This window comes from Eurosta solidaginis, chromosome 1, assembly GCF_040869045.1.
Source record: "Eurosta solidaginis isolate ZX-2024a chromosome 1, ASM4086904v1, whole genome shotgun sequence".
NCBI lineage: Eukaryota > Metazoa > Arthropoda > Insecta > Diptera > Tephritidae > Eurosta > Eurosta solidaginis.
The window spans coordinates 369695827-369906832 of NC_090319.1; the positions used below are offsets into that span (position 1 = coordinate 369695827).

At 35.4% G+C, this 211006-nt stretch overlaps 1 protein-coding gene across 12 annotated transcripts; it reads left to right on the forward strand.

The window, feature by feature from the left end:
• Window positions 1-87275: 87275 nt before the first annotated feature.
• Window positions 87276-210043, forward strand: kibra (WW and C2 domain containing protein kibra). Of its 12 annotated transcripts, none has more exons than XM_067762981.1 (10): window positions 87276-87611; window positions 121691-123481; window positions 198179-198480; window positions 199618-201331; window positions 202021-202201; window positions 202270-202693; window positions 202770-203114; window positions 203184-203304; window positions 203387-203596; window positions 206175-210043. In XM_067762981.1, exons 2-10 carry the CDS (start codon window positions 123273-123275, stop codon window positions 206620-206622), a joined length of 3954 nt encoding a protein of 1317 aa, XP_067619082.1. In that variant the 5' UTR covers window positions 87276-87611; window positions 121691-123272; the 3' UTR covers window positions 206623-210043. The 12 variants fall into 12 exon arrangements, with proteins under 12 accessions (XP_067619082.1, XP_067619074.1, XP_067619072.1 ...); XM_067762973.1 differs by lacking the exon at window positions 87276-87611 and adding an exon at window positions 113211-114154; XM_067762971.1 differs by lacking the exon at window positions 87276-87611 and adding an exon at window positions 113211-114085.
• The last annotated feature ends 963 nt before the right edge of the window (window positions 210044-211006 follow it).

Here is a 211006-nt window from a genome sequence, read left to right on the forward strand (position 1 = left end):
TTAATTCGTCTAGAATACTTTTAGTGCCATAAGTCGAACAAAAATTTACCGATCCTTGTGAAATTCGGTAGGGGCATAGATTCTATGACGGTAACTGTTTTCTGTGAAAATGGGCGAAATCGGTTGAAGCCACGCCCAGTTTTTATACACAGTCGACCGCCTGTCCTTCCGCTTGACCGTTAACAAGATAACTTTGACAAAAACCGATATATCTTTACTAAACTTAGTTCACGTAATTATCTCAATTTATCTTGGTATAAAAAATGGCCGAAATCGGACTACGACCACGCCCACTTTTTCGGTATCGTAAATTACGAAAAATTAAAAAATGCCATAATTATATATCAAATATGAAAAAAGGGATGAAACATGATAATTGGATTGCTTTATTGACGCAAAATATAACTTTAGAAAAAACTTTGTAAAATGGGTGTGACACTTATCATATTAAGTAGAAGAAAATGAAAAAGTTCTGCAGGGCGAAATCAAAGCCCTTAGAACCTTGGCAGGAATACTGTTCATTGTATTACATATATAAATAAATTAGCGGTACCCAACAGATTATGTTCTGGGTCACCCTGGTCCAGATTTTGGTCGATATCTCGAAAAGGCGTCCACCTAGAGAAACTATAAAAAAAATATTCTTTAATACCTTCCATTGAAACCCATGCCATACAAACACATACAAGGGTTACCCACGTTCATTTTGCTAAATGGTGATTTTCCCTTATTTTGTCTCCAAAGCTCTCAGCTGAGTATGTAATGTTCGGTTACACCCGAACTTAGCCTTCCTTACTTGCATTTAAGAAAAACCATAACAAAAAAAATATTTTTTTGAAAAAATGCTTAAAGTTAGTTGAATTTCGGATTTTCTGCCTCAAAGCTCAAAAATATAGTATTAATAATTTTTTCTTTACACGAGAGGAATGCATTACACTGCTCACAATATAAAGTGGTTATTAGCTTTTTGTTTTACTTAAAATGCATTGATACCCTTTTACCAAAAAATCACATTTATGCGGTCAAAATAACTATCACAGTACAACTCACGTGCTTGTGCATTTACATACTTTAATCCCTTCATATGTAGATATGCGTGTTTATACCATGAAATCGATCCCACCAACAAAAGTTGCAGCACAATTGATATCACAAATTAAAAATGTGCCACCTTCTGTAATGCGACGGCTTGAATATCATTGCACGCAACTCCAACAACTGTCACTGCACACACACACGCACACACATCAAACACAGTAACTTACACTTGCAGCACCCAAATTCATAACGCGCAGCATCTGAGCATGAAGTGTATTCAAGTGTGCAAAGCTTAGGGAAAGTGGAAATAACAGCGAATGCCACAACTCATCTATAGTGTAGGGTTTATATTTATGTATGTGTGTATATCTGATATGCCAACTTGTGTATGTGCTTAGGTAAGTATGCGTGTGTCTGAATGCCTGTTGAACTATATCAGTGAATGTTTGTAAGTGTTGGGATATTGATTTTGGAATCAAAAGTTGATGGTCCATTAACTTTCGATTTCCGCCGTGAGTATCATTATAATATTTGCATAAACTGAAACATACATGCATACATACAATGCACTGAGCGGTATTTTCTGTACTCACGAGCATTTTAGTATTTGTGCATATATTGATGAATTCTTATATCTTGATTCATATTTATGTTAAATATTTGAATGTTGGGCTGAAATATTAAAATATTTCTGTTGTGTAATGTGTGTAATGTAAAAGGGCTGGGCATTTTCGCACTATCAATAAAATGCACTAACTACACGACAAAATCTTGATTCTTATGTCATTTTCAGCTTATGCTGCGGTCAAGCTATGGAACGGAAACTGTAAAAGAAACTGGAACAGAAACTGGAACAGAAACTGTGAAAGAAACGGGAACAAAAACGGAAACAGAAAGTGGAACAGAGACTGTAAAAGAAACGGCAACTGAAACTGTAAAGGGAACTGGAACAGAAAGTGGAACAGAAACTGGAACAAAAACGGGAACAGAAAGTGGGACAGAAACTGTAAAATAAAGGGGGGCAAAAAGTGGAAAAGAAACTGTAAAAGAAACGGTAACAGAAACGGAAACGGAAACTGTAAAAGAAACGGGAACAGAAAGTGGAACAGAAACTCGAACACGAATGGACACAGAAACGGGAACAGAAATTGGAACAGACACGGGAACAGAAAACGGAACAGTAATTGGAACAGACACGGGAACAGAAAACGGAGCAGAAACTGGAACACGAATGGGCACAGAAACTCGAACATAAACGGGAGTCTGCTTGTAAATGAAACCGGACTAAAAACTCCAACAGGAACAAGAACACTAATGGACACATAAACTGGAATAAAAAACAATTAGCAATTGGAACGGAAACTGGAACAGAAAGTGAATGAGTTTAGCTCTAATAAATCAAATAAGAGTTGTATACAGTTTTATCACTTTTCATTGTGAAAGATTGGGTTAGTTTAAGGGAGTGAGTATGGGAATTTTCAAAACTTTTCCACCGGGTGGCGCCACATTCGTCCAACCCGATTACTTCGAGGTGGTCCTTAACGAACCCCTTATTTTCTAAGTAGGAACACCTCTGCCAGACTGTCGAAAATCCATGCGCCCAGAAATCTTTGTCGTTATGTTTGCATTTCTGTTTATGGCAGAGAAAATAATAAATCGTTTTCTCTTCCTCTTCATCCTGACAGCTTACAGCTTCTGCAGAGGCAGCTTGTATGTATGCGCCACTGTCGAAACATTGGTGCAATAGTTGACATGCGATGACACCCGTAACATGGCCTAGGCACCAGTAGTCCACAGCGAGTCCAGTGCCCTAATCCCGTATCCATCGATTTTCCTGACGAGATACCGGGAGGCAGTCATACGGAGCTGCCCACCTTACTTATGTCCATTTCGGAACCTTATCAAAGAGAGTATATTATAGACGCCAGCGAGGCACGACACTCCCGCATGATATCCTACTTTTTCACGTGGGATCTTATCGACAAGGATTGTTATATTGGTGACTCTTGCCGTACTATCCCAAAGCAGTCTATCTGCTTACTCTATGGCGTTGATCTCTTCTAAAAAGACAACGCATGAGTCAGGTACAGTTGACTTACCTGCAGATGCTTCAATTATATTCCAGTTCCAGCTTCCTTTTGCATTTACGAGCTACATATGTAGATTGAAATGCCGCTACCACTTTCTCTGCCCTCCTCCCATCCTCCCTTGAAGGAAATCTTATCTTCTGCACCTGGAAGTCAAAAACCGCCGTGATATGGTCGGTTTCTGTGTTTTAGTCAGCTTTGGTTCTATTTGATCGATAAATTTTCACATCATCTAATATCATCGCGTGCTCGTATTCGATTGATTTTCACATGTTGGATTCTCTAGTCATATATCCCTTTTCGGGGCCGATCTCTGCGCAAGCACTTGTTAAGGCATTAAATGAAAAGTAACGTAAGCATTTTACAAACTGGGCCGTAAGTTTCGTTGGCGACCCTACTCCTGAGCATGTATCGATTAATGCAACTATAGAATATTGTGTTTCATGACATGCCCCGCAGACGAGCTCCATTTGAACGTTGTTGAAAGCACCTTCAATGCCTGGAAAAGCTGCCAAGTTGCATTATTGGTAGGCCAATGCGTGTTGAGCATCGTGCTGACAAACATCCATCTTGCAGAAATATGCGATGTCTCTTATGTGCAGGTCGCTAAATCTCTCCAGTCGTTTACGGGAGGAGAGGCTTATTTTTCTGTATTCCTTGATCTACCGGCATCACCTCATCTGGTTCCACCGATAGAAAATTTCGAAAGATTTTATAGCCCACAGCCCATGTTTGTGACGTGGGTTTCCTAAGTACAGAGCGGTTTCTTTTTAAAGTTATGCTATTCGCGAAAATTTCGATAATTTGATTTACAAGGAGTACCCTAATGTATATAGGAACTTAATACAGTTAAGCAATGCCAGCAGTGAAATTTTGAAGCAAAAAAACACAAAGCAGCATTTACACATATTTAATGGTGCAACAGAGGCGTGTGATTATTCTATGCATTATATTGCTCAATCAAAATTGATTTTATTAACAACACAAGCACAAGCTGACCGACTTCCGGATAAAACATATTTAATATTGATTACATTGAATATATGAAGCGTAAATGCCAACGATTTCGATGTTATAAAAGAATCTTTTTTTAAAAAACATTGACCGCCAGACCACTTCCGCTCCATAACATGGCAAACAAAGTGTTGTTTTGTTGGTTTAGCCCTGATAGTAAAGTATACGAAAAATCAGCTTACATACATCACTGGCACGCACTGCCATAAATAGTTAAGTTTATAGACGGATCGGTTAATGAGAAGATCATTGCGAGTCGCTATGCCAAAAATAGCTGCTGGACGGTAGCATTCTAAAAATTGCAAAAAAAAAAAATATCAGCCAAACGCCCTCCAGAGCTTGCCCTATTTGTAGAAGTTCAGCTTATAGCAACGTTTTTCTAAAACCATACAATTTGAGACTATTAAAAAAACAGGGGGGAGAGGGGGGGGGGGCACAAAGCACTCCTGAAGTTCGATGGATTCACAAAGAGGTGTGTGGCTAGAAAAAACTACCCAGAGGCTGAAGTTATACCACAACAGAAAGCTTATTTACCGGGAACAAGTGACTTTGGGATTTTCGAGAATTTTCCATAGCAATTCGATAGCCAATCAATAACTTTTAGGTAACAATCGGCAAAATGATATTGTCAGAATACCGTATTTTGCAATGAATTAACGAAACCGTGTTTAATTATAATACATTTAATAATAGTGATTAATTATTTAACAGAGTTAATGAATGATGTGAGGATATTAGTTTAATGGAAAATATATATGTATTTATTAAGTTTTGTAGCTTGTTTGTTTAATCTCTCGGAACCGACTAACTATTTGACTGTTCTCCTCAAGTTCAAAGCAGGGTTGTATGTATGGCGTTGTTGAAGATTGTATTAGGGTTGTTATTATTTGCCTTTGAGATGCCACACGTTTACAATATTGAACTGAAAATTTTGTGGTGGCATATAGATAACTTTTCAATTAATTAACAACAGCTTTTCAAATATAAATTGATAACTCTATCGATGATGAGCTGTACGAGACGTCAACATAGTCCAGCAAATTGAAATGCAGTGACTACACTGGCTAGGCCATGTTATGCGAATGAAATATGGCGCTCCGGCGAAGAAAGTATTTTTTTCGGAACACGCCTATGTAAGCAGAGGAGGAGGGCGGCCCACATTTAGCTGGCAAGACCAGGGCGAAAACGATTTAAACTCCCTTGGTGTGACCAATTGGCAGAGCGCAGAATCTATTAATACTGCTTTCTGAGAGCAAATCGATAATTTTACGATAACAAATCGAAAATTTGTCGAAAACAAATGCGTAGCTTTATATTTAAGAGCTCGATACCGCGCCGTTAAAGAATTGACAATACTCCTTAGAAAATCGATGACTTTTCGAAAACAACTAGATACATCTTGATATCAAATCGATATATTTTCTTAAGGTAATAAATTACTTCTTGAAAATAAATCGATAACTTTTCGATAAAAATAAAGCTATGAATTATGTTATCAATAGCAACAGGTTTATAGTTCCTAGATAACAAAGCGATAAACTCGTCTATATCTCGCCTATAACACACATATAGCAAACCGTTCGATAAACTGTAAATAACATGACCATAAACTTTCGAAAACCAGATAACTCATCGATAACAAACCGTAACACTTCGACAAATTGAAAACACATCGCCTGGTTTCGATTCGGTATTTGAGTTTGACTTCTAATCTTTCCTTTTCTCCTCTTTCCCTTCCTCTCCCCTCCTTTCCTTTTTTGCTTTCGTTTCTGTTCATTTAACTAACATTCCTTTTCTATATATTAGGTGCCATTTTCAAGGACTACGCATGCGCTTTCTTTTACTTATGCTTACAACGTGCGGCAAAGTCGTTCACAAAAGAAAACTTTCGATGTATTTGAGATCAGATAATTTAACTTATTTTTTTAAGTGAATTATTTCTTCAAATGTCACACCTCTTCATAGCAACAACAAAAATAGAATTTCTATGCACTACATATTCAGATAACAGCAATGTTACATATGCACGTGCAGAACTTTTCTTATTTTTTGGCGCAAAATTAAGCAACCTTGACAGGAGAGCAAAAAAAGCAGCAAAAAAGTGAAAGCATTCCATTCTATAAAATTTCGCTAAAAATATTTAGTTTTACAACCAGCTGTTGTGTTACATTTGCACACAAACGTGCTGATTGTAACAAGTTATTTACAGTTAACGCATTACATATACATACACACCAAAGTGCTCGCACAAAGCTAGCAGGTGGCATGAACTTTTGCTGGGATTGAGCAGCAACAAAGAATGCACATTGAGCAACTTTGAAAAATGCGGAAGACAAATGGAAACATTTAAGTAGCAGAATTGTTGCATAAAAGTAAAAGTGTGGGAGGCACGCACAAACAAACAGACAAACACATACATACATTTTTAAAATCCCAGTTTAACTTAAGAATTATTTATTTTTTGTTTTCTTTGTAATATCAAATAATGTTGCTGTTGTTGTTAGAACACAAATGTGCAAGCAAGTGCACTGAAAATGATGGCAGTGAAAAGGCACGTAGTTTGCCAATATGAGAAAGGAAGTGCAAAAGTGTTTAAAGTGTAAAAATATTCAGTGCTTTAAGCTTTTATGAGCTTTAGTTAAAGAACGGAAGTCAACTAGAATTAAGTTGAATTATTAATTTCAAATTTGAAAGCACACCCACAACCGGCGACAGTTGTGAATGAAAGCTTCCGGCCGATCTCAATACAGTATATGTATGAATAAGTTTCGACATTGGGGTTATGGGACTAGCGCCAACGCGCAAGCGAGAGAAACACCCTTCAAAATCACTTCTTAAGCGTTAATGCGTAAGGCCCCGATTTCCAAAATAAATAAGAATACACTGCACTTTTAATCTTGGCACTTTGTGTGCATCTAACTAAGCTTTTATTTATTTCACTTTCACTGTGATTTAAAATACAAAATATAGCGATGCGATCGCGGCAAATGACAATGAAAATGGACTATCATGATGTTAGGCAAAAAAGATAAATAAGAGCGGGATTAAGCAAACATTTCAAAGGACAGTTACATTACTCTCTTATACATTTTTAAGATATTAACAAAATAGGGTTGCCGGTCGCACGCAATAAATACATAATTATAAAACATGACTCCTGGTTGATTGAAGTGGGTTCACTTGGGACTCATGTCCTCAACACTGGAAGTACAGACAAAAAGGCCGCTCTTCCCTAATGAAAATTATGATAATTAAGTGTGTTAGATTATATTGAGGACCTTATATAGACTGAACGAGTCCATAGTGTTACCAGAAGTTTTCTCAAGGACCAAACTAAATAACCCTATCAAAGCGAGAACCAATGTATTAAAGTGACACCCTTCTCTTGACAAATACTTAAAGCTCCCTTGGACCTTTGCTGCCTGCTGCTTCTAGATCTGTTAGCCGTGGCACTCCTTAAAGCTAGACGGCTAGCATACAACTTGCTAGAAAGTTTCTTTGTCCGAACTGCACTTCCTACATCTGCTATCACTGACGAGACCTTTTTAAGAAGAATGTGATATCAGAAGGCGGTATGCAGTCAGATTACTCGTCATGGGTAAATTGTCCCCACTTAGTAATTATGAGCCTAACTTTATTAGTCTAAGTTTGTAGAACCCGTACGTGACATTTTGCAGCCCCCGCGTTTGTTTCCACACCTTTCCTGCTTAATCGATCATATGCAGTCCTCGCCTTCTGTTAATCCCGCTTAATGTGATTCGGAACTCTACAGCAGAAAGCTTCGAGGTATGCACCCCATTTTAGCTTGCTATACTCTTTTCCATTTCCACCCATACCCATAAATATGTACGTTTCTCGCTATCTCAATTTTTTCAAGTGATTGCTTTCACTTTAACCATTTTTTTAAATTAATAAAATTACGTTCCTCATTTGAGTCATTATATTCAATTCATATAAACTGCCGAAAAAGAGAAACCATGCACATAACTCAAAAGTTACGCATTTCGACTCTCCTCCTCCACTTTAATTCTGCAGCTAACACTTCACAAAGTTTATTCATGATGTTTAACGTTTTCGTTTAATCCCCCTAGCATACAAAATTCTCACTCCAAGTTTTTCTAATTAGCTTGCAGGGTGTTAAGGAGTGGTTAACCCCCCCCCCCCCCCCACCCGCCTACTCTTCCTTCCCACTCAATTTTAAATTGTATTTTTTAGCTAAGAAACCACCCTCTAAAATAAAGTTCATCTGTACGTGCACACTTTCCATATTCTAATTGGATTGACTAAATATCTTATGCGAATCACTACCACCAGCTCTTTTGATAAGCTGCAGGCATAACAAAGAGCTTAATACCTCCCGCTGTGTAACGAATTACCTTTTCCATACTGAAAAATCGTCCTATAAAACAAACTTGTAGCCAACTGACGTGCATTCTACTTAAAGCATGAGGTTCATTTCAGACGGAAAGTAAAAATCATAAGTAGTGAAATACTCGCCATGTTTATATTCCTTGAGAGAAAACCAGCAATAGTACAGCATGCTTAGCACCAGAGACTATTATTTGACAAAGCTAAATTTCCAAAAATCTAGCCGTTATTTGTTTCGTTATATATTTTATATTATAGATTGGCCTTATACGTATTCAGCAACGTACCGAAAAATAGCAAACCGCCTTACAACATATTAATCTTTACCTCTCAACTTCTTATGCCGCTATTGCCTTCCTCTTGCATTGTAGCTTTTGAGTTACTTTATTTTCTAGTAGTAAGACTTTACTTTGCGCTCGCTGTTCCAGATTTTGAGGTTTGGGTCCGGTCATTCCGGCTAGCTTGCCTCCTCTTTCGGGGATTGCGCTCCTGCTTCTGCCTCTCAGGCTCAGTCGATCACTGCCGCTTGTCTCTATGGGCTTCTTCCTCTTCAATGCGCTAGTAAAAATAGGGATTGTTCACAGCAAAGTCTTTGATTTGAGATTTCTGCGACATTTTTCCACTGTTTCACGAGCTCATGCCAAATGCTCGCTGTCGCCGTTGCATCCAAGCGCTGCATAATTTTTAATGCTGACCGGTATTGTGAAAGTGTTCTTTTAAACTCGCTGTCTTGTTCCCGACCTAGCGTCAGTTTTTTTGTCCGGGTTGGCAGACCTGTACTATATCGAGCGTACTGAGTGTACACAACTATCGCTATCCGCGTCCAAATTATCGTTGATGGCGGATATATCTTCCTCGAATTACAACACGATCACCTTTTTTTCTCATCTTTATTTATTGCTGAAGTTTTTGAGTTCAACTTTATCGTACGATCTTTTGCTCCTTTTTTCACATCTTTCTTTATTGCTGAAGTTTTTGAGTTTAACTTTATCGTACAATCTTTTGCTCGACAAGGCGGGCTCAGTGGTCTAAAGATAAAGTTGAGGAAAGAAAAATGTCCGCAAATTAAATACCCCTGCTATGTTAAAGCCATCATTACTTCCCGAGGCGGCCCAATATTAGAAAGGCTCCGTTCAGGTACAGCCAGAAAGCCATCAAATCGTGCAGTAGGCATGGCCGCATTAAGGCATGGATAAAAGTGGTCACAATTCATATGAAATGAAATGGCGTATACTCAGGCCCGTAAACAACTCCGGCACATATTCGGAGGTTGGTTGAGCCCTCACACCAACGACAAAATACCTGCTTCGCATTGAGTTTTGATAGTTTATTTTTTTGTTTTTTTTTTTTTTTTTTGAAGGGTTTCTTAGATTTTTCTTCATACAAAGTGTAAACAATTTTTTATATGATAATAAATGTGAAACACTTTTCTTAAAAAAAGAAAACACCAATGACTTGCATTTGCTGGACTAAAATTGATTGGGCTACTATACTGCGTACCACAAAAAAAAAAAAAAATGCGAGAAACCCAAACAAAAAATTCGAAATTTTCGTTGAACTTTTTTGAACTTTCCAAATTTTTAGAACAAGTTTTCGAGATTGTTTTCATAGTTTCAGTTACGAATCTCTAAGTAGTTATTTCCTAAAATATGGAAAATAAAAAAAAAGAATTTAATTGAATCTAATTGAAGTTCAAATAAAATTTCCACTGCTATTTTTCTGTTCACTTCTGTTCATTAGACCGGGTCGAAATAAAAAATGTTCTCATGTTGGGAGGGTCATTGCAAATACTGCCGAAATTTTGTTGTAACGTGGCTACTTGACATCAGATTTAGAAATCATATGCGCCAAATTTTTGGTCCTGAGGATATCTGCAATTCCCCCTAATGTCGTTTTGAGTTCTGAAGTTGGAAGGAAAATCTTAGCTTTCAATTAAGGGGCGGACTTTTAAAAAATGTTTCCTTAGTATGGGAGCTAACCCAGTCCATAGGTACATATAAGTCTAGTAATATAATGATCTTCATGATTCTTGACTTTCAGAATGCGCATTTCATTGTTGAATATGTTTAACTCTTAGCCATTTTTAATGACTTTTTCAAGCGAAACACAGATTTTGAGTTTGTTGCATACAATTCGTACACCTCTGCGTATACGTAACCACAGAAACGTTAAAATATGCGAAAACACTGAAACGAAACATGCAACTGGCAGCAATACTTCTACATACATACATACATACCTCCACGAATACACATAAGCATACAAAACTGCACATCACCGTCCATATTGAATTGCTGAAAACTACAAAACTGCAAATTAGCAGCAAAGCTTAACTTTGCATCAGAAAGAACTGAACGGTGCTGTTGTTAAATATGAAAGTAGTGGAAGGATAATCTACCGCCATACCACAATTGATGCATCTTGGTAAGTGCATGAAGTCAGGATGTTTGAGGAGGGATCATGACAGATTAGATATGTATTTCATGGTATTCCCTAGCGTGGCAGCAAAGAAGCGACTCTTATTGTTCCCCATAACTCTTCAAAATAAATAATGCAACAAAAACGTTGTCTAAAAAGGGGAGAACGCTCAGCACCATCAACTAAATACCATTAATCTGACCAAAAGTCGTTTATTTATTTAGCAAACTGTGAGCGCAATCTTGGTCAGCCATGCGGTAGCAAAAATAATTACGCAGACCACAAATTATTATAAAATGAGGGGAAAAAGTTTTAAGAGCGCTAACTTACTTTCGTAAGAAACTTTCAAGTGCATAAAACTAGAACTGCAACTTCTCAGAAACTGAAAAAATCCTGTCGTTATTTACCCGATTTGCAAATTGGATGTAGAAATCAGTTTACCTCGTTATGAAATATGAGAAAAAAGCTAGAGAAAAAATGTAAAAAACTTACAAATGATTTAAGCTTTTTCTGATAGCTCATTGCTATACGTGATTGATATAACATTTGTACTAACGTACTCAACAAATCCATTTCTTAAGGACCTCATTGTTAGAATATGTATCAAATTCTGGACTATTAAATAAATAATAATAGATGGCGTGGCAACGCTCATCTTTTTTCAAAGTTTTATATAGCCAGTTGAGTCCTTTGAATGCCGAATGCACACGAACAAACACACGCATCCATTTTAGTGTTTTTAGATACCTTTTCAAGCGCCATACATAATCTGGCCCTTAATTGTAAAAGGCATCAAGACTAACTCTAATTTGTCTTTGAGTAAAGAACGGAATAAAAGAATAGAGTGCAAACCCCCAAAGAGATCTTAGTTTCACTTTTCATCCTCAGCTGCGATGAAATATTTCCTCTCACCCTGCGAATAATATTTCAGCTTTCGTTGAGCTCTTAAGCAGCTATGATTAAGCTTTTTAAAAAGCCCATGCTTTCAGATTATACAGATATGTAGAAAAAGTCACAGAGAGGTATGTGTTTCAGCTACAATTTTTAAATTTTTCTTCAATAAGGCTATAAAATTCAGAACACTATGAAAGAACTTGGTCTGTGTGAGTTGTCTCTTTTTTTTAGCCATGCAGCTCTCTTCGCACTTGTGCTATTTTCCTGACTATTACTCAAACCTATCTAGAAGGAAGCTCATCAGATTGTTTCCCCCTACGTATTGATCCAAAACTTCAGAAAAGTTTATAATTAAGTCAGATTAATTCAACGTAGGAACGGAGCAAGCTGCTGTGGCTTCCTCGTTCCCGCAAAAATAATAGGACCTAATAATTAAGTCCCTGATGTAACAGGGACGGCTTGATTTGAATTAATTCTAGAGATTTTAATAGACTGAAAGTCGCAGCCACCTTGGTGTGGTGGTGGCCTGCTCCGCCCATGCATCGAAGACCTTGAGCTCAATTTTTGGGCAAAGCGAGATCAAAAATTTAGAAACAAGTTTTTTCAATTAGAAAACAGTTTAAGGAGCACAGCGCGAAATGGAAATGGAAGCTCGTCCAAAAAATATCTGTAATTATAAAACCTTTGTAAGGGCCGTTTTCTCTAGATAACTTTAGCAAACATTTGAACCTATACAAGACTCAGAAAACTACGCTCATTATGAGGTTGTTTAAGAGACAGCGCCGACATACCCATATCACATTAGAGGGAAGTTCTCAATCTCTCAACAAGCCAGATATGATATCCTCAGTAAGGTAGACTTTCAGAAAAGATTAAGAGTGGAATTGGAAGATAATATTACATGGAATGCAGCCAGACCAGAAAACATCCAACGCCTACAAAACATCGTATGGTCCACAGATGGATCGAAAACACCAGAGGAGATAAGATCTAAAGTACTTGGACCCGCAGAAAAAATATCAGGGCCTGGGAGAGTATATACGAGCATATTTCAAACGGAAGTTTATGCTATAAGTCAATGTGTTGAACTGAACCAACGTGGATACTCCAAGGAAACAATCACCTAGTTTTGGAATACATGGAAAAGCTAAACCAACTACGAACCCACAACGAGGTACTGTTGGCCTGAATCCCAGGCTACAGAGGAGTGGAGGGTAATGAGCATGCGGACAGCACGGCGAGAGAGGCAGCGACTGCACGACCCATTGTTCCTAAGCGGCCTCTGCCAGTTGGACCACAGGAAATAAGAGTGCATTTATTTCAGGAAGAGTGGGACAAGTGAGAAGAGCACTGGCGCAGTGCGGGTTTAAGACAATCTAATTTACAGTTAGAAGATATTATACAAATCGCTAGAAGGCAATCATAGGCCTCTCGAAAAACAACCTAAGTAATATAACAGCTAAGAATTGCAGACTCTAAAATCATATGACAAATTGGGCATACTATCAAGTGACACCTTCCGATTTGTGATCGTTCAGGAAAATGGCGCAACATATATTCTTGGAAAGCGACACAATCTCAAGATGTTGGGCCACAGCATTCCCATTTTCAAACCCTTAAGCTTCATCAAAAAATTCGGCTGGATGAGGTGCTGCGAAGAAGATGAGTTAAGAGTATATCGACGACAATTTGTGAGAAAGAAAGTGAAAGTGAGAACTATTATTTATAGTCTCTGATATAAATAGTAAACAAGCAGTTATTAAAATTATACACAAATAAATAAGTAGTACCTGGTCGACCGTGCTTTGCTCGACAATCTTCGAGTATGCCGCATAACATACTTTGTTCTACATGTCATCATAAATCAAACTCTACCTTTTTTATATGTAAATATATTATATATTTTTACTTACCAATATTTGACTTCCTAAAAATAGATTTCAAAAACATATCAAACACTAACCGCAAAATGAACTGGGATGAAAAATTTTAAATGGGTAGTTCCAGCTTATAGTATAAGAGATTGTTGTGACAATTAGTGAAATCAAGAACTAAGTTATTTAGGTCGAGTATCTTCATGCGCCGAATTATTAATTTCAAACATTTTTTTTGAAAGTCTCACAATTTTATTTCATTCCAAAAACTTGTAGATTTCATAAATGACAACTATCTGTTTAATTAAATGTCAACTTGCTTCCCTAAGCGCCATCTGTTGGTAAGTAGTTAAATGGTTAGTAGTTAATTGGTAAGTAGTCAAATAGAACATATCCCTCTAGTGTTCAACGGTAGCAAATTACCATGGTGAGATATATTTTTATGCTATGGTGAGAAATCTTTCTAATAGTAATCTGTGAGAAATTGCAATTATTCATTTCATATTTGCCAAAAATATGCATTTAAATATATTTCGCTAGAATTTGCCACAGTGCCTTGATATTGCATTTCAATTTTATTAGCGTGTGTGAAATTAAGAAAGTTAAGTCGAATCAGGTGTAAGATTTTTTACGAAGATTTTTAACTTTAATGTTCTCCGTTAAAGCTTTAATAGTATATGAGTATGTAGAGTACTATTTCGTCTAACTACCCCAACCCTAAATGGCAACCCTACTCAAAAATGTCCCTATTGTAATGCGGTGTGAAATACCTTTCGTTTGATACCCATATCAGCATATCTCATTCAATTTTTTTTAATTTCGAATAGGTGGCAACCCTAAATGGCAACCCTACTCAAAAATGTCCCTATTGTAATGCGGTGTGAAATACCTTTCGTTTGATACCCATATCGACATATCTCATTAAATTTTTTTTTAATTTCGAATAGGTGGCAACGTTGTCATTCTGAGTGGCAGAACATAGGTAGAAAGTTTTAGAAGGTGATACATTATCTCTGTGCCAAATTTCATTTAAATCGGTTGAGCCGTTCCCGAGATCTTTCGGCTATACAAACATACAAATATACAAATATACAAGAATTGCTCGTTTTAAGTTACAAGATATAGCATAAGTTGCTCACACACAATTTTCGACACACTGTCATAAATACTGATTAGTTACCGCTTATTTCCTCCCACATTTGGATATACACGGCTTATGGATATGAAAGAAAAATACGCAAAAAAATTTTCATTAGACTACTCATGCACACCATCAAAGGACTTCAAGAAGAAAATTTCAGTAGTCAAAAAATGTATCACAAAGCTACGTGACTATCGAAATTTGTTTGTCCGCGTTAAAGCAGAGCAAATAAAAGTGTCTGGCGCAGCAGGCAAAGGTTCAGCGTTTTATTAGCAAATGAAAGTTTTAAGAGCAGCGGGTCGCACTTTCTACATACATACATATATGTATTTACATATGGCTGCGTGTATTTATTTTGCTGTTATCTGCTTTTACTTGATCGCTCTATGATTATTACATGCCGTGCATTTGTAAGACCTCCTCCAAATGCGTAATCATAATAATATCTTACAAAATATATATCTATATCAAATCGAGTTTCCTTACGCGAGTTTGTGATTTAAAATGGGGAAAACAGGCGTAGTATGTGCCATATGAAACTCTTGAATTAATACTTATTTATGTACTTGGAATATCGTGTTCATTGTGAGGTACCGTCTTAACATTACCACGTTTCAACAATCCAAATGAATATGAAAATAAAAACGTGCATATGTGTGATAGGGTGCTCCGTTACTGAGAAGAAAAACCCGAAGCCGCAACCATAACCAGATGGCGTATTAATAGTTTGCAATCGATGAGCTTTTGGTTTGATATCGACGGGTTATTCGGCGTATTGTCATTTTTTATAGGTGAGATATCGACGAATTATCGAAGTTTTATTAATTTTCTGTCAACAACGATGGTTATTGATAAGTTATAAAAAAGTTACCGAGTTTTTATCAAAAAGTTATAGAAAATTTATTGAAATGTTATCGATTTGTTTTCAAAAAGCTATCGATTTCTTATCGTTCTGCTGCCGATTTGTTAATTTGTTTTCAAAAACTTATCATATTTTTTGTTTGCGTGTTGTTAATTTGTTTTCAAAAACTTATCACATTTTTTATCAAAAACATGTCGATTTTTATCAAAAATATGTCGACTTTAATCAGTTTTTTTTAAGGTATCGCTTTACTATCCAAAAGTTATAGTTTTGATATGGAAAAGCTATCGATTTCTTATCGGAGTGCTACCAATTTTTACGGCCTGTTATCGGCGCTCCATCAGCTTTTTATGAGTCGAGCCTGGAAGTAATTCGTTATTGACAAAAGGAACAAAAAATGTTGGAACTAGAGCTTGCGATTTCTCGAACTTACTCGAGAATAGATTTCTCGCGAGTCTCGCTTTCTCGCGAGATTCTCGAATCTCCAATTACTCGTAAGGCTACCGAGCTTCTCGAAATTCAATTTAATCGATTCGTTTGCTTTTTTATATAGAGCTTACGATTTCTTCTGGAGCACAAGCGAAAATTTCCACAAAACCACAAATAAAAAACACCGAAATGTATAGAATACTGCCAATGCAGCGACTGAATTGAAAGTCGGGAAGCTCGCTAGATTTACGAGTACTTCTGACACGAGAATCTGGCGAGAAGTCGAGTTCTCTATTTCTCGAGGTTTGAAAATCTCGCTTGTGTTCGAGAAGAAATCGTAAGCTCTAGTTGGTACCGGCGTTATAGATCAGATGCCGATGAAACTCTTCTGAACAACCCCGAAATCATTTGTGTCTGGTAAAGCCAACTCTGTTTTGATTTAACTTAAATGCGTGGGTAAGTTCTAGTTGGACACATTAGTTTTCTAGATGTACACCCGTATTTTTAGGCATCGAACTTCAGGAGCAATTGGTACCCGTTTGGACTGGTTTAAGACATTTTGCAGAAGATAAAATCTTGCTTTTATTTTGTTGATTTTCCGACAAGTTGGTTAACTGATGTGTATTGGAATGATTTTCCGGCATCCCATGTCAAATTTAGATTGGAGCTAAATCGGCTTGGCGTTGTGCTATCTGCAGTATCAGCACGAAAACTGGCACAGAAGATGGAACTACTCCCAAGCCAGGTTGTATCTAAACCAAATTTTACAACGCATAACAGAAATGTGTTGCAAGGCCACCCTAATATGCATATGTTCATTTACGATTTGAATCAGGCATGAATAAATACCACAGTTACCTTCTTTCGATCCATAATTTGCATTCACTTTTAGCCTCCATTTTAATGACAGACTTCTTACTCGTCTTGTTCAGTTTCTTCACACCCTGAGCTAAGCTTCGCTGCAGGAGTTACTCAGTAATAACTTTGAAATTCGAAAAAGCTTATTTATAAACATGAAAATCCGTGTGTACTGAAGCATAAGTTTTCGTTTATTACTACATTTTAATGCGTTAACACATACTTATGTGCCAAAAGGTAGAAAAGTAGCAAAGCAAAACGTTGGTTCGCCCTGCAGGCTGTATTAAATATGCGGTCGTTAAACCTAAACGTTACTGGAGTACGTGACTTGAGCCGAATTGCAGCAATTTATCTAGAACATTACGGTAATTGCCAAAAATCATAATATCAAAACAAAAACCTGCCACAAACGCAAATATTCTTTCAATGGGCAAGATAGATTTGCCCACGCTTGAAGTGGAGAGTGGACTTTGCGCACAAATTATATTCTTTTCACCGCTTTATATATACATATATACACTAGCGGCCCGGTACGTGCTTCGCTACGTATAAAGTGAAATATTAAATCAAACTCATTTATTACAAAAATAGGTATTTTATTATTTGCTAGCTATTTTAAAACTTAATCCAAATCATTTGGATAAACAATATTTTTTGTTTTTCCATTTTGAGCATGAATAAACAAACGGCTGGGGGTACCAATTCAGGAACAGGCAACATAAAGTTGGCCATGTGAAAAACATGATTCCTCCAAATTCACACTACACACGTTAAGTGTTTGCTCTTAGGCTTTGTTGATGGATATCGCAAATGATAAACGCACAAGATATTGTAATCGTTTGAATTTAAATGGCATATCAGTTGGAATTATAGGGATACGCGGTATTAAACAAACTTCTCCTTTTGATTTACCAGTTAAGATCGTAGCTTCAATCAAATTTGGCAATAAATTTTTCACTGCCAATCTGGTGTCATTACACAGTTTTGGTGGATTAATATTTCGCAATAATATCAGCAAAGAACCCAGTTTCCGATTCAAACAATGCGGTGGCATACCAGCCGGTTTTAATGAATTTAAAAATTCAATTGGGTAATTCATTGCCTCATCTTGATTCATAGCACTGTCAAATGATTTATATGTAGTGACTACACCTGGGAGTTTTGCTTGAATTTGAAAATTAATGGCATTGATATGAATGTTCTTCGGTGCTAAAATGGCGCGTTCTCTCAGCCAATCATGATTTCTGTAATTCTGAAGAATATTTGGAAAAACACATTATTATTGAGTTGTTATCTATCGATTTCGTAATTGTACAAAAATTGTTCGGTACAGTGATCAATCCGTTGGTTCTGTCGATTTGTATTTTGCCATCACCAATTTCTAATAATTGTTTCGAAAACTCATAGGCAGCTGGATCATTTTGTAGGTGAATACGCATATTAATGTTCAGCAAATGGAAAAGTTGGCATGCTTCACGGTATGTTTGACACAAATGACCGTTGACTGTTCTCAATTCTTGAAATGATTTTGGGCCATTCACGTTAACTAATAACAATCTCAAATAAAAACACTCAACATTGTTTGGATGTACTGTATATATTCTCCCAATTGCATCTATTTGGAAAATGCCAGGATGCCATGAACTGCCTGTTCCTTGTTTACGTCTTTGAAATCTTTTCGAAGACACATTCCATGGGTAATCTGAGGTATGAAGTACCTCAATATAACAATATATATATATAACAAATATATATATATAATATAACAAACTTATCGTAAATTTATCAGTTTCGTATAATTTGAAAAAAGCTTTTAACGTAGTTGCTGGTGGTTGTGCTGCTCTTTCCAATACATTTGCTACATTAAAATAAACACGTTGGCCATTATCAAGATGTACAGCCAAGTGAACAACCGCAGGATGTCCTTCGTGCGTTGAAACGACATAATCCTCCAGATAGCTTCATTGCTACTAATATAGCGCCTCATTTGCTACTGAGTAATTTCATCATTTGTATTATCACTAGCAACACCGAAAATTGCCATATTGCTCCCTTTATTTACACACTTGCAAATATGTTTAATGGATTTGACAGAATTACAATATTCCACATTTATAAGAGCATTGAATATTTTCGATAATAATGGACAATACGGAACCACCCAACGATTATAAACTTCAACTTCCTGGTTATGCATTCTAATGGTTGCCGTTTTGCCAATACCATTAGGTGATCTACGTCGATACAACGGATATCCGGCATTGCCCGTTATTGTGTCTGAAGTAAATTGCCTTGGGTATCATTTCGAACACTTTTTATCAATCATGCATGGTGAATTCACATTTAGTTCACCGCACAGTCCATGTATCATGTTTTTCACAACAACTTGGAATAACTCAGGATCAGAAGTGTGATCAGGAATTTCAGCTGATATAAGGTTATCGATTTGATCCGGAGTTATTTTATATACCAGCCAAATTGGTATATGTGCGTGCGGCAATTCCCTTTTCTGCTATTCGATAAAGTACATATGGCAACGCACCTCTCCAAATACATATAATTTCAAAATTAAATACATAAGTGCTTTAGATTTTTGCCGAAAAACAGGCGCAGTAATGTCATAACGATCGGTTGTCGACTGTCCTGCAAATAAATTGTTTTTGATGTCATCCCACTGAGGATTACATGTAAATGTAACGAACAGATCCGGTCGACCGTATTTTCGTATATAACACATTGCGTCTTGTGCATAATACGTGGGTTACCAATATACGAAGATGGCAATATAGTTAAACGCCCGATGTCATTAATATTAGCATCATTCGCTATCGCATCTTGCAAATGAATGTATTGTTCAGATCGTAATTTTGCTTGATTGAAACGAATAAAATTAAGACGTTCTGTTTCTATTTTGGCATACATATCAACGGAGTACTGATGATATAGTTTACCACATCTCAAGATATAATTTTGTTCTTGTGGAGGAACCATCAATCGATACGAATAAAAATTCATGACACTAACTTTTTTCTGTATATGTAGACCTGAAAATAAGTGCAAAATGTGACTTAAGAAATTTATACAAATGATAAAATGTCAATACACTGAAAATATTATTTACCTGTTCGTGGATCAATCATTGATATATTGATATGGTAGCCACCGTCACCTTTCTAATGCAATACTGGGTGTTGTAATGCGTCGTAACTACGATGAAGTTCCAAAAACGTTGCAATTGCTCATTTCTGCGATGAAGTATAATATCACGGGATTGAAACTGATCACCAAGAATTACAATTGCAACCTCATCAATTGTCGGTGCATTGAATCGCCTTTCACACCTTTTGTGTTCTATCAGCTAATCAGATTATGGAGGGAACACTTCTCTGCTCTCCTAAATGGAGGCAGCAATTCACCGCGCAGAGATGAAGAACCCGATCCCGCAATCGATGATGATGGAATATATGTCCCCCCGCCCGATTATGACGAAGTTAGAATAGCAATAACCAGATTGAAAAACAACAAGGCCGTGGGCGCTGATGGATTGCCTGCGGAGCTATTCAAGTTCGGCGGCGAGGAGTTGGTAAGGCGCATGCAGCAGCTTCTTAGCAAAATATGGGCGGACGAAAGCATGCCCGACGGTTGGAATCTAAGTGTTTTTTGCCCAGTCCACAAGAAGGGGGATACTGCAAAATGCACCAACTATCGTGGAATCAGCCTTCTTAATATCGCATATAAGTTCCTTTCAAGTGTATTGTGCGAAAGATTGAAGCCCACCGTGAACCGGCTGATTGGACCTTATCAGTGCGGCTTCAGACCTGGTAAATCTACCATCGACCAGATTTTCACAATGCGCCAAATCTTGGAAAAAAACCGTGAAAAGAGAATCGACACACATCACCTCTTCGTCGACTTTAAAGCCGCCTTCGACAGCACGAAAAGGAGCTGCCTATATGCCGCTATGTCTGAATTTGGTTTCCCCGCAAAACTTATACGGCTGTGCAAAATGACGTTGAGCAACACCATCAGCTCAGTCAGAATTGGGAAGGACCTCTCCGAGCCGTTCGAAACTAAACGAGGTTTCAGACAGGGTGACCCCCTATCGTTCGATTTCTTTAATTTGATGCTGGAGAAAATTATACTAGCTGCAGAACTTAACCGCACTGGAACAATATACTATAAAAGCGTGCAATTACTGGCATATGCTGATGACATTGATATCATCGGTCTAAACACCCGCGCTGTTAGTTCTGCTTACTCCAAGCTGGAAAAAGAAGCGGTAAAGATGGGTTTGATGGTGAATGAGGACAAAACGAAGTACCTGCTGTCATCGAGCAAAGAGTCAGCGCATATGCGCCTTGGCAACCACGCTACTGTTGGCAGCCATAATTTCGAAATAGTAAAAGACTTCGTTTATTTGGGAACCAGCATCAACACTAGCAACAACATCAGCACTGAAATCCAGCGAAGAATCAATCTTGCCAATAAATGCTACTTTGGACTAGGTAGGCAATTGAAAAGTAAAGTCCTCTCTCGGCGAACGAAAATCATACTCTACAAGTCACTTATCGTACCCGTCCTGCTATATGGGGCAGAAGCATGGACCATGACAACAGCAGATGAAGCGGCTTTGGGAGTGTTCGAGAGAAAAGTTCTTCGAAAGATTTATGGACCTCTACGCGTTGGCGATGGCGAGTACCGAAGAAGATTTAATGATGAGCTGTACGAGCTATATGCAGACATCAACATAGTCCAGCGAATTGAAACGCAGCGGCTGCGCTGGCTAGGCCATGTTATGCGAATGAAAGATGATGCTCCGGCCAACAAAGTGTTTCTATCGGAACCCGCCTATGGAAGCAGAGGTAGAGGGCGGCCCCCACTCCGTTGGAAGGACCAGGTGGAAAACGATTTAAACTCCCTTGGTGTGACCAATTGGCGCCGGTTGGCGGAGCGAAGGAGCGACTGGCGCGCCTTGTTGGACGGCCATAACCGTTTAGACGGTTAAGCGCCAATTAAGTAAGTAAGTAAGTTCTATCAGCCCTTATTACGATTTTGTGATTATCAGATGGCATACGATAGAGAGCAATTTTGAACAATTGATCTAATGCGTTATGCTGATGGAAAAACCTTTGTAGCTCACAAATAGTTTCTCGTCTTGTATTCAAAGCAATTGCACAACGTTGATCCAATTCACGATTTTCATCACCAATAAAATAAATTTGCAAAAATTTATAATCAGCGTCGGGGTATGGCAATAACGAACCAGCTTGATGATAAATTTGGCCCTGATTCTGCAACATGTATGCAATTTTAGGTATATATTGCATAATAATTTTTAAAACTATAGAATACTTTTATGATTCAGATTGATTGGGACAATCCTGTTTAAGTATTTACCTTAAATGTCGCACAGTGGCGCCTTTTGAGTTTTTTCTTTTCAAAAATCATAGCCTTTGAACCAATGAAGATATTTTAAAAATTTAAAATGCAAATGAAAGCTAATTACTTCAAGTTTTATTGTGAGCTCAGAATGTCACTGATACAGGGTGCTTCAAAAAAATTGGTCAAATTCGAAAATTTTTGAAAAATGCAAAAACAAAATGTTTTTAGTAAAAAATAAAAAAAAATTAGATTTGTCTTATAATGACGTATTTAAGCATTAAATAAGATAAACTAATGATTTTGATAAGACAGCGTGGCACTGCCCACTTATGATAAAAAGTTTTATTTAAGTAGTCACGTAATCAATAACTACCAAAATCGATAGACGTATTGTTTCTTTTAAATGACAATACTCTTATAAAACTCAAATGTCCGTTTTGGTGCCACAATAACAAGGTCCTTCAAAATTCATCGTAAAATTTTACATGTTTTTTTTTTTTTTAATTTACAAGCCAAATATGTATTTTATTAATAACTAAAAGTTATTGAAAGTGGTTTAATGAAATATTATTTGAGCTAAAGATTAAACAGCCAACGAATTTTGGAAAAGGGGAGTGGCACTGCCCACATATGCTAAAAAGTTTGATCTTAGTAACCGCTCAATTACCAAACTCGATAGACGTATTGATTTCTATAAAAATTTAATACCCGTTTGAAGGCGAAATGCCTATGATTTAAAATAAATTTGATAAAGTTCAGAGAAATGCAATAACGAAAAGTATATATTTATAAATTACTAAATTAATTAATTCTTTTATTTGAAATAAAAAATTAACTTGTACATAGATATTTTATTTTTCAATAAAGTAACAAAATTGATTAGTAAATCTCTTTTTCATTGTTGTGATAAGAAGTGAGAAACTTATTCTCTCTTAACATATTCATCGTCACTAGAACATATATCTAACAAAGCAAGCATTTCTGAGCTATACGCATCTGTAAGATCTTTTCGTGTTCTTACATACCTCATAGATGATATGACTGGATCAGAAGAGATAGCTAACATGTTGAAAATGTCTTCGTTTTGTCTAACTCGTGATACTTTGCAGGTGTTCATACATCTATATCTTTTGTAGTCCTTGTTCTTAGATTCTTGAGCTTCTTCAGACAATTCTCCTAATGGTAAGCACTGGTACTCTATTAAATCTTTTCCATGTGCTAAAATTTTATGTACCGTTGGTGTAAGTTTCTACTCAGGATACTTTTGATGCAGCAACTTGTAGTTTTAGATGCATATTCTCCAAATTTGGGTTCCTTAACTTATTCATGGCAGTTTAAAATATTTAAAAGTACTCCCAATCTTTTCACAATATCTCTATCAACTCCTGTTATGTGAGCAGTCACTTCATCGTTTTCAAAAAATCTTCTTGAGGAGTTACCATCATTTGTATTTCCGTATCCATACATTGGACAGTAAACTCTAAGGCCAATCTCTTTATAGAATGCATCCTGAATTATTTTTTTCTCCTGTTTTGTAAGAAGACATGTTGTATTGTCGTCGAAAACTTCTCCTTGTTGTGGTAGTGTATAAGCCAGCGTCAAAACAAATTCCATACATCTTATCCTAGCATGCATAGTCATAATTTAGTTCGTCAGTTATTGAATCATCAAGATTTTCAAAGTCCTTTTGGCTCTTACAAATTGGATATTTCATTGCAGATGTATTTGTTATTAAGTTCAAATTTTTTCCATCGACCATTGTTAGAAGAAAATCATGCTTTATTTTAATTACATTACCCTTTTCAATTTCAATTATTGTTGGCTCTAATTTGAAAATTTGATTTTTCATATCACTCACTATAGCTTTTATGAGTTCCGAAGACTCCTTCTCGTATTTAAATAATATCGCGCGGCACAATATAGTTGATGACGGACGTGGATTTTTCCAATATTCTGAAGCTTCATCTTTTAGTCGTAATGGAACAATAGAAGCCATAAACATATTACTATCTGTAATTGTTTCATCGTCTACATTTATTCTTTTATTATTTACGCTTTGTACTGATGATCCATCACAGCCCAACTTAGTTATCAATGCTAGCTCCTTTGGCAGTGATTTCAACTTTCCTTCAGTAAAACTTTGAAGGAGTGGTGTAGACGTATGATCCATTAAGTTTTGTAGCTCAATTTCAGCTGATATTTCGGTCATTTTGGGAATTAGAGGAACTGCTTCTTTCTTGGCTTGAGTAATTTTTTTGTATCCAGATAAAATATCGGCATTACGTTGCAATAATGACTTACGCAATATAATATATTTTTTCTTCCTTAAGCCGAGATCTATAAACAGCGCAAAAGCTTCTTCGGGAGTGTATTTCCTAGGTAGCGCATTTGGTGGTGTGGGAATGCTGGTTTTGATCCTCATCATTCGCAATGGACTTGCTACCGCAACTGCTTTTGTTATATGAGACTTCACGTTTTCTTCGTCTTTTTTTTATTTAATAGCCAGCGCTTCGTAAAGATGAGTCATGGCCATAGCTTTTGTGGTATCAGACAGCTTCCTTTTCCTTGTGTAGGTAGAACACTCTTCTATGAGTTTTGTTGGTCTCCCTCTAGTTGGATTGGTTGACGTGCTAGGCGTTTCTTCATCCAAAAAAGTTTTGTCAGCTAGCCACTTTTCATGCTTACTTAGAAATTTTGAATTGTTACGATAGACGTCTTTCCATTTTCTTTCTATCATAATGTATTGTAAACAAATTTTTTCTTCCAGGCCTTCCTTTTCTTTAATGCTTGTTTCACTCGCTAATTCTCTCATAATAGCCTCAACGAAGTCCCGTCTTGACTTTTTAGATTTAAACACCGCAAATAGTTTCGAGCTTTCTAGATACATATTAGAATTGGCTTCGAGTGTATCTGACTAAATATTAAACTGTGAACTATATTTAAAAATACTATTCACTTTATTTAAGAGAACAGAATACTTAGTTCTTTAATCTCCAAAAGACGAATGATAATGTGCATTGTATGATGGATAGCTTTATATACCTACTCAAATTATTAAAATGAATTTCAGGTATACAATTCGTAACTAAAAAATTGTATGTTGTTAACAAGTTCCAATAACAAAAACGACCTTACGGCCGTACTGAATTATATATGCCTGCTCAGGCGCGTATTTTGCCCAAGGTTGTTTAACTTTATTTGATGTAAAAAGCGAAGTTGCAGCTGGACGCAGGTGGACTTTTTGAATTTAGGTAACTGAATATTTCACAAATACATACGGTTAATTTGACGGAGCACATATTTTAACATTTTTTTTCCATCAAAGTTTTAAAAAGGGCCTAAAAATAGGCATTTCGAAAAACAGGTATATCCGCCAACTTTTACAAAAAAAAAACAATTTTTTTTTTGTTTCAATCCTAAATTAAATTATATTTAATTTTTATACAAGAAAACTACAACCGGCCGCCTTATTTACTCACAAAATCATTTTAAATACAACGAAAAAGAAGAAAAATTTCAAATGTTTCCCAATGTTGAAAATTGGTCAACTTTGAGCGGCTCTACCTGGTAAACTATTTCTATGAAAAAACAGTTGTATATTCTTGATCCCTAGAAAATTCTCTATTAGAAACATGTATTAGATTTAGCGAACGCTTTAATGATTTTTTTGATTTTTGCCATGCTTTAACGGCAGAGGCGCCACTGTGCGTCGGCATAAAATTATCTCTAATAATGTGAGTGCACCAAAAAAGTCATTTGAAATGCCGAATTGTATTGTTGAATATGACTCAAAAAGTGCTTCAAATTCTCAGAAGTTCCAAAATTGAATAAAGGCAATGGTTCGGGTGGAGTTTCCAATGCTGGCAATCTCACTTTGCCATTAGCACAACACATGCCGGGGGTTTCACCTGGAAATTTAGCCACATCACAATTTGGACATATTACGTCCATTATTGCAATATATTCGTACATACTGTAATCAATCTGACCGTTGTAATTGAAAGCAGCACGCATAATTTCAGGTACAACAGATCTATTTCGTGCATTAGGTTCACGCTGCGATGCATTAGCTTGTGCTCGTTCATCAGGAGTCTGTGATCGCCTCTGTAATGCCGCAGCATTTGCAATTAGCGTTCGGCGACCTATATTTCCTCGTGTGGGTCGTGGCATTTTTTTTCAATTAAAAAAGAATAAATTGAATTCAAAAATATGTCTACATTGATAGCGCTACACCATATGTTTTTCAAATAAGGAAACACACATGACTTCGTGTAATTCACTTCAACAGTTCAAAACTTACCGTTTTTGGTCGGAAATTCGCTTTGCGCTATATTTCTTCTTTTCACAAATTCACACAAACTTCAATAATTATTAAACAAAAACACTATTTGCATTTTCATGTAATAATTTGCACCACGGTAATTTCGGACACTACTGAACGTATTGGGCTGCTTCGTTTATTCTGCTAACGAATGGTGTTGAGGGCAAAGAAAACGCTCCTGCGATGTTTACACTCCAATGTAATTTATTCTCCTAATTTGAATTTTCTTAATGCTAAGAGCCAAAGCTCTATATACCTATCTATACAAAATATTTATGTATTTCTCTGTGCAAAAAAAAATGTACCGTAATATTGTTCGATGTCTTTTCAAAGCCTACTTTGTTTGTCAATCTGCCTGCTACATACATACATGTTGATATAAATATAACGCAAGTAAGTTTGTTGGTGGGAATAGTAAGTAAGCTAGTTAAGACGAAAGTACATAAATTTTGAGAGTCGTAGCTAAGTACGTAGCAAATCGTTTAGTAAATGATTAAACTATTATTGATGTATGTATGTTAATATGAAAACGTATAATCCGCTGGCTAAGTGGGATGAATCTGACCAAACAAATGGGTTTTTTCTGTGTTTTTCAAAATATTTTCACCATACATTGAGCGCTTTTCAGCGCCTTCAGGTAAAAAGATTATATTGTTATGTGATTGAATATACCATTTTAACTGGTTGTAGTACATAAGCATGCAATCTCTTAACCTGAAGGCGAGTTCCCAATTGGTCTATATCTCGAGTCCTTAGTTAGCCAGCGAAAAGAAAAGCCCTCTTTTCATTAGCATTTATCAACAATTTACAATGGATACTCATGTGGTTCAAACACATCCTAGGGTTATCCGGGTCCACGTTTTGGTCTATATCTCGAGACCCTAGTCACGGAGGGGCATGAAAAATAATCCATACTATAGCAACCATCAACAGCTCCCATTTGCTACCCATATTGTACAAACACATCCCATGGTTACCCGGGTCCACGTTTTGGCCTATATCTCGAGACCCTGGTATCCGATTCTTAAAATTTCAAAACACTAACCATCTGCTGAGTAGTCAGAAGCAAAAAGCCTAAAAATTTGGTTTGGATAGGTGAGCCCGTTCTTGAGTTATAAAATCACAACGAAAAATGGCATTCATTTTTATATATAGATATTCTTTTTCATAGTATTTTAAAATATTTTGCACGGTATTTCAACTCAGAACCTCTGGGGTGATATGCGGATCACGCTACCATGGCGGCAACAATCTCACATGGTACATCACTAAGAAGTGTCCTAGGTTCCCGGACAAAAAGGAATAGAAGTTGACAATAAGGCTTCGTGTCTATCCATCACTATGGAATTCATTTAATCGCACCCGTTCTTTTATAATGCTGAATCTTGAACGTGAATATCTTATTAAATGCCTCTGGAGTACTCCCTCTGTGGTTAGTGTGAAAGCGAAAGACTCTGTAAATTTCGTTTCGTAGGCCATCACTTATTAAGACTCAAAAGTTTTATTTATTTTATTTATTTATTTACACGAGTAACAACTAATAAGATCACTTATTTCCGCTTTCCAAGGGTAGGGCACTCGGTTTCGGCAAAGTATGTCTGTACACAAAATCTTGTACGCAGAGTACGACTCCCCTAGTGCATGCTAACATTCTACTCTCCATATTTAATTCTGTTGGTTTAATTAAGCTCGTTGATGTGGTTTCAGCTGACAATCTACCGGTTTTTCTATCAGTAGCCGACCTGCCTTTACCGGTTACTCTAACGCCAATCAACAACTCGTGGCTCGATCCACACTTGTCGAGCTTCCATCATACACCATTTAGCATCAACCATTCAACAGTTCATCTGTAATCAGCTTCGCCGTTCTCCATAACCTGGAACCTTTTTTTTTTATTTTGTATTATTTCTTCTCCAAAGAAACAAAACTAGCCCATCGGTTGTTCTACACACCAGACAAATAATTTTATCGCTAATCGATTCTCCGTTCTTCAGTTCTTTGCGGAATCTCCTTAAAGCAAGCTGTATGTGTATCTCACCCAACTAAAAAAAAAAAAAAATAAATGTAAGGCGCGATAACCTCCGAAGAGATCTAAGGATCTAAGGCGGAGCTTCTCTTCCAATTTGCGTCGTGCTCCTCTTGTTTTTCCCTACAAATTGGCCGGACGGGACCTACATGTTTTATGCCGACTCCGAACGGCATCTGCAAGGCAGATGAGTTTTCACTGAGAGCTTTTCATGGCAGAAATACACCCGGAGCGCTTGCCAAACACTGCCGAGGGGCGACCCCGCTTAGAAAAATTTTCTTCTAATTGAAAAACCTTATTTCTAAAATTTTGATGTTGCTTTGCCCGGGAGTTGAACCTGAGGCATACGGTGTGATAGGCGGAGCACGCTACCATCACACCACGGTGGCCGCCACCGCCACTCACCCAAATAATAACAAGAAATTGACATACGTTGACTGACTAAGAAAGAACCATCTCTACTCGACTTGAAATAGGCTGAGTGCTACCGCAGCTTTCATCGGTAAGTATGAATACTGTAGAAAATTTTTTCATGAGCCTACTGAGCCTAAAGCATAGTTCAATAATTTGAACCACAAGCTTTTCGAAAGATTAATGATGCTTTAGCCAAGACTGAAGAGCATCTTATTGGAACTCACCTACAGAGGCAGAGAAAGAGGGATTGCTTCACTCTGTTGGAACAACAAAACTGATTGATTGAAGTTTGAGGCGTAGATTTACAGGGCAATTCAAATTTTCCTAATCCAACGAAAACTCAAAAAAGAAGAAAATAATTATTAATAATAATACTCATGATATTTCTTTGAATTCTTTGTTATAATGTTAACAACTTTTCCTGTCATTATCCTCGTTGCTTTTACAACTTTTATTCATCTTAAATTTATGAAGTTAATTTGGTAATTACAATTAAATTCCTAATTCACACTTATCTATTCATAATTAACTAGTTATGAAAGTAAAAATATGTACAGCAACTACAGTCCGAAATATGTACAGCAGCGAGCACGAAAATAGCAATAGTAATTTCGTCAATGAACTCTTGATTTTTAATTGGCGATTATTAGGAACAACGAAGGCGAGAAGTAAGTAAGCAGAAAAGGCGTGGGTTCAAGCGCGGGGCTGTAAAGTGTCGAAAATTATGGGTAGATCTTACAACCTTAGACTAACCAAAGTTTCTTCTATCATTAAAGAGAGAGGACTGTAGACTCATGACGGGTATTCCGACTGGACACTGCCTTCTGGCGTCACATGCCTTTAAATTAGGCTTGGTAAGTGATAGCAGATGTAGGAAGTGCGGGCTGGGGGAGGAAACGATCGAGCACGTTCTGTGCTCTTGCCCTGCGCTTGCCAGGCTAAGACTCCATCTACTAGGAGTGATACAGCTGTCAGATCTAGAAGCAGCAAGTGGCTTAAATCCTAGGAAGCTTCTAGTATTTGCCAATAGGACTGAGTTATTTTATAACAGAGGCTCTCGTTGTTGATAGAGTTTTTCAGTTTGGTCGTTAAAACAAACTTATGGTAACACTACGGACTCATTCAGGTGAGGTCCTCATGGAACGGCCAGTTCAACCTGACCTATCCTAGGAACAACTGTCACCAATTTTTTAGCTGAAACTAAGCAAATCAAAAAATCCGAATTTTCTGAATTTTTTTGGTTATACAGTCTTATTGCCCAATCAAATTTAGTTCAACAAAGTACAATTTTTATGCTTTCCAAAATTCTTATTGATTTTTAATAATTTTTTATGAAGGGTGTTTTAAACAGGGTTCTTAAGAAGGGTTTGATAGACGAAAATCTGAAACACCCTTCGCAAAAAAAAATTTCCAAATAAAACACATTTTTGAAACACATACAACTAAAAATTTCGAAATTTTCTTATAATTTTTTCGAATTTTTTGAGAATATTTTTGAGATTTATTTGCATAATCTATATTGTGACGAATATTAGCAACACTATAGGGTACTATCATCTCTAAGGCGATACTGAGCAGTGGCTTGTATGCACATAACCAAATTAATCATTATGTCTACACATATATCCATACAAGCAGCGATGAGTGACGCAAAAACACATGCAAATACCTGAGATACTCCCAAATGTATGCATTCATTTATGCAAGTATCACTCACATATACACGCGCATGGGGTATGAGAGAAGCTATAAAATCGTGCATCTGTAGTTATAGCTGAGAAATTTATAGCTGATAACTAACTAGTAAATTCTGGAAATAGAAGCGCCTAGAAATATGTCGGCGAGGAAACCGGACAGTATAAAAGCGGCAACAGTTGATTTAAGCACGCTATCTGTCGAGGAATAAAAGTGTTATTTTGAAAGTAGTCTAAAAAGACCATTTTGCACTATCGAATATTGGAGTTATTTATTCAACAGTTTAGTGATTCGAACGTTAGCAGAAGGTTGCAAATAAGCGTAATTGCAATATATTCGTTACAATATATATAAAATTCAGATTATGTATGTATGTATGTAGGTATAGATCGAGTTGCGTCCTAAACGGATCGACCGATCACAACCAAATTTGCACAACCCACTAGAAACCTTCCAAGGATGGTCATAGGCTAAAGATAATATCGATATATAAATGGAGCATGGCACCTCCCATGCAAAATGTATATTTGGTACTACATAACTCTGAATGTATTCAATGTAGGTCAATCCCTAACACCACTAAAAAAATAAGGGGTGAGTAAGAAGGGGCGTGGCAGCTCCCATACAAATGGAATAATGAAAATTAGTATGGAGCTATATGACGTTAAGTCCTAACAGTACCACTAATATATGGAATTGAAAAAAGGCAAGACAAATGGGACTTTCAAAACTATGGCTTCTTTAAATACTTAGGTTATTTCAAAACGTAAAATTTTATTGCAGAGTTGGGTTTGTCTGTTATTCCTTTAATATTCTTTTATGCTACCTTCAAGCTTGGTATTCTTGGAAACGCATGGAGGAACCGGAAGAAACATTTCTGTTTAATTTGATATTAATTGATATAATTTTAAGGTGTAATGATCATTCCATAAATGGTGTTTTCCTGTTACTTGCCGGAACTGCCGCAGTTGAAGTGAATGCGTGCTTTTTCGTCTATAGACGGCTTTACGTACAAATATTTATTCTTGTTAGAAATATGAGAGGGCATTTTGGCGGAAACACTTCAGCAGCAGCTTTTGCTAAACAACTTCTTGAAATTAATTATGGCAAAATTCCTATTTCTTTACTAACAGATTTGATTTCTTTTCCTGAAAGTTTTTGAGAAATTATGATATCACCTGAAGGTTTAATAACTAATTGTTTCTTCCAAATATTGAATCTGTCTTTACAAACTATAAGTTGCTTTGAGAAAAGGCATTTAATATCAATAGAACCAATGAAACTTACCAATCTATTAACACAGTCGTGGAAGAATCCCAAGCTGTGCATATCCGACTGAGTTTATTAGCTCTTTTTAGCAATCAGAAATTTCGTCTCATCGATTGATCCTTAAAAAAGGGCCCATATATAATAATATTTATGCTTCGTTATTTCGATTCTTCACGCTTATGTAGTGGGACAAGGCTTTTTATCACAAAACTTTTACGGATGTCATTGAAGCAATTCATTTTATCGGAAAATTTCGAAAACAATAAAGTTTAAAACCAAAGATTCCAATGATACCGATAGATTTGTCGTTTCAATTTTAAATGCGTCAAATTTCCTATCCCTATCAATGAAACTCAACGGCAACCATTAGATGCGAATCAAAGGATTTATGAGCGCAATACAAACCTTTATAGCTTCAGAGCTTCTGCAACTCAAATCTCAACCTCACCTACGCGTGGGGAATCCTTTACAAATATGAATATATCATACAACAACAGTCTTTAGCTGTAGCAGAAGTCAATCTAACCAACTCATGTTTTACCCATGGCCAGTTACGCGTAGCTTACATATTTTTATAGAAACGTGGGCTAAAACCCACGGGCATAAGCTAATTTCATTTATAAAATTCGTGTACGTTTTTTTCTTTGATTATCCGAAATGAAAAAGAGAAGAATTTAATTGACGAAATGTGATAACAATTATCACTGCTATTTTTATATGCGCTGCTGTACATATTTCGTTCACTTTTAGCTTATAATTATTTTCCACTAATTAAGGGAAATATGCATTATAATTAATGCTTAGGTTGCTATTACTAACAGTCTAATTTCTATACAAATATTCTGCTTTGTTAGTTCTTTTTGTTCGCTGATTAATTTTTATGATAACGCCAAATTTGCCCTTTGATAAATTTGAGTAAATCCATTTTTTTGATTAGGTCTCTTTTATCTATGTACTTTTAAATTTTAAGGCTTAGTGTATCAATTTTCATATTTAAGGCTTACGATGGGCATACTAATTGAACATTGCCTTCTGGTGTAACATGCTTTTAAGTTACACCTCGTCGGTAACAGCTGACGTGAGAAGTGCGAGCTATAGGAAAAAACGGCTGAGCAATTTATATGTTCGTATCGTGCACGCGCCAGACCAAGGTTACAGCTATAAGGTATATTTCAAGGCAGCAATTGAGCTAGGTCCTAAAAAAAATCTAGTTTTTGCTAAGAGGACGTAGTTGTTCTATAACATAAGTCGTGGTACCTTATTGGAGCTCTGCTGTTTGGTCGTCAAACAAATTCTGTTGCCACTATGGACAAGTTCAATGTTTATGAAGTCGATACTTCATTCAATCTCATACTCTTAGCACAAATTTCTACGAAACAGTCTCCTCTGCTGATTTCCTTTAAATTTCCACATGTACTGTGCTATGCTGTGCTATGTGTTTGTAACTCAAGCATCTTATTGTATATCTTACTATTCCAATTATTCACCAATATTGTAGTTTGTTATTAAATCACATATTCGAAATCCAATTCAGTAAACACATTCCTTTTTCAATGAAACACAATCACTTTGAGGTAATTATGCAGCCATAGGCAACTATTTATTCATACATTGTAATATTTACGTGAGTATGCCTTAACCATCCTGTTCATGAATAATTTTTCTTCTTAGTTCGCATTGCTGGGTGCCGCAAGGCAGTTCATACGTGAGAACTACTAGTGGTAACTGGGTATCCCAGCCATGAGAACTAGTAATAAAAAACTAATTTTAGTAATAAAAAACTAATTTATTAAAAAAATCATTTTTATGAAATTATATTTGAAAAAGTTGTCTCTCCTTTTTGTAGAAAACTTAATCCCATACGATGTCATAAAATTTTAAATCGTTTCTATTTGCAGATTGTTTAAAAATGGCCTTTGAATATGCAAAAGTTACCCGGGTACCCATCTATGCACAGGACGGTTAATGTGAACTAGAGTACCCCCATTGATTTGCGAAAAACAACAAATTTTTGTAACAGAATTTAAAAAAAATATTTTCTTAACACCCAGAGCACCAAAGGACTTGTTCTTACAACAAAGTAGACATGGTTCCATTTTTCATAAAATGGACTGCGTGAGGATCATTTGCGCTGAACACACTTATAGCCGAACACGTCTGAGTTATATCTGATTTGCGCTTGGGTAAGATTACGTCGAACTGTCTGGTTCGTGAGGACCTAACATACGCTGAATGAGTCCGTAGTGTTACCAGAAGTTTGTGCAACGACTTAACGGAAAAAACTTATCAGAAAATAGGACCTATGTTGTACAATAACTTCATATCATTTGCAAATACTAGAAGCTTTCTAGTGTCGATGCTTCTAACTTTCTATCCTTGCGTGCGTAGAGCAAGATCACAAAACAAAATCGATCTTTTCTTCACCAGCCCACACTCTCGACATCTGTTATCACTGACAAGGCCTAATTTTATAATATTTGATGCCATAAGACTGCGTCCAGTCAGAATACCCATCATGAGCCTACATTCATTTATTTTCAATGATACGAATTTGTTAGTGTTAAGTTGTTGGACCCCCTCGTGATTTGAAGTAAAAAACTTTAAGAAGTAGTTAACTACATTGGAAGCCTTCTTATTCAGTAATAGGCTTAAAGCTGAAAGATTAAGTATAAAATATCTAAATACCGATTGCAGTGAATCGAGGCACAATAACAACAATAAAAATTAGCCGGATCTAAGTGCGTGGTCAGTTTCCACCTAACCAGCGGTCGGCACGTATGCTTCTTTATTAGCACAATCCACCCTAACGCCATCTATGTTATACATGCATCCCAAATAAATCTAAATATAGTTGTTTCTACTTAAAAGCAGCTAATCGCTTCCATTTCAACCTCAAATCTTCCGGCTTTTGTACCATCTGTGCACTAATCGCTGCAGTGCTACCTTACAACAGCCACTGACTGCATTTCTATTACGAGTTCATTTATTGAAGCTAGTAGACTTGGCAAATCCCTATTAATTGCACACACAATCACATTTGAAATGATATCAGCTAATTTCACCCGGTACCTTGATACACTCATACACATGCAAGCTGTATTATTTACTAATTAGGTGGCTGGTATGCTTTTGCATTGTGGTTTCATTTCACATCCGTTTACTGTTCTAATCAAAACCATGGTCCTTAGATTCCCAACAGCGCTCAGTAAATTAAATGACTTAGGACCAATACATAGATACATATATATTTAGAAATTTAAATGTAATTTCGTTACTCCTGCCACACACATACATTTCATGCAATCAACCTTAACCGAAATATCCACAAAGCAATCACTTTTAGCCCATATCAACTTGTATGTGTGTATGTATATACTTACTTATGTAGCTACATCTCATTCTGTTAATTTGCGGTAATTGTCCTTAATTATCGCAATTGTAAAAAGACATATATAAACAACTAAATATATAAATATATACGTATACACACTCGTTTTTTGTTGTATTTGTAATAATAATTTCCATTGCTCTGGCTTTTGTCACAGAAAAATATTATTTTCTTTCTTTCCCTTGCACTTGTGTGTGTTATATTTCTTGTCAGTATGTATATTGTAAACGTTAGTCTGCAGGCTGCGCATTGATACTTACCCTTCGTTATATGTTCTTAATATTAATTAGTGATCAACAGCGATTACGTCCAGTATGTTATTATGGCATTTACTTTCAATTGCATGCACTTTAGTCACTTTATATTCATGTCTAATTACATGGCATTCTTCCATATACCGCCTATACTGCGGAGGCACGGCCGTGGTGGTGCAACAAGCTGGTGGAAAAGGAACGGCGCAAAGACCATAGGCGCGGATGTCAATTGTATGCAATGGTTTGCGACGAGGCGACTCAAATAATAGAAACAAGCCTTTATATTCCCTTAGGTCCTGCAAGGCAATTCGCAGATAGCCAATAGGGGTAGTAAATCTACATATGTTGGACTAAAATCCAGCTGTTATTGATATTACATTGAGCACTGAACGTGATATATCAATGCATCATCGGAGCATCCTTGAAAGGCCGTTTCAGTTTCAGCATCGACCTTAAGAGGATAGAGAAGTGAGCAGCCTTTAGAAACCTTTGGTGAATGGACTGGACCTGGATTCTATATCCTATCTAAAACGCTTATGACAGCATACAACAAAGATTGACCTATAAGAAAATTTAGGGCGAAAACAAAGTCGCCATATAGGGAAAAAAATTTTGAATATCTCGATCTTTGCGCCACCTAGCGGCGATTTTTTCAGAGGCCGTTTTATATTCATGTATGTATTATGTGTTCCAAATATGAGCCAAATCAGACCACAAATGCGAATTTTGTGAATATCTCGATCCTTCCGCCACCTGGCGGCGATTTTTTTCATAGGTCGCTTTCTATTCTTGTATGTATTATGTGTTCCAAATATGAGCCAAATCGGAACACAAATACGATTTCTGTGAATATCTCCATCCTTGCGCCACCTAGCGGCGATATTCTTTTCATAGGTCGCTTTCTATTCTTGTATGTATTCTGTATTCCAGATATGAGCCAAATCGGACCACAAATACGATTTTTGTGAATATCTCGATCCTTGCGCCATCTAGCGTTGATTTTTTTCTTATTATTGCATTGTCATCGGGTTCTGAACTATATTCCAATTTCCAAGCTTGTAGCTTATTGGGAAGTTACTTAAATTTCAATTACAAAATTCGTTCACAACGGCCGTGCATGCGGCCGTGCGGCCTGCCTGTCAAGTCAAGCTAAATAAAACCGTTTAAAAATACACGCTATCTCAAGATAAATACCAATATGCTTATAAACCAATTTATATTGTGTCTATATTAGCATCACTATGGTGTTAGTAAATAATTTATTTAATAATTTGGGAAAAATTTAAACAACGTGACATCAGGACGGACAAGGCGACAGCTGTTTCGATTATACCTTGTAAATCTCTTCAAAGCCTTTTCTCCCGGGAGTGGGAGTCGAACTCGCACCCCTACGATAGTTGAAATGGTTGTAAACGCATTCAGCTACGTCATGCCTGTTGTGAAGTCTTTCCCAATTGCCTTATTTTGCATATTTTAATCTTTTACACATTGCATACTTCGTATGCAATTATGTGTTAAAGCTATGCTTGGTACGGCGGTTTTCAAAGAAACTTTGGTTTTGTTGCTGTTTTCGTTCTATTTATAGAACTACAACGAATTAACCAATTTTGTCTGTTTGTATGATTTTTTAATAATTGGGGATTGCCCATATTGCTTTTTTTAAATGTATGAAAACATTTATTTGAAGCAATTTTTAAATTTTATAATTTATTTAATAATTTGGGAAAAATCACAACAACAAATACAGTAAGCAGCCAAACTTATGTACATGCGCACTCATAACCAGCAGCTCTAAGTGAAGAGATACATATCTCACACACACACACATGTAGTTATCAGCCGAAGTTGTTACTCACACATATACATGCATATAGCCCAATTACCAAGCAGGAGATACAACAGTTCTAAAAGGTAGAACGTTTAGACCTTAGGAGAAATATGCGGACGAGGCAACAAAGAATATAAAAGCAGCGCAAGCTGAGGAGTGACTAATCAGTTTGATTAAAACACAGTTTTGTGAAGTACGTGCTATTGAAGTATAATTGTTCTACTCCCAAAGTGGATTAATAAAGACCATTTTGCAATCTGAATATTGGACAGTTCAGCGATTCGAACGTTGGCAGAAGGAGCATAATTATCAGATATCTGCAGAATTCGTTACAATATTTTACTTTAATTAAGAGGGTGGGTGGTTCATAAGTCAATACTTGGAGGGCTTATTCAGTTATCTGCAAACACAGAGTTTTTATCTTGACCAGGCATTCAATCTAGTTTAGCAAGAATAGCGGTGAAATATTCATATATATTTGACCCCTAATGGGTATTGTCTATGCGGTTGGTTGGTGAAGCTATCTGTTCAGTGCTTATGTATGTATGTGTGCATGTTGCAGACGCGCAGCTAGGAAGTACTTAAAACTCTAGCATAACTTATCAATGGTTGGACGGTTGGCTGGTTGGTACGCCAGTTTGTTCGGTTGTTGGTACGTGAGTTTTTTGGTTCCTGGGTTTTGTCTGTGAGTGCCTTGGAGCACTTAGACAATGCTTCAGTAAACCCAATCAGAAAGTTGCGCGTTTGCAAATTAAATCGGTTATCTATTTATGTTCCCGTGCTTGCTAGCCACACGCTAGCAAAGTAAGCTACTGCGTTTATTGAATTCGCTTTCATGTGTGTATGTGCGCTTGTGTGGCAAAAATAGCTTTCGCACTATTGTTAAATGCGTGCAAAGAACAAATGCATAAAAAATATAAAATAGAAAATGACAGCGAACGGAGCTTAAGTTAAAGAACTGACGCTCAATGCAAACTAAATAAATATCTACAAAGAGACATTCAGTGTTAAGCTCAAGTTTATTTCTTTTAGTTATAGGACCAGTGAGCAATGGGGGTGCCAAGAACTCAAGAATCGCATCAGCTGAACTGTTTACTTAAAATATCTTGATACTTCAATGAGTATGCGGACCGAGTCTTCTAAGCAGTTCGAAAAAAGTTTACTGCAACAAAAGCAACGAAGATGACTTCTATGTTTAGAAAGCTTTGCTCGCGATATGATGGGAATACAGAATGTCAGGGCAAGATAAGTGTTGGCGTAATCGTAGTTTTTGAAAGTGGTATACTGTATGGGGGAGTCAAGAATATTAGCGTAATTGTAGCCACTAGCAGCCTAATGGGGGAACAATATACGAGTGTCTTGTAAAGTTGATATGGGGGAAATTAGACAGCAAACCAATGGAACGGAAATGAAAGGAAGAAAAAAAGAAAAGGAATGAAGGGGAAAGATTATAACTCAAAAACGAAGCCGGAAAGTCGAAATCGAAAGGTATGTTATCGAAGTGTTAACAGTTTGCTATCGACGAGTTGTCGGTTTTTAATCGACCGATTATCGGCATATTATCTATTTCCAATAGAACAGTTATCGGTATGTTGATGGTCTGCCATCGAGGAGCTATAGACGAGTTATCGATCTGTTGACAAAGCGTTGAAAATTTCATGTTAATATCACAAATTATCGATCAGTTATAGATTTTTTATCGACGAGCTACCAAAGAAGTACCAGTTTGCTATCGAAATGCTGTCGATTTTCCACCAAGAACTTGTCAATAGGCTATTTGATTAGTCCTAATTTTTTTTCGGCGAGTTATCACTTCGGTATCGGTAAGTTTTCATTTTATGAAAAATTTATCGATATTTATCGATCTACTTTCTAAAAATTATGATCTTTTTATCGAAAATTTATCGACTTCTTATCTAAAATTTGTCGATTTCATACCCAAAAGTTATCGGTTATTTATCGCAATGTTACCTATTCGTTTGGTGGTCGCTGTTACGAGGTGTTAGCGTGATCCGCCAATCAAACTAAAATTTTGAAGAAAAGTTTTTCAATTAGAAAACAAAATTCTAAAAAGGGTTTCCCCTTGGCAATAAATTGGCGAACGCTCCGAGTGCATTTTTATTTTTACTTCTTTGTTATTGGCAAGTTTTCGTGTTGTTTTTGATGACTCACCGATTTGCAATGAAACACCTTTATGACTAGCCTCCAAGATTACCCAGCAGGTAAGGGGCATAAAAAATACTAGGAGCAGATATGCCTTAAACACCCAAATGGTGCAAAGGGTTGTGTAGCGCAATTTATAGCATATTCAACAAAATTTTCAACCTCACCTACCCGTCGCTAATCCAGTTTCCATAGCAGGCGAGGCTTTGGGTACCCCAACCTCCTTATGGAACTAAAAGTGGTGAGCGGGGTGTCCTAGAGTGTTCAATGCGGTAAAAATAACTAGTTTTCTCGATGGTTGCGCTTGTACCTCAATAGTACTTGTACCCAGAATGTAACTGATCTATATCCGACAAAGGACCATTAACATCGATAACACTCCCCAAAATCTTCCTACCACTACTTCGAAGTCTCTAGGCCATCTCGCTTTCCATCCCATACATCTATCCTCATATTATCGATAGCAAATTATCATAACGCGTCATCGCCTTCTTATTGATATTTTATCGGAGTGTCATTGACGGGTTACAGACGTATCAACTCTTCCATAACAAACCGATAACGGTTTGATAGAATACGAGTATGGTGTGGCCAAAATAGCCAAATAAAAAGAATGATGAGAATTTTTGGCTTATAACAAGCATTTCGATAAATAATCAAGAATTTCGCGATGACATATCTATAACATTTTGGCAACGCATCGATTTCTTTTTGATAAAAAAATCGATAATATGTCGCTAAAAAATCGATATCTTCATAACAATACGCTGACAACAATTCCAATCCGAGAACCCTTCAATAACAAAGCGGTAACTTCTTGGTAACATATAGAAAACCTTTCGATAAATAGTTGATGACTACTCTATAATTAATCGATAACACTTCGAAAACAAACTATAGTTTAGTTATAACTCATTTATAACCTTTGTTATCGATAGAAAAATAGGACACCAAATCGATAAGTCGTCTACACCGTCCCAAGGGAACCGATTCCTGACACAGCATAACCGTCCATCACTTGCGTGGAGCGGTTTGCAGTTGCACAATATTGAGCCGCTTTGTTAGTATGCAAAGTACATACACCCACACAAACATACATTTATAGTGTTTAGAGTGCATTTAAAAGCGAATTACGATGCATAAAATGGTAAAAGCGTTGCAAATGCGAGGTATTATTGCCGCCAATGTTGACGAGGCTAAGTGTAATGTCTTTGTTGGCGCTCTGACACTGGTAAGCTGTCTGCCTTTTGCACCATTGGCTAGCTTATGTCTATGTTAGTGTTGCCATATTGTTTTCTTTTGTGCTAGGTCAAGTTTTTCATATACAGATATACAATTAAACTTGCTTTAATGCGGAAGTAGAGGAAAATTTCTCATTACAACAATATGTTTTTGTTGTTAAGGCACCGTTTCAGTAAGACGTTTTTTCCTTAAGCTTTCAATTCTCCTATCTGAGCCTTTGTGCCTTTTTACATTGTTAGCTGCATAGCCATTTGCCTTAGTATATTTGTGAATGTATGGCATCACCCACTGGAGGCGGATGTGGTTATACTGAATGGCGAGGTAACTTCGTTGAATGAGTGCATAATGATCGCTGTATTTCCGCTACAAAAAAAACGCTTAAGTGTCATTGGTTACGTAAAGGTTATACAAATGCAAAAATGCAATGCATTTGCTTGAAGTTTTACAAAGTGTATTCCAAGAAAATATTCAGTTTTAAATACCGCTTATAATATTTGCATAAATTTGAAATGAAGAAAGTTTTCCATTTCACTATTCTTTAGTTTTCTTTTACAATTCCTTCTTTTTTTTTTGTTTCTACAATGGGAGAAAAAATATTTTCTTGATTGAATCTTTAGTCTGGTCTTTTCTCCGCATCGGTCTTTACATATTTTGAATACCAATTCAAAGCGCAACTCACGTCAAAGTTGCATTTGGACTTCTAAGAAAACTGAATACATGACTGTCGGAGTGTGAGAAATTTCATACTGCTGCATACTGTAATATCAAGAATATACGAAACTGATTTTCATTCGCAAATTATTCAATTTACATATTTTCCAAAGTCAAAGATGCTTTACATTTAACCAACAAAACCAAATTACCGCACCGGATTCATAAAAACTATGGACCGGATGCAATGAGGATTTTAGTTCTCAGGCGCTTGACTTCAACTTGCCTCTGTCCACTTTTGTCAGCCTGCAAAAGGGAAATGGCTTTAGCTTGTTAAACCAGGTATCGAAGAAGATTCATATCGTCCGATATCTCCGCCTTCGCCAGCAGCCAAGAGACTTGAAGCCTACCTGCTCCCTTGCTTCACAGACAATCTGCAACTTGCCAACGCGTTTGCGCTGAACGCCATTAACACACAAATATGTCGGGGGGCTCAGAATATACCCGTGACAGGCAACTAAAATACCAAATTGATTGATTGTTAAGCGCAAAGGTTGGGAGGGCAGTACGGCTCAAAAGGTTTCATGTGATCATACTAAATCGTTTCCGAGATGGTCGGGCTAGTACCTTAATAGTGCTTGTTACCGGAATGTACCAGATCTATATCTGGCAAAGTACCATCAATATCTATAACTGTCCCCAAAACATTCAGGGAGTATCCTCGTAGCTACAACAACAACACATAAATTGTGCACTGAAACGAGAACCCCACCACAGAAGAGTTCGAGCTAGAGATATCAATAACTTTTGATACAGGCATCCACAGCATGTTACCAAAAAACTTGGAAGGGTCTACCATTCTAAAAAAGTGTACCACATTTTTTTTTTTTTTTTTTTGGTTGGCAGGCATCTGTGCAGTTTAGGAACATAACATCAAAACCAAATAGAATAAAACAAAGGCTACCTCAGGGTGGTGTAATATCCGCACTTTTGTTTAGTTTGTATATATCAAAGCCCCCTTCCCCACACGTAGGAGTTACCATTGTTTCCTACGTCGATGACTGCACGATACTGACAACAGGTCCTGATCCATCCATTGATGAACTGTCCCTTCAAATTAACAAATATAATCCTAGTTTATACAACTCTACGCCTCTCGTTACTTGACACTACCACCGATCCGGTCTTTGGTGGTCTTTTTACTACATGGACAAAGTAAATGTCGATAGTATTGGACATCCATGTCGACGGCATCAGGTATTTTACTCCAACCTCGTCCGTGCCACATGATTCCCAATACCCAGTGGTCGATCAGTCTAAATATATACCTTCAATTTATATGTGCGTGGGATTGAGACCTTTGATGTGTCCCAGTGGGGAATGTGCCACATTTGCTACTGCGTAATAAAGTGGCGATAAATGCAATGCAGAGGAACGCTTTGTCGATTGAACTACTGACCAATCGACTTTATGTTATCGTCGCTAACCCAAGAGCCAGAAAATACTTCCAGTCTTATTTTTACCAAGTAAAACCAACCAAGTCTTCAGATTGAGTCACACTCACTCAATCCGGGCTAGCCGTAGCAGAAATATTGCACAAACTCCCGCAACAAAACCACGTCCGCGGTAACTGACTTTTCGAACTCTTGAATTAGCTCCGCATCTTTCGTTAGATGGAAAAGTAGAAAAAACATGAAATTTCAGAGTTAGTTTTAGAGAAGATGGGCATAGGTCCAACGGGCCTCGCACAAATGATAACCGATCTAGGTTTTTTAATAATTTTAATAGTTGCTTGTTGCACCCGTTGCTTGGGATATAAACGGTCTCTGGTGCGGCAGTAGCATGGTCTATTTGCCACATCAAACATCGTTTAGAAACGGTTTTTTTTTTCAGTTAGAAAAGTTTTTCCGAGACAGTTGGCTCATTGAGCGTGGTTTGGCAAACACCTACGAGTTTTTTCTGCCATAAAAAGCAACCCAGTGAAAATTTATCTGCCTTTGCTTCTGCCGTTCGGCGTCGGCATAAAACAGGATTTGTAAAAAAAAATAAAAAAGAACACGACGGCCTAAATCTTCTCGGAGGTGAATTGCGCCAAGTATTTGTTTCCAATGACCTTTGTCGGAGCTATAAATATAAGGAATAGAGTTTTGAAAATATATTTTGCAGATACGAGGCTCTTTCGAGTACACTCATGAAATATCTGAGCAAGCATTTTAGCGGCTATTTAGCAAAGATTAGCTCTGCTGAAATTAAAGGCATCCTGCGTAACATTAGGCCGACAAATTAGTTAAACTTATCTCAAATAAAATACCGATTTAGATAATTCAACGGTATCACATCTGGCGAATTTGCCTACGTGTGTCCCTCGGCTTTAATATAGGGCAGCTAATATAATCTACCTAATCTATAGGTTCAACCCAGGCAGGAGGTCTGCCGAAGTACTAGGGTTCACTAAGGCTCACCTATCAATGGTCATTGGTGTTTTGACGGGGCACTGTCCCATGGGTATCCATACGGTATGACTGAATATACTGGAAACTCCATCCTGCTGCAGCTGTATGAGGATGATGAGGTGGAATCATCAAATCTTTTTATACTTGGTTGCCCAAGGTGAAAGTACTTCGGTTGCGACTAACTTGGATCTCCCGAGGATTTATCCAAGGTTGAGATCGGTATCATTCGTAACTTTATTGTTGCTACCCAACGATTCTCTAAGTAGCAATGTCTACCTCACCGTTATTTTCATTTTTATTTTATTTCATTTTATTTTATTTTATTTTATTTTATGCTATTTTTATTTTATTTTAATTTACTTTATTTTATTTTATTTTATTTTATTGTATGTGGTATCACAACGAACCTTCATGTTGTCCAATTGAGCTTCCCCTGTTAGGGTAGCTACCACCAAACCTAACCTAACCTAGGTTCAAACCAATTAACGCTGGGCTGGGAATCCTGCTTTTTTTTCAATAACTATGCCCTTCTTCTAACATGTGAAGGAGAATCATCCAAAATACAGCAGTGGCTATCCTGCAGCGCATCGCACTAATTCTGAACTGGCGGAGAACTATGACATTAAGAGACGATACTAGGATCAATTCTCTTCCCTAGCAGTACTTTTAACGGATATTTTTAGCATTATGACAACATACCAAATGACAATGCCTCCTATCCTTGAAGACGGTCCGAATGCGATCATAATTGGCTCAGTCGCAAGTGGTTCTGAAATGGTCAATGCCTCAAGTGCTGTTGGTAAAAGTGTTACTACAAATTGCCCCGCTCTGCATCTGCAGAGCACCAGTTTGAAGGCAATATTTGAAACTGTCGCTTTGGCAGACTCTCTCGCACTTTTTCTAAAGGGTAGCCAAGCAGAATGCATTGGCGGAATATTTTTATTGCGCAGCGCAAGCATAGAAGCATTAATGTTTACTTAGCCAGCAAGAACGCTCTTTGAATCATGATACTCAAACTTCATTCTTTATCCATATCAATCATTATCATATGGGTATCAATACATATGGATAAATTCATTTTAAACGCGTCGGGTAAGTAAGGACCTACAGGTTTTTTTCTTTTCGACGGTTTTCAAGCTTAATTCGGAAATAAATAAAATATTTAAAACTTTAAGCGATTTGGTCAAATTAATAAATTTCCTGCCCAACAATTTAAAATTTTATTGAAGCCTAGAAACATCATGCTAACCCTGCAGTGAATAACCATAGTAGTCAGCAAACATTCTAGTTTATTGACTACAATTTTGTGGCATTATTCATACTACTCAGCTTTAGAATTGTTCATTGACTATAACTTGTTGGTGTTATACATACTAGTTAGTATTTTAATAATTAATTCGACTAGAATTTCATCTGTCGGACTCGCGTAAGCACGCGGGAGCTTTCTGTAGCTAATTTTCAATGCATACCTCATTTGGCAATGCTAGATATCGGCCAATTCAACCGGCACCTAAACACAAGCATGACAAGTCGCACATCACCGTTACCTCAACAGAGGTTAAAGAAGCCAATGCAAGGGCCAAACTTTCCATATCTATAATACCAGACGGAATACCTATGACGATGCCAAAACACTTCATCCATGAGGACATCAGCATCCTAGCTAATTTTTTCTACTTGTTGTTAAAAGCCTTTGCCATTCCAGAATAACAGATAAAGACAAGGATAAACCCACTACCAAAGAATGGAAACGCAGCCAGTATCTACTGATATTATCCCTTTAGTCAGTAACGAAAACGTTTAAAGCCGTTATGATTCCCTTAATTAAAGGAAATTCTTCGGTTATCCAGCCATCAGCATGACTTCCGTAAAGTGCATATCACTACCACCATTCTGAACTCCATTAACACTCATCATATTACGGTGCTAGTGCAGTTTGGCCTGTGTTGATACAGTCAACCACGACTGGTTCGTTCCTTCTCCGTTAGATAGATATACAGTTTATTGAGGATTGCACTGCGACCATTGGTCAGCATCTCATCCCAGCCGACTTCCGTGATAAACGTTAGCAGTTCTCTTGGCTTGAGCATAGCGTCTTGAGATTGCGTCACATTCCAGGGGGAGATGGTCCGCCGTCTCCCCTGATCGATCATAAAATTTATTCCAAAGTATAATGTATTGAAGTTATAAATTTTGAAATTATATCTGTATATGAGTAGTATGCCAAATGGTATGTCAATCTTGAATACACTAACTAGTACGTCAATTGGTATGATACTGATAAATATAATAATTAGTATGCCAATTGATATAGTGCTAGGGAAAAGACTGACTGGTATGTTAATTGGTATGACCCTGATGCGTATGCTGACTAGTATGGCATCTGGTACGTTGTTGTTGATGCAGAGACTGGCAATTGTTATTTCATAGGACATCGCTGTGTTTAAAATACCAGTTGGAAGAACTAGCCGGACCCGTGCGCATCTTGCCCAGCAAAATACAAAGGTCTCATATCAATAGAAATCAGCTGTTATATCAATCAATCATCCATCAATAAAAATTTACATGCGCTTGCGCTGCCATCTGGCGAATGTTAGCAACTGTCGGTAATGCAGTGTTAATTCTAATCAAATATTCACAATAGTGACATAGTACAAATAGATTTCTTTGTGTGCTCACAATCGTTTATTATTAACAAATTATTTTAATAAAATATAGGTAAACCAAAGCACTACGACCAATAATACAAAAAGCTCGCTAATAGCACGATTCTTCATCTTTACAAAAAAAACTTTATTTATAGATTTTGATTCCAAACATGAGCGAAAAAGGGACCTGCACATAAAAACAACAATTAGAAATAATTTGTAAGATTACAGAACTCATACTTTTTGGGATTTTAAACAAACTAGTATTTTTCTAGTATACAACTAGTTGGTTTGATTGCAGGGAAGCATCAAACTAATACACATTTATGAATAGCATGTCAAACTAATATTTCTCCAGAGATTAAATCCTCGTTTCAAAATTCATCCCTCTTTCATGCCACAATTGGTCAACAAGGATTTACGAAAAAGGTCACAAATACTAAGCATATTATGTAACTGACAAAGCCACACTTAAAACTTTTGCTATGGAAATTTTGCCTTTTTTCTTCTCTCACTAAAATTATATTCGTTTTAAGATTCCACACATTCCTTCAGAGTGTTTGCTTCTCTATTTATGCAATTTAATTCTCCCACAATCATACTCACACACACACACACACACAGTAGCTACATTGACTTACACAAAAATTGTTTTACTCTGCAATTTAGTTTCCCACTGAGCTGCTGAATGGCATAAATAACTTTATATGGATCAAAAGTGTTTTGTAAATATGTACAGAAATATCTACATACATACATACATCTATGGGCGTTTGCATTTACTTTGTTTTTAGTTGCATAACCCCTATAAAGCAAACTATACTTCTCCGTACATACGTACATACTTCTTTTACTCCTACCAACTCTTGATCGAGCACACATTAAATATTTCAGGGATGCACCTTAACGTTAAGCTAATCGCTTATCAAAAAATTTCCACCGTTTCCGTTGAAACACTTCGTAATATTATCGATAAAGAAATTATCAAGATAAATTGTATCTCGTTATTAACCGAAACGAAAAGCTTTCGTTAACGTTAAAAACGTTAACAAAAACGTGATACTTTATGTTTGAATTGTGCTGGCAATGCTATAGCCATGGTGAAGCCGTAAGGTGGTAACAGCGAGCGGACATACACACACAAACTCCGTGTAATTTGTTTGTGTAATTCGTTGGTGGTAATGTCAAAAATACTCTGAGAAATGTTCGTACTGTCAAAATTCATGAGAAAAGTTGCAATCATATTGGCCAATGCTTTCACCTTTAATGACTCCGCCATCAATCAGCTTTGCCAGCATAGTTTGAAATTAATAATCAACATAAACGATTTGATTTCGTTTTGATATGGCCGAAAACGAAACAAAATCACTTCGTTAATTTGACGTTCTTAACGTTAATAAACGAAACGAAATGATTTTGTTTCGTTTATTAACGTTAATTATCGTAACGAAATGATATCGGTTCGTTGGTTAAGCATGCCTGAAATATTTCATACAAATATGAATGAATTTTTGTGTTTCTCAGCTCGACAACTGGATTAAACTATAATCACAGCAGGAAATTTGTAGATGATTTCTATTTAACTCACTCCGCTTCCTCTCAAACAGCTGTGGTCAATTTTCCATGCACTTATTGTAATGCTGAATATACAAAATTAGAACTTAGCTAACGCACAAGCATATAAGTATATGTAGATATAATATAGGTTAGGTTGAAATCGCGGCCAATAAAGACCTCACACAGACTGAATGAGACTCGACCTCCTGAGCACAGGACACGAACACAGAACGTGCCAAACTTTTTCTTCCAGCTGCTCGCACTTCCGACATCTTCTTTGACTGGTAAGGTCTAACTTGTAAGCATGTGATGCCAAAAGGCAGTGCTCGGTTAGTATGCCCATCGAGAGCCTTATGTTTTATCTCTTTGGAGATATGTATGGGCAGCTTTATGAGTCTACTGCCGTAGTATTCTCACATGGTCTTAGAAATGTTATAGTTCAGCGCTTTTGTCCACGCTTCTCCTGCTTAATGGATTATATGCAACTCCTGTATCATTCTGAAAAACGCATTGGACACTTTCCGTCGATTCATCGATTGCTGCAACCTCCTTTTCCAACTCATCCATCCTTTTATGACTGCCAAACCTCCAGTGCTTCTTTGCATTCCAGGACGCTCTCTGATGAAATACTGCATTCGACTAGTTCTTTCATCGTCGCTTGACTATCAATAATATATTGACGTGACTGCAGCTTTAGCGCACTTCCTCCAAAACTTCTGCTGCTCTCTTCACTAGGATATTCTTATTTATGGGTCGGCAAAGTATACAGCAGATCCGACTCCTTCCATCTATTTAGAACCATCTGTATAGACGTGTATAAGCACTGTACCATGTAGTCCGTTCCCTTGTATACTTAATGGCACTATACTTCTATTTCCATACAGCCTGCACTCAATCTGTGCCCTCCTGTTGTGCTAAATACTATATTGATTTTTTCCGCCTTGAGGGATAACCCGACTCCAGATGCCAAAGCAACTGATCCATTCCGGGTGTTGCAGGACTTTCTCTGTATTCATGACCACCCTATGCAATGCAATATCGACTAACTGGCTTTTGGTGTAAGCATGTTGTGTTGAAGGGAATAATTCCACATTCATATTTCATTCATATACACATCTTTTAAAGTCTCTAGGGCTTTGAGCACCAATAGGGTGCAGATGCCTGGTTCTTCCTGCTTTCGGTATTAAAACTACTCGAGCTAATTTCCTAGATTTCGGGACGCGGTTTAGTTTTATGCTACCTTTAATGATTGCTCAATGCCAATCTAAAATCGTGCAACCTGCCGTCTGCAACATAGCAGATAATATCCCATTTCCATCCGACGATTTCAACTTTTACAAAAGTTTTTATCTCAAATTCAATTGCTACATTTGTCACCAATCCTGGTACTGCACGCTCCGTATTTGGAATGTAATTCTTAGTGATGGAATGTGTGTGTTAAGTAGCTCCTCAGGCTTTCTTTACTACTGTGTGATCATTGCACGTCGTCCTTTTTCATCAGTACCATGATTCTGTCTCTCTTAGATAGGGCTTTCTTTAGTCCTGCCGTTTCGTTGCGGCGTTCTATTTGCGCACATTAATTATACTCAGCTGAGCAGAGACCACATAGTATATTAACTCTGTGCGCATAACGGTAATCCGTAACGGCATAAACTAATAGAGATAGATATAGACTTCTATATATCAAAATGATCTGGGTGAAAATGAAATTCATTTAGCCATGTCCGTCCGTCCGTCTGTCCATCCGTCTGTAAACGCGATAACTTGAGTAAATTTTGAGGTATCTTGATGAAATTTGGTATGTAGGTTCCTGGGCGCTCATCTCAGATCGCTATTTAAAATGAACGAAATCGGACTACAACCACGCCCACTTTTTCGATATCGAAAATTTCGAAAAACCGAAAAAGTGCGATAATTATTACCAAAGACGGATAAAGCGATGAATTTGGTAGGTGCGTTAACCTTATGACGCAAAATAGAAAATTAGAAAAATGTTGGATAATGGGCGTGGCACCGCCCACTTTTAAAAGAAGGTAATTTAAAAGTTATGCAAGCTGTAATTTGGCAGTCGTTGAAGATATCATGATGAAATTTGGTTGGCACGTTACTCCTATTACTATATGTGTGCTAAATAAAAATTAGCGAAATCGGATGACGAACATGCCCACTTTTAAAAAAAATTTTTTTTTAAAGTCAAATTTTAACAAAAAATTTAATATCTTTACAGTGTAAAACTAAATTATGTCAACATTCGACTCCAGTAATGATATGGTGCAAAAAAAATACAACGATAAAAGAAAATTTCAAAATGGGCGTAACTCCGCCCTTTTTCATTTAATTCGTCTCGAATAGTTTTAATGCCATAAGTCGAACAAAAATGTACCAATCCTTGTGAAATTTGGTAGGACATAGATTCTATGACGATAACTGTTTTCTGTGAAAATGGGCGAAATTAGTTTTCCCTTATTTTGTCTCCAAAGCTCTCAGCTGGGTATATAATGTTCGGTTATACCCGAACTTAGCTTTCCTTATTTGTTTTTTCATTAAAACCTCTTCGACCTGCTGATTTCATGTTTATAGATCCTCAAAAAAACTGTATATTCGTTCCAGAACTCCTCGTCTTCCGTAACATTTTCCAGCTTAAAGACGTCCTTTACCTTTCCTCCAAGAAGATTCAACTTTTTAGTCCATTATGGTGGTTTTCTTTTCACTTGAAATTTCTCAGAATAAAAGCTCTGTTCTAAGCAGTTGTCACCGCTTTTTATAGAAGGTGTTAACCTTTTTAGGTTGCCCCAATCTTCTTCCTACATATTTCTGGAACTTATTCTAGTCCATTTATTTTAGCAGTAACTCTCAACGGCGGTAGGTGACTTAAACTATTTTCTGAAAATGCATTAATAACTATCTACTTGTAGGGACTTGAAAAAGCCACTTAAGCTCACTTTCATAACATAATATTTGAGTACTTAATGCATTTGTCTTTTTGTATGTCACTTCAATTTCTTTTGCTTAAAAGTTTCAGGTAATTTAAAAAACTTTAATATTCTTCTAATCTATTATGTAAGCAGACAGTTTTTAACTTTTTTTCATATTACATTCCACGCATCGTGGTGTGAAACTTTTGAATAGAAACATTTTAAGCCAACTACTATACTTATGCTAAATCATCCCTGCAGGAAAACACTGAGAATTTGCAATGCAGCCGTTTAGTTCAAGCAAATATACACAAGGATAGCAAAATTACTTAGACACGCATAGCAAATGTGAAGAAAAGCGCTTCGGTTGCATTAAGTTCTATAATTTCGCCCTAGCATCGATAGCTGTAAACGCACTCTCTTCGTCTATTTCTCTCTACTAAAATTTACTAACCACGTTTAGAGCGGCACCACCTCAGAGATTGTTGCTTTACACCGCTTTGTGAATTGTTGTTATTGTTGTTGTTGTTATTGCTGTTGTTGTTGTTGTTGTAGCGATAAGGTTACTCCCCGAAAGCTTTGGGGAGTGTTATCGATGTGATGGTCCTTTGCCGGATACAGATCCGGTACGCTTCGGTAACACAGCTGCATTAAGTTGCTAGCCCGACCATCTCGGGAACGATTTATATGGCCACATTAAACCTTCAGGCCATCCCTCCCTCCCCACCTCCAAGTTCTATGAGGAGCTACACAAACCCCTTGAATCTGGTATTTTAATCGCCTCTTAAGACAGGCATACCTACCACGGGTATATTCTAACCCCCTGACCCGCTGCTTCTAATGAAATCTAAAGTGTGGCTTAAATGGATTGCCCTTTATCGCTCAACGAAACCTTGAAACGACTTTCAGAAGTTCAAGTAAACAGGTAAGTTTTATTCCCACTAGGCATGTACATACATACATATGGGGCTTACGTAAACTTTAAACAGCTAAGTTTTAGCTTGACATTTCGTTGCGCTTACGAAAGTGCGCATTAAAAGGCATTAGCCATTTGAGAATTAAACTTTTAAAAACTTTTGTGAAATATTTACAGTGTGCTGTTTTAGAAAAAACCCAAACAAATGTTGTGATGTTACATGAGCTTTTAAAAATTTAGTAGCTTTCACCGAAACATGAAAATAAAAGGTAAAACTGATGAGTTGGTTGCAATCAACCCATGGAAAATTATTCAATTGCGTCTTGGACATGTAAGCATAAGAGCATAATATAGCAAACGCGTCTGCATAAGAGAGAAAAAGAGTAAGTAAGTAAACGTAAAAGAAGGGCAGAATGAGCGTACAAAGATATTAGCATTAAGACGTATCAATCTGTAAGCGTAAGCGTAATGGAGTATAAGTATAAGGGCATACGCATTAAAGCATATGACTGTGAAACCGTATCAAGGTGGTACCGTGCAAGCGTCTTGCTATTAAGGCTTTCTGGTGTGAAAGCGCAACAGCGTATAAGCTTAGGCATAGTAACGTATAAGTTTAAGACCCAACGCATTAAAGCATATGCCCGTGCAAAAGTATCAACGTGGTAGTAAAAAATTAATGAAATAAAATAAATGTAAGGCGCGATAACCTCCGAAGAGATCTAAGGCCGAGCTTCTATCCAAATTTGCGACGTGCTCCTTTTGATTTTCCCTACAAATTGGCCGGATGGGACCTGCATGTTTTATGCCGACTCCGAACGGCATCTGCAAGGCAGATGAATTTTCACTGAAATCTTTTCATGGCAGAAATACACCCAGAGCGCTTGCCAAATACTGCCAAGGGGCGACCCCACTTAGAAAAATTGTCTTCTAATTGAAAAACCTTATTTCTAAAATTTTCATGTTGCTTTGCCCGGGGCGTGAACTCAGGGCATACGGTGTGTTAGGCGGAGCACGCTCCATCACACCACGGTGGCAGCCAACGTGGTAGTGTACAAGCTTATTAGCATTAAAGCTTACTAGAGTAAAAGCATGTCAGCGTATAGCCGTTCCACAGCGTGAAATCGTGTGACCACAAAGCCTTGTAGTTTAAAAAGGTAAAATTTTTTTCGGATATAACTCTAAATATAGCATCCTAAGATTTTAAATGTAGAAGCATATCCGCGTGTTAACATAGAATCGCATTAGCGTAAAACATACCTATTCTATCAACGTTAAATGATATCGAACTAAAAAGGTACTATTGTTCTAGCAAAATCACATACTAAAGTGATAGCAGATAAGCGTAAAAAGCGTATTAGCTTTTGTTAGCATACAAGCGTTTGTGTGAATTTCGTATGAACGTAAAACATCGCAGCTATATTCAGCATCGCAGTTATATCTCCGTCACATACTAAGCAGTTTTTTATATAAATGAAAACTCAAGCTTATGCATTATGAGTAGATTGGACGTATTTTTATGGAGAACGGTAGATTGAACGACACTGGCGGCATCTGATATGGAAAAGTAGCCAACTCCCAAATTTTGTTGCAAGCAAATCATAAGAAGAAGAATTTGACATTTCATTTGGCTAAGGGTGTTGGCACACTTTGCAAGTGAAATTATTCTTCCCACTGGTTGGTAACTTTTCTAACATTTTTAGCAATTAAAAACTGCAATCGAATACGATACAAAATATGTTAGCTGTTGTATTTGGTCTCTTTCGTTGAAATGTGACTAAGTTTTATCTTCCAATAAATGTAAAAACACTAAGTTTCGTACGTAAATGTTTCATGAACGGGATAGCGTAAGAAACCGGGTTAACATGGGTTTGGGGTTTGGGCAAATGAACCACAGTACACTAAAAGAAAAAATGCTAGTAAAATCAACAAATCGGTTCTGTTGTTCTTGACTTAACGGAGATTCGGTGAAGTTGATCGAATTATGGTTAATTCGACGGAGTCCTTTGTCAAGCTAACAAACTAGTTTAGTCATTTCAACAGAAGAGAAATTGTCGCTCTTAAGTTAACAAAATTTTGTAAAATTGACAGATTCCTAATCAATGTAACTGATTTTTCCGTTAACACAACTGATCTTACAGGTAATCTCAACGGCGATCATAGATTAGATTGATACGAATCTTTTGGTTACGCTCTCATATTTTCGCTCTCACGAGGGATTTATCTTCTAGTTGTTGCTGGCAACAATCACAGATAAATCCCTCGCGCCAGCTGAAGCGGGTGCCAGAACAAAAAATATGCCAGTCAAAACGAAAAACGGGCCAAAAATTTCGGTAAACTTTAGTTTGACCTACAACTGTAGAATAGCGTTCAAAAATTATGGGAATTTATTTATTTTAGTCTAGATATTATTAGTTCGAAGGCGGAGGGTAAATATAATTTCCCATTTAAAAGTTATCGCTAAAAACAGGTTTTGTAAATATGAACTCCCGATGCAACCAGTCCATTTTGATCACAGAACCTGGGACGCCAAACATGTAGGATAAGCCCTATCCATTAAATAATGTTAACTGTTATATCATAGGTCCGATTTACTGAAATTTCGAAAGAATATATGGTTTTCACTGCGAGTTAAATGCGTTACAATATTTGACTAAGTAATTTAATTGAAATATAAATTTTACTTAGATTTGTTTATATTTAACTCTAACTAGTCGTATTATTGTAAAATAAGTTTAAAGAAATAAATATTTTACAACTATCATTTTATTAGATGATTGAAACTATAATCGCAGAAATTTATGTCAAAAATCCCCATTTGCAGATCTATTCATTTTTGTTTGGAGTGGCATCATTGATAAATGTTATAAAAAATGTGCATTTTGACAGCGCTCTCTCGAAACAAAGAGTTGCAAATCCATTCATCTATGACGGCGATCAACTGTCAATACAGGAGCAAATTTCAAAGAGAATTTTACGCTCACTGCGCTCTCTACTTTCTACTTATGACGATGGTGCCACTTGTTAAAAAAAAACCCAAAATAAGAAAACCAGCAAATCGAAAAAACACACAAAATGGGAAAACAATAAAAAACTATTTTTGCAGTTATCAATACAAAACGGAAAAACCCTTTCTTGAATTTACTGTGCAACAAATTATGAGATACCGGGACACCTATTTATCGGGTACAATTTTGCAATTCTCGTCCAAGCGAAATGCAAAATTGCGCCCTCTTGTTGCAAAGTTTTGCTTTGTTTGAGTTGTTTTGGAATCACTTCAACTTAAAGTGTTACGAAAATTAAACTTGCCGAATTACATATAAAGTTACTCCAGTGGTGAACTACCTTCCTGCGATTTGATTCTTTACGTTTCTATAACTTACAAGTTCTCTTTTTAAAATGTTACGTCAAACATTTATACTACAAGTTTTGTTCCAAACAATCAAGTGTGGCAACTACATGCGAGAGAAAAAATTGAGAATGAGCTGAGCTGCAACTGAAAGAATTGATAATCAGTTTTGTGACTACTATTGTCATTTCTATATTCATATTGTTGTATATGTAGCAAGCATGCATATTTATTTATTCACATATTTACGTATTTATATGGCGGCCACCGTGGTGTGATGGTAGCGTGCTCCGCCTACCACACCGAAGACCCTTGGTTAACACCAATGGAAAAGAAACATCAAAATTTTAGAAACCAGCTTTTACAATTAGAAGAAAAATTTTCTAAGCGGAGTCGCCCCTCGGCAGTGTTCGCTGTTAAGACTCAAATTATTGTCTCGACAATAATTATCAAAAGAGATAATATGCGTTCTTTACCAAGCTTTCATCGCCGTGTTTGAACAGCTCGACGGGCAGTACGATGCTTCTCAGTACTTTACTGAAAGTATTGTAACGAATTTAGGGAAATGCCTTGCAGATGCCGTTCGGAGTCGGCATAAAAAAGTAGGTCGCGTCCCGCCAATTTGTAAGAAAAATTAAAAAGGAGCACGACGCAAATTGGAAGAGAAGTTCGGCCTAAAATCTCTTCGGAGGTTATCGTACCTTACATTTATTTATTTATATGGCAAAATAGGTACTTTTATACAAAGCTGTCGCAACAACTTTTTTGTTAATTTGATTAGTAAAACGGTCAATTACGAATCAACGATTTGTGCGCAGTTGATTCAACATCTTTGACAACGGCTTTGGGAGTGTTCGAGAGAAAAGTTCTTCGAAAGATTTATGGACCTCTACGCGTTAGCGATGGCGGGTACCGAAGAAGATTTAATGATGAGCTGTACGAGCTATACGCAGACATCAACACAGTCCAGCGAATTAAAACGCAGCGGCTGCGCTGGCTAGGCCATGTTATGCGAATGAAAGATGATGCTCCGGCCAAGAAAGTATTTCTATCGGAACCCGCCTATGGAAGCAGAGGTAGAGGGCGGGCCCCACTCCGTTGGAAGGACCAGGTGGAAAACGATTTAAACTCCCTTAGTATGACCAATTGGCGCCGGTTGGCGGAGCGAAGGAGCGACTGGCGCGCCTTGTTGGACGGCCATAACCGTTTAGGCGATTTAGCGCCAATTAAGTAAGTAAGTGATTCAATCAACATCTTGTTGCGATGGATAAAAATTGACAGGAATTTCGGTTGAATTGACGCGTATATCGGTTGATTTTACCAGTCTTTTTCTTTCAGTGTATGACAGCAATAATTTTGCATGCTTTTAATTTGGGGAGTTTTATCTTTAAAACTGTTCTTACGATAATTTTTCCATAGGTTGGGGTAACGCAAAAGGGTCGGGCTATTTGGAGCTAATATTATCAAATGAATCACATTGAGAAAACTATCGTTATGAATTTTGTGTCGTTCTTGGGGGGTTTTCAACGTTATAATTTTTTTTTACAATACTTTTTTTCCAAGGATGGGCTTACGGGAAAAAGGGCGGATTAGGCCGGACTAACCACTGGACAAACGAGCTGCGTAATTTTTATTGAAAAAGGTGGGCCACAAAAACCTGTTGGGCTACCCTTGGGCAAACGAACCACATAGCTTTTGTTAAAAAAACCTCATTTCGGGGTGTCGGCTTCACACAGTTGGAAAATTTGTTTTTCTATAATTTTTTTCTAAGGATGGGCTAATGAAAAAAGATTGGATTATCCTGGGCCTACTTTCGGTAAACGAACCGCAGTGTTAAAGGCACACTTTGGATTTTTTTAAACAGATGGTTATAAGGTATGGATAAAGAAAAAATGCTTGGCTATCCTGGGACAAACTAACCACACCGGTTTTATTACATTCATACAGCTCGCAATTTCGTTTGCGATAACTTTTTTTAAAGGGTGGGCTAGCGAAAGAAACGAGTTGGATTTATATTATGAATACAATCATATAAATTTTTTTTATTTTTTGAGGTGTTTGAGGTGGTTAAGTTTAAAACATTCTTTATTTTCGTTTCCCAGGGTAGTAAGAAAGTGAGCTGGTTTAACTGGACCAACCTTAGACAAACCACATATGTTTCATTAATAATTTCGCATTTCGAGGTACCAACTTCACACAGCCGCTAAATGTGACAATCATCTTTGCTATTCATTATGCAACAACTTGGTGATCTATTCCAATTTTTTTTTTTTCGAATTTCACTGTAAATTTTGAATTCATATATGCATACCAACTGCATGTAACCCTCTAATCTCCTCTTGCCTACACAATCTCAGTCAGTTTAATCGCAAAACCTACATTACATCCAATACTTCAGTTTATCGCACTCCATTCATTTTACCAAAGCGCAAATGCCTTCAACAAACCTTAAATGAATTCTGAATGTTGTTCACCAAAAACAACATAAACTTAACACCACCCTCTCAACCTTCTACCACACCCTGCATACTCGTACTGGAGTACTCTCTCGCTTGACAAAGTCCTCTTAATATGTCCGACTTCAATTGCGATGTCAACTGACACTTATGTATGTATGTGTACCTAATAACAAACATGATTGCCAAAATATGTAAGAAAAAGTGCTTAATTTTATTTGGTAAAGCCACATATGTTAGCTTTGGGGTTCAGACAAAGCAACCCTTTTTCATGCCGTCAAAAACTGGTTGGAAGTCGACTGACTTATGGGGGTCCTCTCCGAGACTTATCGTATGGGTCGATAGTAGTTTTATCAGGTCTTAAGCAGCGCTGATAGGTTCCAATCAGCTAATCCTACGAACAATTTTTCAGGTTGGGATGGAAAATGCTTAATGCATAATAATCGCATCGGAAGCAAGCAGCAAGCTGTGGGTCCGTGGACTAACGACCACCTCCCGTGAAACTGTCACCTTCCCGGGGACAGTCTTCGCATTACTTCAGCGTCTAGGTTCAGTTCTTTACTCTGAATGCGGTTTCTACAAAGTTGCTGGTCTGTTGCCACTCTTCTGAGCCACTCAGCATTTTTGCTGTATCATTATCGACAGTGATTTTGCCTGCCCCACTGCAAGTATTGAAGAAACTGTTTACAGCATGCCCTCGCCTGCATCGCCGTAAATCAGGATTTTGGCCCTTTTTTATTCTAAAAAGCTATTTTTGATGTACTCTTGTCCAGCGAGCATTTGGGTAGCATAGTAATTTACCTCACCAAAACATTTTAGTAGTCCATGCTTCAAAATCTGTGATTAGTTTCGCGGTCCCTCTACTTCGTTGCAGATTTTCCTATCGTTCTTGCAGCAACCTAAACGTTACTTCGTTGCTCTCTTAGTGAACGGACTTTCTTGCTTTCCACAACCTTATTCTTTCCAGGGCTAGTTGCTCGGTGAGGGATGTCCCGGTAATCACTTGTACGGCTGGTTCAGATACAGTGTGTTATGCGGAAGGTACTCTCAGAGCTGCTGATCGGTGTTGAAAGCTTACAGTGGTTTTTCTTCTGAAGTGTGCTCTCTGGCAGTTCGAAGATGTACAGTAATGTGTTGAGGGTCACGCCCGTAACGAAGTTCCTTTTGCTTTCTGTTGGTCCTCCTATGTTTCCTAATATGTTAGTCGGGAGTATAACCTGCCAACTGGGATCCGTGCGTGTCTAGCCACCCTTTTTTGTGCATCAAGGCTTCGCCAGTGTTTCGCGCTGTAATGACTGCGTCAATGTCGTCTGCATAGCCGATTAAGATTGAATCGTTGAAACTTCCATCAGTAAATGGACTTTTTGCGCTACTCATTCGCTATACAGCTCCTGATGAGGCGAAATTTCTTAGCAGGTATGTGTCAGTAACAGCAATTAGCGCTTCAATACTTAGTTTCGACAGGTTCGATCTGTGGGTGGATTTAATTGTTTGCAACCTAGGAGCTTCTAGAAAAAGGATGAATTGTTTATAGTTGCCAGTAAAGTCTTCGCACACTTTCCACTCTTTTATGGCTCCAAAGATGTTTTCAGATGCCAACGTGACATCTTGTGATGCTGTCTTCCAGTTCAGTGCGAAGTTCGTATGCTAGCATTGAGGCTCCATCATGAAAGTACAATAGCTGCATTTCAGGTAGGCTGATTGCGCTGTTACGACTCAAATTATTGTCTCGAAAATAATTATCAAAAGAGATAATATATGTTCTTTACCAAGCTTTCATCGCCGTGTTTGAACAGCTCGACGGGCACTACGATGCTTCTCAGTACTTTACTGAAAGTATTGTAACGAATTTAGGGAAATTCTGCATTTTCCTAACCTTCTGCTAACGTTCGAATCGCTAAACTGTTGAATAAATAACTCCAATGCAAAATGGTCTTTATCAGATTACTTTCATGGTACTTCACAATAACACTTATACTTCACAACCAATAGCGTGCTTAAATCAAACTGATTACTGACTACTCAGCTTTCGCTGCTTTCATACTCTTTGTTGTCTCGTCCACCCATTTCTCCTAAGGTCTAGTAACTTCTCGAAATTCATGCTTGGTTACCAGCCATATATGTACATGTATATTTTTAGTTTATAGTCTCTCGCATAGCTACCTATGTGTGAGTTTTCTCTTCGTTGCCACATATGTATTTGGTAAATGTTGATTAATGTGTTTATGTAGATTGCTTTAATGTTTTTGTTGCTGTGCATTTATTTAGTAACAGCTTAGAGATGGTAAAATCCGTCACCGTATGTATGCTAATGGCAACCTTGTCTACATTTCTCACAGTTCTCAGCTAACAAATGTCAGCCAAATAAAAGAGCAATAGCGACAGGATTATACTTATAACCGCAGTGGTGACGTCACAACGCACAAGTACATTAGCTGTAATGATATCTAAAGTGAGCACACAACCAAAGCTCTGATGCGCTGCAGAGACATTCAAGTGGTCAGGCCAGTTTCGCTTAAAAGGACACACTAAATATTTGAAGTGGTGGCAGTAGTTATAATCGTTTTTTTGTATTGGTAGTGGTAATGATGGTAATAATGGTGCAACAACGATGCAGTAAAATTGTAGGCAATGTCAACCATGGCTAAGAGAAGATGGAGAAAAACAAAACAAACAAGAATGCTGAGCTTAGGAAGTATATGAATGATGTGTTTGTCTGTGTTGTTGTTTTGTATTGGGGATTTGTGAGTTGGATAGAAAGGAAATTAAAATGCAATTTTTGTTAGTAGGTATGCTTATTATTAATATGGTATTTTTTTTCTAATTAATTCCTTATTCGTGCAAATGATTTTAAGATGAAAACGCAATAATGTTTGTAAATATTGACGGGATATTACAAAATAAGAAAAACAACGTCAAAAAGGTCACAGTCATTACCTTCTCGATATCAAGAAATCTGGAGGTAACCAGAGTGGATGGAATGCGTTTGAAATCTATAGTCCAACAATCTGCCTCTAGAGTAAAAAACAAGTAAGGAAGGCTAATTTCGGGTGTCACCGAATATTACATACTCAGCTGCCAAATTACAGCTTGCAAAACTTTAAAATTACCTCCTTTTAAAAGTAGCCAGTGCCACGCCCATTATCCAAAATTTTACTAATTCTCTATTTTGCGTCATAAGGTCAACCCACCTACGAAGTTTCATCGCTTATCCGTCTTTGGTAATGCATTATCGCACTTTTTCGGATTTTCGAAATTTGCGATATCGAAAAAGTGGGCGTGGTTATAGTCCGATTTCGTTCATTTTAAAAAGCGATCTGATATGAGTGCCCAGGAACTTACATACCAAATTTGATTAAGATACCGCAAAACTTACTCAAGTTATCGTGTTCACGGATAGACGGATGGACGGACTTGGCTAAATGAATATCTTTTTTCGCCCAGATCATTTTGATATATGGAAGTCTATATATATCTCGATTAGTTTATGCCGTTACGCAGTACCGTTATTCGAACAAAATTAATATACTGTTTGAGCTCTTCTCAGCTGAGTATAAAAAAAAAACACAAAAATGTAGGACGAAGAAGGCAAAATAACAATATTGGCGACTTGGACCACTACCCTGTATGTGCAAGATTTCCACACATTGTGGGAAAGAAAATACACGCAGAGATCCAGACATAGATTTTCGTCGAGATGCTGCTCACGAAACATTCAGCGGATGATTGTAACATTGACTCTCACACCTGATTATTGGAATCAATCCTCATTCCGACGATGTATCTGAACAGTGGAGCTCATATCTCCCCCAATACGTTTCGCCACTGCGGTCTCCATAACTTTCAACGATTTCGGGAAAAGAAATTATACGAACAAAAAATTCCGCAGAAAACAGATTGATACCTTCGCTGAACATTCCAGCAGGAATAAAAATAAATATTATTGAATACCTTAAGCTTGAAACACAATGCCCTGGCCGCGAAATAAACGCGATGAACATCGCCTAGCCAAAAATAGAATCCCCATAATTACATGAAGGTGAACACAATGAACGCCAAGAGCGAAATTTACGCGATGTCATTTTGCGTATTTTAGTAGTCAAGTGCTAAAGCAGAGAATTAAAAAAGTTTTAATTGTTTTCCTCTTTATTTCTAAATAATGGCCACTCTGAATAAACAGCGTCAATTTCGCCCGGCATTGTGTTTCAAGTAGACGAAATGTCTTGGCGTAATTCGAAAAATGTCATCGTACGACGCGGCGTATATCGTCGTCGCTCGGCATTGTGTTTCAAGCATTAATCATATAAAATCTTTTTGACAGCAAACTCTCCTGTCTTGCGCTTGAAGTCCTTGATATTACGTGACGAAATTATAGTGTGACGAAAGCGCTAGTAACTTGAAGAATCATTGCTCATAACCAAATAGCTTCGGATAAGACCGACTTTGGAGGGATCTTGTGCGAATGAAGTGACTCGATTATTCCATCCGTTGTTCCTCCATGCAGATGCAGCAAGAGTTTTACTGCAGTATTTTCTTCTTATTATTCCACTACTTCTTCTAGTATTATCGATGCTGACATTTTTTTACCAGATAATGAACTGCCACTTACCTGCCGGTAGAAATTAAATGATCTAACTAAAGAAGAACTAGATAGCATCCCATCCCTCTCGATCTTAGTCGTTGTAACTTCCGCTTAGAAAATTCTATAATAGTTGGGCATCTTGAACTTGCGGTTTAGTCGATCGCTCTCATAACAAAAGTCTGCCCTGCCTGTTATAAGAAGAAGTGAAGGAGTTCACGATCGATAACACGAAGACTGATCAAAAACTGGGCCACGGACGCCATGCTCATAATGTTTAGGGTTGTATACTCGGATTAGGTATCGTTCTAAAAGCACTGCTGATATCAACGAGAGCACTCCGTTATACTGAAACAAAAATTTTAGTACATTCGCTGCGACCAGTGCGTCCCGCCAAACTAGCACCCCACATAATAAAATCGACTTGCCCACCGTCATATATAGAGCCAGGTTACAACACTTGGTTAGAGTCTCCAGGTCCTGCACATTGAGCATCCAGGACGGTTTTTAAAATAATTTCCATAACAAATTTAACCCTATCAGAAAATACCAGATGTGCTCCTTCATTGCTTGCATTTTACCAGAGCTGACTGCCAGTCCACTTGAATCGCCCACCTAACCACTGTATCAAGATAGTCCTGTCGCAGATCCCGCTGTTCATCTGCGTAAATAACCATTTTGGTGCCACTGGCATAATCATCCGGAGCTCGCTAACTATCGTTAGTCAGACTCAAAAGAAATCGTGCATCATGTGACGTGCTACTTCATATTGACTATTTCCCAATGCCCAACCAACTCCGCTGTGGCAGTTCTATAGCACAAAAGTTTGTTATGAATTTTACCAGAGCTACTCAACACTTAGACCAGCCCAACCCCTTTCGTAAGCTACAGGCAGAACATCATCAAACGTCCCGCGTTTGTTAAAAGAGCACCGCACAAATTCTATCTTACAATCTGATGCAGAGCCGTGTCTTTTGAGCTTCCCTTTCAATGGACACTTATCTCCGCGGAATCCTGTCCCATATGTGAAATCAATCAGGCACCCCAGTGTTTTTAGGTAACATAGACATAGACTTATTGGTGTCGCCAAAAATTTGAACCAACAGTAATCTCACATACTGAATCATAGCAAAATTGTGCTATATAATACCGGCCGCTGTCCTATATTTAGCTAAAGTTATTTTGTACTTGTGTGCGAAGACTGCGTTATGTAAAATCATCGGTAAATAGTTACGAAATCATTTCCAAAACAATTTTTTATTTATCCAGAATCGCTCTCAAAAAATTCTAAAATTATTGCAAAAAGGCTCCTCAACTATTCTGAAACTGGTTCCGCAATTTTATATCTCATGTCGCAATGATCGGTTGTCAATCTAGATATGGCCTTAAAGTCTAGAAATTTTCCTGAAACAGTTCTGGAAACATTCAAAAACCTTTCAAATGTATTCAAAGATAGTCCTAAATTAATACGGAAATAGTCCCCAAACCATTGCTATAGCAATCTTCCAATGACCCAGAAGAAACAAACTAAAAAACAAAAAACAAACAAACAAAATGTCCGGAAGTATTCTTGGAATGATCTTTAAACAAGCACGAAGTAGTTGCCCACCAGTGATAAAAAAATTAGAGTCAGAATAATTCTGAAAACAATATCGAAATAAACACGTATAAAATCCTCAAATGGTGCACTCTAAATTCTTAAACTATACCGAAGAAAATCTAGTTCCAAAACGATTTTGATCAACGAAGTAGTAGCTACATCATCTCGAAATAGTCACGACACTATCTCCATATAATTCCGAACACAATACCGAAACGGTTGGAGAACATCTCTTTCCCAAACGACCTCGATCCACGAAATAATACCGACAACATCCCGACCTCGGCACAATATACGAAATAATCCCGAACATAATCCCGAAATGATACCGAAAATTGTGCCAAAATTATACCGAGACAGTCTCCCTCTCTACCGAGATAACCAGTAGACCCGTCCAGTCTGTTGCATTCATGTGTGCTAAATTTCATCCAAATTCGTAAAGCTGTTCAGGTGTCATTGAGCTGCGAAAACAAACGTCTGGACATCAACACATCCAAACTTTCACATTCGTAATGTAAATAGGACAAGTTTGTGATACCAAATAAAATAGCGTAGACAACAGGTACCTAATTGCAGTTAATATTGACCTCGTCGTTGAAAAAGTAGTCTGGATGTCCGAGGAAACTAAAACCAGTTTAAGTGAGTAGTGTCAAATCGGCTACCGCCACTCATAAGCAAATATCCAATAACTAATAATAATAGCAACTTTAAAGTACTGAGTTGCCAAAGCTTCCAAAAATCGGCAAATATTAGACGCAGCTTTGATGCTACTCGACTTAGGCTTCGCATTAAAATCATCCAAAGGATGCCAAAGACAAACAAAGCTTTCAATAACGCCAGTCGCTGCGTTAAATTAAATACCCACATAATGAAAGATTATAGGTGTAATTAGTATTGTTTAAGCTTAAATTCCCACTGCTTTATACTGTCATGCACTCACACACACACATACATAGATATTATGTTTTACTTAACACACACACTGCAGCAATTCCTGCGTGATTGCCACTTGAAAATAATCGACAAATTTGCAAAATACAAATTTCCATACTTAAACATAAACTCATATCTTTTGTAGGTATGTAGTAATGTGTTGGTCTCTGGTTCTCATGTTGTTGTAGCAAATACTGCACTTAAAATTTATTATTTTCAGCCTCTTCAAAATTACTTCCATAACAAAAACGCCACTTAAATGTTGACTACTTAACATCAAAGTGGCGCGCGCTAAGTTAAAAAGTGTGACGGATATGAGAATGAGACGATTTGGTGCAAATGTGCGCGATACAATGGCTAAGCTTGTTTTTAGTCAGCGATCTAAGCAGTTATGGACTTTTTGGAAGCTGTAAATCTTTAAAGCAACGCGACGACATTTTTTGAAATCTGTTACATTTTAAAAGCTTCGACGTTTGAAGAAGCAGTTATTTTTTGGAGCCGGTTACCTCTTTGGAACTGGTTAATATTTTGAAACTAGTTGCTTTTTTGGGTGCTTTCTAGTAAGCAATCGGTTTCCTTATTAGAATCTTTTAAAGTCGTGGGTACTCTTTAAGCACCGGTTCCATTTTTTGGAATTGGTTAGGAACAGATACATTTTTTTAATTGGTCACCTTCTTGGAACCGGTTGCTTTCCCCTATTACTTTTTTGGAATCGATTATATTTTGGGATCTTTTTTATAAATTTTACTTTTTATAACCGGTTAACTCATATGTAAATGCATATTTTTTGGAACCGGTAACTTTTTGAAACTTTTACTTGTTGTTGTTTTTTTACTCATTTCAAAGCGATACGTTTTTTAGAAAATGGTAACTTTTTAGAAAACTTTTTTTTTTTTGCTCGATTACTGGTTTGGAACCGACTGCGTTTTTTAAACCGGTTACTTTTTTGGAACCGAATCCCAAATTTTTTAAATTTATTTCCGATAACTTTTAACTATATGGTAAATTTTTTGGTAACTTCAAATCTTTCCGAATAGGCTTGAAAACTTCGAATTTTTTAATTGACTTCCTTTTGTGGAAGCGGTAACACTCTTTTGACCGGGTTATTTTTTGAACCGGTAACTTTTTCGAAAACCTTAAATTTTTTGAAAACGGTGACGGCAGCTGGATGAATTTTCACTGAAAAGCTTTTCAAGACAGAAATGCACTCGAAGTGTTCGCCAAACCACTAGCGAGGATGAACACGCTCAGAGGAACTTTGTTCTATTTCAAGAGACTTTTTTCATTAATTTTTGACGTTGCTTTGCAAGAAACTTGCTTCCAAATCCTTCCTTGTTTTAGGCAGAGCACGTTGTGGAGGTCGTTCAGCTTAAAGTCAAAACATATACATATTTTAGATTACCCCTCCGACGAGTTTCGACACTTGAATATGTCTACTGCTGGGAGGAACTAATATATAGTCTCCCAGAAGAAGTCACAACACGAAACGCGTCGAAGAAAAAAGGAAACACTTCTTTACATAGGTCTAAAGGTTTGAAAGTTATTTCAACAAACCTTTTATACTTGAAAAAAAATATATATTATTGAGCTCGTTTGAATTGTGATTAGCAGAAGAACTTCAACAACTTTTTCCTATGAAAATGTTTAAACTTTGATTTTTTATTGTATCATGCATTTCTATTATAATTATTTTCGCTCCCTGCTTTTAACGCAGTTTAATGCTCTGGCACTTCGTAGTGAAATTTTATAAAATTACAAAAAGTTTTTCTGTTTGAAAAAGCCCGCAAAAGTTTTTATTTTAACATTGTACTTTTATATTAACACAGATGTATACTTACATACATGAGAACACACGAATATACATGCAGATATGAATGCTGCATTGAAATACCAAATTGGCCAGAAAAAACTTAAATCGTACCAGTCGGATATAGGTGGTAACAAATTAAAACCATTAAAGAATGCTCCCCCCAGCGGTTAAGGGGATCAGAATAAACCCGCGGTAGGTATACCTGTGGTAAGAGGTGACTAAAAACCAGATTCAAGGGGCTGTGTAGCGCAACCCTTCAAGTTGCCAGCGCAATATATAGCTTCTTCAAACCCAATTGTCAACCTCACCTGTCCGCGGCGAATCCTGTTTCACTAACAGACGAGGCTCTGGCGACCCCAAGCTCCTCATTGAACTTGGGGGTGGGGAGGGAGGGAGTGGCGTGAAGGTTTAATGTGGCCACATAAAGCGTTCCCGAGATGGTCGGGCTAGCACTTTAATGGTGCTGTGGTACCGGATTGTACCGGATCTGTATCCGGCAAAGGACCATCACATCGATAACACTCCCCAAAGCCTTCGGAGAGCAACCTTATCGCTACAACAACAACAACATTAAAGAATGCTGGAATATCAACCGGGTTCGAACTGCGGTAGGTCAACCTTCCAAATTTGTAAGTCAAATCCTCCCTCGGAGTATTATATATGGTATACTTTAGTGAATCGACTGAAATCAGCGCATAATTTTATAACTCTAAGCCCAACTTAATGAATTTCTCCGATATCACCATTCCTACAAATTTTAACCAGAAGGTACTCCAACTTTTGTGTTAGAATAATCGCAACTACCTTCTAAGATGACAACCCCAACTTGAAAGCCATTCAAAGGCAATGTACTAACCCATCACTATTCATTTGTGATGCGTTCTCCCCTCATAAACACACTTGGATTGGGTCATTCCAAAGATCAAACTACATGATGCCAGCAAATCTACGTAGTTCCATCTACCTCAAAAATGCCTTGAAACTTCCCTCATATGCTCCAACCGCCTTATCACCTGGCAAAATACCACAATCATATTTACCAAACAATCCGAGTTATTTTATATAAGTGTTGCTTTAAGGGGCGCCCTTATTCCAACAATAAACATCCAGCCAATACTTAATATAAGAATTTTTGCATTAGAAACTATATATATAAAACACGTATCCCTTGGAATCCTTCATATTTCATCGCGCGAAAAACAAATTCCACTTCACCTTATTAAGAAGGTTGTCAGGATCATAAGATCCTTTCAGTCTTTAATAAATTAATTGTTTAGTCACGTTTTTTGGTCATTTTGCTACAAAATTGGAACAAAACTGACATCGAAGAATGAACCACAAACTAAAACGAAATTGAAATTATATGGAAGCACGGAAAAAACTGAAAACAAAGTAAGTTGATGAAGCGGAAAGAGAAGGGAAGAATATTCGGGAACGTAATCAGGAATGGAATAGAATCGACACAATTTTTTAGGAAAGATACTAAAATAAATGTTTAAAGATCAAAAGCTCAATCTGAAACGAAATGGATATACATTTCAAGAACAAAAATACGGAACGAAACCAAACGAAATTTAACAACAAAACAAACATATAACAAAACATATAACTAATGGTTGAACTAAGCGCAAATTATTTTGAGGAACGAACGGCAAACAAAACCTAAAACGATAGCAAAACAACTCAACAAAAATTAGTTTGAAGACCCAAAGCCAAACAGAGAGGAAACAAAACACAATTTTAAGGGGGAAAACAGATCTTTAAAGAAGTTTCAAAGTAGTTTTAGAGCAACAAAAACATTACGAAAAAACAACAGTACTTTTACGAATTTTATGAAATCCTCGATAGTTCTCCGCCCCCTGTTTCACAATTAAATGTATTCGCTTACTTTTTACGTGCTTGGATCAAACTCGTTGACTATTCCTTTGTTTGTTCTGCTTTTTAGTTGTGTCATTTGCCTTTTTCTCCCAGGGTCTACATCTTTCGTGAACAGCCTTCTTGAATAGTTGCTTATTTATTGGTCGTTCCTGTGTCTCATATTCGTTGCTGCCTTCTTTGTATATGTGTGTATATATCTGAGTGATATGCGCTCTTTTTGCTATGTAGTACATGTAGGTTTGGTTGTTTTATATTTACAGTATTTGTTACTAGCGTCATAGTGACGTGTCGAAACTCTAATATTCGTCACACTGCCCTCCACCTACGTCTGAACGTCCCGGTCAGAAAAACTTCCCGATCTAAATGCTGCTAGACTCTCCAAATAAAAAATAAAAAAATAAACCAAACAAACAAAATTGGTATACACTTAAATAACGAAACGAAACAAATCTATACTTAACGAAAGCAGCACTAAACACGAAACTTAACCCACTTAACCAGAATAATTTTGAAGACCAAAACCGAAACGAAAAAAAACAACACAAATCTTAAACACGAAACAAGAACCGAAACAAGTCCAACATTATTTTGAAGAACAAAACGAAGAAAAATCCAAAAGGTATTAAAAATAAATCGTAGTAATTTTTTAGACTGAAACCCATACTACGACGAAACTTAAATAAATTTTAATAACAAAACCAATGCCGAAATAGTTTTGAGAATTCTGAGCGAAATAATTTAAGATAACAAAATCAGGACGGCTATATTTCATTTTGATGTGTTGACCTCCGAAAAGGTGGATAAGTGAAGTATATTGTAACTATTTTCCGTCATGCATTTTCAGACAAACCGTTTTTGATGTGGTGCCATATTTACGGTTTCGTGATGGTTTTTTGTTAAAATTGTTCTGTTCTCAAGTTGTATCGGTTTCGTTAGTCGGTACTATTTCTGGTTTGCTCTTCAAAACTGATTTGATTTTGTCTTGGATCTACCTTTCTTCGTCAAATTTATATCACTTTCTCTATGCGCTCAACTTGCTCTTAAAAATTATTTTGGACTCGTTCCTATTCTTGTTTCGTTGTTTTAAGATTTGTGTTGTTATTTTAACAAAAAAAGCGAGCGCAAAAAAAGTGAACGCCATCGCGAGTTGAAAAGGGAAGCTAGACGCCTTTTCAGGAAGAAAAAAGCAGAAGCAGAAAGGCGTGAGTGCGAGGAGCTTGAGCTGCTAGCCACCAGGAATAACGCCCGAAAATTTTACCAAAAAATACGGCGACAGACGGAAGGTTTTAAGACCGGGGCAAACTCCTGTGGGAACGAAAACGGCGACCTTGTAACTGATGTCCAGATAGTGCTTAGATTATGGAGGGAACACTTCTCTGCTCTTTTAAATGTAGGCAGCGATTCAGAGCGCAGAGATGACGAGCCCGACCCCGCAAGCGATGATGATGGAATATATGTCCCCCCGCCCTTATGACGAAGTTAAAATAGCAATAACCGATTGAAAAACAACAGGGCCGTGGGCGCTGATGGATTGCCTGCGGAGCTATTCAAGTACGGCGGCGAGGATTTGGTAAGGCGCATACAACAGCTTCTTAGCAAAATATGGGCGGACGAGTGCATGCCCGACGATTGGAATCTCAGTATTCTTTTCCCAGTCCACAAGAAGGGGGATACTGTAAAATACACCAACTATCGTGGAATCAGCCTTCTTAATATCGCATATACGGTCCTTTCAGGTGTATTGTGCGAAATATTTAAGCCCACCGTGAACCGGCTGATTGGACCTTATCAGTACGGCTTCAGACCTGATAAATCTACCATCGACCAGATTTTCACAATGCGCCAAATCTTGGAAAAACCCCGTGAAAAGAGAATCGACACACATCACCTCTTCGTCGATTTTGAAGCCGCCTTCGACAGCACGAAAAGGAGCTGCCTATATGCCGCTATGTCTGAAATTGATTTCCCCGCAAAACTTATACGGCGGTGGAAAATGGCGTTGAGCAACACCATCAGCTCATTGATCTGATCTCCGAGCAGTTCGAAACTAAACGAGGTTTCAGACAGGGTGACCCCCTATCGTGCCATTTCTTTAATTTGATGCTGAAGAAAATTATACTAGCTGCAGAACTTAACCGCACTGGAACAATATGCTATAAAAGCGTGCAATTACTGGCATATGCTGATGGCATTGATATCATCGGTCTAAACACACGCGAGTTCTGCTTACTCCAAACTGGAAAAGAAGCGGTAAAGATGGGTTTGATGGTGAATGAGGACAAAACGAAGTACCTGCTGTCATCGAGCAAAGAGTCAGCGCATACGTGCCTTGGCAACCACGCTACTGTTGGCTGCCATAATGTATCGAATGTTAGCAGCACTGAGCGATGCTATCGTCTCTAAGCCGATGCTAAGCAGTGACGTGAATGCACATCAATAATTCAATCATTATGTATCTACATAAACGAAACAATAACTGCGTCTACATATATGTACCATGTACCTATACGAGCAGCGAAGAGTCAATGCACAAACACATGCATATATCTTATCTGAGTTGTCACAAGAGAGAGCAATAATTTGTGCACGTAGTTGTGGCTGGCGATTTTGTAGCCGAAACTAACTAGTAACTTCTGGAAATAGAAGAGCCTAGATGTATGCAGCGTAAACTATAAAAATGGCGCAGGCGAGTAAGAAGTAATTCAGTTTGAGTTGAGTTATCAATCAGTTTGGTTATTAAGCCAGCGAGTAGCAAAGTATACATGTGATTGTGAAGTACTTTAATAAAGGTCATTTTTCCATTCTTCAATATTGGAGTAATTTATTCAACAGTTTAGTGATTCGAACTTAGCGAAAGGGCAAATAAGAGGATTTGCAAGTAAATTCGTTACAATAATTTCGAAATAGTAAAAGACTTCGTTTATTTGGGAATCAGCATCAACACTAGCAACAACATCAGCACTGAAATCCAGCGAAGAATCAATCTTGCCAATAAATGCTACTTTGGACTAGGTAGGCAATGGAAAAGTAAAGTCCTCTCTCGGCGAACGAAAATCATACTCTACAAGTCACTTATCGTACCCGTCCTGCTATATGGGGCAGAAGCATGGACAATGAAAACAGCAGATGAAGCGGCTTTGGGAGGGTTCGAGAGAAAAGTTCTTCGAAAGATTTATGGACCTCTACGCATTGGCGATGGCGAGTACCGAAGAAGATTTAATGATGAGCTGTACGAGCTATACGCAGACATCAACATAGTGCAGCGAATTAAAGCGCAGCGGCTGCGCTGGCTAGGCCATGTTATGCGAATGAAAGATGATGCCCCGGCCAAGAAAGTGTTTCTATCGGAACCCGCCTATGGAAGCAGAGGTAGAGGGCGGCCCCCACTCCGTCGGAAGGACCAGGTGGAAAACGATTTAAACTCCTTTGGTGTGACCAATTGGCGCCGGTTGGCGGAGCGAAGGAGCGACTGGCGCGCCTTGTTGGATGGCCATAACCGTTTAGACGGTTAAGCGCCAATTAAGTAAGTAAGTTACTTACTTACTAGTTACCAGCTAGTTCACTAATATTCCTAGTAGGTCCTTCCAAGCTAAGAGTTTGTTTAGTTTTTTTTTTTTTTTTTGAGTAAATATGCTTCGCTTTAGAGAAACATCTATAAAATCAGTAAGGATAGCTGTTAGGATTTTGAAAGGCACTTAGCACAAGCTGACAAATAGTTAATTGTGCATAAAGTTCATCACAGTTTTTGTTTTTATTGCATTATCGGAAAAGAGAGAGCACAAAAAAATAAACAAAAAAGTTTGAGTTTGACACAGCAGTTGAGCTTTGACTTTAGAGTATATTGAAACTTTATGTTAGTTGAATACAAAACATATCTTTGCAACCATATTATACTTCTTCTTCTCACAAAGTATGCACGTCTCGATCATACAAACTTTATTTACATTTCATTACTATCCGCTTGGGCATCACTTTACAACTAGCACGTCCTTTTTTTAGCTATGACTTTTTATTTGAGTTGATTTACATTAAAAACAAACACAATCGATATGTTAAATGCCTGTCTCGCACATACAACTGTACAATAACAATAACAAAAAGTATTGCAGAACTTTTGAGCGTTCATTGATTTCTACTTGCATTTTCGTTTTAGTCCTATTTTAGACATTTCAGGATTTTTAGAGGTCTTTGTGTCGCTTATGAGATGGCTGAAGATGTTTCAAAGAAGTAGAAGATTTGAGCAAATATCTACCTTGGACCAATCTATTCAAAAGCTCCAGCCTAGAAAGTAAGAGTATCGACGCACGGAATTGGTAGCAAAAGAAGAGAGTTATAATTTCTGAGCAAGCAGACTTGATCGTAAATATTGTAACGAATTTGCTCCTCTTATTTGCCCTTTTGCTAAATTCGTATCACTAAACTGTTGAATAAATAACTCCAATATTGAATAATGGAAAAATGGCCTTTATTAAAGTACTTCACAATAACACTTATACTTTGCAACTAGCTGGCTTAATAACCAAACTGATAGCTTAAATGAAACTGACTTTCAAAATAATACTGCTATGGCTAGCTAGATAGCGTCTTAATCGAAACTGCTTGATAGCTCAAATCAAACTGAATTCCATCGCCTCTACATTTGCTGTCTTACTCTCTGATTTCAATGTTCGCATCTTCTAGGCGTTTCCATTTCCAGAATCTACTAGTTGCCATCAGCTCTCAAACTTCTCAGCTGTAACTACAATTGCACGATTTTATAGCTTCTCTCATTGCATACTTTCAGGAGTATCTCAGATATATGCATGTGATTGTGCATTGATTCTCCGCTGCTCGTATACGTACATGTTACATATGTGTAGACGCAATTATTGTTTCGTTTATGTAGATAATAATGATTGAATTATTGATGTGAATTCACGTCACTGCTTAGCATCGGCCTAGAGATGGCAGCACCCCTTAATTTTGCTAATATTCGTAACAATATTAAGGATTTTATTTTCTGCCTTTGCCAGCTTAAAGTCTTTGGGAGCATTAAAAGTTACGCCTTTAAAATAAAATGCTTAAATACAACACGGCCACCGTGGTGTGATGGTAGCATGCTCCGCCTATCATACCGTATGCCCTGGGTTCGAACCCCGGGCAAAGCAACATCAAAATTTTAGAAATAAAATTTTTCAATTAGAAGAAAATTTTTCTAAGCGGGGTCGCCCCTCGGCAGTGTTTGGCAAGCGCTCCGAGTGTATTTTTGCCATGAAAGGCTCTCAGTGAAAACTCATCAGCCTTGCAGATGCCGCTCGGAGTCGACATAAAATATGTAGGTCCCGTCCGGCCAATTTGTAGGGAAAATCACAAGGAGCACGACGCAAATTGGAAGAGAAGTTCGGACTTAGATCTCTTTGGAGGTTATCGCGCCTTACATTTATTTTTATTTTTAAATACTAACACACGATTTTAGGAATATGTGTAGATTCAATGCTTAAGCCGTCTAATAGAAGACCAAGTTTAAATCAAAGCTTTTTCTTTGGAAAGAAAAACGATTATGTCGCATATGCTGTTGGTTGTTTTATCATACATATATATGAACACACACAAACATCCATACATAGATGTACGACGTGTGATTTTGAGTGACTTTTATTCACGTTCTATTTCGATAACACCGAAAACTATTAAAAAGTATCACAAAGTATAAAAAAGTTTCCTTGTTCAGAATAACTATTTGATGTGTAACATTTTATTGTAAAAATATTAGAAGAAACACCAAAATTGTATACCTACAGAATGTTAGATTTCAATATTTTAGTTTTTATAACAGTGAACTCTGACAGCCAGGAAATGTGATGCAGACGAAGCGGATTTTAAACAACTTTTGTAGAGTAACAATGAAAAAGTTACAAGTTTTTCTGGTTTTGCTTGTGTTTTTGTTCTAGCATTTTTAAGTAGATAGACAGCATTTCGTACTACTCAAATTCGTTTTTTTTTCTTAGAGGGCCCTACGCAACTCTTAGGTAAACGCTTAAGGCACGGTTTTTCAGTAGTTGGTTAAGCTTGAACTAAGTTTTCTTAAACTCTAATCAAATTTAAACTCCATTTAAACTACTGAGCAGTTTCTCAGTCACAGTTTAAGGCCACCTTTGAAGTAGGCTTATTTTTACGGCAACGTTGGTTTTTTATTATCTACATAATTTGTAGATATGACAACAGCTGGATTTTGTTTACCCAACAAACATTTAGAAGATATTTCCCCAACAAAATGTATATCTAGTTCCGGAGATAATATTCAACATCATTATCTAGTTAATCTTAAACTAGATAAATCTCAATTTGATATCCAACTTCATTCTCCAATCACTATCTAACCTTTGAGAAATTTTTTTGTAAAATTTATAGTTCTCGAGTTGATCTCCAACGTCATTAGCATTTTCAAATTATTATCCAACCTATGAGGGATTTTGAAAAATGTACAGTTCTCAAATCAATATTCAACATGTTTCTCCAGTTGATATCCTACAGTGGATATCGAGTTGAGGTGAAGTTTACAAAAAATCTCCAAGGTGCTACCACCAAAGCCAACAGCTATTTATTGTTAGATATAAAATATAAACAACTGATTGATAGCTGTAATGAAGCGTTATTAATGAAATATAATTTTTTATTTTTTATTTTATTTTCATGAAAATATTGTTGTATTGGAATCTTACACTTGAGTCCAGTTAAATAGCCACAAGTTGGGAAATATTTTTTTTTTTTTTTTCAACTTAAGTAATACCATTTTTCGCTTTATACTGTTCGAAACAACTCTTGAGATTAGAAGTATGCTAGTATGGAGTATTCGACGCCGATACGAACGAGCGCAATTCGCCAATAGGTTAACTAGAGTTTAACCCTGCTAGATCGGCCGCTTAAGCTCAGATTAAACTTCAGCTAAAGTAGACTGAAAAACTGCAGATAAAGTTTAAGCGTAGTATAACTGACAAACTAGGCCGATAGCCCAGCTTGCTAGTTGCCTTTTTTATGTAATATAATTATTTATAGTTATATTTCAAGAAATAAATAAATAAATAAAACAAACTGACAAACTGAGGTGAACTTCTACTGAAAAAGCGGACCTAAGAAATATTTTGAAATGTTTCGTTTGCATGGAAATAGGAGCAGCCAAGAAATTTTGACGTTTGACGACGTATGGTGATTCACGTACAAAACACATTGAAAATTCAATTTCAATTGATTTTAGTAAATCTTGCTTGTTTGTTTTTCCTCTGTAGTGACACTTTTTCCTTAAGAAATGCACAATCAATTATTTCCTAGCAAAACCAGAGTTGCTGGGTGAATTTGTTCCTAAATATCTTTAGAAAATAGTAGTAGAAATTTCTTAAGAGCTGCGTACTGCGTAAGAAAATTTGACAAACGAAATTTTTCCTAAGCATTTCTTGAGTGTCATCTTTTATAGATTTTTGTTTTTCTTTAGAACTGCATACGGCTCTTAAATCATCTTACGAGGAATATTTTTTTACATCCCTTATATTTTGTTGGGTTTGATGTTTTCCATAAAAAATTGGAGCAATTTTGAGTAACTTTCCGGAAAGCTTGGGTCTTGAAACTTGGAACACACATCAGAGCAGGATGACAATTTAACGTGAGGGGAAAAACCTTTGCCAGTTGGCCCAGGGATCGACGAAATCCAAAATATTTTCTGAACTTTCAAATTTTTTCTTTCGAGCTTTCAGGAATTTTCCGATAACCCTGAGACCTGAATTTTTGAACGAAGCTTTGGGCTCCAGTAGACTTTAATATTTGGGATAAAAGAATTTTCTATATGGAACAGAGATCAAGATATTTAGAGATATTTAGAAAGTATATTTACAACTTGTGGAATCTTGGGACCGCTATACGAGTAATTCCCGTAGAGCTATATTCCTGAAACTAAGAACTTACTTCAGAACTCTATGACATACTAAAGGAAAAAAAAAATTCGCTAGGTAGTCCAGGGACCGTAAAAATCTAAAAACTCGTCGATCTTCGAAATTACTCTTTCCAATAACCCTGAGACCCGAACCCTTGAACGAAGCTTTGGGCTCTATTGGGTTGTAATATTAAGGACAAAAGATTATCCTTAATGGTACAGGGATCGAAATATTCAGAGATATTTAGAAAGCGAAGATGCTGGGTTCGCGCACCGGTCACAGCAACATCAAAATTTTAGAAAGAAGGTTTTTCAATTAGAAGGATATGTTTCTAAGCGGGGTCGCCCCTAGGCATTGTTTGGCAAGCACTCCGAGAGTATTTCTGCCATGAAAAGCTCTCAGTGAAAACTCATTTGCCTTGCAGATGCCGTTCGGAGTCGGCATAAAATACCAATTTGTAGGAAAAATTAGAGAGAGAAGCACGTCGCAAATAGGAAGAGAAGCTCGGCCTAAAATCTGTTCGGAGGTTATCATGCGTTATATTTATTTATTTATTTTTTTTTAATTTAGAAACTCCATTTACAACATGTGGAATCTTGCGACCGCTATTTGAGTATCTTCCCGTAAAGCTATATTCTTGAAACAAAGAACACACTTCGGAGCCCCACGACACTGCAACATGAAGTAAACAAATTTTCGCTAGGTGATCCAGGGATCCCGAAAACATGGAAACATGGAAATCGGGCTTTATAAAATACAAATATTTAGTATAAAAGAGTTTTATCTTATAAGGAACAAAAATATAAAGGTATAGTGCAATAAATAAGCTGTCGATATAATATTTACCTAGGTTAGGTTAGGTTGAACTGGCCGGTCCACGAGGACCTCACATAGACTGATTAAGTGCGTAGTGTTACCAGAAGTTTGTTTTAATGACCAAACTGAAAAACCCTATCAAAAACAGGACCTATATTATAAAATAACTCCGTCCTCTTGGCAAATACTAGAAGCTTCCTAGGACTTAAGCCAGTTGCTGCTTCTATATCTGACAGCTGTATCACTCCTAATAGCTGGATTCTTAACCTGGCAAGTGCATGGCATGAGCATAGAACGTGCTCGATCGTTTCCTCCTCCAACCCGCGCTTCCTATATCTGCTATCACTGACCAAGCCTAATTTAAAGGCATGTGACGCCAGAAGGCAGTGTCCAGTCAGAATACCCGTCATGAGTCTACAGTCCTCTCTTTTTAATGATAGAAGCAACTTTCCTAGTCTAAGGTTGTAAGACGACCTACACATAATCTTCGACACTTTACAGCCCCGCGCTTGAACCCACGCCTTTCCTGCTTGGTCGATCATGTGCACCTCTCGCCTTCGCTTAATCTCGCCCAGTCTAATTCGAACATCTACGGGGAAAGCTTAAAGAGATGCGCCCTTTTTAGCTAGTTCGTCCGCTTTTCCATTCCCATCTATTCCCATATTCCCTGGGAGCCCAAATAGATTTATGCTTCTCCCTGCCCCGATTCTCTCCAGAAACTGCTTACACTCTAACACGCATTAAGATGCTGTTCTATGCGAGATTATTGCCTTAATCGCTGCTTGACTGTCAATACAAAAGTTAACATGGCTGCAGCTTAAGCCATTCTCTTCCAGGGTTTCTACTGCTTTGGTTACGGCGAATATTTCCGCTTGGAAAACGCTACAGTAATCCGGCAGCCTGTAGGATCTGCATATTTCCGGATCAGCACAGTATACCGTAGACCCTACACCTTCCACTACCTTGGAACCATCAGTGTACACATGTATCGCCTCGTCCGCCATTTGCGCACCCTTGCGCCAACCGTCCACGTCTATTGTGGCCTTAAGATCTCCCTCGAAGCGCAGATAGGGAATCAGGTAGTCTGTTCGTCTTATGATTGATGACGCCATATGGCCATATTGTCTCCATAGTATAGAATAGGGCTTGCAATCGCTGTAAAAACCCAATGAGAAAGAGAGGGTGATAGGCCCCACGTACACCCCAGCATTCTTTTACATGCATAAAGTGCCATTGAGGCCTTCTTCACCCTCTCCTCCACGTTGAGCTTCCATGACAGCTTACTGTCTTGGATGATGCCTAGATATTTTGCGCAAGATTTCTCCTGTAAGGTCACCCCCCCTAAGTTAGGTCTGGTCCAAGTTGGGACCTTGTACCTCTTTGTAAACAAGACCATATCCGTCTTCTCCGCATTGACTTTCAACCCGGAATTAAATGCCCAGGTATGAATATACCAAAGCGCGTGGTTACGGGTCCCTCATCGAATCACCTGAGCAGTTGGTTGATGACCAGCGTCCACAGTAGAGGTGATAGGACCCCTCCCTGCGGCGTGCTCCTGTCCACTGATTTCGTGGCATCGTACAATCCCCATTGTGATTACATCCTGCAATTTAAGATGCAGTCGATCCATCCGGTTAAGGATCGATGTACTTTAATATAATTAAGACCATCCATAATCGCGCATTTAGAAATATTATTGAAAGCCCCGGCAATGTCCAAGAAGACTCATAGACCATATTCCAGGGCTTTCTCTACGCTTATTACCACCCTATGCAGGGCGGTGTCTACCGACTTGCCTTTGGTGTACGCATGCTGTGTTGTGGAGAGCAGCTTTTCATCCACGTTGGACTTTATGTGCACATCTATCAACCTCTCAAAGGTTAATATTTACCTAAGTCCGGCAATATTCGCTCCACCTTTATATTTTTGCTCCCCAAAAAATTGTTACAGTGGTTTTGCTAAAGCCGAGAACATATACTCCGTGAAAATGTGGGTAACAACAGAAAGCTGCAAATAAGGTTGCAGGTCATGGAGGGAACCGAATTTAGACATTGGTAAATCGCACGAATCAAATTGCAGTTTGGAACTAAAAGCTATTTCAAAAAAAAATTGCAATGTTAAAACTTAAATTACTAAAATGCAAATGTAAAGAGAGGCCTGTTAAAGACCGCTTACACTTATAAATATAAAATATTGCAAAAATAATGTCAGATAACAATTTTAAAGGTATTTACTTTTCTTCCAAAGTGAAAGGGGAGCAAGTGGTGTCCTTTCATTTTAGTCCTTTTTTTTTTAATAAAATTACTAGAAATCTAGAAAATGCAACGTTGCTTACTTTTATGCGTTTATTGCGCTTTTAAATATTTATGGCATTTTTTCATAAGAGGTCACATTATCTGAGAAACCCCATTTTGTATGTATGTAGCTCCTCGAAATTGGATGAATGTTGTGAGTCGCAAGACGTCTGTGCACGCAAAGAAGTTGAAATCTAATAAAAACGCCTTCTCATTGGGTAGAATCAGAGAACATATACTTAAGTGTAAATTCTCTGGTACAATTACACGCTGGGTATAAAAATTTTTTTTCACAGCAATCATAAAGAGGATGTGCATCTAAAACTGTTCTGTGTCCTATAAATTATTAACAGTTTGGATGCCACACTAAAGACAGTTTACGAGGCACTACCTGCTAGAGGTTTTCAGAGGCACTGGGCACTGGAACGCTTGATTTATAGATTACAACTATCGATCGATAGATGACGCGGTAGGTGCTAGACTTTATACAGGTGTGAAATCAGAAACCAAAGAGCTAAAGATTAGACCACTCATAGACTGCTTTCATTTGGCTTTGCGCTGGCACAACGTCCGAGAGAACAAATAAATACCTCTAACCCAGCTGGAACTTTATGCGTATTTTTTTAATTTAAGATGTTGGAAATGAGGGATTTTATTATATTTTCCGCATTAATTTCACAGAGTTTATCTGGCACCACTGTTTATAAGGCGTATTACTTTACATTTTAAGTAATTCTTCCAAAAGTACGATCCAAACTGCCAGCCCCTTATGTGGAAAAATTACAGTTTAGTCTATCCAAAAGTATAAATGTATTCAGAATAACTTTAAATTTGAAGGAGATGTTAAAAAAAATAGTTGCGTCCTTTTGCTATATCACGGGAGGGCAGCACTATCACTAAAAGCACCGTCACATAACGTACATAAGCAGTTTTTCATATACACTCATGGCCAAAATAATAGGTGTGCAACGAACATGTACCGATTTTGTGGCAGAAAGTGTAATAACGCTTATTTGGTTTTGGGCAAGCTATCTTTTTGTGATCAATGTGTGAGAGTAGAGTGCAAAAATCAACAATGTGCGCAAATCATTCGGTGTTTTGCGTTATAGAAAGAGGTGATCATTGTGTCGTTAAATTTTTTTGGGCAATAAAATAGGTGTAAATAACACTGGTTTACAGCAAAACAAAAAAATCTGCAAAAACTAACTAACTTATATACGAATACTTACACATATGTACCAGTAGGGTACTTACGTATTAAATGGATATATTTACTTGAATGCTTATAACTTTTGTATTAGTCCATCGATTTTGTTGAATAAAAGCTTATTTTTTTGTAATAAAACAGAGCTTAGAGAGAAAAAAAACAAATCTGCAAAAAAATAAAAATTTTGCTTTATTCGTTCTTCAGATATATATGATTAAGTGGGCCCAATTTGTTTTTTTTTTTTTTTGGAAAAACCCGTTATTCGTAAATATCTCAAAAACTTTATCATAGAATTAAAAATAACCTTGATTTTCGAAATCAGGGGGTGATTTTACATAGGAATTTGATAATGGCTTCACTGGTGCAGAAAAAAAAATGGAATTTCTGATCCAGTGTAATATTTAAAAAAAAAAGAAGCTTAACTGGGTTAATTTTGTATATTCATGTAAGTACTCGACCTTATATCCCTAAGAATTAGATAAAAAAAAAAATTATTATTCATAAAATAATTATTTAGAATGTGTCCTAAACGCCATCGCACAGAAGTAGAGTGACGATTGGTTAAAATATTGCGTGTTGAAATAAATCTTACAAATTCATGCCAATACCTTGTAACCAACGCTTTGAAGGAAAAGAATGAGAATAAAACTCGCGGACGTCCAAAATTAACGTGCGCTATTGATGATAGACACATACTACTCATGGCAAAAATGATCATTTTGTGTCTTCGCGACAAATTGCAGCTCTGATTGGATTAAAGTTTAGCTCGCGGACAATACGATGTCGATTGGCGGTTGCTGACTTAGAAGGGCGAAGACCAAGAAAAGTCCCCCTTCTTCGAAAAATACCCGTACAAAAGGGGAAAGAGATGACCGCCGTGGAGTACAGGGACATTTTACAAAATATTATGCTGCCAAGAAAATATGCCTCTCAGATGGTGCTCTCAACAAGATAATGACCCAAAATATACGTCAACGTTAGTATCTGAGTAGTACAAATGCTGCTTGTATGCAATTGCCAAGTCAATATCCTGACCTTAACCCGATTGAGAACTGGTGGAGTGACCTTACGAGAAGATTAGCATCCTTCTCTTTTCATAACAAGGAGCAATTGTGGCAGAAGACGATGGAACTATGGGAAAGCACTCCTTTGGAAACTTGCCAAATTCTGATAAGATCCATTGCCAGTAGAACAGGCAAACTTATAAAATGGTGGCTACACCGGTAATTAAAAAACCACAGTTTAAAGCTTTTATGACTGAAGTTTTAATTTTTATTCCGGGGAAAACAAAAATACACCTATTATTTTCACCAATGGAGTTTTCTTTTTGTGAAACTGTTTTCTTTAAAACAAATGAATTTATATAATTTCCATACATTTAATATTAGTATAATTATTATTATTGATAGGTCTGGGAGCACTGCGAACTTTGTGCAGATCTATTGTGCAAGACCTTTCAGCCTAATTTTGTATCTGGAGGCTCTTGATGTATCTAAGTACCTCTTCAGGCTTTTAACTCCATATCACATCGGGATTAAGAGTTCCACCACCTAGATGGGATAGTCTCCGCCTAGCTAGAGCGACGGATTCGCAGGGAATATGAACCGGCGTTTCATCATCCAGCTCACAGAACCGACAAATTTGGGTATCAGATAGATTTAATTTACTTAGGTGATATCGTAGACCGCAGTGTTCCGTGTAGTACCCAGTAAGAGTTCTTAAGTCCTCCCTGCTTAGGTTAATGAGTTTGGCTGATACCTTCGGTGCCGGAAGTATAAACAGTTTGGCCTGCCTTTTCCCTGGGCAATCAATCCAGTGACATCTGAATTGTTTAGTTTCCCAGTTACTTAAAGTTTCCCTGGTGTGTGCTTTTCTGAGTCCACAAAAGGACTCTGAACCATAGAATGCTTATGTAGCACCCTGCTTTGCTAGGTAATCTGCATGTTCATTATCTTCATTTCCCTGATGTCCGGGAACCCATCCCAACAAAACCTTGTTTTTGGCTTCCAGAACATTAAGGATTTCAGTGCATTCATCCACTAGCTTAGATGTAACTGTGTAGGATTGTATGGCGTGCAGTGCTGCCTGGCTTTCCGACATAATGTAGATGCTCTTCGGTGTTGAGCCTCTCCGCAGACATTCTCTACCACAGACCTCTATTGCATGAATTTCTGCCTGAAATATGGTGGGTTAACATCCCATTGGTATCGATTTTTTTAAGTTTGGCCCATAGATACGAGCTCCCGTTCTTCCGTCATCAAAGGTGTCCTTTCACTTTTAATCCTTTTTTTAATAATATTACTAGTAACCTAGAAAATACAATGCTGCTTACTTTTGTGCGTTTATTGCGCTTTTAAATATTTATGGCATTTTTTCATAATAGGTCACACGACATTTTAATTTAACATTATTTGGAAAACCCCATTTTGTCATATGTAGCTCCTCGAAATTGGATGAATGTTGTGAGTCGCAAGACGTCTGTGCACGCAAAGAAGTTGAAATCTAACAAAAACGCCTTCTCATTGGGTAGAATTAGAGAACATATACTTAAGTGTAAATTCTCTGGTACAAGTACACGCTGGGTATAAAAATTTGTTGTTTTTTTTTTTCACAGCAAGAGTATGTGCATCTAAAACTGTTCTGTGTCCAATAAATTATTAACAGTTTGGATGCCACACTAAAGACAGTTTACGAGGCACTACCTGCTAGAGGTTTTCAGAGGCACTGGGCACTGGAACGCTTGATTTATACATTACAACTATCGATCGATAGATGACGCGGTAGTTGCTAGATTTTATACAGGTTTTAAATCAGGAACCAAAGAGCTAAAGATTAGACCACTCATAGACTGAATTCATTTGGCTTTGCGCTGACACAACGTCCGAGAGAACAAATAAATACCTCTAACCCAGCTGGAACTTTATGCGTATTTTTTTAATTTAAGATGTTGGAAATAAGGGATTTTATTATATTTTCCAGATTAATTTCACAGAGTTTATCTGGTACCACTGTTTATAAGGCGTATTACTTTACATTTTAAGTAGTTCTCCCAAAAGTACGAACCAAACTGACAGCCCCTTATGTGGAAAAACTTTAAATTTGAAGGAGATAGGGAATTCTACGTAATCCCTTAATTTTCCACAATGTTAAAAAAATAGTTACATCCTTTTGCTCTATCACGGGAGGGCAGCACTATCACTAAAAGTCCCGTCACATAACATACATAAGCAGTTTTTCATACACACTCATGGCCAAAATAATAGGTGTGCAACGAACCTGTACCGATTTTCTGGCAGAAAGTTAATAACGCTTATTTCGTTTTGGAACAGCTATCTTTTTGTGATCAATGTGTGAGAGTAGAGTGCAACTATCAACAATGTGCGCAAATCATTCGGTGATTTTGCGTTATAGAAAGAGGTGATCACTGTGTCGTTAAATTTTTTTGGCCAATAAAATAGGTGTAAATAACACTGGTTTACAGCAAAACAAAAAAATCTGCAAAAACTAACTAACTGATATACGAATACTCACACATATGTACCAGTAGGGTACTTAAGTATTAAATGAATATATTTACTTGAATGCTTATAACTTTTGTATTAGTCCATCGCTTTTGTTGAACGAAAGCTTATTTTTTTGTAATAAAACAGAGCTTAGAGAGAAAAAAAACAAATCTCCAAAAAAATAAAAATTTTTCGAGATCCTTCCTCGCAAAGTACAAATTTGTTTATATTTTTACAAAAAAATGTAAAAAATCCGAAATGAAGGGCCTAGCAAAAAGTGTTGTATGCAAAGTTTATAGCAAATCGTTTTGGAATTGCCCAATTCGTTCTTGAGATATATATGATTAAGTGGACCCAATTTTTTTTTTTTTTTTTTTTTGGAAAAAAAAACGGTTACTCGTAAATATCTCAAAAACGTTACCATAGAATTAAAAATAACCTTGATTTTCGAAATCAGGGGGTAATTTTACATAGGAATTTCGTAATGGCATCTCTAGTGCAAAAAAAAATTGGGATTTGTGATCCAGTGTAATATTTAAAAAAAATCTTAATTGGGATAATTTTGTATATTCATGTAAGTACTCGACCTTATATCCCTAAGAATTAGATAAAAAAATAATTATTCATAAAATAATTATTTAGAATGTGTCCTAAACGCCATTGCACAGAAGTAGAGTGACGATTGGTTAAAAAATTGCGTGTTGAAAGAAAATCTTACAAATTCATGCCAATACCTTGTAACCAACGCTTTGAAGGAAAATAATGAGAATAAAACTCGCGGACGTCCAAAATTAACGTGCGCGATTGATGACAGGAGTACAGGGACATTTTACAAAATATTATGCTGCCATATGCTGAAGAAAACATGCCTCTCAGATGGTGCTATCAACAAGATAATGACCCAAAATATACGTCAACGTTAGTATCTGAGTACTACAAATGCTGCATGTATGCAATGGCCAAGTCAATATCCTGACCTCAACCCGATTGAGAACTTGTGGAGTGACCTTAAGAGAAGATTAGCATCCTTCTCTTTTCATAACAAGGAGCAATTGTGGCAGAAGACGATGGAATTATGGGAAAGCACTCCATTGGAAACTTGCCAAAATCTGATAAGATCCATGCCCAGTAGAACAGGCAAACTTATAAAATGGTGGCTGCACCGGTAATTAAAAAACTACAGTTTAAAGCTTTTATGACTGAATTTTTAATTTTAATTCCGGGGAAAACAAAAATACACCTATTATTTTGACCATTGGAATTTTCTTATTGTGAAACTATTTTCTTTAAAATGAATGAAAATATATAATTTCCATACATTTAGTATTATTAAATAAAGTTTTCTATTTAGCCATAATAATTTGGAATTTGGAATTTGCAAATCTTGCAAGGTTAGAGAACATAACCTACGCACACCTATTATTTTGGTCATTACTGTAGATGCGTTTTACTCAATCATATGTATTATGAGTAGATTGCACGTATTTTTATGGAGAATGATAGATTGAGCGACACTGGCGCCATCTGACATGAAAAAGTAGCCAACTTGCAAATCTTGTTGCAAACAAAGCATACGAAGGAAAATTTGACATTTGCTTTGGCTAAGGGTGCTGGTACGCTATACAAGTGAAATTATTTTAACTACTCGTTGGTAACTTCTCTAACATTTTTCGGAATTAAAACCTGCAATATAACAAATGAATACGACACAAAATATGTAAGGCGCGTTAACCTCCGAAGAGATTTTGGGCCGAGCTTCTCTTCCAATTTGCGTCGTGCTCCTTTTTTAATATTTTCTACAAATTGGCGGAACGGGAAAACTCATCCTTCATATTTATGAACGCAACATCTTGGTTAATTGTGGCGATGTTACTGGAATGCATAAGCTTGTGTTAAACGCATCTATTTGAAAAATTTCATTGTTAGGCGGCCTTAAGCTGGAAAACAGTAATGCGATTTCAAACTTTTCCACTACGGTGAGATGCTAATGAATTTGGGGCCTCTCTATTACGAAACTAACGTTCGTTTCGCCTCAGAGACGAATCACTATTGTATTTGCAGTATGTTAGACAATGGCAACATATCATGTGACAATTGCCTCCGCCTTCCTGTTTGACATAAGAAACGTAAATGCCGAACGAAAATTATAGATAATACCAGAGACAATTTTAAGACAGAGATTTTGCAGGGACGAAAAATAGTGTGAAGCAAGCTTCACAAAACTCTAGTAGGTCACATTCACCACTTACCACAGCAGAATTTGTTAAACTACCTCTGTCTGTATTTATTATTTAACAATTATTTGCACACTTTTTATTCAGCTAATCTGTTCAGAATTAACATTTTTACACTATAAAACTACAATCCGTGTATTTTATGTGCTTAAATTATGTTAAAACTTGTGTTAAAATTTGTGGTGTGGTGGAAGTGACCTACTAGAATTTTGTGAAGCTCCGCTGCTTTCCACCGACGTTCGCGCCTGCAACATCTCTATCTTAAAATTGTCTCTGATAATACCATTGCTAGACAAAGTCGTTTGGAGGCGAATCGTTCGTCTGAGCTATCCTTCGCAATACCGAATGAAGCCCAACTATGTGGAGTACAAACGAGCGAATTAGCCAAAAGCTTGTTGAAAATGAATTTATTACCGAGCTTTGTAGGTTTATCATGTTTTATTGCTTTCAGTTTTAAATTTTGTATATTTTACTAGAAACAATGTGGCTACACTACTTTTTATTGCGCAAGTGCAATCTTTGCCAGTGTTGTTCAGCATACAGCACCTCTTAAGGCCATATTTATTCCAAATTTACAGTTACGTTTATAGCAGTCATTTGAAAGTGTCAAAATCATTTGCGTATTGTGAACAAATATCAAAACTTATTTTTTTTTCGTATTTAAATGCATTATAAAAAACGATTAAATCACAAAAAATATTATTTATGCTAAAGAGTTAAAAAAATTATTTGCACAACAACTATGAAAAATCAATTACATTGATTTTACGGCCAGCTGTAAGCAAGTGAAGCCCTAGAAATGATAAAAGTGTATGAATGTGAAAAGCAAAGTAAGAAATTTGGTGTTTTAAATTGAATACTGTTCAATGTGACTGTTCAGATGTGACATACTGAAAATAAAAAAACCAACCAAATATTTCAAAAACAAGAGTGGCAAGGTGGTAAGGTAATTAAAAAAAAAAATTTTTATTTAAAAAAATTGTTTTAATAAATAGTAATTAAAAATTGAAGCGAATTCAACTTCGACTTTTTTGTTTGGTGTTCTTGCTACAATTGCCTGTGGCGGGTTCAATAACTCTGGAAACAACTAGAGCTTACGCTGTGTCCCGAACGCAAGGAGAAGTTAGAGACTCGAAAAACCGGCTTCTCGTGGCATTCTCGTATCTCGGAATACTAGCTAATCTCGCGAACTTCTCGATACTCAATTTAGTCTCGACATTGTCAGTGTTATATGCCCTTCACCGTTTTATTTTTTGAAAAAAATGTCACCCTGTTGGTTCTTCTCATCTCTCTCGCGAGCCGTGTGCTCCTCTCACAAAATATTTTACACTGAATAAAAAAAAGGGTCTGGTTGCCTATAAATGGAGCCAATTTTCATTGTGCCAGGTGACCTAGTTCAAAAGTTAGAGTTTCACAGTGCAACATGAGGGTAACATTTTATCCAGAAAAGAAAACGCTATTGCAGCGAATAAATTCGTTTTCGGAAAGCTCGCGAAAGTTACGAGTATTTCGAGAAGCAGAGACTCGTGAGAATTTTCTTCTCGAACAAACTCGAGTAATCGTAAACTCTAAATGAAACAACTAGGCCGATTTAAAAATCTTTCTGCATTCATAGCTCATATTTGTTCACCAACCATCTACAGCTAAGTAGAAAATCAGTCTTAATCGACTGCCGCTTCGAAAACGTCCCATATCAGTAAACTTTTGGATAGCACCCGATTTCAGAATTTGCTTGGAAAACGCCATAACTGTGCTTAAAGCGGCAGAGCATATAGGGTGATACTCCCCACAGCCGTCGATATGGTCATTTTAAATATTGTTGCGAGTGGATTTAGTCCCAGTCGGTTAAGAGGCTTAGAATATAAGGCATGTCTAAAGTGAAGGGCGACTAAAATCGAAATCATATGTATGTGTTGTATTATGGGTTTAGGAACTGCCATGTGAAACCCTTATCAATGAAGAAATATAAAAAGTTTCTGACCGAGGCATACGATTCAAGGACTATGAAGAAAGTACTGCTCTCCGGCTAGTTGATGTTTTGAATCGAGTATTAAGGGCAATTAAAGTACAATGAGTGAGGAAAGTAGAAGGGCCAAGTTTCAAAATAAAACTACAGATGCAAAGAGTTGGCAAAGGGTCAGCGTCTGGTCGGACGAACGCTGGTCTCAATATTGGAATTTGAGTGTACTCTGACCAATTAACCAGAAAAGCAATCCAACAGCGAGTCACAGCGTAGACAGCCTCAATAATGCCGCACTTAAAGTTTTATAAATCGTACTATGCAAAATACTTTAACTAAGCGTCGAGGAGCACCTTAACAGTGCTGCTTAAGACATACAAGTGCACTATAAACCAGATTTCCACGATACGTTCTTGATAAAAATACCCTTTAGACTTTGATGTAGCTTTTGGGAGCGCGTGTCTGTATGCTGCAATGTTTGAATTTGAGTTCCCTGCAAAGCTTAAATGGTGTTGCCATATGAATATGCAGTTTGCGTAATATTGTTATTGCTGTTGTTTGCTAGGTCCTTGGCCGCCAATTTAAGGAAGCTTAGGTGACTATTGTCTTCTCAACAGTATTAAATGTCTAGTATATCATTTTGGGAGATAGCCCATATGTTTAGTCAAAGAGTCGAGATCAGACGAAAATAGCGCTTGTTGCTTTGTTCTAGGTAGCGTCGAAATGAGCATACCACGTGAGGGTTCTGCCCAGTGTTAGCCTTAGGTATTTTGCTTCCGTTGAAAATTGGATAGCTGGGTGGTCATTGGGCTTATAGCCTTGTCAATCATAATCCGATAACTTCGTGTTTCATGTTAACGAAAGCCCCTGATTTGTCAAATAAATCGCAGAGAGATACTTTTAAACTCCAAAGTCTTTTGAATGTTTTCCGTGATGCTAAGAATAGCCATTTTGGTGAATTTTCCTAACTGACTCCCTTTAGGAGATACGAACTGAGGCTAAATAGTCAATAAGATAAGAACAGTTGCTCGTGTTTCCCTGGCTTTGGTATAAATACCACCCTAACCTCTATCTACCTGTTTGGAATGTAGTCGAGCCTTATATATGTAAGCTGACCAGCCTTGTGGCTATATGGTTTACTCCCTAGTGTAACAGACAGAGATATACTCTATCCGCTCTTGTTATGTGAATGTCATGAAAGCAGACAAAGCCCATTATACTCGCATTGCAGGGGTGAGCTCTAATGCAAGGCTTTTTTCTCTACCACTAATGGTCGAAAAGCCACGCACTATACATATATAATTGTTGATAGCCTGTTTTACAGTCTTCAAAGTGAATTCTAAGTAAGAGCTTACATGTCTCTTCCGGTCGCTTATCTGTCTTTTTCATAGTGCCAATTAAATTTTTCCGAAGCCTAGAGAGGGCTCTTTGTTTGTGGTTGGTTGCTGTGCTACCTGGCTACGGAGCCGGGCCCAAGTAGCGCTCTAGGCGCCATTTTGATGCACTTTCTCCTGGAACCATTTATGTTTTGTCTGATGTACCCTGCGTATTGTTTTACTCAAACCACTTGGTTAAAACAATCAACCTACTGATGTCCTTGATGCGGCAGATTGACACAGCCCTTAAGTCCGGAAACACATATGTAGCTGCCTAGAGCTTGGGACCGAAAATTCGGGAGAGCTGGGCACTCGCGGAGGAAGGGAGTAACCGATTCCTCGGCACCCTCCTGTCTACAGCTCCTACACATCTCATTGTAGGGGATACCCATTCTACTTACGTGTGTTCTAAACGGCCAGTGCCCTGTAATAGTAGCCGTGATTCTGTATATTACCTTCCTAGACCTATTGAGTAGATCATCGGTTCTTTTCTGGTTGTACTCTGGCCAGATTAGCTTGGTGATTCTACAGGTGTCCTTAGAGACGAATCACGGATTGCTATTTTCCTAAGATTGGTGAGAATGTCTCTTTTAATTGATGTGAGTAGTCGCTGCTCCGCGACTGCTTCCGTGATGTCTAATTATGCTCCTGCCTTTGCTATAACGTTTAGTGCGTCCGTCGGGCACGATCTAAGGCGCATACTGCCCATTGTATTTTGTCTAGTTTTTTAGTGTTGTATTGCTTGTTCAGGGCAGGCCAACATGCTATGCTCCGTACGGCAGGATGGGCCTTATGACCGCTGTGTAGAGCCACATCATAAGTTTTGGTTTTAGCCCTCAATTTTGGCTGACTATTCTCTTGCACGAGTAGTATGCGATATACGCCTTCTCTACTCTATTTTCGATATTGCTTTACCAATTTAACTTGTTGCCTATTACGACGCCTAGGTACTTAACTTTAGTTGAGAGCGAGAGTTCCGTACCATCTAGTGAGGGCAGTCGAAATGTTAGTATTTTCGTTCTGTTACTGATCAGTATCAGTTCGGTTTTGCTAGGGTTGATGTTGAGGACGCACGATGTCGCCCAGGTGTGTAGCCTGCTTAGCGCACCCTGAGGGATGTCGCTTAGCGTGGAGAGAAAAGACCCCGAGACTGCAATGGCCACGTCGTCTGCGTGTCTGGGCTTTTTGCAGTTGCACCGCAGGTAGCTCTCTTAGACCTCCTAACTGTTTGTATGACGTTAGGGCTATTCTATACGGGTCCCGAACGCCCGTAGCTCTTGCTCTATTAAAATACTTCCTAGCTTGAGATCTCAGCTGTCCAAGCCTTTTGTTCCACCAAGGCAAATTATGTTTTATACGTTTCTTGCCTAGGGGCAACTCTTAGTGTAAGCAGTTTTAATGTTTTAGTGGAGCTCTTCAGCTCCTGTACCGTAATTAAGAATGGGTCGCTGTGAGTTACTTCCGGCTTCTTCAATAATAAAGCAGAAGAGTTCCCAGTTTGTTTTCCTGAAATTTTTAAATGCTAGCCCATGCTTAGGAAAGCGAACAATGTTGAATTAATTGTGTATACGGTCCGCCATTGACTCCTCTCGTGAGACTTGCCACTTAGTGACAGTCGTGGATATGTTATGGCCGCATAGAATAAAGGGCCAATTCAACTTTCTTATCCCTAACTCCATAGTCTTAATCATACCCATATCCATAACCATCTCCAACGTCATCGATTAATGGTGTCTTAACCTAAAAATTGTGAAAGTTTCATAAAAATGAAGAACACGTAAAAACTTACAAACATATTCCACAACAATTAAGTCTCTTAATCATAAGGTATCCAAAACAATGAATAAAATGTACAAAAAGTTATTAAATTCACCAACTCAAATATTTTTAGGTTATGGATACGGCGAGAAATCAAAAACCAATTGGTTGGCTATGGTATGGTTATGGCGTTAGCGTTATGGTATGGCACCATTAATTGATTACATTGATTTCCATAAGGTTAGTTTCGATCAGCTGTTTTATCTGGTTATGGCTTTATGGTTATAAGTCACCATTAATTGGCCCTTAAGATGTAGAACCTCACCTCTTATATCGTTTAAAAAATTGATCATTTCACCGGTTGCTCTCCTACACTATATGATTACAAATTTTGAGGTTTCAGGGTACACCACTATGCTGACGGTACTCGATGAGAGCTGTAGATTCAGTTGTTGAGGCCAGTAAAGCAGAGGCCTGTGAATAGGCGCTGTGAGCTGAGCTCGGTATAAGAGCTGAAATCCGTACTAGCTGGTTATCGCATTTCACGGGGATTCAAGGGGTTGATAAAAGCAATACAAATCTTTATAGCTACAAAGTTTCCGCAACCTAATTGCGACATCACCTACGCGAGGGGAGCCCGGTTACAAATATGAGTGTATCAACATATTTAGCAGGCAAGGCGCTGGCGACCCCAAGTTCCTCATGGAATTATGGGGTGGGGAGGTCGGAATGGCCTAGAGGGTTGGTCTATTTATCGCTCCCGAGATGGTAGGGCTAGTACGTTAATGGTGCTTTGTTACCGGAGCGAACCGGATCTATATCCGGCAAAGGACCATCAACATCGATAACACTCCCCAAAGCCTTCGGGGAGTACCTTTATCGTTAGTAAAATAACAACAACAGCATTTCACGCATGTGCGGCTTCTCTCGGTCAATGTACGTGAGCTAGAATGCAAGAGTCAGGCTTGGGTATGGTTGCGCAAATGCATATTTTACCTAGTAATCCCGCGAGGCTGTGACATACTCCTTTAGTTAATCCAGGAATTTAGAAAGTAAGAAGCTATTTCAGGCAAGAAGACAATTTCTTTAAATGGGCTGATGGCTTCTTGCCACGAAATTATTTATCAAATGAAATTTCTGTAAAACTTAAAGGTTACAAAGTAACCTCAATGGGTTGACTAGAGCTCTGTTCACAGATATTAAAGTATATAAGCCAGTCAAAAATCTAAACATACATATTCACTAGAGAGTGAGTGTATCTAAATATGTATGAATGTCTATCGTCGCATGCTTTGGGGTTATTCGCCTCCCTCTCTCTTTTTCACTTACTGAAGTCATACTTTTAAGTAAGCACACATGACTTCACATGCATACAAATATTCTCTATTACATACCTATGCACTTCTATTGGATTGGGCTAACTGCAAGTTCGTCTTCGAATGTATGTATGTATGTGAAGCGCATTAAATACGATGACTGCGTGACTTCTTCCGGCGCAAATTTGACACTGAACAGGCAAATATATACATATGTATAATTAAACAAATATATTACAGTACATGCATGTATGCACCAATGTACATATCTAGATGTGTGAAAATGTCAATGCATGTTTGTATGTGCGTTTTTATGTATGTATGTATGTACATACATGTGCTATAAATGTGCAGTTGACTTTTTCTCGAGTTTCAATTGCAACATTTCTTATGTAGAATTTCAAACAAAAACATTGCATTGTTCGTCTGCGAGGCGAGGCGAATAAACGCCAAATGTTGCTCGTTCAGCCAACCAGTCAGACTGCCTATGCGACTCCCCTAGTTAATAAGCTTATGGGGCAAATGTTTGCGGTAGGGACATGAGGTTGGTTGCTTGCATGCTCGCCAAAAAACCGCATATTACGTACAATAAATATCAAATCAACATGAGCGAGCAACAATGGCGGCGACAACAGCAGCAGCAGCAATAGCAAAAATACCAAGCTGCAATAACAACACAACGAATAGCAACAACGACTCTGCAGCAAAAGATGATGATGAAAATATAAAAAGAAAAAAAAAAAATACAAAGCAATTCAACTAAGGAATGCGGGGCCACATAAATGTCAGATAAAATGTTGATTGTTTTGTTTACAAAGATACTTTACGCTTCTGTTTACTGCTGAATGCCTGACAGCGGCGGCATTTACACATGCGGGTACACAGAAACTTGTACACACACGCACAGGCGCATACCCTGTAGGGAGAATGCTAATTGCTGAAATTTTGGGGTTTTGATATGTAAACACCTTTTCTCACAGTATGGGTGAACACAGAAAGTACGAGTAAGTGAAGTCTTTACACTGTAGCGTGGTACAGTTGATATGAGCGAAATTAGGGTCCGTATTACGTTTTACGATCAGGAAACGAAACCCTTTTTATACTCGGCTGAGCAGAGCTCACAGAGTATATTAATTTTGTTTCCATAACGTTACCCCGTAACGGCATAAATTAATCAAAATAGATATAGACTTCTATATAGCAAAATGATCTGGGCTAAAAAAGAAATTCATTTAGCCATGTCCGCCCGTCTGTCCGTATACACGATAACTTGAGTAAATTTTCAGGTATCTTAATGAAATTTGGTATGTAATTTTTTGGGCACTCATCTCAGATTGCTATTTAAAATGAACGAAATCGGACTATAACCACGCCCACTTTTTCGATATCCAAAATTTCGAATAAACCGAAAAAGTGCGATAGTTCATTACTAAAGACGGAGAAAGCAATGAAACTTGGTTGGTGGGTTGACCTTATGACGTAGAATTGAAAATTAGTAAAATTTTGGACAACGGGCGTGGCACAGCCCACTTTTAAAAGAAGTTAATTAAGATGTCATGATGAAATTTGGCAGGGACGTTACTCCTATTACTATATATGTTTTAAATAAAAATTAGCAAAATCGGATGACGAACACACCAACTTTTTGAAAAAAAAAAAATTGTAAACCAAATTTTAACAAAAAATATCTTTACAGTATATAAGTAAATTATGTCAACATTCAATTCCAACATTTGTCTCGAAAGCTATCAGCTGAGTATGTATTGTTCGGTTACACCCGTACTTAGCCTTCATTACTTGTTTGTTATCGAAACGTACCGTATCTATGTGCAAGGACCATCCACATATATAACACTTACCAAAACCTTCGGGGCCAAGAATTCGAAAGGCTAATCTTAACCTTAAGTAACCAGAATAAAAGACTTACGTAGGCTGCCGGAAGTCTGCATTTGTAGCAAGCATACAACTGTTTTTAAAGCTGAGTTGGTCTTAAAAAAATGTGTGTTGGTTAATTGTTTTATTTCTATGTGAATCATTATGTTTTTATTAAAAAATTTAATTAATTTAACGAATTAATGGTCATATTTTTCGGCTCCAGTTCCAAACTTCAGGTATTTAAATTTCAGATCAATTTAACCTTGCCTACTATTACTTAGTCCAAATTTTCTTTCTCGTATTATTTAAAGCGCTCAATCCAGGGTTAAACTCGACTTAGCGCAAACACGTTATATGATGAGCCAATGCTGTCAATACTGGATCACGATCCATATTGATAAATTTAAAAATGTCTAGATATTTGGCGCTCCGGACGACGATCCATCAGTATATCTATTAGAATGGCAAGCTAAGTATTCAGCATTAATGATAAGTCGTAGTCCGGATCGCAAAATATCTAGCAATTTTGAAGTCGTTATCTAGTATTGACATCACTGCCTCATCATGTAACACTCGCCTGAGCACTAGATAATTCTTAATGCTGCACGGTATTGTGGGAGGGCTTTCTTACTCCCTCTGATCCGTAACCTTGCTTCTTCTCAAATTGGATTCGCCAGCCGTTCCATCACGGAGCCAGTTGAATTACCGTTAATCTTTCTGTGCGGCTTCTACGCATCGCTTTTAGCGCTTTTGTCTTCTTTCGCTTGTGACTCCCTCTCTATTACTTGTCGTCAACACAAGATATTGGGAAGACTACTTTGAAATAGGGCCGGTTATACCCTATGGCTGCAAATCATCCAATAGCCACAGTTCTTGGCACCGAAATTCCACCGCCCTCCCATGAGGCAGAACAGCCTAGATTTAATATACCAAGCGTGTGAGACACATAGTCGGAATCTAAGGAGTTCAGCTGAGCCATCACATCATCGACAAGGCCTACCCTTGAAATCCTTGAGTAAGCTAGTAATAGTTATCAGATGAAAAAAGTATGTTTCGACAAGTTTAAGTGAACAATATGATGATATTTTCCATATATTTTATATAATGTCTACAAATGAAGACTACCGGATGAGATGTGATGTTCTGGAAGTCAGGACAATAGTTATTAGAGTGGTTTTATATAGTAAATCGACTTATAATTTACAGTTAGGCCTCCTGTTTAGAAACTTTTTTTATTTTATTTGACTTTTTTTCTAAATTTCCTACAAATATAGACCACCGATTACATAAAGGTTATAATTTCCAACAAACCCGCATATATGTATACATATATGAGCCATAAATGGGTGTATGACATTATTTATGTTTATTCTACGAACAGAGCTTCATGACATCGGAAGGGAGATGTTATTTGAATTTAAACGGGTCTACAAATTAATTGTTTATTCATAGAGTTTTAAAAGAAATTTAAAAAAATACATCAAAAATTCAAATGGTTGTATAATTTTCTTATTTTTAATAGCGGTTTTCTTAACTAGTTTGTTCAGAGTCATGTGTAGAGAGGTATTTGTTAAGAATCGGTAGTCATTTCGGCGTTAATCAATTATAGAAGTTTTCTACGACCTACCTTATGTCCTGCTTAGGGAAATGAAAGCTGTATCGCTCATTATAGCTGGAGTCTTAAGCTGCATTTATGCAGTGACGTATGGAACGTACGTATACGTATGCCGTACATACACACGTTTGAGCGAAATTTGTGCCCGTAGTTACAATGCAGAAATGTTGCCATTGTCCTATTTGAATCCATGCTTATGGAAACATTAACATTTTCTATTTTTATTTTTGATGTTGTAAAAGGCTGGAATTAATATTAAGTAAGTAAAAATAGATTACTTATTTATAATCTGCACTTTTACATATTTATTTCGAGTTATCTCCACAATATTTCAAACTATAATTAGGTGTTTTTGCATAAAAACTGCAAACGGTCAAAACTTAGCGCGCAAGTTTACTAGGCAGCTCTGTCTACTTAGAGAGCGATCAGCTGACACGTTCTTACGGAAAACATTAAAATTGTTTTAATTTCTACGTTCCGTTCCGGGCGAGTTTTCGTTAACATTGCACATTCATAAGATAGGTCGTGTCAGCTGACACGTTTTTTGGACGTACGTTCGTGGGTAACTGCAGCTTTAATCCTGCGAGCACATTGCAAAAGAATCTAGTTTCAAATTGTATATTAATACTACAGAGTTGTACTCTAGAAGTTCTTTTCACTAGGTACTGATTTTCTTACAGGGTACCTACGTTCCGCATACTTGTGCTCATAGACACATACATATGTACATACATACTTCCATTGGTGCAATGTTAGTGCGAGTTAAATAAGAATAGTGCCTGATTAAGTCGCCCAACAAGAGGTGTATTAAATAAATGAATGTACATACATATTTTCATACAAAAACATAACTCATATAGTAAATTCATACAAAGCAATATACACACATACATACAAATATGAATAGAAAACATTTCAGAAGACAGTCATTTTACATATTACAAATAAAGGAAAAATTGAGTAAAAATATGTTCTATAAGTAGATACTATCTGCACACACATACGCATATAAAAAACGGCAACAGATACTTTGATATCCAGTAAACATTTGAAAGTAGAAAACGAGCCGAAGTGATATCACCTTGTTATTAATTCAGGGTACGTGAAAGGCTTGGGTATGTACCAAGCCTGGAATAAGTGAAGGATTGTCAAATAATGGATAAAAATTACAATAAAAACTTCATACCATCATTATTTGTCGACTGATCACAGATCATACCTTATTTGTAGCAAAATAGAATCTCTCATGCCAACGATCTTTATCGCTGATCCAAACAATTCACCCAGATTTTGCGCGTTTCGACGGCCCTGAAAGAAATAATAATACCTTGTACTATATTGTATTGCTATAAGTACTACCAATTTTGAGCTCGCATAGAAATACATACATATAGGCACTGGATCGAGCGCATTCTCAACTGCGCGAAAAATATTTAAAATGCTGACTGGGTAACATTACTCGTCTCAAAGGCTATATATTTTTGTTATTGCTGATTGGAATGTGGCCGAACACACACAAACCCATATACATTGTGAGGCGCAGCCAACATACATTCATACATAAACAAAATACTAAGCAACAACGTTAACGACAGTAGCGACAGCAACAGTCATCGTAACTTGGAGTCAGTCACTCAATTGGCATGCACCTGCGTCCCGCACTACTCAACAGTCAATACAAAACAGCGCATAAGCTATCAAGTGAGCGTATTGAGGTTTTTGATACTTTGGTCGTAAATATTAGATTTCTGAAAACAAAAATTGGAGAAGACGTCTCGGAACCCTGTGTTTTTAGCCCAAGACAGATCGGAGCAAACCATGCAATAAAGAACTGAATTGATAATAAAATTAATCCTGCTTACTAAAAATATGTTTTCTTGAAGAAGTCAGACATGCTTCTCGTAGCTATCTGTGGGTTTCGCCAGCCCGTTACCTTGATATTCCTTCGTTAAACCCTTTCTGCGCACAAAAATGTTTCGCTGGAAGCAATACGTAAGCTGGAAAAGATATAAAATGGGTGGATAAAATGAGTAAATACATAGCTTCACTCATATTAAAGTGCTCGGAGATTCAAAATTCAGCGGCATCCACTAAAAATCAGTTTTTCTTTCTTCAAATTGAATTAAATACTCCCAAGGCTATTATGAAGCAATCCAACACCTTTTTAATTTTGATTTTCCGACAACGTATGAGTTAGTTTACTTTCAAACCATTCCTTGTCAGCCTATGTCAATTTTGATTTGGACACAATCCAGCTTCGTCGTTTTGCCATCTACAGTGTCCTTTTTTCTTTTTCGGTTATCCTTATTTAAGATTAATTTCCGATCCAATCTTGGAATCAGCTATTGGATGGACGGTATTCTAGGCTTCTCCAATCCAATTGCCTACCTCAACTACCCGCGGCGATTATTGTTTATTTAGCTGACGAGGCTCTGGCGATCCCAAGCTCCTCATAGAAAGAGGCGACTGGATGACCTAGAAGGTTCGCCTTGGTCATATAAAATCGTACCCGTGATAGCCGGGCTTAAGGATACTATTTTCCGAAACATACTGCATGAATATCTGGCAAAGGATCATCTACATAGATAATACTTCCTAAATCCTTTAAGAAATCGCCTTACTTCTACAAGAAGAAAACAATTCTAGTTTTAAGAATTCATTACCGTTTGTTAACCAAAAATCGCATAATCCTTTTAAAGATGATACACAGAGATTAGTATCTTCGAAAGAGTTCAAGTAATATTACCTACGAAAAAGTCTGTCAAAGACATCTTCTCCGTCGGCCGCTTTTGCTGTATTTAAAGATGGCAATCAGATAGCGATTGACCATAATTCCCTCTAATAAATGTAAGGCGCGATAACCCCAGCATACATTTTAGGCCCAGCTTCTCTTCTAATTAATGTCATTGTCCTTTTTTATTTTTTCCTACAAATTGGCGGAATGGGCCCTACTTGTTTTATGCCGACTTCGAACTGCATCTGCAAGACAGATGAGTTTTCACTGCGACCTTTACACGACTAAAATAAATTCGGAGTGCTTGCCAAACACTGTCGAGGGGCGACCTCGCTTAAACCAATTTTCTTCTAATCGAAAAAAATTGTTTCTAAAAGTTTGATGTTTCTTTTCCTGGGACGTGAACCCAGAATCTTCGGTGTGGATGGCGGAGCACGCTACCATCACACAACGGTGGCCGTCTTTGGGCATTTTGTTTAAATTTTTGGTAGTTAAGTTTTCTTTCTGGTAGCTCTCCTTTGTGTTTCTCATACGCACAAACAACAATTATGTTGGTGTATTCATGTATTGCAAACCATGTGAGAAATTCGCTGAGTACAATATATTTTTTTCAGATATGTAACAAAGTGTGGATTGTGACTTTTTAATTATAGTATTTAATAACGAATAAAAATTGCAGTACTGGATATTCCGGACAAATAGGGAACTACGATATTATGTATTAAATTATGATAAATCAAAAGCAAAAACCACCAGGCTGCCGTGGCCTACTTGTCACACCGAAAGTCCTGAGTTCAACTTCGCGGAAAAGATATATAAAAATCTGTACAAAAATATATTTTCCAGTGATTGAAAATTCTACGCTGCTCTAATAATAACTAACGGTGCAATAATAATAACAACAAAACCAAGAAGCTAGAACAACAACGTAAAGACCCACAATTAAAACCACAAGAATAAAAACAACAACACCCCAACACTACACCTACTCTAACATCAAAAACGAGAGATAAAATAAAAAGTTCTGTATAACAGTATCCAACATAGAAAATAGCAATCATAGTATTTTTTTCTATTTTTATACTCAGCTGAGCAGAGCTCACAGAGTATATTAACTTTGTTCGCACAACGGTAATCCGTAATCGAGATAGATATAGACTTCTATATATCAAAATGATCTGGGTGAAAAAAGAAATGCACTTAGCTATATCCGTCCGTCCGTCCGTCTGTCCATCCGTCTGTAAACACGATAACTTGAGTAAATTTTTAGGTATCTTGATGAAATTTGGTATTTAGGTTCCTGGGCGCTCATCTCAGATCGCTACTTAAAATGAACGAAATCGTCCACTTTTTCGATATCGAAAATTTCGAAAAACCGAAAAAGTGCGATAGTTCGTTACCAAAGACGAATAAAGCGATGAAACTTGGTAGGTGCGTTGACCTTATGACGCAAAATAGAAAACTAGAAAAATTTTGGACAATGGGAGCGGCACCGCCCACTTTTAAAAGAAGGTAATTTAAAAGTTTTGAAAGCTGTAATTTGGCAGTTGTTGAAGGTATCATGATGAAATTTGGTAGGCACGTTACCCCTATTACTATATGTGCGTCAAATAAAAATTTACGAAATCGGATGACGAACATGTCCACTTTTACAAAAATGTTTTTTTAAATTCAAATTTTAACAATATATTTAATATATTTATAGTATAAAAGTAAATTATGTCAACATTCGACTCCAGTAATGTTATGGTGCAACAAAATACAAAGATAAAAGAAAATTTCAAAATGGGAGTAACTCCGCCCTTTTTCATTTAATTCGTCTAGAATACTTTTAATGCCATAAGTCGAACAAAAATTTACCAATCCTTGTGAAATTTGGTAGGGACAAATACTCTATGACGGTAACTGTTTTCTGTAAAAATGGGCGAAATCGGTTGAAGCCACGCCCAGTTTTTATACACATTCGTCCGTCTGTCCTTCCGCTCGGCCGTTAACACGATAACTTGCGCAAAAAAAGATATATCTTAACTAAACTTAGTTCACTTACTTATCTGAAGTCACTTTATCTTGGTATAAAATATGGCCGAAATCCGACTATGACCACGCCCCCTTTTCCGATATCGAAAATTACGAAAAAGGAAAAAAATGCCATAATTCTGTACCAAATATGAAGAAAGAGAAGAAACATGGTAATTGGATTGGTTTATGGAACAATATATAACTTTAGAAAAAACTTTCTAAAATGGGTGTGACACCTACCATATTAAGTAGAAGAAAATGAAAAAGTTCTGCAAGGCGAAATCAAAAGCCCTTGGAATCTTGGCAGGAATAATGTTCGTGGTATGAAATATATAAATAAGTTAGCGGTACCCGATAGAAGGTATTCTGGTTCACCCTGGTCCACATTTTGGTCGATTTTTCGAAAACGCCTTCACATATACAACTAAGGGATACTCCCTTTTAAAACCCTCATTAATACTTTTAATTTGATACCCATATCGTACAAACACAACACCCCTGGTCCACCCTTATTGCGATATCTCGAAAAGGCGTCCACCTATAGAACTAAGGCCCACTACGTTTTTAATAATCATTAACACCTTTCATTTGATACACATGTCATACAAACACATTCCAGGGTTACCCTAGGTTCATTTTGCTAAATGGTGATTTTCCCTTATTTTGTCTCCAAAGCTCTCAGCTGAGTATGTAATGTTCGGTTACACCCGAACTTAGCCTTCCTTACTTGTTATGCAACTATTTGTTCCTTGTTCCGCTCGAAAACACGACATAAATCATAACAGAAACTAAAAATGATACAAATTTTTCCTTTACTTTTGCTTAAGAAACAGCTCTGCTCTATACTGTGTTCATGTTCAGAGCCGGAACTTTGGCAGCTTTTTTTTTTTATTGGAAAAGAAGCTTGATGTAAATCTCCTTGAGGGTATAATGCGCCAAGTACATTTTTTTCTAGACCACCAAGCTCATCCTGCCGATGCTAGAGCGATTAGAAGGAAAACGATTACGTTCCGATATTGGAAAGGAAAGGCAAAAGCCCTGTCGCTCTGTTAGGTTGAACGGACCAGTCAATAACTACCTTACATAGAATACATGTGTCCATAGTGTTTAAAAAGAGTTTTATAAATGAGATTTATACTTAGCCCTTTGATTATTATTGTTTCTTCGTTACCCTGTTCATGAGGTGCATTATTTCCGTCATTTTGAAGTTCAATTCAAATGCATTTCTTTGATTGCTGATGAAGAATTGATGAAAACAGTTTTCAAAAAATTCAGGAAAAATTTAAAATGTGAAACGCTTGCTTCTTGCGGATGACCAGGACTTTTTTGATGGGAAATATTACGTCGGCTTTGCTACAGGAAAATAGTCTGACAATATTCCAAAATTCTTAAAATTGTCAAACCTCGCCCACATCCGCCAAGCGTGCTCACGTTTCAAAGCTGTTTGTACTGTAAAAGTATCACAGGCAATGTAAGAGGCCGTTTCCAAACTATTGGTTACCTACATGCCAAATATCATCTTAATTCCTGGAGTCGCTCTGCAATGATTGGGTTACAAAGACAAACTTGTGGACATTGAAAAATGGCGACTTCCATATCAATAACATATCACCTTCATAAGAGTGAACTTGTTTCAATGGTGATTTTTGTGACTAAATTTAAATTATTTCTTGGTTTCATGTCGTTTCACAATTTCAAAATCCAATATTTCCTACAGGGTATCTATAGACAAAACTAGTTATTCCAACAAAATAGTATCTCATAGATAGTTTTTCCATACAAGTATACAGCAATGGCCAATATATGTGATATAGCGCTCTATCTCTCTCTTTACTCCATCTCTCGTTTTGGGTTTTTTCTTAATATTTTGCAACAGCAGCGCCACCATGTGGCCTTTGTGCAAATTATGATTGGAATGCTGAAATGAGAAAATAAATTGATTGTATTATCGTTATTCAGCGACTGAAATGGGCTAATTTTAATACTGTAATCGTTGGCCTTTGTTTATAAAAAGTTCAAGACTTGTAGGTATGTATTTAGGTATTTAAGTACGTAGTACGTAGTACAACAACGTCAATATACAAATGTACAAAAATATTTATAAAAGTCGGCGAGGAAATAATAATTCAATTGGCGACAAATATGTCTGATTAAAAGAATGTAAATTGCTTAAATACCTTTAAGCTGACGTGAAAACGTAAGCAAATTTGTGAAGTGGTAAAGAAAAATAAATTATTATTTAGATTTTGTAGTGAATATACAAAAAAACAAGTTTATAGTAGAATTTTACTTTAACTTAAGCATACGATATTCCATTTATCTATAAGGGAGGTAGAAGATATCAACATACATATGTACATATTTATGTACATACGCCACTACCACACTTCATATCAAGTAGATCCTACTATGGAAAAGAAGAAATATTGATAGTTCTTTGAAAAAGATGATATCAGGCTTACATTCATAACGTTGGAATACATTCCCAAGTGGTATGTCTATGTCAAAATTGTAAAATCAATCAAGATATAAAATAGGATCGCCAAGAGTTCGCAGCCAAGTTAGCGAAAATTTTAAACAAATACTTCGGCTAGAGATATATGGCTAGAACTATATTTTAGAAGACTAGATATCAGGAGCTTTGAAAGAGATCTCAGCGCCACATTTAAGTTGGAGGGTTGGCGCAAGTGAGCGGAAATGGCAAAGCATACGATACACGGTAGCCCGAGCGGGTTAGGGGGTTAGAATATACCCGCGGTAAGTATGCCTGTCGTAAGAGTCGACTAAAATACCGGATTCAAGGGGTTTGCGTAGTGCAGCCCTTTCAGGTTGCCATCGCAATAAATAGCTTCTCCAAATCCAATTGTCAACCTCGCATATCCGTGGCGAATACTGTTTCATTAACATCCGAGGCTCTGGCGACCCCGAACTCGTCATGGATCTAGGGGGTGGGAGGGCGGTATGGCCTAGAAGGTTACATGTGGTCATAACAAATCGCTCCCGAGATGGTCGGGCTTGGTACCGGAAAGTACCGGATCTGCATCCGGCAAAGGACCATTAACTCGATAACACTCCACAAGGCCTTCGGGGAGTGTCCTTATCGCTACAACAACAACAGCAACATACACGTGTACTCCGATGGCTCCAAATTATCGAAAAGGGACGGGTCTCCTGTTTACTGTGTCTATAAGAAATGGAGAGATCTAACAGGCTGACAGATCACTGAAGTGTCTTTCGGGCGGAAATTGTAGCCATGAAGAAAGCATTAGAAGCTATAAGCTTAAGCACGCTTCGCATCAGTTAATAGTCAGGGCAATAAACTCAAGCTACACTTCATCAAGAAGTGTTCTAGAATGCAAACAAACATTAGAGAGACTTCGCTCAGGCTGGACTGTACATCTATACTGGACTCTCGGTTAGAAAGAAAATAAACGTAACAAAAAGGCCGATGAGAGGCAAATCAGGGCGCAGAACCAAGGGAACTACAGTAGATGTCCCAGTCTGCTTGGGAGAAATAAACAAAAGACAGGAATTGCATATTATCAATCCAGTGTGGATAGAGGCGCGGGGATACAAATAAAATCATATCCTACGAAATTAGACCCCAAAAGTTGCGTTGAAGAGATCCGTAAATATCGATGCTCTAGACCTTATCGCTGATTTAAGAGCTATATTTGGCACTCCATCCGGTCCTGGAGACTTACTGTCCGCAACTCTTTGCGTTGCATCTAGCACCTCCTGCTCTGTTATTCCTGGGATTTCCATTCCTTCGAGAACCTCACGTTGATAGGTCCGGTAATCTTGTGTCGGAAAAAGAGTTTCTACGATTCTTCTCATTAGTATAGGGCATGTAGGCTGCTCTGATTTCCGCCCTTTAATTTTCGCCATCAACGTTGTGTAAGCCAATCCCCAAGGATCAAGAAGCAGGCTCTCTTGCTCTTCTTTATAGTATTTTTAAGCGTCGTTCTTTGTGCTATGTAGGTATTGTGTAGCTCATCACATCGTGGAGACGCGCGTACCCTCTGTGCCCTTCGCCGTTCCTTGTTGTATTTTCTACACTGCTCCGCTATTTGCTCGTTCCACCAACATACCGGATTCCGATTTACTTTTGCGCGACTTCTGGGTATAGCAGCATCACACGCCATATCTAATGACTTAGATATTTGAACCGAAAGATCTTCCGCATGTGTCCTTCGTATTACGGCATCGTTCCATACAACATCAAATACTTCTTGTTCAAAAGGTGTTGTTTCCATCTTCTTCTTTGCAGTTGGTTGGAGGCGCTCCTTGGTGCAGTTTTCACAGCTAATAGCTAGGCTAATAGCTTTGTGATCGCTGTGCGTGTAGACCTTACTGATGGACCATTTTGTTCGTCTCGCTATTTTGCTACTAGCAAATGTGAGACCTATAATGGAGCGTCTATTGCCAGTGTCGAATGGATATTTCCCTGTCTCGTTTGGAAGTTGTAGCCTCAGGGGTGTAAGGCTTTCGAGAAGAACTCTACCTCTATCGGTAGTTCTACTACTACCCCATACAGTTGACCATGTATTGAAGTCTCCACATATTATAAGCGGGTGTTTACCCTGTGCTTCTATGGTCATACCAAGAATCATGTTCTCAAACTCTGTGCTAGTCAGGCTCGGGGGTGCTAAAAATGTATATTCCTTTGATTTTTGCCCACGTGAAACCTGTCACTGTCGGTCTTCCTGGTATCCAAATTGATGCTTTCCTAGCCGAGTCCGTGAGCCAGCCTTGCTCCTGCTTATTTCTGTATGGCTCAGAGAGTACCGCTAAGTCAAATCCTCCTTCAAACATTGTTTGGGATAAGAGGTCTTGAGCCGCTTCACAGTGGTTTAGATTGAGTTGCAACAATCTCATAGGGCAATCTAGTTGCTTCCTTCCCGTTGTGGGCATATAAAAATGCCTGCCGAATGTTGTCCCCCCGAATAATTGGTAGCTATCTAAGCGACAGATTACTCCTTTTTGATACGGATGAGGGACCAAGAAAGCACAACATCACAGGCGGTGTCCCTCAGGGATCTGTTCTTGGTTCAACTCTTTGGAATGCGATGTATAACGGTGTGCTACAAATTGACCCTCCCGGAGGCACGGAAATTGTCGACTATACAGATGATATTATCGTAGTAGAAGTGGCCAAGGAATTTGACCTGCTCCAAGCATTATGTAATGACGCCGTGGGAAGAATAAAGGAATGGCTGACGAACATGGGGCTACAGATGGCTAGCAATAAGACAGAAGTGGTTCTGGTGAGCTCAAAGCGGATTGTGGATGAGTTGGTCCTAACCATAGGAGATTAACAAATAAATTCAAAGCCTTCCTTGAAATATTTAGGAGTAATCATTGACTCAAAACTAACTTTTAAGGAGCACTTCAGGGAGGTGGGGGAGAAAGTTTCTAGAGTTAGTGGAGCCCCAACGCGAATAATGCCCCACATCGGCGGTCCAGGCGAAGCTACGCGTTAGCTATTATCCAACGTAACCAGCGCTATAATATTATATGCAGCACCAGTATGGCACGGATCTAAAATGGTTCACCAAAAAGATATATTAGCAGCCTACCGCATTGTTGTTATACGCATAGCATGTGCTTATCGGACGGTGTCCGACGACGCGATCCATGTTTTATCCAGGAAAATCCCAATAGATATACTCTCAGGTGAAATGGCCGACCTGTATGGCATTGGAATCAGCCGACCATCTGAAGATGCTAAGAAAAGGGCAAGATCACGAACAATAGTTAGGTGGCAATAACGGTGGGAAGATTCGAGTAAAGGGCGCTTGACCTTCATGCTAGTTGGAAATATAGCGGAATGGTACGAGCGAAAACACGGCGAATTTAATTACCACCTCACACAGATATTGAGCGGGCACGGCGGCTTCAAGGAATATCTACATAAGCTTGGGATTGAGGAGGATCCTTTCTGTCCACACTGTCCCTCCGGATTGGAAAGCAAAGGGCATGTAATGTTTCACTGCCCTACGTTTTCACGGCGAAAGACTGTATGTATACAGTGTTTTTGGAGAGTAGCCTTACATTAGGAATTTAGTTCCACGAATGTGCGGACAAACAGATTGTTCGACTGCTGTGAGCAAAAGGGCCTTTATTGTAATGACGAAATTGATGCATGCTGAAAGGGAGCGCAGAGAAATGCGCATACGAGGTAGTGGCGACTAAATCGCTTCCCCCCCCCCCACCCCGTGACGTTATGCCTAACGGCGGTCCCACGAGGTGCGGACACACGAACAGGATTAGCCTGGTTTCATTGGGCCACTTGTGGGTAGTGCGCTACCCCACCGTCCAATAAAAAAAATTACATCGGGCCCCTTCCCCTAGTTCCATGAGGAACTTTGGACCAGCAAAGCCTCGCCTGCCAAATATGTTTATGATACATTCATATTTGAAACTGGATTCTCCTCGCGTATGTGAGGTTGACAATTCGGATTCGGCAGCTTTGAAGCTATAAAGGTTTGTAATGCGCTTATCAACCCCTTGAATCTACTCAACATGCCCATAGACAAAACGACCATCTTCCCTAAATGAGGCGAGTAAAATACATATACAAACAAAAACGTGAATATTTTCTTATTTATTAGCTGAGACTACGACAACTGCAAGTCGACCTGACTGTGAAATGCTTTGTTGATCTGGGACCAATATTAAAAGAGAGGTATTTCTGCCAAGAAGTGTTTCTTTGGATCGAGTAGGCGATTGAAATATGAAGTCCTATTTCGACGTTCTACAAGTCGCTCATCATACCTGACCTGATTTGTGTATCCGAATTATGGGTGGTGTCGCATTTGTAACCTCGGCTAGGGCATCTATTGTGGAGTGGCCAATGCAGTGCCCGTGGGACAGACCTAATCCATCCTCAATGGCTGCTATCAGCCTTTGTTTTAGGAGGCCTTCAATCATTTTCCCCGCCGTTACGACGACGGGAGTTTCCGTTAGAGATATACGCCGCCGATAAACGCCGCCTCCGCTGCCGAATGTCAGAAATATCGGCGCGGCGGCGGCGTTCGGCGCGTTACTATATTTTCTACTCATTTAAGACTGTCTAGGGCATTTATTTTTCGTGTCGAAAATTGGTCCGATATGGTCGAAAGGTGTATCAGCGGATGCGCATCACTGCCAGTTATAAGAATCCAATTGCGAATTTAACTCTTTCCGTCCATTCAAAAGTTATTTAAAAAAACAAGCGCTTTCGATGTCAGCTTAATACGGACTTTGCATCACCCAATAACCACCAAGTTACTAAAACAAAACACTACAAAAAACGTTATATAAAAAATTTAAATGCTCACTTTGCATAATTTTTTAAAAAAATTAATAAGGAACAATGAATTCAAATAAAATAATCCAAGTCGGGCATGTTTTCAAATTGTCCTTAAATTGTTAAAAAAAAGCAAAATACAGATTTTTTCAAAAATTCTATATTCCGATTGGGTAAAATTATAAGCGAAATCATTCCGGGGGTTTAAACACTCCTTCGAAATGATTCCCACCTCATACTTAAGTTGAATATATATGTACGTATGAGAGGGGTTTGAAAAATCACTTGGCTTTGTACTCAAACATCTGTTGTTTATTTGCGAAACTTTAAAATATCGTCTGAAATGTTAATTTTGATTTTCACACTTCATCAGTCAATACCCAAGTCTCTTGATTTGACACTTCTTAAAGTTGGCGGTCATATCCCCAACTAGCCCAATGAAGTGAATCACATTGTTTATAGCCTATCAACCAAGTTTAAATATCACCTACATATTTTACGGCTCCTGTTACAAATGTGAATACGTAGGCACATATATTTACCAGGTGAGGCTTTTTCCTTTGCAAGAACACTCAAATTGGTGAAGCAAAAGCTTTCCCAAGACAGTCGAACAAATGACCGGGTGTGCTACTACGCTAACGTAGTGGACAGTCCAACTAGGCTTGAAACTGAAGCCACGCAGTTATTTATAATGAATTCTTCTATCAAAAGGCAAACAACAGTTTGGACTGAACTAACATTAACATCTTTCAACTTAAAATCGGCCGACCTTCATTCTTAAATAACGTTTTTGTTTAACAAAGACTACTGAAATCAATGTTTCGAGCGCAAGCGTCTGCAAATTTTGGTCAACATTTAAAAAAAAAATATTATCCAGGGTCTTTGTGAAATTTATTACTTTCACCTATAAGTTACGCAGTAATATCCACTTGGACCGCTTATGATTTCGAGAGCGGCATCCTTGGCCGAATAGTTACTCCCTAATGTTTTAAGATGTTTCTCTAGTAGTGCTTGGCAGCATAAATAAATAAGAGTAAGGCGCGATATCCTCCGAAGAGATTTTAGGCCAATTTGCGTCATGCTCCTTTTAATTTTTCTTACAAATTGGCGGGGCGGGACCTACTTGTTTTATGTCGACTCCATACGGTATCTGCTTTGCCCGGCTCGTGAACCCAGGATCTTCGGTGTGTTAGACACGCTACCACCACACCACCTCAGCAGCATAGCGCGACAAAAAAAAATCAATTAGAAAGTCTTCGGTGTTACACATAGAGCTTCTAGGAAAGTGACGTCGACGAAGGTATGAGTTCGAAGTTGCAGTCCTATAGCTTCAGTGCTGGCATGTGGGGTGAGGGCCAGGGGGATTACTATTGTTCGCACATCGGGAATTATAGCTATTAAGACAACTGAAAAACTAGAGGCCCCTTTGCCGCGATCAACAATAGGCCAGCGTTGGTGCTAATCGTTAAAACTGTACCACGAGAGCCATGAGTATTAAAAGGCCATTAATAGCAACCGTAAGTCGCCTTTGTGCGTGACCAGCAAGGTCCACAAATAATTTAAAGAAATCGTGTCTACAACGGGTATTAGGAGTTAGACCAGAACATCTCCTTCGGTGAAACTACGCTTGTACGAGACATACAGACAAAAGTGTGACCATTTTAAACTTAAATTTTTTCGGCAGGCGCAGCAGTACCAGTCCCTTAGATCAGAGTTAGTTTCGAAGCCTCCCTGGAGTAAGTGGATGCAAGCCGTAAGGAGCTGAATGATCCGCGAGTCTTTGACGCACCCCCACCCCCTCTCACCTTCAACCACCGAAATGTCCAAAACGTCGATTTTCTTAAATACATACAAACAAAACCTTTCCTAAATATTACTTTTTAAATAGAAAAATCAAGGTTTTTAAAGGAAGAACACCGGCGCACAGTGTTTCGACTGTATGGAGTTAGGTGGAAAAAAGTCAAAACCATTATAGTTGTGCTCCTATATTAACTTAACCAGTGAAATTGGATTATACAGAAGGCCCATGCTTCTAATACTAAAAATTTTAGTGTGTGTGTGTGTGTCTACATATACATTAGGGTGCTTCAAAAAAATTTTTTTCCCAACTATTACCCTTTTAAATCCTTTTTATTCCAAAGATAATTATACTTTGTCTCAGATTTGCTCAACAGTCATTTATTTAATAAAAATAGAACGACAACGTACTTCTATATAAGGTTATCATTCACTTATGTATTTACTGTAAATAAATATTTCAAAATTTGCAATCGTCTCTGACTTTTTTTGACTTTTGCTTGATTTGGCTTTTTCTTTCACTAAAAATGCGTTGGTTCTCTTCTCGGATTTGCCAAACTTTTAGGGGAAATCTATATGATATATGTAATAAAAACTCGAATGTTTTTATCAGCGCATGGAGTGTAGACAACTCATAATCATAATTTTCAGTCTTTGCAATGTAAGAAGCAACTGGTATATTCATTTGACTAGGTTTGACATCGCAAATGTAACAATTTTGGATACCCTTCCTCCCTGAGAGTGTGTTACATATTTTTCCATCAACAATTGTTGAGAGGAGAGTATGTTTCAATAGGAAATTTTTACAATCAGTTGGCCTCAATTGATTAATCGGAGCCCTTATATTATCTGCTTCCCGTTTCACTAAATCTGGTGTTTCTTTTTGAAAAATAAATTTTATTGGACGACAATATCGCGTAAATGAGGACTTATTTATCCAAATTGGAGTATCGTGGTTGTCATTTAACACAAGCTTTAAAGGCACGAAACAAATTAAAAATAAGTACTCGTCAGTTGCAGCAGCATTTTCAAACTTTTGCTTGTATATGCTAAGCCCTGAAGTCCCATCTAAGCTCCATTTGCAAATAAGTGTTGCTGCTTGGACTTTGTCAGCTCCAGAAATGGACAAAGTGTCTAAGACGCGCTTAGTGGTTATGTCTAGCAAAGACTGCAATGTAAAACTAGCAGAAATCTCATCCACATGACTGCTTTCATCTGGTGGAAAGCATATTTTCTTAGATTTCGTCCAACTATAGAACGAGGGAAAGACATCGTGATCTACAACCAGAGCTGCATTTCTCAATATTTTATAGCTATTGGTAGTAAATTTAACGTCAAGGTAGAGGCCTATCGCTTCATCACCAGAGAGACACCTTTGTTTTTAACCATTTACCAGCGCATTTTTCATATATTAACACTGTCTAAGTCATCGCTTAGGTCTTTAATAATTCTAGCAGCATCTTTTATCCTTGCGAGCCTAGGGCGTGCTCGGCAGCGAACAAAATTTCTTCCAAAGTGTAATTGTTAAGTATAATTTCTACTCTTTTTATTTTAGTTTTCTGCAGTCTTGGAAGTCCTTTGATGGTCGACCGAATTGTTGTTCTTTCGTAAAAGTTTCTTCAGCAGCATACGAAGGAGCATCTGGTTCCTCCAGTAGAAAAAGTATATCCTCACCATTCAACCATTGCTCATACTTAGAAGAGAACCGCTCAATCCGTTTACCTGCGAAATTCCACTTCATATCAATTTTCAACATCAACAATTTTATGTTTCTTTTTAGTTCATCTTTCGGATTATCGGATATACAAAGGTTAATCTTTGTAAGTATGTTACTATATATTTTTTCAAGTCTTTCATTTTTGGGGTAGCTTTGCCACAATTGGAAAAATTCTTTTCGTGAAATTATATACGATGGAACTGAAAATCGAAAAATTTAAAAAATTAAAAATTACACATTTTTGCAAATCCGTGCGCTACAATCGGCTTATATGAGCAGAAAGTATATGAAATTATCTACAATATGAAACAACTTTTATTGAGTTACTAAGGGGTACTCACTTTTTTTTTTTGCTACTAATCTAAAAAATTTACAATTCCTTGTTGTTTTTTAAGAAAAAAATACCAAGATCCAAAATTAATGATAAATATTTTACCTAGATTATCCATGACTCGTACTGAATAGATATCGTTTAAAAAATTTCGGTTTATATTAAATTTAGTACCGCTTAACGCACTTAAACCGATTAATCAATATCACCCGGATTTCACAAATTTCCACACAAATGCACCGTTTGTCGAAGACCAATTACCCGAAATTTTGCGCACACGACTTTTAGTAATTGCCCTCTAACATAAACACATTTTCGCTTTTATCTGTCACTATGACTTTTTTCCACCTGCCGCCTTATAGTCGAAACACTGCGCGGCGTAAGCCGGCGCGCCGCCGCCGATATAGTTATCGGCGTAAGCCTCTAGTTTGGGTCTCCCTTGCCTTTCGGGATAAGGACGACGTGCGCTGTCTTCCACCTTGTTGGAAAGAATTTGGCTTCCAGGCATTTGTTATACATACATATGCAGCAGCAACTCAGGGCTGCTCTTAGCAGCCAGTCTTATTGCTGTCGCTGGTATCCCATCCCGTTAATATTATTATTATAATTATTCTTATTATAAATATTATTATTATTATTTTAAACTCATACGGCAACGCCGCGTTCAACACTCTTTATTTTCTTTCTCTCTCAAAAATACTACATGAGCACATCAATGCATACATTCACAACTCCAGCAAAAAGTCAACGGAATCCATTGCCTCCAAAGCAAATACGCACGATAGATGCGATCATACCGTGTTCGTAGTTCACACAACATAAACGGCTAAGTTGACAACATTGAAATATCATTGCGGAAAGTGAACGCGGACTTAAGAAATAACCAAATAAGATTCAATAAAATTATGTATTCAACTATAAAAAGAAACATGGATTAGAAAGTGAATAAAATTTGGTATACATGAAATTGAACCAAAAAAAGTGAACGTGCAGAAAATATAAGCAACAAAAGTGTAAGATATATAATTTTCCAATATAAAAAACACAGTTTTTCAAGAAAATTATAAAATTTGTGGCAAAAAAAAAAAATGTATGCCAAAAGAAAAAAATTATGAAACAAACTTAAATTGCTTAAAATTTAAAAATTTTAGTTAATAACTACAAAATTTTCCAACAATTCAATGCAAATTGTGAACATTAAAATTTAATAGAAGCGCGCAACAAAAAAAAAGAAAAATTTATATTCAAAACTGTTAAATAAAAATACCAGAGCAACAGGAATTTGCCCTCAAACAAATATATGAACACACAACGCAACGTACATTGTACATATGTATGTAAACGAGTGAAAACGAACTGCTCACCATAGCACAAAAATAAATTTAATATGTACATTTGGATGTATGTATGTATGTACATTTGTAAAGTGAAAAAATAAATAATTAATTTTTTATGGAATGGAATGCAGTAAAAGAGATAGCAATAACTGACAATGCTTGAGGGCAATGAGCTAAAATGAGATACCAAAAAGTTGGAGCTCACGAATACAATTTTGAAACGATCCAACAGCGAACTCAAAACGATATACAGCGTGCTTACATACTTACATATGTAGATACCTACATTCATAAGTGAGCAATGCTTTCTCAGTGGGGGAGAATGAAAAAAGTGTGGTTTGGCGAGCAACAAGAGACCCCAATGTTCATAAATATTTCTCAATATATTTATTTGTATGAATGTGGGTGTGTGTGTGTGTGAAAAAGTGGTGTGCGGTGTTAAGTGTTGAGCAGTCGACTCGCGATCAATGTTTGTGTACATGGTATAATATGAGGGTTGCTCATAAGATTGCTAGCAAAAAATTTAAACAAGTGCACAATTGAAAAAATATTTTACTCGGCCAGAAAAGCCTACTAAACGTCCAAAATATTGGGAGAGATGTCAAAAAATGCGCTCTGAACCCAAGACTGCGAATCTAAAAGGATGCTAAAAATTGTATTTCTGTTGCATATTTCATTGATGGCCTTCGGTCGTGTTTATGAAAAATTATCCTGGGTCGGTCTAATACCGGTTTTAAAATCAGAACTATATCCGCACAAAACACTTTTCTCCACAATTTTTTTGGTGTGCACTTCAAAGGTTATGCATTTTCTGGCCGAGCACCTTTTCTAGATTCTTCACATTCCGCAACCTGGTGCAGTCACCGACCAAATCCACGACCACTCTGTTTACGTTGCGGAAGGAACATATAACGCAAACATTGGACTTTCACGTCGATGGCATTACGCTACCGACTTTCAGTCACCCAAAGATATTACGGTTACGTGCATTAACAGTTTTATCTTCACACCGCATGCCTTCGAAATTGTATGTAAAGTACTAAGCCGCAATAAAATACTCAAGTCGCTTGCCGGCAACACTTGGGGAATATATCAAGAAACGCTGCTAACAACTCACAAGGCAAATTACCCGGCCGCTCGTGTGCTACGCGTTGTTGTTGTAGCAATGCTTCGCCCCACCTAACAGCCGCGGCCGATCACAAATTGTCATCAATATCCTCTAACGGGAGTCCAAGGAAACTTGCCGTTTCAACAGGGGTGGACCATAAGGAAAGGGGTGTTAGAGGCGTTGGTTCCACATTACAATTAAAGAGATGGTTGGTGTCATGTGGGGACACATTGCAAGCGGGGCATACATTTTGTATGTCGGGGTTGATTCTGGATAGGTAAGAGTTTAACCTGTTACAGTATCCAGAAAGAAGTTGAGCAAGAGTGACACGCGTTTCCCTGGGGAGTATGCGTTCCTCTTCCGCGAGTTTTGGATACTTTTCTTTAAGTACTGGATTCACCGGGCAATTCCCGGCTTGAAGGTCCGACGCCTGTGCTACGCGTCAGAAGAGTGGTCGCCTGGTCTCAAAAATACATACTGAAAAAGACTGCAAGGCTGTTAAAATGCTGCACTCAGAACTGCCACGGGAATAATTTTTATGACACTTCAGCATCATCTACAAAGTGAGCCAAAATATCTCAACGCAAATGAGCATAGCAAAATTTTGAAGAGAAAGTGTTATGCTAAATTGTCTTAAACCTGGACAACAACTGCTTGATCTAGCTTTTCCTGCAAGCGGTATAAGGATATATGTTGTTGTTTTTGGTGTTGTTGTTGTTGTTGGTGGTGTTGTAGTTGTTTTTGTTGTTGCTGTTGTTGGTGTTGTTGTATTATCAAAAAAGACATTCCCCGAAGGTTTTGGGGAGTGTTATCGATGTTGATGCTCCAGTACGCTCCGGTAACAAGCATTATTAAGATATAAGCCCGACCAACTCTGAAGCGATTAATATGACTACATTAAACCTTCTAGATCCTTCTCTATATTCCCCGTTTTACTGTAAAAAAATATGGGCTAAGAGTTCCCCATGTCAATTATTTTTATACCAGTCACCCCAGACTGCCTTCTCTCCCACGAGTGTTTAACATTATCCCCACTAACACAAGCCCGAAACACAGAGTCGCATACTACATAATAGACACACCCAATTTCGATTAATCATGACACGACTAAATCCCCACCTTTATAATCCACACACGACAAAGTCTCGAATGTACGAGGTACAAAGCAAAATCCGAACACTAAAGCCTAACAAAAGTCCACATGAAACATGAAAATTATTTTGCATCCTCCGGTAAATGCCCTGCTTCCTGCAGCGAACATAGGACACAGTTACGCAAATCGACAGTTTCGCACTACAGATGTACTAGGATGAAGAGCGGGGAAGTTGGCAGCCATTATTATACCAACACTGCTTACGTCTGAGCAGTATGTATTTACGTTAATCAGTCAAAGGCAGCAATTATCTCAGAACCATCTCCGACTGAGCCAGTTGAGAACGCTAGCAAGAGCTAATACCGTCTCTTCATTGTGGAGACTAAGAGTTGTTGAAATTTTTCTTTCCCACCACAGTTAAGCTCAGGGCCTTAATTGCCCCGTAGTGACCTAATTAGATGTTAAATTGAACTTGCGGCTTTCATCCTTCTCCTTACAAAAAATATCCCGCCAACCGTTCCTTCCCGCTTCGACCCATCTAACTAGCTCTTCTCTATAGCGAATTAAGCTATGAAGGTTTGCTCAGGGAGCAGTTGTCGTCACACAATAGTTTGTGCTAGCGGGAATACAGTCGAGATTTGTAAGAATGCTAGACTGCTCGAAGTCAGAAAGTTCATAAACCATAGCACAAAACCTGTTTAACGCCCAGGCCACAGCAATTGTGCTTTAACACCTCTCAATAAAAACGGTTGGCTACAAATTCAAGATTCTAGTCTATATATTGGGGATGCAACAGAGCTTCGCATCCGAATCCCATGCTGTGAAATTTATGATTAATTTGGGCTTGCGACTCCGTTCCCGACTGTCTGGAATTTAAAGTAAAACAGATCTGAGTAATAGAGAGATTTAAGCAAGTGTCTTTACCTATTCGTTTTCTAAGCAAGTCATAATACCAACCGTCATAAGTTACTAAGAAGCTGTTAGTATTATATTTTATTTGAAGCTGTTAGTATTATATTTTATTTGTATTATTATATTAGTTAACGCCTTTTGCAGCCTGCTCTTCGGTTTCGATAAGGATAAAGAAACTATAAAATTTGTAAGTTATGATTCCGGTTCGTGAAAACTCACTTCCGATACTTGCTAACCATAATTATAAGTTGAAAATTGGCAGCTGTAAACGAATTGAATTTTAATGGAATTAATCAAGAATTTTTCTGATTTCCAAGTCACCACTTTGACAAGCCAGTAGGTTTAATTTAAACATTTTTACACATTTTTGGCAAATGTTTTGAAGCCAAAAATATTTGACGGAAGTTAGCCATGGTAAACAATCATTTTTGAAATCTTACAGGATGACCCTAGTACAACTATCAACTCATGCAGTAATGTTGTAGTTATGTATGCGTGAACGTGTGTCTATGAGGCCACCATGACCACCACAACCGCCCGCACCAACAGTTCGCCTTCAACTTTGTATAATGTTGTTGTCGTTTTGTTGTTGTTGGCACCGAACAGAGCTACAGAGTCACAGCAAGCAAGCTAGAAGCCATTGCTGCAAATGCTGCTACTCGTACATACCAGTCAGTCAGTCAGCTAGCTAGACCTACAATCAGCTAACGCCCGCAAACGATCGATTTTAAATTACATGTACATGTTAGATATTTGTGAGCACATTTCACATTTAAATCTTAGTAGGTATCGAAGAATAAGCATATTTGAAATGAGCGGGCGCGTCGTGTCTAAGTCAAGGAATTTTTATGTGCGATTCACGTACAGAACGTACAAATAAATGGATATCTAGTGTACAGATTAAAAATGTTATGTACATATTTAATTACTTACATATAAAGGAATGTAAGTATGCTAACATACATATGTACATACATATTTATACGAGTACATATCATGAAGAAGTGTGTAGTACGTATGTTTGACTGATAAAATTTTTATTTATTTTTCTTTCTATAAGAATAATATAGTCAATATTTGTTTGTGCAGATTTGGTAATATAAAAAAATATAGATTCAATGTCGTTAAACTATTTTTTTTTATAATATCAATAAAAATAAAAATTGTATGAAACAATGACCTTTTCTTGCAAATCGAAGATTTAAATTTTTCATTCTATACTAAAAAAAAAAATAATAATAATTGTTTTAAAAATCTCTTATTTTAGAAAAAAGTTGTAGTAAACTCTATTTTTACCGCTATCAACTTGGCATCTAAAATTTCAATAAAATTATATTTTTTCTTTCTTTTTTTTATATATGGAATACATTTTTTAATAAGTTTCTCTTATTATTATTTTTTCTAATTAGTTTAAAAATCACCGTTACTCGCAAATCAATTATTTAAATCTTTCATTATATACTGAAAAATTAAGTTGTTTTAAAAACTATTTTTAAGAAAAAATAATTGTTTTAAAAGTCTCTTTTTTTAGAAAAAATTGTAGTACCATTATGGCAAAAAAACTCGTTTTTTACGGCTATCAACCTGGCATCTAAAATTAAAAAAAAAAGATTATATTTTAACAAATTTTTGTTTCTTACTTTTTATATATATGTGTGTGTATAATTTTTTTATAAGTTTTTCTTACTATTATTATTATTTTTATACTCAGCTGAGCAGAGAGTATATAAATTGTGTCGGCATAACGGTAATCTGTAACGGCACAAACTAATTGAGATAGATATAGACTTCTATATATCAAAATGATCTGGGCTAATTTGAAATTCATTTAGCCATGTCCGTCCGTCCGTCCGTCCGTAAACACGATAACTTGAGTAAATTTTGAGGTATCTTAATGATATTTGATATGTAAGATCCTGAACACTCATCTCAGATCGCTATTTAAAATTAACTAAATCGGACTATAACCACGCCCACTTTTTCGATATCGAAAATTTCGAAAAACCGAAAAAGTGCGATAATTCATTACCAAAGATGGATAAACGATGACATTTGGTATTGGTAGGTGGTTTGAACTTATGACGCAGAATAGAAAACTAGTAAAATTTTGGACAATGGGCGTGGCTGCGCCCACTTTTAAAATAAGGTAATTCAAAAGTTTTGCAAGCTGTAATTTCGCAGGAACGTTACTCCTATTACCATATGTACGCTTAACAAAAATTAGCAAAATCGGATGACGAACACGCCCACTTAAAAAAAAAATATTGAAAGTCAAATTTTAACAAAAAATTTAATATCTTTAGAGTATATAAGTAAATTATGTCAATATTCAACTCCAGTTATGATTTGGTGCAACAAAATACAAAAATGAAAGAAAATTTCAAAATGGGGGTGGCTGCGTCCTTTTCCATTTAATTTGTCTAGAATACTTTTAATGCCATAAATCGAACAAAAAATTACCAATCCTTGTGAAATTTGGTAAGGGTATAGCTTCTATTCCGGTTACTGTTTTCTGTGAAAATAGGCGAAATCGGTTGAAGCCACGCCCACTTTTTATACACAGTCGACCGCCTGTCCTTCCTCTTGGCCGGTAACACAATAATTTGAGCAAAAATCGATATATCTTTACTAAACTTAGGTCACGTATTTATCTGAACTCAATTTATCTTGGTAAAAAAATGGATGAAATCCAACTATGACCACGCCCACTTTTTCGATATCGAAAATTACGAAAAATGCCATAATTCTATACCAAGTACGAAGAAAGGGATGGAACATGGTGATCGGATTGGTTTTTTGACGCAAAATATACATTTGGAAAAAACTTTGTAAAATGGGTGTGACACCTACCATATTGAGTAGAAGAAAATAAAAAAGTTTTGCAGGGCGAAATCAAAAGCCCTTGGAATCTTGGCAGGAATACTGTTCGTAGTATTACATATGTATATAAATACAGATGGTGTTCTGGGTCACCCTGGTCCACATTTTGGTCGATATCTCGAAAACGCGTTCACATATAAAACTAGGGGCCATTTCCTTTTAAAACCCTCACCAATACCTTTAATTTAATACCCATATCGTACAAACACATTATAGAGTCACCCATGGTCCACCTTTATGGCGATATCTCGAAAAGGCGTCCACCTATAAACCTATGGCCCGCTCCCGTTTAAAATGTTCACTAACACCTTTCATTTGATACCCATATCGTACAAGCACATTCTAGAGTCACCCCTGGACCGCCTTTATGGCGATATCCCGAAATGGCGTCCACCTATAGAAATATGGCCTACTCCCTTTTAAAATACTCTTCAATACCTTCCATTTGATACCCATGTCATACAAACACATTCCAGGGTTACCCTAGGTTTATTTTCCTACATGGTGAGTTTCAGTTATTTTGTCTCCAGAGCTCTCAGCTGAGTATATAATGTTCGGTTTCATCCGAACTTAACCTTCCTTACTTGTTTAACAATTAGTTTAAAAATCATCGTTGCTCGCAAATCAAATATTTTAATCTTTCGTTTTACACTGAAAAATTAAATTCATTTGAAACCCTCTTTTAAGAAAAAAATGTTAATGCCTTTGATAAAAAAAAAAATTTCTCTTTTATGGTTTTTAACCTGAAATAATTTTTTTTTTTAATTTAATAATTTTTTTTTCATGAAATTTTACTGTTTGTTTTTCTTTGTTTTTTTTTGTTTTTTGAATTAACTATAAAAACTATTTATTCAAAATCTACAAAAAATATTTATATTTCGAAAAAAAATCAATCTTCGTTTGTTTCTTTTTTACTATTTTAATAAAAAATATATTTTATAGTTATTATCATTAGAAAAATAAACTATTTTATTTGGCAATAATATTATTTATAAACATAATTATTTAAACTTCAAAATTTAGTATGTTTGTTATGAAATGAATTTGGTAAAAACCTTCAAAAAATACATATTTTCAAAAATATTTGTGAACTTTATTTTCAAATATTCAAATTGGATTTCCTGAATCTTATATTAAATATTTTTTCTAATATTAAATAGTATTAAATTTTTATTTACTCAGTTTTAATTTTTATAAAAAAATATTGTTTAAAAGGCATACAAATTTGATACAAAACAAACGAAGAAAAAAATGAAATTTTAGTTTTTTTATTTCAAAGATAATATTTTTAATGGTTTTATCATTTAGAATATTGATTTTCATATTTTCCTTAAACTAATTTTTTTTTTTTAATTTTTTAGGAAAACTGATTTTTATTTAATTTTTAAAATGATCATAACAAATTTTGTTTTACTTAAATGATTAAATTATCTCATCATTTATTATTTTATACTTTTTATATAAAATTTTTTTTAATAAAATTTTGTTGGCAGTCATAATCTTTTAAATTAATTGTAATAATCATTTGTCATGCGGTTGTTTGGGAAAAAACCAGCTGGTAAAAAATTAAAAAAAAAAACTTTCAACTTTATAAAATTTTTTATTGCATTTTAATTCAATTTAATTTAATGAAAATTATTGTTCAATCCTTGAGCTCGAATTCGAACCTGGAATTAATTTTATATTTTTATAATTTTTTTAATACTTGTATGGATCTTATCACTAAAAACAAATTTTTCATAAACCAATATTTAAAAGTTTTGTTTTATAAATCAATTTTTAAAAGTTTTGTTTTATATACAAGAATTTAAAAAAAATTAAATTTTTATATTAACAGAAATTTACAAGAGATACAAGAATTTTACAAAATTACTATATATAATATGTTTTTTTTACTTTTTTTCAGAAAAATGTAGAAACAAATATGCTGAACTTCAAAATTGGAAAAAAATTTTAAAGTGAACAAAAATTGGTGTCGTAAAATATTGAAATTAATTAAACTTTTCAAAACCTAAAAAAAAAAACAAAACGGTAAATAGCAAAACACAAAAAAAGTATTAGCTAATGAATTGTGCGCGCAATGTGAAAAGTTTTTTATAAATGCAAAGCTTTATTGAAAAACAAATTAAACTTGTAATAAAAAAAATAAAAACAAATAAAGTTGTTCTTACAAAAAGAAAAAATATTTTCTAAACGAAAAATCGATAAACAGTAATAAAACTAAAAGGAAAACGCAAAATTGTAGAAAAGTGTGAAAATTTAATCAAATTTTCAAATAAGTGAAATAATTAAAAGTATAAGATTTTTAATTGATCAAAATTGCTAAATATTTTTCAATTAAGACAAAAAATATTCAATAATAACTGAAATATATTGAAGTAAAAAATCAAAACATGAAAAGCAGAGAAAATTTATTGAAAAAATTCAAAGGGAAACATTTTTTATTGCAACTAAAAGACTAAGAACAAAAGCATTTTTTAATCAAATAAATTTAAAAAAAATTTAAATGAAATAAATTAAACAAAAAAAAATGAAAATTTATAAAATAATTTTTCAAAAGTGAAAATTTTTTATAAAAACCAATTATTTTTATAAAAAAAAATAAATAAATATATTTAATATAAACTAAATATATTACAATAAAAAAAAATTTAAAATATATATAAACTGTGAAAATTAGAAAATTTCAAATCTAGTGAAAAATTTATTTTAAAAACAGAAAACGCGTTTTAAAGATTGTGTATTATTGCGGTGTTACACATGAAAAACGCATCTCCGCGTCCCGCTTACAGAAAATTCCAACTGCCAACGCAACGCGCCGCTTTAACGCGCAATCCGCGAGCTATTTGGTATTTTCGTTTGACCAGCGAAACCAGATAACAAACTCGGTAATAAAAACAACAAAGCAAACTCCAAATATGTTGTCGTCGCCATCATTTGCGTTGTTGTTATTAACAGCTAGCGCAAAAGTTGTTGCTGTCGTTTACGTTGAGCTACCTTAATTTGCCTGCTGCGAAAAGAAACATTTTTGTTATCAACCACAATTTTTACAAAAACAGCAGTAAGAGAAATAAAAATCGTCAAAAAGCGAACAAATGTATTAACAACTCAAAAAAAAGGCAAAACATACGAATACAACATATTGTTGTTGCTATTTGCTTAACGGGTTTTCGCGCTGCGCTAATTTGTTTGTTTATTTGACATTTTTGTTTGTTGTGTTGTCGTCGTCGTCGTCAGCCATTTATGATTTTAAGCACAACATTTACCACTAAATTGTTATTGTTATTGCACATATTTTTTCACGTTTATATATTAAGCAACAACCACAAATATCGTGCCACCAATAGCTATAACTGCACCAACACAAATACAACAACAAACGTTGCCACTTTTTTCAACTTTATTGCCGCTATCATCGCCATTTTTCTGGTTTGCAATCATAAAAAAAATTTCTCGTCGACAACGTGCAGGAATTTCAATTTGAAATTATGCCAAAACTACAACAGCAACAACACCATCAGCAACAACAGCAACAACACCAGCAGCAACATCATCAACATCATCATACATCGGCAGCACATCATCATGGTGAATATCCATTGCCAGATGGTTGGGATATTGCCACCGATTTTGATGGTAAAACCTATTACATCGATCATAATACGAAGAAGACAACGTGGCTGGATCCGCGCGATCGGTATGTAACCTCAATTATTAGCAATCAAAAATTTACAAAAAATACACATACAAATTTATATTTACATACATGCAGCAGCGTACACGAAAATAGCAATGGCTCTTTTTTTTTAATTTTGTCAATTTAACTCTTCATTTTTTATTTTCGATAATTTAGATATCTTAGAAGACATAATAATTGAAATTCAATTATTATAGGCCGATTTTAAGCTCATGAATTCTTAAATTTAAAAAAAAATTTGAATGAATTTGTGACTGAAACTATACCAAACAGTCCTGAAAATGTTTTCGAACAATTTCGAAAAGTTGAACAAAATTTGCCAAAAATTCGCACATTTTATTTAAAGTTTTTTTTAACTTTATTTAAGTATGTAGTTTTGTAGCCCAATCAATTTTAGCCTTACGTAATCAAATTATAGGTCTCTCATTAACATTGTTTTCAAAAACGATTTTTTTAAGCATTTTATATTTGCGCCCATACGAGCGCGCCTTTCGTAATTAATTTTTTTGCATGGAGGAAAATCTCAAGCGCCCTTTGCAAAAAAAAAATTAAAAATCAGTGCGAATATTGAGAGACCTTTAACTTGTATTTGTTAGACTAAAATTGATTGGGCTATAAAACTGCATACTCGTAAAAAATTCAAGAAAACTCTTAATAAAAAATTCGAAATTTTTGTAAAATTTTCTCGAATTTTCGAAAACAGTTTTGAAATTGGTTTGCATAGCTTTACTAACAAAGTTCATAGAAGTTTTTTCTTAAACGATAGAAAAAAAACAAAATTTAATTGACGAAATTTGATAAAAATTTCCGCTGCTATTTTCATGTGCGCTGCTGTTCACACATATGTGTCTGTGTTTATTCCAAATCACACAACTCTGTATGCAAATATATTATATGTATATGTTAGTACATATGTATATTCTATTTGTTTATCGACTCATAAAAAAATATTTATATGCATGCCAAAAAATTTAGCACAAACATATAATATACATGTGTGTATTTATTTAGCATAGATTCAAGATTTGATTTAGCTTAGAGTGTTGGTATTTATGGTTTCTCGAAATAATCATCAAAGACTGTTTCATCGCCAAAAAGTGGGATTTATCATTTTAACATTTTATGAAAAAAACTTTTTTAAGAAACCTCAAAATCTTTTACTTTAACCCTCTAGTGCACCGAATTTACATTAAGTATCTAAACTGAAAACAGACTACCTGTAAAAGAAAGAACAGTAAGCACGTTGTTTAATTCAAAACTCAACCCACATTATCCGCAAACATATTTGAATCCCCTGAAAATGCGGGTACCCGTATGTATACGTAACATATCATTTTATTATTTTGTAATAAAACGTTACATACATACTACATGAGAACTGTTCCCCCCTTTGCTAGCTAGCGGAGGAGAAGAAAGACGTACGGCACCAGACTAAGACCAAGTAAAAATGATAATATCCTGGCACAAAGCGACAGATAATGACGGACTTTCCGCCGATCTTTTGAGACTACCCGCCGGGCTGTTGAAGAGTTGCTAAAGAGCATGCATCAACGCCTATGTAAAATATGGTCAGATGAGCTCATGCCTCCAGATTGGAATTCAAGTCTGCTCAGCTTAACCTACAAGCAAGGCGGTCCCGCAAAGCACTGAGCAAAGGACTGAGTGGACCGGATAAATTTACTATGGTACAGATCTTCACGATGCGCAAGATGCCGGAGAAGTTTCACGATAAGAGAATCAACACTCACCATCGTTTTGCTGACTTCGAAGCAGCCTTTGACAGCACCAAAATAAGTTGCTTGTATGCTGCTATGTCTGAAATTAAGAAACGAGGCTTTAGACAAAGATACTTCCTTTGGTGAATAAGGTAATTCTAGCAGCAGAACTAAACCGTGATGGTACAATCTATTATAAGAACGTACAATTACTCGCGTGTGATGATGATATTGATATTATTGGCATCTACAAATGCGCCGCGAGTTCTGCCTTCTTTGGATTGGATAAAGAAACAAAAAAGGGCGATCTCGCAGAGAACGAGGACAAGACGGAAAACTTGCTCTCATCCATTAAAAAAACTGGCGCATTCGCGCCTTGGCAACCACTTCAATGTAGACAGATAAAAAATCCAGGCTGTGGGAGACTTCGTCTCTTTTGGAACCAGCATTAACAGCAAAAATAATGTCAGCTTAGAAATAAACCGGATAATAACTCTTGTCAACAAGTGTCACTTTGGTCTAAGTAGGCAATAGAAAATTAAAGTCCTCTCTCGAAGCACATGTCCCTCATCTTACTTGCCTTGTTGTGTGGCTCGGAAACATTGAGGGTGTCGAGAGAAAATGAAATGGCCGTTGGAGTGTTCGAGAGGGAAATTCTCAGCAAGAATTATGGCCATGTCCGTGATACCGACGGTGATAATAGAAGGAGCTATAATGATGAGCTGTATGAGCTTTACACAGATATGGCTCGCTAGGTCATGTTATGCAAATGAACGAAGACGCTTTGGCCATTAAAGTGTTTCAGTAGACACCGCACTTTGGAAATAGAGGAAAGGAGAGACCTCCACTGAGTTGGGAAAGGCAGGTGGAAGATGACCTGACCTCCCTTGGAGCTCCCAGTTAGCGTCAGTTGTAGCGGAACATGCGTTACTTGTAACGAAGCGGCCAAAATTGTTTAGGCGGTTAAACGCTAATCGTTATTCTTAATTTTCCAAAATAAAATAATTCCAGGGTTAACCCAAAACTAAAATAAAAACCACAAAAAAAAAAATATTAAAAAGTTAAAAAAAAAACAAAAAGTTAAAAAAAATATATAATTGAATAACAATTATTACTTAGCGGTGTTAAACTATATTCTTAAATAATCTTAAGTTTAAAAAAAGTTTTAAGTCAATGAAAAAAGTTTTTTGTAAACATTTTTGTTATAGTTTTTGTATTTTGCTTTCGTTTTGGGTTGACCCTAGAACTATCTTAAATCAGGCTTTGCTTTCTATTATTTATAATATAATATTATATTTATTATTTATCGCACCGAATCCTTAAATGAAGATATCGGAAAATTGTACTTATGTGTATCCTTCAAAATTTTAATTAATAAGATGTAAGTCATTCAACTTGGCATTCGTTGTTACTCATATTTTTTCGAAACATGTTTTTTTTTAAATAATAAGTTAGAAGTAATTAGTTAGAAGCCGCTCGATGTGATTAAAAAACAAAAAAAACTAGCGCTCAACGTTGGACGCCAGTACTACCACGTGTGAAAATGTGCGAACTTAGAAAATCCAGAAAATAGACAGTTGGCTGGCTTCATACCTAAGTGTTGGTATTTATACTTGTTTTGTCTAGATAGCTTGATTGCAATGCAGATTGCGCACACGCTTACACACTTGGTGCTTTAACCAAATGCGTGTATTTTTTTTTTCCAATTTGTATATGTTTGTGTGTATGTATGCGTGCGTGTGCCTTTCAAACAATTCATGTTCCTCTATGGCTACAGCACTAAAGTAAAAACGCAAAAAACAAAAAAATACAAAAGTTGCAAAAATATGTGCTAAGTATTCAAAATTAAATTATTTTAAAAAACATGCATATAAAATAAGAACAACAAAAAGCAGATTTATAGCTTTTTTATAAACTACATAGTGTTGCTGTTATTATTACGGCTGCTAAATCGCGGCATAGTCATACGTATATACATAGCTATTTACCAGATGTTGTTACATAGATCTACATATATATGTATGTATGTAAATATGTATGCACAAATTATTGCACACGAACATACAAGTGAATGCTCACATTTGCAAAGCTGTATTTTTTTCAATTTAAGTTTTCTCGATCATGCTTTTTTATACTCAGCGTGCTTTGCACACAGAGTATATTAACTTTGATTGGACAACGGTTGGTTGCACAGGTATAAAGGAATCGAGATAGACAGAGACTTCCATATAACAAAATCATCAGTATCGAAAAAAAATTTGATTAAGCCATGTCCGTCCGTCTGTCCGTTAACACGATAACTTGAGTAAATATTGAGATATCTTCACCAAATTTGGTACACAAGCTTATCGGGACCCAGAATAGATTGGCATTGAAAATGAGCGAAATCGGATGATAACCACGCCCACTTTTTATATATATCACATTTTGGAAAACACAAGAAACTTGATTATTTAGTAAATAATACACCTAGAATGTTGAAATTTGAAATGAGGACTGATATTGAGACTCTTGATAAAAATTTGAAACAAATGTTTAAAATGGGCGTGGAACCGCCCACTTGTGATAAAATCAATCTTACAAATATTATTAATCATAAATCAAAAATCGTTAAACCTATCGTAACAAGATTCGGCAGAGAGGTTGCCTTTACTATAAGAAATGCATTGCAGAAAAATTAACGAAATCGGTTAAGGACCATGCCCACTTTTATATAAAAGATTTTTAAAAGGGTCGTGGACGAATAAAATAAGCTATATTTTAGCGAAAAAACTTTGTGTCAATAGAATTTTCTTTCTAAATTGAATTATAACATTAAATTGGAAAACACTAAAATTTTTGAAAATGGGTGTGGCACCGCCCCTTTTATGACTAAGCAATGTTCTATGTTTCGGGAGCCATAACTGGAGGAAAAATTAACATATCGTAAAGAAATTGTGTACACATATTTTCCTTATAGCAGAAAATATTTCTAGTAAAAATGGACGGGATCGGTTAAAGACCACGGCAACGGCACGGTTTAAAATGATCGTAGACTAAAATAATAAGCTATAACTTAGCAAAACATAGTTTTGAATCAATGATATTTCACTTATCAAGTTTTATTGTAACAGGAAATGGGGAGAAATTTTTTTTTAAACGGGCGGTGCCACGTGTTATGTAGAAGAGTAATTTATCTGAAATGAAATGTACAATTGAAGCTCACGTTGATTATATAATGTTCGGTTACACCCGAACTTAGACACCTTTACTTGTTTTATTTTTGCTTTTGTTGTTGTAAATGTGTTCAGACAAATTCACAATTTGAGTTCAACTATACTTGGACTCTTAATCATAGCATTGGAATGTTTTGTTTAAACTTTATTTACGTTAACTTTTTTCTTGTTGCTTTTGTTTAAGTTTGTTGTATTTTTGCTTCGTTTCGTTTTCATTTATTTCGATTTTTCCAACATTTCGAACGCTTTACGCACTGGTACAGGTACACATGTATACACACACATATACCTATGTATGTATGTATAGGTACTTGAGAGTAATTGCGCGTGCATTAAATTTGGGAATGTTTATGCCAGGCATGCTTAACCAACGAACCGATATCATTTCGTTACGATAATTAACGTTAATAAACGAAACAAAGTCATTTCGTTTCGTTTATTAACGTTAAGAACGTCAAATTAACGGAATGATTTTGTTTCGTTTTCTGCCATATCAAAACGAAATCAAATCGTTTATGTTGATTATTAATTTCAAACTATGCTGGCAAAGCTGATTGATGGCGGAGTCATCAAAGGTGAAAGCATCAGCCAAGCTGATTGCAACTTTTCTCATGAATTTTGACAGTACGAACATTTCTCAGAGTATTTTTGACATTACAACCAATGAATTACACAAACAAATTACATGGAGTTTGTGTGTGTATGTCCGCTCGCTGTTACCACCTTACGGCTTCACGATGGCTATAGCATTGCCAGCACAATTCAAACATAAAGTATCACGTTTTTGTTAAAGTTTTTAACGATAACGAAAGCTTTTTGTTTCGGCTAAAATCGAGATACAATTTATCTTGATAATTTCTTTATCGATAATATTTCGAAGTGTTTCAACGGAAACGGTGGAAATTTTTGGATAAACGATTAGCTTAACGTTAAAGTGCATCCCTGGTTTATGCCTACATACACACACGCGTACACATACATATGTACATACCCGAATTCCTATATAAAAACTATCCATGATGAACATGTTTCAAACGTTTATATAATTTCTTTTAATTTTGAAATTTTTCTCTTACGGCGTAGGAAGAAATATGATCTAAAAACTTTCAAAAAATTTAAAAAGATTTTAAATTTTTTAAAATTTATTTTGTATTTTAAATAAAAATAACGAAAGCGCAGCTTAGGTTAGGCAAAGGAAGCGTGTGTAGAAATTTCTCACTCGTCCGCTCGGGGACATTATTATCCATTGTGGCATAGATCTCCATAGATATTTAATTTACCTGCAGATGCTGTGGGTATATTCCAGCTTCAGTTCCCTTCTCCAACTTACGTCAAATTGAATAAACTTTCCTGCTCTTCTTCGCTTGCTAATCATGATCGTTGAAATCTGATTAGGTATGTGTGAAGACAGGTTTTCTGCAAACAATAATCGAAATGCCATTCCCAAATGCTTCTCAAATACTTCTCAATTAGTAAGGCAGTCGAAAATTTACGTTGGGTTTAAGAAAAAGTTTACCCTCAAATGATAAGCAACGTTGAAAATCAAATTGTTAAATAACATTTTTGCAAACCTTTGAAAGTTTTTGCTTAGAATTAAGAATAAATTCTGAAGTTAGGGCCCCAAAAACTATCTTCGTATTTTTCAGGTGTGGTAGAACTATTACCTAATTTCATTCATTTCATATACTTTTTTTTTTTAATATTTCATGTTATTCTAAAAATATGGAGATTTTAGCATTAAATTCTTACTCGATATAACTAGAAAATTTATTAAAAAATCTTCCAATTTATATAAATATGATTAAGTTTTGAGTCTGCTCGGGCGCCACCTTTATTCATAAATTATCCACGAAATTACTTGAAGATGCTCGCCATTGTCGCTAAGTTATTTTTCTATTTAAATTCAGCAAGAACGGAATACTAGAAGCACTGAAACTTTTGAAGTTTTTATTATAAGTGCGGAATTTCCTAAATTTTTACAGATTTTAATTTTTTCTGCATCACCTAAAATATATTCATTTGTACTCCCATCTTTTGTCCCTTTTGTCAAACAGCCTATGAGTTTTCTAAAATAAATGAATCGAAGTTGTTGTCTTGGCTTTTCTCTATTTCGCTTATAAGCTTGATTCTCTACATTCACACACACATGCATACATACATATGTACATATAGCGATCGTTGTACTAGCTATTACATATTTATATTTATACCATATTTGTAAGTTTGTATGTATGTTTAGTATTTTGTTCGTAAAACTACAATCTAGTACTAAATCAATTGGAATGTGCTTTCAAGCATTGAAAAATTATAGCATTTTGGAATTTCAATTTTTTTATTCAATTTGTTTGTACTCATTGCACATTGAGGTTGAGTTCAAAAGGGTTTGAGAATATTATTTGGAATGAAAAAAAATATTATTTACATAAATTTAGTTCATAATTTCAGGAATCCGAAATAAGCCCGAAATTTTTGAAAAATATGACCCACAGATATATGATCATAAAAGACTATTTTATGACTCCGCTATGGTGAAAAGTATGAGCTACATATGTATATGCCAAGAGTATTCAGCAAACAAAGTAACTTTGGAACAAGTATTCATATTTTATTTTGCTCCGGTTTAGTCAATCCTAATCTCTTATATAAAGCATTTAAATTGCTTCAAAAAGAGTCAAATAAGGAGCAAATTATGAGCTGTTTATGAGCGTAGTGGGAGTCTGATCCAACTCCTATTTAGGCTCAAAAATGTATGAAAGAAGGCTCATATAGCCCATAGTAAGAACGGAAATACACACATTTCTACCTCTTAAGTAAGCTCATAATGTGTATAAACGCCACGATTTAGGTGTATTTTATAACACTTTTTGGACTCCGCTGAGCAAAGACCGTGAACGAGTGGGTTTATGTGGGACTTATAAGTAAGAGATTGTATGTATGGTTGTTGCTCGTTTTGGTATTTTAATTCATTTAAGCTAAAATTTGAAAGCATTTTTCTTGCTCTTCATCTCTCTGCGTATTTGTTTAACAATCAAATACAAAAAAGACTATCAAGTGATATATCATTAATGATTGTTGATTTGTTGAAAATTTGTAACTTCAATTAGCATTGTTAAGTTTAATTGACGTTCAATAGCTGTTCGTCGCATTTTCTTTTTATAGCAAAAATGCCATAAAAAATCCTTTACAATTTAAATTGATAACATACGTGTACATACATTAGCAGCAGTTATCAGAACAAAAACTACAAAGCGCTTATCGCAAACGTATGTTCTTCTACTCATACACTCAATAGAAAAAAAATGTAAAATCAACCAAATTGCGGGTCAATTCAAGCGATATTTATCCATTACAAATTGCTTTTGAATCACATTTGACAAATTGTTGATTCTGCAAGGACCATTTTAACAGTAAAATCAATGACTCCGAACGGAATCTGCAAGGCAGATGAGTTTTCACTGAGAGCTTTTCATGGCAGAAATACACTCGGAGCGCTTGCCAAACACTGCCGGGGGGCGACCCCGCTTGGAAAAATTTTCTTCTAATTGAAAAACCTTATTTCTATATTGATCTTGCTTTGCCCGGGGTGTGAACCCAGGGCATACAATGTGGTAGGCGGAGCACGCTACCATCACACCACGGTGGCCGCCATGTAAAAAATGTAAATGTAAACCGCAGCTCTGTAAAAAAAAAAATTGTATATGTATATATATATATATTTGTACATATACAAATAAGAAACTGTTGATGTTTTGATGTTGCTTTTTCCAGGCCTTGATCCTAGCATTGTCGGTGTGATACCAGCACACTACGGTTTCCGCCCGCCTAACCATGGTGTGCTAACAACAACTATTAATGTCATCACAAAAATACCAGCAAAAATTATTGAAATTTAACAGAATATGTTAATATGACAGAGATTTCTATGGCACGATAGTCATAACAACAAAGTTGTGAGCATTGTGAGCGTAGGCTCCACTTTCAAATTAACTGATGCATTTGAATCAGTTCTTTTAACAGAAAAATCTGTTAAATTGATTGAAAATCAATCTATAATATTTACAGAACATTGTTAACTTGATACCAATGTTTTTTTTTTATACTCAGCTGAGCAGAGCTCACAGAGTATATTAACTTTGTTCGCATAACGGTAATCCGTAACGGCATAAACTAGTCGAGATATATATAGATTTCTATATATCAAAATGATCTGGGTGAAAAAAGAAACTCATTTAGCTATGTCCGTCCGTCCGTCTGTAAACACGATAACTTGAGTAAATGTTGAGGTATCTTGATGAAATTTGGTATGTAGGTTCCTGGGCGCTCATCTCAGATCGCTATTTAAAATGAACGAAATCGGACTACAACCACGCCCACTTTTTCGATATCGAAATATTTGAAAAACCGAAAAAGTGCGATAGTTCATTACCATAGACGGATAAAGCGATGAAACTTGGTAGGTGCGTTGACCTTATGACGCAAAATAGAAAATTAGAAAAATTTTGGACAATGGGCGCGGTACCGCCCACTTTTAAAAGAAGGTAATTTAAAATTTTTGCAAGCTGTAATTTGACAGTCGTTGAAGATATCAACGGATGACGAACACGCCCACTTTTAAAAAAAATTTTTTTTAAAGTCAAATTTTAACAAAAAAGTTAATATATTTACAGTATAAAAGTAAATTATGTCAACATTCGACTCCAGTAATGATATGGTGCAACAAAATACAAAGATAAAAGAAAATTTCAAAATGGGCGAAACTCCGCCCTTTTTTCATTTAATTCGTCTAGAATACTTCTAATGCCATAAGTCGAACAAAAAGTTACCAATCCTTGTGAAATGTGGTAGGGGCATAGATTCTATGACGATAACTAATTTTTGTGAAAATGGTCGAAATCGGTTGAAGCCACGCTCAGTTTTTATACACAGTCAACCGTTGTCCTTCCACTCGGCCGTTAACACGATAACTTGCGCAAAAAACCATATATCTTAACTAAACTTAGTTCACGTACTTATACATATGTATGAAGTCACTTTATCTTGGTGTAAAATATGGCCGAAATCCGACTATGACCACGCCGACTTTTCCGATATCGAAAATTACGAAAAATGAAAAAAATGCCATAAAAAAGGGATGAAACATGATAATTGGAGCAAAAAACTTTGCTTTATTTCTTTCAGTGTATATTTGTTACATTTGTAAAATTTGTTTTTAAGATCGCACTTAAAAAAGGCAGTTTAAATAAAGTCTGCCTTTTACCTCTCTATCTTATAATGCCGCAAATTTTACAACAATTGATATCGTTAAGATATGTTCATACATTGAAACGTACTAACATATGTATGAGTGTATTTCAAAATGAATAAATTAATAACGCTTGTTAGTTGAACTTATTAATTGCCGGCATATTTTTATTTTTACTTTTTTTTTCTTCCCCTCATTCGATGATTCAATGATTCGTTGTTTATTTTTTCATCAAATAAATTTGTATAATAACGTCTGTGTAAGTAACATTTTAACAAAAATGTAGCTAACTGTGGCTATTTATGCATAGATAACCGTATTTTCTTTTGTAAAACAACTACTTTAAGTGCCTCAGCAATGTCGTTTGACATATATACATACATACATATCAACAAATAGTTTACTGCTATTTTCGCTTACCCATTCATAGTAATTTCTCTATTGTTATTCAATTTATTTACATTAATAATCATGGGCAGCTACTTTTATGGCGCAAAAGTGACAAAATATTTACACGATTTTTTCTTCCTTTTTACTATTATTTTGAAGCGTTGAAAACACTTAAATAAGCGAGATTGTATGCAATTACAAATACTTACTGTATAATTCCATTTATTGCTTTTTTTATTTTTTATTATATAAATTCTAAAGAGAGGAGAGAGGAAAAGAGTATATATGTATACCTGCTTATATATGTATGTATGATTGTACTGAAGTGACTTTTCATAAAGTTTTTCAACAAGCGCACATATAAACATTATGTGTAGCCAACAAGATCATTCTTGCTTTGATTAATACATTTTGCAAAGAACTTTTGAGATATTTGTTTATAGAAAAGGGTATACAAGTTTTTGTCGATCAAATTAATACATTGTCATTTGAAATTAACGCAACACATGATAGCGACATATGATGTGATGAAAAATCCATTTTACAGGACAATTGAAATTGACGTTGAGTTAATTTTTTTTTCTTAAATCGATCGCAATGTCTTCAGATGTGATAAAGGTGAAACTGATGTTATGCCCGCAGAAAGTCATATCATCAATAAAACCAACTAAACTAATGTATTTTTTCTTCTATCCTCACATGACAAAATCATATTCTCTTATCAAAAAAAAAAGAAGACAAGATCACCTGATGTCATCATAAACATACATATTTAATCATCAATACAAAATTTCAAAATTATTTATAAATCCTTTCACGGTAAATGAAGTGCTTATATGACGAAATCATATGTTAGACAAAAAATATATATATGGTATTTTTTATATGTAGTCAGATAAGAAGATCACATCATGTAATCAAACGTCTTTACTCAATACCTTTTTATACATCGAATAAATCATAAACTGAAACCATTTGAAAGGATATAAACGGATGTTATTACAAAGTCATATGTGGTAATAAAAAGTTTGAAAATTGATTTTATACTTTTACGTAGTAGTCAAATAAGGAGATCACATGATGCGAACATACGTTTTCTCAGGTCAAATTTTTTTTGCTCAACAAAATAAGAGCTTAAAAGTTATTCATCTAATGCAACCCTTTAATAAGATATGAAATGCTTCTCTTACAAAATCATATGTAGGGAATAAAAATTTAAAATTGGATTTGATATTTTGACGAAGTAGTCAGATCACGAGATCACATGGTCAAATATTCTCTCAACAACAAACGAGTTTAAAAGTTATTCATGGTCAAATATTCTCTCAACAACAAACGAGTTTCTTAGAATATAAAGTGCTGTTATGATGAAATCATATGTAAGGGTTACAAATTCAAAAATAGAGTTGATATTTTTAAGAAGTAGTCTGATAATCAAATCATATGTTGTGATCAAGAGTTCTCTCAACAACATCTTTTTGCTCAACAACAAAAGCGTTTAAAAGTTATTATCAAACTGAAAGATTTTCATAGAATATGAAGTACTGCTACGACGAAATCATATGTAAGGTATACAAATTCAAAAATATATTGATATTTTTACGAATTAGTCAGAAATGAAATCACACGATGCGAACAAACGTTCTCGTTCATCAACAACAAAACAGTATTATAATTATTTAAAATCTGTAACCATTTCAAGGGTATTATATGCTAGGAATTAAAATTTTTGTGGAATAATCAGATGACAAGTTCACATGATATGACATATGTTTAATCATCAGATCGATTCGTTCGTGGTTTGCAGCCAAACAGAGCCAAATTTATAATATTGTGAGCTATTAAGTTATTGCGTACTATTTTTAATTTAAAATTGATAAAAATTTTACATCGCTTGATAAACATACTTATGGCGTGATTGTGTCATACGATGAAGTCAAACTATCGTTTCCAAAGCTAAAACAAAATATTTACAAATAAGCCTGCAATTTTAAAAATTATACGTTCAAACAAATTAGATAGCGAAACTCTGTCAAAACTCACACTAAATGTATATCTAGATGGGAAATTCGTTTAGTTGCTCCACCCGGAAATATGTATGTATAGATATATTTACCTACCGATATATATATCTATATATATATTGAATACATATCTAATAGTTGCGCCATCTATATTTGCTTTAACAAGATACTTACTTCATACATTAAAGAGATGAATATTTTTTTATAAAAATTTTATCTGTTACTGGCATATCAGTGTCGAGCGGATACAATGCTCCTGCCGCGTCTATAGTGATTGCACTGCATAGCATACATACATATAGGGAGATATAAGTTCATTAGGGTGATTAAATTTTTAACGTTTCTAGCATCTCCGTACTCTAAAAGAATTTGCACTAGAGCATGGTTTCGAAGTGATATATGCCAAAGGTTCCGACGCAATGGCTTTTTTGGTTCCGTATGGCTCCCGAAAACAATCAAAACGTATTGGTAGAGTAGCGCACAAAACATCTCTAGCATGCTAAATATCTAATTAAATTAAAATTTTTAATCAAGCCAACGTTAAGACAATCGATCAAAATTTATTCACTTTGGCTCTGATTAGCTCTCAACAACAACCCAATTGATTTGTTTTAATGAACGCAACAAAAATCGATCAAAATTCATTTTCTGCAATTGCTGCTGTTTGATTCTATTGCTGTTGTACTTTTTATTGACATTATTGTTGTTTGCTTACGGTAGTCAAATCCCTTCAGCAACCTTGGTTTACATGACTCTTTTTTTTCTAAGTATGGCAGTCAAGTGCAATGGCACTTTTTTGCACAGAATTTTATGCAGCTTAGTAATCAGTTTACATAAATGTGCGAAAAAATAAAAGCACCTTAATGCTTATACATACCTACATACATTTAAACAACGCTATACTTGGAACATTTGCTATTGCAAGTTCTTATTACTTGATGTTGCGCCATTTTATCGCTGCTCCATTTCTTCAAACAGCATATATGCATATTATCATTGCTGTTGTTGTTGATATTGCTATTGCTTATTTCTTTGCCCCCATTGCAAGCACATACTATATCCAACATATATCGTCATACATATGTACACAGCAACAAAATGTAATAACAAAATGACCTAAAGTGCAATTGAAATTGTAATTCTCAAGCTGCAGCAAATATCTACATACCTAACTACATATCTATGTGGACTCTATAAATACTTATATACACATGCATGAATGTATGTACATATGTATGTATGCGCACTTTTATGTTACAATTTGCAAAAAATGTGCAAAGAAATAGGAATTGCTTGCAAGCGTAAATGGAAAAACAAAGGCGTAAAACGAATACGTCTTTGCAGTGCTTCAATTAAACGAAGTAGAAGCAAAAGTTCTAATCAAACAAGTCTTCGATGCAATAGCTTTATACCCAGTAAACATGAAGAAAATTTCTGAAAAGTTTTAGAAAATCGGTGATTTTTTGTGAGCATTGGTTAGACTTGATTTCTCAAATCTACCATTTACTTTGTTTTTGCAATAGAAATAAAATAACCAGCTTTTACTCAAAGGCAAGGGACTAATTGAGATGATTGCGAGATCTTAAGGTCCTACCCGCTTTGCAAAGCAAGAAGCTTCCTTCGCAATCTAAACAAGTCTGCAGTGAGAATACTTACGGGTGTCATCACAGGTCATTGCGCTATTGCACCGATGCTCCGATGGGGACGCAAGTTCCTTCTGCAGAAGATATCAGAATGAGGAGAAAGGAGAGTCGACTCTGATTCTGGACGCACGGTTTTTCGACAATCTGCCAGAGGTTGCGAAAGTGCATCTTTCCCTCCTAATAAGGTAAATCAGAGAAAGCAAATGGTTCATTGAGGACCACTAGGAAGTAATTTTTGAAAAATGCTCTATCATAGAATTGGTTTGGAAAGCAACATACTTTACAATAAGTCACGACCTTGAAGCATATCTCAAGAAAATGTGTTCTTCAGCCGAATTTTGAGATAGAATGTTGTTCAGAAAAACTCTGATCTAAGCTCTTCCGATAATTCTAATATAGTTAGGTAGTTTTTCAAAACTATGCTGAGATAGGACGTTTTTAAAGAGGTTTCAAAATAAAGTTAGTCCTCTAATGCTTCACAAATAGAGATTGAACGAAAATGTTTATTGGGCATATACATATGTATAAGGAAATGTGAGAACATGAAAACTGAACCAAATCTACAGGAAGGATGAAAAGATAAGATATTCGCTTTTTTTCATTCTGTGGGAAATATTTTATATCTGGCTTTATAACGTGATGCGATAAAAGAGTTTCAGTTTTGAGACATGCGCGTTTTTAGATAAATATTTTATAAGGAATTTTGTTTTAAAGTTTCGAGCTACTTCCGGCTGCATTTACATTAGAACGTGTCGTGAAATAGTGTTTGAAATGTTCCGCAGTTGAAAACCAAACTTTTTATACACCCTGTAAACCAGGTATAACATCTTTATTTTATATACGATTTATCACTTAGAAAATTTTTGGCAATCTTTCAAACAAAGCTTAATTTCCTGTATACTAAGTTTGGGATAGCATTGGTAATATTTTAAAAAACACAAATTCCACATGGCGATGTTTAGAAGGACATGTTTCTGAATTTCACTTCTTCATCAGCTAGGAAGTTTTTCGTCGTACTTGTGCTTCAAAGAGGCTCTTAAACCCACAATAAAGGTGTATGGTTGGCGCAAGGTTGCCCAATTGGCAGACGAGGCGATGCACGGGTTCACCGACATTTTCCAAAGTATATAAAGAAGTAGGGTCTGCAGTATACTGTGCTGATCCGGCAATAAGCAGTTCCTATATCGCACAGCATCTAAAAGTGCATATGAGTGTAAGCAATTCCTGTAAGGAGTCGGGATAAGAAGAAGCAAATATATATATTGGGTCTCAGGGCATGTGAGAATAGATGGGAATGAAAAAGCTGATAAGATTGCTAAAGATGGCGCATCGGTATATTGCTGCACATGCTCGATGAAGCAGGAAAGGCGTGGAAGCCACCGTGAGACTGTAAAGTGTCGAAGATCATGTGAAGGGCTTACAATATTAGACTAACAAAGTTACTCTACCAATAAAAAGAGAGAACTGTAGGTTCGTGGCGGGTATTCTGACTGAACACTGCCTTCTGGCGTCATATGCTTTCAATCAAGTAAATGACAGCAGATGTATGAAGCGCGAATTGAAGAAGGAAACGATAGAGCACATTTTGTGCTCATTCCCTGCGTTTGCCAGGCTAAGACTCAATCAATAAGAAATAATATGGCTCTCAGATCTAGAAGCAGCAAGTGGCATAGGTCCTACAAAGCTTCTAGTATTTGCCAAAGGTATGAAGTTATTTTAATAACATAGGTCCTGATTTTTGATAGGTTTTTTTAGTTTTCCTTTCGCACCGGCCAGTTCAATCTAACCTAACCTCCTCAATTTAGGTGAGTGTTTTTTTTTTCTGAACGTAGATACGTTGAATAACAACATTGTACGCTGCGTTCAATTAAAAAGTAATAGAGAATCAAATCGAAAATTACTGGTTTTTCAACACCAAACACCGCGCACATATCTGAATGAATAGCAGAAAATCAGACATATATCTTACATATTTTTGTGCAACAAGTGCAATTGAGTGCAAATGCAATTTGCCATTGTATGCACATACAGAGTTTATATGCGTAGTTGTGCATGATTTTCCATTTTCTTGATGCAACATACGTATGCCCAAGTATAAACATACATACATATGTATGTATAGCCTCGTATGTGAATATCTATTTGTACGCATCTACGACAGTGGTGCACAACGCCGGTGCTTCGAACACAAACGCTACTTCTTTTATAGTAGTATGTGTTTACGTGGAGAATGTTTGAGCATAGAACAAACCAATTGACTGCTTGCTTTACTGCAGAGCTTGACAGCTAGTGAAAAATGTTTCGCACTCACTTCATATATTTTTATTCTCTATCGGTTAATAGGCGCTGAGCAAGCGTCTAAGGAGTGTTGTTTATTTGCATTAAGCGTTGTTAAATATGCGTGCATATGTCCTGCCATGTTGCTCGTTAATCGACGACTAAATCAAGACCACTGTGATGGTAATACTCTTATCAAAACGCCGAATAGTTTTCCGAAGCTCTCGAGTGTACCACTGATCTACGCCATTGCAATCTATAGGACGTGTGCATAAACTTCCAAAGCAACTTATATCTGCTTTGAGTTGCATAAACGGCCCAACGCGCACTCTTGAGAAGAGATAAACTTAAAATACTTACAAACATACTACATAATTTCCTCGTATGTATGCAGCAACTTAAAATTTTTTTTTTGTTTGTATGACGGGTATAATTTAGCCAGCGTCAGCATTTGGTGCAATTGCCACGTGGAGCCTTTTCTATCAGTCAATGCAGAAAAGAGCAAAAATGTGAGGCAAGTAAATGCAAAAATTTATATATATATTTAAATATAACAACAACAACTTTAAATTGAAAATTCCATTGAAAAGGTATTAATTTGTACAATTTCATTGCCCAAGTTATGTTTGCAAAAAATTCTTTGGAAAATTATTTTCCTAATTTGATCAACAACAAAAAATTCAATGTGCAATTACTTAATGCATTAGTTCGTCCCAAAATGCTCATTGCCTAGGCCCGTTTGATCTATTTTCAGTCATTCCATGCCAAAATTTAGTTTGAAAAAAAAAAAAACAAGTAAGGAAGGCTAAGTTCGGGTGTAACCGAACATTACATACTCAGCTGAGAGCTTTGGAGACAAAATAAGGGAAAATCACAATGTAGTAAAATGAACCTAGGGTAAACCTGGAATGTGTTTGTGTGACATGGGTATCAAATGGAAGGTATTAAAGAGTATTTTAAAAGGAAGTGGGCCATAGTTCTACAGGTGGACGCCTTTTCGAGAAATCGAGGGGTGACTCTAGAATGTGTTTGTACGAAATGGGTATCAAATGAAAGGTGTAAAAGACTCTTTTAAAAGGGAGTGAGCCTTAGTTCTACAGGTGGACGCCTTTTCGAGATATCGCGATAAGGGTTGACCAGAGGTGACTCTAGAATGTGTTTTTACGATATGGGTATCAAATTAAAGGTATTAATGAAGGTTTTAAAAGGGAGTATCCCTTAGTTGTATATGTGAAGGAGTTTTCGAGATATCGACCAAAATGTGGACCAGGGTGACCTAGAACATCATCTGTCGGGTACCGCTGATTTATTTATATATGTCATACCACGAACAATATTCCTGCCAAGATTCCAAGGGCTTTTGATTTCGCCCTCCAGAACTTTTTCATTTTCTTCTACTTAATATGATAGGTTTCACACTCATTTTGCAAAGTTTTTTATAAAGTTATATTTTGCGTCATAAACCAATCCAATTACCATGCTTCATCTCTTTTTTCGTATTTGGTACTGAATTATGGCATTTTTTTTCATTTCTCGATATCAAAAAATTAGGCGTGGTCATAGTTCATATAAGTACGTGAACTAAGTTTAGTAAAAATATATCGATTTTTGCTCAAGTTATCGTGTTAGCGGCCGAGCGGAAGGACAGACGGTCGACTGTGTATAAAAACTAGGCTTGGCTTCAACCGATTTTGCCCATTTTCACAGAAAACAGTTATCGTCCTAGAATCTAAGTCCCTACCTAATTTCACAAGGATTGGTAAGTTTTTGTTCGACTTATGGCCTTAAAAGTATTCTAGACGAATTCAACTAAAAAGGGCGGAGCCACGCCCATTTTGAAATTTTCTTTTATTTTTGTATTTTGTTGCACCATATCATACTGGATTTGAATGTTGACATAATTTACTTATATACTGTAAAGATATTAAATTTTTTGTTAAAATTTGACTTAAAAAAATTGTTTAATAAGTGGGCATGTTCGTCATCCAATTTTGCTAATTTTTATTTAGCACACATGTAGTAATAGGAGGAACGTGCCTGCCAAATTTCATCATGATATCTTCAACGATTGCGAAATTACAGCCTGCAAAACTTTTAAATTACCTTCTTTTAAAAGTGGGCGGTGCCACGCCCATTGTTAAAAATTTTACTAATATTCTATTTTGCGTCATAAGGTCAACGCACCTACCAAGTTTCATCGCTATATCCGTTTTTGGTAATGAACTATCGCACTTTTTCGGGTTTTCGAAATTTTCGATATCGAAAAAGTGGGCGTGGTTGTAGACCGATTTCGTTCATTTTAAATAGCGATCTGAGATGAGCGTCGAGGAACCTACGTACCAAATTTCATTAAGATACCTCAAAAGTTTCTCAAGTTATCGTGTTTACGGACGGACGGACGGACGGACATGGCTAAATGAATTTCTTTTTTCACCCAGATCATTTTACTATATAGAAGTCTATATCTATCTCGATTAGTTTATGCCGTTACGGATTACCTTTATGCGAACAAAGTTAATAAACTCTGTGAGCTCTGCTCAGCTGAGTATAAAAAAAGCTGTTTCGGTGCTGTGCCATCTTTAGTGCAATTTTTCGTTCGCATGAATATATTTTTAAGATTATTTGGTTGGCAAAAACATTGTTTCTCAGCATTACTTTTGGATCTGTTTTTATTTTGTGCTGTTTTGGGAGCAACTTCGTAGTTCTTTGTGATAATCTTCAGGATTATTTCAGAATATTTGTCGACAACTTTGGAATTGATTAATTGCAGTTATTTCATCGGCTTGTAACTATGAGCTCGTTCCCTTCAAGCTTTTTTGGAATGATTTCTTCGTCGTTTTAGAAGCAACTCTTAAGGCCCTCCTCGGAACTATTTACGAGATTATAACGGAATTGTTCTAGAATATATCGACGGCTACCAGTTCAAAAACGCCCTGCCTTAGAATATTTTTCAAATACACCCCATTCTAGAATTTGTTTTAAAAATGCCCTTTATCAGAATTCAGTTGCTGAACGCCCTATCTTAATTTTTTTTTCAGAAATGCTTCCACCTTTAACAAGTCACCAGTTCTGAAAAGTAACCGGTTACAAAAAATGAATAAGTACTTCGTAAATTCTTAGTAGGTTCATTGAGCTAAAAGGCTTCAAGATGAATAAAACTTATTTTTCAGTTTATATTCATTTATAATTTATTTGGTCGATATTTCAACTTCAATCTGAAGTCATCATCAGGAACATATGGATATGTATGATCGATTATTCATCTTGAAGCCTTTTAGCTCAATAAACCTAACAATTTACAATATTCAAGGCTATTAACTTGTATATTAATAATAAGCACTTCGAAATAATCACAGTGATGGTGGTTGCTATTAAATTTAATATTTCTTAAAAGTAGCCACAATTTTTTCCAAAAGTGTTTTCGCATATGCGCAACGCTCCAAAGCAACACTCTCAAATATTCGCTAAATTGGTTTTTCGTGTTTAGGTAAATAGATTTCGATGCATCCTTTCTTTGAATCACTCTAATGTCCACACATGCTTTAATATGTACATATGTATGAAAATATATATGTATATCGCTCGAATAAATACCACACTCCATACTTTTCCGAGAAATTATCAATTAATTTCGTTCACTGCTTTGAGCAATGAGTGCCGCCTTTTTTCCGCTTAAACCCACAATTAGAACATTTCCTGCTGGGTTTCGCGTGTTAGCCTTTAAAAGATAGGCGTGTGTTTGAAAATTTTTATAAATAAAGTTTTTATATGCATTTATGCTGCATACTGAAGTGAATATTTTACCAGCAGAAATGTTGTAGGCCCCTGCAGCTAACCGATTCACTTTATTTTTGAAGACAGAATTTTCCGAGTATGATACAAACGACACCACTTTTCTTCACTTGACCTTAAACCGGAATTCACGATTCTTACATCACGCTTACGTTCTTTCTAGTTTAGTTTATATGTATGCAAGAATCCCTTATCGAATTGGACTGAATTTGGCGCGCAGAGCAAAAAATACCAGTGTGAGGCACGAACATCTGCCACGGAAGTGTGCGTTCTACGTGCGATGTTTGAAATGCGGGTTTAATAATGAGATTCACATGATTGCCGAGCTGCATTAAGCAGTAGTCCGCAGTGATACCCCCTTCGCGAACAAAAGATAGGCATAGCTTGATCAGCATCTTACTACTATGTTTAACATAGAATCACTTCCGCCCCGATGTGTAGATGTAGTTTTGCCAAGCACGCTACTTTTTAAACAGAGGGTACAGTATAGATCGGAAGTTTTTATTGGGCACGAGCAGCACAAAATCCGGCCAACTGCGTTATACCTCGTCACAAATATTTCTTCATCTTCTTTCTTAATGCTGCCAGCAAGTGGCTCGAGGATTTTTTTGCGAGTTATTACTTTTTAATCGCTCATGCCAGTGTGTTGAGGCAGACACCATAGTCCGAAGTCAGACCCAAAAGTTTTGAGGGATCTTCAGTTGATAACATTATACTTTCAATGTTAATGTTCAACTGTTGTGTCATGTACGAGTTCCCTGACGTGAAAAATGTGATCGTAAACTTCGCCGGTGACAGTATCAAGTTACCAGAGGTGATATACTGGCGAGAAATGGGTGATAAATATCTATTATATCACCGTATTCTTCTCTGATCATGTAAGCCTTTAATTTTGCGAGGACATTACCCCGCCAGTGATAAAGCTACGCTCCTTCCAGAAATTTGGGGGAAAATGTTATCAAATCGGGCCTTATACGGCAGGCGTGCTTTGATGCGACTGTATTCTTAGCTCCTTAATTCGCTAGGGCACTGAAGAGCCTGGCTTAATTGTGACCGCTATGGATGCTTCCAGTGAAAATTTAAAAACTTTTTTAAACGTCATGTGTCTCCATGATTCAATCACAAGAGGGTTGCTCGACAGACAATTTTTTGACAATTGCAGCCATTTTTCTCCCAAATCGAAATGACATCCGTTAACTGTGTTGTTTCTTTGCGATTTTTCGAAAAATATTAGTAGTAGAAATAGGAAGCAATCAGTTTACAAATACCCGATAAGTACCTAACTGCATAATTCCTTAGAACATTTATTTTAATTTTATGATGAATTTATTAACTATGCCATGATCTATTAGTGTGACTGAACATATGTTTTATGAAATGTACGGACACCAAGGCATGGTGCACTTTCGTAAACCTATGAACATACGAAACCTAAACCACTTCAAAATTCATCGTTCAACGTCCAAAACTCGACTCGTAAATCGATTCACGTAAAAATGACATACTAGATAATCAAGATGCCATAACGAAATGTACTCATTAAGCATGTTTTCTTATTAATTCCGTATGTTCGGAACATTCATCTCACTTTAAGAATTTGGGGAATCGGTTTATATTTTGCATATTATGTATATTCGGACCTCGTGAGGTAGTATCAAACGAACGTGTTTCGAATATTCTAAATTACCGGTTTATCCGGAACACTTCCATGAATACTTAACGGAAAGGAGCTTTGCGAAATTTCAGAATAAAAAGGTGAATACTCCCTGTGTAGCAGGACCGCATAAAAGCTAACTCTTCTGTCAAAGTCAAGGCCGGAATATAAAGTTCTAAGACAAAAAGCCATTTTCTTTTATTATTTTTTTTTTTTTTTTTTTTGTCAGGCTATGTCGGCTGCCTTTTCAATATCGTCCAATATCTCAAAATATTTTTCAAAAACTTCCCATTTCGTGATTTGTCACAAAAAATCCCTATATTAGAATTAGATTCAAGAACGCCTCAGAATGCTCATATAAGGAGTTTTTGAAACAAATTTTGATATAGTGTATTTTTATCAATTCACGAAATATTTACTAGAAAATGAATTATTTCCTTCAACACCTGTTGGCATTTACAAATTTATTATCACTACTAATATACTACTAAAGGTACTTTTCTACTACAATTTTCGCTAAAGACGATTGAATTATTACCCGTTTTCCTTACTTCGTAAAAGCAACCCGTCCAGATTTTTCAATTTGGAAGTGTCAAAGCTCTGCCGTCATTGAAGAACAAACCTCTATTAATTGAATCATGATTATTAGTCTCTCGACAGTTTGACGTTGTCATATTTTTATATTGAATTCTTGCATAGCTCAGTCGAAAATTTTTAAATAAATTTAAATACCACAAAAATTACATGAGCTACAAAAAATTATCGTGCATAATTTTTACGAATTTTGTTTCATGTTCAAGTATTTTAATGGCCTTAATCTTTAAAGGTATGCATCTCATCATTTTAATGTGTTTAAATTAAATTTTTTTTTTGTATGTAGCTTTTTTGGGTTAGAGTATAAGAAAAGAAATTAAATTTTTTTTTTTGTATTACTTCTGTAAGGAATTTATCATCAACCCATTGAATGCTTTAAGTAGCAAATGAAAATTTATGAAAACATATGGTAATAAATAATCGAAAGAATGCGGTTGCTACCGCCGAATGCATTTACACATAGCTTAACATATTTACATATGTTACATTTAAGTAGCTTAAGGCCTAAAGTCAAGATGCACGATTTTGCGCCACAGAGCAACAGCAGCACCGACACGCCAGACAGATCGACTGCAAAAGGGACGCATAATGACTTTTTCATAACATACGTTAACACACATACATACATATGTACATATAATTATATCTGATATTTGCAAAAATTGCCGCATTCTTTTATTAACAAGTTGCAAAGAACGCTTACAAAATAAACGGTGTTTTTGCGAACTTGATTCAAAATTATTTAAAACTTTGAGGCATGTTATCATTGCGCCCACTGAGTGGAATTGAGTACCTGACATCATATGACTCAACCGTACGGTCTCAAGCACACCACAGATGTAATTGCGTGCTCAACGACGCAACGAATGTTCCATGCTCCTTGCCAAACACTTCAGCGTATTGTTGCTTCCAAACACGAGGTCTTGCCTTGATAAAATACAAGGCTTAGTTCAACCCTTTTCCATTTTATAAATAATGCCATCCGGTTGTAATGCAACTCTACCTATCATTCTTATCTAAGCGTAAATAATTTGATACAATTCCACAATTAAGGGCTGTTAGCCAACTTTTTTGAGCACCAAGAATAACCTGCATCACAATTAAGAGATGCTATTATAACCTTTTGGTCACATCGAATCAAAATGTCCACTCAAGTCTACGCCGTAAAGTCCCAACTACTAATGACATCTTCACAAAATCCCATGCCACCGCTCAGCATAACCTTACGAAGTTTCAAAAATTTCAAAGCAATGAGCATATACCCAACTCAAATTGTTATCCACATACGATAGGCATCTGCTTTGTTAAGAATTTATTCATCAGGTATCTGGAAACAATTAAGGGATGTAATCAACTTTTTCTTTGCTTAGGATATAATTGGTAATGAGGCTGATCGGAATTTGGCAACAGGGCCCCCGAGAGCGAACTTTAATGTCTACTTTCTAACGAAAATACCGCATTACTCCAAAAAGAGTACACTAGTGTCAACTTCGAGAACTGAAGAGACCCCATTACTCCGAAGAGTATACTTTATTGTTAACCTCAGGGGAGAAGAAACTGTGTAGCTTCGTTGAGAATGTTTTATTCGCAACGTCCCTAAAAGTGAACTGCCTCGCATGCGAATTGGAAGCACAGTCCCTGCGATACGCCAAATAGAGGGCCTATCCAAGGCCAGAATATGAGATCTGTATACAGATAATAGTCTCCTTTTCTTGAGCGGAATATCACCAAAGCTCGGCAAGCTGTTCGAAAACTATCTATTAAGAATATTTATCAAAAACACACTAATCACATTTTGTTGAAGACAGCACACAGCAACTTGGTGTTTTGCTGGCGCTAGCGCTTTTTTTCTTATCGCCAAGTGGTGAAGTAGTGCCATCACCCACCCCTTCAGAAGCAGCCACTGCAAATGGTAAAGCATCAACCTCCGCAGTCTCTCCGTCGTCACCGAAACTACAATACACATACCGTTGCGCTAATGGTAATCGCTCAGTCACTTGTTGTTGTTGTTGTATTAACAGTGCTTCGCGCCATTCAATGGGCAGAACCACCCACAAATTGTCAACAAAGTCCTCTCACGGGGGTCCAAGGAAATTGGCTGTTTCAAGATGGGCGGACCATAGGGAGATGGGTGTTAGAGTCGTAGGTTCCACACTAAATTGAAAAAAATGGTTGGTGTCATGTGGGGACGCATGCTGGACATACATTACGTATGTCGGGGTTGATTCTGTACAAGTTAGAGTTTAACCTGTTACAGTATGGTTTGTGACAATTAAGCACAAACTGCTTGTTCAGGTGGTAGTTCTGTAACCCCATTTAATTAGTTGCCCACCCCCTCGCTCCGCCACCACGCAGTCGTTATTGTTAGCACCGATACTCAATTGGTGCCACCCGCTATCATACCTTTAGCGTGCCGTGATTGTTTGCTCATCTGTTGCTGACCATCGGTCGGGATTACCTTCGTCAGCGTCCGTTCTCTACTACTAGCATAATAACAGCCAGCCTAACTCGTTCCCCAATACCTTGCTATGAACAGCTGTTCTTCTTCTAACATGTCAAGCCATATTTTAAGAATATTTAGAATGCGCCTCGCTGTTATTTTACAGTTCCTTTACAGATGAATACAGCTAATAACTATTGACACATGTATTCAAAGTAAGAAGGTATGTTAAAAAAAATTGTTTACACATAAAGGATTTGCAACAAAAAACAACAGCAACATCGGTTACTTAGCAAATACTGCTCTCGTTGTGTAAATTTTGTGAAATTGAAGTCAAAGCAAATATGCCAACAATAAATTGCATACCAAAAACATAAGAAAATTTAATAATAAACATTTTAAAAATTAATAAAAAGAAAAAAAAAACCGCTAAAAACTAAGATAAATGCAATTTACAACTCTCATTGTCAGCTACGACAACACTCATCAAACAACAACAGTAGCACTTATTTAAAATATAAAAAAAAATAAAAAGTAAAAACTCAACAAGCAAGCAAAAGTAGCAAACCGCAATGGATTGCAAGTCAACATTTAAGTATTTTGTTAGCAGCTGCTTTTTACGTTGCAGCAACAAGCAACGAATAAGTAAGAACAATACTAACAACAACACCAATAATAATAACAACAACAATAGCATTGCATACAAACCACATTGGCATGCAGTTGTGGAGAGGAAGCTGCAATTTGTTGGCGTTCTTCTGTTTTTTTTTTATATTTGCTCATCTTTTCTTCCTTTTTTTATTTTTGTCTTCGTGGCTGGCATTTTTATGGCGTGATGTAGGCGCTGTGGTATGCCAGTCGCAAGAGAAAATTGTTGCAAAATGGCATTAAAATGAAAAAAACTAAAATATTTTGCTGGTGTTTTTGTGTAGCGTTTTGAAATGCTGTTGGATTTTTTTTAATACAACAAGTTTTTTATTTTGGAATTCAAGGCGTTAATTTGCTTTTAAATCAGAATTGTGGCAGTTTTTTATTTTAATTAAATACTCGAAAACAATTTTTTTTATGTAAGATCATGTATGTAAATTATTTTGCCAGCAATCAAATATTTTTTTTTTTTACTAAACAAACATTTTTTTTTTGGCTTAATAAATTTTTTTCCCACCAGAAATTGTGTTCTATTTTATTTTTCTTATGCCTGCTAAATCAGAATTCAAATTTCGATTTTAAGTACTAAAAAAAAAGATTGTTTCTTTCATTTACATAAAAAAAAATTATTGATTATTATTATTGCGTTTAGAGCGAAATTCCGGCAATTTTTGATTGTAATTACTCAAAAAAAAAAAAAAAACTATATTTTTTTATTTACATTTAACAAACGTAAATTATTTTTTTTACTAAAGAAATGTTTTTTTGAAGGGCTTTGTTTTTTTATTGAATAAAGGTATAGAAAAAGTGGAGTCAGTACAAATTGTTGTTATCCCATCAGCTAGTTGTATGTTTCGAGCTAAATTGAACTCATATTAGAAGTAATCACTTCAAAATGTGTGTAGATGGATTCGATGAAAACTTTTTTTGGGCCTCGCTAGTTTCACAAGTTCATAAAAAACTCATTCCTTTTTTAACCGTCCTGTTCATGAATAATTTTTCTTCTTAGTTCGCATGGCTGGGTACACGGGTATCACAAGACAGTTCATACGTGAGAACTACTAGTGGTACCTGGGTATCCCAGCCATGAGAACTAGTAATAAAAAACTAATTTTAGTAATAAAGAACTAATTTATGAAAAAAAAAATCTTTATGAAAGTATATTTGAAAAAATTGTCTCTCCTTTTTGTAGAAAACTTATTTCTACACGATTCCAAAAATTTTAACACGTTTCTATTTGTAGAATATTTAAAAAATACTTTTGAATATGCAAAAGGTACCCGGGTACCCATCTATGCACAGGACGGTTAATTGCATTCAATGGGTAAGCTGGTTACAAGTTGTTTTTGAAGAATGTGTACAGAATACTGAAAATATTTAGCTTTGGTTCAGAAAGAGATATTGGTCCATATAGAGTGAAAAACATTTCACTCCAACAGATTGAGGATATCATAAATTTTTCCTTCACACTTTTTTAAATTTTTTTCAAATGAAACAAAAAGTTGCTACGTGTTGTTGCAACATACTGCTAAACATTTCCTTAGCAATTTGGTTTCTTGAACAAAGAAAAGGTAGAGATATTATTGATTGTGAGTCAGAGTGCATTTATCTAATGTTAAGATTGTTATAAGAGACAATATCTCTTTATACAGCAAAATTTTTTAACTTTCAAGAGTTTGCGTATAAATTCATCGGAGACCCCCTGTGATCTTGTAATCAGCTAAACTGTTATGATCTTGCAGCAAGTGTAAGGAGTTCTGACAATTTGTTAGCTTTGGTGAGAACACTTGGAAATGCCAAGAGTACGTTTGATTGTAAGATTTTGTCGAACACGAAATTTAGTTCATGAGTGTTGATGCAACATGTTGCTAATAGATTCCTGCCATTTTTACTTTTCGTACAAAAAAGTGTAGAGGAAAAGTGTGAATATGAAATGTTCAGATTTTAAAGCAATTATCTAGAAGTAGACAAGTTGATCGAATACGCTTGCGACCCCTGTGATCAATAAAAACAAACTATCTTTGAACTATGTATACAGAATGTTGAAAGTATTTAGCTTTGATCACCAAAGGGACACTGGGCCCTATAAAATGATTAACATTTCATAGCAACAGCTCGAAATGCTCAAAATTCTTCTTCTACCACTCTGTCATGTTTTCGCCGAAAACAAAATAACGCTGCTGCATTTGTCTGCAACATGTTGCTAGAGAATTCCTTAGAATTTTTACCTTTCGTACAAACAAAAAACATGACACAAGAACTAATGATGAAAAATCAAAGTGTGATCATGAAAGGCTGAGATTTTTGAAGCGAACTAGGTCGCCTCACATCTTAATTTTAGGGATTTTGTGAAAGTTCACCGAAGAGCTGTTGTGAGCCACTATGATGAACGAAAATGATCTGTATACAGTCCACTTTTTAAAAAAATTTACCGAACTTACTCTGTTGCTGTTGTACTGTGAAATTTTGTCAATCAACATTTTCTTATTATTCTGAATCGACAATAAAATATTACTTTGATCTAGATTTCGCAATACCCACAAATTTGAGTTTAGAAATTGTCATATTTCATTGTCACTTGAGCTTCTTGCGAAAAAGCAAATTGCCCAAGCACAGTTCGTCAAATTCAAAGTATTCAAGTGCATATTTATAAATGTATGTGTATAATCGTGCATATATGTATATGTAAATAACCACGCAACGACTAATGTAGATACATATATATCATAGATGGGCACTACGTACTACCAGAATAAAATTTTAATATATTTCGATATTTTAAAATTTAATATGGTAAAATAATCTTTTTTGCACCTAAACAAGCCTAAAAATTGTATTTTACTGAACTTCTAATGCTAATACAATGTGCCCATCTATGACATATACGTATATATGAAACTAGAAGTAAATAATTATAATCGCAAAGCTCACAGCATGTGAAGAATATATTGGCTTGAGTATCGATTTATAATAATTCTGCTGTCATACTTTTGTCATTTTTTCCTGCAAACGTGAGCAGAAAATTAAGTTTTTCTCAAGGCTTAGTGAAGAGTGAAGAAATAACAAGTAAGGAAGGCTAAGTTCGGGTGTAACCGAGCATTATATACTCAGCTGATAGCTTTAGAGACAAAATAAGGGAAAATCACCATTTAGCAAAATGAACCTAGGGTAACCTTGGAATGTGTTCGTATGACATGAGTTTCAAATGGAAGGTATTATCAACATAAAGGTGGACCAGGGGTGATTCTTAGAATGTGTTTGTGCGATATGGATATCAAATTTCGAGATATCGACCAAAATATGGACCAGTGTGACCCAGAACATCTTGTGTTCAGAACATTCTTCTGTAATTTATTTATATATGTAATACCACGGCGGCCACCATGGTGTGATGGTAGCGTGCTCCGCCTGCCACACCGTATGCCCTGGGTTTGCACCCCGGGCAAAGCAACATCAAAAATTTTAGAAATAAGGTTTTTCAATTAGGTGAAAATTTCTCTAAGCGGGGTCGCCCCTCGGCAGTGTTTGGCAAGCGCTCCGAGTGTATTTCTGCCATGAAAAGCTCTCAGTGAAAACTCATCTGCCTTGCAGATGCCGTTCGGGGTCGGCATAAAACATGTAGGTCCCATCCGGCCAATTTGTAGGGAAAATCAAGAGGAGCACGTGGCAAATTGGAAGAGAAGCTCGGCCTTAGATCTCTTCGCAGGTTATCGCGCCTTACATTTTTTTTAATGTAATACCACGAATAGTATTCCTTCTAAGATTCCAAGGGCTTTTGATTTCGCCCTGCAAAACTTTTTCATTTTCTTCTACTTAATATGGTAGGTGTCACACCCATTTTACAAAGTTTTTTCTAAAGTTATATTTTGCGCCAATAAACCAATCCAATTACCATGTTTCATCTCTTTTTTCATATTTGGTATAGAATTATAGCATTTTTTGCATTTTTCGTAACTTTCGATGTCGAAAAAGTGGGCGTGGTCAAGTCGGATTTCGGCCATTTTTATGCCAAGATAAAGTGAGTTCAGATAAGTACGTGAACTGAGTTTAGTACAGATATATCGATTTATGCTCAAGTTATCGTGTTAACGGCCGAGCGGAAGGACAGACGGTTGGTTGTGTATAAAAATGGGCGTGGCTTTAACCGATTTCGCCCATTTTGACAGAAAACAGTTATCGTCATACCAAATTTCACAAGGATTGGTAAATTTTTGTTCGACTTATGGCATTAAAAGTATTCTAAACGAATTTAATGAAAAGGGCGGAGCCACGCCCATTTTGAAATTTTCTTTTTTTTGTATTTTGTTGCACCATATCATTACTGGAGTTGAATGTTGACACAATTTACTTACATATATACTGTAAAGGTTTTAAATTTTTTGTTAAAATTTGACTTAAAAAAATTTTTTTTTAAAAGTGGGCGTGTTCGTCATCCGATTTTGCTAATTTTTATTTAGCACACATATAGTAATAAGAGTAACGTGCCTGCCAAATTTCATCATGATATCTTCAACGACTGACAAATTACAGCTTGCAAAACTTTTAAATTACCTTCTTTTAAAAGTACGTCGCCCATTATTCAAAATTTTACTAATTTTCTATTTTGCATCATAAGTTCAATGCGCCTACCAAGTTTCACCGCTTTATCCATCTGTGGTAATGAATTATCGCACTTTTTCTGTTTTTCGAAATTTTCAATATCGAAAAAGTGGGCGCGGTTGTAGTCCGATTTTGTTCATTTTAAACAACGATTTGAGATGTGTACCCAGGAACCTACATACCAAATTTCATCAAGATACCTCAAAATTTACTCAAGTTATCGTGTTTACGGACGGACGGACGGACGGACGGACATGGCTAAATGCATTTCTTTTTTCGCCCAGATCATTTTGATATATAGAAGTCTATATATATCTCGATTAGTTTATGCCGTTACGGATTAACGTTGTGCGAACAAAGTTGATATACCCTGTGAGCTCTGCTCAGCTGAGTATAAAAATAACAAAACTGCAGCAGCAATCAGCTTGTGGGCATTTGTGCATTGTCCATTTGTTAGGTGAATTGAATACTCAAGTTAAGCACTAGAAACCACATACCATTGTACTTAAGTGTAGCTTTAATGCTTATAAGCACTTTAAAATTTATATAAGTGCATACTACGTGTGTAAATAGATAGCATATCATAGCCTGACATTCCTCTACAATGTAGTAGTTTTTTTTTGCAAACATACGAGCAGTAAATTTATTGTACAGAAATGTGTAATTTTGCTGTTGTTTTTGTGTTTTTATGCAAAACTTGTACATATAATCGAGTCATTCACATTCTCGGCCATGGCTCTCTGCATATGTGCACGTCCGCATATAAAATGTTGCGCTTGAGTAAAGATCATAAATTGAGTATCTAGTATCGGGCGATATTTGGTGGGATGGTCTCATAGCGTTTGTGTACTAAGTTCAATCATTGATAAGCTATGTGTATTATAGTATATGTTTTATCCAAAATAGCAAACATATTTGAATAGGAATTTACATTTGCTATACCTGCTCCTAAGTTAGCTACCTCTAGGCCCTCACGTACCTGAAACTGCAGCTTGTACGGCAGTAAGATTTCGATAAATCTGACTGTTGAAACTTGATGCGGTAGGGCCACAGTAATATCCTCAGAATCTTCCCGATGTGGCTTTAACGGGTGTCATAATATTCAGTTCCCCTCAGGAGGGGATAGAGCGAGGACGCGGTGTGCAAACGAAGGGCGCCATTTCACTCCACACCGACAGTTTAAAATTGACTACAGTGTGGGAGCGGGTGTCTTCTGTACGCATCTTAATGTGTTGCTGTCAGTCCGCCTTTCCGAAAAATGCCCTCCCTTATAACGCTTGTCGATGCTCTTTTTATCATCTTATTTTCTCTTAACCGCAGAATGCATTCCACAGCCTACTAATGCCATCAATACGAAAACACAAAAAAAATTCTCTGTATACTCCTTCGCTTTCTCAGTGTATGCTTTAGCTTTTACAAGTTACATATGTATAAGTGCATATGTAAAAGTGTGCGTACATTCGACTTGCCTCATTGTGCCAATTGGCATTCTCCATTAAATTGCTATGCCAATACTTTGTGTCGCTCCTTCATTATTCTAGGTAACAGCAACAAGAACAACAATTCTCAGAACAGCCACAAAAGTGCAATGCGCGATCAAACGTTGATTTGTGTGTGTGTGTGGGTGTGGATTATTATTCGCACACTCTGTGGAGAAAATTTCTAGAAGAACCAGCAAACTTTACTGCGAAAACTGCATTCTATTGCATCAAAAAAGATAAATTCATGCATCGACTAACATAAAATTCAGGGCTTATAGAATCTCATGTAAAATCAGGAATATGCCTATAGAGACTTTTTTCAACCAAATTGTTGAGAATATTTCCAGAATGGTTGATGGGTGCTTTGTTTTTTTCATAGCCGCTTAATTTGAAAGGTTTATTCCTCAGCCACAACATCACTTGCTGAGATGAGCCAGAAAAGGTATTAACCGATTTTTATAAATGGGTACGGGAGCGATTAAGATTCAGTGTGAAACTGAGATTGAGGTTGAGATTGGGATTGGTACCCACATTAACATTGTAATTCAGACTTTATTGACTTTGAGGTTAAGACTGAGGTTGAGATCAAAGTTGCGACTGAGATTAAGATTGAAGTTGGGATTGAGGTTGAAGATGAGATTGAAATTGGAATTAAGGTTAAGATTATGATTAAGATTGGGATTGATATTGCGATTGAGGTTGATTTTGAGATGGAGGCTCAGATTGAATTGCGATTGAGATAAAGTTTGAAATTTGTATTTAGGTTGATATTAATGTTCAATTGAGATTATAATTCGCATTAAGATTAGGTCAATCATTAAGATTGCGATTGAGATTGAGACAGAGACTGGACTGGGAGTAAAATTGATATGAGGGTAAAGATTGAGATTGATTTGAGATTGTGGTTGAGATTGAGATTAAAATCGAGCTGGGATTGAGATTAAAATTTGACTGAGGTTGAATGGATATTGAAATTGAGATTGAGATGCAGGTTTAGATTTGTCGATACTGAGATTTAGATAGAGATTGAGTTAATATTAAGATAATGATTGAGACTGAGATTTATATTGAGATTAAGGTTGACATTAAGATTGATATTAGATTGTGATTGATATTTACCTTAAAATTAATATTGGGGTTGAGAGTGAGATTGGATTGGATTAAAATCGAGATTAAGATCAACATTGGGATTGAATCTGAGCTTGAGATTAAAATTTGAGTTAAGATTGATATTGAAGTTTAGATAGATAGTGAGATTAAGATTAAATAGATATATAGTGAGATTAAGATTGAGAGTGAAAGTAAGGGAGTAGTGGTTGGGATAATGGTCAAGCAGAGGTAGGTTAGGCTGCACAGAAGAAGAGGAAAGGTGTAGAAGAATAACTATGAGGCGGTGAATGGAAGGCTAAGGGAGCAGAAGAGGGAAAGGGAAGGGAGAATGGAACGCAAGAGGAAAAGGTTGGAGGGGTATGAAAGAAATGTTTGGTTACAAGCAAGTTTTCTTTACATGCATGGTTATAAATTTCGAATTTTAATTAAACAAAAAAATTATATCTCACACTTTTGGCCTTCTTTGAATTGCATTCCTAAATATCGTCATCGCACGTCAATCAATCTATACAAAAATTATACCCACACAATATGAATTGCGAAATTGGTTATTCACCTCGAAAATTGTGAACATTTTTCAACGTAAAAGCATTACTGAACTTGTTAAAAAATGCCAATACATACATATTAGGCGGGGTCGATTTGTGGGGAGTCATAAAATCGCCCATTGCTCTGTGAAAATCATATTCTAGGGATCAAAATAAGAAACTTTGCCGAAGGAACCATACCTCTAAAACTAATTCTGATGTCCCTCCCCCCCCCCCCCCCCCCTTTGGGTCATAGGGGCAAATTTTGAAAAATCCCACTTTGAAATGCCTATGTTTTTTCTTTTTGGAGTTTATTTTTCTCTTTAGACATTTATTTAGTCAGAACATATGTAAATGAAAAAATGAATTTAACTTAGTAATAGAAAAGAAATTAAAAAAAAATTATAAATTAGCGTTTTTACAACCCCCTTTTAAAACCAAGGCATAACTGTGATGCATTTGCATGTCGTAAACATAGTTGTGTGGGTTTTTTATCCAACCGTTTTAAAAAATGAAGGTATCACTGTGACACAATTGCAGATCGTAAAATTGCTTGTATTGTTTTTTTTTTTAAGCCACCACAAGACACAGCAGGTAGAATTGAAATTGCCCCTACCCAAAAGTTCAACCCAAAGGGGGGGACATCAGAATTCGTTTTAGAGGTATGGTTCCTTCGGCAAAGTTTCTTATTTTGATCCCTAGAATACGATTTTCACAGAGCAATGAGCGATTTTTAAATCAACCCACCCTAATACATATGTACATATGTGTATATACACACACAGGTACATGCCAAAGAATATTAAAGCGTATCAAGACCCACACACAAACATTTACACAAAATGAAAATTTTGCAAAATTTTCTATAATTTTATTATATACATATGTGCATGTTTGTATATATATCTATTTATATTTGTACATATGTACGTATATTAGAGTAAACAAAGCAACAAATCAAATCGCACCACAATTTTCCAACGCCAACGTAAGCAATTACCAACATCAAATAGGTACATACATACATACATTAATATTACATACAACTCTACGCGGCTTTTAGTACCGGTGCAGTGAAAAACAACGCCAACAGAAACGCCAGCAACGACAGCGACTGTGGAATGCGGTTTTGACAAGTTCTACTAAATTGTTCAGGCCAACAACTCTTTGGCTCCGTTGCCTCTATTGCCTGCTGCAATGAAATAAAGCAACAAATAGACAGAAATCCAATGCAACACCAAGCACATAGTGTTTGTGTGTGTGTGTTATATTGTTTTGTTGTTGTTGTTGTTCTTGTCTATGGTAAAGATGTAATAAATGAATGCAGCTGCACGCACCTTCCGCTAGCGCGAAAGAGGTAAATGATTTCGAAAAAAATCTCAATAGGCGAATGCACAAATAGGCAAACAAACAGTATGCACATACACAAGTGCATTCACACATGTGGTGTAACTACGGTGACCATACGTTTATGTACTTATAAGAATTGGATATGAGTTGAATGTTTTGAATGACTTTCTTTTGTAAAAAATCTGTATGGGTGGTGCATGGTAAATGGGGTTTTTTAGTCAATTGTTTGTGCTGCTAGTGAACTCGCAATAGGCCTACAATATTCGAAAAAAAAAAAATTTACTATATTAAAAACACTGCATGCCTTGATCCATTAAGGATTAGACAATTCAAGTTTACTTAAAATATTGATGTTTATATTATGTGTTTATTATTATTAGGCCCCAATGCACTGCTACCTTTATTTATATAAAATGTGCTTGACCTTTTAGGCTATGACTGTATGTGGAGGCTTTCAACGTGTTTAAGAACCTCTCCAGGCTTTTATTCCATATCAGGAGGATACTAAAGGTCACACCACCTAGATGGGAGGGACACATTCTCAGAAAATGTGAGCCGGCGTTTCATCCTCCAGCTCATAAAAACAACAAATTTGTATATCCGGTAGATAAAACTTAATTAGGTTATATCATAGACTACAGTGTCCCGTATAGAATCCAGTGGGAGTTCGTCCGCTCAGCTAAGATTAATGAGTTTACTTATACTCTCGTTGCGGGGAATATAATTCATTTGGCATATCTTTGCCCTGGGAATTCAATCCAGTGTGGTATGAACTGTTGTTCTCCAGTTACTAATGGTTTCCTAGTGCAAGCTTTCGTGAGTCTACAGAAGGGCTCAGGACCATTCTGCTATAATATTCTGCTTGACTGGGTAATCTGCCTGTTTCACTGTCATTGTTATTACTGTTATGTATCTCAAATTCATCCATTCATTAGCTTAGGAGTAGTTGTATAGGACTGCAAAGCACGCAGGGTTGCCTGACTGTCTAACATTATGAGGATATTTCTCGAGGATGGACCTATCCCTAGAACTTCTCTATCGCAAGATTATATTGCATAGAAAAAGAGTGGAGTAACATCCCATGAAGATAGATGAAGTTCGGCTCACAGATAGAAGCTTCCGTTTTTCCGTCATGAAATTTTGATCCATCCGTAAACCCGAACTCTAGGACAGAATCAGTATATTAATTCCCTAATTCCCAAAATATCCTGTCCACAATGGATGCCTCAAAATTCCGTAAGATTCTATATATATATGTAGTGGCAATTGCATCACGTAGTTGTAATATGGGATTTTATTTAAATGTTCTTATTACTTTAGTAGGCCCTGTCATGTTTCTGATCTTAAGTTGAGGAATATTTTGAGGTCTTAGTACAGCAAGTATTTCCTCATTCTTCATTAGAATAGGGAGGAATGTATTCTCACAAAGTCACTGAGCCCATCAGCTGGGGCTCTCAGTGCTACCGCTATGACAATACAAACAAATTTTTTTCTTTCTAATGTGCGCGAAGCCTCGCTAAATTCCAAAACTTTATCAAATTTATATATTCCGTTCTAAAATCAACTTTTCTATCAAAATGCCTGTGTAAACAAATTATCGCCCTTTTTTAATTTTTCGAAATTTTCGATATCACAATATTGGCGTGGCTATCATTCGTTTCGTCCATTTTCAATATCAATATCAGTAACGTCGTCATTATCAAATTTTTCGGAGTGGTCGGGCTAGTACCCTAGTTTCCAGAACGTACATGATCTATATGCGGCAAAATAGAATCAACACCGCTACCACTCCAAAAAACCTTCGGGGAGTACCACCATCATTAAAGCAACAACAAGAACAAATATAGTAATTCTACCTATGCGAAACGTAATTCCATCAATAATCAAATATAGCAAACAAATTTGAGATCTAATCATCCAAACTATTATAATTCATTTGGAATTATGTGTAGAATTACTATTTTCCTACATTTTATTGAAGTCTTATCGAGAAAACATAAATAAAACTGGCTTAAGTGGAGATGAGAAAAAAAATATTTCTTGCGTAGAATCACTGTGCCCGAAAAGAAGCACAGTGCCGCAAATACAGAACGGATGGTCACCGTAAGCATACCACAATTACACCACTAAAACTACAATATTCCTACAGCAAGCAGCAATATGCTGGGTGCAGCAACTGTAATGTATTGCAACAACAACAAAACCCCTTACATATTTATTGTCTAAAAGATAAAAGAAATGAAAGAAAAAATCCATAAATATTTTCATGTGTAGCATTTGGTGTTGTGTATGGCTGACTTGTTGGCTTGTTTGTATGAAATGTAGTTGGATTTTTATATTTTTGTACATATGTATAGATACATAAAAATGTAACTAAACTGTACAAGATATAAAAGGAATGTAGCTATTTGGTTAACAGGGTGCGGGAAGAAAAATTTTGCAATTACAAAATAAAATCAAATACGAAAAAAACTACATACATAAGAATGTTTAAAACACTACCAAAAAGCTTTCAAATATTTTCGAATATTTTGCTTTCTCAAATTTTCGTAAACTAAGAAGTTTGTGCTGTAATGCTATAACATTACACATCACTGTACGAATATGCTTGTAAAGAAAAAAAAACAGCTACAAATACAAGTAGCGCATACATACGTATATAGAAACTGCAATAACAAGCCGAACAAGCAACATTCGATGATATCAAATTGTCAAGAACATAAAATGCAATGCATTGCAACTGTAAAAAAGTACAAAAATAACAGCAACATACTTGCAATAAGAATCAAGAGCAATCACAAAGCCAATGGTTGTTGTAAAATGTCACAATAACGCAATCCAAACCGGCTCTAAACAAGCTTCGTCTAGGAAAGTAAATGTGTATTGGCAGCAACAACAGAAGCAAATCATTAGTACAGCTAATAGAAACGCATAACAAGAATAATAATAACAAAAATTTTGGGGAGTGATTTTGTCATTAAAACAACAATATTTTAGTAAAAAAATAAATAATTTGTAGTAGCATACTACAAAAATAATAAACGGGTTATACGCAGAACTTAAAAATATGCGGCTCGGTAAAAAAAACAACAGCAAAATACAACTGCTTTTGAATTTAAATTAATTCTTGTTAATTGTCAACTAACATATCGTACATGCTTTATATAATGCCATAAAAATTAAAGCTCTATATAATATACAAAAATTAAAAAAATTAGATAGAAGTTTAGATTTACGTCATTAAAACTTTAAAACTTTTTTTGTTTTTTTAAGTAACCAGAACTCTAGTACATATAAGTTTACTCTAATAAAATCTGAGTTTCAGGCTGGTTAAGCTTAGCGTTGTACTTTGAGCTTTTTTGTTTTGTAGAGAATATTGTAACTTTTTTCTATATATTGAAATAAATTTAAATTAAAGGAATTTTTTTTATTTGTATTGTCAATGATAGTAATTATTTATGATTCTTTTTTCTGTGATTCTCTTTAATAGAGCACATTTCATACGCGCTTCGACGCATTTTTGCATCAGGAATCAATTTATGACTCCCTAAATAAAAAGTAAAGGTTTGTCAAGCCTCCTCTCTAAAGTTTCAATTTATTTCTCCCCGCAAAATATTGACGAGCTTTAATAACAGCCAAAACTTCCGCATTACAGCTGCTAAAGTTATTGGGCAATCTAAAATAGAGGTTGGGTATGGTCCGTGATGACCTCACACAAACTGAATGAGAAGAAGTTTGCTCACCGACCAAACTTAAAAACTCTATCAGAAACCTATATTATAAAATGACAATTACTAGAAGCTTTCTAGATACAAGCTACTTGTTGCTGTTATGTTTGATAGCTGTTGAGTGAAAAGACTTCCTGAGCATAAACATTCTATCGTCATAAAACTGTACTTGGTATGTAAGGCGGAAGTACTCGCACTTGATATTCTATAGCTTCACCGGGTATTATCCTCGCAATAAGTTGCATATATTGATAAGCAAATAATTTAAATCAATTTGAATATTTTTAGTGCTATAAAGCAAAGGATAAGTGTCAGGAGGGGGACCGAATTTGTCATGGGTGGGACATGCACGAGTACACAGTTCGGTAGATATTAAATTGGGAAAATCGGAGTTACTCATAACTTCAAAATTTCATATTTTTGAGTTAGTTTCCCATTTATCCAGGTGTGTCGCCTCTAACCAGGAATATTTTACTAAATTTTATTCGTTATTGGTGGTAGGTCGCTCATGCCCACAATGCATTTAACTTTCTATCTCAATCTGTTACAAATATGACCATTTGACCAGGTACCTACCTAGCAAAGATTGAGAAGCAGTCGTTTTTGTCTTCATTTATTCTTCAAAATTTAAAAAACAGCACTTACTATATGTAATTTCAACTTCATAGTTATCAATAGCCTCAATGAAAAAATAAAAATAAAAAATCGGTGGGGTTTGAGTGTTGATGCTGTTATGCAAAAGGTATGCAAACTCAAATCAATACAAGCTATTAGCAAGTCGTATGATAACACGTATAAATGCTTGCACATACATACGTGGTAAGGGATAGAAAATATTATCCAAAACAATGTTAAAATTAACTTGTACAAGTTACATTTTAAAACTTTGATCTTAGTAGATGACGCATCACGAGTTTTTTTTAATTATTAAGGGAATTTTTTATTTGAAGTCTATGTGCAATAACCATAGTACAGTTATGATTTGCAATATACATATGTTCTTATAGTAAATTTAATGCTCAACAAAAAAGTTAAAGTTTTGCTAAATTGACTCAATCAAAAGTTATTTCGATTTTTGTTTGGTGGCCCACTAATTCCAAAGTTATTTTTTTTGTGGCCCACCCTAATGCGTAATGTAAATATGCATAAAACCATGAATTGATAGAAAAACATTTACTTGAAAACATAGATGCATACAAACTGATTGTATATCAGTAATAGTATACTTAAGTATGTAGGTAGGTCTGTATATATGTATATATGTTTAACATATATAAATACCTACATATATATGTATATTGGACTTATACGCATCATATTGGCATCAAGTCCGACAACAAAACGAACTCACTGAGTTATGATGTACGCCAACAATTCAGGCTGTTAAATTATCACACAAACAACAAAAACAATAACATTCCACTACCCAAAAACATCAACAGACGTAGTCAGCCAGCCAACAATTATGTCTATATGTATGCTCTGGTATGTGAAGGTCGCAACAGTTGTTTTGTTAATGACAGACCTGTGCGCACATATAAATAAAAAACAAGAACAATAAAAAAAACGACATGGCTTTAAAGCAATGGCAGCAGAAGAGCCAGGCAAAACCAACAACAATGAAAGCATTAAATTCTCTTCAATTTGGTTTTGCTGGATTTTTTCTTTTGTTGGTAAGCAACTGGAAGTTGAAAAATGCAGAGAAATCAGAATTCGAAAAAAAAACAAAAAAAATTATAAGAAAATAAAAAAAGTGGGCATTACGTGTGCAACTGAAATATTTCTCTCATCTGCCAGCTGTCGAATGTGAAAAACAATGTGAAGATCAAAATTAATTGAAACAAACTATGTACACTGTCGATATTTTATGTTGGATTGGGTATTTTCGTAATAAAAAAAGCCAGTTAAATAAAAATATAATGAATAATGATAAAAAAATTAGTTGAATACATAAAAAAATTTTTAATTAAAAAAAACGAAAATATATAAAAGAAAATCAAAATGTTCAAAAATAAAAAGATTTAAAAAAAAATAAAAGAAGACTAGAATATAAAAATAAAATAAAATATTTGTTTAATGGTGGGTCCAATTTTTACTTAATATTTAACAATTCATGAGCTTAACACCGGCTTAATATAATTGAATATTTTATTATTATGTTTGTTTGAAAATAGCCACATAATCATCATCAGGCAATTCCGTAATGTTATCAAAGGTTTCACCTAGATTCGAACCGCGAATCACACGGTGAAAGTGCAGTACCTTAACCACTACTACAACAGGTTCGGGTCTCGGTGAAAGTGAAATCTTTGATAGCATTACGAAATAGCCTGATGATGATTACGTGGCGGTTTTTGAAATGGTACCATCGCAATATGCCAGTAAATGTTTCTTTTCGGTTTCTCTCAAACAAACATAATAATTGAATATACAATTATTATAAACCGGTGTTAAACTCATGAATTCTTAAATATTCAGTAATAAAATAAAATAAAATAAAAATAGAATAATATCAATTCAAAGAAAATAAAATAAATAAAAGATAAAATAAATTAATATCAAATGAAATGAAATAAAACAAAATTAAAATAAAATAAAATTAAGTAAACTATAAAATAAGATTAAATCAAATAAAATAATATAAATAACATAAAATAAGATAGAACAAAATAGAGTTAAATAAATAAAATAAAATAAAGTACAATATACATAATTCAATAAATAAATAAAATAAAAGAAATAAAGTAAAATAAAATAATGAGGCTTATAATAAAACAGAATCGAATAAAAAAAATGTATGTAAAATAAAATGAAAAATAATATACAATAAAATAAAATAAAGGAAAATTAAATAAAATAAAAAACTTAAACAAAAAAATTAAATCAATTAAAGTAAAGTAGAAAATTGATTAAAAAAATATTCCTTAGGAAATAATATATACGAAAATAAAACAAAAAATTATAAAAAAAAATTAAAGAAAGAGGTTTCTAAAATCGATATCAATGTTTGGTACTTTCTATTATGAACTCTGCTTCCATTTCGAAGGACGCCACAGCCAGTAAAAAAAAAGCACCACGCTACATAAAAAACATAAATACGCTGTATTCTCTTCGAAATATTCCACTTAAAATGTTCAATAAGTTTTTTTTTTGTTTTAATTTTTCAATACAATCGGTTAGTTGTAGTTAATGTGTACATTTGTATGTAACATTTAGGTATTTGAGCTTTCTTGCAAGGCAGTCCCACACTCGCGCGCAGGTGGACAATTTCATTGATTTAATTTTTCATAATATACCCAAAGTACATTTTATTTTTGTTGTTGTAGCATATGTGGAATGTGACAAAGTTTTAATGCGCGTCGTTAGTGTTGTTCCTTCAACCATTATATTTGTTGTTGTTGTTTTTGTTTGCAATATAAATTATTTTTATTTTAAACTCTGACGTCGGTTGTTCAGTTATTTGCAAACACTTATCTGCGTGTTTTTGCTTCATCGCGCTGGGTACTTAAATGAAATTAGAAAAAAAAAATGATCAAAATACAAAATCTCTTATTTTTATAAATGCGAGAATTTATGTTATTTCTTTTCAAGTGGTTTTGCAAAAATATTTAAAAATTAAAAAAGTAGTGGGCGAAACGTAAAGCAAAGCGGGTCAGTAGCTCCACTAGGCTGTTATGTTTGAGGTATATGATATATAAATTTAATTATGTATGTGTATGTATAGTCATAAAATATAAAAATATGGCACATTTGCATGCATACCAGACATTCTTATGAAAATTATTAAAAATTTATTTTTGTTTTGTGCATTTTTTTTAATGAAATTATTTGGCAGCAAAAGCTGTAAATATTAAATATCACAAAATATTTTATTTTTTCTTTTTCAATTGTTAAGTGGCGTGCGATCAATGTGGTTTCAAGATTTAGATAAATGCGAAATGAGAAAAATCAAAACAAGCTAAAGAGTAAATCTAATAAATAAAAAAATAAACACAGTAAATTAAAAAAATTTTAAGTAAATAAAATATTCAAAAAACATAAAAAATAAAAATAAAGAAAAAACAAAAATGATACAAACTTTAAACAACAATAAAAAAAAACAATTACTGAATAAACAATTTTAAACGAACCAAAAAAATAACTTAGTTAAGTGGGGAAAAAATCGGAAATAAAATGAGATAATTTATTAAAAGAAAATACGAAAAAAACTAAATTAAATTAAGAAACAAAATAAAAATAAAATAAAAAAAAAGTAATAAGAATCTGAAATGGATAAATATTTAATTGTAAATAGACGATATAAGAAAATTAAGATAATCAGGAAAAAACTTAAGTTAGAAGGAAAAATATAGATTCAAGTAAAATAAAATATATTTAAAAGTAAAACACTTCTTAAAATGAAATAGATTAAAAAATTATAAATAAATTTAAAAAAAATAATATAAAATTAAGTAAAATGAAAAAACCCAAAATCAAAAACAAAAACGGAAGAAAAATATTGTCGAATTTATTTAAAAAAATAAATAAAGTAAACTAAAAAAATATTTGGAAAAACTATTTAGTTAAGTAGGAAAAGGCTAAGAAGAATTAAATATAATTCATAGAAAGATAGATTAGATAAAGTGAAATCCATAATAGATAAATCAAAATTGAAAAAAAGTTAAAAAAATTTATTTAAATAAAAAAACTAAAAAACAGAAAAAAAATTAGATAAAAATTAAAAAAAATTATAAAAAATGTAAAATTAATAAACTAGAAATCAATAACCCAAAAAATTAAAAAAAAATTATAATACAAAAAAGCAATAGATAAACAAAAATGTATTACAAGTATACAGAAAAAAAATTTATAAAATAGACTTTAAAGAAAATCAGAAAAAATTTATTAGGAAAACGATGACGTTAAAACCAAATATAATTATTAGAAAAATATAACAAAATTAAATCGACCAAAAAAGAAATTAAAAAACGATGAAAAAAAAAATCATTAAATGAAAATATTATACGAAAAAACAAAATCAAAAACGCAGATAAAGCACAAAGAGAGAAAAACATCAAAAAACCTTAATGAAAAATATTCAAAAAAAAATATTTATGATTAAAACGAACCTTAAAAAGAATCACAAAAAAGTAAAATAAAACAAAATTATAAGAAAAAAAAAACAATATGAAATCTATTACAAACTAATATAAATGAAAATAAAAAAAATTTCAATCAAATGAAAAATTTTAAAGGAATAACATAAATAAAACAAATAATAAAAAAACACTAAGAAACGAAAAAATCAATAAAAAAACTTTTTTAAGCAAAATAGCAAAACTAAGTACAAGAATATCATAAAATTAATTAAAAAATAATAATTGTTTTTAATTGTTATCGGACTATCGGACTATCACAAGTATCACATGTATTTCTCACCTTAATGTGCTAAGAAACTCTTTTTTCCGTTTCATTAGAAGTTCTTTTTGGTCTTCTTTAGGGAGATTACACATGCACGTTTGTCAGATCCGAAATTAGGTTTAAATTTTTTTTTATTAAAACAAAACAAAAAAAATATGAAAAAAATGTGATTCTCAGATATTTCATCAAAGTATTTTCGCAACTCATTGAATCAAAACTTACTCCATTATAGCTCAAGTAGAATTCATAATAAAATGTTGGCACACAAACACTTTCCAGGTTGGAAGTTAATATACTCTCGCATATCATTTACATTTATTTATTTGATTGAATTTATTTTGGCAGATAATTCCAAAATAAAGCTTAGAATTAACTAGACAAAAGTTTTAAGCTGTACATAATTCAGAATTAAGAATTGATTGCTATTTTTACTTAGGCACTCTACACACGAGCCACATAAAATATATCAAAATCTAGGTAACTTCGTTGGCTTGATTGTCTGACTATTATACGTTTACATATTAGCTAAAGAAATATATTTGTATAACATTTTTTGTTAAATATGTAAATGTGTCTCTACCGATTTTATAAACATTCACTGTATCCACACGCATAGTTAATTTTTATTTTGCCGTATTTGTTCGTTAATATCTTACCCAAAAAAAGAAACTAGCAACGGAATATCAGCTTAAAGTCAGAAATTTTATGCTAAACATATAAAGAAAAAAACAAGAAATAAAAAAAAAACTTAATGCAAACAAGTTTAAAGCAATTCAAAAGAAATTTAAAGCAATGTTAATTTGATTATCTTGTCGTTATGTGAATATTTGAAATATTGAACGGAAATTTCATAAACCACCAAAGCGAGCATCGATCAATGACCACAATTGACAATCTGCCATACCGAAAGGCTAGGGTTGTGCTAAACTAATGAACGTGAGGTTAGCGAAGCACTTTCGGCAGATCAAAAAATTATAAGGCTATATTTTGTTGGGTATTAGTCGCTAATTAGTTTCGAAGAGAAAAAATTTGTCTTCTTTTCTAAGTGCTTATTTTAGGGTGCTGCGTCTAGTTCACGTAAGGTAAGCGAAGCATTCTTGTAAAAACTGACTTATATGCACTGATTGAAACGGAACCTAGCTGGTATTTTGTTGCGTATTAGGCGCTAATTAGTGCTTTTTATTTTGGATGGTTCGTGAAGTTCAAGTCTACTTAGCGGTAGTGACTTTTAAATTTTAGTACTGCCGGCTTGGTTGAACTGCCCGGTCTCAATAACATAAAGACCTTACATAGACTGAACATGTCCATTGTGTTACCAGAATTTGTTTATAGAACTGGTGAACTGGCTGGACTGTGAGGACCTCACATAGACTGAATTTATGTGTGAACTTTTCTAGAAATTACCAGCATCGTGTTTTCATAATTTATTTATTTATTTATTTCTTACAGCTTATACTAAGCCTAGCTTATACCTATATATATTAATTAATATATAATCTAATTAAATTAATTTATCTGCATCTATTGACTGCACAAATGGAGTGAGAGATGGGTACCAGACGAATGACACCAATGCAAGTATTTTGCCAGTTGTATCTGACGCTGTTAACGTATTTAAAGTGCGAAGGCAACATCTGAACGGCGATGCACTTACTCGGATGAGTGATGCGTTACAGTATGAGCTTCGGCTACTTTTTCATACGTGGGAAAGCTTCCTAGTGCCAGCGTAGAGTAATCGGGATGTATGCAATGCTATTGATGATTCGAAAGTTTGCCCATCTTGCACTAGAATGGCAGTGTTCTACAGTAATTGTACAATTTGTGTTTAAATTTCCTTATGTTACTAGGTTTAACATCATTTGGTAATTCATTGTAGAATTTTAATCCTTTATAATGCAAATTACATTTGTCTGCTTCTGTTCTATAAGCAGGTAGAGTAAAATAATTTCTTCGTCTTGTATTTATGGAATGAACATTTCTTACATATTTTATGTTACTTTTCATTGAAATATTATTACGTATAATTTATTTAGTAGTATTTCATTTAGTAGATAGCTGTCATTTAAAAAAAAATTTGTGCCTATAGCTGAAATCTCTAAAAAGATATCGTTTCAGTGGCTTTTTAAGACATTGAATTATACTAAAAGATAATATTGTTAATTATAAAACAAAATCGCCGGTAGTATATGTTTATATACATATATACAAAATTTCAAATATTTATAACATAGCTAGCAAGGTCATTCTACGATTTGAAGCTAAAACAAGTACGACTATAAGTATCTTCCTTAACCTTTACAATGCCTGTGTTTTAAAATACGGACGTTTAAAAATCGGCACGTCAAATTTGAGCTGGTAAAATCATGGTATATTTATTAATCTCGCATAATCAACAAATTATTTATTTCGTGCTAAATAAATAAAAATAAAACATTTTCGTTTATCATTAATTAAAAAAATTAATTGATTGGACTTGATGAAATTAGCCTTTAATATTTGATTATATGCATGACCAGAAAAGTCGTAAAGATATGATCCAGAATCTAATATTCCGTATCTCCTGTATAAAACTAAAATCGCTTAATTCAAATCCAACACACCGAAGTATAACAAGAAAGTTTTTAAAAATATTAACCTAAAAGCTTCTTTACCGAAAAAGTTTTATAAATAAGTAAAGGTGTCTAAGTTCGGGTGTAACCGAACATTATATACTCAGCGTGAGCTTCAGTTGTACATTTCATTTCAGATAAATTACTTTTCTACATAACACGGCGAACCGCCCGTTAAAAAAATTGTCTCCCCATTTCCTCTTACAACAAAACTCGATAAGTGCAATATCATTGATTCAAACTTGATTTATATCTAAGTTGCCGTGGTTTTTAACCGATCCCGTCCATTTTTACTAGAAATATTATCTTATTCATCCACGACCCTTTTAAAAATCTTTTACATAAAAGTGGGCGTTAGGGACGATTGTGTTAATTTTTCTTCAAAGCATTCCTTATAGTAAAGGCAATCTCTCTGCCGAATTTTGTTACGATAGGTTTAACGATTTTTGATTTATGATTAATAATTTTTGTGAAATTGATTTTATTACAAGTAGGCGGTGCCACGCCAATTTTAAAATTGTTTCGCTCGTCTTCAATACCAATCTATTCTGGGTCCAGATAAGTTCGTGTACCAAATTTGGTGAAGATATCTCAATAATTACTCAAGTTATCGTGTTAACGGTAGACGGACGGACGGACGGACATGGCTCAATCAATTTTTTTTCGATACTGATGATTTTGATATATGGAAGTCTATATCTATCTCGATTCCTTTACACCTGTACAACCAACCGTTATCCAATCAAAGTTAATATACTCTGTGTGCCAAGTATAACAAAAACAAGCTCCCTGCAGTGTGGGAGATAGCGGTAGCCACACTGGTACGAACTAGTGCTTAAATCTGAGAATGTTTCCGAACCAACTAGGACTGAACTAGTTGAGAGCCCGTTAAAAATATCTGCAGTGCAGAGATGGATCGCTGAAGGGCCGTTTACAGGCGATTTCTTAATTGAGCAGCTCAAGTTTGGCCCAAACGCCTTTCTATGGTTAAGCAGGTGTGTCGTTTCAAAATTAAAGCGCGAAACAATTATTTTCACGTCTTTAATTTACGCACCTAATCTTATCATTGTCCAAAAAAAAAATAGCGTATTTTAAAACTTTTTGATATGACATATTAATTATTATGGAAAGGAAGGTACGTACATACATACATTTCAAATAAAGAGGATAAGATAACAACAGTAAATGGTACTTAATTATAAAAATAAAAATACTAGAATAAAAAAAATTATACTGCATAAAATAGTTTCATGCGTATTCATTTTCTTAGAAATATCTGGTGCACTACTTAGGATCGCAATAACAATTTATTTATTACTATTGAAAAACTCCTTTGTAAGAGAAAATTAATTAGTAGTAAATGTATGGCTTTAAGGGACATTTTCTCATATGATGCTTAAAATGTATCTTCCCTATAAGCACACATTTTTTTTTACAAAAAGGATTTTGGTTTTAGAATTTAATTGAGAGAACTGCCCTAATACTGATAAGCACTTGGTCCATACGCTTATGCTAGACTGGGTGATGGCGCGAATTTGTATATGCTGATAATGAGCACCTAGCAGCATACGGAATAGACGCAATGGCACCATTTTGATTAGAGTTTAAATAATAAAAATTGAAATAGTTAGGGCAATGTGAAACACGTCTTAAGCAAATACTTAACATTAGCTCAGTTAAAGGTAGTTTTTATTTGATAATGCATACCGCTATCAGACGATAATGAAGTTTTATTTCAGTGATTTAGTTATTGTTATATTGTAATCAGTAATATTTGACCAATTCCTGAAAACAAACATGAGAACGCCTTAAAACTCAAGACTTAGTAAGAAATGGAACAACGGTTTCTGTATCGTAGAACGTGATAAGAATTTGGGTATTTGGTATAGTCTAAAACAGCAAGATGTAAGAACTACTACCACGCTAGAGCTTGTGAGAAAGTGAGTACTGGGAAATTTTGATAAATTATCACAAAATATATTAAATATTCTAAGCATGCCACGAGAACAAAAACAATTTTAGATAACAACTTCAATATGAAAATATGCACAAGCAAGAAATCCTTACATCATACAAGACTAGTTTAGTACCTACTCTTAAAAAATATCAAAATGCCGGCACTTCTCTTAAGCACCTGTACATCAAATTGAAATGTGCGAACGTAACCACAGAAAGGTACAAGAGTTTTAAAAAGCATTGCATCCATTCTGATACGTCTGATTCGCTCTTTCTAGTTAAAGACAATGTTTAGGATGGGTGGCTTGGGAACCCGTTTTTTCCAGTCTTCTATGCAGCATACACATAATTGGTGTTTCATATTTGTAGTGGCTGGTCAAAATCATGTCTATTCCGACAGCAACATTAATAATTGAACACAAATATTAAAGAACTTTCTGAATAATAACATAAAAGGGCGAATGGTAAATGTGCTTTCAAAAGCCCAATAAACTACGCCTGCCTATCACTCACTCGGGAAGGATGTTGTGTTGCGCCAAAACCCGTCATTCCAAAAACTTGCTCAATAATCATTTATTTATTTATTTAAACTGTCCTTGAAACGCAGTTTCTTACAGACTATAAAAGTCGTTGGCAAAATAAACCTAAATTAGCATGGTGTTGTCAACTTTCATGCTGTGTGCGACAAATTTAAGAAACACCTTCTGTTGACGTTCAGTTCTTTTTATAAAAAATTGGTTTCACAAGTAAGTTTTTGCAAAATTAAGTCAACATGATTGTTGAAAGAAAGTGGTTCGATTTTCAAAATTCTAGCAAATGTCATTTTGAAGCATTTATTATGTTTAAAGATAGGCTAAATCGTGTTGAAGTTTAGCTTCATCATACGTATCTTTAACTATGACAAATATTTTAAGGTAATCTACATATAGTTAATAATTTGCGAATGAGTAGCAGCTTACTAATCTCATGAATAAAAAGAACAAATAGTACGAGGCCTAAAACGCAGCCTTGAGCGAAACCAGATGAAGCAATAAAAGCTTCAGAGAACACACCATCAATGGTGTCGAATCACTGTCTATCAGAGCTTAAGACTTTAACTACTTCAAAAAGCTGGTGTGCGCACAATCAAACTGCAGTCCAGTCGAGAAGGTAACATTGCCGCAGTCTATAAACACCGCTAAATTCGAGGCAACTGAACGCCCAGGTACAAACCCATGTTGAGTTTAACAAATAGGTGACTTCGTGGATTTTATTTATCATAATAATTATATTTGCTTTAGCCGGCATGCCAAGAACTGAAAATTAAAATAAGGAATTGATAAATTTGGAAAAATTCTTATCAACTTTCCAACAAATTTAAACTAATTGAAAATGACAACTAGTCTCAAAAAGTAATTTGACAGAAATTTAAAACGTCCCCTAATAAACAAAATATTTTAAATTGGAATGTCGTTCTTAAAACTTTATCATTATATTTATTTATTTATTTAAGTCAATGGTTTACAAACTTTACAGACTAAGAATTAATAATTAAAAAGTTTATGAATAGGCATAGTATTTGTTTGAATTCATTACGATTAGCAAATATATCTAAAAAAAGTAAATAGATTGAAGCTTATCAATGTTTGCATGAGCTGATACATATCTAATAAAGGCATTAGGAACTTACCCAGAAACCAAAAAATGTACATATATGATGTATGTACATACGTAAACTTTTTCGTAGAACGGAAATGCTTCCTCTCTAGCATACTAATAAAATTAACAGTTTCTTGCTTCATTTGAGTTTATGTAATTTCCAACAGCTTTTCTAGCATTCAATTTGTCTTTCACGTTACTCTATGCGTTGTTATGTATTTTTTAACAGAAAGTTGTCCTTTTTTTATAACTTTCTTTGGTCGCGTCTGTTTTCCAACTTTTTTTTTTTAATTTTATTAATTTGTTCTTTTGTTACATGTGACATGTTATGTGTTAATGAACCAAAATGCGCCTTCAAAGATGCATAAGAAAATATTTACATCTTGTATATCCATATAAATATACATACATACATACAGTAAAATATATCGTAGAAGAATTTACAGCTATTACTCACACTGTATAAGACATAAAACAAATCAAAAGCGCCCAACCATTCGTAAAAGCTTTTTAAGATAACTCACATTTTGTTTCACTTATCTTTATAATTTTTTTGTTATAATTTTGTTGTTTGTTAATACTTTGTATCGTTGCATATTGATTATAAGGCGCGTGCTTTTAATGTTTTTTTTTTATAAAAAACTTTTATCTAACACATTTCACCATAAAGCCTGAAATTTCATATCAATTAACTTCATAATGGATTCGTAACTAATTTGGTATGTCGAAATGGTGGGCGTAAACATTTTCATAGGCAAAGAAGAGGCTGCCGAATAGAAAACGAAGTTATCAATGATGGCATACCAAAAATTTAACAAAACATATTTTTATTGTGTAATATGTATCTATATTATAATATGAAATTTTGAAAGTCGTTTCGAATCGTTTATACTAAGAAATGTTGAACTTTATTTTGTTATTGCCAGATTTGAGTAATGTTGTTGTTGTAGCAGTGCTTCGCCACATCCAATAGGTGCGGGCACTAACAAATTGTCATCAATATCCTGTAACGTCAGTCCTAAGAAACTTCCTGTTTCAATTGGATTGAACCAAAGAGATAAGGGTGTTTAAGGCGTTGGTTCCACTTTACAATTGAAAATATGGTTGGTGTTATGTGGGAACATGTTACAAGCAGGACATACATTTGGTATATCGGGGTTGATTTTGATTAGCTAAAAGTTTAACCAATTAGAGTATCCAGATCGAAGTTGAGCTAGAGTGATACGCGTCTCTTTGGGAAGGCTGCTTTTCTCAACTACGAGTTCGGAGTATATTTCTTTGAGAACGGGGTACACAGCGCAATTGACGGCATAGTAATCCAACTCTTTTTGTGTGAATGTCTTTGAGAGCCTTTTCATGTTCCTTTTCTTCATATGGATGACTTCATAAGTGCCGAATTACTTCATAGTGCTTACCGAGAAACTTTCTTAAGTTCCTTGGAGGCGGGCCTGTTCAATCATATCTCTGGTTGCCCCAGATTTCTCAATTATATTTCATTTCTTATGTGAAGTATTCTAGTCTCACTGTGTATGTCGTATTCTGGAGAGACATAAGCAGACAACCCGTGGTAGACCTGAAATTTCCTCCAGGATGTTTCTTAAGCTCTAGCCACTTTGTTGTTGTCAAATCCCGGAATCCATATAGCTTTTCTTCATCACATCATTTTTTAATTATTTAGTTCTAAATATTTTACAACTTTAGTAAAAGAATGTACAACTTTGTTGGTTTTCTAGTTTAAGCACTCCAAATCTTTGAGCGTTTTTTACATGTTCAGATTTTCTGATTTTTTGGCGTTCAACTGTCAATTCAAAAAAACAGACTCTTCTAAAAAGTTCTTAATCTTCAAAACAACAAAGAAAGTTTTATCTTATAAGGAAAAACAAAATTACGGTAAATCTTGTGCTTTTGAATATTTTTTGTTATTGAGCGACAAAAAAAAAATAGTTTAGTGATTGAAAATTAGTCTTAGAAACAAGGCGTATCTATTACAAGCAACTTCATTCGCCGTGCAGAAGAATGTTAAGCCAAAGAAAAATTTGCATTGATTTCGATTAACGGACGAATTGTTGTACCAAGACGTTGTTGGGATAACAACACCTGATACAGAGTTCGCCTTACTTATAGATATAAATTTCATTGTCATTGGAAATTTGTATAGCAGATCAAAACTTTTATCAAACACTCCCATTTCTAGTACTTCAAAATGCCTTCCCTCATCTCTCCACAATTATCTTCCCAGCATCTTGAAATATTGATCAAGCTGTTACCAAATATCATTTTCCAATTCTTCCCTTATCTTTAAAAGTAGTCTTCAAGTTGATGTCATTGATATCATTCTACAATTATTGTCCAACACTTGGGCATTTTCAAGTTGGTCGATTTTCCATTCTCTTATCACTCTCCAACCATTGAAGAACTTAAAGTTCCCAAGTTGGTACCCAAATATATTCCTGAATTATTCTGCAACCTTTAAGATACCTGAAGTTCTCAAGTTATTATCCAGATATTTTTTAAAATTATTTTTCAACCTTTCAGAAATGTATAACTCTGAAGTCGATATCTAACTTTCTTCAATTATTCTGCAGCCTTTGAGAATATTATTAAACATCATTCTTCAATAAGTTTTCAATATTTGAGAAATTTGATGTTGTCAAGTTAGATATTAATTATTAATTAAAAAAAAAAATAATAATAATGGTACTCATTATGAAGTTATGAATTAAAACAAAAATGTTTTATTTTATTTGCACTATTGCAATCTTGCAGTTGATTTTAATTTGAGTATCACATTTGAGAACTAGTTGAGAACTAACATTTTCTCAACTTGAGAAACATCATCATTACAGAACTAAAAAAAAACTTTTGTTTTAAGAATTGATTTTAAAATTAACTACTGTTAAAACAATAATTGAGATTTAAGTAGTTTGTGAGTCTTCAAATTGAGAAATAAACTTCAAGACTTGATACTCAGTTCTAAATGCCTACTGGGTATAATTTGCATTTCTGTGAATTTTTATATTTACTTTTATGAAATTTTATAGTTAGTTTGTTCCACTTTTTTGTGTTTTTATTTTCGTCAATTCTTTTCGAAGGTCATATGTATGTACTTAGAAGGTTTGTGGGGCTTTGGTGGTGTGTTGTTAAATTTATATCAATTGGTGTGTCAAGGTTAACAGTTTACGCGATTCAAAAATATACAAAGACATATTCATTGAGTATATACACTTATTTTTTTTTTTTGTGTATTAGAATTTCTTAAAAACATATTTATTCTAAGATTTGTAGATTTTTGTTTGTAGCTACAAAACTTGAAAATTATAACAACAAAAAATGCAGACAAATAGTCTAATATAAGAAAAGAGCAGAAGCATTTGTTTTAAATATCGTCAACTTAAATTTTTTGCTTTATTTGCGATAGCTTAAGAAAATACTTGTATGAAACTGAAACTATGCAAACCACTTTCGAAAAGGGTTTCGAAAAAATTTGAAACTTCGAGACAATTTTACAAAAATATTAAACTTTTTATTGGCAGTTCTGTAATTTTTTTTAGTATGCTGTTTGGTTGCTCTATCAATTTAAGTCTCATAACATACGAGTAAGAAGTCTCTTCAAATTCGCATTGATTTTCGAATTTTTTTTTCCGAAGCATGTTATACAATTTCCTCCATACGAAGCAGTGCACGGACTTTACCACTTTATTGGTAGATCTACCAACTTTATAGCCCACTTTCATTTCCTACCACTTCTAGCACCAACGCCCAAAAATCTACCAACATTTGCCTTTGTAAGGAAATTAAGAAAAGATACAATTTCGAAGACGAAAAGTTACACCTTTTGGAAAATGTTGATGAAAAAAATATGAATTCTAGTCAAATGACAATGATTGTTCCCTTACTTAAAGCTTTTTCTTTTCACAAGACTTCCATGGAAATTCTTAACAAGGAATGGCGATCATTTATGCTATATGATAAGCAAATAATAGAAAAGATATTTTCCGACGATATTCTCAAAGGATGGATAAAATTTGGAACTGAAAAGTTTTCTAAAAGAAAATTTTAGTGAATAAATATTCTCCTTAGCAATATTACCTCACAGTAGTGCAGCCGCAGAAAGGTGGGTCTCTATAATGAACGACATAAAAACCGCCAAGCGTAATGGATTAAAAATTTCAAGCATTTCCAATCAAATATTAATAAAAGAGCATTGTATCGAACGGACTTTATTTCAGCCTCCAATTAAATTAATAAGATTTTATAAAAAAATTTACTTTGCAGAAGGTGGATTTTGTTCTTTGTATTTAATAACATCAATATGGAACTTGATTTTTCTTTTGTTTTTTTCTGACAATTTTTTTCTTGTTGAAATTCGGTTTTTATTTTGAAAAATTTGTGCACAAATTCAAACAAGAAATAAATTTGTTTATGAAAGAAATGTAGTAAATGAGCTCGCAAATATTTTCTTGCAATATTTTCATCAGTTTTTTATGAATAATTTTGAACGAAAATAAAAAAGTTTTAAGTAAACGATAACATGCCAAAGTCGGTTATTTTGTGGCAGAAAAATTCTGGTACATTGGAAAATTGTTGTTGTAATGAGGCGTATCGGTAAATTTTCCTCAGTATTTCAAGCTCAAAATAGAAAAAAAGCAAGTAAGATATAGGCATTAGCTATGTATATACAAATTTAATGATTTTTTTTTTGTTTTGTTTACATGTTTTTTTTAAGTGTAATTTTCGTGAAATGTGCTTTATTTGTTTTACAATAAAATATGATTTTTTTGTACAAATATAAAGTGTGGCTATTGTTTTCTTGAAAAAAAAAAATAATAAAAATCTACCAACTTCTACCACTATTTTAATTTTTCGTCTACCAACCATCTCGTTTTGAAAGTTCGTGCACTGATACGAAGGGCGCATAGCTTATTTTTTTGTAAGGAACAAAATTTGAAGAAACACCCTTCGCAAAAAAAATGTCAAAAATCAATGCGAATTTTGGGAGACTTATAACATTTGATTTGCTAAAGTAGAATTGATTTGGCTACAAAATTGCATACTCAAAAAAGTTCAGAAAAGTCTTAACAAATAATTTGAAATTTTGGTAAAATTCTCTCGATTTTTCGAAAACGTATTTGAGATTGTTTTTCATAGTTTCAGTTATATTGATTTTGCCACTGCTATTTTCTTTTACGCTCCTGTATATCAAGACTCGCTTAGCTTAAATATAGGCATATATATTAGGGTGGGTCCATTTGTATGGACGAAAGTTAAACGATATCGCCACATCGATTTTTCGATAGGATTTGGGCTTATGAAAAAAAGTTCCACTACCCATACTCAAAAAAATACATTTCGAGCCTGCGAAATTTAATTTTTTTGACTTTTTTCTACTTTGATTTTTAAGGTTTTTTTTTCATAACCTACTAAAAAAAATTTTATATGCCCTGTATACCCTGTCCGACCTAAAAATGTCCACTAAACACGTTGGCGATAACAGTTTTTTGGAAAAAAAAATAGCAGACATTTTTGGGTCGGACAGGTATACATGAAAATTTTACAATCAAATGAAAATTTGTTTATTACTTAGGTCATGAAAAAAACCCTAAAAATCAAAGTAGAAAACAAGTCAAAAAAATGAAATTTCGCAGGGGCGAAAAGTATTTTTCTTGGTATGCGTAGTGGAACTTTTTTTTCCTTAGCCCAAATTATATCGACAAATCGATGGCGCGATATCGGTTAAAAAATCGACCTGGTCTAATATATATACGTAAAGCAAAATAAATAAATTATATGCATTTTTTAGAATAATATCAACATTAGGTGATAGTCTAGTTGAGGGGTCGACTGCTAATACGCTACCAAAAATATCGAGAGAGTTGTCAAAAGACGCGTATTAATCTCGGGAACAATAATCGGATGGCGGAAAAGAAAAATTTTATCTATGTGCGGAGACATTTGCAGTTGAAGTTGGCGATTTTCATGTGGTTGTTGTTGTGTTGTACCCACTAAAAAGTTGTGCATCACCGTGGCGGTAGCCACCGTTATACCACACACCCGGACATGGCATGGCGTAGCCCAAGGTTATTTTTTATAAGCGCGGCCGAATGCCGCCAACTCAGAAAGGTGTTCTGCGCAAAAATACTATGGATCCCACCCCCGGTTTCGGAGGTACCCGCGGGATTTTTTCGGTTTTTCGTTAATATCTTTTGAACGAGGTAATATTTTTATTTTCCGCCTTCGGATTATTAATACTGATGTCGAGACGCGTCGTTTGACACCTCTCTCGATATTTTTGGTAGCGTATTAGCAGTCGACCCCTCAACTAGACTATTACCCAATATTAATAATATATAAATATTTATGAGTAAAGATGTTTTATTTAAAATGAGGAACCAAATAGAAGAATAAATTAAATGTTCGAAAAATAATCTTGAAATTTATGGACACACACGCGCTTACCCAAAATTCCAATTTTACCCTGCAAAAAACTGTGCCTAATTTATGTATATACAAAAATAAACAAAAAATTTTTTCTTTTTTATAAACTTCAAAATATTCCGCAAAAAAAATTTGCAAACATTTAAACAATTTTATTTACTTGCAAAACACATGCAGCTGGACTTAAACAATCTCTGTAAAAAAAATATGTAATTCTCAACTGGTTAGGTTCTAGTGCATTCGGTACCTATACTAGTTTGTATTGCATTGTTTTTGTATTTAATCTCGGAAAAAAGAACTTGGGAACAATTGGTTGACAATTTACATACACATATTTTGAATCGTTCCCGAGATGGTCGCGCTTATACCAAAATGGTGCTTTTACTGGAACGTAAGGGATCCATAACCGACAAAGGACCATCAACATCAATAACATTCCCCAAAACCTGCGGGAAGTGTCTATGTAGCGACAACTACAAAACAAGAATATCAATTTAATGTTAGAAAGCGTCATTTCGGTTTGAGAAAATATGGTTTTGCACTTTTCCACAAAATGTTCAATCAAAAAATCTTCTGTATTAAATAATATATGTTTCTTAGAAAGAATCAAAAGTACTTCAGAGTGTATCAAGTATACTTTCGATAATATAAAATGTACTTTAGAGCTACATTTATTACTTTTTATTTTATTTTAATGAATAATGTTAATTATAATAAAACAAATATGATATTGTCGAAAGTACAACTGGCACTTCCCGAAATGCATTTGTTGTTTCTAAAGTACATTTGATTCTTGCGAAAGTACATTTTACTTATCAAATGTATATTTGACACTTTCTGATGTACATTTGATGTTTTCGAAAGTACATTTCATTCATTTTTAAAGTACATTTGATGCGTTCTAAGATACATTTGAATTTTATCAAGTATAAGGACAATATCTAAAGTTCATTTGTCGTTTTCTAAAGAACATTTGGTTCTTTCATAAATATAATGGATTGTTTCTTAAATTCATATATACAGGCTTTTCAATTCATGTTATACATATGTAGATATCAATAATTTTATATTGTCTCAATTTTAAGCAAGCCGGCGCCAAAATCTGTCAGCTAAGCATGTGCTAAGCAAAGAATATGTCTACTAGCTTATCTTTATTGTTATCTATTCACGTACATTTATGAATACACTCGCTTCAGAAATATATAAATAGATATGTGGCTAAAATTTTATTGCCACAAATTAGCATAAAATATGAGCAACGGCAACAAAATGGCAACGACTGCTGCTAACACACTTAACAACAATATCAAATACCAAAAAAACAAACGGAAAAAAACAACGGTTTTCTTAACGTCAATGCGATTAACGCCAGCGGTTGAATAATACTTCCATATTTGCGTTAATGATCATAACAATAAGAATCCACGTTGCCAACTGGTGCGTCAATTTTACTAACATACGTAAAAACAGCACTGACTTACGTATGCGCTAATTTGCATGCGCTGTGTACAACACTAATGTTCGTGCGCTGATAAATAATGTTGTTAAAGCCCGGTTTTTCAGTATTTGGTTAAGCTAAGCTTAAACTAAGTTTGCTTAAACTATAGTCAAATTCAGACTCGAGTTAAATTACTGAGCAGTTTTTCAGTCACAGTTTAAGGCCGCCTTGGGATTGGCTTTTTTGTACGGCAACATTGGTTTTTTTTTATTATCTAGATAATTTTTAGATATGGCAACAGCTGAATTTTGTTTACCCAAAAAAAATGGAAAAAAATTCTCCAGCTAAATATATATCTATTTCCGGAGGTGATATACGACATCATTATTTAATTATTTTTAAACTAGATAGTTCTCGAGTTGATATCCAACTTAATTCTCCAGTCACTATCCAACCTTGAAAAATTTTGTAAAACTAAGAGTTTTCGAGTTGATCTCTAACATCATTAATACTTTCCAATTATTATCCAACTTTCGAGAGATTTTGAGAAATGTACAGTTCTCAAATTAATTTTCAACACATTTTTCCAGTTGATATCCTATATTGGATATCGAGTTGAGGTGGAGTTGAAAAAAAATTTCCAAGGTGATACCATCAAAACCTGTTTAATGTCAGACACACCTGGTTGATAGCAATAATGAAGCGTAATTAATCAAAAATAAATTCATTATAATTTACCTTATTTTCGTGAAAATACTGTAGTATGGAATTTTACATTTGAGTCCAGTCAGAAACCACAAGTTTTTAATTAAATTTTTTCAACTTCAGTAATAGCATTTTTTGCTTTGTAAAAAATTCCCTCTTTTGCTGAGTGCGCTACGATCCTCGAGTTGAGCTACTGTTTCTAAACAACTCTACTCAAGCCCAAATGCTTGCTGGGTATATTAGACGATATTTTGAACGAACGCAAATAACTGATAGGTTAAGTAGATTTTAACCCTACCAGATGGACCGCTTAAGCTCATCTTAAACTTCAGTTAAAGTAGACTCAAAAACAGCAGAATAAGTTTAAGCGTAGTTTAACAAGTTACAAATCACTATGCAAAACCTTGTACAGTCAGTTTCATAAAAAAAAAAAAAATAAATGTAAGGCGCGATAACCTCCGCAGAGATCTAAGGCCGAGCTTCTCTTCCAATTTGTGTCGTGATCCTCTTGATTTTCCGTATAAATTGGCCGGACGGGACCTACATGTTTTATGTCGACTCCGAACGGCATCTGCAAGGCAGATGAGTTTTCACTGAAAGCTTTTCATGGCAGAAATACACCCTGCGCGCTTGCCAAACACTGCTGAGAGCGACCCCGCTTAGAAAAATGTTCTTCTAATTGGAAACTTTATGTCTAAAATTTTGATGTTGCTTTGCTCGGGGTGTGAACCCAGGGCATACGGTGTGGTAGGCGGAGCACGCTACCATCACAGCACTGTGGCGGTCGTTATTTCATATCTGTATAAAATACAGCTCGTGCAAATTTTTTAAAACTTGTTTCTTCTCTTTTTCCTTATTTAAATATTTGGGAGGTAATTAAATAAGTAAAAAAAAACAAACGTTGATTTTGCCGCTACACACAATTTGCATTTATACTGTTTGTTTTTTTATTTTAAAAAATTTTAGCAATTTCAGTTTCATGTTTTTCAAAAAATTGGCATTTAGACTATTGCTTATTTAAAAAAAAATTGAATTGAATATTCTTCAATTGTACATATACAAGTACACATGTGCATCTGTATGCGTATTACCCTCTGACACTAGCCTATTAAACTTAATTTGCTGCACTGAAAAGAAATAAAAATTGGCATTTAATGCGATTTACGCTTAGTTTCAATTTTTCAATTGATTGCTTTATTTTGTAAGAGCTTATTTCGCCAAATTGTATGCAAAGACAAGAGAACAACAAAAAAAAAAAATGCTGAAAAATGCTGAAGTGGCATATTAATTTGTAAGAAGCTTGCTGACAATTTGACTGATTACTTCTAATTAACTGAAATTCAAGACGTTTGTATGAAAGCAAAAAGCATATGCTAAATTATATATGTATATTAGGGTGGATAAAGTTTATGGGTTAAATGTTTGGGGTGAGTTTTTTCGTCATCATCGGGTTTGACAATAAGTCCACAGACAAGTCGATAAGTAACAAATAAATGTTCGTGAAGATGACTTTAGCTAAAGTCGGAATATCCACAAGAAAAATCTAAATAATATATCAAATTAGTATCGGTTTTTGAATTTTTATTCATATATTTATGTGGCCTAGAGCTTGAATAAAAGTTTTTAATATTTTGATAGAAAAATATCTGCTAGAAGTTGGTCTGAATTAAATTTCGCGTAATTTATTGTACAAAATACAATTTCGTGCTGACTGGGTTACATTTTTACTCTAAGGTATATACGTTTATGATGTTTATTAAAAACTGAAAAAGATTCAAATTCGACTTATTCACACAGATTTTTACTTAAAAGGCAAATTTGTTAGGAATCAAAGCTGGTAGATTCCACGATTTTCGAATACAACGTGATACGTCACTGTGACTCGTCAGTCGCAGAAATTTGTATGAGTGACTGATAGAGGAGCAGTATTATCTTAATCGCATACTTTCTCGTTGATTTGTCCGATAGCGTAAGAGTAATAACTTTTTTAAACCAAAATTTACAAGGGATGACGGAAAATCCTGCAAAATTATTAATAATTAGTTCCAGATCACGCCTACTGTTTATCGTAATCAGTGATCATCAAATCAGAGCTCACGTTCAAGCAGATCAATTAACTGTGATAACAGTAGTAAATGAATGCATACAATTAATAAAATAATATTAGTTATCCACTTCTGAATGTTGACGTCCATGTTCACTGTGACATCTAAATCGATCTAGTCGCAGCTTTTTTTCCTGTCACAAGAACTGTGATTCGGTTTGCGATTGCTATTATTGGTAGGCAGCATAGTCACAGCCTTTCACTCACTGTGGTTTCTACAAACCTGTCGCTGCGATGTACTGTGTACTTCCAGCACCTGAGAATGTTTCGGAACTCTACAGTTAATAATATGTTGACAAAAATCTAACGAGTCTCTAAATTTAGAGCTTGTGTTGGAAAAAAATGTTATTGTTTTTATCATTGCAACTGCATCATCTTGAATAATTACATCCATTAAACATTGAAACATCGTTAGTCTCCACTTAAGGAACTATTTATATTCTTCGGAGGTGTTTTTGAGCTCCGATATCAAACTCCAAAATCTTTACCTGGCAAACAATTGTGTCTGATTCCAAAAGCATGCTTCTCAGCTTATGGACCTGAGAAAAAACGATTGCAGAAAGTACATTGAAGGAGTTTTAAAGCTTCTCAAGCCCCATAAAATGGCATATCTGTGTTACAGTTAAACAACCATTTCAAGAATTAAAAAAAAGTAAATTTTTTTTCCGAGACCCTGACAAAGTTAGTTTCAAAATTTAGAGATGGCCCTTTGCTACATTTTTACTTCGTATGGGAAATGCTCCAGTCTAAAATAAAAACATAGTACACACACATTTGAATATTTAAGTTGCGCTCACATTTTGCAAGTTTAAGCAAGTGGACATGTACTTTCCAAAAGTGTTGCCGAACTATTAAGTAAAACAACTTCAAATATAGGACTTGCATAGTGTGGTGTTAGCAATTTAGCAATCAGTTAGCAATCAGGTCTTGTGCAATGGTTCAATCAAATATTATATTGAAAACCTAAGAACTTAAAACTTTACAATAAATATGAAACCCTTTGAATTGCTCAAGTAACCTACAGAAGGTTTTTGAGGTAGTTAATTTTCTTGCTTAGTGTGATGTGTGCCTAAATTTCATTCCGAAGTTTTTGCTGTTGACAAGCAAGTGGAACACCGTTATTGTTGCTAAGTCTGAGCGCAATCTTATTTTTTATTGCTCTTTTGATATTTTTTTAAGAATGAGAACGCTTTATAAGAATCAACAATATAAAATCAATAGGAATTAATTTAAGGTTCGATTACAATGTTACTGGAAGAAGCCTTACATGGTGTGAGTGAAGCTTGTGAAAAGGCAGTACCGAATAAAAAACAGACGTAGAAGTACATAAAAAACATATCCATTCCAAGAAAATAATATAGTAATAAGTGTAAGCGAAAAACAAATGTCAGCCAACGCAGTTTCCAAGTTGGATTTGACAGGGCTCATATTAGAGTGAGAGATGGGACATCTCAATTATCTTTTTGTATTTTCCCAAAAGGTATAATATACTTAAAAGCAATAATTGTACGTTAGAGTTCAATAGTGTAGTAATATATCTGAAACAAGTAAGGAAGGTTAAGTTCGGGTGTAACCGAACATTACATACTCAGTTGAGAGCTATGGTGACAACATAAGGGAAAATAACCATGTAGGAAAATGAACCGAAGGAAACCCTGGACTGTGTATCAAGTGAAAGACGTTAAAGAGTATTTTATGAGGGAGTGGGCCATAGTTCTATAGGTGGATGCCATTTAGGGATATAGCCATAAAGGTTAATCAGGGTTGACTCTAGAATGCGTTTGTACGATATGGGTTTCAAATGAAAGGTGTTAATGAGTATTTTAAAAGGGAGTAATCCTTAGTTCCATAGGTGGACGCCATTTCGAGATATCGCCACAAAGGTGGACCAGGGGTGACCCTAGAATTTGTTTGTACAATATGGGTATCAAAAAAAAGGTGTTAATTAGCATTTTAAAAGGGAGTAATCCTTAGTTCCATAGGTGCACGCCGTTTCGAGATATCGCCATAAGGTGACCAGGGGTGACCCTAGAATTTGTTTGTACAATATGGGCATCAAACGAAAGGCGTTAATGAGTATTTTAAAAGGGAGTGGGCCTTTGTTCTATAGGTGTTCGCCTTTTCGAGATATCGCCATAAAGGTGGACCAGGGGTGACTTTAGAATATGTTTTTACGATATGGGTATCAAATGAAAGGTGTTAATAAGTATTTTAAAAGGGCGTGGGGCTTAGTTCTATAGGTGGACGCCTTTTCGAGATATCGCCATAAAGGTGGACCAGGGGTGACTCTAGAATGAGTTTGTACGATATGGGTATCAAATTAAAGGTATTAATGAGAGTTTTAAAAGGGAGTGGTGTAAAGGCGTTTTCCAGATATAGACCAAAATGTGGACCAGGGTGACCCAGAACATCATCTGTTGGATACAGCTAATTTATTTATATATGTAATACCTGCCAAGATTTTAAGGGTTTTTTATTTCGCCCTGTTGAACTTTTCATTTTCTTTCTACTTAATATGGTAGGTGTCACAACCATTTTATAAAGTTTTTTCTAAAGTTATATTTCGCGTCAATAAAACAATCCAATTACCTTACCATGTTTCATGCTTTTTTTCGTATTTGGTATAGAATTATGGGATTTTTTCATTTTTCGTAATTTTCGATATCGAAAAAGTGGGCGTGGTCATAGTCGGATTTCGTTCATTTTTCATACCAAGATAAAGTGAGTTCAAGTAAGCACGTGAACTAAGTTCATTAAAGATATGTCGATTTTTGCCCAAGTTATCGTGTTAACGGCCATGCGGAAGGACAGACGGACGCCTGTGTATAAAAAAATGGGCGTGGCATCAACCGATTTCGCCCATTTTCACAGAAAACAGTTAATGTCATAAAATCTATGCCCCTACCAAATTTCAAAAGGATTGGTTAATTTTTGTTCGACTCATGGCGCTAAAAGTATCCTAGACAAATTAAATGAAAAAGGGCGGAGCCACGCCCATTTTGAAATTTTCTTTTATTTTTGTATTTTGTTGCACCATATCATTACTAGAGTTGAATGTTGACATAATTTACTTATGTACTGTAAAGATATTAAATTTTTTGTTAAAATTTTACTTTAAAAAAATTTTTTTTTTTAAAGTGGGCGTGGTCCTTCTCCGATTTTGCTAATTTTTATTAGGCGTACATATGGTAATAGAAGTAACGTTCCTGCCAAATTTCATCAAGATATCTTCAACGACTGCCAAATTACAGCTTGCAAAACTTTTAAATTACCTTCTTTTAAAAGTGGGCGGTGCCACGCCCATTGTCCAAAATTTTACTAATTTTCTATTCTGCGTCATAAGTTCAACTCATCTACCAAGTTTCGTCGCTTTAGCTGTCTTTTGTAATGAATTATCGCACTTTTTCGGTTTTTCGAAATTTTCGATATCGAAAAAGTGGGCGTGGTTATAGTCCGATATCGTTCATTTTAAATAGCGATCTGAGATGTGTACTCAGGAACCTGCATACCAAATTTCATCAAGATACCTCAATATTTACTCAAGTTATCGTGTTAACGGACGGACGGACGGACGGACGGACATGGCTCAATCAAATTTTTTTTCGATCCTGATTATTTTGATATATGGAAGTCTATATCTATCTCGATTCCTTTATATATGTACAACCAACCGTTATCCAATCAAACTTAATATACTCTGTGAGCTCTGCTCAACTGAGTATAAAAAATATTCAAACAAGGCATATAATTTTAGTGTCTGTGACGGAGGTTACGAATATTATGAGTTACATTTACTGAGTCAGCTGATTTGAATCAGAATCGTTCTTTCAGAATTTGTTTTGAAGAATGGCGTACATATCTAAGAATTTTCTTCAAAAGCTTGACGTTTTGGGCATATAATGGTCTTCACTTTAGGGGTCATTGGCAAATTAAAAATGGCCAAAGGCTGCTAAATGGAAGGAGGGGTTTAAGACGATTTACAAATATATTTTCTAAAAAATTTACTAAGACCCACTGCAGAAAATAGAACTTTCGGTGAGGTTTCGAAAATTTTCATAGCAGGTTTATTTGAAATTAATTACAGTTTGTGGAGTTTACCAAACTGCTTCTAATATAATAACAATCTAACAACAACGGTAATGAAGTCACCTGAATGACAGTCCCATATCCAGTTAACTGATCATTAGCCAAGACAATTCTAAAAAGTCGGTAAAAGAACAAAAAAAGCCTTTGTTTATAGAGTTATAAGTGAAAATACATAGCTTAATGCACTAAAAATGGCAACACACTGGTCTCGCCTCCTCGGGAAAAGTTCACCGCAGTAAAAGTCATTAGGCTGAATCATTTTTAGCAATGATATCTTTACCGTGTGGTTTATAAATCTTTATCGAACTAAGAAGAAAAAAGTAAAAGTATTTTTTATGGAAACAAAAATTAATTGCGCATAAAATTGCGAAATTATTGAACGTACAGTTGTGGTCAAAGATTTAGCACATCCACCTATAATGTACACGAATTCCCAGTATAATTATTGGAACACTTCAAGCGCTTTTAATGATACTTTTAGGGTAAATTTATGTGGTTAAAAAGCCAAACATAGGTCATATAGAATGCTGGCAAAGTGGCCGATGCCACGCACCTTAACAGCAAAAGACGACTTCGAACAAGAACGAGTTATGGGGAAACGGAGAAAAATATCGATAAGCAGAGGGAGCGTGATAGGGGGTGGGGAGAGAGAGGAAAATAGAAAAACATGTAATTAGAGTAATAGGAAGAAGTAGATGAGTAGGAACAGGTAGAGCATGATAAATTGGAATACAGTTCTGAAAGAGGAAGAAAAATCAGTCAAAGGGAGAATGAATAGGAATTGAAAGAGGCAGAGACAGAGACATATGAAGACTGGGATGATGAAGAAAAAAACCAGAGCAGCAGGTGCACTTTATCGCTGACCATATATAGTACATACATATGTAGGTATTAGGGCGGGTCGATTTAAAAATCTCTCATTGGTCTATGAAAATCGTATTCTAGGGATCAAAATAAGAAACTATGCCGAAGGAACCATACCCCTAAAACGAATTCTGATGTCCCCCCCTTTGGGTCGAACTTTTGGGTAGGGGTAATTTCAATTCTACCTGCTGTGTCTTGTGGTGGCTTAAAAAAAAACAACACAAGCAATTTTACGATCTGCAATTGTGTCGCAGTGATACCTTCATTTTTTAAAACGGTTGAATAAAAAATCCACACAACTATGTTTACGACATGCAAATGCATCACAGTGATGCCTTGGTTTCAAAAGGGGGTTGTAAAAACGCTAATTTCTAATATTTTTTTTTAATTTCTTTTCTATTACTAAGTTAAATTCATTTTTTCATTTCAGTTCTGACTAAATAAATTTCTAAAGAGAAAAATAAACTCCAAAAAGAAAAATCAAAGGCATTTCAAAGTGGGATTTTTCAAAATTTGCCCCTACGACCCAAATGGGGGGACATCAGAATTCGTTTTAGAGGTATGGTTCCTTCGGCAAAGTTTCTTATTTTGATCCCTAGAATATGATTTTCACAGAGCAATGGGCGATTTCTTTGCCTCCCCACAAATCGGCCCGGCCTAGTAGGTATGCATAAACATAATCACATCAAAACATAGAGCAATGTGGTGCCGGTGCAATCATTTCAAAATACTCAAATTCTCAGAAATGCAGTATCGTAACCTTTCGTTTATTTAGCTATATTTTCCTAGACTTCTAGACACATGCATACATACGAATGTATACAAACACATGGGCACACATATGATTTTATTGATGTCTGATGAACAAAGAATATCAGCAAAAAATAAAAAAAATAAAAATAATATTGAAATGTGTGCGCATTGCAGCCATTAAGGCGACCATATACTTACGTTTTGTACGTTGTATGCATAAGTACAAATTCGATAGGAAAATATAACGAGAACATTGAGATTGAGGAGATTGAAATAAAACCGAAACAGCTAAAAGTTTGTTGTAGCTAATGTGTAGAAATAAAACAGGCGTTCAGAATTTTTAAAAATAGCCAAACACATTTATATAAAATCATTTTAAAATTTTCCACAAATACATACACAACTTTTTACAAACTCAATCTAAAACGGGACGTTCGAGGAGACTTTGTGGCTGCAATGAAACCAATTAATCTTTAAAATTTTGCAATTAACTGTACAGTTGTGGTTGTATGCGACATAAACTCACTTCACCCCTTGTGTGTATCAAAAAAAAACCTCATATATTTGCTGCTGGGGTTATATTGGCTGAAGGCGAACGTGCTTCTATACATGAATGCCACACAAAAACGCTGCTGAAATATTTCCTTATAATATTTTATTATATGACGTAAATAATTGTACTGATTGCATTAGGTGACAAGTGACAAAATATAAATTCAAATAAAAATGAAAATAAAAAAAATTAAGAATAAATGTATCAATAAAAAGAAGGGCTAATAAATTTGAAATAATTTATACGTATAAAGAAACAGTTAAACAGTTGTACACACTTTAAAATTAAAACCAAAAAGTAATTTCTTAAAAATTCAAAACTAAAAAGTAATTTCTTAAAAATTAAAGAAACGCTTAGGAGAGAATTGATGTACCTATATTTAACTAATCGGTAGAGCACCGTTAGAGCCTATGATGGTATAATTGTGCCCACATAACTCAAAAACTGGTTAATAGAGTTAAATGAAAATTCCAACGACATATTTCTAGCTATTCTATTTGAAATACAGTAGTTGTAAATACAGTTATGGCCGTACCTTTTTTGCTAATACTTGTGTTTAAAAATAAAATTGTTGGGCTCCCTAAAGAAATTGCGAAAGCGCCGAAACGCGTAGTGAATATTTAGCAAGTGTTGCCTCCTTCTCTAGTAGAAGGAGGTATTCCCTCTGAGGCAGTAAGTGCATCAGCTGGGAACATACTCATTGCACACCTTATCACAAACTAATCGATATTAATATGAAATGACGGTATTTGGCTCATACAATCAGTAGAGTAGTCTTAACGGTTATTTAAAACAATATTTCAGAGACAGCTGTCGTCGTTAGTAAATGCACCACAAGAAAGAACCGTCAATCCGTTTAAGAAAATACATAACGAGATGTGTCGATCGCTCGTCAGCTATTTCATTATCGATTGCTCTTTGAAAATTACGACTAAATGTTTAAAGGAACTTTTCGATAACTTTTCGCTAATATAGCGGCAACACGTCGATAATCCATGGAAAGTATACCGACAACTCTTCGGGAAAACTTTTTATATATAATAAGCCGAAAATTCGTCGATACCAAACCAATAACATGTTGATAACTACACGATAATAACAACATTCGAGCCCTGCTTAATGATTTAAAAAATAGTACAAAAATGATTCCGAAATAGTCATTAACATATTGCCTTAATTATTTTAAAATGACTCTGGTAAACTCTCAAAGTTTATTCCAAAACGATCTCAAAATAGTACGGGAATAAACCTCTCTGAAGTTGGCAAGACAACTTTGACGTGGAAAAAAAATAACCTAATGGCTAAATTGCCACGACTTTGCCGTAATTTATTCGTGAAACAAAAAAAATTTCCGCGACTATATTTTAGAAAATATCGAGTAGCACGCCAACTTTATGTAAAGTTAGCGTGCCACCCTCAGAAAACCACTTTAGAGACCAGTAAGGAAAATAATTATTGTATACGAATTGGCGTACATTTGTCGTAAATAAGTGCCATATTTAATATATTCGAAAAAAACATAAATTTCATATTATTTTTTGTGGTTAATGGAATTAAACTAAACGTCAACTTCACATGAAGTTTGCGTGCCACTCGATATTTTCTAAAAAAATTTTGTTGCTGCAATTTTTCTTGTTTCACAGATAAATTACGACAAATAACCCACTAGTTAATTTTTTTCCACATAAAAGTTATCTTGCCAACTTCAGAGAGGTCGGGAATATTACCATATTGATCCCGAAATATTCGTGCCAATAACACCGAAATACTCTCTAACACATTCCATTTCCGAATTAATACCTGAAACAATCCCGAAACGATCTCAATATGAATTTGGCTTGAACCCAACATGACTACAAAAAATCTCAAAACTATCCCCGAAACTGTAATATGTACACTTATTGGAGACTCATTTGCACACACAATGTACAATTTAAATTTTCATGCGATTCTGTAAACTATTGTGCACATTGTTTTGCTGAATGAGCGCTGAATGTAAAAATCTTATGTCAGTGAGAAAATATTCAGCAAACGCCATGAAAACAAAAAAGTCATTCTGCAATAGTGCGTATGAGTTTTGAATGTCACAATAGTGTACACTGGCTACCAAGAAAAATCACGAAGTTTTTATCTGTGGGTTTTTTTGTTCACAGTTTTGCGTTACAGAATCAGAATTTCAAAGTTTACACAATTTCTTGGGTACACTTTAAAACTAACAGTTAGCGAATAGGGCCCCAGAAGTAAGTTAAATTAGGTCCTGGAAATAGCCACTGCATGAAACCATAAAAATACGATCGGGAATGGTATGGAGCAGCTTTATCCGCCTTTCACATTGAATTTCTGTTTTTGAGGAAAAAAAAATTTTCAGCACGTTTTAGTAGTGAAATTCCACCACAAACTGCAGTTTTGACACCAAATTTTTTGTGTGAATTAATTTCGCCACCAAAACGTGTTCCAAATAAGATTATCGCTGCCATTTATTTTTTTAAATTTATTTTGCTGCTGTAAACTAATTTGGTGTAATTCCTCGAATCTGATTGACATTATAAGCGCCAAATATATTAGTCAATTATATTGAGAATTATAAAATGCAATGTTTTAAACAATGTATGTATGTACTGAAATTAGCGCTAACTCAAAGTTGTTCACAAAAAAAAAAAAAAATTGCTGAATTCATACAATATTCATTTACATGTCAAATTCTAGCTCATTGACGACATAAGTTTTTATGTGTATGTATGTATGTACAAAAATATGTAAACTGTCAATAAGGCAACAGGTTTGCGGCCAAGGCGCTTCGAAACGGCCAAGCTTGTAAGGCGCACATATACTCATGTAGCTTCCATCAAATTTACAAATAATATTCATACAAAGGGAATGGTGACTTTACGAACGTTACTGAATTTTGTAGAATTTACTTTTTCTTTTTTGGTGTCATAACTTATTATTATTTTTATTTATTTGCCATTATTTATTTGCATTACATTAAATCTTCATTTTTTTATTTTTGTTTAAAATTGAATAACGTTCCGCATTTATGAGCAATTTAGCTGAGTAAGCTAATCACTCAAGTCTCAATATGATTTTTGATGTTGTCAAGCGAAATATAAAATAATAAAAACAAACAAATAAATGCATATGTATATAAATATTTATTGTATATTTCTTAATATGCTTAAAAACTTTTTTTTTGCAAGCTCAAATTGTCATTCAAGGAAGCGCAGTCATAAATTTATAAATTTTTACAATAATATTTGGTATTATGTAATGGTAATGCTGTCTTGCGATTAGATTCATTTTGTGTTAGCAATTACCTGTTTCAATAAATGAAGAAATAAAATGAGAGAGATTAATAAAATCCAATTTTTTCATTTGCCTGGTTTTGCCAAAAATATATGTGTGTCTCAATATTTCTTGAGCTGTGATCCTGTAAGAACACAGTAGGTTAACGGTAATTTTATATATGAGTTTTTGAGTCGAATTTGCAATTCTATTTGAGCATATGTATATGTTCTTTTTCTCTTGTCTAGTGTATTCTTTTAACTTAAGTCGAATATGTTAGTTTTAACAATTTTTTTTTTCAATTTTATTGCTGAATCTGACTTTCATGCCTTGTAGGGAAGTGACACCAGTTCATTTCCTGCGTTCCAATGGACAGTGATCCATATCCTTTTTTTTATTTTAGCAACTATATTTGCTTTCCACTGATTTTCAATTCAACATACATATCTGTAAATGTCAAATAATTTTAATATGTTAATATTCATTATTTGTAAATAGATACATCAACGCAGTGCGATATTTGCAATGTAAACAAAAGTGTACAAAAAATTTGGTTGGGTGTGGTTTCAAAATTGTTTTTACTGCTTCGTATAAACTTACCATATGTGTGTAGTAATTGTTTGACAGCCAGTGGTGTGATGGTAGCGTGCTCCGCCTGCCACACCGTATGCCCTGGGTTTGCACCCCGGGCAAAGCAACATCAAAATTTTAGAAATAAGGTTTTTCAATTAGAAGAAAATCTTTCTAAGCGGGGTCGCCCCTCGGCAGTGTTTGCCCACGTGTTTACCCAAACTACCTATGAAATATTGAAATCAATAAATTACGATAAAAATATACAGCTTACCATTTACGAAAATTTTAAATCTTTGAAATTTATAAAAAAAAATAAATGTAAGGCGCGATAACCTCCGAAGAGATCTAAGGCCGAGCATCTCTTCCAATTTGCGTCGTGCTCCTCTTGATTTTTCCCTACAAATTGGCCGGACGGGACCTACATGTTTTATGCCGACTCCGAACGGCATCTGCAAGGCAGATGAGTTTTCACTGAGAGCTTTTCATGGCAGAAATACAATCGGAGCGCTTGCCAGACACTGCCGAGGGGCGACCCCGCTTAGAAAAATTTTCTTCTAATTGAAAAATCTTATTTCTAAAATTTTGATGTTGCTTTGCCCGGGAGTTGAACCCAGGGCATACGGTGTGATAGGCGGAGCACGCTACCGTCACACCACGGTGACCGCCATTTATCGATTAAAAAAATAATTTGTCAAATAAAACTATATTCGAAATCGAGTAAAATAGATATATGGGCGATTCTCCGCGAGCTCTCAGTTTTACTAGCCCAAAATTTTGGAAAAAAAATATTCGATTTTCAAATATTTTCAGTCATCTTTCTGTGAGTTTTTATAGCTAAAAAACATTCACAAAGTGGACGAGCTACAGCTATTAATTTCTGTTCTTGATACGGAAACCTGCCACGGTTGTGACATTACACGCGTGCCACGGTTGTGACATTTTGACAATAAATTGCTCATTAAAAAAAGATTTTCCGTAAAATTTTAAGGTTATGTTAGCAAACTTTAAAGAAAAATGGTACAATAGACGGTACTTAACTTAAAACTACAAAGATACAAGTGCCACGGTTGTGACACGATTTTTTGATACGTACCGTATTCTTTAGTATTTAAAAATGGATTTTAGTTATTTTAAGACTGCAAACATTAACATTGGAAATATGCGGGGACACTTGCTGATCAAAATTCACACTCACATGTCACAAACCAGTGTGCAATAAAGCAGTACCAACCTAACGATTTGAATAACATTTTTTACTCAAAAACTCATGGACACTTTTCAATATCAAATTACAAAGCGAAAACAGAAATGTTATCATTAAAACAACATTTAATATTGCAGATTAAGTCAAGTGTTTAATATAATGACAGTTTATTACTCGTATAATTAAAGATTAAAAACGTTGCCACCTAAAATGTTATGAAAAATGTGGTTGTGGACTGCCACGGTTGTGACATTTGTAGGGTATTATGAACTATAACTTCATAAAACTGATGACCAGTCAATAAAATTAAACATGAAACTTTAAAATAAACATAATTTTAACTCAATTACATAATTTAATTCATTGAAAATGCCTTAATATATTTCAAATTTCGAAAATACACAAAACTGTACGCTCGCGGAGAATCACCCATATATCGATTCAAGTTAAATAGGGGCCAAAAAACGGACAATGTATCGATTAAAGTCCTCCAAACGCAGCTTGAGATTCCTGAGGATGACTTCAGACTAAAGTCGAAATATTGAAAAATAAAAACAAAAAATAAAAAAATGTAGTTATTCTAGATACTAACGGCCAAAGACGAGACAAATAATTTAAAAAAATCATATAAAATTGACTATAGATAAACAAAATTTTAGTTCGGTAAAATTAAACTCGATCAAGAAAAACCATCACCGTTATAAACAAACCAAATAAATTGAAATTGACTCATTTTATTTAAATACCGATAAAATAGACCAGAAATCAATTTAAAAATTTGATATGTATACATTTTATTTAAAATAATGTATGCTCAATGAAAGTCTATTTAAATAAAATGAAAATCGCTCAAAATAGGCCAATGATTGACTTAAAAAAATTATAAACGATAAATATCAATTAAAATTCAATAAATTTTAAAATATCAATAGATCATACAAATCAACCAAAACGATTATAAAAGAGCAACGCAACACGATATATCTGAACTGGATGAGTCGATAACGATATATACACGGAAAAAATTACTCTAGTGCAATCTAGAGACGGATTTTTTGTTCTTCAATGAACACAAATTTGATAAAATTTATCACATTATTGTTAATAAAAAGGAGTTTTTTGTCAAGAGAAACAAATTTGTTTAGTCATTTCAACAGAAGAGAAGCTTTTGACCTCAAGTTAACATTATTCTGTGAAAACGACAGACGCGAAACCAATCTAAATAACTTTTCAGTTAAAAGAACTGATTTTTTTGCATCAACTATTTTAAAGAGAGACTTACGCTCACAGCGCTCATTACCTGGTTTTTGCCACTATGGTGATACAGAAATCGCTGCTATGTAAACAGTCTTCACTGTTATTCAAATAGTGACGGAAATACATATGTTATTTTGACTATTTTCGTAGTTACTCTTAGGGCATCATTAATAATTGTTAAGTTAACAGATCTATGGTTTAGATATGATGATATTTTGTTGTTGTTGATTTTAGTGTTGAAAGAGTTATTTGGGATCAATGATTTTTGCAGAATTGATTTAACAACCATTTGCGATGTATTGACTATTTGCGAATATCGACAAAAACTTCTTACGAATTATCAGGTGATTCGGTATATTTTAGCACTTTTTTCAGTGCATAAAGTCGAAATCTTTGAAATACCTCGAATCGGACACTTGGAATTTATTGGGTAAACATTTTTTTTTTGGTTTTTTTTTTGAGATTCCTTAGTTTGTTTTTTTGTAATTCAATTACAAAAGATGCTTGCTTTAATAAATGAATAATTTATATTAAGAAACGTCTAGTTTATTCAATCTAAAGACCGCGATAGAGCAGTTTATTAGTGTGGAGCAAAACAATCATAAATATTGAGTTCATTTAGCAATGACAACAACAAAATATTAAGCAATAAATTCTTAATTAATTCAAGTAAGAAATATGTACAAGCTTGGCCGAAAACTTGTTAACTGTACCACATACTTAATTAAAAAAACAGGCCACAACCTCATTTATATGTATATATTATGTTCACGTATGTGTGTATGTATGTATGCGCGATTTATTTGTATTTTGCATAAATTTGCATGATTAAACAATTTAAGCAAATCAACGGATAATCGACTAGAGTCAAATGACGATTAGTAAGACGGTTAGTTTAGCAAATGGCTACTATTTATATACATGTATGTATGTATGTATGTATGTATGTATGTACATATGCCTACTTGAAATAGCGTGGGAAATGGGTGATTAAAAGATTCAAACGTCAATGGAGGGAAACTTGTTTCCCCCACGCCCAACTGCTACCAAGAAAGCCTAAACGCCAATTAAGTATGCTTAACAGTCGCATATCCACTTTACTGGACGCTAACTTGTATAAAGCGCTTAAAGCGACTCATAAATATGTATTTCCGAAGACCATCATCATACACTCATCAGTGTGGCGCGCATTTAAACGGAAATTGATGATTATTTTAAGTTACTAGACTATAAACTAAGATTAGAGGGAAATACATATATACATATGTAGTAAGATAAAATATAACACACAATAATTATGTATACATACATATGTATGTGTAAATACTTTGTACATATTCACATTATTATCATCATGTGTATGAGTATATGCTAAGCATTTCCGTTTTCTTTTAATTTTTTGCATTTGCAGATATACCAAGCCACAGTCGTTCGAAGATTGCGTTGGCGATGAGCTACCCCATGGCTGGGAGGAAGCATACGATCCGCATATAGGACGTTATTATATTAATCACATAGAACAAACTACACAATTGGAGGATCCACGTCAAGAATGGAAAAGCGTACAAGAGCAAATGTTAAGAGATTATTTGTCAGCGGCGCAGGATCAATTAGAGAATAAACAAGAGATGTATGAAATTAAACAACAGCGCTTACAAATAGCGCAAGAAGAATATAATCATCTAAACAAATTAGCAGCGAGCCGAAGTAGTTGTGAGTAGTTTTTGTGTATATTTTTCCTGGGCGGTATTTTCCAGCTTTTCCAAAAAAATATGAAATTTAAATTTATGTTAAGAGAGCATTGGATGGATATTTGAGGTGGCCACTGCTTAATACAATTATGTCTATCCAGAGAGTCGAATACGTCCCCACCGCGATGTTTACACCACGTCCTAGCAAAGGACTACTATCATTCCAATTAACATGTATAAATGAACCTTGGTAAACCTTAAAGTTCGCAAGTACCTACTCGAGGCAAGAGATCCGCGTGACAGTTGCCAGTGATAGTCTTATGTTCTGGCACTCTTATAAGTAGTTTGAAGCACTACGAATGACTCTCCCTTATTTATGGTGAGCGACATTAGAGATTTGACTAATTGTATCCGATTATATCCGCAAATTTTAAATTTCTTCACAGCTTAGGTGTCTTGTGATTCGTAAGTATAGGGTTGTCCGCTAATCCATATCATTAAATTCGCCTGTCCACGGCAACAGCTTTAAAATCTACATCAATGTATTCAGAAAAATCCCACTGATATGGATTTTTACCCTTAACTGAACCGGCGCTGTATCTGACCACGCTATGATCATTCTGCCACTCGTGATTCTGCTGATGAACTCTACCAAAATTGATTCCACTCCAAGCGCTAGAACAACCCTTTTATTGGCCGCTAGTTAGACATTGTTGGCATCTTGTTGAAATCTTTGATCTCAGTGACCCCCCCCCCCCCCCCCCATCAATTTGACCACCGAATAAAGGGCCGTCTTTGTAGACCTTCCCTTCCCTTATTGAAGGCGTGTTAAGATCCAGAAAACCAATATCGTAAAAATTAATCAGCGTTTCCAGCGTTTTTAATGGAATGAGAACAATTTTATTAGTCTAATGTCTTAGGATGAGAAGTGTTTTTCATCGCCTTTGTCATATACATATGTGACATTAACCAAATTCCATTAACCGAAATTCCTCAGAAAAGAGGTCGGAAATTCTAATGTAAATTTGGCATTAGTCGCCCTTTACTATAGTCAAATCTAGGTATCGCGTGCGTATTCCAAGTCACCAAACTTTTATTTTTATAAGCTCTCGATTATTTCACATCATTACTTTAACTTACATCCTCTCTCTCATTTCAGTATGTTCCTCTTCGAGCTCGATGAGTCGACACGATCCCGAATTGCTGCGCGCCGATCTCGCTATGGCTAAAGAACGTGTACGCTTGCTCAAGCAAGAGCTTAAGCACATTACGCACGATATAACATTCACACAGCGTGGCATGAATACACTACACTCTGTGGGTGAGAAGATCAATGCGCGGCAAAATGGATGCTACGATATAGCCGAAGTACAAGCCATACGTGAAGAAATGCTTAAAGTGCACAAATCATTAGTCTCCGGAGAGAAGGTACGTGAAGAGCTTATGCGTAGTCTGGTGCAGATTAAGAACGAGCTCAGTCGCCAACAAATTAATGATGAAAATGCCGAACTCATGAATGCCGCATCGCCTTTCGATCGCGTCTGCGTGGCATCGCAAACCGACTTGTGTGGTGCAGGCGATACAAATAGCGGCGCACGCTTTGCCGAGATGGCAAAAACAAAATTACAATATTCTGAATGGCGTAAACATATCAAGAAGCTACAACAACAATTGGCCGATCATGTAGAACGCATCGATCCTGGACAATTGGAATCAGATAAAGATCGTATATTGCTGATACAAGAGAAAGAGAAATTCCTTAACGATCTGAATAGTATTTCGATGGAGTCACGCACACCTGAAGAGGTGCGCGTAATAAGGCAAACACGCCAAAAACTGGAGGATGATTTGAATGAGGCATATGAGGCTACCAACCAATGCATAGCGAAGCGTTTACGCTTCCATGAAGAGAAACAATTTTTAGTGGGCGAATTGCAAGAGGCGCTCAAGTCAACCAAAAAATTAGAGGAACGTCTGAAATCGTTCTCATCGGAAAGTACATTCTCGATTAGCAGCGGTTCTAGTCTGGGTTCATTGTCGACGGCGAGCAGCAAGAGCGCGCTCAGTTTTACCGACATTTATATCGATCCCTTCGCCGTGGATTCACAAATCGATGTAATCGATTTGCAGCGTCGTTCACAACGTTTCTATCAGCAACAGCAGTTGCAAGCCGCCCAAGCACAATTGCAATTGCAGCAACAGCAACAACACCAACAACAACAACAACAAGCGCAAGGGCATCCACAATTGCAACAGCAACCTTCATCAGAATTATCACTCTCACCGCGTAGCAGTCTATCAATGGAAACACCACCCGCCTCGCCAATGAAATATAGTGTCACCAGTGTTGATCAAGTGCCACCGACACCAAATCAGCGGCTCAAAGAGGAGCCTACATATGCGAATACATCGGGTGGTGGTGCTGGTTTACCACCGCTCTATCAACCAAGTCCAGCATTGGCTGCAGCAATGGCACGTACACATGCGCACGATTTGGATTCAACGCTGCTCGATTGTATGGTGTTGGAAGCTAAATTACAAAAACTCAACATATCCGCCCCGCTTAATCTGCCAGTGGCACCGCTATCGCCTATATCCGAAAAGCCATCGCTACTAGATTTGCCACAAGAGATGCTTAGTCGTTCGTCATCTTCATCGAATACGCGTTCCGTATCGGCGGCGGTAAGTAACGAGTCGGTGGCTGGAGACTCAGGCGTTTTTGAAGCGTCGCGTGTGCATTTGCCACGCAAAGAGTTGGCACAGGTGCAGATAGGTTTGAAATATTTGAAGGAGAAGGGTGTACTAGTCGTATCTTTGGAGCGCGCGAATAATTTATTAGCGTTGTGGACTGCCACGGCAAACAATTCCCAAGTGTAAGTACCTTGAGTCGTTTACGCTAGGTTCAAATACATATAGTATTATATAGATGCATATTAGAACGTTTTCTGCAATGACACTGATGATGGCTTAACGCGGACACTCGTTTGTCCCAAAACTTATTTCATGCGTTGTCTTATTAAAATCTATTTTTAATAAGTTTTTTGTAGTGATTTTTATTTCGCTCTGAAAATAACCGTTATTTTTTAGACTCTTTATTTATTTCTCTTTTTAAATAACAGTTGTTTTGAGTTTTTTGTTTCGCTCGGAATATTACGAGTTTTTTTTTTTTTATTTATCTCAGTTCTCTTTTTTTTTCTTGCTCAAAAAATTATTTTAATTTTCCGAAATTAAGCGTGGAAATACTTTTCAAGCGAAATAAAAAGATCGAAAAATAATCATTATTTTTGAAGAGAAATGAAAAACTCGAAAAATAAATCTTACATTGTGAGCAAAATGGAATACTCAGAAAATAAGAGGTTTACTTAAAGCGAAATAAAAAATTTCATATTTATTATATTTTTCCGAGAGAAATAAAAAAGGCAAATAGAGCTTTTCTCCGAGATGATAAAATAACCATTATTTTTCGAACAAAAAACATTGAAAAGAACTGTTTACAGCACCCTGTTGGAAAATCGACAAAAACCAAATTAATCTAACGGTATCATTTACGATTTTTTTACAGTTATCTACGTGCTGCTTTGCTACCCAATTCGCTTACATCGATACGCACAAAAGCCATGTCAGACTTCCAGAAACCAGTCTTTAGCGACACATTTGCCGTGCCCATCTCGCTAAGCAAATTGCAAACGAAGAGCTTACATGTGACGGTGGTTAGCATGACCGGGCAAAAAGAGGAGATTATCGTAAGTTGACACGCTCTGAACTATACGCAGCACAAAATATAACTTATCCTTTCTTCTCTTCCTTACAGGGCACAGTACAGATCAGCATGGCTGAGTTCAATCCAGACGATTCCACGCTCAAATGGTATAATGTATTAAGCTCCAAATTTATGCCAACCTTCGAACCGCTTGATATACCTTCGACAAGCGCTGCGGCTGCAGCTGCCACGAGTGCGACGCCTGTAACTCCCGCGGCTTCAGCGAATGCTCCGCCATCGACTGCGAGTAGTAATAACAATGCGCCGAATGCATGCAAAGAAGAGTCCTCAGATGAATCGACATACACCTCATCACAAACATCCACCTTAACAAGAAATCAAGTGCCACCATTTGACGTACAAGCGCAAATCACAGAAGAAATGCAAGAACAGTTGAGCGTGAACGATGAGGATGATGAAGATGATGATGATGAAGACGACGATGATGAAGACGAACTTGCAGGATTGAGCGATGGTAAATTACAAAAATTAAAACGCTTTCGAAATCGTTTCATTTAGTAATCAATTCTCTTTTTCTATGATTTCCGCAGACTTTACAAAGAAAATGCTGGAAGCCTACAATTGCATCGATCTAATCAAGCAGGAGTATGCGGATAAAGAAACAAATACTGAATGCGCATTTCCACCAGAGAAGTCGCGTGCCTCTCAACAGCAACAGCAGCAGCAACAACAAATGGCTGACGATAGGCCCGTTAAACGTTCACAAACATTTACACCGTCAGCGGCAGTGAACAAAAATCGTTATATTTGCCGTTTGAATCGCTCTGACTCGGATTCGGCTATGCATTTCGGTGTAACGCCACATCCCTTCCATCGTGGCGCTGTCGAAAGGCGTTCATTGCGTTTCCATACTAAAGCTACCAAACAAGTGACAAGTAAGTCTCGCTGGTGGTGCGCTAACAATTCGAAGTAAACCAAATTTTTAAATATTATTTTTTGTTTAGAACTTCGTCATACACACATACCTAGAACTAGTTTGGATTTGGAATTGGATCTGCAAGCGCAGCATAGTAAATTGGATTTCTTGAATGATCAAATTGCAAAGTTGCAGAACTTGAAAGAAGTGTAAGTTACAGCATAAGAAATTTGTTTCTTGAGCAAGGTTACTTACTTAGTTATTTTTTTCTTTTTGCGTTCTTTTCCACAGTCTGGAGAAGGGTCGTGATAATCGTGATCCCTTGATTGCTGCTTGGGCTATTGAGAATGAGGAATTCCAACGTTTAGTTGAGCGCGCAGATCCAGCGAAATGCCCAGAGGAAAAGCAATTACATAAGCTTTTAATGAAAACTGCCAAAGAAATTTATAAGTTACGTAAAACGAAGGTGCCGAAAGGATCACCAGATTTGCTCTCCTTCAAGTAAGTAAAAGAAAAACCTAATTATTTCGCTAAGCTATTCAGCTAAGGAATTTTTCTGTAAGGTCGAGAGGCGCTTTCATTGACATTGAGATTTTTTTTATTTTCAAAACTGTATTTCGATTTTTTTTAAGAGAAATTCATCGGTTTTGCATTTGTCCAAATTAAAGTTTTTATTTTCGAAATTCAAAAATATTCAATTTCGAACAATTTTCAAGAAAATAAATTCTTTACCGAAATGTACCGTTTTCGAAAAAAATGCACACTCTTTTGAAAAGGAGCTTGTTAGTACCACGTGTTTTGAAAAAAAATTTAAATATAATATTTATATTATTGAAGAGGAGCTAATTAGTAATTCATCTGTCTAATTCGAAACTATTGGAATTTCGAAAAAAATCGATTTCGAATAGTATTCTATAAAACGTACACCGTAAACAATCGATTTAAAAAAAATTCTATTGCTATATACCCTTTACATTTTTTGAAGGAAATTTGGATGTTTGTTTAGTTCGAATTTTTTTAAATAAATTTCATGAATACTTGATTTCGAAATAGAAGAAAATGAACGTATGTGTATCTATCTAAAAAAGTCGCTAAATGCCATGTATGCACATAACTTCACACAGAATACTCCGATTTTAAAACGGTTTTTTGCATTTGAAAGCTTAGCTACGTGAGATGGTACAGTTAATATAATTTGAAGGCATATACTATAGGGGCGTGGCAAATTGCCAAAATGTAGTAAAAAATCATCAAATTTTTGTTTACACAGCAATAACTCATAAACGGATGGATGGATTTCAAAAGTTCTACTTTTCAGTAAAACTTTGAAATATTTACCTCCGATCTGCATCAAAAAAAAAAATACTTTATTCCTTTCTTATATCAGCCAAATTGTTTAAGCAAAAGTAACATTTTTATCAAAAAATGCGTATGTGTGTTTGTTCGCTGTGAACTGTCCGCGCTAATTGCTTTTGAGTCAGGCTTGATGCGATACATACATACGTACATATATAGCATTCGCTGCGTTATTTAACTTCGGGCATAGGTTTATAGGTATGTATGGATGTACATATGTATGTATTTTCATATCATATCAGCTTGACATAGGTATGTACATACATATTTATGCAACATAAATGGTTAATTGTTAATGCAACATAAATGGTTAAGAATGCATACATCTATTGAAAAATAATCTTTCGTTAAAAATATTAAACATTTCCTTAAAAATCTTCAAAAAAGTTTTATTTTTTTGTATTTTTGCATGTATCACTATCACTACATATTATAAAACAAAGTCGCTTTTGCTGTCCCATGTCCCTTTGAATGTTTAAACCTTTAAAACTACGCAACGGATTTTGATGCGTTTTTTTTAAATAGATAAAGAGTGATTGGAGAGGAAGGAACGGATGAACATATTTGGCTGAAAGTTGGTGGAGGGGTAGCCTAGAACCAGGAGACAGACATCGGCTAATTTTTATCCCGTTCTGGATAGGGTCATGAGATCGAAACGTGGACCTGGGTAATCCTGAGATATGTTTGTACAATATGGGTATCGAATGTAAGCTGTTTATGAATACTTTGATACGGGGTATTTTTCGCACCCGCGGGTAACTAGGGTCTCGAGATATAAGCGAAAACGTGGACGCGGGTACCCCTAGAATGTGTTTATAGAATATGTATAACGAATGAAAGCTGTTGATGAGTGCTTTAGTACAGAGTAATTTTTATACCGCTGGGTGACTAGGGTCTCAAGATATGGGCAAAACCTGGACCCCTAGAATGTGTGTGTAATATGGATATCAAATGAAAGGGTTTGCTGAGAGCTTTAAAGTAATTTTCATTGTGATATTCGATTTAGTTGCATTAACCTGGCAAAACTGATAAGAGTTAGACAGAAAAAGTTATTAAAATGTATGGAGATAGACCAAATTTAGGGCAGAACAACGTCTGACGGGTCTGCTAGTACATATATAAAACGAAATTATTTTACAAATTTCGAAAATATTCCGTTGCGGAAAGGTTTCAAGAAGATAATCTACACCTGTATTGAACGTTAATACATTTTTTTAATAGAAATTTTTTATAACTTTCATAAGTATTCGACTTGGAAAAAATATTGGAAATTGATATCACGCCTTTAATGCCTCCTTATACTTAGCACAATTGTTCGTCTCAAAATCTGTTTTTAGTGTTGGACTGAAGTGGAAATACTGAAAGACAAATTCTAAATCTGATAATAAAATGATCGACACTTCTGAATTTGAAATAAAAATATCTAAAGAACAGAGAAATGGATCGGTGCCATATTAGTTCGGTTCGCGAACTTTTTTTCAATTAAAAAATATTCGATTCTTAAAACAAATTTGGGCAATTGATTCTACATATAAAAATAGTCGACGTGGAAAAAACTATATTCAGTTTGAAAAAGCATTAACCGGTACGAACATTGATTGAAACTGCTAGTTTGTTAGGACTTCCATTGGAAGAAGTATGAAATACTGCTACTACTTACTACAATTCAGAGAATTTTTTAATGTTAAATGAACGTATCCTTTTTTCCTTCTCTTTCTTTTAGAGAGAAAATGACCTTCTTCACTCGAAAAGGTTTTCCAGTGCCCGATTTACCAGATCGCGCCGATTACGTGCTGTCCGATGCCGATCTTATCGAAGAAGAAGATGAAGACGATGAAGAAGAAGAGGCACGCGAAACGGCAATCGCTATTAATACAGCGCTCGTTGCTAGCAATAACAGAAATAAGAATCTCAATGAGAATCATGTTGGTGGTGCTGTTAGTCGAAGAGAATTGAATGCAGCCAAAAGTACAGCAGCGGCAGCTGCAGCAGCCGCCGCAGCAGCTACAGTAGCACCAACAACTGTTAACACAACAACACCAGCAGAGCCAACAGCCAGCACAAGCGCTGCGGCTAAGAGCGCCGCAGCGAGCAACAAAGACGCCGAAAGTGAACAAAATGATCAACGTTTTGAATATGTGGTCGATCGCAATTATGGTGTAGAGGTATAAAAAGCTCTATCTGCAGAGCCATTACCTATGTATATATAGTATATATATATTTTTTAATATAATTTCCATATCTACATTTATAGTTAAAATGTCCGTTAAAGGATAATGAAAAAAATAAAAATTGATACAAACACACACACACAAACACAAACTCAAAATGTGCCTTAACTCTTAGTTTTATAAAAAAAAGGTTGGAATACGTGTCAAAAATAAAAGAAAACTGGCTTTGTTTGAGGTTAAGTAATTAAGTTATTTTTGCTGTACAAAACTTTAGTTTTAGATAATGAAGTAGGTCTTAATTTTGCAATAGGTCCTTTAATTTATAAAGAATATGAAAATTTTGTTTTTGCTATAGACCTAAGCGTCAAATTTGAGTTGAAATTGATGTATTTTAATGAGCTAAAAAAGTATGTTGAAATAAGAAAAGCACATAAAAATTATATTTTGTAGTAGTAAGGGCCATTCCAACTCAAATTGGTCAATGACGGTAATCGAAGTTCTACAGATTTTGATAAGTTTTTGGTAAACTTTTTTTGAAATTTCAGTTCGATTTGGAAAAAATTCCAAGAAACTAGATTTTGCAACCAAACTGATTAGCGTCACATTTCTCCAATTCTCAATTGATTCAAAACTTTCACAAATATACGATTTTGAAAAAAATTCTAAAAAATTACTTTATTTTTGAAATTTTGCCGGTGGTAGGTTTTTCACCAATTCTAAAAATATTCGATTTTGAAAAAATTTCAAGAAAACATATTCTACAGCTGAATTGACAGGTATTGCAACGGTCCAACTTAAAAAGTTTTAACTACCAGATATATTCGATTTCCTAAATTTTTTTTTAAACCTTATTTGCAAAAATCTTGACTTTAGAAAAGAAAATTGGAAGATAGTTTCTACATACATCTGTTGATAAAACGATTGTCACCGCACTTTCCGATTCATACTTATTTTAAATATGTATATTTGATTTCGAAAAAAATCTAAAGAAGTAATATATACTTCGTTTTTATTTTCAAAAAAGAAATAAAATTAAAATTAAAGACCAGGATTCACAGTTCTGAAAATTATTTCTAAATTTCAAAAATTTACGATTTCGGAAAAAGCTTAACATTGGTATCAATCGAAAACTTCCTTTAACTTCAAAAATTTTGGAGCGTTGACAAAATTTATTCCACATAATAAGTTACAAACATATTTTTAATATTTCGAAAATCATTATAAAAAGCGGAAATAAATTAATACTTTATTTGTCCTATTGGAAAATTTCTTCTTAAATTTATATATGTTTGTATATGCGATTTCGAAAAAAATTTCAAAAACAAGATGTCACATATTTAGAAATATTTTAAAAGTTCTAAAGTGCCCAATTTTGAAAAAAAGTTTTACATTTGCCACAATGTACAACTTTTTTGACTTCAAGACTATTTCAGCTCAGAAAAAAATTTCAGAAAGTTAATCAACATCTGCACATTTTATAATTCTAGGGTATGGATATAGATGAATACCTAATTTGCCCTTTTCGAAGATTTCTTCTTAATTTTAAATATTTGCGATTCCAAAAAATAGTTCGAAAAAATATTTTCGAAATTTTAAAAATATCCAGTTTTGAAAAAAGCTTCATATTTCTTCCCATAGAAACTTCTTTCAACTTCAAAAAGTTTCGAACTCAGAATAAACTTAAGAAAAAAATATTCTACATCTGAATTTACATTTCATTCGAAAAAGTTTTTGCAAATTCAAACATTAGCGATTCCGAAAAGAAGCTATAAAAGCAATTATACATTGAAAAAAAAATTAAATTAAATTTGGTCAATATTATGTTGTTGTTTTCGGCGATATTATTTTTTCCGAAAATTTTGATTTCGAAAAAATTGATGATAAAACATCGAACGGTTCCAGAGTTGCCCAATTCGAGATGAACAAACCCACATACATACACTAACATATTTGGAAGAAATCGATAACAGAAGTATTTGTTAAGTTTTCAAATTTGCGCACGTCAAATATATTGCATGCGATTTTTTTGCATGGCGTGCTTAACAAATATTAGACTTTAATATATTAAAATTTTGTATACATAATTTTATATATATGTATATAAATAATAATACATATAGTATAATAGATGGCTTGCGTTTTTGTTGAGCTCAATTTATAATGTTTTGTTGTAATTTATATTGAATGATGGCAATCCATATGATAATAACTGCTAAGAAATAATTGTAATTAATACAATTACATTAAATTGTGAAAAATATTTTCAAACCTATAAATAATTTAACATTTCTCGAAGTTGGTTTTGTAGAAAATATAAAAAAAACCATAAATAATTAGCAAAAAACTTAGGTGGACAAAGTAATATAAAATAACTTCATTATAATGTTTTCTTGTTGGGCCAAATGTATACATATCTGTTTGCTTTGATGGAGCTTAGCGACTGAGAAAGAGAGACAAAGTTAAGTGTAATTGGAAAATTTCTTCCTATTTAATTGTATTTATGTTTGTTGTTAATGGGCTTTTTTTAGAATAAAATGAACAGACGCCCTGAGGAACACATGGGAGTGTCGAAGCGCGTAGTAGGGAAAAATAAAATTTAACTTTGCCTTCTCATTTTTTAGCCAAAACCCCCCGACCAAAGCAAATAAATAACTTCATTATAGTTAATGGAATCCAAGTTTGCCACAATTAGTTTGAATTCAGTATCAAAATGTAACAAATAAAATAAAAATTAAAATATTTTTCTCAACAGTAAATTTTTTTTATAATTGAGAAAAATTGTGAAAAATGTGTATAAAAAAGTGTTAGTTTAAATGTGAGCATTGAAATATAAAAATGTTAAAAAAAAATGTTATCAAAGAAAAAACAATAAAAAAAGGAATCAAAAATAAAATGAGAATTCAATTGAATTACAGCTTAATTTTTTTCCTAAACGAATTTTGTTCTCTAACTAAAATTGTTGTTTTCTCTTCTACTCCTACTGTCTAATGTATTTTAGTACATTTTGTACAATTAGGTATAATTTTTTCAAGTTAGCATTAAGTTTGTAAATATAAATATCTAATTTTTGGTGGTCCTTGTGTATGTTTGCATGTTCAATCATGTCGATTTGATGGCGAAAATAGTTTGTTTGGTTTGCATTTTTTAAAGTAAACTTGTTTGTATGTATGTAATTAAGCACATGAGAAGAATAAAAAACAAGAAGGAATTAAAAAAAAAATATTATATTTATAATATGTGTGTGTATGTCACTAAATTTTAATTTAATTTAAATCATTACCTAATACAAATATAATTCGAACTAATTCTATTAAACTCTCTCCATTTCTTAGATTCAAATAATTGAACAAAGTAAATAAATTTAGTTTAGTAATGTACATTGTATTTGTGCAATAAACAAAAAACAACAAATTGAAAAAAAGTATTAGCATTTCTTTTGATTTTAATGGTTTTTAGCGTGATGCAAATACATATATATAGGAGATTCCAATTCTTCTTCTTCTCCGCCATTGCCCTCACTTGACATAAACTGTGTTTTAGCATTCTCTTTTGAAACATGCGTTCCAAAATAATATTTTTGTTTGCAATTTTGGTTGCATTTTTCTTTCGATTTTTTGGTATATGGGCGGGTATTAGGGCCCAATGCCTGTCCTAGAACATAAAAAAATGCATCTGCTGGAAAACATATTCTTGTCCGTTCAACATAACGGTTTATTCGAAATTGACAATCGTAAATACACATCATTCAGGCAGGTTCTGAAATTCGAGTGAAAGTGAATATGAAAATGAATCTTAAAACGTGTGAATTTAAATTTGGTGTTCTGAAAAACGAATGTTTCGTTCATTTTAGAGCTCGTTTTAATTTCACCCCAAAATTAATGTTTAGCTGGAGACATTGGTGCTTTATCGGTAACCGTATCGGTAACCTTTTAACAGCTGATTCGACCAACCTTATGAGAATCAATGCAATCGATTATTGGTGCCGCTAAGGTCGTAACCGTATCGTATCCAACCAATTGGGATTTGGATTACCGTTGTAACGATAAACAGCTGATTACGTTAGGGATACGGATACAGCGATACGACATACGGCACCAATGAATACAGCTTTTGACATCTGACAGCTATCGTTTGGAGAGTGAAAAAATTATTTGAGAAATATTTAAAAATAAAAATTAAACAAAAAATGAGCGCTACAACTAGTCTTGCATTTATTTTTCTGGAAAATGAGGCGCGTGTTTAAGAAGCTCTTAATAGAAAGATTTTGCGGGATCAATCAAATCCTTTAGAAGTGCCTGAAGTTGTGTAAGTTTATAGTGCTTGCGTTATGTTCTGCTTTATATAGCAATGTTCTTTACAGTTTCGTGTCCAGTTATCGTGTTAA

Coding starts and splice junctions, on each gene's coding strand:
- kibra (XM_067762981.1), top strand. CDS start 123,273: ATGCCAAAACTACAACAGCAACAACACCATCAGCAACAACAGCAACAA. Junction 201,332..202,020: donor ACGGCAAACAATTCCCAAGT/GTAAGTACCTTG, acceptor ATTTTTTTACAG/TTATCTACGTGCTGCTTTGC. Junction 202,202..202,269: donor GGCAAAAAGAGGAGATTATC/GTAAGTTGACAC, acceptor TCTTCCTTACAG/GGCACAGTACAGATCAGCAT.